The sequence below is a fragment of the Brienomyrus brachyistius genome, chromosome 16 (assembly GCF_023856365.1).
Source record: "Brienomyrus brachyistius isolate T26 chromosome 16, BBRACH_0.4, whole genome shotgun sequence".
NCBI classification, from domain to species: Eukaryota; Metazoa; Chordata; class Actinopteri; order Osteoglossiformes; family Mormyridae; genus Brienomyrus; species Brienomyrus brachyistius.
The window spans coordinates 7577042-7788176 of NC_064548.1; the positions used below are offsets into that span (position 1 = coordinate 7577042).

The window sequence follows — 211135 nt, forward strand, 5'->3', positions numbered from 1 at the left end:
CTGCTTTGGCCACATCAGTGGAGTGATCCATAGCATTTGGCTGGATGAAGTGGTCCACTTACAAATGAGCCATTTTCAAAGCAGGCCTCTCCACACACCTCCAGCCTTGGCGAGGATCCCATCGTAATGACATGCAAGGCCAGCGGAGACGTGTACACTATATCCATTTAACATGAACACACTACTAATATTTGTGACATGTATGTATGAACATGTCAGTGACATGTAGCACAGACCACTGTTGGTGCTTATGCTGGGCATTCAGTGTCTCCTCACAATTTCATGAACTTCTTATTTTGACCTTTTGGGGACATTTTTTCAGTCCCCACAAGGGAAACTCCATTTTTTAAAACTCTGTGACTGCAATCAAACAACTAAAAATGGCAGAAGTCTTGGTTTTTGTTTGTTTAGTTATGGTTAAGGTTAGGGCTGGTTAGGGGTTAAGGTTGTAATGTTGGGATTAGGGTTATGTCCATGGAAATGAATGGACAGTCCCCACAAAGATATGAATACAAACATGTGTGTGTGTGTGTGTGTGTGCGTGTATGTGTGGACCCTCTGTCCACATGGCGCAGCTTTACGAGGAATGCTAAATCAAATCCTGTGCCGGCTTTACATTTGCTGGGAATGGACTCCAGCTGCAGACAAACAAGTCCCAGCTGTGGCCTCCACGACCTGCCGGTGATGACAGCCCCCATCCATCGCAAACTGTGGCGTACCTTCATGCAGGAAGCCCACCGCGCCTGGCCAGGCTGGCCCGTCGGCCCCGGCGACCGTCACCGCGCCGCCCGCCGCTGCTCCCCCATGCTCTCCTTATTGGGCTGCCGCTGTCGGGGGCCTGGGGAGCTTGTTTGCACAGGAGTCTGTCAAAACAGAACACAGGATTTACCGCCGTGCTTTGGGAGGCCGGCCTGTCAAAAACGGGGATTTAAATCATGTGATGTGAAGGTAGGGCTCTACTCCCAAAACGAGCAGATCCAGGGAGGGGACAGTGCAGCCGGGAATGAGACAAGCGCAGCTGCGGAGGGGACAGCGCAGCCGGGGAGGGGACAGCACAGCCGGGGATGAGACAAGCGCAGCTGCGGAGGGGACAGCGCAGCCGGAGATGAGACAAGCACAGCTGCGGAGGGGACAGCGCAGCCGGGGAGGGGACAGCGAAGCCGGGGAGGGGACGAGTACAACTGGAGAGGGGACGGTGCAGTCGGGGAGGGAACAGAGCAAACAGGGAGGGGACAGCACAGCCAAATAGGGAGTGAGGGTGGCAGGGGAGGGGACAGCACAGCAAGGGAGAGGGTAAACACAGCCAGGAAGTGACAACACAGCTGAGGAGGGGATGAGCACAGCCAAGGAGGAGACTACTTACCGAGCAAAGTAGTGTGCTGAGTAGTGTGCTGAGTAGTGTACTGAGTAGTGTGCTGAGTAGTGTGCTGCCTATAATGGGCCTGTTTCCCTGGCTGAGAGCGTACTGCCCCACTTTCCCAGGGAGTAAACTGCAAACAGGCCCTGCTCCAGTTACACACACAGACGCTCTGTCTGTGCAGCGTCTAAGCACATTAGCATCCCACATCTCCGCATGAGCACATGGGACTTCCAGCAGCAGGATCCCTCATTTTTCAGTCTGCACTGGCAGGCATTTTCTCTTACGGGTTACGCTGATCCTTACATGTGTGCAAGTATGAGTGAAGTATGATTTATTAGTATATATTACCATCATTATAAACATTTTTAAACTATGATGGAGAATCAAGCATGCTTTTATTTAGTTTAATTTTAAAAACACTACTAAACAACCTTAAATATACACTAATAACAAACTTCATATGATTATACAATTATAATGTTTGTTATTAATGTATATTACAGCTGTCATGTCTTGTTCATTGAAAGTGTTATGAAGGAAACACTTTAAAACAATGTAAGGTGTATTTATGTATGTTCTATGAATGCAGAGTAAGTACATTATAAAGGTGCAGTTAATGTGAAGCGTTACCCAATATTTGACTATGAACTAACCTCTGAGCTCTGCCCTCTCCCCCCCCCCCCCCCCCCCCCAAAGCCTGCGGCTGTTCATAATCTTCCAGAAATGTTTTCACAGTGACTGAGAGACCAGCCAAAGCAGAGAGAGAGAGACACTGCAATTACTGATTGGCTGCTTACATAGAGAATCGAAGGATCCAAAAAGCCAACCGTGCTTAAGCGCCCTGGGCTCCATCTAACAGGAATGTACCCACATCTCCCTGCCCATCCAGGGTAAACAGGTCAAACTCCCCGTAAGACTTAACGGTGCTTTCATGTCTGATTGGGTACAGAGACCATGGAGGCAGACAATGACTGCAGAAATCGCAGTGTGACAGACACCCAGACCCGGCTTTGAGGCTATGAAACTTCCCCTGAATCTAATTCCTGACATAAGCGGGGCTAAGTAGGACCCCCAGACATCGAAGAGGGATTATTATTTTTAAAAATGCACCGGGGTGGGATCCTTAACCATGGTCTGGTCCTCAAGCTCCGGAATCCGATTGGTTTTTGAGAAATAAATTAAATTAATGTAGGATTTGCACCTGAAATACTTTCTGGGGGGATGTGATGTCATCACCAAAAACAAGCAGACCCAGCAACCGGGAACCACCCCCACAAGACTGGAGAAGAACCGGATTCATGCTTTTATAAAATATGAAGGCTGGAAGGATGGAAACAGCAAGACACTCATATAGTGAGGACAAGCACTGTTATGTGATGGTCGCAAATAAAGACATAATTCCTATATTCCTAAATGCTGTGCAGACCCAGTACAAAAAGCAGCAGTATAACTTAAAACTGTGTGCAAATTCAGGCTGTAATTCTGCCCTTTAGCCTCTGATTTTATATAAAGCCGAGGAGGGCTGGCTAAATGGTTATAGAATTATTGGTGTCATGGAATAATCAACCATAAATATTCATGAAGGGTGGCTATGCAAAGTAGCATCTGTTATTGAATGACTTACCATCTGTTTTAGGGACATTTTTACATTTATGCCCCATTAAATGACAGGATACAGTAAGCTGTCATCATACATAACTGCAGTGCCGAGCATCATCTTTAAATGCAGGGTGTCTCTTTATCATTTAGGAAGACCTACTTTCTGAAAAGCATCAAGAACATTAAGGGTGTCGAGAACAATACTTTGATACTGTTTTGGGGTGTTGTGCTCATCTACAGAAGATGCTTTCGAAATGGGGAGGACACGAATATTGTAGGACACTGCAAATTAGAAAATTATTATAATCAGTTTATATTTGTCAGTTCTCAGCAGCAGGTTCAAATAAAACGAATTAGAACTTGACTGGCTTGAAATCGAGGCCAAATCCCGGGAAAGATTAACAGCACAGAACGTAAAGTTTACAGAGTCTTGTGCTGGGGGTGGGGGGGGGTACTTCATCGGGGAGAGTTATGAGGGATAATGATGGGAACGAGGCCGGCATTGATCTCGGGGCCGACGGCAATAGGCCCAGATTACACAGAGTACATGCCTTTGCGGTGCCATATCGATCCAGATCCAGCAGTGTTCGCTGGAGTGAATGGGCCCCGCCCGCCCGCCCGCCTGCCCTCCCTAGGGACCGGAAGACAGATATGCGTGGGGCCCTGAGCCCGTTCCTCGCTGCGGTTTTCCGAGTGTGCGCAGGTCTTACGCCACTGGATTCCCACGAGGAGTCGACACTGAATAGGCGTTTGTCTGATTGGGAGCAGGGGCTGACCCTGCATCACAGCCGGCTTTTAGCGCTTATAATGTGCTAAACCACCACTGTTAAGGTGGAAAACCAGCCCCCCCCCCATCACCACAGCCAGGGGAAAAGAGTGAGACCCAGACAGGCAGGACCACTGCATTATCTGTACGATGCGAGTGTGTTTTTGTGGGGGGGGGGGGGGGAGTGTTAAACCACACCATCTGGGGGCCAAGGTCAAGGTGAGAGAGGGCCTCTGGGTGGGTCAGCGTCCCCCCCCCCCGGGACTCAGGCCACACTCCTGCATGTTCCTCTCTCCCATTTGCTTGTGTCCCCCTTAAACCCATCTGGCCTCCTTAAAGAGACAGCCCAGCACTGCCTGTGTCCCCCCACCCCCACCCCAAGTCCCTTAACGCCTTATTGGGCTACTTTCAGAGGAACAGGCTGCAAATCCATTGGCCCTTTCAAATAAAAGAGCGGGAGTGAGGTGTCTGGTTCCGGCTTTTCGCTTCCCACATGTTCCTTTACTGGCTTCTGTAGCTGCTGGTCACATTCTCTGCTTGACGGGAGGCGCCCTCAGCATTTGGTAACTGTGTAGCACCCAGATCAAATAAAAGGACTGGAATTACGACTTTAGGCGTCAGAGACTTCCACTCTATAGGAGAGTGCTCAAAAACTCAGCCCCCAACCGAAACCACAATTATAACATCCACCCCCATTGTGTTTGGGTAGGAGCTTACAGGTCTGTCAGCCAAGCTATTTCTGGGGCTAAATTATGTGATGTTGAAACTTTGTCCGCTGGTCTGATTACAGGCAACAGGATGGTGAAATTCGATCTTCGAGGCCACAATGGAGGGGTAAAGCTGTACCACAGAGTTTCAGCTCAAGGGCGATGCTTTTTCCTGCATTTTTACCATACAGCCCATCGAGCTGGACTGCCAGACTTGCTCACAGCTCCCAAGAAAGGAACAAGTTATCTTTGATCTCAGTGAGTCTAAGAAGACCAACAACATTCTGGCAGTTTGAAGATACATGATTTTTGGCTACCATATAGTGAATGTTGGCATCCCCCGCCCCCATTCCCCTGCCCCCCATCCCCCGCCCACACCAGGCCAGGGGTCGGATTATCCAAGGGGGAAGATCTGCGTGTGACAGACGGCACACTCTCCTAAAACATCATAAGGGGTCTCCCAAAGTGGAAGACCTTAGGGGGGGGAATATGTTTCAAGAAACCTAAAAACGTGACATTCAATTGTGACCTTAACTGCAACCAGCCAATTATGGTAAATGTATCGCTGGTAACCCCCCACTGATTGGCAAAATCGAGGTCATGAGTCTGGCATGTTATTTTGGCAGTCATGGGCTGAAAAGTTTGAACCTGCTGCCAGAGCTGTGATAAAGTGAAAATCAGGCGAACCATCGTGTACGCGTGACTATTCCTCTCATATGCACCAAGGCACACAGGTACACAGGCACCGAGGCACACAGGTACACGGGCACCGAGGCACACAGGCACACAGGCACACAGGCACACAGGTACACAGGCACCAAGGCACACAGGTACACAGGCACACAGGCACCAAGGCACACAGGTACACAGGCATCAAGGCACAAAGGTACACGGGCACACAGGCACACAGGTACACAGGCACCAAGGCACACAGGTACACAGGTACACAGGCACCGAGGCACACAGGTACACAGGCACCGAGGCACACAGGTACACGGGCATCAAGGCACACAGGCACACAGGTACACAGGAACACGGGCATGCAGGCACACATGTACACAGGCACCAAGGCACACAGGTACACAGGCACCAAGGCACACAGGCACACAGGTACACAGGCACCAAGGCACACAGGTACACAGGCACCAAGGCACACAGGTACACAGGCATCAAGGCACAAAGGTACACGGGCACACAGGCACACAGGTACACAGGCACCAAGGCACACAGGTCTACAGGCACTAAGGCGCACAGGCACACAGGCCCTCAGGCACCAAGGCACACAGGCCCTCAGGAACACAGGCACCAAGGCCCACAGGCACACAGGCCCTCAGGAACACAGGCACACAGGCACCAAGGCCCACAGGCACACAGGCCCTCAGGCACCAAGGCCCACAGGCCCTCAGGCACCAAGGCACACAGGCACCAAGGCACACAGGCACACAGGTCTACAGGAACCAAGGCCCACAGGCACACAGGCCCACAGGCACCAAGGCACACAGGCCCACAGGCACCAAAGTACACAGGCCCACAGGCACACAGGTCTACAGGCACTAAGGCGCACAGGCACACAGGCCCTCAGGCACACAGGTCTACAGGCACTAAGGCGCACAGGCACACAGGCCCTCAGGTCTACAGGCACTAAGGCGCACAGGCACACAGGCCCTCAGGCACACAGGTCTACAGGCACTAAGGCCCACAGGCACACAGGCCCTCAGGCACCAAGGCACACAGGCACACAGGTATACAGGAACCAAGGCCCACAGGCACACAGGCCCACAGGCACCAAGGCACACAGGCCCACAGGCACCAAAGTACACAGGCCCACAGGCACACAGGTCTACAGGCACTAAGGTGCACAGGCACACAGGCCCTCAGGCACACAGGTCTACAGGCACTAAGGCGCACAGGCACACAGGCCCTCAGGCACCAAGGCCCACAGGCACACAGGCACACAGGTCTCCAGGCACTAAGGCACACAGGCAACCTCAGCGACAGCCGTAACAAACACCTGCTAGGGCTACTCTGCACCTACCCACTGTAAATACGGATAAACTTTCCTAAGGGCAAAACTTACCTCCCTAAACCAGCCTAACACTCACACGCAATCAAAATTCAACTTAATTGATAAGGGTAATGGACAAAGTGGTGAGAGCCCCCTCTCCCAGGGATCGCTTTAAAAATGGGCACAAATCAGGCTTAAAAAAATCTAATGAAAAATAAAAACCCAACCCCAGTCCTGTCTTCTTACATGAGGCAACTGATCCCCCCCCAAAAGAAAAATCAGCTATCACCTCTTTAACGATCTTCCCAGTCGCAAGCAACACCCTCCCATCAGGGACGGATTACGGACCAGGCCAGCGGGGCCTGGGGGTGCAGGGGGCCCGTGGGGCCCCTAGCCCAAAACAATTTGCAACGCTTATCAACAATGTATTTTCGTTTGTCTATTTTAGAGGGCCTACATTCTTTGATCCTCTGCCTACAAGGGCCCGTGACCCTATAGGGAGGGCGTTTGGCTGCCAAGGGCCCTTGAATTGTGGTGGTTGTGGTGGTGGTGCTGGTGGTGGTGGGGGGGGCCCTCGCGAACGTTTTGCCCAGGGGCCCACACAACCCATAATCCGTCCCTGCCTCCCATCCCAATAAACCCCACACCCTAGAGTCACGTCTCGTTCCCGTGGCCCTCTCAAACCCTGCAAACCAGGTGTTCCTTCACAGCCGCAAATTCTACTCACAGGGGCAGGAAGTCGATCCGAAACGAACGTCCCCCACCCTGTGCCTCCCCTGGGGGCACCGCTGCTATCTCTGATATCCTGCTAAATCTGTACATTACAATACTAAAATGATCACAGTTCCAGTGCTGATGCAGTCCGATCCCGTGAAAGAAATCAAAGATATTTTAACGAAAACAGCTTTCTTTTCATGGTTGTAATAATGCTATAAGTGCTAATATTTCTCTGTGCTCTGGCTCGTTACAGCACTTGGCGGCGGCACTGTCCAGTCTCAGACAGCTGCTCGCTCCAGCTGCACACTCAGATAAGGCTTTTTGGCATAAGCTAGCCTTATTTTCACCATGTTACACTGATTGTATGTTTATACATTTTAGCAGCTTTTTAATGGCCAGGAAACCAAGGCGAGTTTCTGCAGAAATCAGGCCCGCGGTGGAGTGGACCGGTCCGCAAAGCCTGGGCTTGGCAGCCGAGTGGTGGGCCCGGCAGGACATCCCGGCTTGGCCCAGGGTTCTGGCGTTGACATCATGCCTCGACAGAGCTCCCGGCTCTAGGGAAAAACTCCCATAAGCCTGGACTCCCCATAGGCTAATGATCGCTATGGTAACGAGTTCACGTAAAGCCCCTTAGATGGGACTGAATCTTGGGCCCTGAAAAACAGCCTTGTCCTCCCCCTGCCCACCCCCCCATCCTGAATTAGTGCACATTTATGCAAAGCAGAGCCTGCCTGTCACCAGCTAATCATTACGGGGATGATAGATGATGTTTATTTCCCCATGATGGAACGCAACCCCCGTCTGACGGTAATTGTAATAAAAAGGACAGATCAGACTGGCCAAGTTATTAAATTATCAGGCCATAATTTGCATTAATGTCTGGTGTTGGGGTCCTGACAGGACTGGGACTCGGGGGGCTGGCATTGGTCCGCCTTCAAGCAACGCACATGCCCTTGACCTCCCAAAATTTCCCCCAGTCATGCTCCATAGGCGAGCAGCTCCTGCCTGGTCCAGGGGATGTTCCAGCTTTATGTGAGACGCATGGTGCGAGAACAGTGAGGTGCTTTCTATTTAATCGCTGTTCTGCCTATTCAGACACGCAGCCCATCTGTGTGCACGCTGGACAGCCTGCCGACACGCCTGTTATCACCCCACAGCCGCGCCGCCGCGCCCTAGAATACACTGGGAGGAGGGAGGGCTCATGCACAGCAGATTGGATGTGTGTGTGGGGGGGGGGCAACGGTCTTGTACACTTCTTCTCTTCTGATAATGCAGTCCATCTGACCCTCGCCACAGTCACGCAGGCCCTGCCCCCCCTCCCCCAGTGCAGAACCTTGACCCCACCAGGATAGCGATGTTCATTAGGCAGCCTGGAACTTGCAGTCCTTTGCGAGAGCCACCCCCTTTTATGATACTAAGTGTTTAAGCGGGGGGGTGGAGGTGCTGGTGGAGAGCCAGCCGGACTGAAAGCAGGCATAGCGTGTGAGGGGCCTCTGCTTCTTAGAGACTGACCCCCAGAGTGACCAGCATCTCTGTACATACACACCAAGACTGTTTCTGTGGAGTTTTTGCAGTGTTTCTTTGTCCCTGGGCCCTGGGTCAAGGGGGAGCCAAAAGGCCCCTCTGACCTTTAAATAATCTGCTGGAATAATTTGTCAAAAATCCATAACTGTGATGGTTTTATATAGTATTTGTGAATTCCATAAAATCCTGTTTTTTCATCTTCCTTATTTTCATTGACATGGACGAAAACTATTTTACTTTCCCTCCCTATAATGCAGAAAAAAATGGTTTGTTCTTGCTCTTTTAGCGGCAGTCAAACTCGCAGTCTTTCCCAAAGCAAAGGCCTCGCAGCGCAGAAATAGCAGCAGCAACGTGTTTCGTTTTCAAGCAGATTTTTGTTAAATATGCCTGAGATGTCAGAGAGGTGATAAACCTGGTTGAACGTTTCACAGATTTTCAGCAGACCAAGGAAGGTGCAGTAAGTTGATTGCTGCGGTCAGATGGGAGAACTGGCAGCCCACTGAATACACACGTTTGTGTTTTATTTATATATACAGTTTATTAAAATTAGTTTCAGTTTGCAGTACAGTGAATTTGTTGCTTTTTTCATGTTTTGAACCAGTGTAAAGGTTAGGGTTAAAGTTAGGGTTAGGGTTGCCACCTCAGTCCTGTAAAATACTAGACACCCAATAATCGACCAAAAATATTGCACAAAGCGACACTATTCCACAGGTTTGTTTGGGTCGGTTTAATAGCGAAATTGATTGGGAGATTCCATGTCTCATGATGAATTTTTTTTTTTTTTCAGGACAAACTCAAGGTTTGTCAAAATGGATTTATACACAATTATTTTCTTACTGTCTATCTGTCATTAAACATTGTAACATTCATAAGATAAGGATAAAACTCTAGCCTTTGATATTATTAGGAAGCAAACTTTTCCAGCAGCTTCCCATACACCAGTGCTGTGTGCACAACCAGCCAGAACATATTTAATTAAATATCTAAACTTTTAGATGCTCAGATCCGTCTCAATACTTGGTGTGAACTAGATAGCTGAAGTTGTCGTAATACTGCAGGTTGGGGATGTCGCCACACTGCAACACTTCCGTGGGATGAAAAGATGACTTGGTAAGGAGTATGGATTGCATACACCTGCCTTGTTCAGTTTTTGTTGAGTTCCGGTATTACTTTAGCGATCTAAAAGACTAGATCAAGGATGGTTATGTGTCAGCGCTCATGTCAGGCAGGGCAATGTTGGGGAGACCCACGGGGACACATCACCCTCCAATGAGAATCAGTGCTCACTGGGGCACAGGCCAATGAGGAGTGAGCGTGCTCATGTGGGGGCCTGCACTGCCAGGTAAATGTGATCCCATAAAAAAAATCTGTTTCAAGGATATTTGGGAACATTTACCAGGGTAATACTGTGTCCTCGTAGCTTCGGATCTGACCAAAGCTACGCTGATGCTAAGCCTAGCCCCGCCTCTCTCTTCCAGGACCCCCCACCTCATACAAAGCTGCAGATTCTGTATGTGTCCTGGACATCCTGTCTGGTTTGTTCCCTAACTTCAGCTCTAGGCTACTTGAGGCAGGCTGAGATGCGGCCTGGGATAATTGGGCAATGTTCCATTTTCCCCCTTCAGCACACAATGATATAGCCCTGCCGCAGTAACCTGTGCTTCGCAGCGAAGGTAGCGAGTCCCAAAAGGGGATGATGGCCTCCCTTGTTACTCCTATAAATATTCCTGTCTCTATGACTACTTAGGGAAAAAACAGAACCAAAAAGAGAGAGATCCAGTGACTCTGAGTATCAGTTTCAAACAGATGTGTGTTTAATTTGGCCGACTCTCATGTGCGTTAAATATAGACGTCTGATTAAAAATGAGCGGTGTGCTCTTGGCCAGTCGATCCCAGAGTTCCCGTGTCTCTAGTGACCCCTGGGGTCACAGGGGTCACTGAAGTAAAAGCAGATCAGAGGAGTAGGGGGTGAGCTACCAAGACAGGCCCATAAATCCCTCTCTCTCAGAGGAAGCCATCCTTTACTTTCCCATTAAATTAAAAGCCAATCACAATCCTTGCATTGTGCGCTGGTCTACAGAGGGCCATAGTGCACCAGGGAGGCGGGTCCCAATTTAGGCTGCAGGAGTGCAGGGCCTCCCGAAAATGGCCGTGCTGGTGATACGAGGTGCAAGCGTTTCTAAATGCCACCACTGATTATGGTTACGGAAACACTAGGATCTCAAGGGACAGGCCATGCTGCAGGGCACTCTGTTGGAATAGGCACAAGTGGACAACCCACTGGTGCCAGGATCCAGAGCGTGGAAGGGGGAGCGTGGAAAGTGGGGATGGGTGTCCTGGAACATGAGAATTAGAATTAGAATTTAGTGACAATTTCAAAATTTGAATTTAGGGATCAGAGGGGAACTGCAGCCCTCTAAGGCGACCAAGTCACGCCCAAAGCGTCCCCTTAAAAATAAAATTAAACATTTTAATTTCCAAGCTCTTATATGACCTTAAAAAATGAAACAGAACTATTTTTTGCTCTTTATCTTTGTCTAATCCTGCTGAATGTGGCAAATATACATGTCAGAATTGCACAAAAGACCACAACATTACTGGATAGACAGGTGTGTCCATTTTGGAAAGTATTGGTCAATAAAGAAGATACAGTTCTGGCAGAAATAGTCTCTCTGATCCATTTGGATATTTTATTCAAAAGATATTAGCAACAGGTTGGAGGTTATGTTAAGCAGGTCAAAACACTGTCAGCTAATTGACCAGCTCTGAAGCTCCCTCTAGTGGACACAAAAATTAAGCATCAGGAAGATGGCTGTTCTTCACCAAATTGAACCTGTTTTGTAGTCATCTTGATGGCAACTACCAAAGGAGAAAGATAAAGAGGAGCCCTGCTTGACACCCCCAAACACGAGAGGCTGCTTTCTTTAGCTGAGTATTCTCACATCCTTCAATGTGATATCCGGCTCAGACTGACCCCTCCTGCAGGCAGCGGTGTTGTTGTTGCTGGAGTCCGCGTGGGGAGTCACGAACATTTACAGTTTGACCCTTGAGGCCTTATCCAGGCTGTGATGCTCCATGCCACGTGACAGACTTGCGGTGGCTGGAGATGGACGTTCTCCTTGATCCCTCTGACCATCTACAGGCTGAGCACGGAGCACAATCGTATGCTGCACTTGCTTCACTCGTGCGGCGTGTGACAGAATACATGGAGGTGAGTGTGTCACCTGGAGGTGTGAACTGCAGTGACGCTGTTCCTGCCGCAGGTCCGCCGCCGTCCCACTGCGTCGATACGAACTGCAGCAGATTCATGCCGTGCATGCTAAACGCAGACGATGCGTCTGTGTGTCCTTCACCTCCCGACATCCTGGATCCCTGTCAATTAGGCGCTAACAGTGATGGCGGCTGACAGCATGAAGAGCTGCTCCTGCTGCGGGGACGCCAGCCTCACCGGTGCCCCCGGAGGACAGCCGCAAATTGCATGCATGTTAAACAGGCAGCCCCGCCCCCTCGAGGTCTCCCTCCCATCGTGCAGGTGAGCCCACAGGAGCAGGGGCACACAGGTAGGGAGCGTAGTCTCACTCCTGCTCTGCCACGCCGCATCCTGCAAGCCGACCTCTCAGTTTGGCGCCGTCTGCTAACGTCTCCTCCTCCCATCATGCATAGGGGCATGTCGGCTCCCATGAGTCCCTGCTCGCCCCCTGCCATCTGCCATGATTTATAGAAAATGGGCAATGATTTATGGCCCAGTCATTCCACAATGAAGCCGTTTCCTTTCATTTGCGTGCCCCCCCCTCGTCCCCCCCACGACCCCCCTGGCACTCGCAGGCGGGTTTGGGAAATACACACTAATCATACACTAAAATGATATTTAAACAGAAAGGGCTAGCGGGCTAGGGGGGGAAGGGTGGCATTCCAAGGCCTTTAATTAAATTAATTTTCGACAAGGTGTGAATGCTGATGGGGGATGGGAACAGGGGCCTGTCCGAGGGGGGAGGCACGAGGATGGCAACGTTAATGAGCCCGTTTGGGCCACATAAAGGGGTAATGGGTCAGTGCCGGGCTCATAGTTTGAAGGTATTAGGCTAGAATTAATCTTTGATCCTGCAATGAAACGGCAGCCTTAAAGTGTGCTTTGGGGAAGAGAGAACGATGTCAGCTGGTCAAGAAGGGCAAACTGAGATAATACTAATTACCATGTTCAACATTTTTTTAGATAGGATTTAATAAAAAAATTTCCAGACTCTCTTTTATTTTTTATGTATTATATTAGAACAACTGAAGTTGCATTCGTATGAAATATGAATGTGCACTGTATAATTTAAATAACCCATATTCTGTAACCTAAGAGGATACAAGACTGAAGATCCAACAGTAGTGGACTTAATAAGACACAACCATAAGTATTTCGTGCCTCCAAGAAAGCAAATGTGCCAAGGAGGACGGAAATACTCCAGCAAGGACGCAAATGTGCCAGGGAGGACGGAAATACTCCAGCAAGGACGCAAATGTGCCAAGGAGGACGGAAATACTCCAGCAAGGACACAAATGTGCCAGGGAGGACGGAAATACTCCAGCAAGGACGCAAATGTGCCAAGGAGGACGGAAATACTCCAGCAAGGACGCAAATGTGCCAGGGAGGACGGAAATACTCCAGCAAGGACGCAAATGTGCCAGGGAGGACGGAAATACTCCAGCAAGGACGCAAATGTGCCAGGGAGGACGGAAATACTCCAGCAAGGACGCAAATGTGCCAGGGAGGACGGAAATACTCCAGCAAGGACGCAAATGTGCCAGGGAGGACGGAAATATGCCATTGAGGACACAAATACACCAGTGAGGACGGAAATATGCCAGTAAGAACGCAAATATGGCAACAAGGACATGAATACACCAGTGAGGATGCAAATATGGTAATGAGGGTACAAATATGCCAGTGAGGATGCAAATTCGTCCGTAAGGACAAAAATAAGCCAGCAAGCATGCAAATATGCCGGCGAGGACAGAAATAAGGCAGCAAGGACACAGATATGCCAGTGAGGATGCAAATATGCTAATGTGGATGCAAATATACCAATGAGGACGCAAATACGCCAATGAGGACGCAAATATGCCAATAAGGACACAGGCATGCTAGTGAGGACACAAATATGCTAATGAGGACGCAAATACACCAGTGACGATGGAAATATGCTAATGAAGATGCAAATACATCAATGAGGAAACAAAAACGCCAGATAGGGCACAAATATGCCAAAGAGAACACAAATAGGCCAGCAAGGGGGGTGAACATGGTATGGAGTTGGAGGTCAAAAATGTTCCAGAGAATTTTTTATATTCATTCTACACAGGAAAGTTTCTGACACTGACATGTTAATTCAAGAAATAAAATTAAAATGATTAAATGCACTTATTTATCAGGGCGTTAAATATAACATATATAAATATGTTGACAGTTACAATTAAACAATCAGTGCAGAACAATTTGGATATTAAGAGCTCTAACAACAATTCATGATAATATTGAGTGTATGTGTCATATCCAAAAACCAAAGGACTCGAGGGCAGGCGTTGGGACAATGGAAAGGGGCTTTTTTCAAAACAAAACGCAAGCAGGGAAACAAACAAGACCACAAGGGGTCAAAACAAGAAGGCAGGAAACAGGCAGACAAAGAGGAGTGACATCAATGTCATAATTGGGGAACATGGGACTGGGAAGCACTTATACACTTGACTAACGAAGCTTGACACAATGCAGGTGTGGGTGATTTGCACAATAGGATTGGAAATGACGAACAAAACACTATCAGGGAGAATTAAGAGGGTTCCAGAGGACCAGCAGTGACCCCTACTGGACAGTTTAATGAACTGGACAGGTTGTGACAGTATGAAGGTAAACTTGATTTAGCCCCAGATATTTTCAATTGCTAAAAACTCTCCTGCTTTGGAGGTATCTGTGAGTAGGGCTTCCTACTCCACTCATCCCATTACTCTGCAAAGCCACTGCCGGACTGTTTCCTCACTCCGTATCTTTCCGTTTTGAAATAAGGAGCTGATGTTTGCACTCTACAGTTGTTGTGACACGAAAATTCCCAGCCTTTCAGAAAATTTAGGTCCACTTAACTGTGGCCATAACAAAGCAACTGCAATAAAATGCAGTGCCATACTGTCTTTGAATGTGACAGGACGAGTGAGAACCTCATATAGTGTCTTCAGGAGGGACTCGAATGGATGGATGCTTTTAGATTCTGGCTTGATGCAATAAAGTACCATATTTGAATAGTTGAAGCTGATTCTTTATTTTACACTATTAGATCCACCTCTGCTGTTCTCTCCAAACCAGGCATATTTCTCAACTATTTCTTCCATCTCATTACTTTTGATACCGTTTTTATAGGAAATTTAGCAGCCCAGAGTAGGTATCGGTGTTCTTGCTCTCCAGAAATTGCCAATTTGCAGACAAGTCAGTCAGTTGTGAAGAGATGTTACAAAAATATCAGCATTCATTTTTGTCCGGTTTAGCTTCCTTACAATAGTTTTTACTTCCTCTGTGATATTGTACTGTCCAGGAAGGTAGGCATTGGCCTCTTGCTGAAGAGTAAAATATCTGAAAAGACTATTTTTGCAGACAATCAAAGCACTCAGGTTGAGGTGAAGAAGAAATTCCATTGGTTCTAGTTCATGATCATGTGATTTGCTAGTCACCAGTACATACCTCTCAAAGTGTAAAATACTCATAGACTTGGTCAGTGAACCTGAATCCCTCGATGCTTTTTCCACGTCAGACAAATGCCTTTCATCGGCTTGTTTCTTAGGCAGAGACGGCTGTCCAATGGATTGTATAAATTCTTGGTATTGATTGGACTGCACTGAGAGGTCTTCGCTACTAGCACCGTCATGGATATAAAAGAACATTCTCTTTAATTCTTTACATTCCATAATGTTTTTTTACCATTCTTTCAGTCGATATAATAAACATGATAAATGCCGTCATTAGAGATCATGTAGTCTGGCATTATGTCTGGTGATGTCATGTCAGGTTTGAGGTGTCTTAGTGTACTTTTGGTTTATGCTCGGAGTAGCCCTCTATGGCATGGCGCAGTGCGGTGACACATGCCTCCTTGTCCTGAACACTCACTCCCAAGATCTCCCCATGGTGATACTTTGGTTTGTCACCAACTCCGAAGTGAATGACACCGTTGGTGTGGCAGTTCATACAAGCTGCTCCAGAATGCCTAACTTCCTTTATTAACTTAGTAATATCTTCCTCAGTCCATCTACAGTTAATGAAGGCCTTGAATTCATGGCACGGGTCTAAAACATTTGACGCACCACATTCTGTGACATCCAGGGTGCTGTTTGCCGTATACAATAGGGTGTCGTTTTCAAGGGATATGGCTGGCAGGATGGTACTGGGCCACGTGACCTCTCTACCTAACACATTATACTTCATCTCTTGTGTCGAGAATCAGATGTGATTTTTCTTACAATGAATATCAGCACCTGGAACATCTAAGAGTTCTTCTCTAAGAATCCACTTCCTGTCATGTTCGTGGTCCATCCCTTCATATCGTCCTATATCGTCATAGTACATCTCTTTCAGCCTGTGAAAATCGTGATTTTTTTTTTATATGAAAGTCAGAGTTATGCAGTGTCATTTTCACATTTCACATACTAACATAACCAACTTAGACTTATTAAGAACCATGTAACGGAACCTTTACTTTTCCATAACCAGAAAAGGCGCAGTGAGCCTTAGCGTGAGGGAGGGCTCCCCCAGGAGGGGGCGCCAATCTAGCAAAGGGCACACGCTCACAATTACACGTTATGGGAAACTTACAAACATCAATTCACCTAAACCACATGTCTTTGGGTTGCGGGTGGAAATCAGGACGGAGCTGTGAGGCTATGGGGCAGTCTATTGTGCCACAACTCCTCCATGTAATTAATCAGATACCTAACCGCTCAACTGATTAAGTGATTCATTGGAGTCGGTTATTAGAAGATGCCCTGATTGGCAACATGACAAACACCACAAACATGCATCCAACTAAGCAGTACAAGAGCATCATGGAATTGTTATGGAAAAGGAATCAGTAGTTTTGGAAAAGAACAAGAAATGTTGACTACTGGTTCCCCCTGGTGGTCAGTTATTGACAGTACAGGTGTCAGTAAACTTCCCGGAAACGATTGGACTTCTGTTTGTACTTAATTTCTCAAAACTAATAAGTGGCAAAGTCTATGTATTATCTAATGCAGAAAACTGTAAAGAACAGAATAGTTTTATTTTAACAAATAATAAACGTTTTCATGGACATCTATTGTCGTTTCAACCCGTGATCAGTGATGCAATTACTATTATTCATTACCTCAGGCAGATTTTGTTCCCCCATTCTGAGACAGTTCTCTTTATTCTCTTTTGATTGGTGTATATATAATATAAATCTCATATGAAACACTAGTCAATGATGTCATCAGTATACTGGACCTTTTTCAACATGAAATAAAAAAAAAATCTCGGAGGTTCTGAAATTAAGATTATAACCTTACAACCAGGGTTGTAATAGCTAATAAGAACTAAGATTACAACTAAAACTAGTAGTGAATAAAAATATTTTATTAACTGAAATAAAAATAAAGACAGCAGTTTAAAAAAAAAAGAAAACTAAATAAAAACTACAATGGACACTGCAATACAAACTAAAACAAAACAGAAGTACAGGCAAAATCAGCTTTGTTTCTATTTTTACCCCCTCGATTTGCACTGTGGTTGTGGGTTGCAGTTTACGTTGCACTGTACGGCCCACAGGAAGTAAAGGCCATCATCCGCCATGTTGGTTTATTTCTTGTCTGGTTGAGGTAGTCACATATACTGTTTTTCCACGTTTGTCAAGCTTGTGTGTGCTGTTTTCGGCTGGACTAACAACAGTGTTCGTGGCAAAGGTAAAGGATTCTTTAGGATTCTACAAAATTGTAAATAACCACGATCCAGAGAGGAGAGATTAAGTTTTATCTAGTAAATGCTACTGCACATTTTCTCCATTCTTTCCATCTCACAGACACACATATGTGCTGTGCAGTGGTTATATAAATGAAAATGTATTCCATTAGGCTAATCTTTTGTTAAAATACCTGGGACCTGGATGCTTCCAAAATGGACACCATTTACCAAGCTTTGTTTAATGGTTTGACATTGGATTTATGCTTATTACTTATAGTTTCTTATCTCTTCATATTCCTATTCTTATGCATAGAAAATTACGATTGATTTGGGCATTTTTAGTCTTTGGGGAGTCTTTCAAGTTTTTTGAAATTGGTGTATTAAACTTTGTTTCAGCATTCTCTGAAGATTTTGTGCAATGATTGTCTCACTGCTTTACTTTAATATTTCTAGGAATAATTCCTCACTCTCTTAACCACCACTCCCCTATGGGTTTTCACTGTGGGACACCCAGGTAGACTTTTCTTTACCCAAAGGTGCCAAATCCCATCAAGAGTGTGTATAGTAACCAGTGACTGGGAGCATCAATAAACCAGGTAATGACAGAACATAAGACTAGGGAGCAAGGCATTAGACAAAACAAAAGAGGGTTTATTGTGCTATGGGGATGAACAAAAGAAAGGGACCACGGGGAGGGGGGTCAAAACTGAGAAGGAGGAGCAGGGAGCAGACACAGGGAGCAGACACAGGGAGCAGACACAGGGAGCAGACACAGGGAGCAGACACAGGGAGCAGACACAGGACCATGAGCTGTCAATGACCAGACTAGGGAGCACAGGACTAGAAGGCACTCTTATATATGACTAACGAGGGTGCAGACGAGAGGCAGCTGGAATGAGTTATACAAGGGTTGGAAGCAACAGGGACAAATTAGCAACAGGAAGAGAATGAAAGGGGCAGGCAGGCAGGGTGTGACATCAGGGGTTTGGAATGGAATGTTAAGGCAGGAAAACAAGATGCTTCACACTTCCTCTTTAGCTGTCTCATGTGCAGAGTGAAAGCATGTATGTGACTTCCATTGTGATATCAATACATGGTTCTAAAAAATAAAATTAATACTAAATAAACTAAATAAAAACTGAATTAAAAGTAGAAATGTTCATATAATGAAAACGAAACTGAAACTATTTGTACATTCTTAAAAGAAACTTAACCTGAACTAAAGCTGAAAAACAAAATGGAAAACTAAATTAAAATAACAATTAATGTAAATCTGAGAAATATAATAACTCTGCTTCCAACCACAGTAACTCTCAGTTACAGAAGTTGTAGTACAATGTACAAGCCTGGTGACTGAACCGCCCAGAATTCTCTGGGATGGACTGGCAGGAGGCTGAAGGCTCCTGGCTCTGATAATTAGTCTGGCACTAATTGTTACATAAGGCACTGGTATACAGACCTCTGAAAATTCCACACAGTACAGTGAGACGCTGCACACCAGGTAGAGCAGTTCAGCATAATAAAAACAAAAAGAAACGCAGGAGTAAAAGTGCCCCATAAAGAAGAAAACTGAAAACTGGCAACGTTTCACTATTGAGCGTCGAAGCAGGGGGTGTTGCTGTGAGGTGAATTCTTAAGTGACCTCGTTCACAATTTGTGGTGGGGGGGGTGCTTTAATAACCAGAAAGCTTACACTTTCATGGCTTACACCAGCCCACACTCAGACGCCCCCTCAGCAACAAAACATGCAACCAGGATTAATTTCACGTTCTAATGTGGATATACATTTAAATTAATTGTCTATTTATGAGGGGCGGCATGGTGGTGCAGTGGTTAGCACTGTCGCCTCACACCTCTGGGACCCGGGTTCGAGTCTCCGCCTGGGTCACATGTGTGCGGAGTTTGCATGTTCTCCCCGTGTCGTCGTGGGGTTTCCTCCGGGTACTCCGGTTTCCCCCCACAGTCCAAAAACATGCTGAGGCTAATTGGAGTTGCTGAATTGCCCGTAGGTGTGCATGTGTGAGTGAATGGTGTGTGAGTGTGCCCTGCGATGGGCTGGCCCCCCATCCTGGGTTGTTCCCTGCCTCGTGCCCATTGATTCCGGGATAGGCTCCGGACCCCCCGCGACCCAATAGGATAAGCGGTTTGGAAAATGGATGGATGGATGGATGGATGTCTATTTATGTTTATGCAAGGAAATACCAAATCCATATTTTAACACACCCAAAAAGGCATTACAACACACCAATAAACACTCAACATGCACACATTTACAAAATATGTTTTCTGCTGCTTTGGGTGCTTGTCTCAGCAGAATGTCATCTAGAGCATCACAACACCCTGGGCCATTCCTGTATAAACATACTGGCATAATTGTATGTAAGAATCAGTGGTCAGAAACAGCGATGTGAATAAAGTTATGTCTCCATCACATGTAGAAAATACGTCCCCTGAGGAGTCAAAATGAAAGTTTTTATGTCTTTTCACAGCATTTCCTGGCTGTCCAGTGTTGACATCCACGGGACCCTCTGTAAAAGGTTAAAAACCAGTTCAAAAATGGTCATTGTGGACATCTTTTCAACATTTTACAACATAAACTGCGGACTCTTTTGGTGCCTGTATACATTATACGTCCCTACAATGTGATAACCTATTATATATTTCGACGTTTTGGGAACTAAAACTGCCAAAAGTCTTGTATTTTGTTTAGTTTCTGATGGTTAAGGTTGTCATTGATAGGATTAGTGTTTTTCCCATACAAACGAATGGATGATTCCCACAAAGATATAAATACAAACATTTGTGTGTCTGTGCGTGTATAAGCATGTGTGTGTGTGTTTGCATCCTTTATCCCTGGAGCATGCTTACAGTGCTCTGAATCATGCTGTTTGATCATCCCCTTGGTGGCATCATAGACCAATTTAATTACTCCGGCTATGCGAGGTTAAAAAGCCGAAAACAAAAAAAGTTATAAGTGCGCAAAAACAATATGTAGTCATACACATATTTGTATTAAAAAAAACAAGGTTTCCAATCATCCCTAATCAGCCCCTAACCAGAAACTGGTCTTAATGTAGTGGCTGAGCAGTGTATGTCTATGGGTAGCTCCTAAGACTAACTATGACTGAAACCAATGTTAAGTTAATGTTAACTAGTTCTCATGAGGGAACAATAATGAGGGAACTTAGCTGCTAGGTTAGCTGCTAACACATATACATATATACACATATATAACATATTTACAGTTTTTTTGTCATAAAGCTTTGGCCTACAATGACCCTAATATAACGTCGTAGACGTGTGTGAGAGACTGAAAAATTTACAGAAAAATATTCAATTATTATAATAGGCTCATTGGATGTATTATTTATTCATATAGAATTATAAATTCATGCAACATACTTAGTTTTTATAATGCCCTTTAATCATAAGACAACAAGTGTTTTCACAGATGAGACGTAAGTCAACTGATTCGACGCAGTCAAATGCAGCCCCTGCCGTTTAATAGATGCTCTGCCTTGACCACCAGGTGCCGCCACTGAGCACCATGCTATGAAGCCTCCCATAATAAACCCCTTTCTTATACATTTCGAAAGGAAGCTTTGTTTCTTCAAAAAGCTTCATTTCAACACCAGTAACAGGCAGGAAGGCAAACAAGAACTAACTCAAACTAGAATTAGAACACAAGTAAAAAAAACACTGGTAATGCACACAGGAAGCAGCCACATAGTGAGGACCCAGAGGAAACCCCACGATGACACAGGGAGAACATGAAAACTCCACACGTGGAACGTAGGTAGGTCCCAGAGGTGTGAGGTGAATGTTGCCAACCACCGCACCGCACCAAAGCTGCCTGAGCTTTATTCAGAATAAAATAAATATAAAATAAGAATGAAATATCACTACAGCATATATTCAAAATTATGTTATTTGGATTTGTCTGTGAGGTCCGTGTAAGGATGCGGATATGTCTGTGAGGTCCCTACCAGGACATGGATATATTTGTGAGGTCCCTGCGAGGACGTGGATATGTCTGTGAGGTTCCTACCAGGACACGGATATATCTGTGAAGTTCCTGCGAGGACGTGGATATGTCTGTGAGGTCCCTACCAGGACACGGATATATCTGTGAAGTTCCTGCGAGGACGTGGATATGTCTGTGAGGTTCCTACCAGGACACGGATATATCTGTGAAGTTCCTGCGAGGACGTGGATATGTCTGTGAGGTTCCTACCAGGACACAGATATGTCTGTGAGGTCCCTGCCAGGATGCAGATATGTCCTTGAGGTCCCTGCCACGACGCGGATATGTCTTTGAGGTCCCTGCCACGACGCGGATATGTCTGTGAGGTCCCTACCAGGACATGGATATATCTGTGAGGTCCCTGCGAGGACATGGATATGTCTGTGAGGTTCCTACCAGGACACGGATATATCTGTGAGGTCCCTGCGAGGACGTGGATATGTCTGTGAGGTTCCTACCAGGACACGTATATATCTGTGATGTCCCTGCGAGGATGTGGATATGTCTGTGAGGTTCCTACCAGGACACGTATATATCTGTGAGGTCCCTGCCTGGACGTGGATATGTCTTTGAGGACCCTGCGAGGACGTGGATATGTCTGTGAGATTCCTACCAGGACACGGATATATCTGTGAGGTCCCTGCGAGAACGTGGATATGTCTGTGAGGTTCTTACCAGGACACGGTTACGAAAGTATTTCCATACACACTGAAACAAAAGTATATGACATATCGATCAGCCTACATTTTCAGGGTTGGTGCCCGTCCCAGATGCTTTGTCCCATTTGGCCAGCAGGTGTTGCTGGCCATCCTGTTCCCTCCTCTGTCTTTGTACTTAGCCCTAGTATGTTTCCTCTGTTCCCCAGACCTCCACATAGCTCATTGGGTTGAGTGTGTGGCTCAGACTGCTAACCCAGGGCGTCACGGCTAACCAGCCTCATTGATTATTTTATGTTTATTGATTTCCCCTGGTATTAATTATTTTCTATTTGTTTTCCTGTCTTAGGTTTCCCATGCTTGTGTCCAATTCACTTCTAGTCCTGTTTGCATTTTTGATTCCTTGTTATCTTAGTGTAGTCATCCTGGTTTGTGGTTCAGGTTTTCTGGTTTCAGGGTTTGTTCGAGTTCCTAGTTCGGTGTTTGTTCATTTGCACCATCTTTTGCTCATTGTCCTGCACTCTCAGTGATTGGATAATCGCCTTATGTTCTCCACCTGCCCTTTTGTTAGCCCGATTGTTGTGTTTATTTAAGTGCTTGTTATGTAGTCAGTCATTGTGCTGTTACTGTGTGTAGTTGCTTTGCTTCTCGTTCCAGTCCTGTTCTCTGTTGCCCAGTTTGTCATAGCCAGTTTGTTTACAGTTCCTTTAGTTGTTGTTTTTCCTATTGAGTTGTGAACCCCTTGAGCTTATTAATCAACATTAAAAATGTATGGTATAACCGGGAAAAGAAAATATTCATCCCAATCTGAGGGAACTTTATGCTCCCCATACTACAGCAGGACCAGGGACTAGGGTGACCACTGCCATGATTATAAAAAGGAAGACACCTGTGTCAAAAAAAGAGGACTAAGGCTTAAAAGGGAGCTGGGATGGAGCAAAAATGTAGACCGTCTGTGGGTCACTGAAGACTGGGTTAGGAAACACTGTTGTAGGAGATTGCTGACAGTCATCGCCGGTGGTCACACCCCTCATGCCCATGCTAGCTCCGATTCTGAGCAGGACCTGACTTCACCCTACTGTAGCTAAGCTAGCCAAAGTGCTAGCCACAGCGTCAGCTACTGTAGCAGTAGCTAGCAAGACAGACGGCAAAAAGACATAAAACAGCTTGTGTGTTTGGTACTATTTGTTGAGCTCCGGTGAAACATTGCATTTGAAATTATCTACCACTTTAGAAAAAAAAACTAATTTTATACTCAGTTCCTCACAGGAACCTGGAAAATGGACATGTGTTGAGTATGCTGGGGGGGACGCGGCGTGACGTTACTCTCTGATTTTTTGTCTTAGGCTCTGTCCACACTGCTATGCTTTCATTCAAAGGTGCAGACATTAGTCTCCATTTTCACCTCCACGCTGCCCAGCGGTTTTTAATCCCCCAAAATCGGAGACTATTGTAAATGCTCTCACAGCTGTAAACTTTTGAAAACTCCATTTCAGGGTTGCAGTTTGGATTACTGAAATCAGAGAATTTTGAAAACAGACTCTATATATATAATAGTGCCCTAATTGGTCCCTACACATCACATGACACATCCCTGATTTGACCATACTAGTTACACCCCCTCATTGTCTGATTGGTCACAGGACGGGGAAGCAAACAGTATTCCAGCATGGCAGATATGGAGAAGCTGCTAAATAGCAAGTTACACAGTGTGACTGTTGCATATTTATGCAAACAGAAACTAATGTACTAATCACTGTCTAAGTGTGTATGTTCAATATATGTCATGGCATAGGCATGGAAAAAGGTACTTGCCGGCTCCAAGACAAAAGGGGTTTATTAAACAACGACAGAGCACGCAGAGAAACCAAAAGGTCATTTTTTCCCCACTGTACCACTGGATCAGACCTTTGGGTTCCCCCACCTGCCAAATCCCACGTTAACCCCTGGTCTTAGTTCTTTGGGTATGAAAACATTGAAGGGTTAGTGTCCCTCTGTTGTGACAAGATGAGCGCGAATAACCAGCAAAAAGCCAAAAATGCTCCTGACGATTGTGTTACGGCAAGACATGATGGAGGGACGATGCATGCAGTGGGTCTCCAGGCTAACAGGGCTTTAGTAAACCAGAACACAAAAGGAGAACCAGAAATCATGTGATCACAAGGGGTCAAAAATGAGTAGATAAAAAAACATAACTAACTAGACTATAACTAATATAAAACAGATCTAGCACCAAAAGACATCTAAGAAGACAACTAGAGAGCCAGGACATTAAAACACAACAACTACAATGACCAACTGAGGACCAGAACAAAAGGCACTTAAATAGACTAATAAGAAGACTAGATGAGGGAACAGATGAGAACCATAACCAATTAACCAATCACTAAGAACTCAGGGCAACAAGGAACAGGTGGGATTCATTTACAATCAACAGGTACTAGAGACTAGGAAACATTAACAGATACTGAGGGTTATCGACACTAGGAGACAACTAAGAATAATTAATTGCATTTATTTATTAGGGTGTTAACTACAAAACATATAAATGTATAAATTTCTTGACAGTTAAACAGAGAATGAATCAGTGCAGAACAATTTGGACATTAAGAGCTCTAACAATTCATGATAATATGTGGAATGTATAGAATATATACAAAATATATCTTTTTCAGTGCTTTATATCATCTTTATATCATATATCACTAAATACCATGTAATTTTAAAAACTGTTGTGCTCAAAAATTCGGTGCTAATATAACAAACCTGAGTGATACAAGTAAGCAAGATAATTTATCTTAATATTCAGTGAAACTGCATATATCACATTGTGACCATCACAAGGAAAAAAAGTGTGAAGGCAAATAAGAAAAAGCAAATTCTACTCAAATCTAAGATGCTTGACATTCAATAAAACAGAGTCATTCCTAAAGCAAACTGGAATATAAGGTAGTTGTTTCCAAGTGCCTCCTCAATCAGCATCTTAGTTTCAGAAAGTCCGTTTATTTGATAGATGTCTGATCTTGATGCCAGTTGCTAGTGACTTGAACTGAATGTCAAAAGCAAGTGGATCCTTCATAGTAAAACCAAGTAAGAAAGGGACTTTCCCTACTTGGTTACACGGCTGCCTTTTGTAAAATGGCTTTATTTCAATATTAAAATCTGCTTTGGAGGTATCTGCGAGTAGGACGTCCTTCTCCACTCGTCCTGTTACTCTGCAAAGGCGTTGACAGACTGCTTCCTCACTCCATATCTCTCTCTTTTGAAATAAGTTGCTGATGTTTGTTTCTGACCCAACACTCCAGCTCATGGTCTCTTGGCTACCCAGGCTCGCGTAGTCGTTTTCCTTACCCAAGTAGAACAAGTAGAAACGGACAACAGGGCACTTGGCATGGCACACTGCTCCTAACTCTTTCTGGAAAGACCTTGACAGTTGTGACACGAAAATTCCCAGCCTCTCAGAAAATTTAGGTCCACTTAACTGTGGCCATAACAAAGCAACTGCAATGAAATGCAGTGCCGTACTGTCTTTGAATTTGACAGGACGAGTGAGAACCTCATATAGTGTCTTCAGGAGGGACTCGAATGGACAGATGCTTCTAGATTCTGGCTTGATGCAATAAAGGACAATATTTGCGTATATGAAGTTCTCCGCTTTTAAGACAGCACAAGGAAATGTGTCCTTCAGGGACCACAGGACATGCATTGCCAGGGTAGTGCCACCACAGCCAGGGAGATGGAGTGAGTTAAATGATAGGCAGGATACATTCAGATTACAGAAGCTTGGAATGATGACAATCCTGATGACATCATATTTATCCCTGTTGATGAGGGATGTAGACTCAGGCTCTTCAGAGAAATAAAAGTTCCACCATGACACCCTTCCTTTGTAAAAATGTTCCTCTGTTTCGTGCTTGTTTGATTGCCTCCCTCATATTCATTAAGACAAAGAACGCTAAGCGTGTCCAGGTCAGCCTCCACCTTCCTGTTCACCATTGCCACAGAGCAGGGAACGGTGCGATTGATTGGAATGTCCTTGTCTGATTGACACTTCTTCTCTTTCACCCTGGAAAAAAAAGAATTTATACATCTAAAGCAGAGTTGTGCAATTTCATTTCTTACATTTCAATTCCTAACTTAAGCAACTGGTCATTTCTCCCATGCACCTCAGTAAAAAACGTGACTTAAGCATATTCTCCCATCGACTTAAGTCTGGGGTTTAAGTGCAATTAAATGATTTATATAGTTTGGGCAAAGAAACATCAAAATATGGGTGTATTGCATCTAAATGACCCTTAAGTGCATTCTGCCACTGACTTAAGTGCACTTAAATGCATTTTTCGCCACATGCTTTGGAAGGCTGCATGAAGTCACATGCCTCTACATCGGGGGGGTCAAACTCCAGTCCTGGGTGGCTGGAGCCCTGTGTAGCTTAGTTCTGTCCCTGTTCCACCACAAATGATTCAGCTGAAGAGCTGTGTTGTAATTAGCACAAGGAGTTGAATCAGGTGTGTTAAATGAGGGTGAACCAAAAACTGTGCAGGGCTCCGGCCCCCCAGGACTGGAGTTTGACACCCCTGCTCAACATGCTCGAATGTAATATTGCAGATTTCAGAACGCCGAACATCTCCATACATATACAAATAAATGTTGCAATCCAGAATGGATGGAAACAATTAATACAATTATAAAATATATTATAAGAATTGCATGATGCTCTAGTACATAGAAATATCTAAGTATAAAAAAAAGCATATTACCAGTCTGCAGGATTCAAGTGATACCTGCCTTGTCAACACGTCTAGCAGGTGAATCAGATAGGCTAAACGGCTGGGCCATTAAAAAAAATTCAATTCAATTTTCAGTTGAATTGAGTAAAAAATATAGATTCAAGGGAAGTAGTGTGTCCTCACAGCCCTAAGCCGCATTGCATGGACTTACGCTCCTGCGAGAGTGGGACTCGACTCCGCATGCATCGCATGTTTCTGGGTGGATCGTGAAATCAGGGCGTTGTTAGTGATTTTGGGCCCCATGAAGGCTTATTATATGGGCCCCTAACCCAGACCAATCATATTATGTAACAAATTTTTTAGGGCCCCTGTCACTCAGGAACTTCTTCAATCATTACCCCCCCCCCCCCCCCCCCCCATCTTTTACGGCACTCCTGCGTGAAACACTTATCTAATTCATCCCTTATTGTCATACATGTACCTTCATATACACTAGGTCAGGGGTCCCCAATGGAGCTACTTGACCAGGATACTCGCCTAATTGGTAACCATTCTACGCTTAATGGGGTAGATGTGTGGGTTTTTAGTGACAGTGATTAGCAATTGGTTTGCAATAATACATCTTGGCCTACGCTGTAACATACAGGCTTGTTTGGACTGTGCAGTTGATTGCATCATTGTTCATTAGCAATACATTCTAAACAGTCCATGTTACTGGTAATACCATTTGTTCTTAAACACAATAGTGTCATTCTCAGGAAATCATTACCGTAATGTATCAACTTTATCTAATTTTGAAAATTAACTGGACAACTGGTGCACATCATCTTACTGTCTAAAATATCGAATTTGTCTTGGTTATAGGTAATCGGTTGCGGAGTAAAACAACTGATAATACAAAACAAAGTGAAGAGATAAATGTACATCTTATTATACTAATTGTTTGTTTATTATGGGTTACTTGCCGTAAACTTGAAAGATAAAAAAAAATGTCTCATGTAGTTTTGTGTTATTTGATCTTTAAACTGCAATGGTAGGGTCTATTTGGGGAAAATGGTGCAGCGATCATTAAATTAGGGCGCGTATTCACAAAGCATTTTATCTTACCACTAAGAATACCCCTAAATCGAACTAAAAGTTTTTAAGAGTTTCTTCTCTTAATAATCCACTTAATCACGTAGTCCACTTACAATGTTCATTTTTGGTCTTTCTAAACATGACAACATACAGAAAAAAATCAAATCTACTGCTTTTTTTTACTTTTTACTCATAATACGAATATTATGATAAACTTCCAAAACCGAGCCAACGAAATGCAGCAGTGAAACTACAATAAGGTATATTTTATATACAGTACTGTACTGTATTATAGCGTATTTGAATTATACACAATTCAGTCATTTCATTTGTGCAGCACTGTAAGTGTCTGAAACAGCTGTACTGTATTTTGAACAAGTCAAGAATATTCAGTACATAGCGATGCTGTGTGTTTTATTACCTTATATTCATGTAATAAACATACAAATGTCAATTAGATGGTAATCTGCCTGAGACATAAAGAAAAAGAAAGTTATAATGATCATCCGCTTACAGCGATCAGTTTCACCCAGACAGATGTGATCACAAGTGGTTTCCACTGTATGCGTTGCGACTGTTTGCGAGTTGGTGTTATTAACTTAGGAGTCCTCGACTATTTCTTAGACTTTTCCCAGATTTAGGTGCTACTTTTACCACTAAGGGGCTTTGTGAATAGCTCTTAATTAGGAGTCCTACATTTAGGACTGACATGCTCAAAATTTTTAGGAGTTTCTCCTAAATCGCCAAGATAGGAGCTACTTCTAGCCTTAAGATGCTTTGTGAATACGGGCCCAGAGCTATAAATTACATGATTATGCTATGCCTAATACGATAAAGTAATCAAATTTTTTGTCGAAGCATTCGAATTTTTCTCATTTTCGTTTTCCTTGTCACCAAAATCATTCAGAGTGACCATGTAAATCGTCTAAGTGTGCTGAACCCTCACCCGAAGAAGGATGGGAGAATATGCAGCAGGTACTGTTATACACTTGGGGAATGGACTACAAACCATTTTCCTCACAATCCCCAACCCCCTACATGACCTTAACAATAAAATACAATACATTCGGTTCTCATGTTACATATTATCATGTTAATTATCCAATTAGTTAATCAGGTTATTAGGTAATCAGGAGATAGCATATATATATATATATATATATATATATATATATATTTATTAAAAAAAACTACATTTGTTCAATAAAAGACATTTTCATAAACATCTATCATTGTTTTATCCTATGATCAGTGATGCAATAACTCATTAATTGCCTCAGGCAGACTTTGTTCATCCATTGTGCGACAGTTCTCTATGTCAGGAAAACACTCTGTGACATATATATATACATATATATATATACATATATATATACATTGTCATTGTTGGCTTTTTACTACTATAAAAAATGGATCTTGTACCTGAATGTAATGCTTGTCTGTACTCTTTCCTGTGGCTTCTAGAAACTCTCTGTGGCTCCTCAAGAGACACTAGGGGAAAAAAAAATGATGAAACAAAGTTGAGTTTTCATCTGGACTTTCCTGAATATATATCTGTCACGGCCCGCTGGGGTTGCTGGGCGATCGGGTGGTCGCACGGGTCAAAGAGCGAGCTGAAACCAGGCAAACAGGCAGGATATAGGGTATACGGGGATTTAATGGGAAACTCAGGACGGAAAACATTCGACGCCAACTAACATCACCGACTGACATCAATGACAGACAAGGGGTACAGGCAAGACTTGGACTTAAATACACCGGATGAAGCAAAATAACAAGACACAGCTGGGTACGATCAGGGAACCACATGTGGATAATTAGGGGGGCGTGGCACACAGGAGGATCGTCCAAGCCGGGCATCACAATATCGGGCCTCATATGCATTTCTTTATCAAAATCCAAAATGATATACTCACCAGTGAGGATGGTATCAAGCCACCCCAGATGAACACCACGGCGCAAAGCTGTGCTGTGCAATGACAACGAATACATCTAGGTGTGATACTGTGCATTAAATAGAATTAACCTACGAAATGACTAATGTGTCCAGCATTGCACAAACAATCAAAAGAAAAGGAAAATATCTTCAGTGCAAAACTACCAGCTTGCCTGCTTCATATTCCCACCAAACTACCTAGTGTCTCATTTTACATATAGTTTTATATTAAGTTTTGGTTTGTTTCCCAAGGTAAGATGCCATGACACGAGACTCTTCTGGATGGTCCAGATGAGCAGAGGGGTATGAATGGGCATAACCATCATCTTGCAAGACAAAGGAGAAACTCTCTGAAGATCCCACACAGCACAGTGAGACGCTGCCCATCAGGTACAGCAGCTCAACACGATAAAAACAATTTATTGCAAAAACATTAGTGCCATCTTGATTAGAACTCCTTAATCTTTACTGTTTTGTTTACTAGCTTTGTTGACAATACGTTAATAATACCAATGCATATGAATGTTTAGAATATAGAACTTTATCCAAAATATAAACTGAAATATCAGTGTGCAGCATATAAACAAAACTATGTTGCTGCAATTAAACTATTATAACCAGTTACCCAGTTACCTGCAGAATCACGACAGGAAAACAGAGTAAAAGAAACATAAAACGGAACTGTACTGTATTACAGAAAAACATATACGTTATTGATCACTCAAACCAGTAAGCATCTAGAAAGGATTTAGAATTGCAGAATGGGCCAAACCCAGTCTAATAACTCCTTTATCCAGTCTAACCAATTATTCTTAAAATATTAGGTGGTTAAACTGAACAATCAAATCACAATGACAACAGTAACATATACACTCACTCTTCCTTTACTATTTATAAATATGATGGTAATAAAAAATTGTCAAGTGCACATTTACAATCAAACTTCAGGGGCCATTTTAGATTTGAGTGATTTAGAGATCTCGCTTAACATTAGAATTATATACAAGCATTTTATTTAAAAACACTCCAAAGTCATTTATACATTCCACTATTCAGTATTCCATATTTGCACCAAAACACAAAAAAATATCAGGTAGAATTGTCTTTTTCCTGTAAACTATAATTATAATTATTTAAGTAATGAAAATAAGTTGAAGTATTCCACTGAAAATCTTCTTTCGCTTGATTTTGAGGTTATTTGAGGACAATGTGGTAGCCATCACTGTTCTCATCACCAACTGTAAAAAAATAAAGTATGAAATTTACAGCATGCCCAGTAAAATTAGAAAAATCACGACAGGTGCATGGTGTGGACAGCACACAGGAAGCATGTGGCTACCTTTCAGTGTGCTGACAGTGAAACAGGTTTCCTCAATGAAGTTCTGCACCATCTGCGAGCACAACATAAAGTTGTTGATCCAATATAACACACACCCGTATCCGGAATGCCTCGCCTCAGCAGGGATAACGACGCTCCAGGTCACTGTCCGTGTCACGTCTGCATTTAGAAAGTGCTCTACCAACATTTCCCTGCCATGCATCAGCTTGTTCTTTTCATAACATTCTCAGCATAATACCAATGTCAAACACGTGAAATTTTTAAGCTGCCTTGATTTCTAGGGTCATCTGAAGGTCCTGACAACGTCGGAGCCAAAGATCAAGCACATCCCAGAATGCACTGGGCCCTGTCCTCACCTCGTCGGATATCAACACATGAACTCCGGCCGGGCCCTGCCTGTACACCCGGCTGATCCGCTGCGAGGACACATTGTAGATGTTAGCGATCTTCTCCTTCAGCTCAGATGCAGTGAGTTTGTCCAGGTAGACGGCATGGTACACTGCAAAAAGGAAGGGGTGATATGAATCACTCAAATTCTATTAATTAATTCATATTCAACCCCTATTCCAGCTGGATAATAACAATAAAACACTCTGCAATTAAGTCATTGGGAAAATACCATCTGATTGTCTGATGTTGTACTTCAATAAGTGCAAAATACAGAAAGTTCAATCTCTAGTGGTACTTGTGAGGCGCTGTTGGCTAACCGCTACATCCGCTCAGGGTCCACACAGGCCTCAAACGCTGCTGGATACTGGAGGTAATACGTGGCCTGATAGGGTTCATCTTTGGTGCCACACAGAGTTATCTAGCAAGTCTGCCCCTGCAGTTGTCTGCCACGGGCCACCAACACAACGTACCGCCCTCGCTGAGCATTGGCTTGGCCTGCTGCTGGTGACAGACGTAGACCGTGAGGCGGGGCTGTACACACCTAAGGGGAACGGAGTGAGGAATACATAAACAAACAGCGACACGGACGTAAAGAGCCTTCGGGTGTCTTCGGGGCTTCCCATACATCGCCAAAGAGGCACGGACAACCCACCGCCCTTTAATGGAGTTAAACAGCCGGATCCCATTCGCCGGACCGCAGATCTGGACGAAGTCATCTTTGGACATTTTCAGTAGGTCAGCAGCTGTGATAAAATGGCTGATCAGTGGGACCCTGTGATGCACAGGATCAATAAACAACAAATCTTGAAGTACTGAAGTCACTAGGAAAAAAAGTATGCTGCTCCTTTACTCAGAGTCAATATTTTAGACATTTCAGTCAGTGCTGTTACACCAGGGCAGACTGCACGATCAGCCCAGAGGTGAATCAAGTCTCGTCATAAATGAGATGAGCGATTACTGCCTGCTGTACAACAACGACACTTAGCCACCATGTTGAATTACGGCCTTCCCGGCCCCTCAGCCCACTTGAACACCAACCTGAGAAGCTGGAGAACAACCTGCAGAACTGCGAGAATCGATGGCGATGAAGCCATTGCTGTGTGTCCTGCGTGGACCACGTGGGCAGGAGGTGCTGTTGGGCGAAAGACACACAGGCTCCAGGTATTGGAAACAGGCCCACAGTCGGCAAAAAGGGATGGCAACTTACATCGGAGCAACTGGGCAGCATCGGCTCCCCCTGCTGGTCAGGAGAGCAGTTTCTGTAACAGCCCAGAAAAAAAATGTATAATAAAAATCAATATTGACAGATTATCTTCCACATAAGATGTGTCCCAGGGCTGTTCATACTCTATTCAATTTGTCAAACCTGAGCTTCATACAACCAAACCATTACACAATTCTTGATAGTTCCAAACTAATTTAATCACCATTATATAATGCAACAAGTGGAAGAATCTTTTCAGTTGATCTACTGTTGCTTAATGAAGCCTGTTCTAACCTAGCAGCTGTTCTATAAACAGGGGCACGGAAGCTGACGGTGTCCTATTACTAAAAGGGAGCCGCTGCTTTTCTGCCTGTCACATACTGTACTGAAGGAGGTGCAGACGCGGCTCTCGGCTGACGGGGGCTCACCCTTCCAGAAGGCCGCAGGGGGTCGGAGAGCTACGGTAGATGGGGGAGGGGGTGTCACAGCACAGGCCAGGGGCGTCGGGCCACTGCGAGCACTAGGGGCCACAGGTGAAGCAGTGCACTTGTAAATGCCTTCGCTCTGGCACACGCCACCGGTTAAACTGGCCAAGTTGGCAACGCGCACCTCACACTGTACATTGAGACACAGTACACTGTACACTGCAAAGAGACACAGTTCAAACCAAACAGGCTGACCGGCACCAGCAGTGACCTCACAGGCATGTATCCGGTACATTAACAGCATTTGTCCTCAAAATTAGAACCTTATATAATTACCAGCTGAACTGATTTAGAACATTCGAACACTGGATTATCTTTGATGTTAGAGACAAAGTGATACAAAATGACATAAAACATTTGCACATTTTTACACCTGGGTATGTTAAGCGTGTTTTAAAAATGTTGCTGAATAGCTGTAGTGACTTAAACTAGTATCTTCTGATTAATTACCAGCGCACTGCTTATTCCGTAGAAACCTACAGGCACATGTTATAGGAATTGGCTCCTACTTTTCAACTGTGGGATTGGGTTAGAGGATAGGTGCTAGGGGTGGGGATTAGGGTTAGGGTGCTCCCTGTGCCCCTCCCCCCCTTTTCACTCAAATAGGTTTAGCAGATAGGAATTAGCAGTTACTGTTTCTGAGATCAGCCTAGAACAGGGGTGGGCAATCTTACCCAGAAAGTCCAGTTGGGCAATGCAGAATTTCACTGCAACTCCCTAATTAGGTTACTAGTTAGAGGACTGATTGGCTGAAGAGTCCTGTGTTTCAACAGCTGACCTAAAGGTTACCCCAAAAACCTGCATACGCACCACCCCTTTGGAGATAAGATTGGCCTTCCTTGTTATAGACACTGAGCACAGGAACACCAGGTTAACCGGGCTGGATAATCACCAGATCAACCAACCAGATCAACCAACCAGATCAACTGACCCCAGAAGCTCCAAGATGGTAAAGCTGTTACTATCAGACTGTTACCACCTTCCCCAATAAGCAACAAAATGAACGCTGTGCATCAAGGTGCGTACAGGCCGAGCAGCATAAGGGGTGATACTCTGGTAGTAATACCTCCGCAAGCACTGTGGTTTCATAGCAGGGCTGGTATTTCTCTCTGTCTTGAAGAGACTTTTTCTCTATCTTTTCTCTGTCAGTCTTCAGTTTGCGATCAGCTCCTTTGGGCTTCCAGGAAAGAGAAAGTGAGGGTATGTTTCAGCCACTTCCAGTGCAGTAATCAGGATTACACAGTAACAAGATTTAACTTGCCCATTGCAAATGGATAACCAGTAACTCAGAGACTTCACTCTCAGACGTGAGGCCATAGTGCACTCTCATGTCTGTACTTTTCCGGTTCACAGACATCAGACAGTTCCTGCACTTATTTAACTGCACTTAGACTGAAGAAACAGAAGTGATATGATCAATGAAAGTAATCCACTAAAAAGGAGACAGGAGTGACCTGAGCAGAACTTCTTGTTAGCAGCAGTTTGCAGATCTTTCCTCGCAGGACCCTCACCTTGAAGACCTTGACCTGGCAGCTGGAGGAGTGGACGTGCTCCTGATACTCTCGCCCCCCGTTCTGGATGAAGGTGTCGACCTGAATGCGGAAGGGCACCCCCTTCTCCCCGCCGTGCTTTCGCGGGGTGAACTCTGTGCTGATGCAGTTGACCTGCAGCGTGTCACAGCTTGTAGTGAGGAAAGCGGGCAGGCGGCCCCCCCAAGGAGCATAGCGTGCCGGGCTCCAGACCGGTACCTGGATGAACACGGAGGCGCCTTTAGCGGGATCCCACAGGAACTCCAGCATGTTCAGCTGCAGGGGGTGAGTCTGTGGCTCCATGATCCCCACGGAAAGTGGCAAATCTGCAGGCAGCCAGACATCACAGAACACAGCCAAAGGGCTTCCAGCACATGGGACCACCTGAGACCCCCCCCCCCCCCCATCAATGGCAGTGAGCATGGCTCACCAATATCGAGAATCCTGTCACCAGGTCTGCTCCAGCGCCAGCCCTCCAGCTGCTGGTGCTCAGTGTACTGCAAGCGTCGGTCGTGGAACACCACCCTCACAATGCTCTGCAAGAACACAATGACGCAGGCTTCACCATATTAACCGAAACCCCCATGGGACCTTCTCAGGAGAGCCAGCTTTCTCTTGCACCTTGATTCCTGCGAATTTCATTTCCTGCTCATTTGAGAATCGTCCCCAGGCTCACACTAACACTAAAGTTACACATTCCAAAGTTTTAGCTCTATAATGGAATCAGACTCAGTGATCAGTCTAAGGATGGCATCTAGAGCAGCTTAGCCTGTAGTGTCTTGCTGCCATAAGAATCCACTGCATATCACAATGTTCAGCACATATAACATATACAGGATAAGAGCCCATAACCAAGGTGGCAATTTGCTTAAGCAATCCCATAATAACACTTATGAAATGCATGAAAACAATCAGTACAGCTTGCATATTTACTGCCAGAATGACAATACTAAATTTGACACTAAAAAGAAACAATAGATTTTATATCTTTATTCTTACAATACATCAAACCTGACCAACTAATAGTTACTTTCTGAGTAGTTTATAAGCAGACCCTTACTAAGAAGAAACACACATGCAGACACATACACACACAAACAATTATGTGCACATACATGGACATGCATGCACACGCATCCACACACATGCAGACACATTTACACACAAACATACTGTACATACAAGCAAACACACGATTCATACATTCATTTTGGGGACGCTTCAATTCAGTTATATGGGCATAACCCTAATCCTAACTATGATAACTCTAACCCTTACCCAGCTTTAACCTTATCTATACGTAACCAAACAATACAAGACTTTTGGCTATTTTAGTTTTTTGATTGCATTCACAGATTGTTGTAAAATTGAGGTTCATATTGTGGGGACCTGAAAAACATCCCCTCAAGCTAAAAAAATAGCAGGTTTTACCAGCATTTCTGCTGCTTGCATGAGTACCCAGGCTTCCCAGCCTCAGGCCAGAAACCATGTTTGCGAAAGTGCCACCAGCATTCTTGCATTCTAAGATTTACTGACAGCCATGGAGAGAAAATGTTTTTAAAGCTACACATCAGGATATTCCAGAGTAGCTGGGCCTCTGACCAACAGACAGACAGACAGCCAGATAGAATGGCTTAATGAAAACGTCAGGCATCCATCTCAGAGTTACAGGAATGTCAGGTTACATCTGTACGAGCCAGCGACAACAATAATACTGACATACATTCACTGGCCACTTTATTAGGTAGACCTTGCTAGTACTAGGTGGGACTCCCTTTTGCGTTCAGAACTGCCTTAATTCTTTGCAGTGTAGATTCAACAAGGTCCTTGAAACATTCCCCGAAGACTTTGGTCCATGTTGACATAATAGCATTGTGCACGTGCTGCATATTTATCGGCTGCACCTTCATGATGTGAATCTCCCATTACACTACATCCCATAGGTGCTCTGTTGGTTTGAGATCTGGTAACTGCAAAGGCCATTTGAGTACAGTGAACTCATTTTCTTGTTCAAGAAACCAGTCTGAGACGATATGATCTTTGTGACATGGTGCGTTATCCTGCTGCAATTATCCGTTAGAAGCTGCGTAGACTGTGGTCACAAAGGGAGGGATATGATTAGTGACAATACTTTCGTAGGTTGTGGCATTTAAATGATGCTCACTGTGTACTAAGGGACCCTAAGTGTGCCAAGAAAATATCCTACACACCATAACCCAGCAGAAGCAGCCTGAATTGTTGATACTAGACATGATGGATCCATGTTTTCATGTTGTTTATGGCAAATTCTGACCCTATCATCTGAATCTCACAGTAAAAATTGAAACTTATCTGACCAGGAAACAATTTTCCAATCTTCCTTTGTTCAGTTTCGGTGAATCTGCACCCATTGTAGCCTCAGTGTCCTGTTGACAGGAGTGGCACCCAGTGTAGCCTTCTGCTGCTGTAGCCCATCTGCTTCAAGGTTCGACGTGTTGTGTATTCAGAGATGCTCTTCCCCATACCTTGGTTGTAACGAGTGACTTTTTGAGTTAGTGTTGCCCTAATATCTAGCTTGACCCGGTCAGGCAATTCTATCCCAGAGCATTTTAGCCCACAGAACCGCTGCTCACTGGATGGTTTTCTTTTTCAGCCCAATCTCTGTAAACCCTACAGATTATTGTGCATGAAATTCCACCAAAAACCAGTAGATCAGCAGATCCTGAAGTACTCATACCAATCTGTCTGGCACCAACAACCATGTCACGTTAAAATCCACTTAAATCACTTTTCTTCCCCATTCTGGTGTTTGATGTGAACTGAAGCTCCAGACCTGTATGTGGACGATGTTATACATTGTACTGCTGACATAGAATTGGCTGATATTAGTTTCAATGAGTAGCTGAACTGGTTTACCTAAAAATGGCCAGTGGGTGTATATAAACATGCACACATAACCAGTGATGGAAAACAGTACTCCATTTTCATACTTAAGTAAAAGTACAGATACCATACCACAATGTTACTCAAGTAAATGTAAGACATTCAGTGAAATACTACTCAAGTAAAAGTATCTGTTTTTACACACACACACAGACACACACATACAACCCAACAATTGATCTAATGATGCTTTATCATAAAGTACACGGCACTCACGTAAATCTAGCCAGTTAACACAGACTTTATTGGCATTGACTTGTATTAGTTCATGTTTTCTCCTGCCTAAATGTAGACTAATGACTTTAGAATATGGGAGAAGGACCTCACACATTATGGATTTCTCTATGTGAATCTCATATAGTCACTTGTACTAACAACTGAATGAAAGACCCCATTCACCGTGATTATAAAGCTGAATTTGCCACTTTAAACTCCTTTTCAATGCCAGGCCAAAGACATTTCTGACATGATGAGTAGTTATCTGACATTATGTTGAATTTAATCTGCTTAGACAGCTAAGGACATTTTAAGGAAAATATTTATTACGGATCCACTCTACATGATTTACATACTAGATACGAGTATATTAGAAATGTATTGGGAGGAAAACACTACAAAAACAGTCACAGTTAATTACATAAAACCAACTGAAAGGTTGGATGAAGTACTGAAAGGCATTAATGTCAGAACAAACATCCCAGATATATTTACATGTTACAGGTACCCTTGTTAATTAACAATAAAAGGGTAATTATTGCTTTTCTGTGAATAATCCCACAAACCTTTGGCGGGAAACTAAAATAACCAGGACGCACCGTCACTTCTGTTAAAGTCCTGCTAAGGTCAGCAAATCGAGCAGGATTAAAACTGCATCATGTATGAATGGTGGCTTTTACTTCAAAGAGAAAAATATCCAAGACAGAAATATGTGGAAATCCATCATTTAAACGAGCTGAGTTATAACATTATGCATAACATGGAAGAGAAGGGGTTGTTTGACAGTACGGAGGTTGACAAGCATGTGCCCCCCCAGCACATCAGATAAATTACAAAGCAGCGGGAAAACTCACTTCGTGTTGACAAACCAGGAAATGAAGATGTTAAAGAAACAGAGAGCGACATGAAAGTGGGAGAAACACATAAAATACATTATTTTACCTACCTTTACAAATTTGCTGCTTATATCTGTATAATCCACTAGTTTCCTGTTAAGCATACGGATTTCGTAGGACTGACCTACATTTTAAAACATTAAAACAAACCTGATTAAAATTAAAAACAAAAAAAAACAATTAGAAAAATGTTTGACAGTGCGGAGACTAGTGTATGTCTTTGTTCCCCTAAGAGACAAGCCTTTATAAGTGATTAACCCTTTGAAAAGGTCATAGTGACATAAGAATCAATTTCTCAAAATCACATGCTAACTAAAAGGCTAGACATATAATCATCAGTAATATAGCAACAATAAAAACAATGACATACTCTGAAATCTGTAGTGTTTTCCCGTAAGGTAAACACAGTTTCTTTTTAGGAACAAAGAAACAGGCCTACAAGTTAAATATGGTTAAAAATGTATGTTCTGACAAACGATTGACAAAAAGTGATGATGTCAGAAATTCCCTACGCGAAATACTAGTGATCCTAAAATTGATAGATTGATCTGTGTGAACAAACATCTACATGTGACAATGATGTCATGCTGAATGCATCCTACTGCGATTCAGTGGGGCCTATTAGCGATACTGCCCATTAAACAGTGATAACCTGCCGGTGGGGGCAACAGAGGGGACATGGATATCCTGGCAGATTCAGGGGGTCCAGCACTTGAAAGGGACTCTTGAATATGTAAAAATATATGCAAAATATAATAATATATGCCTGAGGGTACTGGAATATAGCCTAAGGGAAGAACAGTTCAAAAGATTGCATTTCCTGTTCAAAAAGAAATGGCTGCAAACTTCACGTGAATTAGCAGCCCGAATAAGCAATAACAGAATGACATGACGTCAGCAGTAAGCGGTGTGGCTGCACTGCAGATCACAGCAACCTGGAATCTATCAAAAGTATCTTCAATCATTTCTGCAGCTTTTTTCACGTTGGCCTAAGGCGAAAAGCAGGAAACCATGACCATGTAAAACAAAATTGGTAATTACTGAGAAATAAACTTTCAAAAATAGGGTGAGTACTGTATTGTTAAAATGGAACACTTTTGGAAGATTTGCTTTTTGGAAAAAATCGTCTCAATGTCTCGAATCCCACTTGATACTATTCTAAATACATTAATGCCCCATGAACACTATATCAAAGAGAAAATAAATATTACTAAACATACACATTAACTACAAAGTTGAACTGTCCCATTTTTACAGGTGTCCCATTTTCACAGTACTCACCGTATAAAAATGAAAAAACAAGCCCGTTATCTGAGAAACAGTGTTGTGTCGTGCCGATTTCAATCGACATGCTGAAATTCTGGTCGGTAGTGGCGCAAAATGGGGTTTTCGTTTTGGAAAAAATAAAGTTTCTAATGGTGATCAATCCGGTGACATGCAGCTGGATGGAAATCGCGCCTGCCAGCCCGGCATAGATTTCCATGCTTTCTTATGTGGTGAGAAGAAAACAACCTGTTCCTAACGGGTAGAATTAGTTAAAGAGAAGGGACGAGACCGTACCTTGGTTTAGGTAGGTGAGGGTTTCATCGTGTATTTTTACCGCTGGTGATGTAGGTGCGCAGAGGACGTACTGAAAATCCGTCATTTTTTCGCACTTTTCGGAGATATGCGGAGTCTCCTCGTGCTTAAGGAACGATGCCAATGCATCTCTATGGGAAAAAGACAGAGCGATGAACGAAGATCTGCAAAGAGAACGTCTGTCTCTTAGTGCTAGATCTGCACCAGATGTACTTAAATACACTTTCGCCCCGGCGACAGTTTAAAAAAAAAGTTTACCTAGGTAATATTATCTACTTTAATTTTGACAATGAGCGGATGTAGGTCTTCAAAGTATTTAATTTCAAATAATTACAGAAGGGAGATTAAAGGACTTCCGATACGCTGAATATTGCGCAGCATATTACAGAAACAATTTGCTAGATCCTTACAAGCAAACGTTAAAACTTTTTAAAAACCAATGAATACGATCAAAGTCAGTTCCCAATTTATAAACGCGGCAAGTACCGTTAGTATATAATAGAGTAATGTAAAAAATGAATGAAAGGACAATAAAGTCTGAAAACAATACTTTGATAAAAATATCGGTCGAAAATCACAGTGATATTTCCGCAGAAAAAGCATGTTGTTTCATCGACATAATAAACATATCATTTATTTATTTCAAAAAGCTGGACTCACCGGAGTGAATGCTGGGTGTAAGGTTCTGGTTGAGAATGCCAAAAAAGCATGTTTTACACGTATGGCAGGCTAAAGCAGTACAGCTGTGAACATCCCAAAGCCGGAGAGCCGGAGATCCCAGGCACCTGGCGGCCGCTAGGCGCCCCCCTACGTTTTTATAAAGGAGCCACCCTGACCCCCTTCGGCAAACCGACCTCAGGTGAACTCTGGGACGCGGATCGACACACCCGATCAGTGTCATTAAATGCGGTATTAACCCTTGTGTAGCTTTAGTAGTTCGACATGCCCTGACTGCCGACCAAATATTCACTGGGTCGTTTCAATATGGGCATACGTCCTGTGCAGTTAATATTTGTAAGGAGACGACTAGTTATTGGCTTCTGCTATTCAGGCTGCTTGGGAAAACTGTCCCTTGTCCTCTGTTAGAGCACCAGGAATCTAAATAGATACGTAGTCTTGCAAGTTAATATTTTACACTGGGAACCTCGGCAATGAGGTTTGTTTTAAAATGTAATGCAAAGTCAGTAAACTGGGTCCCAGACGGCCGTTTCAGCAATCTCAGCGCAACGGGAAGAAAGTCCGCTCACAGAAACACAGCCATAAGAGGTCTTTGAATTTGGTTTATTTCTAGAGCAAACTGATGTTTATAATTTTTTGTCTGCAAATTCTATCACATGTGGCTATTAATAAAAACAAGAACAAACATTAAATCTGTACAGCTGTCATGATACACACAAAATAAAACAATATATAAATACATATTGATATTACATGACAAAAGCAAAAAAAAAAACAAAAAAAATTAAAATTAAATTTAAAAACAAAACATGCTTCATCAACATTTCGCTATGGATTCCACGGTAATGGCCAAAGAGCACGGTCCTTTCTGGAGACTCGCTATCTCCTGCAAAACGTAAAGACTTTCTCCCTATAGACAGGAATTAAGCAAAACTCTGGAAAAGGCTCAAAGTAACTGTACTGGAAACGTACTCATCTTGACTGGTGTGAAGCGGGTCTGTCTGCAAGTATCGTCTGAGCCAGCCTAGCATGGAGGGTGGCGGACACCGGGCCACACACCCAGACGTCCCAGAACCGTCTCGAGTCAGGGTCTCACACCCGTAGTCGGCAGGCTGCTCTCCGAGAGGCACGACTATCTTAGACCTCAGTTTGGGTGGACAGACCCAAAAATAGCTCAAGTAGTGTTTGATTGCTTTTCCAGTTCAGATTAATACTGTATGTACAGGCCGAGCTGAGGAGCCAAGGGACTCGGATCAGAACCAGTCACAGCACAGCGGGGTGGGTTTCTGAGACATGCAGGTTACCTGTTAACGTGCAAAACAAGAGCTCTTTGACCTTCTTTTTTTGCTTTCTAATAAGTTTGCGAAGCAGCAACTGGAAGAAATGTACAAAATATTTTAAGGGTGCGTCTTTTTTTAATTGCAGAAAACTGGTTACATTGGGTACAGGTGAGTTAGAAGGCCTTTCTTGACATCAGACCTTTCTTCATCGTCACAAAATGAGGCCTTCTGAACTACACAGGCTCTCGCACTGCAGAGAAGGACAAGCACACAGTAGCACCACTTAACATTCAACACGACCGTCCGTTTTACAGCTGTTCCAGTACAGGGCTGGGTTAGGGCCTGGAACCCATTCTGGGCAGCAGGACATGAGGCAGGGGACACTCTGGACAGGGTGCCGGTCATTAGCGGGGCACACAAGCTCACACACACAACGGGCGATTTAGAGACGTCGATCAGCCTAACTGCATGTGTTTGGACTGTGAGAGGAAACCGGAGAGTCCGGAAAAACCCCCGCAGCACAGGGAGAGCACGCAGACCCCATTGCTGGCCACCGCGTCACCGTGCCACCCCAATAACAGTCTGTGTGGTGAAAACAGTACGCTGAAAATGCGAGTAAGGCCTGAGAGTGTCTTTAGTGTCCACTGCTGTGACGTTATGTGTAAGGGACATAGGCTTTAGTGTCAGGCTTGTCACCTTCGGAACTGGGGCACCGCAAATCCGCAGCAACACGTTACAGCCCTTCCTCTCTTTGACGGCCACAGGAAAACAAAAATAAATAAAAATCTAAGCGGAGAAACGTCTCACATTTATACAGTGCACTGACTAACGGAATTTCTGACGAAGGCTGGAGTGTAAAATGTCATTGGATGTCCTGCGACAGGCACATACCGTGTGTGTGTGTGTGTGGGGGGGGGGGGCGTGTTTCATTCGAGCTGCTTTATCAGTTGGCACGTTTCTTGAGGACACGAGTCCTCAGCCTATCCCATTCACAAATTAGTGTTTCAGATTGTCAAGGATTCCCCAGGAAAAACAATATATTCCCATAAATATTTCCTCATAATGGACTATTTTTGTCTTAAAAAAAAAAAAAAAAAAAAAAACGATTGTAATGAGACAAACTATGGCGGACTCTGATCAGGCCATATGGACCTCACAGAAGCACAGCTTATACCTGAAGCTGAGCAAGTCGCCGGTCAGTCAGACAGCTTAATACTTTCACCTTAAGTGACCATTAAGTGACTAAACATCCGTGTAACGTGATTAATCATGAAAAACAAAACTTTTTATCTGCCCTTCATGATGAATGTCAAAAGCAAAGTATTCAACAAATTTCCGTTTAGTTGTCTGGAAAATTCTCACTAATTCGCGGTCCTTGGTTAAATAAAACATATAACATATGGAAATAAAAAAAAATTATAATTCTGTGTATAACCCTATATTTTTGGTTGTTACTGTGCTCAGCGTTGGAATACTACACTAGACCCTCATGTATTAATCACTCGGCCAGCCAAATGATCGTCTGCCGTGACAAATAGTGAATGATTAGGTGACGACCCCAGCCGTTTCTCACAGGTCCAGCAGGACATGCTCTTCGGAACATGCCCTTTATTCAAGGCTGCTGCCACTTGCAGGAATGATGAGGATCCGCTTTTAGGGCAAAGTGGGGCAGCTCAAAGGTCTCTAGATAACCGCAGTAAGCAGATATCATTTGCCCTTATTTGTTTCATTGCCAAAAAAAAATCATAACATTTTCAGCTAAGCCATCGATTCAGAAGGACATGAGTAACAGCAAGGCTGCAGTACAGACAGCGATTGTCCCACATCCCACCCGGTGAGACCTCGTCGCTCCAGAAAAGGGAGAAATATCTGCAAAACGACTCCACATCCAGAAGTATGAAGGTAAAAGGAAATCGTGTATAGTAAACACTGGCTGAAACATATACAATGACCCCCTCCCCCCACCGCTGGGGGAAGAGGAGGTGGGTGTTGATGCAAACACAGATGGAGAGGTCTGGAAAGAGGCATGGCCGCCGTGGGGGTGGGGGGGCGGCTACGGGCCGCAGACAGGCTAGCTGTGTGTGGACACATCCGATGAGCTGCTACTGTTGCTGTTGGTGGTCTGGGCCCTCTTGATGTACAGGTTGAGCAGCTTCATCTGTAGGGAAAACATGGAGGCACCATCAGCTCTGACAGTGGTGTGGGGGGGCCGCGGGGTGACTTCAGCATTGTCAGGATCGTGGGGCCTCTAAGCATCTTGACTCTAAGCAACTTAATGGGAGCAGCGTGTGGCTCTGTGGGCTAAGCCTGTGTGCCTCTAATCAGAAGGTCGCAGGTTCAAACCCAGCCTCAGCCTGTGGGTCCTTGAGCGAGGCCCTTAACCCCCAGCTCCCTGGGCGCCGCTACGGGAGGCAGCCCTTCGCAGACAACTTCCTCTATGAAAAAAGAGGAAGTTGTGGGAGGCGTAAAGACAATTTCCCTACGGGGATCAATAAAGTATCGATTATTATTAATGACATTCCATTCTAAATTCATAAGGACCTTGCTTTGTGCAATGGGGCACAATCATGTTGGAACAGAAAACGGCCTTCTCCAAACTGGTCCCACAAAGTTGTAAGCATACAGTTGTCCACAATGTATTGGTGTGCATACCAAGACATGGCTAGGTGAAGAAGAACTTGACTGACCCGCACAGAGCCTTCACCTCAACCCCATCAAACACCTTTGAGATGAATTAAAACGGAGACTGTGAGCCAGGCCTTCACATCCAACATCAGTGTCTGACCTCACAAATGCTCTTCTGGATGAATGGGCAAAAATTCCCGTAGAAACACTCCAAAATCTTGTGGAAATCCTTCCCAGAAGAATGGCAGCTGTTTACTCCATAGCAATTCCGATGGATTTATAATAGCATATCATAAAAGTTCCTTTGGGTACCCCAATACTTTTCTCCATATAGTGCCCACACCAAGATTAATCAAGGATCAATCAATTTTAGGCGGTACACTGGTGAGGAACTTTACTAACTGGCCATAAAAGGTTCAAACTCCAGGAAATTCCATGCTCTTGGCCCAAATCACCCCAAGGAATATCTAGATGAATGAGGAGCAGGTGTTTGGCCCCCCGCTCTAGCCGGAGAGATTCACACACCTCACACAGGAGGATTCGGTGTACTCAGTAAATGATTCTTGTTAATACTGAACTAACATGCAGAAAATACACTGCAGCTAGACATGCAACAACAGAATGCTGCACACAGCGAGAGGCCAAGCGTGGGCCAGGTCCAAACCCCGGATGTCATACAGAGCCGTTGCTCTCCCAGGGATGATTCTTGCACAGAACCAGAACTATGTGCCCCTGTCACTTGGCCCAGGCAAGGTCCCCGAGCAGCCGGCTCGATCCAGTCAGCGTGCTCCTGGTCACTCCTGACTTGGCTGCTCTCCCAAGGCCATCCCCACAGCGGCTCCTACGCAGCTGGGATGGGTAAACCGTGAGGTCATATGACCGTACCTTGCTGCCCGTGAGCTGGGAAAGATGTGGCTTCAGCTCCTCGCCAATCACGGAGTAGATGGCCACCAGGCAGAACACGCTGGCCTTGCGCACGCTGCTCTCCGTGTTGTCATAGCCCTGCGGACGGGAGACACACGCCTGCTGAAAGCGCAAACACATGCATGCATGGCACGCTCCCGCACTCCCTACAGTGCTCTGCAGGAAATGCAGGCTTTTCTATAAAAAGACAGGATTGACAAAACAGGCCTGTGTTGTGTAAACTCCAAATAGCCCCCCCTCCTCCCAGCAAGAGCATGCGGACGGACCTGCAGGAGCCCAGGTATGATGTCGGGCAGAAGCTGCAGCAGAGAGTCCTTGACGATGCGCTCGATGACCTTGGTCTGCATCTTGATGGCTGCCAGGTTGATGGGGTAGTCGGCCGTCTGCACAATAGGACACAGCACCTTGGTGCACTGCTCCGGGTGGATGGAGCCTGCCAGGGTAGAGGCAGTCTCCTCTGCTGCCCGTACCACCTGTGGGGGAAGGGGGCGGGGTCACGAGTGCAGGCACACGGGGAAAGCGTGAAGCTACGGCCATCGAAGCGAGAGCAGCATCCAATCGAAACACAAGCAGCCCGAGGTGGAGGGGCTGTGAGCCCCCTACCTCCTTGTGAGAGTCCTTATGGGCCTCCAGTGTCTTCATGATGGTAAGCTCTGCATAGTTCTTGAATCGAGCTGGCTGGTTCCGGAGAATCTCCTTCAGGACACGTAGAGCCAGGGCCCGGATGGTGTGCTGTGTGGTGGGTGGGTAGGGGCAGGGGGCTTGTTAATGACTAGGCTACCATTTATTCCATACAACTTGCTGTTTTGGCTTTGGAATTATTATATAACAGATTATCATGCGTGCCCTGGTAAAGTTGTGTGTGTGTGTGTGTGTGCAGATGTGGTCTCTCTTCACATGCATATGTGTGTGTACAGTCTGTCTTCACTTGCGTGTGTGTTAGTGTTGTTTGTGTGTACAGTCTCTCTTCACGTGTGGTCTGTGTATGTGGTCTTTCGTCATATGTGGTGTGTGTGCAGTTTCTCTTCCCATGCAGTCTGTGTGTATGGTCTCTCTTCACATGCAGTCCGTGTGTGCAGTGTCTCTTCACATGTAGTCTGTGTGTGTGGTCTCTCCACATGCGCGGTCTGTGTGTGTGGTCTCTCTTCATGTGCATGTGTGTGGTCTATCTACATGTGTAGTCTATATGTGGTCTGTCTGTGCGGCGGAGGGGACCCCCACATCTTTGTCGCCTAGCGTTTCCAGCAGCAGCAGCAGCACCGTCTTGAAGTGCTCATCCCAGACGCCGAGGCTGTCCTCCCGCGTGATCTTCAGCAGCTCTACCAGTGCCCCCTTGCGCTCCTCCACACGCTCATTGTGATTGGACAGCTCCTTCAGGAGCTCGGCAACCAGCTCAGAGCGGTCCAGGGGCACTTCGGGACAGAAGGGTAGTCAGAGTCAGAGAGGGCCATCTGCCCATCCCCACCACTCAGGAGTTTCTAGGTGGGTGCTCGTCCTATTTGGTGCCAGCATGTACATATCCTGCTAGCAAGAAACATGCAGCAATCACCTCCCCCTGGGATCCAAAAGCTTACTGCTGTTTCAGTTTTACTTCAGGGCTGCCTGGGTTACTAAAGTTAGTAAAATTGTGTTATGAGGTTAGTGTTACTTTAGTTAGTAGAATAACTGAATTTGTTGTGAATTACTGACATCATCCGCTAATGTTAGAACCACTAAAAACCCATGACAATGGTTTGAGTCCTACAGACATATTGTCCAGCTCTAGAATCCTGCACACAGGAAAGCAAGCATGTTCAAATCTAGAGTTCAGATCACATTAGTCACAGGGCTGCCGCTCGCGCTCATCTGGGACAGTGACAGACAAGGATGTGATGGAATGGGATGAGGAGGTTACCAGGCACATAAAGAGACATAAGAGACAGACAGGGGCAGGACAAGGGGGCGGCGTGCCTTTACCAGGAGAAACCCCCTTGGTGTGAGACATCTTGTTTTCACCACAGGCTGAGCGCCGGCCTGAGGGGACAGCAAGGAGCGCGGTGACAATCACAGAACCGCCGCACACCGCACACTGACCCATTTGCCTGGCTGCGACTTCACCCTTCCAGAACCTTCTGCTGTGGCACTCAGGGCTGATTCTTCCTTTCTCAGCTCCCTAGCTCATCTTGCCCCGTTGGCACGGCTTCTACCTGCACGTCACTGCACGACCATCCAGACTGTGTCTTGGATGTGTGTCTATCACATGCATTGCAACACACACCCCTGTCCAGTCCCCATGATGCGGCCCGAAGATAAACGATAAAAGTCATGTAAACTGCTGGGGGCTGCCTGTGGGTGATGGGAGCGTGTTTTTAGTGTAAACGTGAAGCCACATTCAGGTCTGACGAGGCCCATTGCTGAACTCGGTCACCAGCAGACACATGCAGACGAGGTGATGTCATGACGTGTACAGGGGGGAGGCAGGGGGCTCCCCGTGGAGGCTGGGGAAGGTAGTTTATGTGGGTGCCTTAAGGTGCTGACAGACAGACAGACAGACAGACACACATACATCCCAATGGAAGGTCACTATAAAGTTGGGGGCTCAGTCATGTGACATCACCAGTCTTACCGTCACGGAACTGCTCGACGTCATCATCAAACACCGCCTCCTTCAGGGCGCTTTTGTCGTAAGAGCTGATGGTGTCGGCATAGGTGTAGGGGCTGTATTCACGACCCCGGGGCCCCGCGAAGGAGCGTGGGGACGGTGTGTTGAGCAGTGATGTCTTGTTGTCCAGCGCCGTACGCCCCCCCTCGATGACGTCAATTCCCAGGCGGGGGTCAGACCCAGAACCGGCCAGAAGAGCCTCCCGGCCAACCTGAGGAGAGGGTCAAAGCCACAGCACTGACATAATCACCCTAACCCTAGTAAACAGTGAACACACGTCAGGTGTGTCTGTTCACACTATAAACCCACGGGAGATGCACAGGCGCGACACACAGTGACAGGCACACTCACGGTGTCGTCCTTCTTCCCCTCGCGCCTCACGGGCTCATTCAGGTCCTCCTGACTGCGGTAGCTGAAGCTCTGGATGGCTTCGGTGACGCCACGCAGCGAGTTGTAGATCTCATCTGAGTTCATGTTCTCCGTGTCATACTCCAACAAGCTTTCAACGAGAGCACAGGGAGCGGTTCTCTTACAGCAGGCCAGGGTAGAGGGCGAGCACACGGGCCCGCCTGCGAGCCGCAAGCACGTCATGAGACATGGCCTGCGACGGGGAACTATCCTTCAGCGGTATAAAGATTGGAGATGATAATTTGGGGAATTTGGTTTTCAGGTCTAACCTGACTGTATTTAGCATCATTCTAGAACCATGAAGGTGGTACCACAGAATACAGATCAGCAAAGGGAGACTCAGGGAAGTGAAGGACAGTCACCCGCTAACAAGGCCCAGCGTATAGCACGCCTGAAGCAAGTGGGATGGACCAACAGCAGATTCCGTGATCACTCACGTTCCTCCATCCAGACTCTGCCAAAGTAACCTCACACAGCGATGGACACCAGCGTCAGCTCGAAACGTGAAATAAAACGGCGGGATGAAATGACAACGATGAAAGAAGTCAGCAAAGGAACTGCAGCCAATGCAGTGCCCAGGACACATGCAGACCAAGCCCCCGCAGCTCCAGGTCATCCCGCCCCCCACCCCCGACGAGAGCAAGAGGAGCTGGTGGACAGAGGTGTCACAGTATTCGGGCTCTGGGAGGCATATGAAGTCTCCTGGAGAGAGGAGAGGGCGTGAGCCTCACTGATGGACGTACAGTGACGTGAAAAGATCCTCAGGAAGGTCACAGGCCTGCAGGCTGCCTGTTTCCCCAAGGACAGCCAGCCTATCGCCACTGGGTCACTGTGACCCCAACGTATACACCGGGGTGACATGTAACCCTCCCGCATACTGTGACACCCCCAGCAGCCAGAGGCGTGTTACCTGGGAGAGTAAGCGCGACGGAGGACCTTGAGGGAGGGGGCGGCGGGGGCGGAGTGGGGCGGAGCTAGGGGAGAGGGCTGCTTGGACGGCCCGTCGGCACCCCAGCCCCACAAGCGACTGTGACCCCACATAGTCAGAAGACACGAGACCAGGGCGGGGAGGGGGCAGCGGGGAACACACACGAAGGACAGAACGAAAGGACAGAACGAGACAGAAATGTGGAGGCACATAGAGAGGGAAGAAAGGAGAGAGAAGAAAAGATCTAGTCCAAGCAGCTGGTTAAGGGGCTTTGCTGTACCCCATGTTAGGGGTCATAACAAAGGCAACACAGCCTAACCCCAACTCTAACCCCAACCCTAACCCCCACACTAAGTGTAGGAAGCAGCTTGCTCTGCAGACCGCCTGTACACCTGCCAACCCTTCAGTTACCCAGTTTGCTAACCCTTAGTACTGCTGTTTGCAAGTGCTTAGGGTTCATGAGAGATTCACGCCGCAATGTGCAGCTTGGTCGGGCCCCAGTGACTCTTTAACACAAGAACCAGTGAGTCACTCCCCGCTGGAAAGCAGCTGAAGTATAAAGCGTCCTCACTCTCCTCACACTATCGCGGTCCTGATCTCCCACTGGGAGGAACAGTCCTTTGCACACAGAAGATAAACATCAGGTTCTCAAGCAAACTCCACCAGACCTACTGCCCCCTGCTCAGGGGTGGCAGCAGCGGCCTCATAGGGCCTGCGGGTAGCTGGGTTAACGGTTAGTGCAGTTTCAGCGAAGCAGGAATACTCAGAAAACAAGAGACACACCAGAACCAAACACTATAACATGCAGAACTCTGAACGGAGTAACAGAAGCTGCACCAAATGGCGTAATGACTGGAGCACTCAATGGTGTAATGCCCAAAGCTTCAAAGAACATAACGCCTGGAACAGAACAGCACAATACCTGGAACACTGAGCAGGGTACCATGCAGAGCACAGAACAGTGTAATGCCAGGAGTACTGAACTGCTTAACACTCAAAGTTCCAAACAGCATAACGGCTGGAGCAATGAACAGCGTAATACGCAGTGCTCTGAACAGCATAATGATCGGAGCAATGACAGCATAATGCGCAGTGCTCTGAACAGCATAACGCCCGAAGCAATGAACAGCGTAACAGGTGGAGCTCTGAACAGTGTCAATCAGAGCACAGAATAGCGTAATGCCAGGAGGACTGAACAGTTTAACACTCAAAGCTCCAAACTGCATAACGCCCAAAGCTCTGAACAGCATAACGCCCCAGAGCAATGAACATCATAACGCCCCAAAAAAATGAACAGCATACCGCCCGGAGCAATGAACAGCAAAACGCGCGGAGCTCTGAACAGCATAACGCCCGAAGCGATGAACAGCGTAACAGGTAGAGCTCTGAACATCATAACGGCCCGAGCAATGAACAGCATAACGTGCAGTGCTCTGAACTGCATAATGGCCGGAGCTCTGAACATCATAACGGCCGAAACAATGAACAGCATAACGTGCAGTGCTCTGAACTGCATAACGCCCGGAGCAATGAACAGCATAACGCGCAGTGTTCTGAACAGCATAACGCCCGGAGCAATGAACAGCATAACGCGCAGTGTTCTGAACAGCGTAACGGCCGGAGCAATGAACAGCATAACGTGCAGTGCTCTGAACAGCATAACGCCTGGAGCAATGAACAGCATAACGGGCAGAGCAATGAACAGCATAACGTGCGGTGCTCTGAACTGTTTAACGCCTGGAGCAATGATCAGCCTAACGCCCAAAGCTCCGAATAGCGTAATGCGTGGAGCTCCGAACAATGTAACACCCGGAGCAATAAACAGCGTAATGCGCTGAGCTCTGAACAGCGGAGCCCACAGAGTTCTGAACAGGGTAACGCCCGGAGCAATGAACAGCGTAATGCCCAAAGGTCCAAATAGGATAACATCAGGAGTACTAAACAGTGTGATGCGTACTGAACTGAACAGCATAATGTATCCTAGCACTCGGAACACTGAACAGTGTAATGCGCAGATCTCAGAATAGTGTAACTCACAGTGCACTGAACAGCATAATGTCAAATGCTCTAAACTCAATGTGTGAAATTCCGAATAGTGTAATGCATGGAGCACTGAATGGCATAACACCTGGAGCACTGAACAGCGTTACGCACTGAACACCATCAAGTGAGGAGCTCCTAACATCGTAACGCATGGAGCACTGAACAGCATAACACCCAAAGCACTAAACAGCGTAATGTGCGGAGCTCCGAATAGTGTAATGCTTGGAGCACTGAATAGTGTAACGGCCAAAGCTCCGAACAGCGTAACGCCCAGGGCTCAGAGCCTTTAGCTCAGATCCAGATCTGGGGCTCAGCCCTGCCCAGCCAGCCTGCTTCAGCTGCTAAGAACACGGATGGGCTCCAGGGGCTGGCAACAGCCTAGGAGGAAGATGAGATTACCTGGGTGACAGCCCCCCATGAGAGCAGTTTGTGGGGGAGGTGAGGGGGCTGCTCCGACTACCGGGGTGCCGAGGAGGGGGGCGACCCATGGTGCTGCTGGGAGACGCCTGTGGGACAAAGGGACGGGGGTCAAGCATCCAAAAATCCACAGCTGGACTGGAGATGATAGTTCCCCCTGTCACAGCACTATGTAATAATTGCTAGTGTGTGACAAGTCCCAGGTTGGGTAAAACAACATTTTAACATCCAGACTCTAATAAAAAAAATAAAAATGGAAAGAAGCCAATCAGAGACCTCCTCCCACCCACCCCCCATTCCCTGTCCCCCATCCCCTGTCCCCCATCCCTTCCCCAGGGTTGCTCACCACGCCCATGTTGCTGGAGTTCTTCAGGTGGTTGTGCAGGAGCTTGGTGGCTCCATCCTGGAAAGTTTTAGGCAGCGCCCCCAGCAGCATGGTGAACTCTGGCGTGTTTAGCTCAAACAGTGAGATAAGCACCACCTGGGCGGCCTACAAGAGGGGGGGGGCAGACACAGCAAGCTTAGGGCTGGGACAGAGGGCCAAACAGACCGAAAGCCATCCACACATGCCAGTCACGCCTGCAGCCTGTCCTACAACTCTGTCTGTCATTGCCTCATTGGGACCCAGTCTGTGCCCTGTCACTGCCTCATTAAGGTCCTGTCTGTGCCCTGTCACTACCCCATTGGGGCCCTGTCACTGCCTCATTGGGGCCCTGTCTGTGCTCTGTCACTGCTTCATTGGGGCCCTGTCTGTGCCCTGTCACTGCCTCATTGGGGCCCTGTCTGTGCCCTGTCACTGCCAATTTGGGGCCCTGTCACTGCCTCATTGGGGCCCTGTCTGTGCCCTGTCACTGCCCCATTGGGCCCCTGTCCTCTCACTGCCCTGTTTGTACCTTGTCAGTGTCTTGTGAGTACCCAGTGTTGCCCCATCTGTGTTCTGTCCTTGCCCCATCTCTGTCAGTGCCCTAACTGTATCATCTGTGTCCTGTAAGTGTGCTGTCTGTGTCCCACCAGTGTGGGACTGTACTATCTGTGCAACTTCAGTGCCCAACTTGTCCCATCAGTGCATAGTCTGTACCATCAGTGCCCCGTCTGCCCCATCTGTGTCCTGTCAGTGTCCTACCTGTGAACCTGCTGTGTCCTGTCAGTGTCCTACCTGTGAACCTTCTGTGTCCTGTCAGTGTCCTACCTGTGAACCTGCTGTGTCCTGTCAGTGCCCCACCTGTGAACCTTCTGTGTCCTGTCAGTGCCCCACCTGTGAACCTTCTGTGTCCTGTCAGTGCCCCACCTGTGAACCTTCTGTGTCCTGTCAGTGCCCCACCTGTGAACCTTCTGTGTCCTGTCAGTGCCCCACCTGTACAGTCTGTGGCCTATCAGTCCCCCACCTGTGTACCTTCTGTGTCCTGTCAGTGCCCTTTCTGTATTGTCTGTATCCTGTCAGTACCCTGCCTGGCTTTCCTTATCAGTTCCTGTAATGACCTTCACTGTTGTGAACTTGAGCAGAAAAGATGCTAGATGTATTGCATGACTGAAATCACACATAAAATGTAATTACATGTCAGAGGAGAAATGTTAGCGCTTATCTGGAGTTTACTTCCTTGAAGCATACACTATATCTGGCATCACACACACGTACACAAACAGACACATATGCAGTGACAGACGCACATATGCAGGCACACCAGTGCCACATGCACAAGTCACGCGTATGTTAGCCAAAGCTGAGAAACACAGGGTTAATTAGAAACCCAGTGAAAGGTCGCCCAGGTCTGACAGCCGCTGTCAAGGTCACACAAGGTCGGTTGCACTACAAAGAGCACTAAACAACCCCCCCCCCCCAAACAGAAGGTATCAGACAGCAGAGTTGGATGTGTGCGTGAGAACAGCCTGCAGAGGCCAGGCAAAGGCAGGTTATAACCGGGGTGGGGGGGCCAAAGGCCGTGCCCCTCGGTGAGAGGGCCATGCAGTCCAAGATGGGGGCTGGCTGGTGGGGGCTCTACCTGCTTGCACCTTTCCTCCAGGTTGCCCTCCCCAGGCAGGGAGGCCGTGGTGCAGGACCTGCCCGAAAGTTCCTCAGCCGCCCAGTTATGCAGGGTCTGGGTTCGATGGGACCATGTCATTTCAGGGGGGAATCGAAATCAAACCAAAGAGAAACCAGGAAAACATGAAGAAGGGCACCGCAAACGTGGATGTGGACACGGGGTGGCAACAGGGCGACCGCCACACTCCCTGCACCTTTCCCGAGAAGGGGCCCACAGAGGCGGGAGGCCAGAGGTGACCTCGTCAGTCGCGGGCGGCTCTGAGTGTCTGTGACCCTGTGCCTTCCTGGAAGGGGGGAGTTTCCTCTGAAAGGAAGCCGGTTACTCATTGGCTATGCCCAGAGATTAAACAGCCAGCCGGCACCCCAGGGCAAAACAAGGCCAAATAAAAAAAATACTGTCATAAGAATACATGTGCTCTTCTGCAGGTGGCTTTATGTATATAAAAGTATACCTTTCCGGAAAATTCCCAGGCGGCGAACAGCTTCATCTACCAAAGCAGCCAATTGCACTGCCAGGCATATGATAAACAGCAGCTTGGTATCGGGATGCCCTCTAGAGCGAGCCAAGGCGCGCCCGGGATGGGCAGGTCAGGCCAAATGCGTGAAGGGGGGGGGGGGGGGGGTCCAGCTTGTGCCTACCTTCCGCACATCAGAACTCTTCGGTTCCGTGGTCCAGGTGATGATGCGCGACACGGCCAGCCGGGTCTCGCTGGAGTTCACAAAGTCCGCGTGATTCATCTGCCGGGCCAGCGACTCTATGTACTTGAGAATGGCCACCTTCACCTGAACCGGGCACACAGGAAATGACATCATTGATAACGTTGGTCACCATGGTGATACAGACAATATCTGCAGTGTAGTCCATCAGTATTTGGAGAGTGATACATTTATCTTATTATTTGGACTCCATGATCAGAAAGGATTTAAAATGAAACACTGAATAGGAGCGTGTGTAGACTGTCAGCTTTAATTTAAGGCTATGGGGACCTATACTGAGTTAACTATGTGAGAATTATAACCACTTTAAGAGATCCAAAGTATTTTGACTATTGACTGCTTAGTGCACTTTGACCAGGGTGCTGTTATTGTGTCATATCTTCATGATGGTATTTTCTGAGGAAAATATGAATATTAAGGGAGCAGGCAGTTTAAAGGCAGACAGTCTCTAATGGAGGCCGCCACCTCACAGCCACACCGAGACAATGAGCTAATGGGGAGCCAGCCTGTTTGTACCTCCTGCCCTATGCTGGTGAGTGCAGCCAGACTTCAGGATGCTACCGCCTGCCACCCACACGTGACCTCTATGAAATCTTAGTGACCCGTATTACCTTAAGATTGGGCGTCTGGGTCTGATCCACGATGAAACGCATGAGTATGTTGAACTGCTGGTCGAATGGGAATGAATCCCTGGGAAACAGGAACACCCAGATAGTTAGTCCCGGTAACCCAGATCTTCCGAGAGGAAACTGACAGGCGCGGGGCCAAACGGACCTGGTGACATCCAGGGCCTTCTGGACCTTGGCCTGGACGGAGCCCAGCAGGTCGGCACCCATCTTCTTCAGCAGCTGGGTAAGCAGGACGAAGAGCCAGTCCTGGAGGTCCTCGCGGTGAACGAGGATGAAGTCCACCAGCGTCTCCAGGAACATGCTGAACACCTGGTGCAGATTCAGGAGTCTCCAGTAAAAATGCTAGTTTGTCTGTCGGACGGGTGCAGCACTTAGCTCGTACGCCACCAAAGAATGAGAAGGACACTTACTCTCTGAGGTTACAATCCACACCACGGCAGACCATGCAAACAGGAGACAAGGACAGTCCGTTAGTACAAGTGAATACAGTTAATCTGCAGGGAGAACCGCTTTGACAGAGCCAGAAGCATCATGGGAAAATATTACAGGTAATTTATTCCATATGTGCATGTTGGTGCATGAGTCAAACAAGCTAAACAAGGGAAATCATCAACAAAAGATCAGGCCCTCAGCCTGTAGAAAATCTCACAGCTTCTGATTATCTATAAAGTGGACCCTTCTGAACCCACACAGAGAAGACAGGTGTTTCTGTTAAGGGATAGTCACATTTTGTAAAATACACACAGCACTCATACGGTTTGTGATCTTCAATAGGGGAAACAAGGTGCGATATCAAACAGGCACTCTGGGGAGGGTATTTAACCCTAACGAACAAGTTACCTAAAGGGGCCTGCATGCACACACTGGGGGCGCCCCTCCCCCCCATGGCAGGAATGGCTACCTTGCTGTGTGGGTCGGCAAACATCCTGGTGAAGATTTCACAGAGCCTCTTCAGTTCCACTCGGCTGAGGAAAAAGAAGCGGCCAGGAGTGACACACAGGGCGACCTCCATGACTCTCTCGGGGGCAGCTGATGACAGTCACCTCCCCATTTCATAGGGGACAGGAGGTCCACTCCCCAGCCCCGGTTACAGCCTGCCTTCCCAGCAGCCGTTGCTCTCAGCATGGCCCCACCCACCTGAGGATCCGCTGGCTCTTGAGCAGGTTCTGCAGGCCCAGTAGACCCTCCTTGCGCTCCGACCAGTTAGAGCTAGCGCAGTGGTTGAGCACCTCAGCTACATCCTCCGTCTGCCGCAGGTAATGCGGCACGCCACCGTTGCGGGAGCCGTACGAGCGCTCTGAGCAGGCGCTGGAGGCGTCACTGTTAGCGTCGTCGTCCGAGTACATCCCCGGCGACTCGTACCGCCGGCGGACGGGCTTCCGCTGCAGGAGGCGAGTGGTGCATCAGGGACCGCTTACTCTTATCTCCAGACAGATAACCACCTGGGCCCACTGGACCAGGACCAGGGGGGTCTGCTGCTGTGTGCTGTGTGTGTGCAGGCCTTCTGCACAGCTGAGGGCCTGCAGCGCACTGCTATGGAACCACCCTGCCTTTCACTGTGGCATGAATAGATGCTAACCACTCTGAGATCAGTGCTTGCTAACCGCTCCATTGACAAGACATTTGCAACTGATTGAGACACAACTTTCAATATACCGATGGGGACCCCCCCGTGAAAATATGACAAGGGGGACCCCCTGGTGGCTCATCAGAGTATTTTATTTGTAGCTGTCACAGTAAAATAATAGTTGGGGACCACTGCTTTAGAAGCATTACTCTGCTAGTACTCTGGGACTGGCTATTACTCTGCTACTGGCTATGCTATTTCTTTGTACAACAAAAGATAGCATTACTAATATAATCTTAATATTATCTTTTTATTAACATGTAACATATTACATAGAATCCTAAATAAATTCAGCACAAACTCGATCAGCATATCAGGCTGACGTACATAGCGATGCTGTCACACGTCACAGCAGGATGGCCTCAAATGGCACACACACGCAGCCTCCCACTTGCCGTATCTCACACTTATCAAAACGTGACGCAGCCGAACCCCAAAGAGGTTCACCAAAACTGAAGTGTGAACAGTGTCAGTGCCCAGCTAATGCACCAGCCGCTGTGTGTCTGACCACATGCAACCTCTGGGACTGGATACTAACAAGCGATCCAGAACAGCATTATGACACTGATCATCGAAAATGCCAGCAGCCCAGCAGCCTAAATATTTCAGCTACATACTACATTTTGTTCTGTTTACAGTCAGCACCAAAGAGTTCTACATGCCTTCAGGAGGACTGTGAAATAAACTTTGAGGATGAATTCTTGCGTCTTCCATGTGTCTATTGCAAAGCGATGCAATTTTTGATACAATCTGACACATCGTTACTCCCGACACAAAACAACTATAATGTATAAAACATGCAGCCGAGCTGATGAAACTCCCTGAAAGTGCAGCGTACGCGTTTGTCCTTCATCACGGTCATCCTCTCCAGTGAGTAAAACACGGTATGGGCTTCATGGCGGCAGGGCTGTTAGCCATGTGGTTAAACATCCCTGAGGCCCACGATGTAAAAGCCTAAACTCATTACAGTCACGCTTACCTTGTTCCTGGAATCACCGAGCAGCTGAAGGCATGGAGAGAAAATCAGAAAAGGAAGAGCAACGTTATTGTTCAATCGGATTCTTCAGCATGACATCACTGCAGCCAATAACAGTGTGCGACCTAATGAAATTGCACAGGACAATAAGACCAGGAGTTGGAGAATGAAGAGTGCACGCATGGTGAGAAGCCATTCCCTCACCAGGGCGTCTGCCACCGCCGCCTCCACCTCTGTGCCCGTGTTGAGGACCCTCATGGCTGAGATCCGAGCAGGATGCACCAGGCCGAAGCGGTCTGCGGCGCAGAGACAGGAGAGTCACACCGTAAGATGAAAGGCAGGGACAAAACACAGTTTCTACAGTGATGGAGGGTGACGGAGGCTGCAGATCCAGAGGGGATGTTAACACGGGGGGGGGGGGTAACAGAACGGAGTCACCATCATGAATACACTAGTGGTGAGGAATAAATGACACTGATGACTGATTAATAACAAATAAATAAAAGGGAGAAATTCCATAATTGCTGGATCCAAGAGAAACAAAAAAAAAATCAAGGTTTCTTTAATCATTGATAATAAACGGGACAGAGTAACATCAGAAGGCAATGATCAGGAACAAAACTGGGGGAACCAAAAGGCAAAATAGGGCAAACAGTGCCTACTGGAAGTAAAACTGCAAATGTAAAACAGAAAATACACTGCTAAACCAAAAAGGAAATTCCCACAAGAAACCGACAGCTGACAGCACGACCACATGCTTCATGTGCCAAAATAATGGTGAAAAGCGACGACGGACAGCAGAGCTCTGAGGGCATGGGGATGCAGTACGGCTGTTACATATAGGTCACCCCGTAAAAAGGCCGCTTCCTTAACAATGCAGGGGTAGTGCTCCCTGCGGGATACTACAGGAAGGCCGGGAATGGATGGGTGGACGGAAAGACAGCCACTCAAAACAAAACTGGAGTGAAGACGTGCGAATGGACACCGCCTGCTGCCATCAGGCATGAGAGGATGAGATGGACGAGCGACACCTCCACACTCAGCCTGCGCCGCCACGCCTGATCCGTCACAGACTCCAGGACCCGGATCACACTCGGCACACTGATCGGTTTAAGCAGTAATGGAGTCAGACGTAGTTTCCTATTTGCCTGCTGGGTCCTGAGAGCTGGAGAGGAGCTCAGGAAGGACAGTGTGTGCAGATGCTCCTTTAGAGGAGGACTAAGCCTTAACACAGCCGGTGTTGCACGCTGAGTCGTGGAGGTTCTCACTCTCTGCGCCACGCGCCACTCTGACACAGGCGGGGCGCAGCGCCACGCATGTTGATGAAGGCCCCCTCCCGCATGCAGGTCACCTGACTGGGCCACGGGGTCGGCCGCGGAGAGCGCGCTGGTGGAGCGGGAGTGCCGTCGGGAGGCTGCGGGGCACAGACCCAACGGAAGGAGTGCAGGGTTAGCAACACGGGAGTCATCCTCACAGGAGGCTCCCCGGCAAGACGACGGAATCCGACAGGTACCCAACCCCACCCCCCATACACAGGATGAAAGAGTCTTGGGCTGCACCCAAGGTCACAGGATGACAATGCAATGGAGCGGCATGTGCTACATGACTGCATTCACAAGCACAGGAAGCCAGCTCAAGCCAGAGAGTCAGCCAGCTGCTGGGCACACGGCCCTCTACTGGCCGCTCGCTGCACTGTACCAGGACACAGCAACTGCTTTCCTCTCAGTAGTATGTTGCAGCCTTATGTGGGTCAAGTTCATTAAAAACCGTGATGATAGTAAGGTCACAGGGAGTGTTAAACGCAGTTCTGCAGCTCGACACCGTGTCTGACAACAGCATAAGGAGGCCGCACTGACCAGTCAGCTTCATTACTGCTCACTGGAAAAAGACTGAAATCCCAGAGCAATGGCTCTGGATCCGGAACAGGAAGAAGAAGGATGCATGCAGATTAGGGGGGAAGGCAAAGGAAGGCCGGGCCCACAGATGAAGTGGGGAGGGAGCCTCACCGACGGGGCGGAGGGTCTGCTCCATAGCCATCCCGTACTCACCCAGAGGAGCGAAACCGCGCGCGGGACTCGTGTCCCGACTGCTCTCGCGGCTGGTATCACGGCTGCACCCCTGGCTCACGCTGGGCCGGGGGAGGCGGCTCCGGGCTAGTGTGCGGTGGGCGGGGGGGAGGAAGAGCGGCAGGGAGAAGAGCTTTAGAACACAGGTCAGTGGGTTAGTAGGGGCTGTGGGCGGGGCTTACAGAAGGGGGTGGGGTTCTAGGCCAATGTGTGGCAGGGAGAAGGTCTTTAGAAAACAGGTCAGTGGGGTCTGTGGGCGGGGCTTAGAGATAGAGAATTGGGAGCGGGGCTCCAGGCCAGCATGCAGCGGGGGGATGATCTTTAGAAGATAGGTCATTGGGCTAGTGGGGGCTCTGGTTGGGGCTTACAGAAGAGGGCAGAGAAAACATTTAACGTTGAGTTAAAGTGGAGGGCAGCTTCAGTGCTAGAAAGCGAAGAACAGCTTGTTGCTGGGGCAAACAGTAAGAAAACACCGCTAGAGAGCAGCTAAGAATGATGGAATGGAATAACAGAGGGAGAGACAGTAAGGAAACTGACTGAGCAGCACAGGATTCACCGCCTGATAGCGAGGATTCGCTCAATTATAAGAGTCCTCCATGAAGGGGACTCTTACTGAATACACAGACCTGAGATCAAACACTTAACCTCTAACTTGCATTTTACAGCCAGCTGAATCAGCTGCCTAACTCTGCATGCTTGTCATCGGCATGATGAGAAAATGCAGCCTTCCTGGACACTGGTGATGACAGCATGTCTCACGATGAGCTGACGAACAGTGACCTCAGCACAGAGTGGCGCAGATGGGAGTCTCCGTGGGGGCCTGTTTGGCCAGCCCTGCATCAATCAATCACACAGAGCAGCCAACCGACCAATCAATCATCTGATCGATTGCAGGAAGGGTGGAGGCGTGGGCTGACACAAACGCAGCTTAGATCGACCAACATTTAGTTTTCTCTCTGACCATCGATACCCCACAGCAGTCTGGTCCCACAATTAACCCTTTCATGTTGTGTCTCACTTGGTCTAGTTGCATGGACCCTGCCATCTCTGCTACAGAGCCAGTACACCTAGGCAGGTACGTGTCTCTGTAATGCTTCTGCAAAGTCTTACCTCTGATGCAGGGAAGCATCCCCATGGGAGAATCCCACTAGCTGAAATAAATGACCTGATTGGCTACGGAGTGTAGATAATGGGTCTTCTCGACTGTACACTCCTACAATGTGGTGTTGTGATAACACTGGGTAACAGTGGAGAGTAATATATATAAATTAATAAATATAAATATTATATTAATATAAAGACAGCTTTTGAACTAAAGGACTTCATAAAGGGGGGGAGACAATTCCAAGGGTCCCTGAGTGATATAATGGGTTATAATTGAATTGGTCTGGGTGGGGGGCCAATATGATACGCTTTTATGTGGCCCAAAATCTCAAGCAGCACCCCTACTGATATCTTCCCATGCCTGTGCCTGGCATAGCTCTTACCAACACTCAGTTCACGTGGGTATGATGTGTGCCCCCCTGGGTGTATGCCCGGGGCATGTGGTGACGGTGGCAGGGGTCTTACCCACGCCTAGCCTGGTGGGACTGGTCTCGCGACTGCAGCCCTGGCTCCGAGGCACCCTGACACGTTTGTCAGAGGACGGCGTGGCGGCGGCAGATGCGGAGGCGCGGGGGGCCCGGCCATGAGCGTGGCCCAGGAGTCGTCCCGGAGAGCTGGAGCGACTACCAGCTGTAACAGGCAAAGAGAGTACAGAAGGGCCCGTCAGAGCCCAGAAGGCCCCCACCCATAGAAAACCCCCCTGGGGGGGGAAGCATACCAGTAAATCTACCCCCTAACTTGATCCATGACGTGGCTCATCCATACATCACAATACAGGAAGTCCCTGAGGTATTACAGCTGGGTATGAGTCAAAGGGTCTGTCAAGGGCCCAGCAGCCCTGATCTTCTTTGGAATCTGAACCTGCAACCCTTTGGTGTCAGTACTATAGAGTCTGAGCTGCCCCATCCTCAACTTCATGACGATAAAAAAAAATGAAATACTGGAAACCGATATTTGAGGCAGAGCTTAAAACATGTCACTGTAGCAACACTGAAACAAGGTATTTGGCATCCACAGGGGATACACTGGACAGGAGGCAATAGGTTGCGCAAGGAGAGCCTTAACTTGGGTGGTGGGGGGGGCGATGACCAGGACAACATGAAACACAGCACTGTGAACAAATCCAGTGACGATAATACAGAGGAAACAGGGAAAGGCTGTACAGGACAGTGATTTCATGGTGGGACCCCACATGAACTGTGGAGCTGAAGGGGGGGGGGGGGGCTAATGGGACATGCTTCATGAGGTTGTTTGGAGCGGACCAGGTCATGCTGAAGACCCCAGGGTAGGGGGGGGTGCGCTGCAGGATTCAGATTAGATGAAGGCAGGCTTACCACCAGTTGGATTGGCTGATCTGGATCCTTGTGTATGAAAGCGAGTCGCAAGACAGCAAAAAGTAGCCAGTTACAAACAATCAATGCCAGAGACAGAGAGTATCCCAGCATGCATCAGGCCAGTCACTTTCAGACTGCTGCCCCTTAGGAGCCTGTCAACGTCGTGCCAGAGTGCGGGCGGCCCAAAGGCCAAGACCGGCACGGCGGTGAGAGGCTGGCCATATGACCACAGGGTCACAGGTCATATGGGGGGCGGGGGGGGGGGTGAGGTAAATGGGGGTGGCAATGGCATTCACCCCCATGTGGGTAGCCTGGGCAGAAGCGGGAAGCCATGTGAGGAAGGATGTACAATACGGAACTCACGCTGGGACTGGGATGCCACCTTGGCACGACTGCGCCCCCTGCTGTCTGTGGTGACGGTGCTCACCCCCACCGCGCTTCCAGAGCTCGGCCTCCTGGTGCGAACACGACCTGAAGGAGAGGGAGAGAATAAAAGAGAGCGAGAGAGAGAGAAAGAAGTCAATTCAGCCACCATTCAACACGATACAAGCCTAAGTCAGTGCGGACCCACAGACGCCAACAATACAGGAGCAGAGAGCAGCTTTCTGAGCAAATAGTAAAGAGGAGCACCCCCCCCCACACCACATACACACACACACACACACACACACACACACACACAGGGGTGCTGTCCACTGAGGTCTGGGTGCCCAGGCGCCTCTCCGATGGCAGTCCATCTAATGGCATGTAGTGGACAAACTGAACACAGGCCCACATGGGGCATTAAGAAGAGTCCCAGTGCTCAGACGTGGCCGAATACACCATCAAAAAGTCCAACGCACAGCACAGCGAGGGACTGCATCGGGGAAATAGCTGGGAGGCAAAATTAGAAGCACCGACGCTAGGAGGAAGATGAGGCCACTTTACAAAGCCTCTCAAATGACTATCCACCTGCAGAGCTATTGAGTTCTCAACGCCACAGGGTATTCGGCCATGCAATCAGTATCTGTTACTGACGGGGCAGGAGCAGCGGTGCACATTATCTTGGCAGTAGAATAGACCGACACACACACACACACAGACAATTTCTGCTGAACAACAAAGACACACATCAACAGCTCTGCGGATCACCCAACGTTCATACGAGAGAGCGAGAAGATTGCACCTGAATGATATCCATCCCAAACACACAGGAATCTCAATGACGGGAATCAAATGTGAGTCAGCTGACATGTGAGTGCTATCAGGAACATGGTGCATTGACACAGGGGAGACTCTCCAAGCTGGGTGGGTAGGTTGCGATTTCCCTGATCCCTATAGAGAACCTGGAAAGCCATGGAGCACAAAAGGCATGCTCCGGTATTCTGCGGGAATAAGAGGCAGAGGACTGCTGAATAGGTCACAGACTGCTGGGTCAGATACTATCAGCGGCCCACCAAAGGCCTGCCGAGAGGCACTGCTGCTCAGAAACACTTGCAATGGCTTCAGAGAATGACCTGAGTAAACAGCCACCCAAGTCGACTCCAAGAAAATCCCTGGAGCACCCTGAGGAACCAAGGAAGCAAAGAATGACTGCACCAGAAAGAACTTGTCTGACCATGCGATGTTTAAAAGACTGCCCTGAAACTTAATCCTATGTGTATGTGGAGAGACTGGTTGGAAATAATCATAAATTGATAATGTACTGAAAAATTTCAGGAGGCTGCAAACCAAACACATGAACATCTGCTGTCGGTCTGATAGTCCATATGAGCAATATGAGGTGACGTCATTCACTGTGTCAAGGGGCCTTCAAACACACACATAGTTGAAAACATACACACATCCACAGGAACACCACTGATCACAGCCTGTGAAGAACCACCCTGAACTAGACCACAAAAAAAAGTCCTTGGTGCTGCACTGAACCCAAACGGCATGCATTCACATCGCTAAATGCCAAATCCCAACCAAATGACAGAAAGAAACCTGGCTGATACACCGAGCTCTGTGTAATTCGAGGCGGCTCAGTGTGTCTCTTACAGTGATACTACATGCAAACAGCTCATGCAGGATTCCACGGATGACCACCGAGTCAATGGTGAACACAGACTGAGGTGGTAGTGGGAGTGGTGCAGGGGGCCACCGATGACGTCCCCCAACAGATGAGTGACACGGACAGACAGCTTACCCTCTGGTTTACCAGGCGTGCCATCTTTGGGCAAAAAACAGTAAGGAGAGCGGGAAAGGGGGCAGGGAGGCATAACAGGGAGAGATTAGTACCAATCAGTCAGGACAGGGGACGATCCGGATCCCATGGACCAGTAAGGGCACCAGAAAATACTGGGTTTGACCAAAGAGGGGGCGCAAATCACAAGGGAGGAGTCAGCTAAGAGACGTGTACATTTATAGCAGAAAGCAGTACGATTTCAAAGAGCTATCTGAAAGCTGGCGGGGAGAAAAAGAGAATCCAAAGTGGTCAAAAAATGTAGAATTTCTCAAACATTAATTTCTCTTCAGCAATATCCTCCTGATATTGCTACCCTCCAACATAGCATGGAACATTAAGCCCTTGCGGCAGCCCACCGGCGGCTGCACCGTTTAATGATGATCGCGGAGCCCGTCGAGGTTTATTAATGACATGATTTGGCCAGAAAGGCAGTGATGTTCATGTTTCTCACTTCTCATCAGGAGAAAAGTGAGTGGAGACAAAGTCCATAGCATTGGTGAGACCCCGCTGACCCAGCTTATGAAGGGGTGTGGGAAGGATGGGGGGGCGAAAGGGGGCAGAAGCATTACCCAGAGAGGCGTAGGACCCAGGAGGCAGGGCGGCAGCAGAACTGAAGGGTGCAGCGGACGTGGGAACCGTCGTCATGCGGGACTTGGCACTGGTGGCAGCGTTGACGTCGATGTCACTGCGGGATCGCTGGAGGGAGCCTGGCGCTGATGGGACCTTGGAACTCACCACTTTGGCTTTTGGGAATGGGGAGCACATTCAAAACTCATTAGCTGAATAGGTCTGAATGTTACAGGCCTCAAATCATGACACAACATTCCTCATTCAAGCATGAGATGTCTATATACTCAGAAAAACACCTAGCACATATTGAGGACTATACACTATTGATATGAAGTCCAGGCTAGACCACTGATAACTAACCATTCCATCCTTAAAACAGAAAGTAGTACATTATTGAGCTGAAGACATGACATCCCTCGGTAATTGTAATTCTGAATATTTTGCACTAAAATTGAGGTACCAAGTTCTTCAGGAACCACGTGCAGGAAACAGTACCGAATGTGTCCGATGTTTGGTTGCTTTCCCCTGTGTTTTGGTAAGCAGCTGTACTGTCTTCACTGTCAATCTCAGAGCTAAGGCCAGCAGCTCAGGCCCACAAAGATCAAAGACCCTTTGCTTTGCTCTGTTTTATACACCTGCCCGTGTTTCCTGGTGTGTTTTTACCTCGTGCCATGCTGGTCCCCATTGGGCTCTTCGCAGAAAGGCGGCTGTGGGAAGGGAGGGGCGGAGGAGAAGGGAGCAAGAGGAGGAGGAAGGGAGGGAGGGAGAGAGAAAGAGAGCAGGCAGGCAAGCTTTAACACACCAAATCTTTGGGAAAATGAGACATCACATTGTGCTCAGCTTGTGCTCTGGCCCAATAGCCTCTGCAGGGACACGCAGCAGGGCACCAAAAGCTCTCTGTCACAGCCATTCTGTGTCTCAAAAGCTGCCGATTCAAGAAAAGGAAAAGAGGGAGGCACTAAGCGGCACCGCTGGGCCGGTTTCACATGGCGTCACTCGTCACCGAGCTTGGCAGCCTCAAGAAACTGGGACGTTTCCCCAGAAAACCGTACTGTCACAAAAAGCCACTTGGATTTCTCCAGCTTCCTGATGGTGTGATTTTTTTCCGGTCACCGGGGGCTGGAGTGAGAGCTCTCAATGGGATCTTCCAGGAGAAAGCAGCTAAGGAGGTCACTTGGGGAGATGCGGAGCACGGCTGCTCCCCCCCTGCTTTAACCTGGGGCCAGATTCAGCATGCCTGGACGTTACTCAGAGTCAGCCACACAGAGAGCCACCGACCCTTCCTACTCATTCAGCCGTGATGGAGATGGAGTGACACAGAGAGTGAATGCGACTTGAGAAACACAGCACAACAGCCGAATGATATCCAGGGCTGTCCCCTCCTGGTTGACCCCATGTGACATCAGAGAGAGTGCCATTTAGACATTCCCTCTGGATGCTCATCATGGGCAACACAAGACCCTGAGCCAACCATCTGACTGCCCCTTCACGGTGAGACTCTTTCCAAATGTTTGAGCTATTTCAGGGTTACTTTAATGCATCATACGTAGCAGTGACCTCAGTGTATCTTGCTCCCTCGCTCAGGTAGGTCACGGCACAGTGATAAAATCCTAAACAGACCGTCAAAAGCACCCAAAAACTTGACCTACAGACAAGGTGAGCGAGGAATAAGTGGCAGAGCGATGGGGGATGTCAGCGTTTGTGGAGGGAGGCTCCTTACTTGAGGCTCTCCTGGGAGCTGGAGGACGAGCGGTCTGACTGCGGCAGGGACACGATGCTGTCCGAGTTCTTCAGGTGCGACTGCAGGGCCTTCTGGTAAGAGGCCTCCAGAGCTTGGAAGAGGTGCTCTGCCTCCCTGCTGAAGTGTCCGTGAAAGCCCCAGTAACACCTGCGGGTACGGCAAGCAGAGCCATAACTGACTTTCTGAGCAGCAGGATAGCGCTCCAAAAACAGGGGGAACTGACAGAAAAGCTAATGTTTCTAAAACTGCACATGGACGCCTCGCCTCACAGAGTGCACACACAGACCAAGGGGAGATGCCGACTTACAGCATCACTGCGATTGTACAGGATAAAGCACAAAGTCATGCACTTCCTTAAACTGCTAAGGACAAAGTGTCCAAACTGATGAAGAAAAGAACGTTCGACATTAAGAAAACCACGGCAGAACATCAGACACGCTTTAAGTGAAATTACGAGCTCATTCTCTGTGGGAAAAATATGAAATAAGCATCAGAAAGACTTACTTTCTGGCCACAGATCTTGCCTCGGAGTCGGCGTCATGGATGCCCTTCTTGATGGTCTCTGTGAGGACCGCGACGTGCCTGGGGGAGCAGGGAAACATGACTAGCGGGGCGCTTCCCGTGCGACGACTCGACAGAGTATGGGCCGGTTCACGGGGCAGTGAGCGCGCCGCTGCGACAGCGAGATCTGGCTGCCGTCCCGGAGTCGCCTTTACATCACAAAGCGGCTCCCAGCACTAAAAGGGGAAGTGGGCACAGTGGGTGCCTTTTAAACAACTGGGGCCGGGTTGCCGTGGAAACTGGTGAGACGCGGCGCTGACAGCTCCCTCCCCTCATTAATCTGATCCACACAGGCTCATCAGCTGCCCGCCGAGGCAGTGCTCCATCACTGGCAAACTGTACCACCTCTCTAAATGCCGCTGGTGGTGAATAGAGTGCAGCCACGCACACACACTTCATTAGGAGGCGTGTAGTGCTGTTACGGCAGTTTCTCGATTTCCTGAGCTGTTTCTGCAACGTATCTGAATTTCTCCTGTTATTCCTTTACTCCATATCAAATTTAACAGCCAAATAAAGCGTGAATGCTGTAAAAATTCAACCCTATAACCAGATTTCCACCCACTGTGATATCACCCCACACTCTGCTGGTATACAAAGAGTGTCAAGAAAACGGACAGCAGTAGAAATACCCAAGTGACACGCCTCCCTTTTGAGGAAATTGGCTGGTCATTGGCTGTTGGCCTGTGGGGGGACCGTAATTCAAAGTCCCGGCGATGGGGGCCTTACCGCTCCAGAGAGTGCATCTGCCACTCCTGCAGCAGGAGGTCTAAAAACTCGTAGCAGCGCCTGCCAACAGAGGGGGGCAACAATCACACAGAATTCGGCAGACCTTTAGCGCCCCCTAGGCGGCAGGGACCCGGCGGCCTTACCGTCGGACGGCCACAGACTTGGATGTGCAGTTGCTGGTCATGATCGGAATCAGCCGGGGGTAGTGTGTGTGCTGGAAAAGAAGCAGAAACACATAAGCCACTGGCCTGACAACACCCTGGCATGACATCGATCGCGGTCTGGGGGGGTGTGAGGATGCCCCCTATCCCAACAGAACTGTCCGTACAGAAAGAGGCTCTGACTCCAAATCACCAGACCAAACTCAGGCCCATGAGTTTTATACCTCGACGGAAAGAAAACAGTCACCTTCACTTTCGGAAAACAAACAGTTGTGAAACCTCAAGCTTGCATGGTAACACACTGATAAATACGAGCCGGTCCTTCACCAGACAAGCTGGGTCAGCACTCTGCAGCTTGTAGGGAGAGGGTGTCATTACCAAGTGCTATTGCCACCGTCTAGCAAGAGATGGGAACAAACTGGGGGCCTTCGCAGTTGGAGTTACAGGGGAATCCCTGCCAGCAGGGGGCCCCCTCAACTCCCCGACACGGTACTCACGCGGATGATGAGCCGGATGGCAGCCACGCCGGACGTGGCCATGACTTTGGCACTGTTAGGGACGAGGTTGAGTAGCGTGGGCATGATGGTTTCGGCACCATGGTCGAAGCGGATCCCCAACACGGAGGATAGGTGCCTTGGGAGGAGGAAGAGAGAAATAAATCACTGTGAAACCGCTGACGCCGCAGCAACGGCCGTGTTTAATGCGCAGATCTGCATGTCGGCGCTCAGAAATGCCACGACAAACAGTGGCATTCAAGCATGCGCTGCGAACCATCCATCAGGGGGATGCTCTTTATATCCACCGATATTGGGCGCAGTCCACGTCACCGGGCCTTAATTGTTATGCCCCATTAGTGGCAAACAAGAGAAAATTAACGAGGCTGGACTCCATCCAGGCCTTTTGAATGCAAACACTTCCTATATGAACAGACCCGGACCCAGAGCAGCCCTTCATCATGCCTGACAGTGTGGATCCACCGTGAGACCTTCCTGTGCAAAAGTCTTAGGCAGTCCAAGAAAATGACGCGCAAATGATCTTTGCATGGGTGTGAAATTATGATGGTTTAATGTTTGTCAAAATGTCATTTGAAACCCCAATGGCTCACTCCAATACTCACAACAACCATCCAATGCACCCATGTACTTTTTGACTTGACCACTAGCATACCACATTTGGCTAATCAATATTAACATTAATATTAATTAAATTATTTAACTAATCGACCGAGCTGGTGATGAAATTTAGCAAATGCATGTGATGACTGGAGGAGGGTGTGTTCCAACTACAGGGGGATCACACTCCTCAGCCTCCCTGGCAAGGTCTATTCGGGGGTCCTGGAAAGGAGGGTCCGCCGGATTGTCGAACCTCGGATTCAGGAGGAGCAGTGTGGTTTTCGCCCTGGCCGTGGAACAGTGGACCAGCTCTATACTCTCAGCAGGGTTCTGGAGGGTTCATGGGAGTTTGCCCGACCAGTCTACATGTGTTTTGTGGACTTGGAGAAGGCATTCGACCGTGTCCCTCGGGGGGTCCTGTGGGGAGTGCTCCGGGAGTATGGGGTACCGGGCTCCCTTTTAAGGGCGGTTCGGTCCCTGTATGACCGGTGCCAGAGTTTGGTCCGCATGGGCGGCAATAAGTCGGACTCGTTTCCGGTGAGGGTTGGACTCCGTCAGGGCTGCCCTTTGTCACCGATTCTGTTCATAGTTTTTATGGACAGAATTTCTAGGCGCAGCCAGGGCGTTGAGGGCGTCCGGTTCGGTGACCTCAGGATTAGGTCTCTGCTTTTTGCGGATGATGTGGTTCTGTTGGCCTCATCGAGCCGTGACCTTCAGCTCTCACTGGAGCAGTTCGCAGCCGAGTGCGAAGCAGCTGGGATGAGAATCAGCACCTCCAAATCCAAGACCATGGTTCTCAGCCGGAAAAGGGTAGAGTGCTCTCTCCGGGTTGGGGATGGGGTCCTCCCCCAAGTGGAGGAGTTTAAGTATCTCGCGATCTTGTTCACGAGTGGGGGAACGATGGAGCGGGACATCGACAGGCGGATCGGTGCGGCGTCAGCAGTCATGCGGGCGCTGCATCGGTCTGTCATGGTGAAGAGAGAGCTGAGCCAAAAGGCGAAACTCTCGATTTACCAGTCGATCTACGTTCCTACCCTCACCTATGGTCATGAGCTTTGGGTAGTGACCGAAAGAACGAGATCGCGGGTACAAGCGGCCGAAATGAGTTTCCTCCGCAGGGTGGCTGGGCTCTCCCTTAGAGATAGGGTGAGGAGCTCAGTCATTCGGGAGGAACTCAGAGTAGAGCCGCTGCTCCTCCGCATCGAGAGGAGCCAGATGAGGTGGCTCGGGCATCTGATCAGGATGCCTCCGGGACGCCTCCCTGGGGAGGTATTCCGGGCGTGTCCCACTGGGAGGAGACCCCGGGGAAGACCCAGGACACGCTGGAGAGACTATGTCTCTCGGCTGGCCTGGGAACGCCTCGGGATCCCCCCAGAGGAGCTGGACGAAGTGGCCGGGGAGAGGGAAGTCTGGGTCTCCCTGCTGAGGCTGCTGCCCCCGCGACCCGACTCCGGATTAAGCAGGAGATGATGGATGGATGGATGGATGCGATGACTGGGGTGCCCCTGAGAGGTTTGGGAACCATAGTAGTGTTCATCTAGCCATCCAACTAGATATCAGTTTAGGAGAACAAAAGAAATTGTTGTTTTTGTATTTTTGTTGTATTTGCCGTGCTACTGCGTATTGTATATGTTCTAATGTTCAACTGTGTTTTTTCTTGACACTTACTATCCAGATAAATAACCTTACATAACTTACAGACTTTTGCACAGTACTGTACATCCATTTACACTTTCTCTGAGCCCGTCCACACAACTCCTAGGAGTTTTACTTACATAAAAATGTTCTGAGGGCAGAATGAAAATTGATTGGTTCAGTGATAACCAATCAGATTGTAGCTTATGTGGGTCCAAGCAACTAGAGGAGTCAGGACCAAGACATCTGATTAGTTGGCCCCACATCCTGTAATTGCTTGGCCCCTCCTCCTCCAATTTGTGTAAGTAAAACTCCCATGAGCATCCACATAGAGGTTCCCAAAGCAAACCCCACCCCCCCATAGTTTAGCCACCCCAGCCTGGGGGCTGCCACCTACCCCAGCGTGATGCAGGCCTCACGCACCACCTGCGAGCGGAGGTCTTTGGCCGAGAGCTTGAAGGCAGCCTCTAGGGAGCGGAGCTGCTGAATGAAGCCCTCGTGCTCCGCTGCACCGGCCAGGAGGAGAGAACGCACCTTCTTCAGCTGGAGTGAGGAAGCCGACAGACAACAGAAGAAGAGAAGGTCAGCAGGCAGCATGCTATAATTCAACGAGCCTCATCATCAACAACCAGACGTCTGGCTCCTGAGTGCCCCCTACAGTGGCTGCACAGCATTGTCATCCGGCCAGCCTTACCGCAGATACGCGCTGCTCCCAGTCGTGCTTGTCGTCGGACAGGACCTCCCGGATCTTGTTAATGGATTCTTCCAGCTCCCGGTTGGAGTAAATCTGTGGAGAGTGACGAATGAAGAAGGCTCAGGGAGACTAGAAGAGGGGCCAGCTGTAGGTGTGTTATGGCTCCTCCTATATCCATATTCCATCCACATTCATGATGTGTCAGGTGCAGACCCTACCCAAGAATACCACAGCCACCAGGGGGCAACATTCATTCACACAGTCAGAAAGGCACCTCATCCACCCCAAGAACATTTGTCTGAGTTGCAGAAGCAACAGTAGGTACTACCCCCTGACCCCCCCCCATGCTGGGCCACAGTTCAGCATCCGTACCTGCACAGTAGGCACATCCTCAAAGGCGCGCATGAAGTCCTCCTCATCCACTGCCCCTGCGCTGGCCCCCTCCTTCCCTGAAGAGGATACGGGGTCACCACACGGTCAAAGAGCAGAACCGCACAAGAGGCACCTCAAACATACTCCAGAGAGGGGACCATAACCCTGACCCGTCCCCATTAGAGGCTGGCCAAAGACACTGTCCATCCTTCTTCCATAAAAAACACTGCATTCATCGCTTTATATTCCAAGGGCTCCTAGATCAAGGTCCTAGATTTCAAGACCCTTAAAGTCACCTTTGGGGTTTCACTGAGTCACATAGCTCAGGCAGCCGCCTGGTGTCTCATCTGTAGTCTTGTAGCGAGGGCTGCCCAGCTCTCCTGGCAAAAGAAGCTAATAGCACACATGCTGATATAAACCTCCCTGCCACATTACCTGGGACCTTGGGACCAGCCGCTGGGACAGGCCTGCGTACGGAACCCACGCACACACTCCTGCGGCCACCAGGGGGCGCCTTGGAGGAAGAGGAGGAGGAGGAGGACCGGCCCCCATCCAAAGAGTCTTCATCGTCAATGTTCTTGTCTGTACAAAAGGAAAATATGGGAGATGCGGCACTTAGCGATACATGACATAATGAGGTGTTATCCTTTACGAGACACACAGGGGCGCCGCTGAGCACTTGTCCGGTTTGACCTGGGCTCCTTTTACAGGCTGAAGGGCAGAGCCGCGCCTGAAAGACCCCAGACTCCCAGTCGACAGTCTTGGACCAGTGTAAATTATTTATTCCGTTAAAAGACGCAACATGAGTCGCATACTGTGAGGCCGCTGGGGGGGACAGCTAGGCCCCCCATCGATTGACCTGAATTATTCAGATACCCCCTCGCCATACAGTACGCACGCGCGTGGGCCACGCGAGGCATGGTGCAGCAGCGTGTCGCTCACCACGTGGCTCACTCTCCCCCGGCCAGAGAGACACACCGCACCGCCCTGAGACACAGGCACTCACTCACACCGCACCGCCCTGAAACACGGGCACTCACTCACACCGCACCACAAGGTCAGCTGTTCCACCTCCATGGAGCCCGAACACGCTGACCAACCTGAAGATCCTACTGGGATCCACTGGCATCTCCCTGACTACGAGGACGTCCCGGTACAGAGCGACCCCTGAACACCCTCTTTAAACATCACCCTCACGAAGAGCACGGATGGCTTACAGGAGCAGATGTTCCTGCAGACCAGCTTCCGGAGCATTCCGCCAGCTGCTGTGGGTAAGGTCCATGTGAAGGCTGCCTCCAAGTCACTGCCACGTCGTTTCCCAGAGCACAGCCTCTCAGCAGCGTGTCTCCACTGATCTCACAGGACCACAGGACACCAACCCCCCCCCCCCCACCCCCCCCCCACCCCACCCCTCAATTAACCGGAGGTGAGCCAACACCCCACCCCCTCCCTGTGTGTCAGCTGCTGAGGGGGGCCAATCCCGTCCCTCCTATCCCGTCCCATGAGGGTTGGCAGTATGGAGAAGCCGACGGCCATGATGTCATGATGAGCCACCGCTTAAAAACTGATGGTGATGAGGGAGTGAGTGAAGGTGCTTTAAAATCACAGCCCCAGCAGTCAGAACGTTCCAGAGGGGTGTGAGAAGCCCAGGCATTCGCTCTCAGCCTCCTTTCTCTCTCTGTTCCTGGGAAGACTGATGGAGTCCTGCATCTTTCTCTGAGTTTCCCATCCAGCCAGTCTGATGCATGGGGAGCACCCTCCAGCCATATATGCATATACATGTGTGACAGCCCTCGCTAGCATGTACCAGGGTCATTTCCCTTGTTGATATCATGTTGTTCCTAAAGCACAACATAATTCATTTTTGGGGCTTCAAACAACCGAAAGGATAACAAGAGTAATTAATTTTATTAATGATGCCAGACAACACTGCTCAGTTAATGGTTGCCATAAATGTCAAATGCATTAAGCAGAACATGAGGTAGAATGCATCCCAAGTGGGTGTGGCGGAGTGGAAATCATCCCCGATTGGGCGGGGCAGAAGGCACCCTGAGAGGGCGGCATGGGCGGGGTGGAATGTATATCAGTGGGCGGGGCGGAATGTATCCCAGTGGGCGTGGCAGAATGTATCCCGGTGGGCATGGCGGAATGTATCCCAGTGGGCGTGGCAGAATGTATCCCAGTGGGTGTGGCAGAATGTATCCCGGTGGGCGTGGCGGAATGTATCGCAGTGGGTGTGGCGGAATGTATCGCAGTGGGCGTGGCGGAATGTATCGCAGTGGGCGTGGCGGAATGTGTGGGGCACATACTTAACATGGTGACAGGTCCCACAGGTCCTTACTTGAGGTCACCTCTCACAAACAGCCCTGCCTTTTGTCGTGACATCATCATCACCACTCAGTGCACCAGCGTGTGCATGTGTAACAATACACGGGAAATTACAGTATGGGCCAGCAAAGGAGATGCCAAAGCATCAATGACGGAACGATCATTCCTCCAACGGCCACTTCTGTATAGCAGCTGTGGTCCAAACAGACTTAGAAGAAGTGAATGTCAGGATAACAGGCAGGCATGGACATAACTGGCACACAAGTACGCATTCACCTTTAAAAACAATATGTGCGACAATCGATTGTGGTAATAGTTTAAATGCGTACTTATTTTATGTGCATTTGCGCTGATATGAAAACAAAATCCCTCTACATCATTTGTGGTATACAGGTTAAAATGCATAGCAGTGCAAATGCACAAACAAAATGTGTAACAGTTATGTCCATCCCTGATAACAGGGCTGTCCACATTAAATGGACAAGAAGTACAAGTCTCCAAAGGGTAGGAGCCATACAATTAATATTTCAAGAGTACTGTATCCAGTGATCATCTAACACACAAAAACGTACTGGACCTGGTATCAGAGAGATTCAACTCATCAATTACCCTTCAACTTGCGCCATCTGGTGGTTCATATGAAACACAGCAGCTCCATAACACATTACACATTAGGGGTGTCTGCCTACTCCCAACTGCTGTGTAGGAGCCTGTAAAGCCATTAACCAAAAAAGGCTGGGGGCTAGAAACATAGAAATATACAATGTATGACAGACAGAATCACTTCCAGCCAATACACAGGTGGGATTTCTCGATTCCTCAATGAACTCCGGAGATTCATATAACTCTTCATTTGTCAGGCCAACATTTCATCAACTTAGAAATGAATACATTTTTAAATATTACACCTGTAATCTGACTGCACAAACAGCCCCCAGCAGGGACATTAAGCAGTGGATGATCACTTATTCACGTTTATTGTATTCTACTGCCAGTCTGTGCTTTCGGATGCCAAGCACTGGAGCCGCTGCCCACTACACAGCATAGATACTTCCATCCTTATTTTGATGGGACAAAAACACCTTTAACTGCTTCAATTAACTCTGGGGATCCTCTAGCGGATCACGTTTGCCCACATTTCTCTGCAGTGCCACTTCTGTCCACTAGATGGCCACAAGAGTTGTGCAGATGACACGTGCGACTGGACTTCACCTCCATTGTTCCAGCATAGAGTCTGAGTGAGAGCTTGGTGTCCAGATGGTTTTAAGCCTGCACTTCAGCTTTTTAAAGCTGCAATGCGTGCGGAAGCATGCTCGGAATGCTGATGTTTTTCCAGCCAAGTATTTTTAGGTCCAGTGAGGAGTCATATTCAAATGGCTAGCAGCTAGACCATATCCAATTCCCAGCTCCCTCTTTCAGCAATTCCACACAGCACGGCACTTTCTGCGAACACAGAGCTTTTCAAGCTCTACGGCTCTCCGGAAGCAGCAATAACAAGGCGGAGGGACCCCCCCCTCAGCGACTGGAAAACAACTTTTAATGGGAATACAGCCCATGTGACACAGGCCATTACAACACCCTCAGGATATTCACATGTTCAGAGTGTTCATGCTATTAGACAGACACTTGCAAACACGGCCATTTGTAAGAAAACCTGTTTGGTCCGCCTAGACCCGTCACTCCCAGGGTAGGCAGAGTGAACAAAGGAGATATAAACTGGTCCTACTGGGAGGCACAACAGCTGTGAGAGACCATGTGCACAGACTCGCTCTGTCCATCCTCAGACGGACCATATGCAGCCGTCAGCAAACCAGGCCTCTCAGTTGATTCCTTTACTTTTCTTAACAATAATCACTTGGGCTGGGAAATGACCTACGCTTATTTGGGGCATGAATATTTGGGGAATGCACTAAACCCTCATAAATCCTCATAAAGGAGTGTGAATCCTCATAAAGGAACCTCATCTATAACAGCCCGGCTACCATGAGCTTTTGCTGCCCCGGCGACGGTTGCCATGAGCCGAAGAAGGGGCTCCGTCATTCAGTCTTACCGTGCCACTGCGATGATGTCACCCAGCTTACATCACCATGGCAACAATACCCAGTGAAACTGTACCCTCAGAAAGCCCCCTAAGCCGGGAGACCTCAAAATGACCTCAAAGCAACCAAACAGCAGCCTTCCACAGGCATCTCTGAAGTAGAAGGAGAACAAAGCTTTATAAAAGTCCACAAGAGAGGAGCTTTGTTGGTTAAAGAGGTGGCGATGGGGGCAATTTATTTTGAATATCTACAGTGGCATTCTGCTGGTGACAGAGGACTGCAGTGAGCTGTCATATCCACCAGGGGGCTGCAAGATCCAGTCTGATCTAACCGCCTGGTGATCGCCTGATCCAGACCAGTTGGAAAAATCGGGTAGAGAACACGAACAATGCCTCCTAAAGGCTTAGATCCATGTAGGCGCACGGCGGGCATCTTACCAGTATGCCCCTGTTTAACAGCACAGAGAACACATACACAAACATGGGCTAAAATCCACTCTCCCCCCACCAACAAACCACAGGATGCATGCTAGGCACCCATTTGACTTGGTCGAAGTCACAGGACCTCAAGCCGTCCACGTCCCCCGCTGCACTCGTTTCCCTAATTAGACTGAGGTGCACTAGAGAACCGTTATTCTGGAAATCAGGACACAGGAGGCTTCAGTCTGAAAAACGGCCTTTATTCAGGAAAGGTGCGTATTGTACAATATCTGTGAGTAACACAGAATGCTGATAAGGTCCCCTGCTGTAGAGCTTTCCCAGGGAACTCCATGTTCATCACATGGAGACCCAAATGGTAGCTTGGCTGTAAAGAGACACCTCAGGGTAGAGGAAGTCACTATCACCTTACTACCTGGTTGGGAGGACACCATGAAACATACAGACCTAAATGCAAAAGTGCATGCTTAAGTCAAGCAAGCTGTGGCTCTGTCATACCAGGAGGTAGAGCCAGCTTGCGTTTCGTGCAGTGCAAGCAGAGCGCCACATGAAGGCAGGAGGAAGGGCTCAGTAAAACTAAGAGGAATAACAAAAACAATGTGCTCATTTCCATGTCAGCACAAAGGAAAGACACGGAGGGCCACAGGAAAGGCTGCAGCTTGGGGTCAGGGCCTGATGGCTCAGGAAAAACAGAAGCCAGCCAGATCAAGGCTGAGGGAGCCTGTCCACCCATACAATAATACCCCCACCCCCCTATTCACTGAGCCACATTAGAATAAACACTCCTCATATGGTTTATTTTTTTATTTTACTTACTATTACAGTTTTGTAACGCTTTCTGTTAGGCAGGCATTCTAAGCATGGTAAATACAACTCTTCACTTTTATAAGTGAATGATCCAGTCTCCCTGGTGCAAATTACACTGCATTACAGATCCTGTCTGCCGTCCGGAATCACTCTACCGCATTCCATCTAAAGCACCAACAGCTAGCTAACGACTCACTAACGGCCAGCTAACTATTCACAAAATAGCTGGCTAATGAGCTAGCTGATTGATGGCTAATGGTTCGCTAACGGCTAGCTGACAGCTCGCCGATGAAAAGCTACTGGCTGACTAACAGCTTGCTAATGGCTGGTAGGCTAACAGTTCGATAACGGTTGGTTAGCGCCTAGCTAGCAGCTGATGACTCACTAACAGAAACCTAATGGCTACCTAATGGCTTGCCAGTGCCCTGGAGCTTTCCGTTGGTTATGGGACTTCATACAACAAAGGAGCTGCGGCTCTTCCATGATTCAGTAATATAGGCCTTTGATACACATCTTCTGTCAGAATAATCTTTAATCCCCCTGTATTTAAGCCCAGCAGCTGTTGAATATCCTACTGCCCAGAAGACCTTATCTGCACTCTAACCTATCAGCATGCTCATGCTAAATACTGATTAAAACACCCCCAAAACATTAGCTTGAAAACTCCGACCACATTTCCCTCACAACATGCAGACGACCCTAGGAAATCATAAGCGGTCAGCTTTTTCAGTATTGGCCTTTCCCGACAGGCTCTGAAAGGAGCAACAGGATCTCTGTTTAAAAATAAAACAAGAGATCTCCAGGAACAAAACCATAACTTCCTTTTCTGACAATACAGTATTTGTCAAGAAACAGCTACAGACACCAACTTTACCTTGGGGTGGAACTCAACAGATAAAAGAATAACAGGGAAATATAGGCGACAGGCAGCCCCAGGGAGCAGGCTTTTCGTCATGTGAACTCGTCATACTGCCTTTGTCATTCGAATGCTAAAAAGGAATGACACTGGATTGGATGAGGAACCACGCATACCATACGTGATTGGTCCATTTGCGTAAGGTTATGGTTACAGTGTATTAATGCCTTCTACTTACGGCTCAATGCAGCCAGAAAAGCTAAGATCACCACATTAGATGGGCACAGGCAGAGTCAGCACGTGCACGCTGTCCAAATGCAGGCCTGGCCTGAGGGTAAAAGTCAGTGCTTTGCTAAACAGAAACTCTCCCTTGCTGACAATCACACATCGATAAAAATGGTCACTTCAGAAATGGCTCTTTAACATTACATCTGTCTTACAGTCCCATTTAAACCAGGCTGCGATCCCCTGCGCTCTGCGATCCCCTGCCGTTCCACCTCGACCGCATAATTTACACCTCTGAGCAGGCGTCTGACAGCATACACATGCTACGCACATAACCACTGCCTGGCGCACGCTAAGCTGTACGTCACCCACATAATCACTGAGTCGTCTAAGAGCGCAGCACAAAACCCAGACAGAGCAGTGATCGTTCAGTGACAATGAGCACTTTGAGCGGAGGACCCAGCACTGGGGATTGGGGACAAGGGGGTCACTGTGACAACTGCCCCCGGCGGCACAAAAGCCCCTTTGGTGTGGCGGCTCCCAGACCTCGGCATCCCAGTTCGTTTTTCCAGGGTAATGAAGAGACACTGTGCTATACAAACACTCCATTGCCATTCCCGAGCACATTCAGCAGGATCCGAAATGGCTCGTTGGGCTCGAACAGCATTTCCAGCAAACACACAGACACGTGTGACTCTCGCATGTACAGCATCACTTGCCCATAAATGTTTAAAAGAACTGCAGCATAAACACAGAGGCTGTATCGTTAATCCTGGTGGAAACACGTTTGGTGCCAGAGTGACTTTAAATATTAACCCCCCTCCCCACCCACATACACACGGCACCAGTAGACGGTATGGCTGCCTGAGCAGAGCAGCATTTCAGCACCCCCATGCCTCAGATGCCCCCTCCCCCAGAGAGACCCCCTCCCCCAGAGAGACCCCCTCCTTTCCCATCACTGTACGATTAAACGGCGCTGCTGCCTCACCTCCTCCAGCGACCATGGCGCAGAAGCGCGGTCCTCACACCAAGAGGACCAGACGAGTGTGGAGCTGCTCCGGTCGTCACCGCACCTCTCCGCAACCACCTCCCCCACTAAAACTCGTGACAGTGAGTGCCACCTCTTTCAAAATAAGAGCCTTCCTACGTCTTCTGAGCCCGGCCCTGTCCAGGAAACAGCTGTGCTCGGAGGTGGCTGCCCCCCCACTCCAGAGAGACCAGACCCAGCCAGAAACTGCACAGAAAACCAGTTTAATGCCCCCACTAATCTGCAGAATGCAACGCTAGAGCTGAGGAAAGTAGATCATCAGTACAGAGAGATGATCAAGCTTCTTAAGATGTTCAGTGCCGTTTTAGATGTGTGAATAGAGACATTCTGCTGTGAGCACACCCTGAGCCTGCAGGCGAGTGTGTGTGTATGTGTATGTGTGTGTGTGAGTCTGTGTCTTTGTGTCTGTGTCTGTGCATTTTTGTTTGTCTGCAGGTTTGTATTTAGCACATCGTGGGGACAAAATGCTGTCACGTTTTAGCTTGTGGGGACATTTTTCAAGTCTCCACAATATAAACCTCAATTTAAAAAAATTGTTCATGCAATCTAAAAACTATAAAATTCCAGAAGTCTTGTATTTTGTTTGGTTACTTACGGTTAAGGTTAGGGCTGAATAAGGGTTACATTATCATAGTTAGGGTTAGGGTTATGTCCTAGAAATGAATTGAGAGTCCCCAAAATGATAGGAATATATGAACTCTGTGTGTGTGTGTGTCAGTGAGTGAGTGAGTGAGTGAGTGAGTGAGTGAGTAAGAGGCAGAGGCACTAGGTTTCCAGCACAGGTGCCCCCCTCTCCCACTATCACTGTCCTCAGACGGATCTGCTACTCGCCCCTGACAGATGTGGCACATATAGCGGACATGTGACACACAAAAAGCCACACCCATATGCTACCATAACTCAACACATGCGGCACATGCAGATTTCACCCTGATCCCACCCGAGTCTCCTATTATTACCATAGTATAAATGTTACCTCACGATTGTCAAGCGGACCTCGCCAAACGGACAGATTAGTATCTGCATCCCGCCTGGGTCGGAATCCATCCAGAACATGATGCTTCCTCTGAAAGTAGAACTACCTCAACCCCCCCCCCCCCACGACCTACAATACACTGCGCTGGGCCCCAGCAACATCGAGATCAGGGATGCTTTCAGCTGAGCAAGAACGTGACCTTGTACAGACACCCCCAGGATGGGAACACGAGTCGAGTGAATGAGGTTAACAGAGGCATTCTGGGGAAATGAGGACAACACAACAGACAACTGACATACGTTCGGTTGCAGGAATGAAGTTCCTATTTGAGGGAGAGAGATCATACCGTATATGTGGAAAGAATGTAACAGGACCAGTAAATGCTGGGCTGAACGCAACATGATGAAGAGCCAGGGAAACTCCCCCACTTTGCCATGTAACACAACACCCCAACCCTTTAATGTAACATAACACCCTGAGCCTTCAATGTAACACAACACCCTGATCCTTCAGTTTCTCAGCTTTTGGATAATTAAATTCTTCTTCAAATGAAAGAACAAGCACTTAGCAAGCAAGTGAATTTATGAACTACCTATGCCTATATAGATGCTAATAACAATCATCTTCATCATCATCATCATCACCCACGCTCTTGAATGTAAGGCAGCCACTGCAGACGCCCCATCGGTTTTGTCTGAGAGATCCCTGCTTAAAGTCGTCACTCCCCCTTAATCGACCTTGAGGCAGTTCTCTCTCTGGCGGCCACGTCTGCACACACAAGGCAGGGGGTCAGAGACACCCCTAGCCCTAAGCTGCCCACTTCCTGTGTGAAATGGGTCCTAAACCGGCTCTCATCCGCCTGCTATCCCCTTCCGCTATCATGCAAAAGAAGAGTTCTTTGGAAATGAACTGGCAAGACGTCGTGTCAATGCTCCCCCCTCTGGCAGACAGCCAGACCTGCACTCATAAACAAACACAAACAAACAAGAATCCCCCTGCTTGTCACAACACCTGATGTCCTGAATGGGCCGCAGGCATTATGGTTCATGCCAGATTGATCTTTTCATCCTGCTCCCTTTATTCCCAGAGACATGAGCCACGATGGCGGTTTCCCTCCGAGCTTCCAGCCAACCCAAAGTCACTCACATGTACACACCCTGGATGAGACAGTCCCAGACCCGAATGTCAAGTAACTCACCTGAGGCAGATGACAGGATCATGTTCCCAGATCTTTGGACTTCATCAAATTTACTGAAGATTACATTCAACCTAAAGAGACACATCAAGCAGGTCAGAGCCAAAGCAGGCGAGAGAAGCGCCCCACTCACAGCAGAAGATGGAAATTTCAGATCCAGAGAGTACAAATCCAGACCAAGATTTAGTTTCAACCAACCAGTTGAGTATCCTGTGACTGTGACTCTTTATACTCAACTGGTTGGTTGAAACAAAATCGTGGTCTGGATTTGTAGTCTCTGGACCTGAAATCTCCACCTCTGCTCAGAGCACAGAGAAACTGTGTCCACCTGTACTGCCATGAACCTTTACAATAATGCCTCTTACTAATAAGAATTTGCATTAATACTTTTCTGCTGCATTATCAAACCGCTATTAGAGTCTTTACTACTACATCAACACTAGAGCATTTTAGTGTCTGCTTCGAATAAATAAAAAGTTAACTTGACAGTAAGAAGCAACAAAGTCTTTCATGTACAATTTACAGCTGCAACGTGTCTCCATGGATCTGGCTTTGCATGAAGGTTACGGAAGTCAACATAAAACTGACAGTGTGCACTATTGTAAAATTTTATCGTTCTCGGGTGACAGCACAGTTACAGTTGGTGCGGTTATAATACGGTCCCACCTAGCAGCCATTAAGTGCCACTTACAGCTTTAAAAACTAAACTCACACAAGTAAAGAGATCACTTATCATAACGTTCTGTTATCCTGCAGCCTGACTGCTCTAGAGCACAATAACATAGTCCATTATAATGCGACTCCTATAACATTAAATTGCTATTTATGTCACCATATGAATAAGCCGGATTCCGGGCGTGAGGCGGATTAATCACATACTCAGGCCTCAAGGACATTTTCATAGCATAACTTTAAAAACATGACCTGAAAAGCACCAATAATGTGTTACTGAAGTGCAGTGAATGAAGGTTATTTAAAAAGTCAGCTTTTATCCCCGAGAACATTTTAACCATTAAGGCAACAGCTACACCTTCAGAAGAAAAGCTAACGGCTGTCTTTGCTACGCTGGAAACCGGCAGCTTTCGTGAGCTTCCATCATAGCGTAGGGGGGGTCGTGGTTATGCATACCGTGATTGGGGCAGGCCCTTCTTACTGAGGTCTATCCGTACTCTCTCACCGACGTGCCGGTAGATTTCCACAAGACAGTTCATGGCCCCATCTCGGACCTGCAAAGGAAAAGTCAGCTCTAAGACAGGATCAAACTGACTGGCACCATAGAAACGCCCTGTGAGAGTCTCGTCCATGGGGGTCATGTGAGAGTCTACAGCTGTGAGCTGATGGGGGTGGGCTTCCTATTCTGGACAGGAAGTGCTGTTCCTGTGATGACAGAGGCCTGGAAGCAGCAGGAAAGTTCTATGTGGGTGTGTCTATGAACAGGATGTGCCTAAAAAAAAGCAATGCTCCAAGTTCTGTGACTTGGGGGGTGGGGTCTGTGATGGATCTGCCCAATCACAGGACAGGCTAAAAGGGGAGATCGGGAAGAGACAGTACAGCAGCATGAATGAATGAAGGATAGGAGGACATTTACTGCAGTTTAAAGTTGCATGCCAGTGAGGGTAATGCAGAGCCTTATGTACATATTGCTCCTTAATGATCATACAGTTTCCAACAACATAAACAAAATATTTAGACAGTCCTATTATAATGAATACAGTATTTTGGATAAATAAAATATAAATATATTAGACTACTAAATCGAATTATTCAGTCAAACAAAAATAAATGTTGGAAATAATCATAAATTATCTTTGCCCACCCAAATACACTATTAGTGTTGAGATAGACAAACCGCTAGAAAATGATTCTTTCCTACGATCTCAGCATGGACATGGTGTACAATTACCAACCACTAGGGGGCTCAAGAAACTCGTGTAAGATAACTCGTGTAAGCCGTTTCTCTGGCTTCAACGTCTTTTATATGGGTCACAGATGAGTCACACTGGTGAATATGCGTGGGCAGCAGAGAGTACCTGGCTTGTGGGATCTCCTAACAGGTTACATATATGTGGTACAATCTTGCTGAGGGTTAAACCTTGAGCTCCATATCTGAAAGTCAAAAGATGAAATTAGTGCGCTGGGTCTCCATTTATTCAACAGAAAGAGTGCAGGTGGTGCAGATCAGAGACAGCCTCCCTCAAAGGGAGCGGCCACTGCAGCACTGCTGTGTGACCTCGCGACGATGGCACTCACACGCTGAGGGTGGCGACCAGACAGAGACAGACCCCCTCCCTGCTCCGGTTGTTCTTGTGCTTGAAACCGCCCAGCATCCTGTCCCACACGTACTGCAAGGAAACCCAAAAGGCAGAGCTGCTGATGGGCTTACACACACTCTGCTGTTACACACACCCCGAATCCCTTAAAGAAGGCAAACGCACTCGGCCATTCTGCAATGTCAGACACTACATGATTACTTTCATACAACACTTTAATACACTGTGGTTAGGCTACGGCCATGAGGACTATGGGGGAGTGTGTGTATGTGTGTGGGGTTACACAGATCACATCTGGGGGCTAAAATGTCCCCAAAATGCAGTAATCAAAAAAGTAAAAATGCCGTATTTTAGTGTCATATTTTGTTTAGTTACTTATGGTTAAGGTTAGAGCTGGGTAGGGGTTAAGGGTGTTGTGATTGAGATTAGGGTTTTTCCATAGAAATCAATGGAAGGTCCCCATTTAGATAGCTACATGTGTGTGTGTGCCTGTGTGTGTACATATGTGGTGTGTAGGCTATACAGAGTGTGTGTGTATACCATGTGTGCGTGTATATGTGCATATATAAGTGTGTGTGTGCATGGTGAGTGTGTGTGTGTTTGGTATGTGAGTGCGTGTATTTGGTCTGTGTGTGTTTGGTGTATATGTGATATGTGTATGTGCGTGTGTGTGTGTGTGTGTGTGTGTGTGTTTGGTATGTGAGTGTGCGTGTATTTGGTCTGTGTGTGTTTGGTGTATATGTGGTATGTGTGTGTGTGTGTGTGTGTGTGTGTGTGTGTGACATGTATGTGCATGGTGTGTGCATGTGGTGTGTGTGTGTGTGTGTGTGTGTGTGTGTGTGTGTATGGCATGTGAGTGCGTGTATTTGGTCTGTGTGTGCTTGGTGTATATGTGATATGTGTATGTGCGTGTGTGTGTGTGTGTGTGCTTGGTGTATATGTGATATGTGTGTGTGTGTATACCATGTGTGCGTGTATATGTGCATATATAAGTGTGTGTGTGCATGGTGAGTGTGTGTGTGTGTTTGGTATGTGAGTGTGCGTGTATTTGGTCTGTGTGTGTTTGGTGTATATGTGGTATGTGTGTGTGTGTGTGTGTGACATGTATGTGCATGGTGTGTGCATGTGGTGTGTGTGTGTGTGTGTGTGTGTGTGTGTGTGTATGGCATGTGAGTGCGTGTATTTGGTCTGTGTGTGTTTGGTGTATATGTGATATGTGTATGTGCGTGAGAGGGTACCTGAGGGTTGGCAGCCTGCTCCATGATCTTCAGCAGCAGAGCTTGATCCTGGTCTCTCACCTGGTCTTTTGCATCTCCCAATCGGTCTATCAAACTCGGCAGCACTGGGAGAACAAAGAGATGCGGGGGGGGGGGGGGGGCAGCCCGCAACCTTAACCTTAAAGAGGTGTCAGAAGGACTGATTAAAGCATGCCATGAAGTTAGGACAGAGACCATTTACCTGTGCCAATCTGGGCTCTGAAGCGGTCTTGTAACCGGGTCACTAAAGCAGACAGAATGTCCATTCCTAGCAAAGCCACCTTAACAAAAAAAAAAAAACAAAGAAATATGTCAAAATGTGAGCATAATCATTGTATTTGAAGACTTTAAAGAATTTTTAAAATCATTCAAATTATATCAATCCAACATTGCAAAAATATGTTGCAAAGGATTATGGGTAATATGGCATCTCACCGTTTTAATCATAATTTACAAGGACAGCATTAACTTCCAGCAGCTGCTTTTTGAACGAAAATATGATTCTGAGATGTGAGGAAACCGTAAAATAAAACAATGTCTTTTTTGGGCACCAACCCTGAAGCGGATGTGGAGTGCTTTTTAAGCATAGCTTTCCTGCCCATACTCGAATAACCTTCCTTGTCTTGGGGTGATACGGGCTGTCCAATGAGCGTTTAGCGAGGGCATCCCTGCTAACACCACAACAACACATCCCGCACCACCTGAGCGTCTCGTTCAGGCACGGGTGCAATTTTTGGAACCCTTCACCGTGGGTTATTAAAGAAAAAAGAAAAACATACATAACAATCTAACGAACTAGGTAATGCTGCCATCTATAGGTAGAAAAGGGAACTGTTAATCCCACGAAAGCAAAGATTTACTCTATTATTCAAGACACATTCCCTCGGAAATAGACAATGTGTAGTAACTACATTAAAATGCTCCTGTATATTAATTATGTTTAGCCATAAGACTCCATGACGAACTCCAATTTCATTGGCAGTATTTGAAAATCTGCATTTCGAGGATGTTTTTGTTACCTTGTTCACTCCATACACAGAGATCCTTAAAACTGTCGTACATAATACCTGTCTCACCATAAGGATCCTTCATTGCACACATGCATGCCTGCTGTCACACCACAAACACATTTCATTCTAAAAACACACATGCTGGCCAGCCCAGACACACTCATCCGTGATAGGCACATTTTTCAAACTACCTTTATTCACATCTCCCTCTCTCTCTCTCTCTCTCACACACACACACACACACACACACAATTGTACAAAGCCACATATGCAGAGACCTTCCTCACACACACTCGAGGTGGCTGTCAGCTCCACGCCTGCCACCACACCCCCCATAGCTTCTGTCTGGCAGATCGCCGTGCCTGTCTCCTCAGCCGTGCGCCATCTTGTCCTCCTCTCCCCACCCCCTTCCCCCCTCCTAGCCTGCCCAACAGATGGGCAGCTTGCTGCCCCACCCCCCAGCTAAAAACCTACCCAATAGTTACTAACGAATGCGAAACACACAGACTAGCCATGTGTAGCGGCCACCCTCACAAGGCATCGCTGGTTGTATGCCCCCCCCCCCCCGTCCTGGAGGCTTTATTTAGTTTTTCTTAATCGCATCTTTCCACATTAGCACGGAGTCTCGAATCACTGAAAACATGAGGACAGAGGTGATGGCAAAGAGCAGCTCTGATTTTGTCAGCATTTAAGAACCGGGCTCACCTTGAAATTCCCAGCCGAGACAGAGAGTGTGAAAGCTGAGGTTGAAGGGGATAATCATGCAGCAGCAACAGGGCAGCTGCGTTTTAGCCATGAATACACCGTCTGACACAAAGAAGCTTCAGCATGACTTTACAAACCAGCACCACCTGGACGGTGGCCGTAATCACAGCAAAAGATTCTAAATCAAGCACCTTTCCCACCATCTTCACGTGTGTATACTAGAGTGCTAGTCACCAAACGCTGACACTGAGACATGACCCAACTGATGTCACTGGTACAAATCCACCCCCTTCATGGGCAACATATCCAGGCTGACCCACTACCTAGCCTTGAGAAATAACCTTATCAGGCCAACTGAGGTCAGAACAGATCAATAGCCCACAAAACCATGGAGGCTATTCGGTTAGCCGTAACCGTGCACACTGCTGACCATCCCCATCCACGGTGACACCTTAACATCACAGCAGGACCCCATCTGCCCCCGTCAGGTCACAGCTACACCTGCAGAAGTTCAATCTCACAAAGGAGCCATGAACCCTGGCCACAGGCCTCACCTCTCTGCTAACAATCGAAAGGTCTTCCCACAATGCACTGCTCTTCATGAATTAGCGACACTGCGCAGTGTTTCCCCTAAGTTTACAGCTTTCGCGGGGGCGGGGGGGTGGAGGCAGATGGACACAGACAGGATTCATGGTGTTAATGTGTTTCTTTTAATGACAGCAGTCAATATAACAACTGAACTAAACATCAGAACATTTCTTTGTATGACAATTATCCACGAAGTGTGCAGCTTTTGTCACTGCAGTGTATCTTTCTGGGCTTCTGGAAGAACATTCATAAACACATATATAAAATCCCATTGTGAAATGTATTTATTATCCTGTTCATGGTGGAGAAGTCCCTCTCACAGTTCACACCGCTGACCGGGTGGCTTACACGACAAATTTTCCGACACGCGCTCTCTGTCCGCTGGTGGGAGAGTGCTCACCTGTGTGTACACGCACATGTCTCTATGCACACATTGGGCCGGAACTACAAGAGAATTGTAAACGCGCGACCGTATACAGACAAAAATAACAAGCTGTTGTGTAAATAAGATATATAACATAAGGCTATTTACTTTGCTAAATAAAAGGACAATGTATAGACCTGTTCTATAGGAAAGGTGACCTTAAATGACTTCTGTTGTGATCTGGCGCTATATAGAAAATAAAATTCAATAGAACTAACTTGACCTTCAAGGGGGGGCAGGGCACCCAATATAATGGTAGGGGAAACGCTGCTGCTGCAGAGTTTGCCGTGAATAAGCTATGGGTCACACTCACCAAGTCCGCTAATTACTCAAGAAACCCTGCTCCAGCCTGTAGGCTTCCCTGTCACTGAGCACCAGCTGGAGTTCTTTTCTTCATACTGACCCTGGACGGTAGCAGCAACCCAGAGAATGAGTGTATCTACAGGGGAGAAGGAGCAGGGGCTGGCAGTGCGGTGACTCAGCAAACACACAGAGCAGGCCTGGCCCTGCAATGTGCGGCAGGCCTGGGAATGCTCAATACAAACAGATTCCCTCTCTGAGCAGCGAAACAAAACACAAATAATCAGGCGCTCCATCTCTACTCCACACGCTTAGCAGGAGCTGTTGGATCGAGCTATGAGGGAAAACTGCACTCTGCCAGCAGGTGGCGATGTCACAAGCTAAACTGAATATTTACTGAAGCTTGTCACACGATAGTACAATAGTTAGCACCACTGCCTCCTGGGTTGGCGGTTGGAATCACACGTCTAATGATAAGTGGCTGATGGACGGACGTGAGCAGACCCATATGGCCACTCAGCACCTCATGGCATCAGCTGTCGCGAGTGGGCCGCTCCCAGCCTGCATTCCCACTGCGGGCTGCGGCCCAGAACCAAGGCCACAGGGCACAGCGCTCGTCAACGTGCGTCATCTGACTCAGGTTGGCTCCAGTCCCAAGGGCTGCGGTGTGGGTGGGACAGTGAGTGTCATGGGATTATTGTGTCGTCTGACACTGCATCACAGGGCCTAGGGTCAGCCTCTGATGGGGTTCGAGAAACACTCGGACGCATTAGGTTTATAGACGAAATCACTCATGTTTGCAGGTGCTGCGGACTCTCCCTTTGGGGAAGAGTGTCTGTGAGGGGGCAGGGCCACCCAGCCATGACCTTCTGTGTATAGCCCCAAATCTGTAACCTCCTGGGCTACACAGTGAATTACAGCAGTTGCACAGTGGACCGCGGGTGTGCACTGCAGGCCCATTTACCGGGACCCCGACGCCAAATCCTCCAGCCGTCATGAGTTGTGAGCCGTACAGACTATGTGCTTCTAACTGGAGGAGGGAGGAGAAGACTCACTAACCTCCATCAGAATGTCAGGGGAGGGTGACCATCGTGCAGCGTGCCACTGACAGGGGAGGGGCTAGGCCATGCCAACACCGGGGAAACATGAACAGGCCGAGGGCTGGCACAGCACGTGGTTTCCCAAGCGTCCACCACCCGCAGGCTGTCGGGGTGAGGGAGGCCCTCACACCTGTCCATATTCCCTGAAATAGCTCCTCCACCCAAAAATACCACACCTTTTATGAGCATTCCCCGCCTGGCCAGGGTTCCCACTATGCCAGCTGGGGGGTGCCATAGTTTCTGGCGGCTTCTGTATTGATGCCTGGCAGTTCAGCTCCCCCCAGACCATCCAGGCAGAACTTAACAAAGCACAACCCCTCCCACCCACCCCACTGACCCAGGGCACTCTTCACTTATCAGCTATCACCAGCAGGGGGCCTCAGGAAACACAGCCACCTGGAGCAATCAGCACATCAGCGCCATGTGACACAGCATGGGGGCTAATGAAATGCTTCAGTGAAACACTGAAAGCTGCTATAGCATTTGCTTTTTTTAATTTATTGAAGGGTTAGAAATACAGGTCAGGCACACCAAGAATATGTAGACAGATCCCTCCCACTTGGCTGCTGATTGGAAGTTTTTATGTCCACCTCTGCTGGCCACCACACACACACAGATCCCTCCCACTTCCCTGCTGATTGGCAGTTTCTGTATGCCAACCCCTACAGGTCACACCCATAAACACACAGATCCCTCCCACTTCCCTGCTGATTGGCAGTTTTTGCTATGCCCACCCCTGCTGCCCACACACACACACAGATTCCTCCCACTTGCCTGTCGATTGGCGGTTTCTGCTATGCCCCCCCCCTAAATGCTCTAGACAAGACAGACCCCTCCTACTCATAGGCTGACTGGCAGTCTCTGCTATGCTCTCATCTCAATGCCCTACATATAGACAAAGCACCTCCCACCTGCCTACTGATTGAAAGCTGCTCTCCTTTCATTATTCACACAGGCCACTACCCCTTTCCTGTTCTTCACTAACCAGTAACCTAATTACAAGACCAATATGAGCCTCGCAGTCATTCACCCCACTTGCTAATCTGGGGCTTGAGGCAGAGTGGCACACAGGCATAACACACCACCTTTGTTGAATAGCACACGCCGGTTTGCAGGGACGTGACAGGGCCTGGCCTGGTGTCACAACTGAAATAAATCACTAATATGAACCTAGACATAGTCCTATTTATCAGCAGCCAACAAATTAAATAGTTCTCTTGGCGTAATACTAATCAGCTTTATTTAGTAGTAGAGGTATGTTTTCTAAAGAGAAATCTTAAAAGTTTACCATCCCGTGACAGCATCCTAAAATCTGACTTTGTATCCCCATGTGATATTACTGCTGCACAAAAAAAGGTTTCAAAGCCTTTTTTGGATGGGATGTGAAAGTTTGTTGAAGATGCACTGATCTGGCCTTGAGCAGTGACAGTGAAAAGGTTCTCTGTGCCCGTCGCATGGGAATCACAGCACATCTTGCAGCCTCACCGCACCTTGCCTAAAGACCCCAAGGGAAAAAAAGCTGCCAAGCCGTAAACACAAGACAGGGACACTGTTTAAAGCTTTATTTTTATCATACACGGAGCAGCTTGGGGGTAAAGGCGAGAGCTCAAAGGACGCACTTCCAGAAGGATCCTCACCTTGGTGTACGAGTCATCGAGCTGCCTACTCGGCTGATTAAAGAGGGCGCTTACATCCATAAACGGAGCAAGTTCAGGCCTGTGTGCTGAAAGATATCAAAATAACGCTGATAATGTGTGGAGCAAGGAGCAGCACACACTGCTTTGCTGGCTGAATGACTTTACCAGCACAACACCTCCGAGAGAGAGAGAGAGAGTCAAAACCTGAGCTGCCCGAGTGTGAGATCGTTTGAAAAAATTAGACAATCCTGCCAGGCCGCATTTGGGACAGGATGGGGCTCAGCGGCCATGCATCACAGAGAAGTGGAGGACAGGGATTGTGTCTGCCAGAAGTCCCCACAAATCACCTGATGCAGGCAGGCAGGCAGGCAGGCAGGCAAGAGGGCCGCCACTATCACACCCAAACAAGAAAAATGTCAATTTATAATTAGTGAGTGAGAGGCAACACTGTTGGCAGGGCAAGCCAAAGACATAGCAGCTCTTCCAAAGCATTGCTTCAGTGCAGCGTGCCGTCGTCACCCGCCGCCCCAGCCAAGGATACAACAGCCTCCTTATAAGGAGACAGGATTACAGCCAGCGGTGGCCAGGCGCCTGGCAGCTGTCCGAAGACCTGCCTCCCCCCTCGGCGTGGCGACAATAGCAGACTGCTGCCGCGCGACAGAGAAAACGTGCAACTTATGGGCATTTCCCCCATCACAACAGGATGACCAGGGGCAGCCATTTTAAAACAGACAGCATGTTCCTCTTCAGAAAGCAAGCTTACAGAAGGTGTGAAGGAAAGGTGAGTGACATCCGCTTAGCTAGACAAGAATGACGCCTAATCCACAGGAAGGGGAGCCCATCCACTGAACCAGGAGGACAGAATCCGAAGACACTGAAACAGAACCCCAAACCCACACTCATCAGCGATGTCCCTAAGAGGAAGGAAGCCCTTTGAGAAGCTGCTGAAGACGACTGAGAAATTTAAGATCCTCAGGTCAGATGGCTCATCAATGGTCGCATCACCCAGAAGAGAGTCCTCCTCTCATAAAGGAGTGCATACAGCTGCCATGGCATTACAACTCATAAGGGGCGCAATCTCATCCACGTCAGACTGAAAGATGAGGATCTCCTATCAGCCAACACACTGGTATAGGGCCAGACCCACAATGCAACACTCTACTCCCATCCCACCCACCGCCTCAGTGGCCTCACAGCCGGCTACCCAGCCTCATCGATCAGCCGCTGTGACGCGGCTGCCCCAGATCCGCCACCACTGCCACAGGGGGCTTGCATTTGAGGGGGGGGGGGCACAATGCCACTGATATACCAGACAGAATAAAACCTGACAGATTCAATGCAAATAGCTGGATTGAAAATGTAACTGATGCAAGAAAATGTGGCCTTAAATCTGCACTATTATAAATCATGACATTTTGGAGAAAGTAATTTTTAAACAGCATGTACTATATGGAAGGCAGACAAAAGTATTTAAATATCCAGTGCATGATCACGCCAGAGCTGGAAACACTGGGTATCAGATAGGCTATCCATCAGAGAGCATGTACATACACAGGACAGGAAGAGAGAGACACACACACAGTCTGACCACCACTCCTGAAAATGGAGTATTCAATTTTTACAAGAGGAAAATGCAATTGAAACTTCTGAATTTAGTGAGATTTTTATTTTTTGTTTTGGAACACAGACACATGAGCTTCACACTGGATGATACTAAATACCCATTGTATGGCGTCTGTGTTCAGTGTCGTTCATCTGTACACCTGCTCACAGTAATCACGTTCAGGCTCGTGCTCCTGGGACTCGTTCCAAACACTTCAGTCCGTCCATCAGAACCTCAGGAGAACCCAAGCTGTGGCACTGGGAGCCGTAACCTTCACCTACACTATTCTGCCACAGCAATGCTGCCACTAAGGCCTGTCAGCTCGCATGCGGGCCTCCTGACCACTGCTCCACATGTGTGGCTTCCTGACAGTTTATCTCCAGTGTCCACAGAAGCTCTGTGGCATCAGAGCGAGAGCAGGCATGATGAGCCCAGCTGAAAAAGCAGGGGAAAAGGAGGACAGGGGGAGAACGACATACAGGGTCCGCACAGGGCTCAGCCCGATAACGTGGATCACATGGCATCAGCATGCTATTGCTGCAGGAAAACACAACCACAGTGACATTTCATTTTATTTCATCAGGCCACAAGTAATGTGGTTAGTCAAGCTAAAAAATAAATAAATAAAAAAGTAGCTGCGCACAGGTTTATCATTAAACGCCATAGTGTCCAGACCTACGGGCCAATGAGAGCAAAGGGATGCAGAGAGAGGAGTCAGGCTCATAAGCCAATGAGAACAGAGGGATGCAGAGAGGCAGGTCAGGTCCGTGAGTCAATGAGAGGATGCAGAAAGAGAGGTCAGGCCCTCTGTCCTCCTTGAAATGTCTGGGTTCCTGAATCCCGGGCTCATTTCTGATGACAGCATTCCCTGCCAGAGGCATGCAGACTTCCATTACATTTTGGAGGTTTCACCTCCACATCATCTTCATTCACATTCATCATCACTACTTCTTCTACACCTCAACCAAGAAACCAGGTCATGGACCTTTTGACCAACTATGAACCAAACAGACTTCAGATTGGTACCAGCAACATCTCAAAATTCTGGGGTACAGCAACGAGTATGAAACTCCTATCCCAGCGCTTGGTGTACAGATTTTTTTAAAGAAAACATTGCTTTATCTTTATGGCATTTGCCGATAATAAAATGGGCAGTTTGGGAAATCCTCCAGTCCTGCGTCACCCGGCAAGCAGTATGGAACAACAGATGCCCATTCCACACTGCAGGACAACTGAGTAGATGCCAGACTGCATTTTCCTTCCTATACTCTCCTGGGAAATAAAATGGGAAGCTGTTAAAATGCATCGCATGTATATATTTTTTTGTACCTGTGAGATGTTCACAGGTCTTAACCAATGACACCTGAGCATCCTTCTCCAATACGAAGGGACCTGACACCACAGACCCTAACCACAGCCAGAGGTGTCATCAGCGAGCACATCGCCTCCGGAGGAAAAAAATCATGCCAGGGTCACACTTTACTTAGGAACAACCTGTCGGGAAGGATCAGCTGCTATGCAGTCTCCCAGACTAAACATTAGCATTTGCCATGGTGCCCCCTCTCCATCCAGTTCCTCTGCTGGTTTTCTATCAGGATGATCTAGAGGAGTCGGGTGCAGAACAGGACGAGCTGCCAAAACCAGTCAGCTCGGGCTCCACCTGTCGGGGCACATGTGTCTAACCTGGCTCATGGCTGCGTTTGCTTCCTGCTCTGCAGCTCGGCCTGCTTTTGGTGCAGACACACCCCAAATTTTACTTAAATCTTCCAAACAAGACATCAGATAAGAGGGACTTTCCTGTAATGCCATTTAAAAAGTCATCCAGCTCTACCTCTCCAGCAGGTGGAGAGTGAGACAGCCCTGCATTCCCCCACTAGGGGCCTGACGCGAACCTGAGACCTCTACATGCAAGTCCGCACAGCCTGAATGAAAAGCCTGGCACAGGACGGCAGGAAGCTGACTCCCACGTCACACCGACGACGACGGCCAGGCCCTGCTAATTCTACTGGGTTCGGCCCCATCATACAGCCGCATCCCATAAATGCACAAACCTAATGAGCCTCTATGCCGCTTGCTGCAAAGATGGCTGCATTGTTAATTAAGCCTTCCCAAATCAATAGCAGAGGTTTCACTGCGTTGCAATAAAAACGAAAATGAACAACCAATTAGAATTGGAAAACAGTCTAAACTCAAATTACCGAGTGACTGCGGCCTTGTTCGCATATAGAGCCTGGCAGACAGATCAAAACCTTCAAATGAGGACAGGAATCCAAAAAAAAAATCAGGGGGGAAATCTCTCAACCATCTCCCTCTCACTCCCACACACACACACACTGACCATGAGGTGCTCCGAAACCCTTCTGCTTTCACAATCCAGATACACCAACAAGACTTTCTGGGGCAGCCCAATGCCGATCTAACTCACTATCTTGAGCACCACCAACACCCCCCTTGCTCCACAAATACTAGCTGAGAAATTTGCAGTAAGTGCCATTTAAGTTATAAATGCGTAAATACATACATCGCAGATAGGCACCATTAAAACACCTTTATTCCCTTTTCCAGTATATAGCTTCAATCTCAGAAAAAAAGCTTATTGTAGGTATGGGGCCCAGATACATTAAACAAAACAACCAAAGACTGAGAAATCTGTTAGCCTTATATCCAGGTCAGCTTTACAGTGTCAAATCAAAACAGACCTGTTTAAAGTCCTATTCAGCTCTCTCTGACGTTCAGAAGAAATCCCCGGCCCTGGTTCCATTCCAGGATGACCCAAGCTTTCCCTGAATACCAGATATGTTCCTGTTTTCCAGAAACAGACACTGAGTATCATAGAGGTTCTAAAGATTATATTGGTTCCTTTCCTGCAGTTTGTGTGTGTTCACAACACTTTTTTTGAAAGGATTGGTACCAATGCACCAATCAGCTTTGAGTGATGGGGTCAGATAGTCCCCGTATTCTGATAAAGGTTATTAATAATCATTTGGGAACACTGCCTCTTGGGACAGCTAATGCAAGAGCCTGCATATGTTCTTCTGGGGTGCCCCCCTACCTTGAAGTTGCTGGAGTTGACCCAGGAGCTGGCGATGCCATCCACCATCCTGTCCAGCACAGCCTGGTCCTGCTCCAGATCATGGGACTTCTCCTTGTCGGCAATAAAGTCTATGATCTCCTGGCCTACCTGCAGGCGTCGACCCACATCCTTCTGCATCACCTGGGCCACGCAGTACTCCATGCCGGCCTCCATGACCGGGGGCGCTCACAAGCAGACCACAGTTCCCCACAGCCGAGAAGGAAAAGGAAAAATCCAATGTATGTTTGTGTGGTGGCAAGCGGCGATGAGCCCTAGGTTTGCTGGGGCGTCAGCGGGAGGGCAGCACTGTAGAGATGCAGGCCCGGGTATGGCAGCTATGTACCATGTGTGTCCAAGCAGCAGCTGCTGGGTCAGTGTTGCCCCCCTCCTTCCTTCCCTCTCTCTCTCTTTAAAAAGAGTGTCACTGAGGCTAACAGCTAGTAGCAGTGGTAACCGGAGACAAGAGCCAGATGAGAGCTGTGCTTCATAATTCAGGAGTCCATAGTGGCCAGGCAGTCCTGTGGTCAGGGCAGAAAGGTATCTTATCAAAAGGGGAACTTTCACTCTTCAGTGGAGCAAAAAACAAACAAACATGCTGAGTTAACAGGCACTCCATGTACATGCTGGCTAGCACACAGCAGGAGTAAGAAACCGTAACCCGCTTACCCTCAAAGGGTGACATTCCCAGAAATGAACATCAATAATGTCACTGAATATTCCTGAGAGAAAAACAGACCCCTCCCAGATCAACAGCGACAGGGGGGGCACACACTGTGACCGGAAAGCCCCGGTTTGCTCTCCAAAGGCCCCCCCCTTACAGAACCGATGGCAGGTACGAGGTTCCTAGTAACGAAAGACGTGATGCTGGAACCGCTTGCGGAGTGAACATCCTGACGGGGCCGGAGCTGTTTACGGGAGAACATCCTGATGTGTCCGGGGTTTTTTTTACGTGTACGAGAAGGGAGCCTCACAAACCCCCCGACAGACGCTTGCGGCCCCGGTAAATGGGCCCAGCGCCGGGCACTGCCACACCTGCGTTCCGGGTAAATCATGAGGACTGAAAACACGGTTAATGTCGGGAGGCTTCGGCCTCGGAGTATATGGAGAAAGAGCGTTTATACCCCGTGAAGGCGACCGGCCCCGGCCCAGCCGGACAGGGTCTCCCGGCCTGGGGAGAAACACGGCGCCGCCGTATCGTTACAGATTGACATTTGGGCGTTGGAACCGGCGGTAATTACCGGGGAGGCGGTGGCTTGAAGAACCGCGCCCGGCTCACTCCGCAGGCGGTTACTGGTCCGTCATAAGCCACCCGGACCTCCGTTTGCACGGATGCGGCCACCGACAGTCAGGGATCCGCCATACGGAGATAGAAAGCCGCTGCAAAGCCCCGTCACAGATTACAGATACAGCAGGCAGGAGCCGAAGGGCGAAGTGCGGTCAGTGACCCTGTCGGGGCGAGACGGTGGGCCGGCAGCGGGCTAACGGACCGGAGCCTCAGAATAACGCGTCAGTGATCGGCGCTACGTATCCACAATGAACCGCGGCATTAATCCGGGAACGGCCACACCTTCACTTACCGTGCTCGGGCCTTTGCCACCAAAACAGTGAAAGAAATAGTAACTGATAGGCGAACGCCCGCTGGGTCGTGCCCTCGGCTGTACGACGGCGGCGGGGGTACCGCGGCGTCGCTTCACCCGGACCGCTGCGGCTGGACAATAATGGGACGGCGGTGCGCATGCGCAGAGCGAGCGCCCCGACGGCGAGCATGGCTCCACTTCCTGCGCGTGCACGATAACTAATACGTAAAAAACCATTCACGTAGCATATTTTAATGTCTGAAAACGAGCTTTTTTTAATATATCAAAATACCAGTATTGTTTTAATTTGTTGCCGAATAAGTCTAATAATAATATCAACCCTGGTCCCGAAAATGAAATGCTTTCGGTTTAAGCTGTAATCTCCAACGATATTAACTTATATCTTTATTACGCAAAATTTAACTGCATCTGAGCCAATATAATTCCGTCAACATTTACCATGGTTTGAGATTGAATTTCAGGATTACAAAAAGAAAAGGATTACAGCACGAGAAAACCATCTCAAAGAGACGTGCTTATATGATGATTCGACATGGCTAATGGGACGTGTCCTTATTACAAACGACTGAGGTCTTTTCAGGCAGTTATATTTAATTATTCTATATTGAACGGCTGGTGTTTCTGGAAACGAAAAAGTTTGCGCTCCTCACTTTACCCGTAAACTGATATAGCCTCCAGAGAAATTCCAATATTGTGATGATCATTTGATCTTTGTTATTGCATAGGAATGAGTAATTAAATCATTTGCTGCATTTTAGCACAGATGGGCCAAGACGTTGACAAACCCGTGAGCCTCCCCCTGAGCAGTATCGGTGCGTTTTGGTTCAAGTTACAGCCCAACGTGTTCACGTTCTAATAGCACCACCAAGCGGCAGTGAACGTAGATACACCCGCGTTAACCTAGCCATGAAATAAGAGCGTTTAAGGTCGGGCGGTAGGCTGAATCAGTGTTCCCCCTAAGGCAGAGGTGGCCAGTCTTATCCGCAAAGGGCCGATGTATATGCGGGTTTTCGCTGCAACTCCCTAATTCGATTACTAATTAGAGGAGTGATTGGCTGAATAGTCCTCACATCTGGATTTGAACAGCTGACCTACAGGTTATCCCAAAAACCTGCATATACACCGGCCCTTTGCGGATAAGATTGGCTACCTGAACCCTTATAGACTTTGATATCAAATGGCAAGTGATTGAATGCAAGAGGCTGCAAAGGCTTGATATGATATAAGAACGGAACAAACATTGCAACAAGTCCTGTCACCTTGAAAATGCCAAAACATATTTGCTTAGTATTGTGGATTGGTGACTTTTTTTTAAAGATCTGCACTTTCTTCAAGGCCAGGCCACTTAAGGGACCAAATGGCTCATTTGAACATATTCCAGTATCATTAATCAATAACTAAAATAAATAGTTTGTTTATTCTTTCACGCAGCGTGTAGCTCAATGGGCTAAGCCTGTGTGCCTGTAATCAGATCATCACCGATCCAAACCCATCCTCGGCACATCTGCAGGTCCTTGAGCAAGGCCTTTAACTCCCAGCTCCCTGGGTGCCCCAACAGGTGGCTGAAAGTTGAGGGAGACAATTTCTCCACAGGGATCAATAAAGGTATCACTTACCATCTCTTGGTAACCCCTGTGTTTCACGCCACAATGGTATGAACTGTGGGACATAGACAACGTTTACAGAAATACGGACTTATGGAAAGTGTGTGTGAAAGGCTCAAAATGCCTGCGAGAGAACTCTCATGCACTTGATGATTTGACAGTGGGACAGCCCTGAACCCTGAAGGACTTAGTTTGAATGTGCACCAAAGTTTGCAGACTGGGCTGTACACCACCCATTACTCTGAAAACATCTTTAGGTTAAATTTTAACACCAGTTTAGAAATATAACCCCCAAACCACCTTTGAGATATCAGGTCAAATCCCAGTGTAGTTGGACATCATAGTTTTTAAATCAACACAAAATCCTTTCTCAACGAAAAGAGCTAATTAAACAGTCCTTTTAACACACTAGGTAGCTGTTTTATGAATGAGAAAGTTAAACAAAAACAGATCTAATGGTAAAACATTTCACCACTGGGCCGTTGAGCAAGGCCCTTAACCCCCCCCGCTCCAGGGGTGCCGCACACAGGCTGACCATGTGCCATGACCCCCAAGCTTGCTCTCACCTGCATGTCTGTCTCTCTCTCAGAAAATGCAAGATGGGGTAGGTGCCTGTGTGGCTAGAAGGTTGCTGGTTCAAGCCCTGACCTATAGATTCCTCTCTTTTGGGCCGTTAACTCCCTGGATAAATGACTGACCCTGCACTTAAACCCTATGTGTCTTCTCAAAAGACAGGACAATGGGACATGCCAACAGTAGCATTCCAGCATACTTGAAAATGGCGATGATTTAATCTTCATTCTATATACAGAGAAGGTGGTGTCACATACAAATGAGACAAGCAAGAGAGATACATAAATTACATTTCCATGTAAGGAAGGTACTCGACAGTGACATTAAAACTTTACAGTCCTTTAATGTACTAACAGCACAGGCTCCCACAGTCACACCAAACGGCACAGGCTCCCACAGTCACACCAAACGGCACAGGCTCCCACAGTCACACCAAACGGCACAGGCTCCCACAGTCACACCAAACGGCACAGGCTCCCACAGTCACACCAAACGGCACAGGCTCCCTTAGTCCCCTTTTATGCTCTTCTTCCTCTTTGTTTTTCCTTTAGACACCGGTGCAGCTGTGCTCCCAGCGTCAGCCTGGTCACTTGTTGCTCCTGAGGATCTCTCCACCATCTTCTTCGTGCCCTTTGATTTCGGCGCAGGTGTGGCTTTAATGATGATCTCGTCATCCTCCTCGTCATCATCGATTTTCAAGGACTTCCTTTTCTCCAATACGGACGGCGTGCACACTGGCGTATCAGCCTGTCGACACGCACAAAATAACATCACCTGGACGCCGGAAACCTACAGCTTCTCAGTGCAGGTGGGCCTTTGTAGTCACAGCAACCACATTCAGAAACACAGCAGGCAATGGTAAGAAATAACATTTCAGGACCACGGCGCTACATACATTAAAATGCAGAGATATCAGATCCACTGTGGGCACATGGGTTTCACTGCATGCAAGCAGGCAGTGAGCTTAATGCACCTTTTTGCTGTCGGCACAGTTATCTTACCCAAAATGACAGACACACCTGGGGTAATTTTCACACTGCGCCACCAGGATGCAGTGAACGGACACACATTCCAGCTGATGCTCAGGCCTCATTTCACACCAGGCTCCCCACCACCATACAAGGCCTGGATGGCGTGTTTTTTTTTTTTATACATCTACTCCCTACGGACGGCATCCACACCAGACCAGTGTACCCTTGGTCAAATGGCAAAGGATAGGCTGTGCAAGTCTTGCATTATTCAAAAAATAAAAAGCAAAAAGGGATTTCCACACGTACCTGACTGCAGACCGATGTCTCGGCCTCTGCCGTCATCTTCCTCCTCTTTCCCTGCACTTGGGAAGCCTTCAGAAATTAAAATCACATGTCAGTTTTAACTTCATGGAATGCATTGCAGCTCAGTTTTGCAACAAGTCTCTTTACCAGACGGCACAGCTTAAATAAATTTTAATAAAAAAAGCAGTAGAAGATCTGCAACCTTCATGTCATGAAAGTACCCATCTGTAAAACTGTGACCCAGCATCCGAAAGAACAAAAAATTCAAAGACATTTCTAGCATTGATGGTCTAACGCCTGAGCTAAAGACGGCCTGAAGGACCGAGAACATACAAATCCCGGGAAGTTGTAGTCGATTCCCTTCGCTGCCAGCCTCTTCCGCAGATGTGCCTCTTTGTGCAGAAGGCGGCTGGTCATGCGCTCCACCTCCGCCGGCGTGTGATTCTTATTGTAGCGTCTGACGGCTGGATGTTGTGGCTTACGGAACATACGCTGCGACCCCACGAACAGCCTGGCATGGACCTTCTCAGGTGCGACAACCTCACCTGTCCAGACACAAGCAGTAAAATGTGCCTGAAACGTACAGCACAAACTGATCTATATCTATACCCAAAACCACCATCACCCCCCACTCCAAACAACAAAACTCAAACTTACATTTGATGAGTCTTTCCCCCATTAGGTAGTTGTTCATAGTTTCTGCAACGATCTTCGCCACCTCATCACATTCAAACTCTATAAAAGCGTAACCCTTGCTTCCTCCCGTCTGCAATGCAGAAAGATTTAATGAATAGATTTCTTTTAAGTTGTTAATAATGTTAACCCTAAACAAAGAAAACAAGACATCGGGATGTCTATAATGTAGAGTAAATTTAATTTAAATTTAATTAAACACTGCAGCCTGTTTTGTTGTAGGTACATGGGTTTAATCACTCCACTATGGAAGCGGGCGATGAGCTTAATGTACCAACTTCCTGTGGGCACAGTAATCTTACCCCAGATAACGGGTATACCGGGGGTAATTTTCAGACTGTGCCACCTTTAACTTCAACACAAAGAACCAGAAAAGACGGAGGCCCATGTTACCTTTTTGCTCCTGGACAGTCGTAACCTGGTGATTGTCCCGAACTGCTCAAAGTAGCCTTTAAGCTGCGGTTCAAAGAGGCCTCTTGGTAGGTGACCAACGTAAATCACCCCAGATACCAGGGATTCGCGCTGAAATACATTAAATGCGCCATGTAATCCGCAGAATTACACGGTAAACAACGGCAGACATTATATCATATTTCAATTTTTCATTTTAGAGAAAGTCTTTACTTATTGGAGGACTATATATTAAGCAAAATATATTTTTACAGGCGAAGTGGACTTGAACAGCTTATACAGATTATTTTAACTATCAATGACCAACCAACATTTAAAAAGTCAGCGTTTCTTTTTCGGCTGAAAACGCGCATTTTGCTACCGAACAGCGACCCCAATAAGATACATAAAAAAGCAAACTAAAACGTGTGAAGTATGCCGTTAAGTTTCCCTCTATGACACGCACCATATGCACGCCATGTGCATTAACTTACTTTTTTTGGTCTTTTCTTCACCTCCTGAACCTTCTTTTTAAATTCCACCTCCTGACTCGGATTCAGAGCTAGAAGGTTTTTCGCCGCATTTGTTACGGCAGACTCATTCCCGGCCATTGAAGAATCCGGCTAAAATATACACTATAACACTCCGCAATCGCTCACCTACCACCTCCTAACTAAGCACGTTGTCCAACACGCTTAAGCGGAAACCAACGATATAATCCTTGCGGCGCGGAAGTGGTTTCCGGTTAGTGCGTGTCTCTGGAGCGTCCCCTATCGGTGGATGGCTAACGGTGTTGAGACAGTTGCCGCATGGTTGCACTGGATTTCGATTTTGGATGTTAACGTACGCCGCAACCTGTGAAAGTGTCTGGGGCAGATGGATAACGGGTGGATTGTAGGATGGGTGACGTATTTAAAAAAATCCATATGCCTCGAATCGAAATAATAAGCATCAAATGTCTCCAGTGTTTTATTTGGGTGTTTTATTGAAGTCTAAAGCACACTCATCTAGGTCATTCAAAAATTCAATATATTACTCGGAATGAAATTGGCTAATGGCCAGACTCGTTTGTAAACTGTACATCCTCTTAAGAACGCTAAAGGGGGTGGGCGAGTTGGGGTAGTCGTCATTTAAATAGGCTTGACGTTTCAGGATTCTGGTAATTAACCTCCTCTAAACAGTGAACACAAGAAGAGCGGATTAAGGACTGTCTACACACAGCCAGAAATGACTATAAAAATAATTTACTCCACTAAAAATGGGAGACCTGAGCAAGCAGAGTTTTCTGCTGATTACCCAGTTCGATGTCAAAGGTAGGCATACTGGCGTTCATAACTGAGTTATATGAGCAATTCCAAGTTGGCAGTGACATAATGTAACAGAGGTGTAACATTTACATTCATGTGTGTCAAGCATTATTGATGTTTACTGTAATATGTTACCTTAACTGTCAAGACAATATTTAACCAAATTAAATTAAATATCCTTTTGAGCTTGGCTTATTAAAATGTTCCTCAACCGTTTTGATTATGAAAAGATGTCATTAACTCCAGTATTTTAAGTAGCAGATGTCAATATTTTCCGGGAACGTTGCTTTATTAATCTTGAACAATGATCGTTGCATTTCTTTTCGGTTTTAAAAGGTTTACACAGTTATAACTGTGATGATCGTATCCTTTCCAGTACGAAATGAATACAGAAAACTAATTTTACCATTACAATGCTCTGCTGGTTTTTCTTCCGTGACAGGATACATAATTCTTTATTGGTTATTTGATAAAAAGCTTCGTAGTACTTTGGTCATGTAGCATCTGTATCGGAGTAAGGATAAGGAACAATCGATGGATGGATTTCCCGCTATGTAATTGACATAAAATTATTTTAACTGTAGAGGATCCCTTTTCTTGTACACTGAGGAATTCTGCTCTTTCTGCGAATAAATGCAAGTAGTTCAATTTGATTTAAATATCATTTCATCTTAATGAATCAGATTAAGTACTACCCTGGAAAAAACATGGAATAAGTGGAAAAAAAACGTACACTTAAACCTAGAGTTTTAAAAGGGGCAAATCTCTTGCACAAGCTCGTTTTAAATAGTTTGGGCAAAAGCGCAAGTGCTCATACCCCCGCCCCCCCAACACATACACACAGGCAGACGCAGGTGCCTGATGGAAGGTCTTAGGGTTGGTGTGAAAAGAGTGCACTGTGTTAATGTGCACTAATTATTTAGGCTAAAATAAACATGCTGTCTCTTCATGTAAAATGCAACATAAATCTCAGTAAAAGAGGGGTCGCTTCCCAGGGGGATCCTGTAGCTTTGGGGCCCAGGTGCTGCTGACAGCGTGTTTTCTCACCAAGACACTGTGCCTCAGAGACGACATGTGCTACCTCCAGCGCTGTCACTCAAACATCCCACTAAGATGGCCCTGAATGTCTGCTCTAGCTCTGGCTCTTAAAGATGCAGGGAAGGGAAATTTATGGCTGGAAAAGAGGATTTATCACTGATGCGTGATCTTAAAGGATCATGGTACATTTCCAGAAAGTGGTGTAAAATGGTGACATTGTTAAATTCAAAAGCAATGGATGCTGCAAACACTTGAAACACAGAATGATCTGTCTGTGAGCCTCCCCAAGGAAGGTGGAAGGCTGATGCCTGCTGTGAATCCTGCCATTACAGTAGAAAATGTGCTAACCAGTTCCATCATTAAACTCTAGATTCTTAGCAATGATGGCTTAAGACAGCATGTTATGCTTGCTGATGTACCTCTCTGCGTAGGTATGTTTATAACTGTAACCCAGCTATTTTCCAACACATTTTATTTAACCAAGACTGTATAATACAAGTATGTTCTCCCCATGTCGTCATGGGGTTTCCTCCGGGTACTCCGGATTCCCCCCACAGTCCAAAGACATGCTGAGGCTAATTGGACTTGCTAAATTCCCCATAGGAGTGCATATGTGAGTGAGTGTGCCCTGCGATGGGCTGGCCCCCCATCCTGGGTTGTTCCTTGCCTCATGCCCATTGCTCCGGGATAGGCTCCGGAGCCCCCACCACCCAGTAGGAAACCCCACGACGACACGGGGAGAACATATAAACTCCACACACATGTAACCCAGGCGGAGACTCGAACCTGGGTCCCAGAGGTGTGAGGCGACAGTGCTAACCATTGCACCACCATGCTGCCCCATGGCCTTCTTCATGAATATTTTTAATAATCAACACAGCTTCTGATTTATAGAAAGTTAAAGTTATTTGCTTGAGGAGCGAATTAAGCAAATTAGCAGAGAGAATGGCTGGTGGGCCATGGCTGAAAGTAAGCCCTTTGACTCCCTCCTATATATGGGCGAGGAGGAGATTAGGTGTTTTGTACACAGAGGAGGGTACTCTGGACATCAGATGAAGTCCCTGTACATCCGGAGTGCACTGTCAGAAGAAAGGGTACCAATTTGTATGTTTGCTTGTCTCTTGGGCTTTAGCCCCAAGGGTCTAGCAATTGTACCCTTAGCTGTAGGTCATTGTCCCTTTTAAGGTACAGAATTGGACTCTGAGGAACATCCCCAAGGTGCAAACGACATTAATGTACCCTCAATGGTACAAAAAAGTTCCTCATAGTCTATTTCTGTACCTTAAAAGGTACATTTACCTACAGCTAGGGTACAATTGACACACCCATCAGAGTACAACCCCAGTGACAAACAAAGGTACAATTTGGTGCCTTTTTGCCTGACAGTGTGAATGTAATGAGCTTCTCTCCAGGTTACCAAGAGTCACCAGTGGTGTGATTAGAATAATTACAATGCAAACAGCTATAATTAATTACCATCACAGGAACACACAGAATTACCGCAAAGCTACTTAATTAATACCGATAATAATAAGGACCAACAAATTTAGGAAATAAAGATTGCATGATACATAAAATTAGGCTGTTACTTTTAAATATTCCTGTAATTTGCTGAAATTACTTGTGAGCATCACCACCGTTGGATGGCAGAGGGATCGTGTGTCATCTTGGCTGTAAATGAGGTTAATGGGGACGGAGACCCAGTGCGCCTGTTTCCCTCTGCCTGTGATGCTGTATATGTTTCAGATTTGGCCCAGCACTCATATAGGAATAGCAGCAGATCATTTAGACAAGGTCAAATGGTGACAGAGTCACCGTGAGAACCATGACCTCCATGGCCTTGCCTGATGGTCTGATTGTTGGATGAAACGTCTGTCCTTCAAGCCCAGAGTGGGCACAGGACAGTGCCTTCATTTGTGTGTGTGTAGGGGACAGGGGTTGGGTATGTCTAGATGTCATATTGTTACTCCATTGCAGATGTTTGACAGATGGAAATAAGAACAACAGTCAAAATATTTTAAGCAAGAGTGGGAAGGATACATAAACGTCGCAGAGTTTTCCTTCCAGGATGCCAAATCCACAGGCCCATTGCGGGTTTATAGGTGTGGCCTGTGCGTTTACTCACTTGAACACCTTTTCTGTTAGCTTGTCTATTTGTCTGGAACAGAACAGAAAACCTTTTTTAAACCACGTGCAAGTCATCTCCAGCATACGCTGGGCAGTACATCACCTGCCAGCTCCCCCTGACCCCATCTCCCTCTCCTGCTCTTAGACCTTTTCCTGGCAGCGGCAGGTTCAGGACCCAATGACATTCTGAAGCATTACAACCTCAAGGGCAGCATCGTCAACATCTCCCCCCTGCTGGAGCCCAACAGCCTGCACCGCCGCTACAAGCTGGAGCTGGTGGTTGTAGACTGTGACACTGAGCCTCTAGGTACTCTCTTATGCCAGCAGGGCTAGTATGACTTGCTAGGCTAAGCTAACATTTACTCAACTACAAGCTGGAGTTACACTAAACTAAGCTAACGTTTACTCAGCTATAACCTGGAGGTGCTGAAAGAGTAACAGTGAGCTTCTACGTATTCTCCACCATGATGGGAGGGCTGACGCCATACTACACTAAGCTATCTTTTACTGAATTACAAGCTGGAGTTACTGTAAACTAAGCTAAGCTAAACTAACGTTTAGTCAACTACAAGCTGCAGGCGGTGGCTGTGGACTGTAACAGCGAGCCATTAAGTATTCTCTACCATAGCTGGAGGGTCTGGGTGCTATGTAAAGCTACGCTAAGCTAACATTTACTCAGCTACAAGCTGCAGGCGGTGGCTGTGGACTGTAACAGTGACCTGCTAGGTATTCCCAAGCATGGCAGGAGAGGCAGCGCTACGTCACATCGCATCGTGACGAGCTAATGTGCATTCAGCTTCAGAGAGTGTGCATTTACGGCACGTTTCAGCTAATGGTCACAATAGCTGGTGTCAGAGGTCACAAAAGTAAATGAATATATAAAAACCAATGAGATGTTATTATAGCCATTGTGAGAATGATTGCCTGGTATAAAGTGTTATCAAGAAAAGCTGTCTGTAGCTGTGGGCCCCGCTGATTAACGTATCTGCATGAGAACAGGCAAAGCAGCCCCTGAAGGCCAGACATGGTTTTCACAGGGTGTGGTGTTACAGGTGCAGAGCTGGCCACGGTCTTGGGCTTTGATCCCTCCTTCTTGGAGAAAAGGTGGGCCTCTATCATAGGAAAAGTATGGGAAATGTGTGCATTTGACATCTCAATCAGATAAAACATCAATAATTGAATCTTACTCAAGTTTGCCTAGATGGGCTTGATCAATGTTTGTTTGGAATAAACGATGGAAGTAATGAATCAGCCTGTTTAACCCGATTTTCTTACTAATGCTCAACAATCTATTACATAAGATATCCACCTTTCATAACTTCATGGCAAGACAAATTAAATTCATGATTAGAATCTTACCCAACTATCCTTATTAAAAATCTGAGTCTAATGGTGACTGGGTCTAAACGAGTAAAATTTAGAGTATATATATCCCAAAAACTAGGCTAAAATTCCCGACTTCCTTTATAATATGCAGCATCGGCGCATGAGTGTGATTGGCTTAGACTCTTCAGCCGAAAAGCAGGTGGAGTTTGCGTGTGATTGGCCTTCCTGTCTGCCCTCCTCAGCTGGCTAGGCTTGTTCAAAGTCCTGTCGGAAAGCAGAAACAAGCCATTGCCCTTTCAGCACAAGAAGATGCTGTGCAAAACACAGGAGTGCGAGCATGTGTGAGAAGGTCCTGCAGCTGAGGTGTGAGGCCTCTCCTCCATCACTGCAGTCGCATGAACGTTCTGCACAGTGGTGTTATTATGGTCTATAAGGCTGATTTATACTTGTGTGTATAATATACACCATCGGCAACCTTGTAGCCACGTACCCTACGCTGCAGCCTGACGCCTGTGATTTTTGCTGAGGTGCATGTCAGGCTACGATGTAGGATACGCCGCAACGGTGCCTATTCCATGCCGACAGCATAGGTTCTACGCAGAAGTATACATCAACCTGTACATTGCAATGCTTTCCGCTAGCTGACCTGTAAGCAGGTAGCCACTTAGCCTTCGTGTATCTGGACATCAATCTGACCGGCTTCCTGGTTACCCAGGAAGCTGTGTAATGGACCTGCTTGCCTGGTGCCTGCTTTTAATGCCACAGCTCCTTGCAGGTTACAGTCAGCCTCAAAGCCCTCACCTTCGACTCCTGGTGAGTTCCCATTCCCAGCAACTGTTACTGTGACACTGTCACACCCCTCCCAAATGCATACCTTGGGCTGATAGCACCTCCTCCCCCCACCCTGACCAACACGCATTCTTCCAGGTTCCTGGTCACCAGCTGAATTAACAGCCAAAGCCTTTTCCCATTGCCATCGTTAATCTCCTTGATTAGAATTTTTAACAAACGCACAGAAAGGCCACATAGTTGTGCAGCAGATTTGTTTAGCAGGCCCTAAGCTCCTCCCACCTGAGCTCCCTGAACTCTGATTGGTTATACCGTCATCATGACATCATTCATGCTTCCTTACATTCTCAGTTTCTTTGGCACAAGGTCAATGCTGCTTCTGTGATTTGCTTAACGGGGTCCACTGGGTTTAAGGGCAGGGGGGGGCGTCAGCCACAAGCCCGAGTGCGACATAGGTAGTGTCTGCGACTGTGGCTTCAGCATGTTTATGAGCTTTTGATGGGTGAAGGGCCGGGAATAATGTGTGCTTTCATGTTAGCCGTAGGCCTCATATCAATATGAATAGACCTCTCTTTGTTGGCCATTATGAAATGGAAAGGAGGAAAACACTACAGACAAACAAGGAGAAAACATGACAAACAAGGACAGCAGCAAGACAAAGGACCTTAAAACTTCCCCAGACCAGGTGTTTTATGTTAATGTGCCTGTTATTTTCTTTCACAATTAAAAAACAAGACACGTTTATTAAAGAGGTTAAAATGGTTATCCTTGAAGCCTGTTGTGTTTTTGAATGTTTTTCTCCTTTTGTGAGGCCTAACAGACATGAAGTCATATCGCAGCGATGCAAGCAAAACATCACACGTCGCACTAGGGGAAAGGAACAGCTTGGAGATCTTGTGTCATATCTTAGCCTTAAATGGGGCACCTCTCTTTGGACAGTTACCAGCTGTAAGCTCTGCCCTGCATAGTGAAAAGTTAGCTGGTGGGTAAAGGCTGTAAGACCAGGAGATGACACCAGGGTGCCAATGGGATGATAGCGCAGCCTTCCGGTGACACAGGGCCATTGTCTGCAGGCAGTGGAAGGACGCGGCGATCATGTGCTGCTGCGGGTGATGTATAGCGACCAGGATTTAATCTCCATGTTCAACATGGAGCTGGAGGTCCTGCAGCAGCCTACTGTAATTTTTACGAGCTGAGGTTTGTTAATTTTGATAATAAGTTAAGTGAGTAATATTTTAGTCCAACCTTTCTTTCGTCATTATTGTTGTTAGGGTTTCTCACCTTATCATAGGTGACTGTGGATGGACATCGAGGTCATACCACATCTGCTTTATGATGATCACTACTAATAATTATTATGCTTGTATTATAATTACAGTTGTCAACACTGTATAAGCGATTTGCTGTATTATTTATTTTGTAATCAAATTAAATAAATGTCAGGGAAACTGTCAGTTTCGGTTTAAACGTTAGGGTATAGAGATTGTCTGTGTTCAGATCTGTAATGTGCATAGATTGACTGCAGAAGAAGCCTGTGAAATTGTGTGCACGTGTGATAAGGCAGACGCTGGTCACCCTGCAAGTTCTCTGGCTCCTGTCTTACTTCAGATGCATGGACTGATCTGGCTGATGGACCTGAGGAGTAAGATGGACGGTAGTGACCTGCTGACCATGCTCGCCTTCACTGTCTGCCATGACCTGGACCACACTGGCCACAACAATGCCTACCAGGTGAGCCAGGCCCGAGCTGGGCTCAGACATGTCTAATCCCTGTGAGCACTGAGGATGCTACTCAGCATGGATCTGTGCTGTGATTCAGTCTTCCCTGTCTTTCTGAATTTAAATAGCTGACACTCAAACACTATAGCATATTGATATGTATGTTCTAATAGTTATCATACAAGTAAAACAAACTGCATAATATTGTTATAAATTTCTCGAAAACAGGCATAAATTTAGGCTTCTAGGAATTCATGAGTCATGATTATTTTCAATGACACCAACATCACGTGAAGTTTGAAGAGCATAGTTTCTGGAAGCAGAAGGTGTACCACTGTGAGTCTTGCGGGGACTGCAATAAGCTTCCCGTCTTACAGATCAACACTTCTACAAAGCTGGCTCTCAGGTACAGTGACATCTCTCCCCCGGAGAACCACCACTGTGCCGTGGCCTTTGAGATCCCGGAGAAGGTGGAGTGACACTGTGTCATGTTCTGTGCATGTAGTGAACAGTCGCATCACTGCAACACATCACAGCAGGACACATGCTTCGATACAGGGATCAAACTCACCTGTTTTGCTGTTTAAAATATGACTGGATTAGTTCAAAGACTGAAGTTAATTATAATGTATTATATGCATATAGACCATATTTGAATTGGTAGTAGTGAGAATAGTACATATATAAATAATAGTACATAGTACATAATAATAAATAAATAGTACAAATAAATGGAGTGTCTAATTTTCTGGCACCAACAATGAGAAATGATTTTGGTAAATTAGTGAATTATTTATTATTATTTATTATTTAGTTTGCACTTACCATGACTTTTTATTTATACAGCCAGAAAGCAATATTTTCAGAAACATATTAACTGAGCAGTACAAAAGGACAAGGGAAGGCATCATCCAGTAAGTTTTTTTTTATTTTATTTTTTCTAGCATCATTCTTTAAGTGCACTTGACTCTTCCTGCTCTAACTTCATAGTGGCTATTCAGAACAGTCACGGCAAGGCTGTCTAGCTGGAATTGAGATAAATTCACATTGTGCAGTTATTCTATAGCTGGGACTCCCTTAAGACTGGTTAGCAGCCTGTAAGGCTACCTGCTGCTTATACACTGAGGTGAAATCAGTCCTTCGATGTACAGTACAAGTCAAATGTTTAGGCACACCAAGCAGCTTTAAAGCAGAGTGTCACATGACCTGGCCACATGACCTGGCCACAGTAGAAATGGTTTTGGAGGAGTTTGACCAGAGAGTGAAGGAAAAGTGGCCAATGAATGCTTAGCATATGTGGGACCTCCTTCAGGACAGTTGGAAATGAGTCCCAGGAGACCACTGCATGAAACTGGCGCAGAAGAAACAGTAGCATCAACTAGTCCCTGGAGCAATTGGGCTTTAACTGAAAATTATGATCATATTACCCCAACTTTATCTTCACTCCACTGGCTGCCAGTTAGATTTCGTGTTGAATACAAAATACTACTCTTAACTTATAAAGCTGTAAATGGTCTTGCACCGCAGTTTGTGAGTGACCTCATTCACAACTACATTCCGACTCGTACGCTTCAATCACAAGATGCAGGTCTTCTATTAATACCTAGAATAAGGAATGCTACTTTTCGGGGAAGAGCATTTGCTCATAAAGCACCACAGTTATGGAATAAACTTCCTATTAGTGTTCGGAACTCAGACACAATCTCTGCTTTTCAGTCAAGGCTTAAGACTTACCTCTTTAGTCGGTCTTTTGGAGAGTAAAATCCCCTTTTCTAAGGTCAATGGGAAATCTGGAGGTTCATGGTCATTTGAGATTAATGGTGAACGGGGGGATTGGTGTTGTCGTCCTACCACTCTCGCTGATCGCTTAAGTTATTGACAGTAGTTTGGCTTGACGCCAAAACCCCTGGAAACCTTCATGGCTGCGCTTCCTTCCAGGTCTCTCTTTTAGCCAGGCTGCCATAGTTACTTTAGTTCTGCCGGAGGTTAGGTTAGGTGTAGGGCAATAACTCTCTTCTCCATATACTTTTTTCCGAACTGATCCTGAGCTACACTACACCGTTTGAATCCTGTGGATTTTTAAAACTATATGGACTGGAATTAATGTCAAATGTCAATACAATTTTATGTTCCCCGGTCGCCCAGAGGAGGATGGGGTCCCCTTCCAAGTCTTGGTTCCTCTCAAGCTTTCTTCCTGCTAGAGGGAGTTTTTCCTTGCCACTGTCGCCTCAGGCTTGCATGGTGGGGGTTCAGGCCGGTTATATGTAAAGCGCTTTGTGACAATGACTGTTGTTAAAATAAACAACTATATAAATAAAATTGAATTGAATTTGAGCCAGCAGATGTGGGCACATCATTAGTTATCTGAACCCATGTAGATGCCACAATAGGTTCTGATAGGACCACAGATGGCTGATGCATTTCCTGCCTCTTGCGTAGCTTATGATGATCATGATCAAGGTGGGCGATATCTCCAACAAGGTGTAGCCTATGGATGTGGCAGAACCCTGGCTGGACTGTCTCCTCCAGGAGTTTTTTAATCAGGTAGGTGTCAGTCGGACACCTGGTAAAAGGGTCAGGGAGCAGGTAATGTGGTGCTCATGACCTGTAATCAAAGGCTACTATTCTGTGGCCCTGGAGAACTCCACTGCAGCTCCTGTTCTTGTACCTAATCTGAATTCACAATGGTAAAATATTATATTGATAGTCCACATGTAGCTTCGAGTATAACTGCCTGTATGAAATACAATAAAAAGTAGTTCAGCTGTAATCTTACCTCCAGGATGTTCTTGCTGCATTAAGATTAGCTGAACTGGAACTAGATACCATCATCCCTGTTTTCCCCATGATACACCTTCTTAAGAATGAAGGGTGAGAGGGAAAAAGACCATTGATGCAATCCTGGTTATTTCCAAACCGACCACTAGATGGAACCATGCCAGTTGTATTCTGTGGAATAGAACATTGCTTTGCTGTACTGTGAATGTTCTGTGTACATATCTGCTGCATTGCAGACTGTTCCTGACTTACAGTTTTCAGCCTGAGCATCTTCAGTTGTTCTGTCATTTTCAGATGGAAGGTGATATATCTCAGTTACCTGATGGCACTGACTTGATCACTACTTATTTTTTTCTTAATCTTTCTTCCATTCCTCTTGGATCCATCCCTTGACATTCATGTGAATCTGTCACCCTTTTTCCTGATCTTCTCACCCCTTCACCCATCTGTGATGGAATAGTCATTCCAAACAGCATATTCCCTTTTTTGCTTTTGTTATGTCAACAATTGTCAATAATATTTGCTAAACTAGTCAACAATGCAGTTTAATAAGACGCTTACACTCACAGTCAGCTTCCTGAGGAATGTTTCTGCATTGTTTTCGTGTTTTATCAGCAAAGCATCATAGTCTGGCCATTATTTGCTCCTATAGGAGCATTTCTTCCAACAGTACAATTAGCTCTGACAAATTAATAGTAATTTATCCATCCATCCATCCATTTTACCAGACCTGCTTTTCCTATATTACCTGCATTAATCTGTCTGTCACTGAACGGCTGAACTGTAATTTTGGTAATTCAGCTTGGGCTGCTGACTGATTTCTCATTACTGTAATAATTCATTTTAGTCTCGATCCTGTCTTGAGGGTGAATTTGTCAGCATCCACAGTGTTCACTGCTCAGCAACACTTTGCATTAGAATCCGTCATCATGGGATTCTAATGGTCTTTTTTTTTGGATGTTGCACTTAAATGCGTATAGATCAAGAAACACAATAACTCCCTGGTTTAGCAGCTGAGGGAAGCTCTCTGATGTTCATGGTGCAAATGGTCCAAATCTTCACTAAGACTCTGTACTATGGCTGCCGTGAGCTTTGCACTTGAAGGCCAGTACAGTGGTCTGTAGGGGAAACCCAGTGATGGCTGGGCATTGAGCTGCTGGAGGCCTCTGCTTGCTCCCCGGAAGGTAAAAACCCAGACGATAGTTCAGGGCCTCACTGTAGTGACAATGTATCAGCTTACTGTATCATCTCTACAATCCCACTGGCAAAGATCAGCCAGTCCACATGGCTGAGCTTAATTAGGTCATCCAATTATAAGCTCCAGTTCCTCTACTGTACTGTAATATTTCCTGAATGCATCCAGTGCAATACTGCTTGTTATCATATTCACCTTGGAGGATGAAAACAAGGGTTTAAGGTCAACTGCAGTTATACCACAGCTGATAGGTATGCATCATCCATGTACGGAGACAGTAAAATCCATCCTCCAACCAATTATCCAAACTGGTCTTGTGGGAATCCTGGAGCCTCGGCTGGGAAGCACAGGGCTCAAGGAAGCTGAACATCATAGGTGTAATTCCAGTCCATTGCAGGGTATAGAAGAACAATGTTATTTTGAAAGAAAAGGCATCAGCAGTAAATTTGCTCTCGCATGATGTCTGCTTCCTCCAAGAAGCTGCCTTCATACTTTGTTATAATGTCTGTTTCAAGAGTGTCAAAGAGAAGCTGGAGGGGCTTCCTGTCACATCCTTGGACAGGGACTAAGAGACCAAGCCGTCCTCTCTTATCAGCTTCATCCATTTCATCCTCTTCCCCCTCTTCACTGAACTGGCCGGCCTCTTCCCCTCTCTGGAGGTTAGAGAGCCCCTGTCATATATGGGGGCAGTGTGCAGTGTTGATGCTCTTCATGGTTTCTCACAGGCCTGTGCAAACACTATGAAGTCAGCAGTCACAGTCGAGTGGGAAATGATGGTTGAGTGCACTTATCCCAAAGACAATGCATTACTAAGGCGTACAGACTTGAGGGATGGGCAGTTGGTCACCTTTGACCGGGCCTGAGTATTCACTCTGTCTAGCCACTACAACATTTGTTTGGTGGTCAGTGAAATTAGTGACAGGGTTATGAAGGCGGCCATCGCTGGAAAATGTGTTTTTCTTTGATGGACCTTTTTGGGGGAGAGTACACCACTCATCTACCCTACCTGCTCTGACACATGTTCCCTAGCAACACATCATCCACCCAGTGCAGAAGGCCTTGGACTACTACACCGAGATGGAGAAGGCCCTGGAATAGGAGAGGCAGAACCGGGCCCAAAGGGGCAACAAGGAGGCCAGAGCTAAGGAGATGCTGAACACCCAGTCAGAACTGCAGCTGAAGGCCTGCAGTGCTACAGCTCCAAAGCGAGGGGTGGCCCCAGAACTGCTGTACTGTGATGGCCTCCTTCTAGAGACCTCAAGGCAATGCACACTTTGGCAAGCACCCCATTGGATTACAGCAACATCATGCTGAAGATGTAAATATGATTAAATATGAATATCTGGGCTTTGCATTTTAATATCTGTTCCACTTTGAATAATGCTAATTACCCATAAGCCCCTCAACTCATACTGTGATACAAAAGGGGGGAAAAAATCAAATAAACCTCATAAAACAGTTATGTGGTATTTGTTTTAAAGGCAGGCTATGTAGATACTAAAAGTTTAAACTAGAGAGCCCTGTACAGAAGTGAGCTTTATCATAACAAGAGGGGTAGCCAATATTATATATTCACCAGTGAGTGATTCAACCCCACAACTTAGTGTAAGTGATCATAATGGATTCGGTTTAACTTGTAAGCAAAGTCATAGTACGGTATGTATAAAAGCAGTGGAATAGAACAGTAGTTGAAACCAACTGTGCTGGTATTCTATTCGAGACTTCAACTAGGAGTCAGACAGACGAAAGGGGTGCCAGTGAGTGCCAGTACCGGCTGTGTCAGGTATCCCTGTTCATTAATTAGACAGGCACTCGTTTGAGGTGACTAAGATTACTGATGTCTAAGCATCCCACCAGAAGAGATTAAAAGTAATTGATATGTTACACAGTCTGCATTTACAGACTTGTTTGTATAGCCTTGCTAAGAAGTAGGAGGGTATGGGGTACCTAAGAGACCTTCCTGAGTGCAGCCCAGTTTGCACGCATGTGGAATGTTGTCCTGGAGTGCATGTGATCGATCATGAGCCAAGAAGGAAACATGCCTCTGTCCCATGGATGACAATATCTGTGCCCTGTTTCGAAAGCCACATCTGTCCAGCTGAATCTGCACTTTTTAGCAGGTTCCAGTCATGTGAAGATATACCACGTAAGGTCTTCCAAGGAGGCACGTTTCACAGATCATTATGCCGAACACCACGTGACAGTATTTCCATGCTGCTCTAAACCACAAACAGGACCCCACGGTTTCCCCTCCACTGTGTATGCCTGTCTGCGATACCTGCCAGTTTCATGGCCGAGTTTTATTTATGCCCGTTCACCCTGAGAAGGTCTCACCAGTGGTGTAATTCCATACGTCCAATCAGGGACAACCCTAAAATGATGTCACCTCATGGTAGGTCAGGCAGTGACGCAGGATTCCAGCATATCCTACGATGACATCGGCAATGTCAAAATGAAAAGAAATAATGGCGAATAATGGCTGACGTTCTTGGGCATTGCTCTCAATACAGCCTACTGGCATTTTAACGTTAATAACCATCAAGGAGATGAAAGCATTTAGCATAAAGTCCCCAGCTGTGTGAGTGAAACTCACCTACATTTCAGAGGAGAAAGTAATACTGGTAAGACAGGCAGCTTGTTGGAGGTAGAGTGGCCAACCAAAGGCTATAATGGGAGAAAGAGACCTTTCATAAAAAGCCTTAGACAACAGTATTTCACATTTGTGTTTTTTAAATTTACAATTCACAATATCTTACATGGAGGAAATATGAACTTTCTGTAAAATACAGGAAAATATACTTAGCAGTTTAAGATAGAGGGACATTTCAGATGCAAAGTTATTGACACATTTATAAATATGTACAGAGTGAAAAGACTGCAGAAGAGCATATGTTTCTGGCCCGTCAGACACCGTGACTTAGCACCTGGGCTGTGATACAGTGATTTCCCTCTTTCAGGTAGACTGTGCTTGACACGGTACATAAATATTGCTATTAACTATCTATAGCGTTTGTGTAACACATGATGCCAAAGATAAACAACTGTAACAGAAAAAAGCATTCTTCAGTAGAGGTGAGGACGAGCAGCTGGGAATCAGGATCTCAGTACAGTGCTATCTTGCTATGATATGCTTGTTTTAAAGTGCCCAAAACAAAAATCCACACTCATAAATTACAGATTACAGAGACATTTAAGGGAAAACAAACGAGCGATCAAACGTACAGTGTTGTACAGTGTATGTTGCAAACTGATGATCCACTAAATGAAGACTGCCAGTGGAGTATTAAAACAGGTGACTTAGACTTCTAATAAAAAAAAAGAAAAACACTCCATGAGTGTGAGAGACAGAGAGACATGTCAAAGACTGGTCACGTGGCGGACAGCACGCTGGTCTAGTTGACCTTGGGGGTGACGTGTAGCAGAGATATACACAGACTACAGACTGTGTAGAAGCATGTACCATATATCACCGCTGGGGGGCCAAAGCCCAGGTTATCTGTGAGTGTGGTATGCGGGAGTGGCTGCATTAAGCCTAACCAGCACCGGGCTTCGAATTTCCTGTTGTAATTTGGCTTTACGATAGCTTACAGTTAAATGAAAAAGGGTGTGAAGAGTGCTGCCTGTCCAGCTTAATAGGGGAACATGGGCTGGTAAATCTCATGGTATATTTCATTCAACAAAGGAAAAAGAAAGAATCTGTTCTTTGTGAATAAGCTACATCCAGTTTTACACTTGTTTGAGCATTCTCACTAACGTAGGTCTATTTTACAATCATGCTCTTCAACAGAAGTAAATTTTTGTGGCAGCAAATCATTCTAGGAATTGTGGCCAGCGGAGTCTCCTAACAGGTCTGCACATCAGGGACACAGCACAATTCACTGAGGACTGCCGTCTTCCTAGCATGGACAAGCTACAGCTAACCGGCTATTTTGAGGTTCCCCTCAGGCTCAGGAACGACTCTGCGCCGTGCTGATCATGATGTTTGGGAGTGCATTTCGCCTCTTCCTCCAGGGCCCCAAATCGCGAGCGTACCGCCGGATCTGCCGGAACCACTGCTGGGTACGGGCCTTGTCCATGGCGCGGAACACAAAGGCCTCGCGGGGGATGTCCAGCAGCTCGAAGGTGTCATCACACTCGGGGTCCGAGGACACCACGCAGTTGCTGAGCCGGATAGGCTCCCGCAGCACGGCAAACTTGCCGCTGCTCTTGTCCTTGATGAGTATCAACACACCATCCCGCACAGGCTCTGGGGACTCCAAGCCATCAGGGGGCCCGTCGCCTGGCCTCTGCGTGTGCACCATCAGCAGGCTCTGCACGTTCTGGAACTTGAGGGCCCGGCTGCCCTTCTTTACCCACTGACCATCGGCTGGCTGGGCCAGCTGCAGGGGCCCCTCCATGACAAAGCGCGTGCTCTCCCGCGTCCAACCCACCGTTCGCATGGATGCCTCGCGCATCTCGACATTGACGGCCTCGCGGTTGCGCCGGCTGTCCCGGCGGAAGGAGCGCAGAGACCAGGGGGCACCCTCCTGCCTCGTCTTGGTGTTGATGTGCTCTAGGTGGGACTCCACATGGCTCTTAGCTTCACGCAGGCGCCCGCGGTCTGGGTGGCACTCGCCAGTGGCCTTGCTAATGCGACTCAGCAGCAGCGGGTACTTCGTGACACGCTGCAGCGGGGCCATCAGGAAGGAACGCAGGTTCATGCGTCGCAGAGCCGTGTTGTCATTCTGAGAGACGTCTAGGAAGATCCTACAGAAGAACAGAAGACGTGAAGAGGAGTCTGCAGGGGAGCCAGTCACCCTGACTTCAGAGTTTAGCTGAAGATGATCTTCTGCTTATAAATGAATTGAGAGGCTTGTTCTACTCCCTGGGGGGCCTGTAGGTGGCACTCCAGGCCTCCTACCTGAGAAGCTCCTTTTCTTTCTCCAGGCCATTGAGCAGGTTGACGGAGGCGGACTGTTGCAGGCAGTAGGTCTGGAAGGCGGGCAGCATGGTGACAAACTCCAAGAAGATCTCGCCTATGCAGACGGTCTGCAAGTCTTCATCACCCTGCACGCCAAGTCATCACACACACTCAGTCAGCCCTCAGATGGTCCGTGCACCAAGCATTACCGTTACAGGGCAAAATACAGGATTATCATGCAACTGTGAGAAACAGCAGGGGATGACACTCCACTCTGCCATTAACCCCATTGCTGATTTTATTTGGTAGATGTTTTCATTCAAAGCAATGTCAAATTGAGAGAGCAGAGTCAGCCAGTCTGTGGAGCAATTGGGATTTAGGGCCTTATTCAAGGGCCCAATGGGATTAGAACCAGCAACTGATAGCTTCTGATAATGGGTACAGAGTTCTAACCCATAGAGCCACAGTGAGTAAGAAGCACACAGCGAGTAAAGGAAATGTCTACTCCCTAATGTTTAAATATCACAATGAAGGAATGAAAAGAAAAGAGAGGAAAAAAGCCAGAATCCCAAACAGGCTTAAGTGGTTCAGGGAATGTGCTGCTCTTGGAGTAAGGCTGTGTGTTTCATGGAACGTGTTGCCCTCAGGGTCAGACTGTGTGTTTCATGGAATGTGCTGCCCTTAGGGTTAGGCTGCATGTGTCAGCGAATGTGTTGCCCTCAGGGTTAGGCTGCACATTTCATGGAATGTGCTGCCCTTGGGGTTAAACTGCATGTTTAATCAAATGTGCTACCCTCAGTGGTTAGGGTCCATATTTTAGGGAATGTGCTGCCCTCGATCTTAGGCCACATGTGTCAGCGAATGTGCTGCCCTTGGGGTTAGGGTCCGTGTTTTAAGGAATGTTCTGTTCTCGGGGATAGGAGGTGTGTTTCATGGAATGTGCTGCCCTTGGGGTTAGGGTCTGTGTTTTAAGGAATGTTCTGTTCTTGGGGATAGGCTGCGTGTTTCATGGAATGTGCTGCCCTCAGGGTTAGGCTATGTGTGTCAGGAATGTGCTGCCCTCAGGGTTAGGCTGCGTGGTTCATGGAATGTGCTGCCCTTGGGGTTAGGGTCTGTGTTTTAAGGAATGTTCTGTTCTTGGGGATAGGCTGCGTGTTTCATGGAATGTGCTGCCCTCAGGGTTAGGCTATGTGGGTCAGGAATGTGCTGCCCTCAGGGTTAGGCTGCGTGGTTCATGGAATGTGCTGCCCTTGGGGTTAGGGTCTGTGTTTTAAGGAATGTTCTGTTCTTGGGGATAGGCTGCGTGTTTCATGGAACGTGTTGCCCTCAGGGTTAGGCTGCGTGTTTCATGGAATGTGCTGCCCTTGGGGTTAGGCTGCATGTTTCATGGAATGTGCTGCCCTCAGGGTTAGGCTATGTGTGTCAGGAATGTGCTGCCCTCAGGGTTAGGCTATGTGTGTCAGGAATGTGCTGCCTTCAGGATTAGGCTGCGTGTTTCATGGAACGTGTTGCCCTCAGGGTTAGGCTGCGTGTTTCATGGAATGTGCTGCCCTCAGGGTTAGGCTATGTGTGTCAGGAATGTGCTGCCTTCAGGATTAGGCTGCGTGTTTCATGGAACGTGTTGCCCTCAAGGTTAGGCTGCGTGTGTCAGGAATGTGCTGCCTTCAGGATTAGGCTGCGTGTTTCATGGAACGTGTTGCCCTCAGGGTTAGGCTGCGTGTTTCATGGAATGTGCTGCCCTTGGGGTTAGGCTGCATGTTTCATGGAATGTGCTGCCCTCAGGGTTAGGCTGCATGTTTCATGGAACGTGTTGCCCTCAGGGTTAGGCTGCGTGTTTCATGGAATGTGTTGCCCTTGGGGTTAGGGTCTGTGTTTTAAGGAATTTTCTGTTCTCGGGGATAGGCTGTGTGTTTCATGGAATGTGCTGCCCTCAGAGTTAGGCTGCGTGTTTCTTGGAATGTGCTGCCCTCAGGGTTAGGCTGCATGTGTCAGCGAATGTGTTGCCCTCAGGGTTAGGCTGCATGTTTCATGGAACGTGTTGCCCTCAGGGTTAGGCTGCATGTGTCAGCGAATATGCTGCCCTCGGGTTAGGCTACGTGTTTCATGGAATGTGCTGCTCTTGGGGTTAGGCTGCATTTTCATCAAATGTGTTACCCTCAGGGGTAGGATCCATGTTTTAGAGAAATAGCTGTCCTTGGGGTTAGGCTGTGTGTTTCATGGAACATGCTGCCCTCAGGGTTAGGCTGTGTGTGTCAGGGAATTTGCTGCCCTCAGGGTTAGGCTGCATGTTGCATTGAACGTGCTGCCCTCAGGGTTAGGCTGCATGTTGCATTGAACGTGCTGCCCTCAGGGTTAGGCTGCATGTGTCAGCGAATATGCTGCCCTCAAGTTAGGCTGTGTGTTTCATGGAGTGTGCTGCTCTTGGGGTTAGGCTGCATGTTCATCAAATGTGTTACCCTCAGGGTTAGGGTCCATGTTTTAGAGAAATAGCTGTCCTTGGGGTTAGGCTGCATGTTTCATGGAACGTGCTACCCTCAGGGTTAGGCTGCATGTTGCATTGAACGTGCTGCCCTCAGGGTTAGGCTGCATGTTGCATTGAACGTGCTGCCCTCGGGTTAGGCTGCATGTTCATCAAATGTGTTACCCTCAGGGTTAGGGTCCATGTTTTAGAGAAATACCTGTGCTTGGGGTTAGGCTGCGTGTTTCATGGAATGTGCTGCCCTCGGGGTTAAGGTCTGTGTTTTAGGAAATGTGCTGCCCTTGGGGTTCGGCTGCACGTTATAGGAATTGTGCTGCTCTTAGGGTTAGGCAGCATGTTTCAGGAAATATGCTGCCCTCTGGGTTACGGTGTAAGGGTCAGGGATAGGATAAGAGTTCACCTGATCAAAGGCATGATCAATGCTCTCCTGTAGGCGTTCTGTGAACTTCTCGTTGACATCTATGAGCTCCTGCACGTTGCTGAAGACCACAACGAGTTGCTCAGCAGTGAGCAGCCCTGCACCTTGCATGGGGCTATAGAACTCCTCCTTAATGATGCGCAGGTCTTCGCCGTAGCTTGCTTCGGTGTTCAGTAACTCCAAGATGGCCTCCTTGCGTTCTGTGCGCTGCTTTAGACACCGCTCACACATGCCATCAGCCCGAGCCGGCTCACTCCGACCGCAGTCAGGGCAGGGCCGGTGGGTCCGCCACGCCCCAAATGGGTCCCTGGGCTTCTCCCAGGACCGAGTCTGCTCAGAGTCCACATCGCTGTCCCCCCGTTCAGTTTTGGTCACCAGTCGAGCTGCCCGTGGCTCCTCCTCATCTTCTCGCTCGTCACCCAGGCCGACCACGCCACTGTCAGCACTCAGGCTGCTGACGTCACTCCAGCGTTGCTGCCCCTCCTCGGCCATGTCTCCTGACCGTGCCTCAGAAACGGGCCCTACAGAAGGGGTGCAAGCACCTGTCAGACATGCAGGTATTGACTTCCATGCTGACGGGAGTGAGAATTATTACGTGCGTATTACATGCACACAGAATAAGGGCCTTTTCATTTACTAATTTGTTCTACTATTCAACAAGCACAGCGCATATAGACAAAGAGGGAATTAAGTAACAGAGAGAGAAGAGGCAATAAAATGCATGGGGTCAGCTGTCATGTGAGATGCAGACATTTCAAGGACACCGTAAAAACATAGAGAGATGCATAAATGGAGCAGGATTCAGCACAGTCAGCGCTGAAAGTAAGCAGAGCCTATAACTCCAAAGAGAACTGGGCCCCGGTGCTGCTCTGGTACACACAGCACCTCTCCAGGAGCAGCAGGGCAAAACACCACCCCGACACAATGTGGGCAGCCATTTCCAAGGAGAATAAAACTGACACGGAGGCTACTCACTGCTGTCCTCCTCCTTGTCCCTCCGTAGGCTGTGCAGCCTTGCAGCCACTGCAATCTTCATCTCCAGCTGCTTGCGCTTGGCAGCGTCGGCTGGCATTGGGTCACTGAAGTGGGGGCGGAGCCGGCGCTCCCGCTGAGCCCTCGTCGACTCTGGCGGCTCATAGGCCGCGTCCGAGCTGGACCGCCTGCACCCTGGGCTGGACGGCTGCCGATAGGCAGAGAGACCCATAAGTTAGAGCGATTGGTGGGTGATGCTGGATAAAGGAGCGCTCAAAATGCGATCAGGATGTATGACCACACACAGGACAGCATGGAAACATTCAGTGGTGATTTCTCTCTCTACACCAAGAGGGACTACCTGCCTGTGTTATACAGAAGCATTTGGGGATGACAAAAAGATCATGCATTTTAATGACAGCCAGACTCTGAATGCTCCCATCTCAACATAACTGACAGAAATAACACACTTCCGATGCTGCTGTAATGCATAATGTGTGCAGCACCTTTGCTAAATGCGGTGCTCTGACTGTGACATGCTGCGGATGAGCCCGGCTCCTAAAGAGCATGGCTGTTTCGAGATGTCTCGGAGACACGCTGGGGGCTGAATTCATACGGACCTAAATGTGAATTCGTGACACACTCCTGGGGTTCCGTAATATTAATCATTTCTGAGAAGAGTGATAATGGAAGCTGCCGTTTCATGCTTATGAGGGGGACATGTGGACACAGAGGCTCACCGACCGACTAGCTGACCTCCACCGAGGACAGATGACATGCATGCAGAACGCTGCCATGTTACCACAGGCAATGATGGGTTACGGGTAACTGAATCCCACACTTCTCGAGAAGCTGAGCAGCTCAAAGAAATGGTCTTAGGTCCACAAAACGCGTTCATAGAAGATACCGTCAGTCACAAAGGCTACGGGGTAATGCAAACGCACCTTAAGGCAGGAACAAGACACCCGCAGATCACGTATCACGCGGAATAATGAATGACTGGGCGGACCTTTAAATGCAATTCAGATCGCATTAGACGACAGTCATACTACATGCAGATGAGAATCCCTCTCTGTCTGTGCACGGTACATGCGACGAAACACATTAGAGGACACTCTCCGATACAAGCAGCTCGGGTAACCCCACGAACCAGACCGCAGCTGCAGAACACAGAGAGCAGAGATGCGTCGCCGTGCCCCTCCCCTCCGCATGGCACACCGCATACCTCCCGGGGGGCTCTCAGGGTCTGCGCCCTGCCCCAGGTGTCCCCGCATGGCCGGCCGCACTGGCTTTTCACCGTGTCCTTCTGCACGTGCCCCCGTGCTGCGTGTGTGTATGCGCTCCCGAACGAGCCACCGGTCACAACGAAGACGAATCATCAGACTCACGCATCCCGTGTCTCCTCCGCCTGGCACATTCCGTGCCTCTGTGCCGTGGCCCGCTGTCGTCATGGAAACCGCATCCGACTGCTGGCTCGGGCGGGAGCTGTCCGGGTCACGTGACTGGTAGGCGGGGCCCTCAGCACTGCAGCTGGAAGAAGGGAAGTGTTGGGGGGGGGCATTATCATCGCTGACACTTTCATCTCCTCCTCCTCTTGTCGGCACTGCTCTGTCAACCCCCCTCTCCACCAAGTCACTCCCCAGGGACCCCGCCAAACACCGCGCCAGAGGGACCGGGGCTAAAGCAATTAGACGCATCGATCCACATTAACACCTGAACTCAGAAGCTGTCGGGTGAGGCGCTGCAGCCCGTCTGCAGCATTTCGGATGCTTCAGAATCCTGTCGCAGCTCAGGGCTCAGAGCAGACACAGGGGATCAGCATGTCGCTGATGTGCAGGAAAGCGTCTTAATGCAACCAGAGGGATGAACATGCCGCAGGAGTGTTTCTTAAAGGTGCAGTTTTAATGAAAACATTACATATGAGTTAAAGAAACAGAGCATTAGGTATCTGTCACAGCATATACTGCTGCGTAAAACACACTACATTGTGTAAATCCCACACACACATACACACACACGTCAGCCTTTTGTTTACAACTGCATCCTCAGGAACGTGCCAGAAGGGCTTTGCCAATCCATGTCACAGTGAAAGGGGACAAAAACAGGATTTGCATTTAAATGATGAAGTGGCCCAAGTGTCAGCTGCTGGGGCAGAGCAAGCATGGCGTGTAACGGAGCGTGTGTGAACGGAGCATGCTCACGAGCAATGAGTGAAAAACAGTGTGGATCAGAGCAAACGTGGCGTGTATAAATGGAGCGTGCTCATGCACGGTACGTGAAATCAGCACAGGTCAGAGCCCACAATCCCATCCCCAAGGAACACCAAAGGTTTCAGAGGAAAGAGTCTAATGAGCCTAAAATGAGACTGATTTAAAAAGGTGCAATATTTCACCTCATTGGGGCAGGATGTGACAAGGATTTAGAGCTAAACATTACCGAGTTGACTTGTTAAACAACACTTTTCAGTCACTAGCACAACTGGACAACAGCATAGTTAGCTATGTCAGCTACAATGCTCTCATGAATAAAGAAGCCTCTGTTAGACAATAAGGTCATAAAAATCCCTCTTTCCGACAGACAGACAGATAGACAGACTACTGCTCCTCCATCACCCTATCAGCTGTGTAACAAACCTCAGTGGTTTCACGTTTATCTGTCACGGAAACCATAAGCCACCTCCTCAGTGAGGTGATCAATAAAGGGAACACAAAGGAACAGCCACATGGTGAAACACACAACCCCACACACTGGGGGGCAGCTCAAGACTATAAATGCTGCAGCAGAACATGCCCCCAACCCTGGTTCATGTTTAATCAACCATTCAGCAGAAAACACTTATATTAAACATCCCGGCCTTTATTTCATATCCGCATAATAACCATTAATCACCTACAGTATTATAAATCGTGTCTGATGCTCACTACAGTATAATAATAACAAACAACTATAATAATAAAACAGTGTTATCAAGTGGAACTATATGAGCATGACAGAAGAGGGACACACAGGTGGAATGGTGCAGTAACCACTGTACGGTCTGTCCTGTACCCGTCAGGCCTGAAGCTTGCAAGCCAAAGCCAGCCAGCAGATGAGCTCTGCTACTCATTAACCTCCGGTCAAGGTGCCGGTCGTGGCATTCCAACCGAGACATGCCAGACACTGCTGCGGGAGGCCTCGGCTTTCCACATTGTTGGGAAAATGTGCACAATTTCTGTGATGGGCCCTTATTTCCTGAGTGAAAGGCCTCCTTTAGTTGTCAAGAGCTTATATGTGTTGGACTAGCATTTTACTTTGTAGGGGGTGTTGCATGCGACATCATGACAGCTGAAGGACTGAACAACTATTACTTATGCAACCAGGCAAGCACCTCACTAACACACAACATTGATGTCACCTCCCTGTCACCTGCTGTCACCCACCTCTTTTTGATGAGCTCAATCGCTGAGCCAATGACCTCGTCCTTAATCCTGGTGATCCTGGAGCCGTCCAGCAGCAGGGAGGCACAGCATGCAGACGGGGCCTCCAGGCCACCACTGGGGTTCTGGAGAGAGGTCCCGGTCGGGTCCATTTGGGGTTCAGGCCGGGGCTGCAGTGGTGAGCGTGGTGTGGGGCTGGAGCATATGGGGACGGTGATGCTGTCCAACGCAAAGACCTGGCCCGCAGTCCCACCATCAGCAGCTTCCAGCTGTCCGCTGTTGGGATGGCTCCTGTTAGTGCTCACAGCCCCCGCTTCCCCACTGCGGCCCCCACTGGCTTCCTGTCCAGCAAGCACCACCCCTGACGAGTCCTCGTGACTCTGAGCCAGGCCTCGCCCACCCTCAGCCTGGCCCTGGCCACCCCTTCCTCGCCTGCTCTCTTTCTGCCTCATCCTCTTAAACTCCTCGAATGTGGGGATATGCAGCCGGCCTAAGGGGGGGCGCTTGCGCTCTATCGCAGCCTCCAGGCAGTTCAGTGGTCCAGGGGGGCTCTGGCGGAACAGGGACTCCGCAGTGCGAGACTTGGCCACCTCCAAAGGGTGGGCTGGACAGCACAAGGAGAGGTCAGGGGAGCTTCTCTGGCGGCAGAGGCGGAGCCTCTGCAAGGCCTCCCGTTTGATGTCCTCTGGGCTCCTCAAGCAGGCAGCCCTGGGGTCACGCTGGCCAGTTGGGGCGCGCAGGGGCTTGTTTGGCTCAGTGACCCCAACGCTCTGGAAGCGAAACTTCTCTTTCAGACCCTTGGTGGCAGTCCCATTCTTTACCCTCTCATCCAGGCCTGGAAAGAACCACTGTGGGAAGAGGGCCAGGTCCTGCCTCAGCGGCACCCTGCAGGGGTACAAAGCCTCAGGTGTGCCGTTGCTCCATTGAGCACCACAGCGAAAGATGAACTCGCCATCCATGATCCTGCAGGGGGCAGCAAAAACACCACGATCCGAAGCCGCCACCCAGTGCAGGTTCTCCATGCTGTGGCAGAGGCGGCTGCTGGCTGTGGCTGCACCGGATTGGGCCGGGGAGTCCCCGCTGGGCGACCTCAGTGTGAGCACACTGCTGCTGGGGCAGTACCTTAACCCAAGACTGGTTATCGCAGCATTGCCACGAAAACCAGGTGACCTCTGGAGGCTGGAGTAAGTCAAAGTATTGCAAGTAGGACAGGTAGCCCGGGGACAGCTCGTGCCGGGAGGGGGGGGCCGAGCACGAGGACTCTGAGCGGAGGCTGCGTCCAGCAGGCAAGATGGCCTCCGAGTGGTCACATGGTGAGGCCCTTACATCTGGCATCAAGGCTGCTGAAGGGTCCATCCTGCCAGGACAAGCATCAGGACCCCAGACCTGCCAGGACACGCAGAGTGACAGCACGCTTGTGAAAGGAGTACTGACAGGGATGGGGTGAGGGGGCTGTGCTAAACCTATACCTGCTCCTCTTATAAGGTAATATACATCTTTATTGATCCCAGAGGGATATACTTGATGCAGCTCTTTAGCAGAGGATGTTAGAGCTGCACAATTAGTACGCCTCACCACCCCCTCAGTGTCACAGGCATTAAGAAACACTGTAAGTCCCCTTCTTTAAGCCTTCCTAATGGTCACAGCACACATGACTGCAACGGCAGTTTTCACAGCAGCCTTTCAAAGTTCTCGTTGACATTTTCAAAATATCCAATTAAAAAAGGAACATAAAAAGCACACATATCTTATACTAGAGAGCTTAGTAAAAGCTGTCTCACATCAGATCTACCTACCATGCTCTCATAATCTGAAAATTAAATCTCCGGCGGATGTCAGGGTCAAATGACAAACAGCAGAGAACATGAATTATTCTTGATTCATACGTAGATGTATGTTACCAAGCCAGTCAGCTGGCATATTTATGACAGGAAAATGCCTTCATCAGCAGTCCTTTACAAAAAACGATACATACAATAGCATGGAGAAGGCAGACGGAAAAAGACATGTTACTATTCAGCATTCTGTGGAACATCAAATCATCTGAATAATTTAAAAAGTAATTCTACAGGCAATCTTCATTATGCAATTGAATTACTGAATTCTTAGTCCAGATAAATTAATTATCTGTGTGCTACAACAAAGGCAGTAATTATCCTTTTCAGAGGCGGTAGCAGGGAGACCAGCGGAGCATGTCAATCACACACAGGTTGGCTGTGTCTGAAACCACCCTCAGTGTACCCTGAGCTCCAGTCCGCAAGCTCCTGGTTCACACTGCTGACTCGTGGGTTAACAGACCTCATCAGCATGAGTGTAGCTGAGCTCACTAGCCCCTCAACGCGGCTCAGCCATGCTGTCGCAATGGAGTTGGGGAGGTGGTCTGCTTCTTCAGCACGCTTTCATGCAGCTGTCTCCCTCTCTGCACTCACCCCCTCATTCATGATGATATTTTTTCCCCTGCTCAGCCCTCAACGGAAACATCTGACGAATGCTTGATTTTCTTTGAACATTAACATCATACCAAAATACCGAATATGACAGCATGACTGGGCAATTTACTATGAAGTCAGGATAATAAACGCTTGTACTGAGAATGTCATCTAGCTCACAGGTGCCTGCAATACAGAATATTGCCAGAGCCAGGGCACAATCTCTGCACAGAAGCACCGCATCCATAAAACATGTCTGTTAGCGTGGGAGGCTGGGCTGCATTCCCCTCCCCCCAAGCAGGCTCACTACAATGACAAATTTCAACCGTAGCCTGGAATGAGTGTGTACTGCTGATATTTACGGTTTGCTATATCCGGATGGGCACTGAACCTGCACAAACCCTGCTGCACACACTTAATGCATCAAAATAAAACCCGCCTGATGGCACTGAGATTACTGAATGTTGCATTAATGATTGCTTCTGGGCTGCTCCCGCTATCTCGAGGTCCTGCACCTCACTCACCCCATTTTAATCCTGCTGTCCTCTTTAGTCTCCGTTATGGTTTCTTGCACGGTTCCCTTCTTCTCTAGTGGACCTTCCTTTGGTGGACAATGCTGGCAGAAACACCATCATCCAGAACCCAGGCAGCTGTGACCTCACACATGACAATCTGGAAGTAACAAATGAACAAACAAATAAAACAATAAATATATCAATAAGAGATGAAAATAACTGGTTTTCTCCAGAAGACACAAGTTAAAGGAGGGTGTACAGTATTCGCTTACAGTGCATATATGCCACTGTTACAGTCTATTTTCCCCTGCAGGAGAAGGTAAAACCAGCAATGCTGGTCAGCCTCTAACTGATTTAAGGGGCGTGCTGACCAGACAGCATGTGGCAGTGGCAGCTTAATGGTTAGGAAAACGCACTTGTAATTGAAAGACTGCTGGTTCGAATCCCCGACCAGCAAGGCACCACTGAGGTACCCTGAGCAAGGTACTTCCCCCAAGCACTGCTCCCCGGGCACTGAATTAGCTGCCCGCTGCTGTGGTTTAAATGTAGAGGACACATTTCATTGCCGTGGTATGTGAACAATGACCACTGATCACCAAATTCTCAATTTGAACAGTGTCCATGCCTGAAACAGCTGTTATGCCGCCTGTCAGGGCCTTGCCCAGGTCTCTGTGCTGTGTTCCCTATACCTGGAAATGCACTCTGACACTCTAATAGCTAAACTGGTACAGGGCCATGAAGTTAGTTCCTTCTGGATTAGAAGAGTACAATTGCCTTTGTTGGAAGAACAGTTGCTTCTGGAAAGCCAAATATGAGCAAGATGGAGAATGAGGGGCTGTTCCTCATCACAATGATTGACAGCTGCAAGGATGCAGCACTCAGATCCACCCCCTTGCACACTATGTCCAAGCGGAACAGCCACTCATTAGGTAGATCATTAGGTAGATCATCATAAAGTTATGGATACTGCAGCTGGCCATCACCCATCATTAGGTCTCATTTTGCAAAGGGAGATTTGCATGGAGCCTTTGTAGTGTACTGAGGAGTAGGATGATGTGTCTAACTGCACAATAATTCCTGTGTTGCCTAAAATGTAAAGTAAATATTGATTTGTGGTGGAGGCGAGGCTGGTCCCCCTGGATACTCCCTGATGTGTAATTCATCCACAGTGATCCACAGCTCCACCACAGAAACCGTCCGGTGCGGATTTAACAATTTCACTGCAGGGTACAGGCGAGGTGATCCAGCATGACCCAGTTGCAGATGCCTATGAAGGAGGTGGTGTAGCTTCCCTCATTTCCATGAAACATATAATTATTAGTTTTCATATAGTTCCAGTCGTCTGGATATAACTAAAGACCAGAGTGAAACTTGAGCACTACAAAGATGAAGTGAGGGCCAGGCTCAACCAGCTAATGGGCATGCCTGTATCCTGTCTTCAGTGGAGAAGAACCTGGAGGGCTACAGCAGTCCTGTTAATCCTTGATGAGATTTGGCTATCTTTAGGACTGTTTTAACAAGTACATCATTCCTAGACACCTAGGGGCAAGAGAGCTAATCTCTACAGAAATTTATCAAAAAAGGCGACCTACATGAGCTGCACTATGGGTTCCCCATATGCAGAAGCACTTAAGAGGCATCTACTTGATGTGGAGTGATACCATAGCATAGTGTGGATTGTGTAAGTTCCAGGTGAACGTTTGGCATGATCATGTCACCAAAAGGTTCTTGGATCAGTTCCTCAAAAATCTGTCTAGCACTCCTCAGCTAAACAATCCAATCAGCTAAACCATCGATACTTAACCTGAACTCTCCCCAATAAGTAAAAAACTATACACATTGTACATATGAGCAGATGAAACAATTAGCACATCAGTGGTACCTTGTAATTACTTGTATTGTGTTACTGCAAACACCCAAAGGACCCTAGCTGTATGTAATCAAAGCTTCGCTTCAGGCCGGTGCAGGTGTGAAGCTCTGTGTGCATAACACATCACAGCCAGATGGAAAAGCAGCCAGAGCAGCTTGAGAATGAAAGATCCGATGACAGAAAGCAGAACCACTGCTTAACCTACAACACCTCAGGTTTTGCTTGGCTGAAAAGCAACATTTGTCCAAGCTAATATGAGTATTTCGGCAACTGCTGATCTCTAGGGTTAACAGAGAATGAGCTGAAAAGGAAACCATCCAGTGAGAGCAGCAGTTCACTGGGTTAAAATGCTTTGTTGATGGCATAAGTCAGAAAAGAATTGCCTGACTGGTTCAAGCTAATAGAAAGGCAACAGTAACTCAAATAATCAATGCGTACAATCAAGGTATGAGGAAGAGCATCTCTGAACATACAACACATTGAAGCAGAATACCAGGTGTCACTTCTGTCAATTAAGAACAGAAAACTGAGGCTACAGTGGGCACAGATTCACCAAAATTGGAAAAGGAAGATTGGAAAAATGTTTCATGGTCTGGTCAGATAAAGATATTTTCTTGGCACACTTAGGGTCCCTTAGTACACAGTGAGCATCATTTAAATGCCACAACCTACAAAAGTATTGTCACTAATCATATCCCTCCCTTTGTGACCACAGTCTACGCAGCTTCTAACGGATAATTGCAGCAGGATAACGCACCATGTCACAAAGATCATATCGTCTCAGACTGGTTTCTTGAACAAGAAAATGAGTTCACTGTACTCAAATGGCCTTTGCAGTTACCAGATCTGTGGGAGATTCACATCATGAAGATGCAGCCGATAAATAAGCAGCACGTGCACAATGCTTTTATGTCAACATGGACCAAAGTCTTTGAGGAATGTTTCAAGCACCTTGTTGAATCTATACTGTAAAGAATTAAGGCAGTTCTGAATGCAAAAGGGTGTCCCACCCAGTACTAGCAAGGTCTACCTAATAAAGTGGCCAATGAGTGTATGCTCCACATTGTATTCTAATGTGATATTTAGACTTAGGTTTAACAATATGAGTAAAGCAAGGAGTTATTCTACACATGGTGTTCTGACTAAACAAAAACAAGTATACTAAAATACAGATTAAGGAGTCAAAAAAGTAAAGTAAACATAACAGGCCACTTACACACAGATCTGATGACATGGTATGTGTAAACCTTAATCAATGCCTGCATGCCACCATGCTGTAATTAATTCATCATCCAAGAAACAATGTGATACCAGTATAAAATTTTGCAAAAAACAGGAACATCTATAAATAGTTGGCTTTAATAATGCATTAGTAAATCTGAGATTTTAATGTATGATTTTAATGAGCCAATTTCACAGTTATTCTGATATGGACCCTATTCTGCCCTCAAACACTCCTTAGTCTTCAATTTTGTTTTTGATGTATATAGTGGACAGGACAGAGATTAATCAAGTGAGCCTTGAAAAAATGATCCCAAAATTAATTGTGCCTTAGAAGATCATAGTCACATGACAGGACGTGTTGTCTCCAAGCCAAACTATTGTTTTCAAAAGAAGACTGATTACCAAATGGGCTGGGGCTTCCGTGCCTGTCCCTGCGGTTTGTCCTGTGTTAATGTCCCTGTGTGGATAACAACGTCAGCAGTAGACCTATGTGTAAACACAACACTACCATGACAACCTGAGCTGGAAAACAATAGCAGCAGCACCCTGATATAGACAACCGCAGATCATGGGGTCATGTAAAAGAAGCTATAGAGGGGGTCATCACATACTAATTTTCATTCTGCTATTAGTTACATTATTAAAGCAGTTATTTGCAGTGAACCATCTGTTCATTTGGATATAGTTAGTGCTTGATTTACACCATAAAGAGGATTCTGTAAAACACATCGGATGACAGCTGCTGACAATCTAACTTGACTGGGCATGTCTTAGATGGAACAGGGAAGGTGTGGGTAAGATAGCATGGCAATGTGCCTTTCCTTTCTGGTAATGGGCAGACTGAGACTCTAGGTTGGGAGGATTACTAACATCAGAGGATATGTTCCTTAGATGATTGTTCGCTACCCCCAGGCTCACAGACAGAGAGGAAGCTGGAAGCACCTGCCTCCTTATCAGCTCACAGGTGCATCAAGTTTGCAAGCCATTAACGGTGACAGTAGTATGGCTAATGGTTGCAAGCCCCCCTTAATTTACATGCTGAACTTACACCCATCATGTGAAGAGCCTTCTTCTAAAATCTTGTCATTTACACAGTCAGGAAGCTCATATTAATGTCCCATTGTTGGTGCTAGCGGCAGTTTGGAGTGCGTCCCCCTGAAAACTACTGAAGTAGAGTCATTACATGAGTGCCAGCGAGCTGTCATGGGATCATTCCATGTTAAATCATCACACTTTTGGACCTCATCGTCACGGATTTTAACGAAACTTGGTATGCTGATTTGGTCACATGAGTAACTCATGAAAGTGAAATTGGGCATGTCTGGGATCAATACTGAGGGAGATTTAAGCAAACAAAGCTTTAACCTTTTGGTGGGGGGCTTATGACTTTGACTGGCTATATTTACCTTAATGTAAGCTGCACAGAAGTGGTTCTTATATTGTTTAAAAACTATTGTCCAGCTCTATAGAAGTGGAGCAGAGCAACATCCATTCTGCTCTGATATCATGGAATCTCCGTAGAATAAAACTAGAGATTAGCTTACGCTTGAGTGCAGGGTAACGAGACAGTAAAATGCAGGAGGGCTCACTGTGGGTGGTGATCCAGCCATGGGTTTCATGGCTGAGCTCATGGTCTGCTGAGCAAACTCAAGTCCCTCTTACCTACACCACGCAACAGCTGGTTGGCAGCATGAAGGCTGTGCCTTCTTCTTTTTGCCTTACACTCTTCCTTTCCGTTGTGCTGTGAATGGCAGGCAGCATGCAAGCAACCGCCCCCCCGTTCCTCTCTCACGTGCTAAATTGGCAAGAGAGGTACTCGTACTGAGCATGCTCCTTACAAATGCCCTTCTTTCAGCGTGGAAACCGGTGAAAGCAGCAGACCTGTTCTAAGTTGTGAGTCTTTGTGTCTGTGTTTGTATGCACTTCTCAAGTGCTGACCTCCAGCCACTCATCGTCACCCTACTTCACCCCAACTAAGCACACTGATGGCTAGTGGTCACTTCTGAAGCCAGGCAACTCAGTGAAGGGACTCAGGGTACTTCCTATGCTCCATCAATCATACACTCATCATTTCACATAATACCCCTGAACTAAAAACGAATTAGTCAAGATGCCACTCATTGATTTGACTGGCCAAAGAGGGAACATTCCAAACCAGCGAGACAAACACAGCCTATCACCTGCTTTGAACTCCCCAGGCACATGGGAGGGAGCGATCACGTGGCAGTAACTGTAATACAAAGAAAATGCGGGGTCTCCCTGGGAGATACTACCCCACTGGGTGTCAGCCTAGGGCACCAGCATCTGCTGTGAGTCACTACCTAAACGGGGATTTAAACAGTCATCATTCTTACTCTGTTGATATTTAACTTCCACTCCACAAGACGGCCGCTGCTTGCTGTAGACACCTCTCTTTGTTTCTGCAGGGCACCTTGCGTCAGCGGAACTGCACCAGGGCTTAGTGTGCTGTAAACATTTCACTGTGATCAGCGATAAGTCATCATATGACTGCGCTCCTGGGGCGTTCTGCCATGCCGGAAATCGATATGGCGCAAGGACTTGTTTTTAACCCAAACTCACACAAGCCAAATAAACAGCAAATGGCGAACCATAAATAGGAGATCCTGTCAAATCAATTAAAGTACAAAATGTCCTTTTTCTAATGGCATTTAATTTCTTCTGTTATGGAGGCAGGTATATGTGTTACTGCACCTAAAAGCTCATGTCAGGATCCTATGGAGAGGGGGTTAGAAACAATTAAGAGAGTGATTAGGAGCAATCAGTCAGCACACACTTACTAGGGTGCCAAACATCCACTTCACTCATATCTAGTGAAATGAGAAGAACTAATCAGGAAAAGGAAAGCTCTCAGCAGTTACACAGTAACAAAGGAGTTGCATGCTTTTCAGTGGTCTGGAACTTCATTTGGCCAAATAATTTAATACAATTCTGCATTATGACAAGAGAATTAACTGCTCCTACTTTCTCTTTGCTTATGGAGAAAGACAGGAGTCATGATGCGTGTCGTACAGCCAGCAAAAGTCACGACTTAGATTAAAATTAACAAGGGTTCTACTGATTCTTTAACAATTAATGGTCAGTGCATTACGAGCTGTGTTAAACCTTTTTCCAGAATAAGAAATGAGCAATGACGCATAAATTCAGTTTAGGACCTGAGAAGAATCAGGCTGAAGGGAAAAAGAGGATTCAGACTAAAATAGAGGAGGTATTTGTTGGCTACCTTATTTTAGAGCACAAGGAATTTCAGCTAAAAAAACTTCCTTAAATCATAAAATAAAATAGAATGTAATGGTCATTCACCGTTATCCATTTACAAATCACTGAAAGCACTCAAAGCAGAGGAAAGCATGTTTAGAGCCTTTCTTATTAAAAGTGCCCTTCCGGAACATTTTGTGACATTCCAGCGTACACAATGGCTGCTCGTGTAATCTCTGAAAATGGAACAATGCAAAGCTACATGTTTATCAGGCTTTTTTACAACTTGGTGCAGGAGGCTATAAAAATGACTTTCCAGAAGATTCCACGTTTGGCGATGTCCCGGTGTAGCACGATGTGGATCTTTGCTAATGGCCAGATGGGCAAACAATCACTCAAGTGTGGAGCAGCATAGCACAATGCACAATGGAATGGGTGTGTTCTTTGCCAAAACTCACATTCATAATTACTAACCTCTCTTCTATGCATTTGTTTCTGCCTATAATCAACCTGTCCTCCGGTCTTCCTTGTTACAGTTCCACCATAGTTCCACCTCTAGGGTTCTCTACTGTTTTACATACATAATCTCTCTAGCCATCAGTCCCATGTCAACGTTGCCAGAAAGATGCTGCGTCTCACAGGATGATGCATTGCAGCCAGTTTATTCAGAGGACGCAATGACCCACTTGTCTGCGATCAGAATTTTCATGGAAAGTTCAATCAAGATTGATCAGTCAGACTGAGCTTCAGTTGTGTGTTCTCCATAAGACCCAAATCACATCTATAATGACCCCTAATTCAGGGTTTTTCTACCTGAAGGTCATCAACCAACAAGCCTATAATACTCTGAATACCAACTATCCCCATCTGACATTAAAACCTAATCATTTTAGATATACAAATGCTAGAGGCCATCTTTAACAGCAAAAAGAGAAACCTGCTGCCATGTTCCATACAACTCGTAACCTTATTCACTATCAATTTCACCATTTCCCATTTGAGGAACCATCCTCATGTCTTGTTTGCCCATTTCAGACAGGTCTATGCAGTAATTAAATACACACATCCATCTTTGAGCTCAACCACTGTGCCAATCGCCAGCTTCATGTATGATTTTAGGTCTGTTCCTAAAACAGGCTATCAGATACGTACAGAGTATGAAGAGAATGAAGGAGCAGCTGGCAGAATCAATACCCCTTGCCTTGAGGAATCTATTTCCCTCAAATACTCCTCCCCAGTATTCCTGAGTAATCTATATTACTGCCAAAGCAAAAGGCACACTAATACATTCAAGTCATGTTATTTTCATGCTAATGATGTTAAGAAAAAACAGATTTGTAGCTTCAATATTTACAAAAGAGAGGACACAACGTCTTTTCGTCAGGAAGGAAGTAATGAAAATACTGTGAGGTTGGCTTCACACACAGGAACGAATGAGTCAAATTCATGGGCGGCAGTCTGTTTTGGGCTTAATGTGTAAAACACCACGTCACACTCAGCCCTTCCTGATGCACCGATTCCATTTTTTCCAGGGCTGATACGATCCCGATACCTGAACAGAGAGTGTCGGCCAATATGAGTACCGATCCAATACCAGAGCTCTTTTTTTAAATTAGTAAATACTAATGAAAAAAAATGTATGCCAAAAAGCTTTGTTAATTAGGCTGCTAGAAAAATACATAACATACTGTTCCACCTCATTTCTACATCTTGTTTTAAGCGTTTTTCTGGTATTTGCAGTTCAATTTGACTATTTTCCATTAAATTATATGCAAATGGAAAATGTTTAAATTACCCCACAATGTGTCTCACACTGGCAACAGCGTCACTTACATTTTGTTGAGATAACAGCCCCTCATGTATCACAAGCTGTAGCGAGTGAGCAAAACAGCCGAAGCTCGCGACTACCAAATCATCCATTGCTTTTTTCATATTATTCACGTTGTCTCGCACAATTGTGAGCACTTTCTTTAGTGGGATTTTCCACTACACGCTACTTCCACCTCTCAAAACTTTCTTTTTACAAAGATTGGAAATCACTGTGCTACTAGTTCTTGTTTCAAGCATAAAATACTTCAGGATCGTCATCCTCTTATCTGACGTTCTTACGCTCCTCCTACTGCAAAGGGTATGCACATGACATCACAGCAGGAGGAAGTCACAGTGCTCACACCAAGTCAGTGACAAAAAATCAGAGTGGCAGCATCAGCCTTCCACCTGAATGGTGCAAAAGCACATCTAAAAAGGGAAAGAGCTGTTGTGCAATTAACTGTACAAATCAGTTTAGCAAGAAATAGGAGCTATCTTTTTACTAAATAAAACTAAATAAGTAAGTATCAGACATGAATCTGTCATGTACTGCCAATCCCAAACATCAGATCTGTGCACCATTACTACCAATATTTTCACAAAACATTAAATTTGCCTTTAACTAAGAGGCTATTCTTCCCAAAAGATGTCATTGTGAAATGGTACATTCTCCAATGTGTCTTCAATAATAATCATGCCACTGTCTGAGTACTACAGTTAACATGCAATTGCTTTGCTTAAAGTGGTAGCAGGTCATGTTTCACATTCAGTTTAAAGATACCTACTCGGGAAAATTATAGGTGTTTACATGGATATGTTACACTGTGAAGACTTTCAAGAAGTGGATCCACTCAGTATATCAGCACCTGTTTGTTTGTGCTTGGTTACCTAAGCACAAATTATAAAACAGTGTTTTCTTTACTGAAAGGGGTAAGTTTTACTGCACTATAGCTGTAAGGCCTACTGATCCCAGTTTCGTTTACAAACAAAAAGTTCCAGGAAAAAAAATTAGAGACTCACACTGCTGGCTTGACAAGGCAAGCCACCGGGTGAGGACCCCAGCAGAGCCCTTGTGAGGCAAAGGCTTCCTAGGTTCTGACCCACAGACACTGTTCCACGAGAAGGTAAAGTGGGAGGAAGTGGTACAGAAGAATGACCATTTCATTTATGGTTCCTAATTTAAATAGTATCACATTTAAAAGTTTGAATGACTTTGTGTTACCTATATCACTTTCACAAAGGTCAGTGTCAGAAAATCACTCTGCTATGAGTTCACTGCCTCTTCACTGGAATGAATTCAATTGAAATTGTAACGATCTTCATTACGAGTCTCGTACCTCTGGAAATGACTATAATCAGACTGATTGGATTGTTATTATCACAGCATTTACCTCAATTTTCAAAACAGGATTAATTGTGAGATCTGAAGTAACTCTATCTGATATTTTATTTAAGGTGTTTTGAATAACTTCAGGGTAATATAGGTACTATTCTCATTATGTGTAACACTGACTTTTTCAAGCTTAATTGATTTTGCCAGATAAAACAGTACAACATCACTTTCAATGTGTTTATTTCATATCTTTTTTAAGTATTTTTGGGGCTCTAGAATAATGTTATGATCACAAGCTGCATCCCAGAGACTGAAACCAAGTCAGCAAGGGACAGCACACATATCAGAGAAAGGTACATTAATTGGCGTAGCTGCCATGTGGTGAGGGGACTCGTGATGGAATTAACTGGCCATCCCAATAAACGGGTATATATAAAAAGGAGAAAAATAACAGAACGTGCATTTTTGGGTTTTACTTCAGGGCATGTGGCCAAGACTGAAATAAATACTGTCAACACCAACAACTTACATCACCATAAGAGTAACAAGCTAAAAATAAAACAAGCTAAAATTAGCAATTTCTTTTCCACAATGAAAACTGTAGTGATGCCACTTCTAACGAGATCTGCTGTTTCATACCACTAACAATTTCCCTCTCACTTACCCCTGAGTGCTTAACACATATGAATATTCACAAGAAAATGATGGATGGTGATAGCGAGAGCTGCTTTTTGGCAGAATCCCTCATTGCTATACCAGTTTTTAATGACAGTAACGGACTGCTCTTGCTTGCATAATTTCAGCGACCTGCCTGTGTCTCCTGGCTGTATTCACTATCAAGTTGTTTTTCCACTGGAGAACAGAAGTAGGTCTGCCAGGCATATTATCGCATGGCTACTGGTACCGAACAGCTGCATTGCTAATCAATTTTGTGTCACAAAAGGACCCCATTGTTCATTCTTGCTTATCGATACTTTCGCACAGTACCCATTTAATGTATTATTATTTTTTCATTACAGTGCCCTTATCAACCCTGTGCTACATCTCTCAGTCAGCATTACTCTGACTACCATGGGTACGATTGGCTGCATGAATAAGACAATTAACAATTTACTGGTTAAGCACTCTGGCAACAATAAACAACACCCTGAAGAGTCCATGTTACCAGAACACTAAGATTTGCAAAATGCACATCATACATCACAACTGGCTGGCCTCACACTGCAGCAATGCTAACACAACTGATCATTCATTATGCCCCTTATGTAATTAGCAGTGTTGCACAATGGCATTCATGGATGCACCAAAAGTGTGCCATCTGCCTGGGTCCTTTGTGCACTATCATTCTGCAGGGCAAGGACTGGGTGAGATTGGGGGGGGTGTGGTGGGGGGACAGGAAGGAGAGCGTGACGCATTGCCTCACTCTTTCTCGCTTGTTCTGTGACTGCCGGACTCCATCCAGCTGCAAATGCTGTTGTAGGGGACACAATGAGACCTATTTATAATACCGTCGCACATTACACATTAACACTAAGGTGCATCACGCAGGAGGAAGTGTGGCACAATGGCAGGCATGGCATAGAAAGGTCAAGTGACCCAACATCGCGAGCAGCAAGCCCAGATTCTGAGCCTGCTTGAGGTTGGTGAGGTCAAAAGACAAAGGCTCCTAGTAGACCTGCACATCCTGTGCTTATGTGCACAGAATAAAATCGTTTTATGGAGAAACAAACAGAGAAAGAGCAACTTCAGGATGGTTTTACATCAGCAAGGGCAGAACCATCCTACTGAGCCAGGCTACCAGCTTGGGGATAGGGAGTCTTGTGAGGCCCCGTGCACAACGACAGCAACATTATGGGTCTTCATTAATTATATTATTATTATTATTATTATTATTATTATTTCATTGTTTAACTGATGCTTTATTCAGTTCACCTTAAAATATTACCACGTTCAGAATGTCATATTTTACTGAATCAATTAAGCTTAAGTCCCTCCAAGTACTCCTACCGAGACAGGAACAATTAACCTTCAGGTTATAAGACTATGGTCTGAATCTTCATGCTACCCAATCCTCCAGTCTACTGAGAACAGGAAGGACCACAAACCAGGGCCTTTCCATGACTTAGCAAACACATATCATTGGAGTCACTTGTAAAAATTAACCTAACACTGTCACCAAAATAGAACAGAAGTTTATATTTTATATACTAGCAGCTTTTGACTTGCTGCTAGTCACATCATTTGAGGACAGAGGGAAAAGTGCTTATAATAAACTGTTGTGAATATTGATCTGCCCTGTCATTTTTATTGATAATTCATGCTGATTTCTGGAATGGCTTATAATGATTTAATAGTAAGAATGTTCAGTAAATCCTCTCTTATCCACAAAATCTGGAAGCATTAAAAAAACAGACTATTGTCATGGTCCAGACATTTATGACAAAGAATAATCTGCATTACAATATTAATACCTCATTAGTTATGGCATTTCAACATGTGTTTTATTACAAGATGACCTGAATGATTAATTAAATGCATTGATTTGAGGCATTTAATTTGTTGTAATAAAATTAACTCACTATAGTAATGCAATTTTGTTCCAAGTGGAAAAAGTGCACTGTTTTCTATTTCACATACATCAGCAATTGGCAGAGAGCATTTCTCCTACTAGCCATACCACTAACAAAGTCTAAGTAATTACCCTAGTTTATTAACTCCAAAGCTATTGACTTCTGTTGTCAATCTTTGAGACATGCCAGCTAAGAGCTATTCAATCAACTACAGCTCCAATCTGACTGTCTGATATATTGCTGAAATAAATCCTGACCTCATATAAGAGAAAAGCCTACGGGGCTGATTATACCCAGTATACCAAAGGAGTGATAACACAATTCTGTATCATCCCCCAGTACACTCCATTCTGTCATTCATCACCTGACCCAGCCGCAGTCTGAAGGGAATCCTGGGGTTGTTGGCTGCAACACTATACGTGATTTTATGCAAATGTGTTGAATTATACATAGCAGAATCTCTGCTTACTATTACAATAAGCTTCAAAGTAGCATTATTTTAAGGCTGACCCAGTCCTTAAATCTGGGAAATTCTGCTGAAGGCTGTATTTCCCCAAAGCAAGCCCATAAATCAAAGACATTAGCAGATGGGAAGATGTCCTTTGCTTGTGTCTTCAGTCACCCCTGGGGCAACCAAAGGAGAAGCAACCCCTTTGGACAGGAGGCATTGCCTGTCCCATGGGACCACGCATTGTATGCAAAAGTCTCCAACCTCTTTATATTCAGATTTAAATGCTGTCCACATCTAAGAAGCATTTCAGACAAATCAATCACAATCAATATTTAATCTGCCCTATTAGGGAACTGACAAGGCTTTGCATCAAATGTGCACTGAACAATAACATACCAAAAACTAAATTTTCAACACTGCATTTCAACTTTACCCTCTATACAAAGCACAGTCTACGCAATGCACCTTACCTGAGGAAAAACTGCAAAATGTTGTGAAGAGGAAATAAAAATCGTAAGAAGCCTACTCCTGGTGTAAACCACATAATATACATAAATCCTACAAAAAGCCCTTTGCCTTCTCTGTAATATTCCAGGAGACTTTCTCACCGCTGGCACGGCAGCTATACTCTCCTTTAGGCTTACATTCGCGGCTGGCTTCTCCAAACAATGACGGTCTCCGGGGCCTTGACACTGATGCCAATATCCTGAGTGAGACCCTCTTCGTGTCACCAACCCCAGCGCGCGCTTACTAAAGAGCCGGCACGGCCGCCTCCCTCGTGCCTGAGCCAGTGACGTCAGGACACAAAGACCGTCAGAAGACATCTCAAAGGGACACGGCGCCCCCCTCCGACTGGTGGCTGTTCACACTCTGTAAATAACGGCATAAAACCCGAGGAGGGTAGCGTCAAGCACGCCATCAGGCGCTCCAACACATTTACGGTATTTTAAAACTCTTCTGAAAATTACGAAAACAGCCACAGTCATCTCCTAAAATTAGCACTTTTAAATGACATTTTCCTAGTTACTGAGTAAATTAATTGTTTGGGCTTATGTATCGAATCTCGAAGTTAACTGAGAAATTACTTTGCCGTATATGCTATTAACGAGAATTAAAAATGTTTCCGAAAATAAAAACATTTTTTTTCCAAAAAGCTGAAAAATACCAACCAAAAGGAGATATAAAATTAAAATAGATTTCAAACTAAATTTGATATAAATTTTAACTGTTATAGTGTGGTTATATCCAGAAACAGCACCTCTGACAGGAAAGGTGTATTCTTTTATTTCACTTGGGATATTAAGTTACACGCCTATAATGTTCTCTTGGGGTTGTCTATACTGGGAGATAAACAGAAACAAAGGCTAACGCATTGTGCATGTTCTCGATCCTCCAGAGGTGGACTACATCGCAGTGATTAGCCTACATTTTGGTAAAACAAAGAACAGTAATCGGGGTACCTGGCCAGAGACTACACGTGGAGACTAGCTGCCCCGCCTGCCCAAAGCTCAGCAAATATGCGCTACAATATACCGCCCCGTATCGCTTAATGTCACCAGAAAACCGCTGCTCTGCATTACGGAAAAAGCAGAACATGTGAGCAGCGCAGGATCCAGCACCTGCCCGAGAACCACGTAGACAAAGAGAGACGGGCAAATTTACACCACCGGCAGCCCTCATCGTTATTTAACCTGTGAAAGTCACTTAAGCGGAGCAGAAGCGTCACGATAATACAGAAAGGCAACAAAAGCGTGCGCTGGCCAAGTTTTCTCAGCTAAACGTCCCGGGGACGATATTTGTTTGCTTGGTCATTTCCCCAAGAGCCACAGAACGAGGCAGCCTCTCACACATCGCCGTATTTACCGACCTCTCTCCGTCCTGAAAGTTGTCCGAGGTGAAATATCCTTGTGGAGAATCGTCACCGGCGAAATGACGTTTCCCCCGGCGGTCTGAGAACACAGCTCCAGCCGGTATCAAACACATTCATCCGCTGCGAAGGTTTGACGTGACGGCTCTCCGCCGCTTACCGGGACTGGATTCTGTTGTTTTTTGTTTGTTTTTTTTTTAACCGGGGATCCGGCAGCACCGCGTAATCCTCAACCGTCCGCGAGGCAACCGCCCCCCCACGCACACATACATACGTCTCCTTGGAAACTGCTCAAGGCAAGCGTTTACTTTGCAGCTGATTGGTTAAAGGCGAAGAAACGGCGAGCCTCGTCGGGAATTCGCTTATCCTCGTGAACCTGAAGTACATACATCAGCTGTTCTTAGGGCAGGAGCCACATGATTACCTGAAGAATACTGTACCTTATTCATCTTACAGCGGCCTTACTGCACCTCCTTTTGTATGGGAAGAACATGCAACCTGCACACACAGGGAAGCGGCAGGGTTCAAGCCCCCAACCCGAAGGCGTGAGGGGATAGGGTTACAGACTGACATACCGTGCCACTTTGCTATAATGGTGGAATTTATGTTTTATAATACAAGAACACTACTAATAATAAACTGATAACCACGATTGCTCTTAAAACGTCTAATTGCGTTTACACTCGATGTTTAAGGATGTACTGCCTGGAATAGGCAACTTGACCAGGATGTGCAGTTAAAAGACGAATGGATAATAACATATAATCCACGTCCTGTCTTTACATTTCAACAATGTTGAGTTAGGGATTTTTTCTATATTCTTTAGGTTATCCTCCCAGATATATCAGTGAATGTGTGTGTGGAAACTACACTGTTTACAGGTGTGGCCTCAGTTACTCAGGTGATTGGTAGGTATGTAGGCCTACGCATTTGAAAGTTCCCTATAGCTGCAGTGTCTGGTATAGCCTGATCAGTTACTTGGATGTGGAAAACATGTTACATAGCTGAAAAGCACAATAAGCTGGAAGATGGTGAGCAATTCCTGCAATGGGCTGGTCCCCCATCCTGGGTTGTTCCCTGCCTCGTGCCCATTGCTTCTGGGATAGGCTCCGGACCCCCCGCGACCCAGTAGGATAAGCAGTTTGGAAAATGGATCGATGGATGGATGGTGAGCAATTCATTGCTGTTGTTTATGTAAAAAAAAAAAGTTAAGTAAACCCCATGTCTGATGAACAGCCATAAAACCATTAAGGAGCCAAACGTATACATTTATATCTGTTAAAGGTTAGGTATGCTGGCCTTACATTACCTCCTGGGTTTGGAGGCTCTGCAGTGTGTGCATGTTGTCCTTAAGCACATTGCTGAATGAATCACTTACCTAATCAAATGAATTTAGTCGTCTATATGTATTACAAGTATCTCAGTACAGAGCGATGGCAAACCTGACCACACAATTGGCAGTTTAGGCCAATGGTAACACTGACTGCCAATGCATGCAATCAAGTGAAAAACTCAATAATCAACCATACATAATAAAAATTAATACAAATGTAAAACATAGACATAATGAGGTGACTGATCAATACTCATACTCCTGAAATCTGACCCCATATGATTATATATGAAGAAGGTCATCAAAGCATAAAATAGGTTCACAGTACATGTAGCTCAACTGCACTCTCTCTCTCCTTCCAAATACAAGATTAATATATCAAGGTCCTGAGGTAATTTAATTAGTTGGGGTACCTACCTACCCAGCATAAGATTCCCCCTCTAACATCATTACTGATTCTGTAACTTAAATCACTTACGCCCGCTGCAATATCAGCAGAAGCAAATACATTATTTAAGTGTTTAAAAATTGAATAACTAATGTAATAAAGAGCTTGGAGCAATCAATTAATGTAAAAATATCAACCAGTTTAAAACACCTATAAGTTTGTCTAATTCGCATTAAACCTTTTTTTTTCGCTTTGACATACCGTGTAATCATTTCTGATTCTAGGTGGCTAATGGAAAGGATACGTAAATGAAGGTATAACAGTTACTGCAGCCCTGTAGTGCAGGCCCAGTTAAAAGGGTAAATCTACCGAGATCGTGGCTGCCGTCAGTTTGTGAAGGTTCTCCTACTATCAAAATTCACCCTCTGCTGCCCTCTGCTGGAACTGCATCTCTGCACATGGTTTTTTTCAGCAATGATAAATGCAGTTCTGAATGTGACTCATCTCCATCCATTTCCACGTATCCTACTGGGTCGCGGGAAGCAATGGGCACGAGGCAGGGAACAACCCAGGATGGGGGGCCAGCCCATCGCAGGGCACACTCACACACCATTCACTCACACATGCACATCTATGGGCAATTTAGCAACTCCAATTAGCCTCAGCATGTTTTTGGACTGTGGGGGGAAACCGGAGTATCCGGAGGAAACCCCACGATGACATGGGGAGAACACGCAAACTCCGCACACATGCAACCCAGGCGGAGACTCGACCCCGGGTCCCAGAGGTGTGAGGCAACAGTGCTAACCACTGCACCACCATGCCACCCCTTGTGACTCATCTCCTTCTACAATAATGTTTTTCCAACTTCTAATAAGCATTCAAGAGTTTTTAGATACACTTTCACAAGGATATTAATATGACTTGATGAATTAATAACAAATTAGAATTCTGGAAACATTGTCATTTTTCAAGTAAAAGAAAATCAGACTAAGCACATTTAGAATAGGTCAAGTGTAGTATAGTTTATTAGCAATATGAAGAAAGTTTTAGCAGAATTAAATAGTTATTTAAAAATTCTTCTCCAATGGAGGATATTGGCTTAACCCTAAAAGCAACATATATACACACTGTAAAATTACTTAAGAAAAGTAAAAGTAAAATGAAATGGGAACAATCTTTCAAAAGGTTTCAAAACAGTAGGTAAATCTGTATCACAACATATTATTTCTGTTAGTATTTATCCAGGCCTAGATGAGCCATTCTATTCATCAGCAGCGACTCCTTCATATTAAATTCTTTAAAAATCTTAAATTTCATGTCACTATCACGTAATTTTAATATAGACGCTCCTCTACTTATGAACTTTCAACGTACGAACTTTCAGACATACGAACGAAGAGGACTGTAAGTCCAAATTGTCTTCCTTAGCCAGCTGTTTCCTGTCCGCAACATCAATTCTTTTTCCTGTGCGCCAATTCCGCCTAGTACGACTTCTGACCGCTACTCCCGCCGCGCAGCAGCGTAGCGTGCGTACTCCCAGCATCCTACTACTACTCCCAGTACATCCTTTGTACTTACGTATATCCTGAAAATGATGTTGAATAACGACTTATGAACATTTCAAATTATGAACGGCTGTTCGGAACGTATCTCATTCGTAAGTAGCGGAGCATCTGTATACAGTAAGAAGTGTTACATTGTCTATTTTATACTTCTGAACCAAACAGATTTTAGTTGCTGCATTTTGATATACTGATTTATTATCTGAGAAAACGGCATATTTGTTTTTACCACTCTGGAGTGCTTCTTGGCAAGGCCTGGGGTATCTGCTCAGGTAGAGCTTCACTCCAGATTAAATCCTGGTGTTTCGGGACACATTTTTGAGAGGCACCTCTTGCCCTGGGTGTCTCTTCGAGTTCTTCTCATTGTCATCAAAGGCATCTTCAGAAAACATCTCATCCAGTCGGTCAGGGTTGACATAGGTGTAGAAGTGGGCCATGATGGAGAAGATGAGGCAGACGGCGACCAGGAGAGCAGCGAACAGCACAAACTCCACCCACTATAATGAAGGTGGTCGAGTCACTCACTTAATACCAAACAAGTGAAGAAACTAAACAATTCTTTACAGATTTTTATGAGGCAATAAAGCTCATAATCTCTCTATTCAGTGAACTGGAATCCTTCCAGGATTTCAACCAGCAATCTATAACACTGTATTGTTTAGCGCAGCGCTGCATGCTGGATGCAGCATGGATTCATTTGCTAGCTCAATGTCCACCAGTGGTGAGTACTGTAAACACGGAACCTTTCCTTCAGTCAAGAGACCTTCTGACAAACTGGTAACCCTTCACTATTCAGGGATGGGGGGCCGGTGAATGAAAATGACTGATACTTGGAAAATAATGAGTCATTGCTCTGTGAACTTTTTAGAACCATCAATAAAATACCCTAATGTGAATGTTGAACAGAAATAAAGACATTATTAATGGCATACACTTCTGACAATCATTGATGTGACTACAATTCTCGCTGGCTTGTTATGATGTTGACAAAAGGTGTAGCATTGATTCACAGTGAAAGTGGAACATGACCTGCTTCACACCTCGTGGTTTTTACCTAAAGTTTCACCGAGGGATCTCACACGCAAGCAGCCTCGTGCTTTCCCTCCCAGCCACTACTGACTTGCAGGATTAAGGCCTACCTGTTGCAGGCCGGCCCCTTCTGCCACAATCAGCACAATGACGTTTCCGAAGGCCACCGTCATAAGCCAGACGGCTTGCAGCACAGATTTCATATTGGCTGGGGCCTGGTGGTACGGAGGGTTAGGGATAGGGTGAAGCTGGATACTGTGGTGCTACGTTGAACACACTGAAACAACACTGAGTTCTGTACCTGAGAATAGGAGAACTCTAGGCCCGTGATGGAGAACATGACCTCCCCTGCTGTTATCAGGGCGTATTGCGGCACCTGCCAGGCAATATGCACGTTGTTCGCATGGACGTCCTCCATCTTTCTGGCCACTAATTCATTGGGGACCTGCTATGTTTGGGAAAAAAAATAAACAGGCTAATTTATTCATTTATTATTCATATATTCAGAAATTTAGCATAAATGCTGCAGGAGGGCTTTACGTACTGGTTCCAGAATGACAGTGTAGGAGGCACCAAAGTCAAGGAGACCCAGATCTACTGAGTACTGGTTTTGGTCTGACATGCATTTCACGTCACTGTATCTGTTAGATAGTGATTAGCTGTTAATTATCATCGACTCGTGAAGACTTTTGTCCATTAAGCATTCTGTTATATCTGCCATTATCACAAAATAATAATTACTCAGCTGGTCCAAGGACACAAAATGTAGAGTAATGATAGAGTGTCAAGACCTCCTGTGATACTCACTGTGCTCTCACCACGCTCCTACTGGGAGAGATGCCAAAAGCAGGAGCTACCTGAAAGTCTTGCCCACCAACAGTCACATTCAGGCCCTTGTTGTTGGCATTGACAAACCTGGCAGAGTAAACAAATGCCCCCAAATTGCACAAGCTTACGACGAGGAATGTGTTAACAAGCATTGGCCTTTGCATGGTTATTCTACGTGTGTTTACCTGACGAATGCATCACCTTTCTCAGATTTCTCAATTAAGTCTTCCACCTAAAAAGCAATGCAACACACTAAGTTTGACACATCTCCATCCAACAGTAGGCAAACACAGACAGATTGAGCAATCGGCATTAATGCATTAAATAATTAGTCCTACTGAAAAGAAAGGCCTTTTATTTACTTACAAGTTTACATTCAATGTTGGCTATGTCTTTGTGCAGGATCAAGCTATAAGCCTTTTGTTCGTGGAATGAAAGAACATAGTTGAAGTCTACTGCGTCATACTTGATCTTGACTGTATGGTTTTGACTTTTTCCATTCAGCGGTAGCCTCTGATATTCCCATGGATCCTGTCAAGGCACATCCATGATTATTTTGAGTGCAGTTCATCACATGCTATGATGCGAATATGCAATGTGGGTAATGAATACGTAATGTGGGTAATGAATATGTAATACAGGTAATGAATATGTAATACAGGTAATGAATATTTGATGTGGATGATGAATATGTGATACAGGTTCACTATTAAAGCTCATTCTTAGGTGTGGGAAGCTGGGAGTGAAGTCACTGCCCTTGAATACATTATTCTGCTGCTTGCCTGTGGGATATTATGCTATTTGCACTGACCTCATAGGGCTTGATGGGGTCTGGGAAAAGGCCAGTCTCCGAAATAGTCACCCTGACCTCACCATCTGCCAGATTGAGAATCTGCAATAAGCTCTCCCCTGCTGGTGGAGCCTCCACCACAGTTTTCTGCCAGAGAAGTATAGAAGGATGCATGTGATGGAAATGCTGCAGGAGTGAAGCCATTTACAGAGCAGAAGTCAAGAGGATTGGGGGCTGAGGTGCTGGCGGATGTCAGGATCACCGCAACTATACAGTTTGGAATAAATATATTCCAGATTGATAACAGGACCACACTGCATGCACACTGATTAAACTTGAGAATCTTACTATGACGTTCACTTCCACGATCGTTGCAGCTACAAAGGCCAGGGCTGCGAGAATCATGCCAGTGGCCATCTTCTTCAGCGGCCTGGAGAGATGATGCCGTCAGATAGTTTCAACTGACACAAAGCCAAGCTGCACAAACCCAGATCCTGAATTTCCTTATTCCTCATCATGTCAAAACAGCACGTCATACATCAACACGCTGAAGGAAAGACTCATTATTCTGAGTAGAAAGGCACTGCTAGCAGGGTGAGATGATGAATGACCATCTGGCACCTGAGGAAGCAGGGCTTGCTAACAAAGTGCCTTAGCAATGAAAGCTGCTTCTTGATACTAAGACCAACCTTACAGAGTAAGAATCATTGACTGTAGCTCCAACTTTTGCTTGTGTTCAAGCAAGTTCAAAGTTCTTCTGAATGAAAAGAGTGTCCCATACTAATCCCAAAACCTCTCCAAGCTTTTAAATTAGACAATAATAAGTAGAAAACTTTAGTCTACTGGTACGTGAAGTGCAGTATTTGAAATAAAAAGTAATTAAAATATTTAGGGTTTTGAGTGTCTCTCTAGATCTTGTAGTGGGTGTGCTTTCCTGGGAAAGAAAACATTGTGGTTTAAGACCAAGAGGATCATTTGAACAACAGCTGTATAATGATCTGTAGCAGGTCTGAAGCTCTGGATGATCTAATCAGCCTCCTTAAGTATAGTCAGGACCGATCCGATTCATTGCAAGTGAATTCACAAAGCTTGAGATTCCTTCGTGAATGGAATAACCCTGTCGCTATCAGCCAGACGCGACTCACGTAAAGTTAATCTTGCAGAGGCCAATGAGTGGATACACTCCCATGTCGAAGATCGGGACAAAGACCAATATCAGCAGAGCGTTTAGCATCTAGGAAACGGAGGAAACAAAGTGCCATTAGAATGATGCAGTAAACACTGCAAAATCATAAAACCAAGGGCAATTTAAGAAGACATTGGTGAATACTCTTGCTCAATACTTCTATAAAGCGATAAGAGATTTGAAACTGCAATAATCATAAAGGTCATGATCATTTCTGACTCCAGGTAGACGGACACAATGCAAACGAAAGCAAACAGGTGCTGTTCTGAGGAGATGCACACACAATCAAAGCTTTACCTGCATTTGATCCGGCTTCAGAACAAATGGGCCCTGTGGTATAATGAATTAATTATTGTTTAATTATTGTAATTGTTCTGCTAAATTATTAAATTATATTATCATTACATTTTGAGCGAGTGGTCAGTCTTAGATGTTTGTCGTGTAAGTTTCACCCTGCATAAGTGTGCTTATGTCACCTGTATATATTGTTTGTCATCTAAAATACGAAAACAAAGATTAGACAACGTGATAAAGTAATTGCACTTACAGAGTCCAAATTCATTCTGGTGGCCTGCAGTGTCCACCGAGAGCCCTTCAATGAACAAACAAAGAAAAAGATTTTACTGATTTTGACTGACAATCTTGGTAGAACACCCAGATTTACACCCATCCATCTTCCTGCCACTTACCCTGAGCTATATCACAGGCTGACCACAATGAGGCAGGCTGGAGTGATGAGGGCTTACCTGTTGGTCAAAGAGAGCCCAGAACATGGGAAGGGGGATGTAAAGTAGCAGCACCCGAAGAACCATCTTGATCTCCTGGATGAGGCGTTTCTGTAGAAACAAGGTTGTTTATCCCACTGGAGACCATCTCCTAGCTTTCTCATCTGCTTGTTCATCTGCATTAAACCTGGTGAACCTGTGCTTCAGAGCTTCTGTCAAGAACACGTTTACGTGGTACTCTATACATAAGGTTGCCCTTTTGCCTGTTAGCTTTGCCAGCACCTACTGTCATTGACTCTCATGACTCTCAATATCTCATGACTCTCTTGGGATCTGCTCTCTTTACCGAAAACTTCTCCTCTGCCCAGTCCAGCCAGTGAGCTCTTTTAGGGTCAGTTTTTGAACTTCTCCAGCGATTCTTCACAGCAAACTACAGGGATACAGGAAGGATACACACCTGCCAATCAGCTTAGACTAAGTGAACAATGAAGGTTCATAAGAAGTCATGCAATCAGACCCCAGGACACCAACAGTGGTCTGCAGTGAGAGGCTGTGGCACGTACCGCCATGCACCTGCAGACATCCAGCAGCACGTTTCCTTCGGGGGGGCTCTTTTTGTACAAGCTGCTCCCAGCAATGAACACAACTGTGTGATGGGGAGAGTATTGTCTTTTCATTAGAAACAAATCAAAAATCATATAAACTTACACATACATTACCAGAGGTGGAGATTTCTGGTCCAGCGAGTACAAATCCAGGATTTTGTTACAACCAACCAGTTGAGTATAAAGAGTCACAGTCACAGATTACTCAACTGGTTGGTTGAAACAAAATCTTGGTCTGGACTACAATTACTTGTTTTGCTGGCAAGATCAACATCCATTCATTAGTTTCTCTGTACCCGCTTATCCTATTCAGGGTTGCTGGAGATCTGGAGCCTATCCTGGAGGCTATGGGCACAAGGCAGGAAACAACCCAGGATGGGGAGCCAAGTCATCGCAGGGCATTCAGACACAATTCACTCACATGTGTATACCTATGGACAATTTCATAACTCCGATTCACTTGAGCATGTTTATTTTTTGGCCTGTGGGGGGGAAACCGGAGTATCCACAATGACACGGGGAGAACCTGCAAACTCCACATGCATGGAGCCATGACGGACACTTGAACCCTGATCCTAGAGGGGTGAGGCAGCAGTACTAAGCACCGCACCACTACACAATTTTAACAGTTCATACAAGAATCTGTTTTTAAACCTGGTGTGATTTAGGTCTCCTTTAGGCCTTCTGAGGGGAAACTTTGCTGAAAAAGGCAAGCCTACATAATACTGTCCATCCCCTCACACCAGTGATTGTTACTCATATCTTTGGCTTTGGTGACTGTCTTCTGCTGTGACTGTCATCTAGGCAGGAGTGAGTCTGAGACAGCTGAAGGCGGCACCTTCCTGGAGGAATAGCGGCAAGCAGGGAGGAGGGCGGCTTCACTCACCAAGGGCGATAAGCATCAAAGCTGCGGGCACCCCAAAAGCAAGAGCGTAGCAGTCACCGTCGAAACACTGCACGTCACCTGGAGAGCAAAACCCGAAACAGTCGTGTGATCTGACCTCTTGCCAATAGGACAGTACTTTCAATATGATTCATTCTATAGCTAAGTGATAAAATCATGTGTCAGAAAAACTTCACATGATACTGCCAGTGGATAATACATAACAGTGAGGTCCTAAGGGGCTCCCAGATGGTCCACATTTTTGCTCCCTTCCAGCTCCCTGCCAGACAGTCCACATTTTTGCTGCCTCCCAGCCCCCAGAATGGAGCAAAAAACATGGACTGTCTGCAGATCCCTGAGGACCGTGTTGGGAAACACTGGTATATAGAGTATACTATCTACAATATATCACAGAGAACATCTACAAGATGTTTATGGAAGTGCCATATTGCCATAATAGTGGCAATTAGGTGATATGCGTACTGAACTAAGGAGAGCCAGACTGACCTCGCAGTATCGGCGTGATAATGGTGGATAAGACACTCCCAGCATTGATCGACATGTAGAATATGGAGAAGAACTTCCTCCGTTCCTCCACCTAAAACAGGGGGGGTTAAAGCATGAGGTGCTTCACTGCATGCCTGCACCTGTTCTCCTGACTGAACAACAGAAAGGGCCCACAAATCAGTCAACAGAAATCTCTGTCCTGTCAGACGTGCCTGTTCCTGCCTAGCAGATCTGCCCAGCATTTCCCATCTATGTCACTGTATTCGAACATAAGCCCGTAGTCATGGGAAAATATGCATTTCGGCACGTTCCGCCTTACGTGTTCTTCCTCAAACTGGTCTCCTCCGAATGCGGACACACAGGGCTTGATCCCCCCCGTCCCAATGGCGATGAGCACCAAGCCCGTCAGGGACAGTACTCTGGAGCGAACAGAGAAGGTACGTGACTGGGCATGGGGTTGGCGGCCTGCATAGGATTGGTGGTGCTGTGAGAGACCCAGCGGGCCACTGGGTCCAGCGGAGCACTCACATGTGCATGGTGTTGTCCCCCAGGATGGGAATGGCTCCCACAGACTTCACCACATGACCGATGACATACACTATGGAGAGGTAGATGATGGTCCTGCAAGCAAAGCGTGGGGAGAAAGCGTTTCAAGATTGGCATCCATATTTTACCAGACTAACCTGACCAAGTTGCCCCCCACACAGAACAAGCTGCCTCCCCCCCCCCCACAGAATAACCTCACCAAGCAGCCCCCCCACAGAATACTCTGACCAAGCACCCCCCCACACAGAGTAACCTGACCAAGCAGCCCCCCCACAGAATAATCTCACCAGGCAGCCCCCCCACAGAATAACCTGACCAAGGAGCCCCCCCACAGAATAACCTCACCAAGCAGCCCCCCCACAGAATAACCTCACCAGGCAGCCCCCCCCACACAGAATAACCTGACCAAGCTGCCTCCCCCCACACAGAATAATCTCACCAGGCAGCCCCCCCACAGAATAACCTGACCAAGGAGCCCCCCCACAGAATAACCTCACCAAGCAGCCCCCCCACAGAATAACCTCACCAAGCAGCCCCCCCACAGAATAACCTGACCAAGGAGCCCCCCACACAGAATAACCTCACCAAGCAGCCCCCCCACAGAATAATCTCACCAGGCAGCCCCCCCACAGAATAACCTGACCAAGGAGCCCCCCCACAGAATAACCTCACCAAGCAGCCCCCCCCACACAGAATAACCTCACCAAGCTGCCTCCCCCCACACAGAATAACCTCACTAAGCAGCCCCCCCCCACACAAAATAACCTGACCAAGCAGCCCCCCACCACAGAATTACTTCACCAAACAGTTCCCCCCAACCTCCCCACCTTAAAATGGTTCCAGGTGATGGAACTGCCACTGAACCCACCTGAACTTCCCAAGCCAGGAGTCGGCGATGATGGCTCCCAGGACGGGCGTGAAGTAGCAAAGGCTGCTGAATGCATGGTACACCACCGTGGAGAGGTTCTTGTCCCAGTGCAAGTAGTTCATGAAGTAGAGTGTGAGCAGAGCTTCAAGGTGAAGGTACAGCAACATAGGCTCATGAAACCACAATTTGATTATCTCTTTATTTTTAAAAAGCTATTCAACTAATCCTTTCAATGCAGTTCTACATCGGAGTTTACTATAGGTAACACTATAGTGTGGATTGATGTGATTACCTTTCATGCCATAGTAGGAGAATCTCTCGCAGAATTCATTCACCACAATGAAGGCGATGCTTACAGGGTAGTTGGTGCCACACAATTTCTGAAGCAGTGAGGCAAGATGTATTAGCACTTCTTGATGTATAGACTCCATGTTTACTAAGACGATGATTCTGTGATAACTCCACTCTGCCACCTGATGACTCTGTGACAACTTGGCTCTCTGACCCAATGACTCTGTCATAAGTCCAATCTCTAACCCAACAACTCTATGTATGCTATAACTCTGTTCTGTAATCCGATGACTCAGCAATAATGTTCTCCAGCCTGATGACTCTGTGATAACTCTGCTCTTCAACTGGATGTCTCTGTGATAACTCCACTGTCTGACCTGATGACTCTATTATAACTCTGCAGTAGCTGGCCCAATACCTCTGTGATAACTCCATTGTCCATCCTGGTGATTCCACGATAACTCTGAACTCCACACAGATGAATCTGCAATAACCTGCCCGAGGGCTCTGAGGTAATTCTGTTGTCTGACCTGATGATTTCACGATAACTCTGCTCTCCACCACAATGACTCTGCAATAATTCAGCTCTCCAACCTGATGACTCAGCAATAATCCCACTCTCCGACCTAATGACTCTGCAGTAACCAAACTGATGACTCAGCGATTCTTCTGCTGTCCAACCTGATGACTCTGCGATAACTCCACTCTCCAACCTGATTTCATCCTCAGGTGCTTTTCAACCCTGTCTTTGTCTGGCATTTATACACTTGTATGTACTGCTGGGCACCGAATGGACTGACAATGGGTCTCCTCTGCTTATCACAGTACTGATGTTGTTTACCCTTATCCACTGTAGCCTTGTGCCCCTTTAAGTTTTTCTCCATAAGATCATCTGAAAAATGACTAAGCTGAAGTTTAAGCATGTAAAACAATACCGGTGAATGTTTCGCTTTGGTTTTTTCATCACTCTCCTGGATGATATCTAGGAACAAAATAAGAAATTTAATTCACACATGATTCAATATGACAATTTTGATGATGCACCACTGATGACTTCTGAGCTACAGTTAAAACATGATTCATCAAATCAGTACTGATAGGAAAATTGATTATTTTACTAGAAACTTTTAATAATACATTAAATAGTGGAAGGATGATTATGCTGAATCTGCATGAAAAAAATTTTGGATATTTAAGTGCTCTAGAGCAGTGTTTCTCAGCTGTGGGGTTGTGAGCTCATTTTCAGTTTGCCGAGTGTGTTAGGCTGAAACAGTTGAGAACAACAGCTCTAGAGAGTCTTTGGTTCTATAATTTGCTGATGATGGTCATATCCCTAATAATAAAATAACACAAATAAATAACACTGTCTACTACATATGTTTTCCGACACTGTTTTAATTTGAGAATATAGGTAATTTTTATAAACCAGCTACATTTTAAATCACTGGCAGTGATTTGCGTTTGCTCATTTCTAGCTCATTCACATTTTAAGTACTTTCTTTTTCAGTTATCCAAATCCAAAAAGTACACTGTATAAAATCAATGTTTAACTGATTCTGACTTTTGAAATTTTTAATGTGCTGGAAGTATATATGTTCATATTCAATTAGAGAAACAAAAACACACAGCAAGTAACGCAGTGGACCTGCTCTAAGTATCCAAACAAGACTGGGTTTCCCATTTGTTATGTTATACTCATAGAAAATCAATGATTTATTCTATTGCCAAATGGTTTTATGTCAAAGTTACAGTTTTACAGACGGTTTGTCAGTCTCTGAAGTGCACTGCACGCCACTGCAGCGAACTCGCGAGATCATGAAAACTCTGCAACCTGAACCCTTACTTAGGGTGCCAGTGAACAGAAAAACAGGTTTGTTTTTTAAAGATGAGTGAAAATTAAATTAATAGTGAAAAATAATAATAAAAACAAGAATGATAATTGCTATTCTCATTATTATTGTTGTTGTTGTGAAATCAAACTGTAAAGAAAGTGAAGGTTCACTATTGTGGTGAAATCAATAGCAGCACTAATGGTGCCCGGCGGTTCTCAGGACACAGGCTTGAAGGTGTTCAACGTTTACGCCCCTGTATGCTTCCTCGCACATCACAGAGCAATGTCGGTCTAAAAGCTTTATTTCATAAAGTCAAGAGCCTATGAGTGACGAGCTTGACCTCGATGCATCGCACTGAGAAGCCTTCACATCCTTGCTGCGCAGAGTAAGCAGGCTCTTTTGAGGTCCATAGGTATATATTTAACTGTATACCACAGATGACGACGTTAGAAGGATTAGGTCAATGTTCAGTTTAAGTGCCTGTGCAGGTTCTGAATATGGTACTAAGATACAGTATTAACCATAACAATACTAACCCTAACTTCTCAGCATCTGGCAGCAGCAACAACCTTCCTGACCCCCTGAACACACACTAGAGCACAGGTTAAAGCAGAGGTTAAAGCACAGGTTAAACGGCAAGAGCAGGTCTGTTCCAGCACTCCAGTCAAACAGTAATTCCAACCACTAGGAATATGCTTGGATGAGCTGAGACACAAAGTTCTGTCCACCAGGGCAAGACTCTGTCAATTTCTGACAAATGTCCCCCCACTCACACTTACAGAAAAGCAATTAAGGGCTGCTAAGCAGACGCTAATGATACATGCACCACAAGACATTAGGGTTACCCGTTTTCTTGTCCATGTCAATGAGGTTCTCCTCCGCAGATGCCTCCTGCAGCCTGTTCAGTCCTCCTTTACTGTTTCATGAAGCTCTCCCTGTGAGCTAGATTTATGTTTTTCACTCCTTGGTTAATATTTCACTTTCGAAATCCATGCAAAGAATTCAGTTTGCTTGACAGTGCTTTGTTCCACGCATGTCTTTATGGCTACAGAAATAGTACCGCGTCTAAAGGGATTGAAGTTGATGATGCATTTTTTTTAATTCCACTTCATCGGTAGGTGAATACACAAAGCACCTACCGTTTTGTGCACTGAGCCTGTCAGCTTCGAAAAAAGAAACTTCCAAACATATGTTTGTTATTCAATTATGTTTAATGCAGTGGCAGCTGCTGACCAAAATATTTAGTGACCCCCCCTCCCATCCCAGGGTATAATTTCAGACATGGTTGTATATTAATCATTACTCTAAGTATTATAGTAAACATTAAAATATTAGTTACACTATAGTCCTGAACATTTTGCATTGTTTGTTAATTTTACTCAAATGTAGCCCTATTTAGCTTGTTTTTGACGAGCCCTCAATTGCATAACTATTAATTGACTTCAATTACATTTATTTTTATATATAGCGCCTTTCTCACTAGAGTTACCCCAAGGTGCATATGCACAGAGGTGTGTTAGGCTTGGTTGAGTAATGTAATGCATGTAACACACGAAAGTGACTGCATTTTGTTACAGTTACGGGGGGCATAATCAGATTACCAATACATTTGACACAAGCTCGTTAGCCATGAAACGTCTTTGGCCATGTAAACTAGCTAGCTATGTGGAATTCAGGTGAAGTGGAGCACTTCTTGCCATTTTGATTTCTAGTGCCTATTGAAACATTAACCTACTGTAATTAGCCCACATATCTTCCCGCAATCCTTAAGATGTCTCATTATCACAGTAAAAGACAAAAAAGAAATTTCTTGTTTATAGGAGTAATGACACAGGTCTATATACTCCATTCATTAATGGGACACATTTCAGGTAATTTGAGACAGGCGTTAATTTAATAAACCAAAACTGAATAATTTTGCAAAAAATTTTGATGATTGAGTTTAATACACAGAACAACTCAATAAACAGTTCAACATTAATTGTTGTTTTTTTTTATCAAAAATAGTTATTGAGGGAAAAAGTCCATAGATTTAATTTCATTTTAGATTTTGTTTTACATAAAATATTTAAAACAATTATATACAAAGCTTATACTACCTGTAAACAAAGTAAAACAGATTTTATAGTAAAACATCAAATTTTTATCGAACTTTTAATTTTAAAAGTTTAAAGTTAATTTTGAAATTAAAATATTAATTCAGCTTTTTCCCTGTTTTTCTGTGCCTTGCAGATAGCCTAAAAGCCGTCTTTGCATGTGAAGGAATCATCACTATAAAATGACGTCACGTTCCATGGGCATAACTTTAGGCTGAGCATTGGGGGGAAGTTGGGGTCTCCACCAATTTAAGGAGGTCCAGAGGGTTGTATTGTTTGGTTTTGATTGGCAAGTTGGTAATTTTTCCCATTTCATAAAAAAAAATAAATGCTAGTATTTATATATTACATATGCTTAATGAATATAGTTAAGAGTTGGGACTCTATCCTGTGAAATATGTACTTTCTATCTTCTTCGCAGAACCTGTAAAACTGTCCCATGTTACCTGAAGCATACTGTCCCACCTTCCCTAACCAGTTTGGTAAAGTGTGACAAATGAAAAATAACTCTGTTTAAAAAATGAAATAGAACTTTGTCAATTACTGGACTAGTATATCATAGACATAACCCCATAAAAAATAGGTTCAATTTAGTTTTTAGTAACGTTTATAACCTAAATATCAATACAATCCAAAAGGCACATGTCATCCAGTTTACCCTGTGATTTCTGAGAGATGTTCCCGTCTTGCCACGCCCTCAACTTTGACCTCAGACCAATAAAATCTGTTTTTTTTCTAATTGGATCTACTTTAGTCGCCAGGAAAACAATCTTGTCAAAGCTTAACTGTCCCGCATTACTTGATGTTCCACAACACCTGAATTCACCCATACCTCATATCTATTTTTAGAAGAATGTTTTCCTTCAGCGTTGTTTTCTTAAATAGCTACAACAGCCTAGTCGGTGATAAAAAAAAACACATGAAATAAAATTTAGATCTGAGCAATGAAAGAGCTGTCAAAAGTTCTGTATAATATCTGTTTTACGAAAATACCAAGGGGAACATTTGACAGGCCACAAATAATATAGTGTTATGCTATTAGTTGTGTATTAATTAACCACAAACTAAGTCTTAGTTACATAACGATCTTATGTTAATTCATTAATAATGAATCGTAACACAACTAATTATCTCATGTTCGATCATCATTAATGAATGGCGACGCATCTTTTAACTCGGGTAGAAATTATGTTTGTCCATGATTTATACTTCAGTAGTAACCGTGTTATTACGAAGTATCTGTGCCCCCTTAAGAGCTTTACCAGGAGGGCTTGTGTACTAAGAGATATCCCTCCCAGCCCTGATTGTAATACATTACTACATCATTCATACAAAACTATTAACCGGGTGATCTGATGCCGAGAAACTGATGCTGACAAAAATTGTTCTGACAGTTTTCAACACGTGTATAGTCATTTTTAGAAACAGGCGTGCGAGTAAAATTAATGGAGTAATTTCATTAAAAAATATTATTGGTTACACTGTTACACTATTATTGGCTCTACATTAAGCAACACACAAACACACCAAAAGTAAGACCATCGTCGTAGTGAGAAAGCACGTCTGTAAACTCCCTATACATTTTCGTTTGTTGTCAGAGTTTTAACTCCCACCGCGTCCTCTAACTACCGGCTCCGGTAGACCCGAGGCTTACATTGCATCAGCCTTTTTGGAATCGCAGGCTTTTTCCTCACCGTTTCCTCGTGTTTGGCTAACTGGAGTATCAGTATGGAGTATCAAAGTATCAGTCCTTCTAGGGCTGCCACAGGAAATAATTAAGACCACCCCCCTCCCATGTCCCCTACCCTGTCTAAGCTGCTGGGGGACAGAGGGTAGACCACGCGGTGCAAAAATACGGGATACGACATTTTATTTTTCAGTATGGGTCGATCTCTTGATATTCGGGACGAGTGCGAACTGTAATCCTCATATTCCCCTAAAGATTTAGGAATAATTGCACGACTGCACTGACATGTTCCTTTTGACAAAAAATTAACAAAAGACGAACGTTCTTATTTACAGCATATTAATAGGATTTGCTACAGCCAGCAAGAACAGTATTTACAAATCAAAGTATTTTTAACTCAGTCGCAGACCGGTACCGGACCACGGAACGCTGGGAGTTATAAAAAGTAAAATTATAATTAAGCAGTAAATAATTAGACAATACTTAGACAGATTCACATTACTTTTATGTGCCTTATTTTTTAGTGTATTTGATAGTACAAACTAATTTAATTGCAGACCGTTGTCTTAATGTGGTAATGTTTAACCGACTACAAAAATGTTTTAAACTTTAGAAAAAAATGCAAGTCACATCTGTACTGGGTTCGATATTCGCCAGACAGATCTTCTCTGTATTTACAAAATACAAAAACAAACACGCCACATCCACAAATTCGTGTTTGTTGCTGAAACAGCATGCAAATTGAATAGAAAACAATCCAGCTACTGTTGTGTATTCATGCGATCAAGGGGCTTTAGACGGTCCGCGCTGTTTCAAAATAAAAGTCACAAAATTTTAGCTTGTGGTAAAAGGACCTGAGTAAACCTACACATATCAAGCACGTTGGCACTTGTGAAACATGTAGGTAATATGTAAAATGAACTCATTCATAATGCTCTAAAGACACGGAACCCAGCAATTTCAACTTGTGGTAGAAGAACATGACTAGACCCTCATGTATCATGCATGTTGGCTCTTGTGAAACCAGTAAGCAATGTGTGAAATTGGGGTTCAGTGGCCTAAACCCCTGTACCTGTAATCAGAAGGTTGCTGGTTTGAGTCCAGCCTTACCATGATGGCTCCTTCAGCAAGGCCCCTAATCTCCAGCTCCCAGCACTCGCTGCCCTATCTATTATTATTATTATCTTATCAATTATATGCATTATTTTCTATGTAGGCCATCATAAAACTCTAAAGACAGTAGCACCCTATGTGTGAGACTGCACTCAGGCCTGGGCATACACATTCACAGCCTACAAGCCTCATTGGTGCAGTGCTGCGAATTGGAAGTGCAAGCCGTACAACTGATACCATAAAAAATGAGTATTGAAACCGTCTTCTACATGATAGAATTGATGCTTTCAGTCCTTTTCATCCTTTTGACGACACTCATTCTCGGGTTCTTGTGGGAATGAGGGAAGAGACTCGCACTGCACTGTATCTCAGTGAAGAGTACGGAATAACGACAGACTCCTCATGTGGAAAATGCAACAACAATGATTCCCGACATCCAGAAGAATTCCCCGGAACATTCAGAGATGTAACACTGTCCCATTTAATTGGCTTTTTATGTGTTATCTTTCTTATGTTTCCTCTGAAGCATAAAGAAGGTTATAAAGAAACCAAACCCACAATAAAGTGTGTAAGTACCTGAGGCATAATTCACCCAGTAAAGTGACGCTTTCAGTATAAAGGTCCATTGTTCTACTGGCTTATTTTAGGCCATGCTGGTTTTATTTCTGTGTGATAACAGTCTGTTGTTCACAAGGGTAACCATCTCACAGCAAGAGCACGTTACAGCCATAGCTTCTCAGAATAATATTACAATTTGGGATGCTGATTCATGACACAGAGTTTTCAAATAAACTAAGCTGAAACAAAATTCACCCCTGCTAACCCCAAAATGAGACATTTTCATTACTGTATCAAGTTGCACTTGCTTCCAAGAATTGGAAACACTACTTGATGTGACTTAGTGAGAGTGTACAATTAGTATTAACCCAGGACTACCTTTATATTTCCCAAGGCCAGATTTAGGGAAACGGGATCTATCGTTGTTTAAATTTCTTTTTGTTCCGCAAACAGAGGAGATTGAATATTCCATGAATACTAACGTAATTGCACCAAAACATGGGCTCAAACGCCATCTACTGGTTGAAAGTACACGCTGTGCAACAACTGAATGTTATACTAAAATAATCGTTATAATATTGAATATTTCGCATTTAAATATTTAGTTATTTAGATATTTGTATAGATGTAGTAGGAGCCTGGCTTGCAGTATTACTATGTATGGAATGCATTTATTATGTAAACGAGACAATATTTCTTGAAATGAGTTTGCCTGTTTGATAGTCCGTGATTAATGGCACCTAATGCCCTCCTCATTTTCTACATTACATTTTTCATAGATTTAAAATTTAAAATTCCAGCCTGGACAAGTTTAACTTTGTAAGGTCTATTTAGTAATTGCAGTAAATCAATACGTTTGACTATGATTATTATGCATTACCTAAACCTCACGGAACAGTTTATAGCAGTGCCCAAAGATGAACACTAGAGGGCCACCTAAACTCCGGTTCCATCTTCCTATCTCAACCTGTATTTAACACTATAATTGCCCACACTATATTCATTAGAAATAGGATAGCGTTGAAACATCTGGTTTTCATTTTTTTTTTACATTTTGTCAGCCTTTTCAGCACCTGCTGCTGATGAGCAGAGAACAGACAGTTTGATTCAATGAGTGTACCTCATTCAACAGAATTAGTGTCTTAATAGTAATAGTTCATCCATCCATCCATCCATTTTCCAAACTGCGTACCCTACTGGGTCGCAGGGGGTCCGGAGCCTATCCCGGAAGCAATGGGCACGAGGCAGGGAACAACCCAGGATGGGGGGCCAGCCCATCGCAGGGAGTAATAGTTCATTTTCTTGTTAATAATTAACTCACCTGAATGTCTTGAGACCCAACACTATACTTCACAATACAAATGCATGTACATTTAATAGTCTTACCTAAGCCAAGGCCTCCAGTTAAATCCCTTGCTTAATACACAATTATTATAGAAGATGAATTTGCATGCATCGCTTATTCTGAATTCTATTCCACTCCCTTCATTTTAATACAGAAAGAAATATACTATTTTAATATTTACATATAACAAAGATATTAAAATTATTTGATTACTGTGCTCTTTTAAAAGTAGTAAAAATGAGCCAAAACCCAAATAATGAAGGTATTTACAAAACTGATGCTACAATCCACTGTTTAAACTGTACTGTGTAAATACACTATTTGCTCATGGTTACAGTCACAGACAAACCTCACTGGGAAATGTGTTAGAGCAGCACAGTTCAAGGCCTTGGTAACACTTGTAACGATAGCATTAGTGTTAGCATCAGTATCTCATCGCTCACTGAGCTTTCCTGTCCAGGAACTGCAGGTTGATGGGCGTGGACGGCACCAGCAGGGTTCTGGTGATCGGCTGCACTGTGGCTCCAGAAGGATCTGGCCGTACTTCAAAGTGTTTTATTAACTGTGGAGGAGAAACGGCAACAGATCAGACGCAGAAATATGAACAAAGACACCAAACAGTCCTTTTAATACTTTTTCCTGTAACCAAATTACTGACCCTAGAGATAGATATTTAAAACAAAAATAATACTTTGCAGTAAAGAAACAACACGAAAAAGAACACTGAACTCACCAGGGGTGCGTTTCCCAAAACCATAGTTTGAACGAACGTTCGCAAACACTGTCGTTAAGTTGCGTAGTTCGAACTACAGCATGGTGGAAATGCAGTCTAAGAAGGGTATAGTCACCGTGTAAGTAAGAAATGTAATAATCTTCAGGGACGGATTATGGGTTGTGTGGGCCCCTGGGCAAAACGTTCGCGAGGGCCCCCCCCCACCACCACCACCACCACCACAACCACCACAATTCAAGGGCCCTTGGCAGCCAAACGCCCTCCCTATAGGGTCAGGGGCCCTTGTAGGCAGAGGATCAAAGAATGTAGGCCCTCTAAAATAGACAAACGAAAATACATTGTTGATAAGCGTTGCAAATTGTTTTGGGCTAGGGGCCCCACGGGCCCCCTGCACCCCAAGGGGCCCTGGGCAGCGGCCCCGCTGGCCCGGTCCGTAATCCGTCCCTGATAATCTTTAATACCTGATACGGAATAATTTAGGTCTACGATCACATATGATGTGAAGTGGCCTGAAAATGTAGTTCGAAACGTAATTGTTGTGTGTGTCTCTGGTCATAAGTACGGTATGATTGTACATTAGATCGACCAAGTCGGCAACCGTCTGTAATGAGTAATAAGGAGAATTCTCAGCCTGCAAAGTATTGTATTAGTACAGGGGTGATTAATTTTATCCAGAAAGGGCCGTTAAGCATGCAAATTTTCGCTGCAACTTCCTACTTAGTAGTACATAGAGGACTGATCGACTGAAGAGTTCGCACACAACTGACCGAACGGTTATCCCCAAAAAACCTGGCAACACACCGGCCCTTTCTGGATAAGACTGCCCACCCTGTAGTAGCATATGCAGTTAGTGAGTATTGCTCGGTAAAGGATGTTGTGTACCCAGTGGTCATTGAGCCATATGGTACACTTCGCCATATATAGTAAAAAACAGAGAGAAATAATAATAAAAAAACATTAATAAAACAAAAGAATAAAACCCATAGTAATAATAAATCATTATCCCTTGTTTGTGTACACGTGTGTATTTGTAGCCCTATGCAGATTATTGGGTGTTGTGCAGTTTCTTCATTACACATTATAACTTCAGAGGGACAACAGTCGTCTTAGAAAAGAGTACCGCACTTTGATGAGGTTCTCCCTCATTACTGACAGGTGTCAGTGCCGTAATGGAAGAGCAGAATGACACTACAGCGGTCAGATAGGAATCCATGCCTTTGTACTGGGAAAATGACGCCTGTGATGTGTGGATATTACACGCACCTGTCTATTCCAGTCAGCCACTAACATTCTGTAAGCGACAACGTCGGACCAGGAATTTGTTTGTGTTCGTAGTGTGACTGAAACACAATGAACTGAAATCAATGTACAGATGGGGCGTCTTTCACAAAATGCAGTCATAGCTAAAAGTTTTTCTGTTTACCACTCCATGAAGCGTCTCATTATTTTGCGCTATTGCTATTTATTGAGTTTTTCATGTTATTGGTGTTATGTGACTGACAATAAACTGATGACATATATATGTGTATTATATATTTATAAGATATTACACAGTTCACGAGTTTTTGTACATGACCGGATGTGAAAGTTGGATCATTGATATAATAAAGTTTAAATGCTAGTTTTAGCGTATAAATCACAGTGAGTCTGACCAATCAGTGCTGTAACCATTGTAGTTCGAACTACGGTAGTCCCAACGAACTAACGTGGTTCAAACTACAGTGATACGACGGTTTTGGGAAACTCGTACTTCGGATGTTGGTTAGTTTGAACTACCATTGTGCATCATTAATGCTAACTTGGGAAACGCACCTTAGGTTAGTAAGAACATTACCCATAATGCAAAGCAACAAGAAGCTGATTGGACCCTGGTCACTATCAGCTTCCTTCATGAGCCTCCCTTTGGGGATCATGCAGCCCTCTAAATGAATAGTAAATCATTGACTCATTTGTACTTGGAGAGCCTTATCACCTGCACCACTGGCTGAGTGGAGCAAACAATCAAGGTTGAAGGCCAAATGTTTGGCTTGCGGTTACTTCATTATTGCAAAATAACACGGATGACACCTTAGCACCACAAAGAAATTCACTGAAGGTGACCTAACTGCAGGTACACCGAGTATTTTCCAATGGCCCACTTGAAGATTACTGGATTATTGCCCGCTGCCCTGGATAACCCCATGAGACGCGTTCTATTGTAGCGACGATCAAGCACGCGATGCCACTGGTGACCCCTGTGAACCAACATGGCACTTAGTGTGGGTGCACGACTGAAGCTTGTAAGCATCAATAAAACATTTCGCTGTGTTCAGCAGTAATGTGCATTAAGGTTGTAAGGAGTGTAGGACAGAGGTGCTAACTACTAAAATACACACGTAACAAACCGCGATATAAAGAGACGGGCGGGCAGGCAGTAGCCTTGGGGTCTCTGCCCTCACCCTCGACAAGATGAGGTACATCTCCAGCTCAGCCACCCTCCTCCCCAGACAGCCACGAATTCCGAAGCCAAAGGGCACAGAGCTGAAGGGGTGCTGCTTGAAATGGTCGGCGTTCCGGAGCCAGCGTTCGGGCCGGAAATCAAACGGCTGCGGGAAGTTCTGTGCGTCGTAGGACACGGCGTAGTGGCACAGGTGGAACAGCGTCTGCGGGCAGCACAAGCCAGCTAGTTAACACTGCAAAAATCGACCCACTGTGCCATCCCTTTCTAACTACCCCGGAAGAACAAAATCATTCATAATAATTTATAGTACAGTGGGATCCTGATTTAAAACAACACCATATGTCCTTATGTACTCTCTATATGTCTTTAAATGATGTGGAATGAACTCAGCTGTGAATTGAGAAACCGCTGAACTAATGTATTATTCTTCAAAATGACAAATTACACATGTGATAGTAAATTAAACAAATGATTAGATACATCTGTCGTCCTGAAACTCCTTCATGTCTGTTTGCTGTGTGCAGACAAATGTTTTCTCTTTGGAAAACTTCCAAAATCAGCAAAAATTACTATTCTGGAGAAACTTTAGACTGCAAGTTGGGGATATTTTTATACAAAGGATTCCACTGTATGGCCAAAGGTATGTGGACACCAGCCTGTAATACCGAAACCAAGTGTTTTAATTTGCAATAAAGTTGGTCTACCCTAAGTTGCCATAATAACTTCTGCTCTTCTGGGAAAGCTATCCATTAGATGTTAGAACATGGCTGGTGGGATTTCACACTGGGTGTTTAATTTGGGTGATCAGGTCCCTCTCTGAGAGCTTGTGTGGCTGACCACTTCGCAACTGAACTTACTCCCAGATGTCTCCACTTCACAATCACTACATTTGCAGTTAACCAGGGCAGCTCTAGCAGGACAGAAATGTGGCAAACTGACTTGTTGGATAGATAGCATCCTATGATGACACCAAGTTGAAAGTCTGTATAACTTTCCATTTTACTGCTAATATTTGTTGCAGGAGAACGCAAGCATGTGTGCTTAATTATGCACCTGTGTCAGCAATGGGTGTGGCTTAATTTGGCAATTACTACAATAAGCATGTACATATACTTTCCAGCATACAGTGTATGTTCACCCTGGTTTTCCGGAAGTTAGACATCTCACATTTTTTGGAAAGATGTAACCTCCAACCACAATTTCATTGTCAATAGTGGTACGGGCATTTCCAGGCACCACTGGATACATCCTGCAGGGAAGAGAGTGGATATTCACGCAGTTGTCATGATCGAAACCCTGCAAAGCTGTGACTCTCTGCCAAACAGACACTCAAGGCAGCCAACCTCAAGGTCTCCTTCACGATGGCCTTCAGCAGAGGCATCTTTGTGATGTCGTCACTGGTGGGCACCTTGTCCCCGGGGCAGATGCTGGACACCTCGTTGCTCAGTTGGGTCTGGATGAGAGGATCCCGAGCGAGGTGATACAAGGCCCACGAGATGGTATTGGACGTCTGGGGGGGGGGATGGGTGGATATTGTTATGTTGGATATAGTGCCTCTAGAAGGGGATGAATCTATCTTGTCTAGCTACTGAGGGAGGGCAGACAACACAGAGATACTATGGAAAGACCTCGAACCCGAGGCCATCCTTAAACATGTGACACACATTGCTCTTTGCCTTGAGATTGTGTGCCACCATCTTCCGCTTTTTATCTGAAAGGTGTCAGTTGGTCCCTTTGAGATCAGAGACCACAAATAAATACAGGGGAGATCAAGCAGCACAGTGAAATGTAACAGCCCCCAGGGTACGGCAGAGCCCCCCCCCGTACCGTGTCCACCCCGGCCAGAAGCAGCTCAGTGATACTCCCCAGAACCTCAGTGACAGACATCTGCTCGCTGACCAGCAGGTGGGTCAGGTACTCCCCCTCAACGGATTCCCCCTGCTTCATCTTCGCACTGATCTCAGTCATCTTCTTCTCCACCAGATCTCCAGCTGCACACCCAGCAGAAACACCTAAGCGGTGGCTGTAGCCCCAGCTGCGTTTCTCTAATTCCACTCCGCTCCCTAAGCACTAAGGGCTTCACACTAGGGCTGAAATGAAAATCATATAAATTTGACTCACCGACTTTGAAGAGATGGTCCCAGACGGACACAAAGTGCTTCCAGAAGGGCAAGTAGGGCCAGGTGGACTTAGGGAAGAGCACGATGATTGAGGAGAGGCGGAACATCTCCCCCACGGAGAAGATGAACTTCTGCGTCTCCTCTGGGACGGTCTTACTGAGGCAGCCCATGCGGGTCTCGAATAGCACCATGGAGATGCCTGTTATACAGCCAAGGAGATCAGAGAGACAGGGTGTGGGGGAGCATGCAGCCACCTCAAGCTGCACATCCAGAAAGTTTGTGAAAATATAAAAAGCACATGAGTACATGCCACTCAGACGGTGTCACCTTGTTAACAGCTTTTATACCATAAACATAGTTTGACATTATTTAAATACCATATGAATTACATGTCCAGCTGGAATGAAACCTAAAGAGTGTGTGGTGGCCAAGCGTCAGAGCTGCGCACCACTGATCCACAATCTGCTACCTATGAACAGTCAAGGTTCACCAACAGGTCATTCACATGGGTTCACAACAGCACAGACATTACCCAACACACAGACCAACCTGCAACATGCACCAAATAACTAATGAAGGACAAGCTCATCTAGTTCCAGGTCAAGGTTCTACCTCATTATTGTTTATTTTTAGTATATCATTCAGGGCTAAGCTATGTATCAGATTGGGACTTGCATTTAAGCTTTGGCTACACTGCTGTAGATATTCTTTTGTGCAATTCTCACCTACAAATAACCACAAACTGCCTCGTCTCCTTACCTTCAAAGGCAAACTTGTACAATTCTCCAGCCATGTCGTGCACAATGGTCCCACCCTCCTGGGTCTGTCGGAGCCAATCGATTTTGAGAATGAAGTCGCTCACCACCTGATTGATGGCTCCCGTGTAGGTGGACACGTGCTTGGGCTTCAGCATTCTTGGGTTCAGGATGCTCCTGATGCGCTTCCACTCGGCCCCCAATCTGGGCACAGTGGGGGGACATGCTGGTTAGCACATGGGGATGGTGGCTATCTATGCTAACTTTGGAAGGACAGCTAAGGGCGCTAACATGTTAACTCTGGGAGGAGAGTTGAGGGCGCTAACCCTGGCAGTATGGCTAAGGGCACCAGCACCAGCTTGCTGACAATCTAACCCTGAGCATAACCCTAACCCACCAGCTGTTGGGGGGTGACCTGGATCCTGCTTATCAGAAACACTTCTGGTGGCATCTAATCCTACCATTTCTGAGTGAACATTCCTTGATCATTCATCATGGTCTTCCTATTATCACCGGTCAGGCTGAGAGGATGAGATTGGCGACCGGGTCACGGCACAACTCACTCAGTGAGTGGTCCGTAGGTGTGGTTGCGGAGCTCACGGTAGGTCCTCCAGTGCGGCATGTCAGTACGCACCGGATGGCGCCCCTCCTGCCTGAGCACCTGCTCGATGAGCTCCGCAGTCGCCACGTTGACGATGACTAGCGGCCCGTACTTTGACTTCCAGAGAGGGCCATAGATCTTGCTGTGTTCAATCTGGGGGAAAGATGGAACAGGCTTTCCTGAAGGAGTTGAATCGCATGCCTGACCTTTTAAGCAGGGTTGCCACGTGATATTAGGGGTGCTTAATTAACATATTGTTACATTTTAAACAGAGAGTTTCTCAGGCATTCCTTCAAAGCGGATCTGTCACAGTGGTGGTTGTGTTTGTTCCTCTAGCCATGTATCCATCCCTGTTCTTATGCAGTCGCTCAGAGGTTACAATATAATGACTTGAAAATAGAACAATTGATTAAACAATTTCAGTTTAGACCACTTAGAATCCAAGCTTCTCTTCAGAATGGACTAATTAAAATTTCATTTTTAATATATCCATCCATCCATCCATCCATCCATCCAGGAGTGCCTGTTGCCTATTCTAGGGGGAAGATGGCACAATGCAGGGGCACCCCCTAGACAGGATGACACTCCATCATAGGGCACTTACATGCCCACAATTGTACTCTAAGGCACCAATTAGCCGAATTTAATGACTTTGTAATATGTTTACTAAATAGAAAAATAAAAGCATAGACTGTCTAGCGTTTTACAGTATTTATAAGGTAACTGCATTTGCACCTTACTCTGCCCGTAACTCATACTGCTCAACACTTCATATGAGATTATTATTTATTCAGTATATTTCTTACAAATTCAGCACACGCACTAGGAGCACGCAAAGTGCACGGCAAACGCAACGCACGGACGTACTTGCATTTGATGCGTTTTCCGGAAAAAGCCCTTTCCGAAGAGCCAGTAGAGGGACGTGGGGAAGCTGGGCCCCGACAGTTCGTCTATGACTTTCAGTCTGCCTCTGCTGGCCACCGCCTGAGTGGTGGACGAAGCCCGCCGGGCACCGTAGCTAAAGGCAGCCGCCGCCGGGGCAAGGGAGGCGCCGTAACGGAGCGCAGCAGCCGCCGCAGCCCTCATCCCCGCCTGCGCATCCAGCCTGCCGAGCGAATAACACCCACGCTTCAGGTGGGAAAACATGGTGAGCCAGCCGGAATGGGGAAATTAAGAGAGCTCTCTCCCGGGAGCGCAGCTCGATCTTTGACAGCCTCCGTAAACAGGACACTGAACTGCAGTAACCCCCCCGTTTATCCCTGCTGAACATCCCAACGCGGAAGAGAACCGCATAATAACCAAAGGTCGCCGATGCTCTTATTACTCAGTTCGTCTTGACGAGTCCCAGCCTGTAAATTCATATGCCAGCAGACAAGCTTCCTAAAGTGATTCTCACTTATTATTGTTCAGACGGGAGCGCTGTGCTCTGTTCCATTCGGGCATGTGTGTGGGGACATCCTTGGGGTACCTGCCCCCCCTGCCCGAACGACTGAGAGTGCTTCCCTCTTATGGTTCTGAGCGTTGCTTTTCCATCGCCGACGAATTCAATTCAACTGCCTCTGCCTGGCATTTTGGGAATGTTACGTGTGCGGATGTTCCTTCACGGCCAGTGTCGGATTACTTATAATCGTTGATGAGGGAACAGTCCACGGGCACAGTGCGTACCCTTGGCATTTATATTTGGTTAACGTTGCATGTTTTGTCTCGTTATATCTGCATCTGAAACGTACGCAAAAAGAGACGTAGGGCTGCATGATATGGGTAAAATATGAATCACGATTTTTTTACTTTTCAAAATCGAGATAGTGATTTTCTCCCACGATTATACGTCGATAAGCAAAACATTATGACCAACCCCACGTGGATCGAATAATAATGACTATCTCGTGTGTGTCAAGGTCTGGGGTATATTAGATGTTGAATGCATAAGAAATGGGCAGGAATAAAGGTCTGAGTGACTCTGACGATGGCTAAATCATTAATAGAATAGGGTGCTCACAATCAGTGGTGGTGAGTCCTCATTGATGGGGGATGTGAACATAGGCTACCGAGTGTGGCACAACCCAACAGAAGGGCTCATGGGTTAATCATGGTAGTAATGTGGCACTGCACACAGTACACCAAGCCCTCCTGTGGATGGATGGCCATGGATTGGTCTTGTTAGTCAAGCACATCCGACTGATGCTTGACACATAACCGGCTGTCGATATAATGCTACAAAAATAGGATTCATTGGACCAGATGACCTTCTCCAATTGCTCTTAAGTCCAAGTCTGATGCTTGCCTTCCCATTGACGGTGCTTTTGATGGTGGACAGGGGTCATCATGGACTAGTGAATTAAGTAGGCAAGAATGTAATTCAGTAATCGGTGGGCTGGGGGCCCGTGCCAAATCTACATGTAATTTTATATATTTGACCCCTGTCCTGTGCTGGGTCCCCAAATTCTGCCAGGGTATCCATGCCTCTCTGATGGCAAGGGGGGTGGGGGTGCACACCTTGGCAAAAATCTTGCAGGTGCCCACTTTTTTAAGTTCACTTTGTTTACCCCAACTGAATTTATAAAATTACTAACCCTTAAAACAACACTGAATTACGTTTTACTAATTTATAAATCTCTTCATTGCACTTTCCATTCTCTCATTAACATACACAAAATTTTATACAAACTGATCCACCATAAAAAAAAATATTCTGTGTGAAAACATAGAATAGTTAATCTTCTCACATTACACCTTGTCAGTAGGTCAATGAAATAGGCTGTTTAACATAAGACAATGATGGACATTGATTGCATCACAACCACAATGATACTTATTCAATGGAAATTTTGCAGTGTTATTCCAAATGGCATCCAAAAAAAACCTTTTTTTAAAATGTATTAAATAGGGGGGCGGCATGGTGGTGCAGTGGTTAGCTCTGCTGCCTCACACCTCTGGGACCTGGGTTCGAGTCTCCGCCTGGGTCACATGTGTGTGGAGTTTGCATGTTCTCCCCATGTTGTCGTGGGGTTTCCTCTGGGTACTCCGGTTTCCCCCCACCGTCCAAAAACATGCTGAGGCTAATTGGCATCGCTGAATTGCCCATAGGTGTGCATGTATGAGTGACTGGTGTGTGAGTGTGCCCTACGATGGGCTGGCCCCCCATCCTGGGTTGTTCCCTGCCTCCCATTGCTTCCGGGATAGGCTCCGGACCCCCTGCGACCCAATAGGGTAAGCGGTTTGGAAAATGGATGGATGGATGGATGTTTTGTTTTAATTTATTTTTTGCAACATATGACTCTGATGAGGGGGGCATGGTGGTGCAGTGGTTAGCACTGTCGCCTCACACCTCTGGGACCCGGGTTTGAGTCTCCGCCTGGGTTACATGTGTGTGATGTTTGCATGTAAGAGAGGTTGCATGTGAGAGTGACTGGTGTGTGAGTGTGCCCTGCGATGGGCTGGCCCCCCATCCTGGGTTGTTCCCTGCCTCGTGCCCATTGCTTCCAGGATAGGCTCCAGACCCCCCACGACCCAGTAGGATAAGCAGTTTGGAAAATGGATGGATGGTATTAAATAGGTCATTAGTAATATCTTATTGGCATCTCTCCTTTACCCGCACCTAACCCATGTACAGAGCAGGTTTAAAGCGGCGATTTGGTGGTTGAGTTTGAAAGGGTTTAGTTTAAAACAAATTTAAGGTACCAGTTTAAATGGACTTAATATTCATTCACTTACATTTTGCCCAGACTACCTTAAATCCGACAACTTACCCTGATAAGCCAGTAACCCTGCTTCATAGTACAGGCCACCCGTTTAACCTGCAGGCTCAGAGGAAGCTGCCCCTTGGCCAGGTTCGGGAGGCATCAGTGATTCAATTTTGTCAGAGGTCTTGGGGGGGGGGGGGGTCTCCTTGAGGTGGTGCAGTTATCAACCTGTGTGGGGATTCTGGTGCGTTGGGGATAAATGTATTGTTTGTGTACTGATGCAATTGTCAAGTGTAATTTTAAGTTCAACAAACAAATTGTAAAATCCGAGAATGTGTTAAAACAGTTAAGCTAACAAAATGAATCATTAAATCACCGCCTGGAGGTTTATGTTTTGACGCTGTTAGCAGGAAAATGTGAAAGCAGGAAGGGAGCCATCATTTTACTGATAAAACTCTTTATTTCGAAAGAATCTAAGTTCACCCACCAAATTAATTCATTAGACTCAGATGTTAGTTTAGGGACTGATTCAATCAGTTACAAATTATAAGCAGTCTCACAGAATCTAGACTACCCCAGGTGTGTCGACGGTAACTTCAGCAGCAGAACTTGCTTTGGTTTCATCATTTTCCTCAAATCATTTTAACAGCTCTTAACCTTATTAAGCTGCAGTAATTTCCAGCTTCGCAAATCACCAGGAAAATTAATAAAAGCAGCATTCTGTGTGTGTGCCTTTGCAATTCACTGGCGCAGGCCCCAGCCAGCCACTGAGGTATACTCCCCATCTTGGATATCACATTCAGGGAGGGTGGGGGAGATGGCCATCGGCACCAGGCGGGGGCCTCATACGCTTCTGTGAGCCTCTCTGCAGCATGATTTAATGTCCCTCCCGCATTTCCGTTCATATCTTTGAGGACAGAAGTGACTCGATGTTTCAGGCCAGTCTGCAGCAGGGCATCGTGCTCAGCGTCAATCCAGCGGCCCGGATTCATTAGCTGCGTTAGCAAGATGGAGCCCCGGGAAACAAAGGCGTCTCGCACGAAACCAGCTGTGAGGACAGACTGGGAGGGGGGCGGTTACCAAGGGACACACAGCACTTTGTACATAAGGAAAAATGGGAAAACTGCTCTGAAGTGTTCTGCTCTATATTCAAAGAATATACTAAAATATATGCACAACTTTATATACACATATAGGTTGGAAAACATAAAAACAACTCAGTGACATTTCTAGACAAAAAGCTTTATCCTTTCATACATATTCTGTCAACATTTCACACACTGTCATGTGGCTCGGTCACGTGATACGCGATTTGCACGAGGTATTTTAAACCTCGCTCTGTCCATCCAGACTGGACTCAGGATGCTGTCAGAGGTGTGGCAGAAACACATGCAGTTCCAGATCCACTTCTTATGGAAACACCGGGGATACAAGCCACTTTTAGCAAAATATGGGTGACACACATACAGGACAGCGGCAGCCACAGAGCTCAGGCGAACGAGGGATGACAGGAGCAGCGTGAGAAGCAGGAGGACAGACCCGAGGGAAATGCTCACCCTGACAGTCTGCCAGCGAAGAGCAGGAAAAAAACCCTTCGTGACCTTTAAACGTGGATTATCTCACACGTCAACAGAATATAAATCAATGATTTGCAGGTCATCTACCAATAGCTTTGGCAACCTGGCTTTATTCCTCAGATTTTAAATAAACTGGCCCGTATACGGGCCTACTTTAATCTATGCACCGATTCCTTTTATCATTAGTTCCACTCTTGCTAAAATCAGACCCACCAGTCCAACCACCAGGATCATTTCAGCTGACTACTAAATTTCCTTCTGTAATGTAAATCAGGATGACTGAGAGACCCCAAACTAAAGAAAGGTCAGGAAAGGCTGAGGATGGGCAAAGATTCCACCTCAGGTCTCTGGTGCCTCCTCAGTGCATCTGCTTTCCACTCGTGTGTCTGAAGCAGTCAGAAGAGACTGACACCCCCAGCAGCTTAGCCACCTGTATGTGCCACAGGTCCCACTGGTCCATTATACCGTGTCAATGTGGTGTCCATTGGCCCCATCTGACAATGTCAGTTATATTAAATCAAAGCACAAGCCCACTGCTCATGTCCAGCCCAAGGCCACAGTCTTCTGCAGCACATGCATTAACTCACCAACATGGAGATGATCATAAATTTTATTTCTCAGATTTACTTTGCCTGGTGCACTTTTTCTCTAAACAACCCCTGATATGTTGCCATTAACATCAGGCACTAAAAACTCCCTTAATATCATTTTAAATAAGATGATGCTTGGAAATGAATATAGTTAAGATCATTGCGAAAACTGGATTGCGTACGCATTGCCCAGTTCAACAAATCTTTTACAGCAACAGGGGGCCAAGTTATGTCAATAGAAGACAGTAGTGAGTGTGATAAATTAAAAACTGTTGAAAACTTAAAGTCCCAAATGCAATCTCTGAACTGGCAGGCCTTGGAAAACTGCCCATCCACGCTCCAGTTCCTCTTGCATGGGTGAAAAGTCACTGACAATTTTCATGTCCTTACATGCTGTCTTCAATTTCCACCTTTTTTTCCCCAAGGCACAAATACATAGTGCTGAATTGCAAAAAAAAAAAAAAAAACATAAAATAAAAATTTGGGCAAATCGTACAAGTAGAAGGTGCCGGGGCCATTAAACAGGCAGTCTCATGCAGGCATCGTTTCCCAGCTCGACCTCTGACCTTGAACTGCTCAGAGCGCTCACCTAACTCCCTCCTTGCTTTGGGGTTTAGTCCTCGTCACTCTCGCTGCCCGACTCGCTCAGCTGCAGGTCTCTCTCTGTGGGGAGGAGGCAGAGAAACAGTTAAAACACACAACACAGCAGAGCACTTATTCACAATAAAAGGCTGGTGTTACCAAACCCCCACTCCCAGGCCACCAGGCAACATGCCAGAATCATCATAATCTCTGCTTTAGCCTCAGTAAATACACTCTCAGAAAAAGGTGTACCAGTTTGTACCCTTGCTCACTCTGGCTGTACCCTCAAGGGTCTGCCAATTGTACCCTTAGTTGTAGATAATTGTACCTTTTAAGGTACAGAAATGGACTCTGAGGAACATACTCAAGGTACAAACAACATTAATGTACCCCCAATGGTACAAAAATGTTCCTCATAGTCCATTTCTGTACCTTAAAAGGTACATTTACCCTTGAAAGTACAGCACCAGGGACAAGCAAAGGTACAAATTGGTTCCCCTTTTTCTGAGTGTGTATAGTATGCTGCTCTATACCTTTTGGATGGACGGACAGACAGATTCCGAGGATCCGATTCAAATCTTATGATATTGCTGTTATGGACTCACTGAGCGTGCTCATCATATGGGCCCCGCCCTCCTCTGAGCGTGTGGAGTGAGAGGTGGTCACGATGGGCATGCTGTGGGCGGGGCCTGAAGCAGGAGTGCCCACAGAAGGCCCGGGGGGGTGCCGGGCCTCGTCCTCGGAGTCGCTGCTGCTGGAGCTGGAGCTGTCCTCGCTGCTTGACGAGCTCTTGGAGTCGGAGGAGCTGCTGCCGCTGCTCATCTGGTCGAGCTCACGCGCCTCCGCCATGAGCTCTGCGTGGGGAGGAGCATCGAAACGTCTCAACGGCCCTCCCTGCACAGCTTTACGGCAACATCACGATACCCACGAGGCCTACAGCTACTGGCTTCTTAACTGACACGCTGACATTAAGATTTACATATAAACTTTCCTGTACACTGGCAGAAGATAAACTTCCAAAAAACCTGTTGAAAGTGACAGGAAAACTATTCCTGTACATAAGACAGTTCTCCTGCCACTCTGCAGCATTTGATAAATAAAGCAGGCAGTTATATGAAATATATACTATTTTCATATGCAAGCCATCACAGCATGTTATGTTAAGGTGGGAATGAAACAGAATGTGACAGAATAAACCATGACGATTTTAACAGGGCTGCCCCAATTCCGCATTAATCTTGAGCAAAGCTGACAGCATGCCACAACCTCACGCTTCCGACGTTTGGAGTGTGGCCGCGCTTCTTCATGCATTCCATTCGTACCTCTCTCGATGTCATCCATGGGAGACGCGGGGGACATCTTCTCTTTGGGGGGGGAGCTCCTGGAGCCTGGCGTGGTCTTATTGCTGCCACTGCCCCCAGTCTTCATCTGCTGGCTCAGTCGGCTAGTCTGCTGCTCCAGGCGTGACTGGATCTTGCTGCTACCTTCAGCCCTAAAACACATGCGCACGTCACCTCAGTGCTCACCTTACACACAAAGATCCAGCAGAGGCACTCTGCTGCCCTTGACCCACCTGGTCTTCTTGACCGCGATGTTGCTGTTGAGCTTCTCCAAACGGTACTCGCCCGTCTCGTGGTTCACGATTAGGATGCATTCCTTCATGTAAGGCCTTTTTGAGCCTTTGAACACGGTTACAGGAGCCGTTGAGCCCTGGAAGATGAGTGAAAGCAAAGTGCAGTAGGGAGAAGTAAGTAGTATGTCTTAAACATACATTTTGTCAATTTCATTTAGCGAGCAGCGCTGACGAGCAATGTAAATCGCCCTACCTCCAGATTTGGCAGCGTTATGGTCACCTGTTCCCCCTTCCCCACCTCAAGCTCCCCCTGACACGCAGTGTCAATGGAAGCTGGTTTGAAGTCATCTTATTAAAAACAAAAACCGTATTTTAATTAATTATGGAACTAATACAAAGCTAGGCAATGAGAGCACTGGGGTAAAATAGATACGTTGCACAGTCATACTTTAACGAAAATAAAAGCAAAGCAAACGAACTGCTGACAAAGCAATGAAACGTAAGGCTATATTAAAATCAGCGGTAGGGGGAGCTGCATGGCTACCTGTGCGCTACGGAAATATTCACAGCGGATATTAACAGGAAAATTGGTTACAAGTGAACAGTAAAACGCATTATACTACTCTTTATAACAAGACTAACATATTACATGGGACACCAACACTTTATTAAAAATTCTCTTAACCAAACTAAATTAAGACAGCGAACTACCAAGGAACAAACTCTTTACAGCAAGAATTCAAATCAATATACCAAGATGTAAAATGTGCTGAATGAAGGCACTTACATCGCACAGTGTGGAATGCACTCTTTGGTTGTCTTTCAAACGTTTCACCTAATTTAAGAATGTGTTCCTGGTTATCGAAATTTGAATACGCTGCTCCATTCATTCTAACGGAACTTTGCTAACATATGTTACCAACATAAAACTTTTCTCTGGGTCAGATACCATCTATGGCAGCTCACGCCACCTCACATCTCAACCTCACACGCTTGAGCGTTTCTGATTGGTCGGCTGTTTTCCACACCCGCCCATTCCGCTTGATAATCCTCTCTGATTCATTAAACTTACTGTCAATCAGCATGGTTTTTTTTGTCACCAGGCGGAAGTTATTTTCCCTATATTACTTCGCCTTCGCAAGCCACGTGACATATATTTGCTCTGATTAAGAAGCGTTTGGCTTTCTTTTTTGTAGACAATGAGTGTGACATATCAGACGATTAATTTGAACTAAGTAACTTAAAACCCGTTATAATTGCTGAAAACGCCAGTGTACATTTAGTTTGTACGCCAGCTGTGTTTTTTTATACCATAGAACTAAAGCTTATTTAGTTATGCAGTGATGTTTTGATAATGTCTACATCTCCCACCATAAAACCGTTGCCCTGGTTAAAAACACAGACTTAAAGCATGTACTTAATTCTTCTGAATATTTATGGTCTGAGTTACAAGAGAAGTATTGTATTTGCTTTTTAGATTGCTGTATGGCAATGAACTATGAGTCAGTAAGAAGTGTGCCATGTGGTCTGTTGTTGACCTTGCCTAGCAGCTTTTGGGGATGGATTCCGGCTAATCAGGGTTACTGAAAGGGGCTGTATGGACATTCATTCATGGACAATCATTTAGGAGCCACTCAGATGGCAAAATCCAGTCTTCGCTCTGTATGAATGGCTTAGCTACACGGCTGCCAACTTGGGTCAGCTGCCTAGCACGGAATTTTCAGTTCGAGACAAGTCTGCACAGTTTACATGTAACAATTTTATTACCTTGTAAATAGTCTATAGGGTTTGCAAACTGCCCAAATGCTTTTGATGTAGTTAATTTTAGGTTTGTAATGCAATAGTATAGATTTGCCGTAAGATTTCTTGTGTGAGTCTGAAAGCGTGCTACTCCAGATGCGTGAGACATGGAAACCCTGTAGTTATTGCCTACCCATAAAAAAGCACCATTGACATTTATAACTATATAATAATGGTTTAGAGTAGCAAGCATATTCGCATATAGTGTACAATTTTGTACGCTGCATAAACAAGCCATTTATATGAGCTTGTCAATGCTATGCAGCCCCCCCCCCCCCCAGAAGGATCCAGGGTTGCTACAGGCCTCCATGCCTTATGTATAGCTGGAGCGATGACAGCGAGGGAGTCAGAGGCACATCCAAGGGCATCCAGCTCTTGTCCTGAATCCAGAGGAACCACCCACACTCGCAATGCAGACACAGGACAAAGCTGTTTCAAGTGGCTTTTTCAGTGCATTCAAGAACCTCTTCGACTCTACACATGAGCTCCTTAAATTTTGTCAGTTTTCTGCTCCTACACATTGGAAAAACACCCTATTTGACCCCGTAATACTATGGACTAGCTTTGCATCTAAAATGCTGAATGGAAATAAAACCCGGATTTACTTTTCTAGTGAGAACTGGTGGAAGTGATTGAATTTCAACTTCAGTTTAATAAATATATATTCTAGTGCATGCTTTTAAAAGGAATCCATCAATCAATTTGACATACCTGCTTGAGCTAGGTAGGGTCACGGGGGTTCGGAGTCCATCCCAGAAGCTACAGGCACAAGGCAGAGAACAACCCAGGACGGAGCGCCAACCCATTGCATAAACAGGGATCCATCTCAGTGAAATATTTGATGTTTAAATGGATATTAAGTAATACTCTGAAAGAATGAATGTCAAATATATGTTTGTGTAAGTCTATTTCAACACATTTTCACAGTGGTATGAAAAGACTAATATGCAGTATTATTTTATTAGTACTCACTGAGCCGAGTATTTTGCCTCAGCTTCACTGGGTACAGATTTAATGGTGGTTTTATTTTTAATGACGCCAAACTGAAAAGGAGGAAGCAGAAGAAAACAGAATTCATCAAAGAAATACTAGATCAATACACAAGTACTACACATCATACTACAAATTAAAGTTTTATTGCTGTTTTATTTATTGAAACTTCATTTCTTTTTATACAGATTCAAAATCTGAATGACTTCTCTATAGGCGTCATACTGGTTCTCACTGGGCTTTGAATCACGTCCTCATTACACATTCACTACTCTAACTGGGAGGGAAGCAGACTCTCCTTTCATCCACAACCATGTCTACCCACAATCAGCTTTGCAGCAAGGGCAATAACGTCCGGATGCACCAGTGCCTCCAACAGGTCATTGGTGGAGAGGGCTCTGGGTCCAGTAACCTCAGTGAGTTTGTCCGCCTCCTCATTCACGCTTTGAGGCCCTTCATCTAAAGACGCGTCTGCACTCTCCTGACCAACCGGCACGAGGTGAGGTCCAAAGGGGATGACATCTGGCGGGCAGTGCTGTAAGGGACCTGCAGGGGGCGCACTGTGTTTGGGCAGCCCCTGGGCATCCCGTTTCACAGGCCCTGAGCTGTCACCACCCCGACGCGTCGTGCACGCCTGTACAGCCAGGCTGAGATCCCGCAGGTTCTCTCCGTATGTGGGGACATCGACCTGCAACAGAGCATCAGGAAGATGTAGGGACACACGCAGGTCCGCATTAGAGCAGCTGGGAAGTGCGAGGTCAGCCTCGAGGGAGGCCGCCCTTGTCAAGGAAAAGGTGCTTCTCAACACCAAGAAAACACAGATTGTACTTGCGGTCTTGGCAAGACCAGTCTTGCTACCTTGCCTTTCAAGAACAAACTTGGGGTGCAATGAATCATGGGATTGGTCTCGTCTACAAAGGATGCAACAGATGTATCCTTGATATTCGGGGCAGAGCAAGAACGACATCTGGGGATTTTTAACATCCTCTAAACTTCCGTTCTTGAATATTGAAACTGGCCAATGGAAGATGACTTAAAATGGGTACACGACCACAAGTACGGTGAAGAACGCATATTGAGAAACACCCAAAGAGTGTACAGAAGGCAGGGAGGACGAGGAGTTCTGAAGGGAGAGAGTACCTCAGTGGGATTGAGCCACTCGTCGACGTTGTCAGGGCTGGGCAGGGTTTTTAACGCGCAGACGACGGTCCTGGTGAGGGCCTCGCCGACTCGCGCGGTGTCGTCAGCTTCCTGTGCCACACGGGAAACCATGACGCATGAACAGTTCATCTTTGCCGATCGACCAACAGACTTCTCACTTTAGGTTGACACTGGGTAACCATCAAAACTGGGACGGGAAAAATAAAAAGCGTACATTGCACAGGCTGTCTGTGATTACTGACGTACAGTTAACGTCTGAAGCTGAATGGAAGACTCCCCCCCCCCCCCATAAATAAGACTCTCTGAGAGTGCGAGTATAAATCACAGCTAGAGTCCCTCCATCACTGCAATCTTGTCTGCAAAATAATGCACAGCTCAGCCGTTTCCCAGGAACACCTTACACTTGGCGTCAAGCCAAGGCGACGTGAATGAATGTGTGTGTCTCGGGGGGGGGGGGGGGGGGGCAGTGCATACCATCTCAATCCAGGAGTTTATGCTGACTGTCACGGGGTCCAGTGACTCCACATAATGCCACCAGTGCCTGGGGACAAACAGTACCTGCAGAAAGAGTATAGAGAGGCCCTCAGCCTGTGAGTGAGGAGCCGGGTTCGAGCACGACGGACATAACAATGACTGACATACCACAAACACACACCCCTTCACTTACTCTGCGAATAAGAATCCTTCACTAGTTAAAACATCCGTAATTATTTCAGCGCCTTCTAAAATGGATAAAACATAATAAAAAAAATGAAATAACTGGAGTGAGCAGGGTTATGCAATAATTACACATAATTATTTGGAAAGCTAATGTTTGTACAGAATTTTTGTCACACCTGCAGTTATTGAAGCTTCGCCCACAATGTGCTGTTAGCCAGTGAAACTTTAACAGAGCTACAGCAACATGTGTAGCTGTACAGGTAACAAAGGCTCAGGTGTTAAACCGCATCATTCCTGTTGCTGCAACTGCATTCAGTCAGCAGTCAGTTTTGTTACTGTGCGTGAATCGCCATGAGATGGCAGTATAAACATTCCCCGGCAAGCTTTGGGAAAAACAGATTTCTCCGTGAGGTTCAGTACTTTGCCATGTTTATCTTAGCTCAATTAATAAAAGAACGCAACGCAACACATGTATTCAGTTAAACCTGACAAGGAATTAAAGCAGTATTTTGTTGCTGGGTGGAATTACAAGCAATCAAATACACAGATCGCCGATCTTAACCAATCTTTGGAATCCAGGAGTGCCCTAAGCAGCATGATCGGTTTTGCTGGGTGCAGCAAAACCCTTCATTTCAGGAATCACAGGAGCCTGGCTGCTCGGGCTTATCTAGACTACTGAAGCATTTAATACGATTTTTGTGCTGGAAGTGATGTCCTGTATTTGGGGGGTAGTATGTGTCTCAGCAGGTTAAGCCCCTGTCCCTGTAATCAGAAGGTCACTGGTTCCATCCTTGACAGAACAGTCACATCGCAGTTGGGCCCTCAAGCAAGGCCCTTAACCTCCCAAAATGCTCCAGGGGTGATGGATAAATGGCTGACCCCGTATTCAGACTCCAAGATTCACCCTCAACTGTGTCTGTCTCATATGAGAGCAAGCTGGGACACATGAAGAGAAGCATTCCGATGAGCAAACGACAACTCAGACTTTTCTATATTTACACCAACAGACTTGATTTTGTTATACTCAAGCCAATAATAACAGTATTATGTTTCCCCATGTGAAAATAAACCAGATGTAATGATGATTTGGGATATGAAAAACTGAACACTGCCCATTCAGAAGAGGTCAGAAAAGGACCAGATGCCATCTTGATTTCATTAATTCCTCCATATAATCCTCTGACCTGAATCAGTCACTGGAGATCTCACTCTGTCTACTAGAGCATAGCTATGCATCTTCCACGCATCACTCCCGCCGACAGTGTCAAAGTCCACGGCCCAAAAATCTAACTCAGAAAATTAACATCGGTACCGAGGCTCAATTCGAGAGAGTGTCAGACTGTCAGGAACCAGGACAGGATGAGCAAAGGTGGCCGGAATACGTGACCGACTCGCGGACAGACAGCAGATCCACAATAAGGTCTAGGCTTTTCTGTTGGTGATCGAAAAGCAGCGCAATTCAGCACAGACAGGGAGCGCTGTGGCTAAGGAGCGCTGTGGCCTTGCAGGTGGCAGGTTGCTGCACCCTCGAGAGGGAGATGCTGCATGTTTATCTGTCTGATGAAGGCGAAGCCATGACAAGTTGTCTGGTCGCAGATGATTTTATTTTTATCGAATACCAAACACAGCCGGGTATTTTATCGGAGCAATTCCTGTTCAAGTACATTTTCTCCCATCAATAAGGCAACTTCCCTTTCACGCCTCTGAAAGACTCTGGGGAAATCTCTCATGCGATTATTTTTAACAAGGCACAGTGTAATAGGCACAAACCGACTCAACATCTTGCAATAAGGTTCCTACTTCTAATAATAACATATAATAACGGCTCTTGTGTAAGACGACATCTGTGACAGACAGACAGCCAAATTAGAGCGAAACGGCAGACTGGGGAGCTGCTCTCTGGGGGGCAGTGCTGAGTCGCGGTCAAGAAACCGCTCAGCTAATGAGGAGGACAGAGCCAACGCACCTCAGTGCGCCGGTCACACGCCTGAGGCGGGCGCCCACGCGGAGCGCAGAATGGCCAGAACCGCACAGCTAAGCAGGGAGGCGTCTGTCTTGCTCCCATAATGCCTTGAGGGTGTGGGGGGGGTGGGCAGACGGTGATGCTCGTGTGAATGTCACCCGTCACAATGTGGCGACTCTCATACACCTAGACTGTCACTCGAAGCTGGGGGGCATCACTGAAAGTACTGCTGAATATGCCTTGAGTCTGGGTACCCGGAGCTGCGATTACGCCCCCTCACCCCCCCGAGCACACTTCAGCAGGCCGCACTTCCAGCCAGTCACTGCAGTGCTTTAGGCGCGTTGTCCCGCACTAACAGGGCGGCTCACCGACTCACAGCCCACAGTTACCCTTCATCCATAACGAACGATTCTCAGCAAAGCTTCCCTGAAGTATTTATACCAATGTGTTGGGTGGATCTTTGTGGCTTACAGGCATTTTATACTGACGTTAATCAGGCCTCCTCTCGCTATCTAAAGTAGGTCCGATGCGAAATGGCGCCCCCACCTGTCCCGGCTGCAGAGTGACCACGTGGGCCCTGGCTCTAGCAAAAGCGGGAAACCGCCGCATGTCGGGCCGTGTGATGTCCACCTGACTGAAGACGCTGGACTCCTCGTATGGGATCCGGGTCGGGTACAGATGGCATGTGTCCCCAACTGGAAACAGGTACCATTTTTTCCTGGCAGAGGAGAAAGGAGCCGCACGCCCATAAACAACTGAAAAACTCATTTAGTAAAATACCTGGGGGGGTTCAAATATATCCCACTGTAAACCGATAAACAGGAGAGAGGTGAAATGACTATGTCTGACATCAGAACTAACCCTCTTCATGGAAACGACCATCTTCATATGGATCATCACTGTACTTGCGCCACGTGTTAATCTTCTATAAATGCAACCGTCAGAAACTGCCAGCCCGATGAGATCGGAAGCCTGATCTCAAGCAAGGTGAGGAGGAGGAGAAACAAGCTGAGGAACAGCAGACAGAAAACAGCGTGTATTCCCCGACGAGGGACGAGGCCACGTGACGGGAAACAATGAGTGGTTAAACAGGACAAAAGGAGGACAGTGGTGCTGCTGCTCTGGGCTTACAGGCTGCACGTCTCTCAGGGTTTAGCCTTATCGGCAGAGAAGGTTCCCTATTGGACAGAGCTTCATCACACCATGCCTTAACTCTGGTCAGCAAAGATGGATCCTCTCCTCAAAAGGAGATAGTGGCCTGACCTCCCACTGCACATCATACAGCTCTGGATCATAAGAAGTTCCACTGAAAGCTCACCTGGTTGGCTGGCAGTGCTTCGCTATTCCCCATAAATGCTACATTTCATTTTATCTGTAAGGTATCTAAGTGACATAAACCCTAGAGGGCGCTCTCAGCTCTGTGTACGCCGGGACTCTGGTACAAGGTAAAATCTGCTACCTATACTGTTACCTTCCTTGGACCTGCAAAACCAGGTTGCAACCGTAAGTGTCCTGGTGGCAGGGGGTGTTGGCACCGTCCGAGCCGACCCACAGGGTGCTCTCCCGTCCATTCCGACCAGGGAAGCCGAAGTCGGACCACGGCACATCCTGCCAGAAACAACAGAACCAGTGTGAGCCGTGCAAACCCCCAGTGGTGTGTGAACAGCACGCAAGTCGTTTGTCAGAAGTTTTGGCCGCAGCAAAAGCATCCCAGCTTGGGGCTGTGCCCGTTCACTGCAGCGGCCGATGCTCTTGCAGGCCACACATTATCCCATCACAACTGTTTTGTTCTCTTTCCATTCCACACTTAGATCGGAGCAAACTGCATGACCTTTCAGCAACTTTAAATTCCTCACTTTTAAAGTCAACGACGCGCACAACCAAAACCGCCGGTTCCACAGGAATTGTCGCAAACAAAGAGATGCTAATTCCTTTTCGTTTTCCAGAAATGAAAGAATCGCCTGGGCGACAGGAAAATTCACTGGCTTTCAAGAGATACGGCCGTTCTCTGTACGGCCGTACAAGAAGGACATGAAACAACCATGCAAATGGGTCGCTTTAGAAAGGGGAGCAGGGAGCTTTCAAGGGGCCATCAAAGAGAGGAGCACCTGGACAAATCGGATTTGAAGTCTGAAATGAATAATTCTGTCAATGAAATAAAAAAGGATGTTTGAAATATGGGGACAGGAAGATGTCAACAGCTGCTGACACAGGCGTGTGCGACTCAATTGCGGTCGATGGGCCAAATGTTTTTCTGGGGAGAGGATTTAAAAGCAGACACCCGATTCGAGGACGCCTGAGAAAAAAAAAAAAACAGCTAGATCTCAGCTACTAAAAAATGAGACTTGCTGAAAACTTTGCACTGCTAAAGACTTTGCAAAGAGACTCCTGATGATGGGAAGAGGTGAGTGAAACTGCAACCTTGGTGAAGAATCAAGCTTAGTTCACGCTTCACTCTTTCGTGTACACAAACTTTTGCATACATACCACAGTTGTCCGTGTATGTAGACGGTTACGGTTGGCCGATGATCACAGCAATGATATTCAGCCAGACCAGTGGACTATCAATTCCTTACGCATGTGTGGTCAATACACACCGACATGAAAAGAGTCCACTAGACCCAAAATCTCGGCTGCATGCACACAGTCTATGCGGACGATCCTGATGATGAAACTGATGGCACTCATACTTTGTGCAGATGGTACCATCGCACGGAAAAGTGAATTGTGCACTGGGCATCAAGGAGCTGGGAGTTCGTAAGGTCTGAATCCTGGTTTATGGTTTCTTTGAGCACATGGGGGTCTTGCACAAAAGTGTTCTGAGGGTAGAACGAACAAAGATCGGTTCAGAGAGGTAACCAATCAGACTGTAGAGGAGGTGGGCCTTAGCAATTACAGAAGGCGGGACCAAGACATGTGTTATCTCTCTGAACCAATCATTTTTCATTCTGCCCTCAGAACACTATTGCGTAAGTAAAATTCCCATGAACCATCCTTGAGGGACCAGGTGATCCTTCAGCATTCAGAAGCTTGGAAACACGGAGTTGGAAGCTATCACAAAACTCACTGTTTGCAGCTGATCTATACTAGACAGGCTAATGCATATTAGATATCATGAAAAAATAAAGCTCCTCAAAATGTATAATTTCTAAGCTTTCAGTTTAGAAAATAAAACAGCTCAGCACCATTTGTCACTGGGCACAACCGCAGACCTACTGAGTGATTTTTGTTCACGCTATAAAAATGACTCATCTTCCATCCGACATACATTTTATTGTGTATAATGGATCTAAAGATATGAGAGTATTAAGCAAAGATTGCTGATACACAGAGTTAATATTTTAATATGAAAACCCACTGAACTTTACCTTTCAAAGTCAGAAGAAAAGAACCAAACGGGGGTACCTGGAACATTGCGGGTTTGTGCTGGAAGAGAACAGCGATGTACTTGTAGTCAGCATAAGCCCAGTACTCTGAGCGGGGGAAGTCGGAAAACGGGCCTGGACACGGTCCCTGGCCTTTGGTCCAAGACAAGAACTCCCACACTGTGGCCTCTACGTATGAGCACTGTGTTTCAAACAAGGGCTCTTTGCAAAGAGAGAAAAGAGAGCAGTCAATGAAAGTATAAAGGCAACAGCGATCAGAACAGATTTAACTCCTCAGAACACATTTTACATGAACACATTCATATAGACAACATATACTAAAAACATCTATGTTCCTAAGCATGTGTCATCTGTGAATCTCCAATGTAATGCTGTAAATCACACCAGAAGTGTCATGAATGTCTACCACTGTTCTTTACATTTAATGAACTATTTAAGTGTTATATTTGGTATTTTCGCTTTTTGAAGCACTTTACTCAGTTAGTTCTTCCCTAAAATCAATGTTTACTTACAGTGCATTATTTAAGGTTAATTTTTTCAAGACCGGACTTGCTACATTATTTTTAAACTCGGAAGTCTTCGCTTACTTCTGTCATCTTGCCTTTTTCCTACGCGAAATTGGACTGTCTTCTCCCCCAGGACATGGGCTAGGTGCTCTGCTGTCCACCCGAGCGACGGCCAGCCGGCGGTCATGTCGAGGAAGACGGCCGGTTTCTCCAGAGATTCTAATATCTGCCGCGCCTCTTCGGGGGTAAACGGCTTGGGCTCCATCGCTGCTAGGAAAAGGAGCAATGATGTGGGTAGCATGGTAGCTCCTTGTGTATCTTGCTAGAAACATGTAACGATGCAGCTTGGAGGGCAATATTTAATATTTAATGTGATGCATCAGTAAGAAATCATCAATTTTTAGGTTGTTGATACTTAGGTGTTTAGGTGGTTATAATCTTAATGCATTGTCCTGTTCCAAAATTGTGTGTTACAAATAATTAGAATATCTACGATGTAATAATTTCCCATCCTCCATTTGGCAATATTTTTGTATTTATGCTATTATAAAGTTTTATATATTACTCGTTCTGCTTTGCAGATCCAGTTCAACAAGTTCGTATCATTCGTAGGTGCGGTCAGCTTTAATCCTCTTCATTGCTTAAGTGACAGTTATGTTCACTGTTCTGACCAGGATAAAGAGAACAACTGAATTACAAAAGAGCGGTTTTGATTATTATAAATCACCATTGTAATCATTTTCCCCCGAATTAATTAAATGTGGCTGGCTGAAAAACACAAACTACTTACATTTACAGAATTTAAATGTACATATCGTATGTTTACGTGATTTCAGATCATGCCAGCAAATAATTACTAATATTTTCTCTAACATAAACAAAATGACGGCGAGATAAGGCTGATTTAAAGCATCTGAAGAGCTCACGGCAACTGCAGTCCCCACGTGTCCGCTGAAGCTACTGTCGCACATAATGTACGTCACACGCTCGCTCTGAGAGACCCCAGGGACGGAATTTTACTTTCAGTTTTTATTTCCAGCCGTAATCGTTTTGAACGTCTGTTGTTAGTAATTATGTACAGTCTCTCACTTTTAGTTTGTCACGCATCACGCAAGGCTTTATAAACAGGAGTGGGAATCAGAAAAAGCAGCCATTTTAGCTGTCCGTGTGTCTCCAAGTCCGCCATGTGATAGTCGTATATTGGGTTTGCTTTGCATTTTGACTGCATGCTGTTAGTTTATGTGAATGTTAGATGGTAAACAGGTTATGTGGCGTTGTGTGTGCAGAACACGTTTTTCATGATGGCAGTACTATGTTGCTAGACCTTTTCGTACGATTTTGTGAAAACATCGTATTTAGGTAAATCACGAACTTTACTGCTCAGTAGAAGCCGAGGGACCTCTGCACGTGTCTTTGCAGACTGCCGGATCTCTGCGGGAAATTCTTGCGTATGCAGCAGTAGGAAAAAAGTGCAAAAAACTAAAAAATAGAACAATAATTTGGACCATTTATGTCAGTTTAACTGATTAAATGATGAGTATAACCGACAAATTATGGAAGGCTTGACTCCAGTTTGTTGATTGTTTATGCGTTTCCTAATTATTAAGTGATGGGACTCTACAAAGGACAAAACATATAAATATTAATATGCTCTAAAACAAAGAAACACTTCCAGATTGAACAGTCATTACACTTCACAGCATGGAAATGATTCTTATCCTGTTATACATCTGGGTTCAGTTCTGCTGAATTGGATACAGGACACAGACATAAACACTTTAGGTGAGATCTCGAGAGAACACAGGTATTATTTTATAGGATGCCTAACAGACAAACTCTGATGTTCTTCAAAGGCCAATTGGAGGTTGATAGCATAATGCTTATTGCATATTAATCTTTTCATACCGCTGTGAAAATGTGTTGAGAAACCACCTAGAAAGCTACTCCTTATCACAAATAAAAGCAAATCCACTCACCCCCCCAATCTTACTTGTCAATCGATGAGTGATAATTCCAATCATGGCCAGCTTTGTTTCATTAAGCAGGGAACCCATTTGCACATAACTGGTGATCAGTCGCCATGGAAACTCGAAATAGCCACAGTTTAGACCTCGCTTCCTGCTGGCTCACTTAAGTGTGTGTGTGTGTGTGTGTGTGTGTGTGTGTGAGTGTGAGTGAATGAGTGAGTGAGTGAAATTTCATTTTATAGTCCTTTGGTAATAACTCTACTGAATTATTATGTGTCAGTAAATGCACAAGAACAAAGTTATATCATAAAATTTAAAAATCGCTAAAAGTGAAAAGTAAACAATAAATAATGTGGGAGAGAATATAATTCATTGACTAATTGAAGTTCTTTAAACACTGATTAAGTTCTGCTTCATTTTTGTCTTCATCAAGGTTCAAATTCCCTGGGTGCGATTTTCCCTCGGCTTGGCTTAGACGGGTATCTGCTGCTGCTCCATGAAATGACGTCATGGTACCCCCCCGAAGGATTCTTGGGGGGCGGGGCTAGCCGTGTGAAACGAGCCCGGCGTGTCTTTCTGCAGCCTGCATGGCCTTTGACTTTCAGACTTTCAAAAGCTTTCGATCGTCATTAAACTTAGCAAATTGGATTAGACTCTTCGGCCCAAAACAGTTCTTTCTCTGTCGTAATGAAAGTACTTAGTGGCATAGGCGGATATGGATTTATCTGCTTTTCTCCGAAACTCAAGAAGCAGCTGTAGATTCCTTTAAACCGGGTCATTCCCAAAGATTCTCCCTCAGCCTCAGACTTTCTTTTCAGTTTCTTACAGACGTTTTGAAATTTTCTGTCAGTTTTTGGAAGCAGAATATGAGTGATAATAATTCTGTGTCTTCATCGTGTACGTGTGTATCAGTATACAATTCTATTTTGTTAGCATTATTACTATTACTATTACTGTTGCCTATGAGTAATAATAATAACATATTATTCATCATGAGAAAGAGTTGTACTAGCCTTCTGTCTTATAGCTCCTGGACACACACACACACACATACAGGGTACAGTGTGGGTGTGTTTCTCAGTGTGGAATTTGCGCATTCATTTCAGGCAGGGCACAATTACACTATGTGCCATCTTGAGAATTATGTCCCGTTGCAGCTCCCCTATGAGTGAAAAGGACTTCGATTGGAAATGTAATTTTGCCCATTCATCAGCCTCAACTTGAGTACGCGGTCGGTGCTGATAGCAATTCGTTATTGTGCCGAGCGGCTGCAAACTAACAGTCATTATCCATCTGCCTGGCAGCGGCGGTCGCTGTGCAGCCCGGCAATTTCCCTAATTCCTCTCGCCCCCATTTAAAGACAGATGCAGCCTTGACGGCTTTCAGGAAGCATTTCCATTATAAACATTGTGCAGTACCTGCAAGGCACTTAAGAAGATTGCCAGCCCCCCAGCCCGTCCCCCCACCCCTTCAAGTTTGTGAGTGATAAGGTTTCCGTTTGTGTGAGAGCAGATAAGATCCTCAGGTGAGATAAGCTACTTTAGAGATGCTGGTTCATGTGCCGACCCAGTGCTGCTGCTGGTGCTGGAGGTCCTGGCCTGAGTGGGATGCTAGGTGTCGGCGTTAGCATGTAGCGTGTCACCTGTGTTTCAGGGGAAAAAGCAAGAAATAACATCAGCCTTGGGGGGCACAGTCTTAAGGTAGAATTCTCTTTCCTTTACTATGTCTTATCACAGATCAGTGAATCCAATCCTCCTGAAGCAGTCATGTGGGCAAACTAAAGGCCCCCACCCCCGAACCCCCCCGCTAACGCTGGCCCTTCTTGTTTGGGACACTTTGGGGCTGTGTGTCCTCCACCAGGTATGTTTGCAGTCCTAACCCACTGGTTTGTAAGATGCCTAGCTGGTTAGTTAATGTTGGGCTGTGTATTGTCATATCAGGAATTTTACACACGAAATGCATTACTGCTTTTCCATAAGCCAGGCCGCTGGTGTCAGTGCCTCACTGACTGTGACATTGGCACCGACAGTCCTGTTAATGGGCAGCAATCTGCTGATTTACTGTTCAGTTTGACTTAGCAGTTCCTGAACTGTCATGTAAAATTCTTTTATTTCTCAGCTTTGTGACAAATTTCATTTCTCTATTGGGAAAGGAAGCTTTTTAATGTACCATATTTTTGCAAAGCGGTGTAAAATGAAGGCATTTCTCTATGTCATCAAAGAATTTTATGCTGCTCTATACAGTATCAGTGTGAAATAGAGTGAAAACGATCACAGATAGTTAATATTAAAATTCTGGAAAGCTGTCAGCTGATTTATTACAGGAGCAGGATAATATCTGCCCGCTCCAACTGCTTACCCTGGTCAGGGTTGCGGGATGTAGACATTATTTTATTATTATATATCATATATTATTCTATTATGCACACTATATTACAGTGTTCGTCCTACTCAGCACTATAGTGCCAAATATGTTTTTGGCTTATAATACGCTTCCACAGTGCAAATGAAAAAACTGGATTAAAATGGGTTTGGATCAAACATCCATCCGTCTGCCTTCTTGCCACAAATCCATTCCAGAGAACCTATCGTAGGCCACACAGAGCATGAGGCAGGTGAACCGCAGCCCATCACGGAGCGTACACTCACACACACATGCACACTCCGTCACACACTACCACACTATGGGCGATATAGATGCAGGAGGCAGAGGAGAGCGATGCAGCACGCGGAGAGCATGAGGACGCCACATGCACACGGAACATTGTAATGGAGGCACAAAGAGCCGCCAATTTCATGAAAGCCTTTAGTGTTTAATGGAAATGTTTGTGTCTGTTTGGGTAGACAGTAGCTGGGGGGGGGGGGGGGTGGGTATTGTCTGTAAACTTGAAATTGAAATAAGTGGCCGGCTGTAACTGTTTTCTGATTCATCACGCTGCAATTTCTGTTCGTATCAACTCTAGTCTTTTTTAAATTGTCATCATCACAGGTATGTAAGAACAGAAGTCCATCGGTGAGTTTTTTTGAGTGAAATTTTTCTTTTAACTGTTTGAGAGCGCTTATGAGGTGGCATGGGCCAAGCCAATTAAATCATATTACTAAGTCTGTCGTCGTAAAATGGCTCGGTATCGGGGCTCTCATTGACAATGATACACGCCACATATTAATGTGCTGAGTAAAGAGCCAGAACATTGGGCTTTTTTAGACTGATCAGGCTGCAAATAAGGCTCATTATGTCACATCACTGTATTATTCATACAAGCAGAGGCCAGCTGCAGAGGAGAGCTTTGTAAAGTGGTGGGTAAAAGTGAAAGTGAAATGAAAGCCTTCAGTTTCGGGTGTGAAATGTGTGGCTCTGTTTTGATAGGGGCACGGCATGGTGGTGCATTGGTTAGCCCTGTTGCCTCACACCTCTGGGACCCGGGTTTGAGTCTCCGCCTGGGTCACATGTGTGTGGAGTTTGCATGTTATCCACATCTCATCGTGGGGTTTCCTCCGGGTACTCCGGTTTCCCCCCACAGTCCAAAAGCATGCTGAGGCTAATTGGAGTAACTAAATTGCCCATAGGTGTGCCCTGCCTCGTGCCCATTGCTTCCGCGATAGGCTCCGTACCCCCCCGCGACCCAGTAGGATAAGCAGTTTGGAAAATGGATGGATGGATGTTTCGATAGGATTCCTCATCATTTGTAGATTGCCTGTGTGAGATGGCACCTTACATAACAAGTATATGAGTTGCAAACTCTAGTGTGAAATACTATAGTCTATATCAGGGCTAAGCAGCCCTGATCCTGCCGGTATCCAGCAGGTTTTGTGTTCTACCTGTTGAGTTACTATCTGCCTGAGATCAGTTGTAGTTCATCAGAGACCAGGTAGGATGGAAAACATGCTGGATTCCGGCACTCCAGGATCAGGGTTTTCTTCCCCTCGTCTAGACCCTGCAATTTCAAGTTCTTTGGGCTGCTTCTTGGGAATTTGTGGTTGATCTGTATTGGTTTTATTCTAGTTCAGCAATAATAAAAGTGTGTTTAATATCATTTACAGAACTTGTAACTTGTAAGTTTGTAGAAAAACTTACTATGTTTCACAGAGGGTAAGCTAATAACTTTCCTGGTAATGATTTCCTGTTATTGCACAGTAAGAAGGTTCCCAAGAGGACTATGAAGAGATGCACTGGAATGCTGCGCCAGACTGCTGTGTGTATTTCCTGATTAAAGCAGTAAAAGACCAAGAACACGATTAGCCAGACTAATGGTACATGCAGCGAGGTGAGCTGTCAGGTTTGAAGTCCTTCTCTCTTCCCAGACTCCCACTGCAGAGTCAGCATAAACATGTGGCCTAAATCTCTGAGTGCAGCATTTGCTAACCGTCAAGTGTGGCACCATCAGATTAGTCAGCTGCCCACTGGTCCTCTAGGATGACAACTTGTGACAATGAGCCGTGTGACACTAATTTTTTATTCTGAGTCTTACTGCAACTGCAAGTTATTAATCAGTGCATGGATCATAGTGGGATCAGGGGGGTCACATTATGGAAACTCTGCCTGCAGTTATGCTCTCTGCCTGCAGGTGTCACTACTAGCACTTCGTTAAATCCAATCATTTGAGCTAGACGGGTGAATACGATGTGTGTGCATCTTTATGAAACGTGCAAGGATTAATGAATGGGATGGTATCGAGGAGGTTGGAGGTTTTAATGGTGATATAGATATTATTTCCACCAAGAAAACTGCAGAAGTCATATCGCCTCCCTGACTTAACAGCTTAAAACAGAGGTCGAGGACACTGATAGGAAGATCAAACTAAGCCTATGATTTTGAAACATGTTTTGCCTGTTTGCCCTTGGGTGGCTTTGAATTTAAAATGCTATGAATGAAAATGACATGTTTGTCGGGATATTCCTGTTTGGGACTCCAGAATAACCTTATAGGAGCTGATACATTGGTTTCAAAAGGATCTTTTTGATTGAAGTGACTTTATGCTTTGAGCCTTTCCCAGATAGAGGACATATGATTTTATTTTGTCCTGCCATAGCCGTGAGCTGTAAAGTACAGGAAGGTGCCCTTGTGGGGCGGCGGCTCTCACGTTGCGGGGGATTTTAAATCGGACGGCGGTGCAATGGAGCTTGCATGGCAGCACCTGTATCTGCACTGCCTGCTGCTTATGGATCACTACACTCTCCAGCCCAGTAATGCAGCCTGACCGTGGCATTACAGATGAGTAGAGGCTGGGAAAATAATCAAGGATCCCAGTCACCTGAGCTACAGACTGTTCATACTGCTACTGTCAGGCAGGCAGTATTGCAATATCAGGGCCTGAACCAGCAGGCTCCGGGACAGTGTCAGGCAGATGGAACTGTAATATGAGGGCTCAAACCAGCAGGCTCTGGAACAGTGTCAGGCAGGCGATATTGCAGCATGAGGGTCCGAATCAGCAGGCTCCAGGGCAGTATCAGGCAGGCGATACTGCAGTATGACTGCCTGAACCAGCAGTCTCCCGGACAGTGTCAGGCAGGCAGTACTGTAGTATGAGTGCCCCAAGCAGCAGGCTGCCAGGCAGATTATACTGCAGCATGAGGGCCCGAATCAGCAGGCTCCAGGACAGTTTCTTTCACAAGACTGTCACAATGCTGCATACCTTGCACTTCACTGCACATAACCACAAAATCAAGCACAGATTTTCTACATTATAATTTATATTGTATTGTATTGTGTTGTGGATGTTATACATGAATCTGTTGTATTTGTATTTATGCGTAGCACCACAGGGGGGCCCAAGAGAAATGACATTTTGGCTCACTGTGTATTTGTATACATGGATGTGTTGACAATAAAGAACTTGAGTCTTGAGTCATATTACAATTTTTTATGTGCACTGCCTATTTGCACTGTTGTTTTTATTTGCACTGCTTCTACTGCTTTTATTTGCTGGTAAAACCCACGTCATCTGCCAACCTGCTCCCAACGGACCAATCGGAGAGCTTTCATACTGATTATATCATAAGCCCTTTCTAAGATGAATCCCATTGGTTGGGGTCTTCCACTGTAGCTAGCTGATGGCCTTAACGCGCATGTGCTGTGTGCACTCACAGTCCGCCTTCATCATTTACACTGTGAAAACCTCCTGACGGATTTCACTCATGATTTCACCATAGGCTGTGTGTTACGGCTTTTTCAGCCTATTAAACCTAGATGTTCGACATGAATAAGCGGTATAAAGTGTAGCTGTATAAATGGTTAATGTAACCTGAATCCCAAATGTCACTTTGGAATAAAGGTGCCTGGTAAACTCGTAAGAAGTCATATGTCTCTGACTTAATGTCATATTCCACCCTGACTACTGAGGGGCAGTAATATCTGAGAGCTGAAGTCACATAATGAAGATTTAATCAGCAGACAGGATGTGGTTTAATACTGGCAGGTTCTTAAGGGAGTGGTGTTTCAAATTTCTCAGTGTAGAGACACAAAGACCACACTACCTATATATTACCTGCAATCATCATTAATCACTAGCAGTTGACTGCAGTTAAGTCCTGTGACCTGTTTGGTGACATTTCTCACATTTTCTTGGCCCAGCATGAATTATTTATCCAGACATACTCTGTCCTTTTGGCACCTGTCTGGAAGGCCTGTCATGGGGGACACCTTTATGCAGCAATGAGTCTTCAGGATTCAAAATTCAACAATTTTGTTATCATTGCACAAGCACAACGCTAGGAGTAAGAATTAAATATGGAATAGTAGGTTAGACTTTCAGGCCTCCTAGTGTTGAAAGCCCATATTTCTTAATTTAGATCTAAAGGTCTTCAATTTCAGGCTCCACAATCTAATATAGTGGGTAATATATTGGTCTGAAATTCAAACTCAATCAATAAAGGGAACAGCAATGCAGGCCGGAAACACAGTGTGACTCCACGGGCAATCAGAATGGACACCTAAAAACGAGGTCCTTCAGTTTTAGTGCATATTTTGAGTTTTCTTTTTTTAGTGATTATCCTTGTGAAGTCTACATCATTAATCAGCACCCAACAACTTGCAAGGCGTATTCTGGGCATGGAGGCAGGTTAATGGAGTTTATGGTGTTTATCTCATGGCTGCTTATCTACCATATGCAAGATCCAGTCACATCAATTTAACTGGAGACGGGAAGTTTACAGCGGGCGACGGGCTGGGCTCTGAATGCGGAATCACTGAGTGCTCACTCTTAGTGCAACGAGCTGGATAAACGCTGGCAGGGCTCCTTTGGGACAAAGCATTTTTCAAATGGGGTGAATAGTGACGAGTGCCTTCTGGTGCTTTTATGGATGGGTTAAAATTATAAAACCCACTGCAGAAACACTCTATTCTACCATGAAAGCTAAACCCCAAGGGAATACATGTCAGAGGACAAATGTAGCAGTAAACAGATAGTAAACACTTGTGACCCCGAGCTGGAGAGACAGCTGGAAGATGGATGCATGGACAAATAGTAAAAAATTGTCAGATGTTCACAAAATGGGCATTTCATGCTTGTCCACCGGGTGTTTATGATTGAAATGAGGAGAATGTGGACATATTCATTAAAAAACAGTTTGCAGAGTCTCATATGACTCCAAATGGCAAATCACAGATGATATGCAAATTGTTTGGATGTTTCTGCCAATGGATGGCACCCTCAACATATTATTAAGGACTAAATGTGCCCAACAACATCGCCACTGTCACATTAAGCAAGCCCAGGGCCATCATCAGTCTGACAGCAGAAATGAGGCCTGACTCTGACACTCCTGCTGTACCGCCCAGCACGGCGGGTGCCTGAGAGCTGCCCGCTGAAGGTGAGAGAGAGGTGGTTGTGCCTCCACCCTGCCCAGTGTGTGAGAGGTACCCGTTGGAGCTGAGGGAGGGATGGCTGTGCCCCCCATCCTGCCCGGTGTGTGAGAGGTACCCGTTGGAGCTGAGGGAGGGATGGCTGTGCCCCCCATCCTGCTCGGTGTGTGAGAGGTGCCCGCTGGAGCTGAGGGAGGGGTGGCTGTGCCCCCACCATGGCCAATGCATGAGAGATGCCCGCTGGAGCTGAGGGAGGTGTGGCTGTGCCCCCCATCCTGCCCGGTGTGTGAGAGGTACCCGCTGGAGCTGAGGGAAGGATGGCTGTGCCCCCCATCCTGCCCGGTGTGTGAGAGGTGCCCGCTGGAGCTGAGGGAGGGGTGGCTGTGCCCCCCATCCTGCCTGGTGTATGAAGATGCCCGCTGGAGCTGAGGGAGGGGTGGCTGTGCCCCCACCACGGCCAATGCTTGAGAGATGCCCGCTGGAGCTGAGGGAGGGGTGGCTGTGCCCCCACCGTGCCCGGTGTGTGAGAGATGTCTGCTGTAGTTACTTATCTGAGGTTAGGCCATGGCTGTTTCTCAGGCGAGTGAAAGTAAGTTAGGGAGGGTAACTTCATCAATACACCTACTGCAAAAAACACCCCCCATTTACCAAACACCATGTATTACAAACCCAAAGACGGGCACTAATGAAAGTGCCCTCCTGTGCATGACCATACAGCCGGTGCTGATGGTCATCACGGTTAAAGTTTGCATGACTCCGTGCAGCTTAGCTTTGCTGCAGAGTTGATATGTGCTCACCCTGTTTCCTTCAGCTGCACACTTTGTCCTGTAAAGCAGTGGTTTGTCCTGTAAAGCAGTGGTCTGTCCTGTAAAGCAGTGGTTTGTCCTGTAAAGCAGTGGTCTGTCCTGTAAAGCAGTGGTTTGTCCTGTAAAGTAGTGGTTTGTCCTGTAAAGCAGTGGTCTTTCTTGTAAAGCAGTGGTTTGTCCTGTAAAGCAGTGGTCTGTCCTGTAAAGCAGTGGTCTGACTTGTAAAGCAGTGGTTTGTCCTGTAAAGCAGTGGTCTGTCCTGTAAAGCAGTGGTCTTTCTTGTAAAGCAGTGGTCTGTCCTGTAAAGCAGTGGTCTTTCTTGTAAAGCAGTGGTCTGTCCTGTAAAGCAGTGGTCTGTCCTGTATCCCAGTGGTCTGTCTTGTAAAGCAGTGGTTTGTCCTGTAAAGCAGTGGTTTGTCCTGTAAAGCAGTGGTCTTTCTTGTAAAGCAGTGGTCTGTCCTGTAAAGCAGTGGTCTTTCTTGTAAAGCAGTGGTCTGTCCTGTAAAGCAGTGGTTTGTCCTGTAAAGCAGTGGTCTGTCCTGTAAAGCAGTGGTTTGTCCTATAAAGTAGTGGTTTGTCCTGTAAAGCAGTGGTCCATTCTGTAAAGCAGTGGTCTTTCTTGTAAAGCAGTGGTCTGTCCTGTAAAGCAGTGGTCTATCCTGTAAAGCAGTGGTTTGTCCTGTAAAGCAGTGTTTCTCACTCCGGTTCTTGAAGACCTACAGATAGTCCGCGTTTTTGCTCTGGGAGCTGGGAGGATGCAAAAATACGGCCCGACTGTGGGTCCCCGGGAACTGCATTGGGAAACACTGCTGTACAGCAAAAGTAGAAAAACCATTCTGACCATAAGCCAAACCCTGGCTCTCTGCCCTGAACTTCAATCTCATATTCTGAGACTCAGATCTGCTGTCCTATCTGCTGCTGCACAAACTTCTGACGTGACAGTTAATAAGCGCCACTGGTTTTCCAGTATGTCGGACCAGCAGCCACCTCCGAGGGAGGATGGATATCCTAAATAGCCGCGTCACCCCCCAGTTTGGTCCAACCAAGGGTTAAACGGCCTATCTCCTCTCAGGGGAAGGAGTCGCTCTCCACAACGTCTCCAATACCAACGGCTGCCATGTCAACCATGAGCCGGCTATTTATTTTTAACAGTATGAGTTGTTTTCAGCCTGTGCCATGTTGACTGGAGCTGCTGACGGGCAAGTTGCATCTGTCAGACATGCGATCAAGCTGCGCGGCTTAATGCGCTGAGCCTCGGCACGCTCCTTCCATTTTTAGGCAGTACTGCCAGTGCCCGCTCACAATGTCAGGGAGGGCGTTTTCATCAGGGCCCGGCCGGTGCCAGAATTCTGTTGTTTTGTAATTTTTAATGTTATGTATGTTATTATTTGTTGTTATCCAGGTCAGAAAATGAAATAAGCAAAACTAGATTATTAGCAGTAGATGTGATATTTCAGCAGTTTTGTACCTGGAGTGATAAACAAAAAGCTTAGTAGAAAAGTCAATTTTGCAATATTTTATTTCTCACTGCGGCAGAAGAGGATAATTGTGAAAATTCAGCACTGTCAGGAGACTTTATGAAATGCCTATAAATTAGAAATAAAACGGATAAATATTTAGCTTTGTCTGCCTCAGTTGCAACTCTGCCATAAAGGCCCTCATATAAAAACTCCCGCAGAGTACCTTGCCTGCCATTCACCTGTCTAGATGGCCAGATCGTTAAGTGTTAAGAGTTTCCCAGAATGCCATGGGGATGCTGTCTCCAGGGACCCGAGTCCGGAACCTTACCCAAATATGACCCTCAGCGATGGTTCTAAGGAGGTGGAACACAGTGACTTAGATAGATATGCCTGTTTATTACTTACATCAAATAAACTTCCAGAGTCACATTCTAGTTGAACTCTGTACTCACACATAACATTGTCAGGTCAAGCAAAGATATTTTGAAATAAAGACCACGAACACAAACACCACTAACCTGTGCCCTGCCCCCCACATGCGAAATCTAATCAATGTCCTTAAACATTTTACACAGGGAGTCAAAATAAAAAGCCTTCTGTACTGCTGGCCATATAACATCACGTTTGCTGAATTATGGCTTCTTATCTTTAAATATGTACATGCCTTTGGTGCTTGGTTCCGATTTTGTGCATGATGGTACTATGGGCCTGCTGTCCGTATGTCCAGGGGCGTTTCGAGCTATTAGAAAGATCAGGGGCTAAGTCAGGTTTATCTGGGGCCTGACTTTTTTTGTTTTTGAAGGAAGATTGGCATCAGGGCTAAAATTCTCGGGGCTAGACTTAAAATACTCTGGGCTAGGCTTAAAATACTCGGGGCTAGGCTTAAAATACTCTGATTATAGCCCCGAGTGATCGGACCTAATGCCGCCCATGCGTATGTCTTTAGGTTTCTGGAGACATTTGCATCACACGGGATATTAATAGCCGGCGCAGCTCCAGAAAGTACCTGCAGGAGACGCTATTATCGATCACCGCTGAACAGTAATTAGCGCTTGCTGCCTTTCTGCTCCTGAATGTGCGGGGAAGTTGTAATGTCCGTAAACAACCTTTCTGAGTGTCGGATTCCGGTACTTTCTTTTCCTGCACGTCTTTGCTTATCTGTATCCTGAAGCTGATGTTATTTCTATTCAAATTTGTTTGCTCTCGCTTATCAAAATTCGGGGCTTCTCTGTTATTAAAGGTAGGGCGCAGCACCTTATCAGCACAGGGAATTTCACCTGAAGAGCGTGACACTCCGACTGCATAAGTGTTGGCTGTTTCATCTTATTTATAGCTGCTTAAACTGGCCTGTTTTGCTGCCTCCTCATTTCGATCCTCCCGAGGCAGCACTTATGCTCCGAAATGATATTGTTTTAACTTCTCCAAGAAGGGAACTGCATGCATTTATGCATTTCAGACTTAATTTCAATTTTAATGCATCCCTCAATAGTAGGTTATCTGTGTCTCTGCGTATCAGGGGTAAATTCTGCTGCTAGACGGCAACAACAACAGGAGTGTACTGCGCCTGGAGAACTCGGTGTCCTCCAACTGCGCGAGAGGGTCAGAGGAGGAACTGTTTGCCTGGCAAAGGGAAGGTGCTATTGTCCCTGCCAAGAGGAGCAGGGTTGTGTCGAGTCAGAGAGGGCCTGCTGAAGCGCTGGTCACTGGCCGCGTGCTGACAAGGCCAGCTTGTCAGCTGAGATTCAACACAGTTCAGCGAAAGCGTGACAGAAACACGGATGATTGTTGCTCCGCGCGTTTATTTCCCGTAAGATATTCCCCCATAGTAACGATGGTGCAGAGCATGTCTTTCCTGCCTGTCCATCGTGTTGTCGTTTTATAAATGCTGAGAAGCCATTTACTCTTATAATAAACCACTGAATGACCTTCATGATGACACGGGAGAGGGGTGTGAGGGTCCTGGGTGGGGTCAGCATTCATAAGACAGCTGCAGCTCATCCATAATGCTCGCTAGAATGATAACTAGGACCAAGAAGCGCGGAGACGTCACTCCAGTCCTTCGCTCTTTACACTGGTTTCCAGTTGCCTTTAGAATCCAGTTTATGGTGCCGCTGTTTGTTTGTAAGTCACTCACTGGTCTTGGCCCAGTTTACATCACAGAACTTCTGAATGAATATGAACCTCAGGCCGCTAAGATCATTAGCAGCTGGTCAGCTAATAGTGTCAAGAGTGAAAAGTAAGCAAGACCAATCAGCACTCAGCCGCTGCACCACTCATAGCCGGAGTGGCTCCCTGAGGAGGTTAGAAAGGCACCAAATGCTCTTACCTGCAAAACCAGGTTTAGAACATTTTTATTTCCCAGTGCTTTTGATTAGCGCTGCTAATCAATGTTGATGCTTTATCTTTGGCTCTTATTTTATTGTCTTTTACTTGTAGTTTTTAATTTCTTTTATTTAAATTATCTTCTTTAAATTCTTAAATTCTTCTTTTTTATTTCTATTTCTTCCATTTAATGATTGCTATTACTTGATCTTATTTTCTGCAAAGCACTTTGAATGATCTCTGTATTTGAAAATGTGCTATATAAATAAACTTGCCATATCTTGCCTTATAACTTGGGGGGTCTGCTGTCCAGTCTGATCATGCTTCCTCTAAGGGAGCTTTATTAAATCACCCATACTGTTATACAGCCCCCCCCCCCCCACACACACACACACACACACACACCTGCTAACACCAGCCCTGGTCCCCCTCGCCTCGGAAGAGCACTATGCTGCACCACCAGTCCACAACCTTGCAAAGAAAGCAGGACGGAAGTGAAGAGGACAGAGGTGAGCTGGCCTACAGAACAAAATGCTCTCCTGCATCTAGCGGAATCAGATTTGAAATGCTAAGCTGCACTAAGCCCCTTCATCCCCGATAATCTTCTTCAGGGTTTGAAGGGAAAGTATCAAACTCGCCAAAGCCACTCCTGGCTCCTGGCAACAATGTCTAGACACAGATAAAATCCACCAATAGGTGGTTGTACTTACTGGCTACTGTGATTGTAGGTCTGCAGCAAATGGGAGCAGCATCACGTAAGGTTGACACCAAAACTCTACATACCTGTAGTAAGGCAGCCAGTGCAGGCCTAAAAATAAAATCAAATCCTGACATTTCAGACTAAACAAACTAAGAGTAAACAGTCCTATTTCACACATGCTATTCCTCCATTCTCATGTCAGACGAGGCCTGTCAGTCACACCCGTCAATCATCTTGGATGATCTGGGCTGCCCAGAGGTGAATCCTGCAAAAAAGAAGAAGAAGTTCTGCTGATTTCCTTCAAATGCTGCAGCTGATGAGCATATGCAGTTTGGAGTACGGAGTACAGAGTATGAAGTAAAGAGTACATAGTATGGAGTATGGAATATAAAGTAAGGAGTATGAAGTATGGAGTATGAAGTATAGAGCACATAGTATAGTGTATGGAATATGGAGTAAGGAGTATGAAATATGGCATACAGAGTAAGGAATACGGATCAGTGCCAGAAGTAGGACCAGTGATCCTTGGCTATTCCAAGCACGCTCTTTAATAAGCTGATTTTGTGTGTACTGCAATTTCCTTGTGTTTTGTAGTTAATTATAAACTGGAATGGAGTATCAGTTATTACAACATGTGGCATTAATTATTATTTAAGAGGTTTATTGCAACACAGCCGGAGGCTGGAGCAGGTTTGTTGGTGAGACGATTCACAGACGGCTACTTAATAAACCCAGACTGTGCTTTGTAAACCCAGACTGTGCCTGACCGGGTCTTTGAGAAGAGCTATAGCAGGCAAGAGCTGTTTATGTTCACACTTACTTACAGTTTGCTGTTCTTACTTCACTTTTTATTTACTTTGGTTTCTTCTGGAACAAATGAGCACGTTGATTAGCTTTGCTGTAGAACTATCAACCCTCTGATGGCACTTTAATGTCACTTTGGTGTCATTCTGAAGGTACCCTGATGGTACTCTGGTGTCACTCTGAAGGTACCCTGAGGGCACTCTGGTGTCACTTTGGTGTCACTCTGAAGGTACTGTAGTGTCACTCTGACGTCCCTCTGAAGGTAACCTGATGGTACTCTGACGTCCCTCTGAAGGTACCCTGATGGTACTCTGGTGTCACTCTGAAGGTACCCTGAGGGCACTCTGGTGTCACTTTGGTGTCACTCTGAAGGTACTCTGATGGCATTGTGGTGTCACTCTGAAGGTACTGTAGTGTCACTCTGACGTCCCTCTGAAGGTAACCTGATGGTACTCTGACGTCCCTCTGAAGCTACCCTGATGGTACTCTGACGTCCCTCTGAAGGTACCCTGAGGGCACTCTGGTGTCACTCTGAAGGTACCCTGATGGCATTGTGGTGTCACTCTGATGGCATTGTGGTGTCACTCTGATGGCACTGTGGTGTCACTCTGAAGGCACTGTAGTGTCACTCTGGTGTCACTCTGAAGGTACTGTGATGGCATTCTCACAATAGTGTCACTCTGAAGGTAACCTGAGGGCACTCTGGTGTCACTTTGGTGTCACTCTGAAGGTGCCCTGACAGCACTCTAATGTCACTGTGGTGTCGCAGAATGGCCATAATCGCCAGTAACTCTACAGCAAGCCTCAGGGAGCAGGGGCCTCAGAGAGTGGCCCCAGAGAGTGGGAGCCTCAGGGAGCAGGGGCCTCAGAGAGTGGCCCCAGAGAGTGGGAGCCTCAGGGAGCAGGGGCCCCAGGGCGTGGGCCCAGAGAGTGGGAGCCTCAGGGAGCAGGGGCCCCAGGGAGTGGGCCCAGAGAGTAGGAGCCTCAGGGAGCAGGGGCCCCTGGGAGTGGAGTCCAGACAGTGGGAGCCTCAGGTAGCAGGGGCCCCAGGGAGTGGGCCCAGAGAGTGGGAGCCTCCGGGAGCAGGGGTCCTTGGGGGGCAGGGGCCTTAGGTACTGGGCCCAAAGAGTGGGAGCCTGAGGGAGCAGGGGCCCTGGGGAGCAGGGGTCTTGGGGAGTGGGGGCCTAGAGAGGAGGAGCCTCGAGGAGCAGAGGCCTCAGAGATTGGGGGCCCAGTAAGCTGGGGCCCCAGGGGCCGTTTTTGTCAGATTGTACAGCATACATTTTGTTATGGGCAGGAGGCCCCACCCCAAGCCCCGCCTCCAATCCTGCCTCCTGTCTTAGGCAATTTGTCCCCGATCTAAGTTGTCGATTTCAAGTGCATCACTGCATTTCCCTAATTAGGAACTTCATTATATTAAAAGTGCTGTCTGGCTTTGATGGATGCTGGCTAAACACACAGCAACTGGCCTGTCAGTCTGAAATCCAGCCACACCCCTGGCGCCACTGACCAATTGCGTTTATACGTTCAGCGCTCTCTGCTGGATAGATGCATGTGTCTCTAAAGCAGCGTTCGATTTACCACTGACAGACATATGCAGGCAGTGATCTGGTACTGATCATGGCACCAATACTCCGCTATTAATTAGCCTGATAGAAAGATTAGATGTCAGTTCAATTACAAAAGCTATAAACATGAAATAAAGAAAATATTTATCATAAGACAGTTGCACTATATATCACATGCATAGTTAATTCTGCACTGCTTAAGACCGTATAGATTCCCATTTAAATCTGACCCCTTCATTTGATGGCTCACCAGGTTTTGAGAGATCGTTTACTGGGACTCGTTTAAAAGTACATGGATGCTTCATTAATCTGCAGCTGCATTAGAAGAGGTAGTGAGAGGCTTATAGGCCATGTTACTTAAAAGGACTCTCAAAATTCACAAACAACAAGTTCAAGGGTTTAAAAAATGTAAAGAGAAAAGAAAGCTTATCAGCAGTGCTGTCTGGGACTTTCTTTGCATGCTTGTCAGTTGTCAAAAATGTTTTCAGAAATGGAAGTTTAGTAGGGCCAAAGTTAACCTCCAAAGTGCACGTCGAGAGGGAAATCATGTAACAGCTAGAGGAAAGCCATACGGTTGCAGCGCACACAGAGGGTGACCACGGAGCAGGTCCATGCACGCAGCATCCCCCCGAAATGCAGGGGAACAGATGTGCACCCATTTAAAATTCAGGGCACAAGCCTGCAAAAGCGGGCAGACAGAGGGCCTCTGATGTGAGAGCAAACTTGTCAATCACCGACAAGCAGCATCCTGCCCGTGTGCCAGGCAGGGAAGACGGACGGGTGTGCGGCCCAGAGCTCACAGACACCCACAGAAACACAGGAGCGTGACTACGGTGACAAGCGGGAGACATCAGGGCCACTTATGCAGGCTCTCCACGGAGCAGGAATCCCGAAGAGAGGGGCGAATGTTACAAAAGAGTGGCAGGCGTGGAACGAGCTGGCAGACTTGCTGGAGATTAAGGAGAAGGCTCGAGCTGAAGATACGAGATAGGGAAGAAAATCAGGAGACACAACGGAAGAAAAATTAATGCTCAGCTGTTGGGGGTCATTTTTCATCCTTTATCCTACGAGCAACTTATTCATGGCTGAAATGCACCTTGATATCCCGAGCCGTCTGCATGGCCATGAGGACGGCGGTAAAAATAAAAAGTAAACAAAAGCATGTTTCATGAGTCGCCCGCCGTATGAGCAGATGGTGGTTTTCATTTGCACCAGCAGGAGCGTCTTCAAGGTCACAGGCCACGTCTTCCCACCTCAGCTGCCGTGTCCCACCGGGGCCTCGTGAGCAATCCTCACGCAGCGACTGTCGCTCTGTCATTTTCATTAATGTCACTGCCTTCCAGAGCAGGTTCACTGCCACTTAATTTCACACTCGCGTTTAGACCAATTTGTCAAGCTCTACATAATCGCTCTGCGGCCGGGACGCACATCAAAGCAAACTGTGTGGGAGGAAAGTGAATTAGTGGGAAGATGACGGCAGCACATGACACTGGTGGGGGTTTGTTTTGTGCTCCCACCCCCGGTGTTCTAAATGCGCCTTCGCCACAGGGGTCGATGACCGGTGATTGGGTTGGGGTGTGAGAAAATGCCAGCACACACCAGGCACACAACTGGCACACACCTGGCACACGCCAGCACACGCCCAGCACACGCCTTGCACACGCCCAGCACACGCCTCCTCACTCTCCTTTCAGCCGGGAAACATTGTGTCCCTCCCCCTCCATGAAGGCCACCTCCATTTGTTTTCCTTCTGACCCCCCCCCACTGCTATGGCTGATTTCCCAGCTGCCCTTGCATGCCACAGTTTCTGCCCACATTTAGCAACTCTGAGAGTACCAGAGAGTTCCTTACAAAAGCTCAATGACATTTCTATTAATTGGACTATTACGCACAACTCATTAGCAAATCAAGGAACCCCGATATAAATGATAGTAATGACTGTCTTTATGCTCCACTGCGCCCCCCTGCTGTGTGGCCATGAATGTCATGGAGCGATCTAGATCTTCTTAGGTGTGAAGGATCCCATCCTCCACCATAATGGCAAGCTCTTCTCCCTACTGACAGAGGCCCACCAGGTGAGTCTTCCATCCCCCCTCGTCCGTGGTGAGTCCAACAGACTCTGCTCTTGCAGCCGTTATCCATCACGGTGGTTTTCCAGCCCCATAGGCCACAGTGCTTGACCGCAATCGATCGGATCATCCCTAATCCTAACCTTAACCCTATCCCAAACATCTAGACTGAGACGAGCAGGTGGGACACAGGATGACCATCATGCCTGGGCCCAAACACTGGGTTTACTTTCGCGGGTTTTACTTGCCTCTGCCTTCAAACACACGGGTGTCACCCTAATCAAGGAGGAAAAGCAGTGCCCAGCTGCTGGCCAAGCAACAGGCCCTGAAGAAGGTCCTCCACCTCACTCGAGAGCGGCTCTCACACCTGTGCAGTTATTAAGACAACGAGAAGCAGCTGCTCCACAGACAGCAACTCAGCTGACAGACCGACTTCAGAACTCTCTCTCTAATGGCGTGCGGGCTTAGAGGACACACACACACACACACACACAGCTCCCAGTCCTCCCTGCTAACAATCAAACGGGCCCTTCCTCTTCTCTCACTCCCCCCTCAAACGGGGATGTCAGGCAGTCTGGCTAGCTTGGCAGAGAGAGATGATTGTCTCGATAATTGCTGATGGATGGCTATCGCGTTTCAGGCGGCATCAGCTAAACACGAAGCTCATTCTAGGGGGTCCGATACTGATCCGCAGCTGATGCGTTGATGTGGACAGATGCGGGTTTTATTGATTTCTGAAGGAGTCGGGGAAGATAACTCTGAGGACGGGGGGGACTGTCTGATTGGACCGGAGAAGGTCAGCAGGTGAAGCCAAACAGAAAACAGCCATCACTATAAAGCCTTGCAGTGCACGACAGTTAGTCATACTACAGCAATTATAGTCATGTTTCACAGTTCTTAGGGCTAAGCTCTTCCGATGGCACTCAGCAAAACAAACCTTTCCCGATAAATGCTCAACAGCACAAAATCTTGTTTTAAGGCTTGATAAAGATCTTTGAAGGAGGCAGGTTGAAAGTGCAATAAAGAGAATCCACGAAAAAACATAAAACAAAGAGAAAAGTAATGAAAAATGTATAAGGTTCCTTGCAGCTCTAATAATAATGATTGATTGCAACATGAATACAAAAAGGACTCCGGGAGCTTTTTTGATAACCTTGCACAAAACATCTCTTCAGGAAGTCTCATCCCAGCCCTGCGGCCCTGAGCTGCAGTGGTGTGGAGACGCTTCTCCTCACTCCTAACAGAGCATGTTCGCCGTCTCCAGTTCCTCTCCGACTGTAAATGAACCCTGATGGAACTTTTCTTGCACGTCCTGTCCGGCTGAACTGAATTTTCTGTGTCTTAAGATCTAAATCAGGGTTCTCCAATTTCGGTCCTGGAGGGCCGGTTTGCACCACGGTTTGCAGGTTTTCCTGTGCAAATACATCTTATTCAGCTCACCAGTCAATTGCCAGGTTTAGTAGGTGTGTTTGAGCAGGGAAATCCGCAAACTGTGTCACAGACTGTCCCTCCAGGACAGGAAACCCTGGTCTAAATGAAGTTTATTTACAGATATCCATCCATCCATTTTCGAAACCGTTTATCCTCCTGGGTTGCAGGCAATTTACAGATATTTCATAAAGAAATAAAAAGAGGCAGGTTAAACAAAGACATGGTTTGGCTTGTGAGTGTTTAGCATCTAAATGTTAATTATGTTTCTAATAAACCTTTGAACATCAAGGGAGATTCACATGGGTAGATTTGCAATGATTTCCCTCTGAGAATTCCTGA

General features: G+C 46.3%; 9 protein-coding genes and 3 non-coding genes across 37 annotated transcripts; 2 read left to right on the forward strand and 10 right to left on the reverse strand.

The window, feature by feature from the left end:
• Window positions 1–30439: 30439 nt before the first annotated feature.
• Window positions 30440–41748, reverse strand: tfcp2l1 (transcription factor CP2-like 1). 3 transcript variants are annotated; one of them, XM_048978914.1, is made up of 15 exons: window positions 41259–41745; window positions 40581–40729; window positions 39071–39144; window positions 35417–35522; window positions 35206–35312; window positions 34969–35121; window positions 34524–34634; window positions 33401–33492; window positions 32976–33027; window positions 32807–32900; window positions 32421–32511; window positions 32239–32309; window positions 31735–31877; window positions 31379–31430; window positions 30440–31277 (listed from the first exon to the last, which is right to left on the reverse strand). In XM_048978914.1, the coding sequence occupies exons 1-15, from the start codon at window positions 41306–41308 to the stop codon at window positions 31234–31236; spliced, it is 1389 nt and encodes a 462-aa protein (XP_048834871.1). In that variant the 5' UTR covers window positions 41309–41745; the 3' UTR covers window positions 30440–31233. The 3 variants fall into 3 exon arrangements, with proteins under 3 accessions (XP_048834871.1, XP_048834870.1, XP_048834872.1); XM_048978913.1 differs by having other exon boundaries at window positions 32239–32511; window positions 41259–41748; XM_048978915.1 differs by lacking the exon at window positions 41259–41745 and having other exon boundaries at window positions 32239–32511; window positions 39071–39170; window positions 40581–40640.
• Window positions 41749–41860: 112 nt separating this feature from the next.
• clasp1a (cytoplasmic linker associated protein 1a) lies at window positions 41861–98588 on the reverse strand. 5 transcript variants are annotated; one of them, XM_048978895.1, is made up of 43 exons: window positions 97933–98264; window positions 96674–97212; window positions 86457–86535; window positions 86237–86340; window positions 84979–85070; window positions 84759–84834; window positions 83857–83954; window positions 82732–82802; window positions 73253–73399; window positions 72818–72894; window positions 72446–72538; window positions 72149–72294; window positions 69502–69637; window positions 68987–69057; window positions 68844–68903; window positions 68061–68138; window positions 67536–67703; window positions 66479–66522; window positions 65815–65988; window positions 65207–65230; window positions 63400–63507; window positions 63037–63063; window positions 62168–62332; window positions 60581–60685; window positions 59884–59946; window positions 58737–58828; window positions 58536–58559; window positions 57067–57311; window positions 56831–56894; window positions 56075–56238; window positions 55912–55990; window positions 55223–55366; window positions 54543–54638; window positions 52889–53032; window positions 52525–52631; window positions 49098–49245; window positions 48711–48957; window positions 48062–48118; window positions 47327–47517; window positions 46709–46837; window positions 46372–46578; window positions 46067–46183; window positions 41861–44714 (listed from the first exon to the last, which is right to left on the reverse strand). In XM_048978895.1, the coding sequence occupies exons 2-43, from the start codon at window positions 96866–96868 to the stop codon at window positions 44628–44630; spliced, it is 4743 nt and encodes a 1580-aa protein (XP_048834852.1). In that variant the 5' UTR covers window positions 96869–97212; window positions 97933–98264; the 3' UTR covers window positions 41861–44627. The 5 variants fall into 5 exon arrangements, with proteins under 5 accessions (XP_048834852.1, XP_048834853.1, XP_048834854.1 ...); XM_048978896.1 differs by lacking the exons at window positions 59884–59946; window positions 60581–60685; window positions 65207–65230; window positions 97933–98264 and adding an exon at window positions 98272–98588; XM_048978897.1 differs by lacking the exons at window positions 59884–59946; window positions 60581–60685; window positions 63037–63063; window positions 65207–65230; window positions 97933–98264 and adding an exon at window positions 98272–98583.
• Window positions 86866–86995, forward strand: LOC125710371 (U4atac minor spliceosomal RNA). The gene has a single exon (XR_007382976.1). It is a non-coding gene; the product is annotated as a U4atac minor spliceosomal RNA (small nuclear RNA).
• Window positions 98589–100657: 2069 nt separating the features above from the next.
• On the reverse strand, window positions 100658–103538 carry nifk (nucleolar protein interacting with the FHA domain of MKI67). Its single transcript, XM_048978930.1, has 6 exons — window positions 103321–103538; window positions 102830–102958; window positions 102401–102509; window positions 102077–102288; window positions 101747–101812; window positions 100658–101216 (listed from the first exon to the last, which is right to left on the reverse strand). Exons 1-6 carry the CDS (start codon window positions 103435–103437, stop codon window positions 100977–100979), a joined length of 873 nt encoding a protein of 290 aa, XP_048834887.1. The 5' UTR covers window positions 103438–103538; the 3' UTR covers window positions 100658–100976.
• On the reverse strand, window positions 101389–101509 carry LOC125710374 (small nucleolar RNA ACA64). The gene has a single exon (XR_007382978.1). It is a non-coding gene; the product is annotated as a small nucleolar RNA ACA64 (small nucleolar RNA).
• Window positions 102651–102777, reverse strand: LOC125710373 (small nucleolar RNA ACA64). The gene has a single exon (XR_007382977.1). It is a non-coding gene; the product is annotated as a small nucleolar RNA ACA64 (small nucleolar RNA).
• A 9939-nt stretch (window positions 103539–113477) lies between the features above and the next one.
• On the forward strand, window positions 113478–116512 carry si:dkey-219c10.4 (high affinity cGMP-specific 3',5'-cyclic phosphodiesterase 9A). The gene is given in 3 exon segments (XM_048978934.1): window positions 113478–113676; window positions 115621–115764; window positions 116135–116512. Coding segments are annotated over 3 exon segments (315 nt in total). The 5' UTR covers window positions 113478–113574; the 3' UTR covers window positions 116204–116512.
• Window positions 116513–117817: 1305 nt separating this feature from the next.
• On the reverse strand, window positions 117818–144783 carry si:dkey-91i10.2 (uncharacterized protein LOC555224 homolog). Of its 5 annotated transcripts, none has more exons than XM_048978904.1 (8): window positions 144575–144783; window positions 130244–130391; window positions 127294–128676; window positions 125263–125404; window positions 123878–124082; window positions 122885–123423; window positions 120006–120151; window positions 117818–119851 (listed from the first exon to the last, which is right to left on the reverse strand). In XM_048978904.1, exons 3-8 carry the CDS (start codon window positions 128310–128312, stop codon window positions 119053–119055), a joined length of 2850 nt encoding a protein of 949 aa, XP_048834861.1. In that variant the 5' UTR covers window positions 128313–128676; window positions 130244–130391; window positions 144575–144783; the 3' UTR covers window positions 117818–119052. The 5 variants fall into 5 exon arrangements, with proteins under 5 accessions (XP_048834861.1, XP_048834863.1, XP_048834862.1 ...); XM_048978906.1 differs by lacking the exon at window positions 144575–144783 and adding an exon at window positions 143352–143459; XM_048978905.1 differs by lacking the exon at window positions 144575–144783 and adding an exon at window positions 143316–143444.
• A 2522-nt stretch (window positions 144784–147305) lies between these two features.
• On the reverse strand, window positions 147306–162308 carry slc15a2 (solute carrier family 15 member 2). 3 transcript variants are annotated; one of them, XM_048978910.1, is made up of 24 exons: window positions 161741–162308; window positions 158796–158892; window positions 157054–157100; window positions 156120–156207; window positions 155828–155969; window positions 154942–155034; window positions 154733–154832; window positions 154414–154504; window positions 153910–153987; window positions 152982–153064; window positions 152765–152848; window positions 152440–152529; window positions 152241–152285; window positions 151991–152023; window positions 151653–151741; window positions 150856–150937; window positions 150529–150654; window positions 150084–150248; window positions 149903–149949; window positions 149697–149804; window positions 149434–149530; window positions 149191–149337; window positions 149000–149104; window positions 147306–148357 (listed from the first exon to the last, which is right to left on the reverse strand). In XM_048978910.1, exons 2-24 carry the CDS (start codon window positions 158809–158811, stop codon window positions 148151–148153), a joined length of 2163 nt encoding a protein of 720 aa, XP_048834867.1. In that variant the 5' UTR covers window positions 158812–158892; window positions 161741–162308; the 3' UTR covers window positions 147306–148150. The 3 variants fall into 3 exon arrangements, with proteins under 3 accessions (XP_048834867.1, XP_048834866.1, XP_048834868.1); XM_048978909.1 differs by having other exon boundaries at window positions 161701–162308; XM_048978911.1 differs by lacking the exon at window positions 161741–162308 and having other exon boundaries at window positions 149191–149334; window positions 158796–159054.
• A 1176-nt stretch (window positions 162309–163484) lies between these two features.
• Window positions 163485–172872, reverse strand: si:dkey-91i10.3 (cytochrome P450). The gene is made up of 9 exons (XM_048978912.1): window positions 172266–172872; window positions 171361–171551; window positions 170802–171001; window positions 170044–170241; window positions 169750–169913; window positions 169266–169432; window positions 169090–169171; window positions 167921–168124; window positions 163485–165311 (listed from the first exon to the last, which is right to left on the reverse strand). Exons 1-9 carry the CDS (start codon window positions 172542–172544, stop codon window positions 165189–165191), a joined length of 1608 nt encoding a protein of 535 aa, XP_048834869.1. The 5' UTR covers window positions 172545–172872; the 3' UTR covers window positions 163485–165188.
• Window positions 172873–175521: 2649 nt separating this feature from the next.
• eaf2 (ELL associated factor 2) lies at window positions 175522–180411 on the reverse strand. Of its 3 annotated transcripts, none has more exons than XM_048978933.1 (7): window positions 180191–180411; window positions 179657–179751; window positions 179404–179540; window positions 179153–179322; window positions 178436–178684; window positions 177838–177911; window positions 175522–176142 (listed from the first exon to the last, which is right to left on the reverse strand). In XM_048978933.1, exons 1-6 carry the CDS (start codon window positions 180291–180293, stop codon window positions 177862–177864), a joined length of 804 nt encoding a protein of 267 aa, XP_048834890.1. In that variant the 5' UTR covers window positions 180294–180411; the 3' UTR covers window positions 175522–176142; window positions 177838–177861. The 3 variants fall into 3 exon arrangements, with proteins under 3 accessions (XP_048834890.1, XP_048834889.1, XP_048834888.1); XM_048978932.1 differs by having other exon boundaries at window positions 175522–177689; XM_048978931.1 differs by having other exon boundaries at window positions 175522–177911.
• Window positions 180412–182329: 1918 nt separating this feature from the next.
• hspbap1 (hspb associated protein 1) lies at window positions 182330–191976 on the reverse strand. 12 transcript variants are annotated; one of them, XM_048978923.1, is made up of 9 exons: window positions 190660–190850; window positions 190435–190530; window positions 189951–190136; window positions 189383–189564; window positions 187449–187585; window positions 186524–186695; window positions 183829–183912; window positions 183334–183444; window positions 182330–182881 (listed from the first exon to the last, which is right to left on the reverse strand). In XM_048978923.1, the coding sequence occupies exons 3-9, from the start codon at window positions 190132–190134 to the stop codon at window positions 182495–182497; spliced, it is 1257 nt and encodes a 418-aa protein (XP_048834880.1). In that variant the 5' UTR covers window positions 190135–190136; window positions 190435–190530; window positions 190660–190850; the 3' UTR covers window positions 182330–182494. The 12 variants fall into 12 exon arrangements, with proteins under 12 accessions (XP_048834880.1, XP_048834878.1, XP_048834882.1 ...); XM_048978921.1 differs by having other exon boundaries at window positions 190435–190535; XM_048978925.1 differs by having other exon boundaries at window positions 189951–190139; window positions 190435–190535.
• Window positions 191977–211135: the final 19159 nt, after the last annotated feature.

What these genes read in the sequence shown, in the direction of transcription:
- si:dkey-91i10.3 (XM_048978912.1), bottom strand. Translation starts at nt 172,544, where the DNA reads ATGTTTTCCCACCTGAAGCGTGGGTGTTATTCGCTCGGCAGGCTGGAT. An exon ending in ACCTACGGACCACTCACTGA is followed by an intron (nt 171,002 to 171,360) that starts GTGAGTTGTGCC and finishes CACTGTGCCCAG; the next exon opens with ATTGGGGGCCGAGTGGAAGC. An exon ending in TGTACCTCATCTTGTCGAGG is followed by an intron (nt 165,312 to 167,920) that starts GTGAGGGCAGAG and finishes TCTCCTCCACAG; the next exon opens with TTAATAAAACACTTTGAAGT.
- nifk (XM_048978930.1), bottom strand. Translation starts at nt 103,437, where the DNA reads ATGGCCGGGAATGAGTCTGCCGTAACAAATGCGGCGAAAAACCTTCTA. An exon ending in TGAAGAAAAGACCAAAAAAA is followed by an intron (nt 102,959 to 103,320) that starts GTAAGTTAATGC and finishes AATGTATTTCAG; the next exon opens with CGCGAATCCCTGGTATCTGG. An exon ending in ACTACAACTTCCCGGGATTT is followed by an intron (nt 101,813 to 102,076) that starts GTATGTTCTCGG and finishes TAATTTCTGAAG; the next exon opens with GCTTCCCAAGTGCAGGGAAA.
- slc15a2 (XM_048978910.1), bottom strand. An exon ending in TGAAGCCGGATCAAATGCAG is followed by an intron (nt 151,742 to 151,990) that starts GTAAAGCTTTGA and finishes TCCGTTTCCTAG; the next exon opens with ATGCTAAACGCTCTGCTGAT. An exon ending in AAGGGGCCGGCCTGCAACAG is followed by an intron (nt 148,358 to 148,999) that starts GTAGGCCTTAAT and finishes CCTTCATTATAG; the next exon opens with TGGGTGGAGTTTGTGCTGTT.
- tfcp2l1 (XM_048978913.1), bottom strand. Translation starts at nt 41,308, where the DNA reads ATGCTTTTTTGGCATTCTCAACCAGAACCTTACACCCAGCATTCACTC. An exon ending in GCCAATGCTCAGCGAGGGCG is followed by an intron (nt 31,878 to 32,238) that starts GTACGTTGTGTT and finishes TCCTTTTTGCAG; the next exon opens with TGTACCATGCCGTCTACCTG. An exon ending in ATGTGTTGATATCCGACGAG is followed by an intron (nt 31,431 to 31,734) that starts GTGAGGACAGGG and finishes TTGTGCTCGCAG; the next exon opens with ATGGTGCAGAACTTCATTGA.
- clasp1a (XM_048978895.1), bottom strand. Translation starts at nt 96,868, where the DNA reads ATGGAGGCCGGCATGGAGTACTGCGTGGCCCAGGTGATGCAGAAGGAT. An exon ending in CAGATGCACTCTCTGGAGCG is followed by an intron (nt 68,139 to 68,843) that starts GTAAGGCCCCCA and finishes CTGCTCCCCCAG; the next exon opens with GCACGTCGCGGTCCTCACAG. An exon ending in TGGGTCCTACGCCTCTCTGG is followed by an intron (nt 65,231 to 65,814) that starts GTAATGCTTCTG and finishes TTTTGCCCAAAG; the next exon opens with ATGGCACGCCTGGTAAACCA.
- eaf2 (XM_048978933.1), bottom strand. Translation starts at nt 180,293, where the DNA reads ATGAATGGAGCAGCGTATTCAAATTTCGATAACCAGGAACACATTCTT. An exon ending in TAACGCTGCCAAATCTGGAG is followed by an intron (nt 179,541 to 179,656) that starts GTAGGGCGATTT and finishes CTCATCTTCCAG; the next exon opens with GGCTCAACGGCTCCTGTAAC. An exon ending in CATGGATGACATCGAGAGAG is followed by an intron (nt 178,685 to 179,152) that starts GTACGAATGGAA and finishes CTCCCCACGCAG; the next exon opens with AGCTCATGGCGGAGGCGCGT.
- hspbap1 (XM_048978916.1), bottom strand. Translation starts at nt 190,840, where the DNA reads ATGTGCGACAGTAGCTTCAGCGGACACGTGGGGACTGCAGTTGCCGTG. An exon ending in TACATTTAAATTCTGTAAAT is followed by an intron (nt 190,140 to 190,659) that starts GTAAGTAGTTTG and finishes TCCTTTTCCTAG; the next exon opens with CAGCGATGGAGCCCAAGCCG. An exon ending in ACAAACCCGCAATGTTCCAG is followed by an intron (nt 187,586 to 189,382) that starts GTACCCCCGTTT and finishes TGTTTCTGGCAG; the next exon opens with GATGTGCCGTGGTCCGACTT.
- si:dkey-91i10.2 (XM_048978904.1), bottom strand. Translation starts at nt 128,312, where the DNA reads ATGGAGAACCTGCACTGGGTGGCGGCTTCGGATCGTGGTGTTTTTGCT. An exon ending in ATTGAGCTCATCAAAAAGAG is followed by an intron (nt 125,405 to 127,293) that starts GTGGGTGACAGC and finishes CCCTTCTTCCAG; the next exon opens with CTGCAGTGCTGAGGGCCCCG. An exon ending in GCGGAGGAGACACGGGATGC is followed by an intron (nt 124,083 to 125,262) that starts GTGAGTCTGATG and finishes GCCTATCGGCAG; the next exon opens with CCGTCCAGCCCAGGGTGCAG.